The following is a 234,973-nucleotide window of genomic DNA, read 5'->3' as shown; positions in this document are numbered from 1 at the left end:
ACGTTTTATTTATTTATTTCAATTTTTTTTTTTGCTGCTAGGCAGATTTAAACCGCAAAACACATCAAAACTACAGCAAAAATGCGTCAAAAAGGGAGCAAAAACACACTACATGCTTTTCTGCAGCGTTTCCATTGAGTCTATAGAACCAAAAATGCAACTTATTGCATTCAAAAAAATTCCCTGATTCTTTCCAAAAAAACGCACCAGGTGAAAATGTGGAGATGTGAACGTGTCCCATAGGAAATCACGTTATATGGACTGTACTGCGTTTCTGCAAAATGCAAAATGCTGTGGAAAACAGGTTTTTGCCGGGTGCATTTGATGCATTTTGTTTTTTTCTTTCATTTTTTTTTTTTGTTGTTGCTAGGCAGATTTAAAATGCAAAAAATGTAAAAAATGTGGCAAAAAAAGCAGCAAAAATTTACTACTTGCTTTTCTGCAGCGTTTTCATTGAGTCTATAGAACCAAAAATGCTACTTTTTGCATTCAAAAAAGTCCCTGACCCTTTCCAAAAAACGCACCGGGTGAAAACGCGTAGATGTGAACCTGTCCCATAGGAAATCATGTTAAATGGACTGTACTGCATTTCTGCAAAATGCTGTGGAAAATGGCTTTTTGCTGTGTTTTTGATGTGTTTTTTTTTGTTTGTTTTTTTATTTCTTTTGTTGCTAGGCAGATTTAAAATTCAAAACACAACAAAAACACATCAAACATGCAGAAAAAAACACACTACATGCTTTTCTGCAGCATTTTCATTGAGTCTATAGAACCAAAAATGCTACTTTTTACGTTCAAAAAAGTCCCTGCCCCTTTCCAAAAAACGCACCGGGTGAAAACGCAGAGATGTGAACCTGTCCCATAGGAAATCATGTTAAATGGACTGTACTGTGTTTCTGCAAAACGCTACAGAAAATGCTTAGGTGTGAACTTAAGGTAAATCTGCAGGAACAAAAGTAAATGTTACTGCTCCAGGCAGACTTGTGGCCTTATCCAGGCTGTGGGTAATATGACTTTATGGGGTCTATCTTTGCCCTAAAGGTTTTAACCAAAAGTAAAGAAAACTGCACCATCGTCAAATCTATTTTTTCAGTAAATTTTTTTCACCGATGTCCGCGCATTATACACATGATGCCCCCCACCATACCCTGCACCTCAGGGTCTGTTTGCCAGGGTCTGGCTGGGGGTGTCATGCGTGTAATGCATTGTACATTGTGGATTAAAGCTTACTGAAAAAAGAAAAAAGGGATTTTTCATTGAAGTGGCTTCCTAACTGTTGGCAGGATACTTTACTTGTACCAACAACAATATACTGCAAGTATGTGAAGAAGGAGATCTTTGCGCTTAGCCCAATAATGTATATAATGAAAAAGTAAAAAAGTGAGCTGCCGCTACTACCTTCCTGAATACCAGAATAAATAATTTCAACACGTTAAAAAAGTGTGCTATTCACTTTAAATGTGATAAATAAATAAAGAAATAGTGTAAACTAACATTCATATATCCTCAAATGATAACTAATCCATATGAAATAGAAAACTGTGCAACTTTAAAATACATATAACACCAAATAATATTTCATATACAGTGCAATGCAGTGCAAAGTAAACGCATGTGACTGAGTTTAATTTGGTACGCAGCACTTTTTTCTCACATTTTTGGGCGCTCAGTTACATGCGTTTATTTTGCACTGTATTGCACTGTATATGAAATATTATTTGGTGTTATATGTATTTTAAAGTTGCACAGTTTTGTATTTCATATGGATTAGTTATCATTTGAGGATATATGAATTTTAGTTTGCATATATTTCTTTAATTACTTATCAAATGTAAAGTGAACAGCGCACTTTTTTAATGTGTTGGAATATACCGCAAGTGCCTGCCTCATTGGTTACAAATTTGATGGATAGTACAGGTCGGGCCCCATGTTACAAAATGTAAAGGATTAAAAAACTTAAAGGTCCCATTTACACTTGTGATTTAGGGGCGGTAAAACCCCACAGTTGAGCCATATTTTTTACAAAAAGTTAAAGATATTGGTGCTGGAGAGAAAGGAAAACTTTAAAGTCCCATTAATTGTGGGAGAGTACTCCGTATATACTCAGCACCATCATGAGGCAGCATCCTAAGAGTTAAGCTAGACTCTATTGTAGAGGATAAAAGAAGAGAGGGGCGCCAGACTAAGTGCAGTATTTAATAAATATTTAATAGCACAAAAAGATTGGTAACTCACTAGATACAAGTGGGTCAGAGGCATATATCTCAAGGGTGGACGTCGTCCTTGTGGAATCCCGGAGGCAGAAGGGGAGCATAGATGGATATCTGGGGGCCAAGGCTGTGGAGGAAGCCAGGTCTCCTGACTCACATCATGTCTTGATCAGCGTTCCACGGCTGGGTCTGTGTAGAAACCAGGCTGGAACGCAGATGGCTACCGGGCGGATGTGGTGTTCCTTTTGTGTACCTGGGAGGTCACAGCTTAGCCTTTATTTACATAACACCAAGATAAGTGTGTCACCTGAATGTCTGGAAAACAAATACCACTACTGACCCCAAGACAAAACAATTCCACAACACAACAGAATGCATAGGAGCGAGTAGAGCCTAGCCATCAAGGCCCAGTAGGCCACTGTACCTGAGGATCCTCCATGGTTTAGGAGGCACCTGGGAGCACAAGGCAGGTGCCACATGTCCCCTGGGTGGTTTCTGAGATCCAGATGGATATTACTAAAGTGCCATCATGTACAGATACTTCAACCTGTTTTGCTTCCCTACTGAATAATGAACAGTTCATGTGAAAGCTAAATTTTGCAGCAGTGCCCAGGTGTGAGCTGGAAGCTATTCCTGTCACCAAGAACATGTGCTATTAAGGGAGTCCAATGTGCCCTGATGAAAGGACCTAAGAGAGAAATATGACCCTGGGGCCAGGTGCAGGCAGATCCAGTATTACACATGAGCAAATGGAGCGAAAGTTCCTCCTGTCTGCAGCAGACTGAATACATTGGTGTTGATTTACTAAAGGCAAATAGTCTGTGCACTGTGTAGCGCTACCTTCTTGAGGACCGCTGAGTTTCTGGGTACCCCTTAAGCTCTGCAAAGCCAGGCAACATGTATTTTCTACAGTTGCATCCAAAGGCAGCAAACTGTTCATGGACTTGGGTTTTTGTGTTTTATTAGGGGTTAACAACTTGGATAGGGTAAAGGAGATATGCAATGCACAATTTGATTGAAGAAACAGAATGATGAGGACGTTTCCTGCTCAGGCACACTTAGTAAAGAATGACGGACAGTTGACTTTGTTCTAGCCAATACCGTTACAGTCCTTAGTAAAGTAATCCCCTTCTAGGAGCTTGAAGTCCCTTGAGCGGATTTCTAGCAATGTGACAATGTATAGGCGCTCTTGGTTCCCTTGATACACAGAATACCAGCTCACCTGGGTATCTGATCCCAGGTCAAGGGTTGGGTATGCTATGAACTGTCCCCTGAAGACTTGCCAAAACTTACATCTAGTAGACTTCTCCCTTCTAGGCTCTGGAGGTGTAAAGGTACTAACACTGTCCTTGTCCTGCAGCTGTGGATAGAACTTTTTTCAGGCCTTCTAGCTGGGTTGGTTCCTCCCCAAGCTTTGCAGGCTGTCCTTCCCTGGTGAATGGCAGGTCAGTGGAGTTCCCACCTTCAGCCTGGTAGAAGAACCCCCCTCCTCTGGGGCTCCCTCCCAGGCTACACAGCAACACCTCTCAGCAATCCATCTTCCACCCGACTCTCTTGCTAGCATGGCTCTCTCATACTTATGTGCTCTGGAATTGGTCAGGCTCTCATGAATATGCAAATCAAAGTCTCCACCCTTTCGCTAACTGGCTTCTGGACATTTCCATGGACCTCCAGAACCAGATGGAGGTGATAGCGTCCTAAGCTGCTGAGCCATCCAGCCTGACCTCACACCAAACCCACAGTAATTCAGGCTCACTCACTACCTTGAGCCAAAAATAAATTTACCTCACACTACCCCCAACTAGTGGACGCTACAACTGATGCTCTAGATCTGAGGGGAAGCTCTGAAATGAGGAGGAGCTCTGCTGATTTCTATCATCCAATCATGTGCAAGCAAAAATGCTGTTTTTTGTCTCCCTGCACGCGATTGGGTATTCTTTGCAAAGTTAAGCTGTACCTCATTTACTAAGCTCTGAAGGAACTTCAGTACACTTGCAGTGCACAATATATTTGCCTTTAGTAAATCACCCTTATTATCTCAGTCTTGGCAAATCCACTTGAATGGAGTCCAATGACTGCTTTTTAATGATATAATTATTTTCAAGCCTCTTTCCAAACATGATGCTATTTCTGTAGGTTCCATACATTGTAAAGAATTTATTCATGAAAAGTCACTGAGAGGTACATTTTAAGTGTTAATGTTAATAGATTAAAAGTTAGGTATTAGGCTCAGATTGTGTTATGTGTTAGTTTTCAGGGTTAGATTAAATTTGAACTCCAGGCAAATAGCTCAATACACAGTTGCAATAGATAAACGAGAGAAAAGATTTGTATTTTTGTCCAACCATGACTGAGATTTATGGCTCCTTTACGACTTCAACACACATTAAAGTGCTTATTGCTTCAACATGGTTTTTTTGCTGTGTTTTTGATGCTTGAATGATGCTTCGGTGATGCTTGGATGATGCTTTGGTGGTGCATGGATGATGCTTCGGTGATGCTTGGATGATGCTTTGGTGGTACATGGATGATGCTTCGGTGGTGCTTGGATGATGCTTAGGTGATGCTTGGATGATGCTTCGGTGGTGCTTGGATGATGCTTCGGTGGTGCTTGGACGATGCTTCGGTGATGCTTGGATGATGCTTTGGTGGTGTTTGGATGATGCTTCGGTGGTGCTTGGATGATGCTTCGGTGATGCTTGCATGATGCTTCGGTGATGTCTGGATGATGCTTCAGTGATGCTTGGATGATGCTTCGAAGGTGCTTGGATGATGCTTCAGTGGTGCTTGGATGATGCTTTGGCGATGCTTGGATGATGCTTTGGTGGTGCTTGGATGATGCTTCGATGGTGCTTGGATGATGCTTTGATGGTGCATGGATGATGCTTCGGTGGTGCTTAGATGATGCTTTGGTGGTGCTTGGATGATGCTTCGGTGGTGCTTGGATGATGCTTTGGTGGTGCTTGGATGATGCTTTGATGGTGCTTGGATGATGCTTCGATGGTGCTTGGATGATGCTTCGATGGTGCTTGGATGATGCTTTGGTGGTGCTTGGATGATGCTTTGGTGGTGCTTGGATGATGCTTCGGTGGTGCTTTTTTGAAGCTTTAATGAAGCTTGGCAGATGTCCTGTGTGTGTGTTGCTATCTTACAATACCTCCAAAACAAAGTGAAGCTAAAGATGAATAAAAGCCTCTCAAAAGCTGCAGGTGCTGTAAGTGAGCTTTGTCATAGACTTCTTTGAAGGATATGAAGATGCTTTGAAGCACCACTAAAGTGACATGGGGTATAATTTTTGAAGCCAAGCAAAGCAAATGCAATGTGTAAACAGGACTGTAAGCTAATCATTTTATTTAATGACAGGGGCTTTGATTGGCGTTCAGAGTGCTTTAAAAAAGCGTGTCCAATGTCACTGCAGCATACCTGATTGGCTGCTTGTGCTGCTTCACCCACTCCTTTTCTGAGCTCCGCTGTATTACCTGTAGATTAGATTGCAAAAGGCTGATAACATCTCAAATTCTGTTGGCTACACTGCTTGCAATTAAAAAGAAAAAAAATAATTTAATGGTGTATTAATGTTTACATTCATTTGTGCTTTTATATTGCCTGGAGTTAAGCTTTAAGGGTTAAGAAGGGGGTTATGTATTAAAAGCCAATATAGGAATTAGGTGAAGTTCAAGGGCTCGGTTTCAGGGAGATGTGTGATTGATTGCAACTGCTATGTTCTTTTTCAAATGCTGATTGATACATTGACATACCTCCTTAGACCCAGTCTCTCACCCAGGTTAGCACCATCCACAGGCAGTTTAAAGTAGTTGTAATGGCTGAAGGGTTTTTACCTTCATGCATTCTATGCATAAAGATAAAATACCTTTTGTGTACAACAGGTTCCCCAGCCCCCTCAATACTTACATGAGCCTCATCTCGATCTAGCGATGTGCATGACAGCTTTGGCTATCCCGGGTCTCTGCCTCCTCATTCGCTGAGATAGCAAGTGGGAGCCATTGGCTCCTGATGCTGTCAATCACAGCCAGTGAGCAAATGTGGGGGGCAAAACCACGGCTCTGTGTGTGAATGTGCGGCTTGCTATGGGGACACCCAACAGAAAGAAGGAGACAGGAGAGCCTGCGGGGCACCCAAGAAGAGATGGATCCGGGCTGCTCTGTGCAAAACCACTGCACACATCAGGTAAGTATAGACATGCTTGTTATTTTACAAAAAAAATGAACCTTTAGCATCGCTTTAACTCCTTAATAAAACACAAAAGTTAAATCCAACAAAATTTTACTTCAGCAAATTGCAGTACAGAAGATGTTTTTCCAGTCTCTTGAAGTGTAAGAAGACAGTGACTCTCCTAAGCCCTGTCTCTGGAAAGTACAAATACTGACTGAAGGATCTTGGAGGAAATGGGGATGCTCTAACTCGGACTGAACTAACTAGCAGTAAACAGGAGGGAAGGACTGAGGGATAAACCAAGTCACAATAATACCCTGATACATGTAAGTGGGATGAAATGTGCTGTTCTCTTGCAATGCTTATGATCCAGCCCCTCCATACAAAGCAGTAATAGTAGAGGTCATCTGGTACAGAAAAAGGGATTCTGTCATCCAAACTCTCAATGTTTGCAAAGATCTGGCTTGAGAGAACCAACACAATCCAGGTCAGTTCCTGCTTTGTGCAAAATGCTCTAAAAGGCAAACATAACTCCTCATAACACATGCCATTCGCAAACAAACCAGATATAATACCTACCTTCCAGGGGCGGACTGACAGCTCATGGGGCCCCCGGACAATAGGGGATCATGGGGCCCCTGTGTCCTTGCCCAAACTCAAAAAAGCCTATGAAAAAGGTACCAGGGGCATGTTATGGGGCTCTCTACTGACCCCGGGCCCTCGGGCAGTGCCTGAGTTTCCAAATGGTCAGTCCGCCCCTGCTACCTTCTCCACCTTCCCCCTTCTCACTATTATGTTACTTCTGTATAACTAATACACATTACATATCAATATGGTCTGCTTTCACTTAACATTTTAATATTTCTAATATTTTAGCATCCAAATGTGCATCCATTCTCATTCTGGCATTTGTGTACAACATATTTTTTGCAGGATGATGACAAGTTTTTAGCTGCCCCAGAAAATTTCTTCTGAAACATATCCATCGAGCATGTGGCGATATGACTTTTTAATTTCCTTTTTTTTAAAAATGGCTGCTGGCGCTCACCTCGGAATTATTTCACTTTCAATGGATTCTTCTTTCTGGCTAAATGTTCCAGATTTAAGTCATCACCCCAGAATGCTGGACAGAAAAGAAAGAATAATTCTACTATGTTATCATCTCTTCTCTATAAGAAACTAATATGATCATAGTCACAGGCCAAGGGGTGGAGATTGTCTTTCCATTCTCTGTGTTGCGCCAAATACTGTATATGTTTTAAGTAACAATGGAATTATCTAGTAGTAGTAGTTATTCACATTCAGGCCTATTCTGTAATATTGATGAAGTTTTGTAGTTTACCCAAACCACTTCTTTAGTTTTAATGAGTGTCAGGAAAATACCCAGTATTTATATCTGCACAGGTAGCACAGACACCATGGAATGTGTAGATGTTATTGTCCAAAAACAGGATGAGAGGTGTGAAAACTGTGGAGCCACTTGTTCTAGTTTATATAATCCCATCCTTGGTGTCAGGAAGACTTCATAGGTGTTAATTATTTGATTTACATGGATGAAGGTGTGAAATGTCAAAAGCTGCAAAACATAAGAGATGTTAAAATGGCATTACATGTGAAAACAGATGGCATCAAAGGCCTGTTCAGAGATGGTTGTTCCAGTTTGATGTAGATGGTCTCTTTGATGACTCTTGTGAACCAGCTTTCTTCTTTGTCCAAAATGTGCACCTCACTGTACTCAAAAAGGTCCCTTTTCCTAATGATGCAGATTGCCTCTCAAATTTTCAAACAACGCCTTGGTAGACTTGGACAATTGGAGATGGAATATTCCTCATTAAATGCTTATTTCAAGGGGACTTCATCTTCTGACCTACATGAAAAATTATCTATTGTACAAATCTGATTGCATTTGTTTCTGGCTTTTCAGATGGAAAAACAATTCTACTGGGCAAAAAATACATTATATATTGATGGCAACAAGCCCCACACACTCCTGGCAAACACACTGTGACAACCTGTCCCGTTGACAAAACTGCTGTGTTTGAAAATGTTAGAATCTAAATTCATGAGTGACCCCACCAAAATTCCACATTCTACTGGATTCAAAAAACTTTGATAGCAAGACCATGAGAACTTTTTTCTTCAACCTCTAAGAGGAATTTTCTCAAGTCCTGGAGAATCCTATTACAGATCCAACTAGCTATCATGTCTCTAAAAAACAACAAGAGACTGGATCCAGACAGCTTCCTGGCTATATTATAAAAAATACGAAGACTTTCTGGCACCATGATTACTAACACTCTTCAATGACCTTATAGTAAAGGGCTGTTTGTGTGCGGATATGCTTACTTCCATAACCAGTATACTGTCCAAGGAAAATACGAACACTACCTACTAGTCTTTTTAGCCTCCTGCTTAATCTAGATGACACTAAGATCTTGGCTACTTGCTTTGAAAATCTGGTATCAGTAGAGATCAGGTAATCTTTATCCCAAAAGGCAGGCATGAGACAATGTCTGACATATTTTATCTTATTCATCTCTCCAAAAAGTGAGACTGTCCTGCATGGCAACTAGCTTTAGATATTAAAAAGCCTTTGATTAAGTACTATGGCTCTGCCTTATATTTTTGTTGAAGTGCTGGGGGTTTGGCCTACATTTTAGAAAATGGATAGTGGCACTTTATGGTGAACGCAATGCTTATATATACCCTGTTTCCCCGAAAATAAGACCTACCCAGAAAATAAGACCTAGTACTATTTTTGGGAATTACTAAAGTATAAGACTTACCCCGAAAATAAGACCTAGTTGTGATCAGGGCTTTTTTTTTCCATTCCGCCACCTCCATCGCTGGCCCTGTGCACACCAATATCTACTGTCTCCTATAAACACAGAAGCATGGATTTTGTGTTTGCAAGTGACAGTCCCTCTCGTAAGTGACAGCACCATCCACTCCCACAGAACCTCCATACCTCTGTACCTCTGTACTCACTGTGGCTCAGGGAAGGAACAGATATCTGCAGGTGCCGTATGCAGTGTGTTTAGTGGCAGGACATCTCCTCCTGCAGCCTAATGCATGGAAGCCCATGCCCCAGGGGTGATGGCTGGCCAGTGGGGAAGAGGAAGAGCAGTGAGTGAGTGCGATTGGTGCACTGTGTGGGAAGATAGGGCCCAAAATGGGAGTTACTACAAAGAGGGGCCGGCTGCTGATAGTTGTGTTTTGCAAAGATAGCTAACTATATAAGGGCAGTGGAGGGGGAGGGGGATGTTCAGAGGTGAGCTGCAGTCAGGTGTTGCAGAGGTAAATTGACAGGTGATTTTCAGACATGGTGCATAGGTGAGCTGCAGCTGGGGGGGGCAGAGGTGAGCTGAGTTGCAACCCACCTTTGCACTCCCCAGGCACAGCTCATTTTTGCACCCCCTGGTCACAGCTTGCCTCTGTATCCCCTGGCCACAACTCACCTCTGCACCCCCTGTACACAACTCACCTCTGCATCCCCTTTACACAACTCACCTCTGCACCCCCTGTACACAACTCATCCCTGCACCCTGTACACAACTCATCCCTGCACCCTGTCTGTGGCTCATATCTGCACCCTGTCTGAAACTCACCTGTTAATTCACCTCTGCAACACCTGACTGCAGCTCACAACTGTCATCAGCCGGCCCTCTCTATAGTAACCCTCATCCACAATTGCCTGCAGCTCACCTCTGCACCCCCTGTCCACACCTGGACATTAAAAAATAAGACCTACCCTGAAAATAAGACCTAGTGTGTAGGACAGTGTCTTATTTTCGGGGGAAACACGGTAATACCTATTCCCCCTTCTTTTTGATTTAGCAATCGAGTAGTTGGCACAAGCAGTAAGACAGAACTTAATTAGTCCTAGCTTACTCCTATTACTCTGACTAATCTGGACATTTGTAAACTTACTTTATTAAGAATCCCACACATTTGCTTCTTTGAATTCAGTATTTACTATGCTCTATAAGTAAGCACTGCTGTATCACACATTTCACAGAGCCTGCTTTCTAAACTACAGAGGTACTGAGAAGAGTTTCAGGAGGTGGAGCCAGTACAGGAATTACAGCTTGCAGCTTGCTTTCTGCCATGAACAGAATCGCCTACCATACCTAGGGATCTCTTATATTTTACTGCTACACTCTGTATGTGGCAAATTATCCCACCCTAGTAAGACAAATAGGCTCAACTCATGGAATCATGGGAAAAAAATACCAAATTTCATGGCTAGGCAGAATAGTAGCAGCCAAAATTACCTTTCTACTAAAGTTGCTATATCAATTTCATTGACTCCCAATTAAAATTCTTTCCCACATCCTCCAGAGACAAATTCTGTCCTTATTTGGGGCAACTTTGCATGTAGCCCCAGCCTCAGAGATCTTTCAATACTTACAAATAAAAGCTTTGTCACAACGAGAATTAAGAGATTGTCCTCATTTCAAATGCTGACACAATTTGAACGTATATGCCTCAAAGACCCAACGGCTGGAAGGTCAGGCCCCCAACCTTCTATAGTACATGGAACACTGGCTAAAAGACTTTGGGGAAACTGTAGGTGAAGAGGACTGGGAATAGATCTGGTATACCACGACCCATTACCCAATAAGTGCCTCAGTTATAGAATATAATTTTAAGCTATCTGATATTTGGTCCCACAGTGATTGGCAACATTTACCTATTAAGCATCATGATTGTGCCAGACTCTGTGCTCTTTCACTTATGTGGAGCTTGTCCTCATATCAGGGGATTTGGAGCAGAGTATACCAGAGGTCCTAAGGAAGCCCTACTAAATTTGAAGCAAAGCACTGCACAAAAACCCAGTCAAGCTTTCCTATTTCCTTTTCGTGGTGTTTTTTTCCAAAACTTTAATCTTCTTCTGGGGAAGCCATTCCTTTGTTGATTTGGATGTATGCTTTGGGTCGTTGTCATGCTGAAAGATGAAGTTCCTCTTCATGTTCAGCTTTTTAGCAGAAGACTGAAGGTTTTGTGCCAATATTAACTGGTATTTGGAACTGTTCATAATTCCCACTACCTTGACTAAGGCCCCAGTTCTAGCTGAAGAAAAATAGCCCCAAAGCATAATGCTGCCACCACCATGCTTCACTGTGGGTATGGTGTTCTTTTGATGATGTGCAGTGTTGTTTTTGTGCCAAACATATCTTTTGGAATTATGGCCAAAAAGTTCAACCTTGGTTTCATCAGACCATAACACATTTTCCCATATGCTTTTGGGAAACTTCAGATGTGTGTTTGCAAAATTTAGCCGGGCTTGGATGTTTTTCTTCGTAAAAAAAGGTTTCCGTCTTGCAACTCTACCCCATAGCCCAGACATATGAAGAATACGGGAGATTGTTGTCACATGTACCACACAGCCAGTACTTGCCAGATATTCCTGCAGCTCCTTTAAATTGGCAGCCTCCCAGACAAGTTTTCTTCTCATCTTTCCACAAATTTTGGAGGGATGTCCAGTTCTTGGTAATGTCACTGCTGTGCCATATTTTCTCCACTTGATGATTACTGTCTTTACTGTGTTCCATGGTATATCTAATGCCTTGGAAATTCTTTTGTACCCTTCTCCTGACATACCTTTCAACAATGAGATCCCTCTGATGCTTTGGAAGCTCTCTGCAGAAAATGACTTTTGCTTTAGGATGTGACTAAGAAAATGTCAGGAAAGACCTACTAGAACAGCTGAACTTTATGTGGGGTTAATCAAAGGCCCTTTAAATGATGGCAGGTATGTACTGACTCCTATTTAACATGATTTTGAATGTGATTGCCTAATTCTGAACATATCTACATCACCAGTTATCAGAAGGTGTGCACACTTATGCAACCACATTATTTTAGTTTTTTATGTTTACTCCTCCCCCCCCCCCCCCCCCCCAAAAAAAAAAATTTTTTTCAGTTTGTTTTTTAATTGAGTTGTACAGTTTATAGGTCACATTAAATGTGGAAAAAGTTCTGAAATTATTTATCTTTGCCTCATTTTTTTTAATCACAGAAACTTGACATTTTAACAGGGGTGTGTAGACTTTTTAGGGGTTATTTACTAAAGTTGGTTCACTCAGAATCTCGTGCAGTTCTGCATAGAAACCAATCATCTTCCAGGTTTTATTGCTGAAGCTTAATTGAACAACCTGAGGTTAGAAGCTGATTGGCTATCATGTACAGGTGCACCAGATTCTGCGTGTACCAGCTTTAGTAAATCTCCCCCACAATGACAGTGAGCGGAAATTTCTCTTAAGCTGGCCATAGGCAGTTCGAATATCAGCCGGTTCAGCAGAGACCAAACGAGATTTGAAGCCATGCATGGGCAGGCTCATTGTACCCAAGTTAAATGATCAATCAACTTGGGTTCAACCAGCCTTTCGGATTTTACATGTGGTTATTGCTAGTGGCTATTATGTTCTCCTGGTGGAGATGGCTTCCCCCACAACCACCATTGGGAAAACATAATGGTTCTGCGGGGGGATTCCCCCATCAACACTGAGGCTAGGTTCACACTAATGCGGTTCGTATGTGATTTGCACAGAAACCACACAGCCTTCCTGTGCAAATCAAATACGATTTGCGTGTGGTGCGATCGGAGCCATACATTATGTATGGCTCAAATTGCACCGCACCCGCACCAAAAAAATGCAGGACCCTTTTTTTGGTCTGCACTAGAATTGGATCGCATGGGTATTCACACCTATGTGATCCGATTCTGCACATCGCACCTCGTTTTTCAGTGTGTTGTTAACTTAACATACACACCCACAGTTGTTCGCATGAACGGGGTGCGATTGTGATGCGGTGTGGAATTCGCACAGAAACCGCTGTGAATTCCTCACCGCATCAGTGTGAACCTGGGCTGACTGTGTTGATGGGGGAATCGAGTGATATTTATTCCTGCAGCCGGAGGTTGCAAGAAAGAAATTCGCTCCATCTATGGCCGGTTTTAGACAAGCATCCTCATTGGAAGATTTTCCATCTGCTTTCAGTCCTCATGAAGATGGTGATAGGACATAAAGAGAAGGGGAATCATCCCAGAATGTACGCAGATGGTTTGTAATCATTCCTTAATCTAAAAAAGGAAAAATAAAATATCTGTTTTAGATACACTTTAATGCTTATGTGCACCATAATATTTTCATGCGTCCAAGATTCTGTCTTCATTCCCTTTCAGACCTGTAGCTAGCATTGTACACATTTGTTATTGTTACCCCACATTGTCAGGAGGTAAGGTTATGCTCCTTTTCAGTCTGACCTGATAGAGGGGGGTCTTTCCTCTTCTCCTGTTCTGTCTGTTTATGAGAAATAAAGTGCAGCGAATCCTCTTTAATCACAGGATGTGCTCCTCGGCTTGTGCTTACTGTATATTGGATTATCTGTCTGGTGTGTGGATTGCCAGGGGCGACTTTGCTGCACCTTACATCATAAACTCTTTCACTTGTCAGCCAACCTTCTCCGAAGAAAAGAACATTATCTAATCCCATACATGGGCCCAGCCAGTCAGGTGCAGCAGGACAAATAACGATGGTATTCCACTTAGTGTCCATTATTTGTTGGAGAAATCAAGGAAGTATTTTATTTCAGTTAATGCTCAAATCTTCATTTCTTTTAGACAGTATTTTCCCCAGTATAGCATTCAAATAAAGAATTCCCCATTTCTATTTTTTTTATTATTTTTATTTTTTAATTTTATTTTATTTTTTATTTTTTAATTACTTTGCTCCATATGTTTACAACAGAGCTCCAAGAAAAGAAAGAATAAAAATGAGTCCATCTTTAAAATCATATAGCCATATTATATAATAACATTTTACTATATGATAAAATAATAATAAATGTTTTATATTCAATCTTCAGCCTCAGTCTAGAGATTTCTCCTGTAGTCATCACATATGGAAGAAAAATATATTTGAAATATATTTTAAAAATATTCTTCCCAAATATATTGCCATATATTTGAAATGCAACAATTTTGGCCATATTCAATATATTTCAAAATGTATTTCAATAAATATATATATATATATATATATATATATATATATACTGCATGTTGAAATTTGTTTTTATTACAAAATATATGAAAAATATTTTTTAAAATACATTTCAAATATACTGTATATCTTTAAAAATACAAATCTACATTTTTGGAATGCATTTACAAATATACGTAAAAATATACATTAAAATGTTAAAATTACATTTTTATATGTTAAAAAATATCTGAAGAATATATTTTAAAAAAAATGCATTCCAAAAATGTAGATTTGTATTTTTAAAGATATACAGTATATTTGAAATGTATTTTAAAAATATTTTTCATATATATATTTCATATAAATATTATGTATATATATATATTTATATGTATATATACATATATATATATATATACATACATATTTATGTATATATATATATATATATATATATATATGTATATTTATTGAAATATATTGAATATGGTTAAAATTGTAGCATTTCAAATATATGGCAATATATTTGGGAAGAATATTTTTAAAATATATTTCAAATATATTTTTCTTCCATGTGGGATCTGCCACCAAACATCCTCAGTCTGATAGCCAGCATCATTCAATTCACTTCCTCTGAGCCTAGGTCATTCTGAGCCCACCCCAGCTTGTGACAGGACAGTGAAAAGAGAAGCAGCACAGTGATGACATTCTCTCATCGTTATGCTTCCTTCTCTTATGAACATGCTTCTTCTCAGCACATGAACTGCTTGGTTTGTGCTTTCGCCTCTCACAATCCAGGTCTGCTATACAGGGACTGCAAACCTGATACCAGCAAACTGTTTATATTAAAATAATAATAATAATAATAATAAAAAAATAATTATATATATATATATATATATATATATATATATAAATTTGTGAATTAAATTATAAAATTAATGATTACATATTGTATTAAATTTAATATGTGCCTAGAATTCAGCTTTAAAGCAGAATTCTTCACCCAAAGTTTATTTTAGTTTTGATTAGCGAGGGAGGAAGGATGAATATGCTTTATTTGATGTTATCGTATCCAATGCATTTTGAGGTTTTATTATAAGTCTTTGATCAGAGGAGCACATCAAAATGCTGAAGTGTGTTGGCCATGATTACACCAATCATATAACGCATGTTAGCATAAGAACCATTTTCCACTCTTTCCCTGTATAAAGCTTTCTCACTTGCAATAGAGTATTCTCTTCTTGCTATACTATATATTGCATTCCACTATACATAAGGCCCCTTTGGGCTATCACACATCATATGAGAAGCCCATATCTTGCAATACACCATAGTGTCTTGTTTTTGCCTGGATTTTTTCTTTTGTCTCTGGTCTAGGGTTTAAATGTTGTCTGTGACCCTATTGAGGATATTTCTCGTCACTTCCTGTTCTGTCTAAAGCTTGTGCTCCTGTATGTCACAATTTCCCTTACTTCCCCTTCTGTCTGAGGCTCATCACCAGGAATTTCTGGGAAATCGCACAATAAAACCCAGACAGAGGTTTTAATCTTTTCTCACTCTATTGCAAAACATATTTTAATTTTTGCATGTGGCTCCTTGAAGGGTTACTAAACCCAGGACCCTGCATTCACTATATCTGGTCTCCCACAGTACACAGAACATGGAAATGGAATTATTTTAGTAAATATAAACTGCTAAATACCTTTTCTTATCAGCAGTTAGAGCAGTCTTGTGACTTCTATCAGTGTCCAGCAGAGCACTGGTTAAAGCTTGTAGGTGGAGTTGTCATTCTTAGCAAAATTGTGCTACTGTGTGTAACGGAACCGGACCCCGACTGCACTAGGGTATTTCTGTTAGACACCCGCTTCCCTGTCCAAACACAGATCCACGGACACCACCGCTGACCATACAAGCACCAGACTTGAAGGAAACCAGAAAATAGACTGCTTTATTTTAACACAGATACAGGATATATACACAGGGCGGGGCAATACATTTAGTAACAAGAGACACACACCAACAGACAGTCCCATCAGGAGGGCTGCTAGAAACACCCCCCACCAAGCCAATACACAAACACATACATCCCATAATAGTTTGCTCTCAAGCCAGACACACAATAGAACAATGGGACAACCATATGGCAATAAACAATGAACAGCCCCCACCTATACATGTCTACATAATAGCAGGACATTCCACCCTGCACCTCTAACAGGCACAGGGTGACTTACACATAAGAGGGATATGGGGAGCTGAGACAGGGGTCTCCCCACCTCTCTAAAGTGGGCTGTGCTCCATGGACCCCCCACCCAAAGTCACTCCCATCACACCGTGTCTTTGGTTTTTGAGGACCCCACCATAAATATAATAATGGTGAGTCGGTGATGACCATAGCATTGAATTCTAAGGCTCCCTAATTAGGGAGAGGTAATAATAACATTAAAAATAAGTAGATTTTAAATATTATCCTTAGGAGTTGTCATTCTCCCATGATTGTCCTATGAGGCTGCAGGACCCCTGACCCTCTGTCTGGACAGTGCTGATTGGCCCTGTGCAGATCACATGCACCCTTCCAAGAATAAGAAAAAACTCTCTAGTAGTACACACCAAACTGAGTATGTGCAGAGTCCTCGAGGCTCTCCTCTATCAGGGGATGAAATGGGCAACTTGGAACAAGGGGAGGATCAGAGAAGACAGGATCAAACATCCTTTTTACACAATGCAGTGGATTAAGCATGATTTACTGCATACACAGACTGATTTTACTGTTGTAGTTATAGTAACACTTTAAGCTAGGTTCATGCAAGCACATGCTCTGAAAAGTGATCTGTGGTGGATTACTTTTGAGTGTGCGGCTAAGCAGCCACTGTCAGGCGTTCAAGCTAGGTTCATGCAAGCACATGCTCTGAAAAGTGATCTGTGGTGGATTACTTTTGATTGTGCGGCTAAGCAGCCACTGTCAGGCGTTCTGGAGGTGAGTCATTTACATTGGGAATAATGGACGCTAACCATGAGCCATGTATTTGGCTTGGGACTGCAGCACAGCCCCATTGACATGGCCCAGTTTGACAAGTGATTAACACCCACATGCCACACATGTGTCCATGGAAAGCTGTGGCTTCTGTGCTAAAAGCTTGCTTCCAGTATACTGACTGAGCTATCATAGACAGCTTCCAAGCTCTAGTTATGGTCAGAAGATGGCGTGACCACAATGACAGCCAGTTAGTTCCCCCTGCTCCCGGACGGGAGAGAAAGAACCCCGGATTCTTGCAAGGCTGTGCTGCAGGGCTGTTTTAAGAGAAAAGCTCCGCCCACCACCTGGGAAAACAAAGGAAGCAGTAATGCTGTTGCTGTGCAGCCTGGGAAAAGACAGACGCTGTTGGAAGGAGCAAGGACTAGTGGGGATTATAGTGCCTAGAGAGACTGAGCCTGTGCTGCAAATTTGCTCTGGTACTACAGATCCCAGCATTACCAGAGCTTTTCAGAAAAGGAAGGACTGTTTCTGGGCTCGAGACAACCTTTGGGAGGACGTTGGAAAACACACACAGTGTAGCACACTGCTGATAAGATGATTCTGCCACAGTGTCATGGACAGGGGTGGACTGACAACTCATGGGGCCCCTGGGCAATAGGGGATCATGGGGCCCCTGTGTCCTTGCCCAAACTCAAAAAAGCCTATGAAAAAGGTACCAGGTGCATCTCATGGGGCCCCCTACTGACCCCGGGCCCTCGGGCAGTGTCCAAGTTTCCAAAAGGTCAGTCCGCCCCTGGTCAGGGACACTATTGCCAAAATGGCACTATTAGGCTTGGTGTTGTCATCTGATCATGGAAAGGATGTCACTGTAGCTGGAATCACTGACCTCTGTATGGAGAGCAGGAGGAGACAAGACTTCGATATCGTATGTACTCTCCAGCGCCTCAGGATATGCACAGCCAAAAGGGAAGCCAAGGGTACCAGGACAGTGACAACCAAAGGAAATGTTCCAGGGGTGCAGCCCTCCTCAGGCGGGGAAATCAGCCACTGGATAGAGAGAAAACAGGTGGCGCACACACCTAGTGCATTATCCAAGGTTTATTGTAGGAGTGAAAGAATAATAAAAACATACTCACAGACGAAGCATGTATCTAAAAAGCATAGAAAAATGACAATGGCCACAACGGCAGGCAAGGTGTTCTCACTGTCAGTGCGGTCAAATGGCTGACGTGTTTCGGGGACGAATCCTTATCCTCAGAGCTGATGACCAACCTCTGATGCTGATGTACGATGAATGGAAAATAAGAACCTTTTCTTTGTCCTGGAAGGGTGCATATGATCTGCACAGGGCCAATCAGCACTGTCCAGACAGAGGGTTAGGGGTTCTTGCTGTTGATGCCTTGCTGTTGATCCCACTCAGGCATCAACAGCAAGGCTCTTACTTTCCATTCATCATACATCAGCATCAGAGGCTGGTCATCAGCTCTGAGGAAAGGGATTCGTCCCCGAAACACGTCAGCCATTTGACCGCACTGACAGTGAGAACACCTTGCCTGCCATTGTGGCCATTGTCATTTTTCTATGCTTTTTAGATACATGCTTCGTCTGTGAGTATGTTTTTATTATTCTTTCACTCCTACAATAAACCTTGGATAATGCACTAGGCGTGCGCGCCACCTGGAGACAAGACTTCATCCTATGGGCTGGTGGTAGGTCGCCAGCCATACTGGGGGTGGTGGCTAAGCCCAGAGTTGAGCTTTAAATGAATATGTAAATACGTTTGCTATCCTTATTACCAGAAGCATTGTTTTAGTGTCAACATAACTAGGACAAATTGCAGAAAATGAACACTAAAATCTATGAGAAAAAAACCCTGTATCCCCCTGTATTTATACAATTAGATGGAGGGTTGTGGTCAGATTTCTGAGCTCTCTGCAGTAAACTGACTTTTTGAGTGGTGCATACTAATTTAGATGACTTACAGTTTACATTGGGACTGGAAACTTTTTCCAGATCTAATGAAAAAATACGAGATACAGAGTAGAGAGAGCACCTGATTTGTTCCACATTAGCACATCCTACTAACACTAAACAAATATAGAAATACATTCAATCAAAATAATTCTTATTTTGGGATCCTTTATTTGCATGGGAAAAGCTCTTTAGATTGACACAAAATCAAGGATATATAACTCCTGTCATGTCTTTTAGATCCACCCCCTGGTCCCATCAAGGCCATCACTATTTGATGTAAATGTTTTGAGATTTCCATGGATATAGGACCCTTAAATTAGAGATATGGGCAACACTTTTTTTCATTTTGGATAGAGCAAGGAAGGGTTGTAAGCCCTGTCAGATTTTTGTTCGCCATCTGTGTCTTATTGCAGATTTCTCTTCACTCCCTGTCCCATAGCCAAATGGGAAGTGAGATGAAATCCCTGCAAATTAAGGACATTCTGTGGGGACCACCAGGTCAACTAGTGTTCCCTTTGGAAGATTTTCAGAACTCAAAATGTGGGATTTTCTTTTATGTTCACTTTCAATGATAATGGTAAACAGGACAAATAGAGCGGGTGAATCTCCTTAATGGGACAGAGACAGCAATAAAAAAGACAAGCCGTATAATCCCTCTGCACTCTATTCAAAACTAAAAAAAAAAGAATTTTGCCTCTAGTTATACTTTAAACGTGTGTTAGGTGAGGATGGCCATCCTATGTCCTTCCCATATACACAAGCTAAGTATGCCATCCCATCCTCAGATATCTTCTGCTTTGTTCAGATAAAGACCCACCTGCATAGCACTGTTACTACAGCCACTTCCATAGCGCTCAATAGAATGCTTTCTTACAGTCCCAAACAAATTAAAAACTCTCTTTTTTTGAATATCCTTCTCATCTCCTGTTCCATAAGATCTTTTAATTCTCTTTTAACCACTTCAAGTCCGGACACTTTTACCCCCTTCCTGTCCAGGCCAATTTTCAGCTTTCAGCGCTATCACACTTTGAATGACAATTGCGCAGTCATGCAACACTGTACCCATATAAATTTTTTAGCATTTTTTGAGACAGATAAAGCTTTATTTTGGTGGTATTTATTCACCACTGGGATTTTAATTTTTGTTTTTGCTATATAAATGATAAATTCTAAAAAGAATTTTAAAAAAGTGTTTTTCTTATAAAATTTTGCAAATAAATAATATTTCATCACAAATCTGGGCCAAAATGTATTCAGTTATCTTTTTAGTAAAAAACAATAACCCAAATTAGTTTATAACCAAAAATTATAATTTTTTAAAAAAATGTTTACATTTTTATTTAAATTTTTTATATTATTATTTAGGTTTTTTTTTTTACATACTGTCACCCTAGCAGTACAGTTTCACCATGGTGACACTGTACTACTTGTGGGGGGTGATGAAGATTTGTTTGTTTTTTTTTACACTGCTTGCTTTTACACCCAGAAAGGCTGTAAAAGCAATCATTCTCCTTCTCTCTGGCTGCATTCTTGCAGCCATTGAGAAATGTGTGAGCTATGATTGGTCACAGCTTGTCACATGATACAAGGCTGTTGTGAATATGTGATCATTCACAGATTTCACACGTAGTAAGCAATGATGTCAGCAAGTGACATCTTGTTTACTACTTTGCATGTGATCACTGATTGGTGAATCAGTGATCACATGATCGGGACCTCGCACAGAGGTTCCGTACGACGATCGGTGTTCCACTGTGTCCTCCGGACACAGCGAGCACCGGATCGCGGTGCTGTGCGCTCCCAGGGAGCGCGCACAAGCAGGGAGCGGGGAGGCCGTTTATAAATGGCCACCCGCCCCTGCACTGCCACCGTTTGGCCGTTTATATACAACGGCCGGACAGTAGGTGGTTAATGAATATCTTCTGATACACGTCTGTATCTGTCTTCTTTTTATGTGACTGTTATAACTTATGGCGCTCCTCTATCACCATCTTTATTTGTTTCCCTCTTTTGTTCTTTTTTTCTGCTCCCATCAAAATCAGTATTCCTCTAATACAGGGATGGGTAACTGTGGCCCTCCAGCTGTTGTAGAACTACAAGTCCCATGAAGCATTGCAAAATTGACAGTTACAAGCATGACTCCCAAAGGCAGAGGCATCATGGAACTTTTAGTTTTGCAACAGCTGGAGAGCCACAGTTGCCCACCCCTGCTCTAATATATGCTTTATGTGCCTCCCAGACTGTAGCCACCGACACCTCCTAATTCTCATTGAGCTCAAAAAATTGCTAAATTTTCTGTTTCAACCTTTTTTCTAATTCAGGATCCTGTATAAGCATCTCATTTAGTCTCCACATAGTTATCCTATCCTTATCCCCTCCTACCCGTAGTCTCATTGTGACAGGAGCATGATCAGAAATAGATGTAACCTCTATGCCGGCACAAACCAGCGACTCCAATTGTCTATGTTCGATCATTATTTAATCTAGTCTTGAATATGATCCATGTACTGGAGAGAAGAAGGTGTAGTCTATATCTCTTGGGTGTTTAACTCTCCAAGTATCTGTCAATTCACATTGATATAGTAATCTCTTCAATAATTTCGATTTTCTTCCCCCCTCTCTCCTTGTACAGGATGACGCATCCATCTGGGGATCCATACACAGGTTTAAATCTCCAGCCACAACCAGACTACCCTTTTTAAATTCGGATAGTTTTCTTAACACTCCCTCCAAGAATGTTACTGGATTTTTATTCGGGCAATAGATACTAACTAGTGTATATTCAGATCCTTGTAATTTTCCTCTCAAAAATAAAAATTGGCCCTCTGGGTCCTCCATTGTCCCCTCCAGGATAAAGCTCACATTTTTGACAACCCATTCGCTACCCCATTAGCCCTTTTAACTGGAGAGTCTGCGTAGTACCACGTTATGTAGTGCTTCTAGTATAACTTCACATTTGTATCATGGGTTATATACAGGGGCGGACTGACAACTCATGGGGCCCCCGGGCAATAGGTGATCATGGGGCCCCTGTGTCCTTGCCCACACTCAAACCACACCACAAAAAGCCTAAGAAAGGTACCAGGGGCATCTCATGGGGCCCTCTTCTGACCCCGGGCCCTCGAGCAGTGCCCGAGTTTCCAAATGGTCAGTCCGCTCCTGGTTATATGTGTCTCTTGAAGAAATACTACATCTATGGAATCTTGGTGAATTTCCCTAAGTATCTTATGTCTTTTTGTAGGGGAGTTTAATCCTTTCACATTATAAGTCATAAACTTAATGACGTTCATTTTAACTATTATTTCCCTACCAGAGTTCCCATCACAAGAAAGCAGATATAGACAATTTAAGATATGGACTTTCTCCCTTCCACCCCTACAACAATTCCCCATTTTCTTCCCTCCTCCCCTCTGTTTACCCACCCACCCCCCTTACTTCCCCCCTTACTTCCCCCCTCCCTTCCCCCCTTTTCTCCCTCCCGGCCTACATATTGCCCTGGAATCTGTCATGGAAAATTCCCACTGCCAATTCCTAGTTTGGGTGAAACTCAAAACATGAACGCCGACCCCAATCCTTGACTCGTGTCATCACTCAGGTTGGAGTTGACAGCATGCTTGGCCTCCGGACCACCCATAAGATCCACGTTCTTACTACCCCTCCGTGGGGACCAAGAGACTGGGGACAAGGGAACCATGCTGCGGCTGGGGAGAGTCGGGGGGAAAGGAAAGAGAAAGAGACAAAAAAAAAATCTGTATAGTCCAAAGTTTTTTGAAGAAGCCAAATCACAGGCGACACATGTAGATATGGATTGACTACAGCAAGCAATTATAAGGTCTTTAATTTGTGGGATTCATGTGCTTGATGTGACTTGCACGTTTTAAATCCTTGATGTTTTTAAAGCGGAGCTCCACCCCACTCCGTTAAGGATTGGCACCTTTCATTGTCACTGCCAGATACGCGCTCCCATACTCACTGCGACTGCCTAGGTGATCGGAAGCAGAAGTTGTCCTCCCCCCTCCCTCCCCATAGTCTTCTGGAACATGTGACAGGTCCTAGAAGACTACAGGACCATTCACAAAGTGCAGCACTACTCGTGCATGCGCATTGAGCACCCGCCTGTGAAGCCGCAAGCTGTCACAGCCGAGTGCCCACACTGAAGATGCCGAGCCAGGGAAATTGACTGCTGGAGGGACACCGTGGGACCAAGGGACAGGTAAGTATCCAATTTTAAAAGTCAGCAGCTACAGTTTTTGTACCTGCTGACTTTTATTTTTTTCATTTTCAATTGAACTCCGATTTAATAGCATTTTGTAATAAGAGATCGTATGTTATCTTTGATATATGATTTTCTATTGGCACATTAAAAATCCCATTTTATTTGAGAAATGATTTGGAGATTACTATACTGATGTCATTTTCTTTTACTTTCACTTTTTAGTGGCAGTGAATCTCCCTAAATGGGGCACAGACTGAAATCAAAACCCAACAGGAGTTCTAATGTCTCTCCACTCTATCCAAACTAAAAAACTCAGGTCCAGGTGCCTGAATGGTGTCCCCAGTGAGCAAGACTGCTTCTTTAAACAGGGTGCAGTAGTGTACATATATTATTATTATTATTATACAGTATTTATAAAGCGCCAATAGTTCGCTCAGCGCTGTACATTACAAAGGGGGACAGAACATGTGACAGAACAATACCAATACAATGCAAAACATGAGGGAATGAGGGCCCTGCTCTTTCCATAGTTAGTCTGGCTGAAAAAAGACAAAAGTCCATCCAGTTCGACCATTAAAAAAAAAGTTAGAATCCTACACCCATAGTCAGGGGTGTCCCTAGGGTTGGTGTCACCCGGTGCGGTAACACTTGGTGACACCCCCTCCGACGATCCCTGCAGAATGGATCCCATCTGCGGATTGAGCATCATGGATCGGACGTGACAGGTCCCAGAAGACTACGTGGCCATTCACAAAGTGCAGCGCTTCTCATGCATGCGCAGTGGGCACCCAGCTGTGAAGCCGCAAGCTGTCACAGCCGGGTGCCCGCGCTAAAGATACCGGCGCCAGTGTCAGAAGGCGGCAGCTGGATCAAGGGACAAGTAAGTGGCTGTATTTTAAAAGTCAGCAGCTACAGTTTTTGTAGCTGCTGACTTTTTCTTTTCTTTTTTTCAGCTGGAACTCTGCTTTAACTACATTATAGTGTAAATATGTTTTTAATACATGCAGCTGATTCCCAGAGCACTATGGGTCAGCAAAACTGTGCACTTAATGAACCATATGATAAGGAATGAGTCACTGGGTAGAGTCATCCACTTGTGTATGTAAATTTCAGTTTTAGTTATTTTGGCCTGTAAATAACAGGCATTTTTTACAACAGACTGTAAAGAGGTGAAAGAAATATGTGAAAGGAGCCAAAAGCAACACTTGCTGACTAAAAAATATATAATAAAATATGATTTCATATTTACCAGTATAAAAAATAAGAAAAAAAGGAAAATGTATTTATTATAAAAAATAAAAACTATTATTTTTATAGAACCACTATACAGTACATTTCCTTTAATGAGAGATCCTTCCTTCTGCAAACATCCAAATACTTTGAGGCTAGTAAATGGCCCTTAGGATTTACACATTAGGTTATGCTGATTTAATGAGTGAATACTTTTCTCCTAGTGTTTAGATTTCCTCGAAAATGTAAAATCAACAGTTTTGTTGTCATGGAGAATCCTCTGCGTTATTCTGGACTTTGGAACAGCAAGCAGAGAATGTTTGGTCCTGGCTTGGTCTACAGAAGATCTGCTTGGCTTTCTTTGTATCACATAACATAAATAAGGACAAATGTTCATTTTAAACTGGACTCCGTTATCGTGAACATTTCACAAGTTGTGTAAAGTCAGCAAAATTCAAGAAGTAAGCCAAACCACAGACGTTTACGTCCTCATGCAAAAACTGAACATGGAGATTTGCCATCAGAGGAGCTGATGAACTCCAGGCAGCTTTTGTGATATCCACAGATTAATTGGATGTTGTTATAAAAGTAACATTATATACACAGATTTAAAGCCTAACTCCAGGCTTTCTGTTACTAAATAGTTTGTTTGGGCCAAGCTGGTGGACAATCTATTTCTTTTAGCAATAGATGCGCTTACTGTCAGCGCTGTATCATCTGTAACATCAGCAACACACAGAATACACCGCTGTGTTCCGGCAGTGCTACAGGGACTTCTTGTACTGTTCCCAAAACAAAAACAAAATGTTGTCAACAGGGGCGGACTGACAACTTATGGGGCCCCCGGGCAATAGGGGATCATGGGGTCCCTGTGTCCTTGCCCAAACTCAAAAAAGCCTATGAAAAAAGGTACCAGGGGCATTTTATGGGGCCCCCTACTGACCCCGGGCCCTCAAGCAGTGCCCGAGTTTCCAAATGGTCAGTCCTCCCCTGGTTGTCAATGAATACTTCTTCTGAATGGCTGAAGTGGAGATAGTGATATCATCTGTCAAATAACAAAAGAGAAAAATTTCCAGCTCTACTTGCCAACCAGCCTGCAAACAAACCAAAGAAACCTGTACCTGTACCTTTAAGGAGGGGTGGGCTCCCTCAGGTCCACCTGCCCTTGGTCTATCCATTAAATACATGTGCCTCTACTATGGGGGCTCTCAAAATTTGTAGAATTAGGAACTATAGAATATGGGGGTGCCATGACGAGGCTCTGTAGTTTACGCATGTATGTGCAAATGTGCGCTAACTAAACCCCTGTTTTTAATGCATACTGTTAGATTAATTCGGTTTGTTTGCAGGCTGGTTAGCAAGTTGAGCTGGGAATCTTTCTCTTTTGTTGTTTGACATGTGTCGCCCTTCCATGTGCTCCTTGCTGTGAAGGCCAGGTATAGACTGGGGCAACAGCCATTTCTTTTATTGTTGAATTTTTAGTGAGGGGGCGCAACTGGACACCCTAGCTGCCATTGTGCTACGTGCTGGGTGTCCAGTGCACTCCTGTACCTTTAAGGAGGGGTGGGCTCCCTCAGGTCCACCTGCCCTTGGTCTATCCATTAAATACATGTGCCTCTACTATGGGGGCTCTCAAAATTTGTAGAGTTAGGAACTACAGAATATCGGGGTGCCGTGACGAGGCTCTGTAGCTTTCTTTTACATTCACTTTCAATGATAATGGTAAACAGGACAAATAGAGAGGGTGGATCTCCTTAATGAGGGCACAGGCAGCAATAAAAATTGACAAGTGTTTTATCCATCTCTACTCTCTCCAAAACTAAAAAAAAAGGTTTGCCTTTAGTTATACTTTAAAGTGTTACTAAACCCACAACAGTAAAATCAGTCTGTATATGCAGTAAAGCATGCTTGTTATACTCATGGTGGAACCTAAAGGGTTAATCCTCTGCATTATGTAAAAATGCTGTTTGATCCTGACTGCTTTGATCCTCCCCTTCTTCCAGTGCCCCCCTCTTATCTCCTGATAAGACGTATCGTGTGGAGACACTCTGCACATGCTCAGTTTGGTGTCTTGCTAGAGAGATTTTTTTTTCTTAAGAAAGTGCATGTGATCAGCACAGGGCCAATCAGCACTGTCCAGACATAGGTCAGGGGTCCTGCATCCAGGGACGTGGATAAGGGGGTACCACCAGTCCTCCTGTAAGGGGCCCAGGCCAGCAGGGGGGCCCAGGCAGCTGGGTGAATTTGATGTGGTTAGGGAGGGTGATTGGCAGAGCAGGTGAGGCAATTACTGGAACCAATTCCTTGTATGGCCCTCTCCGCAGCAGCTGAAAGCCGACTTCTTCTCCTCTCCCTCCTGCTGGCTTTCAGCTGCTGCAGAGAGAACCAGACATCGGTTTCAGTAATTTCCCCCCCCCCCCCCCCGTTTCTCCCATCACCCTCACTGCAGTGTTCTCGGCTCCCCTCCTCTCCTTCCCATCGGCAGCTGCAATCACATATTAGGATCCTTCAGAATGGAGAGTGGGGGGAAGGTCTGGTAAATATGTCACATTTATCATCCCCATCCTTTCCAGAATTAACACAATGAGTGATCGGTACTAATCACTCACTGTGTTCATTCATAACTGAAGCATAGTAACCTGTATCTTTTTTTTCGGGGGGGGGGGGCTAGTCAGGTTGGCTGTATGGGGCCCTGTGGTTTCTATCAGCAGCCCTGCCTGCATCCTCCTAGAGCACAATGAGAACTCCTCCTACAAGCTTTAACCAGTGCTTGGCTGGACACTGATAGAAGTCACAAGGCTGCTCTGACGGCTGATGAGAAAAGGTATTTATCAGTTTATATTTACTAAGATAATTGCACTTCCATGTACTGTGGGAGACCAGATATAGTGAATGCAGGGTCCGGGGTTTAGTAATACTGTAAGTGTTGTAGTTGATAAAAAATGTGTCATTCTCTTTACCCAGACTGTGTAAAAACAAAAATTCAGCTACAAATGCAATACTTACCTCCTTTCTGGTGCTGTCTCCTGAAGTATCTTCAGCAACAAGATGTCCTCAGTCTCAGCATCATTCAGCATAGAAGAGTAAAGACATACGGGGATTGATTTACTAAAGAAACAGAGCATGTCCACCTTGAGGCCTCGTTCACACTAGTGCTCACAGTTTTGTTTGCATTCTCACGTGGAAAAGTGTGTTGTACATAGGACAACCCATTCACCTAAATGTGATGCCCTATATGCAAATGTCGCTCCAAAGAAGCTCAGGGACCACATTTGGGCCAGGAGTAATTTTACATGTGCATTTTGCACCGATTCTCACGCATATAATTGCATGACATTCGCAGCAAAGTCACTCCACATTTGGGGTGTCATGTAAGATGACGTGTGTTGCGCTCTTTGCTGTGATTTGGAGTTGCGGCAGAATCGCGGCCAGGGGCGGACTGACAACTCATGGAGCCCCCGGGCAATAAGGGATCATGGGGCCCCTGTGTCCTTGCCCAAACTCAAAAAAGCCTATGAAAAAGGTACCAGGGGCCCTCGGGCAGTGCCCGAGTTTCCAAATGGTCAGTCCACCCCTGATCGCGGCTATTCTGTCCATGATTACAGACCGTCCATATGTGAATGCGGCCTGAAGATGCGACCTTTCACTTAGCCTAGTGAGATGAGATGAAGCTGTGTTGACTTCAATTATCCAATCATGTGTGAGCACAAAACATGCTTTCTTTATTTTCCTTGTACATGAATGGAGCAGCATTTTGGAGGCACAGGCAGCAGGAGAGGTAAGTATCTACCTCTATGGCCATCCAGGTGGGAGGGTGAAACGCGTCAGGGAGGTGCGGCTTTGAGAGGAGACAAGCTGAAGCTGATCCTCCACACACTGGGATGCTCCCTATCTCTTTTGACAGTTCTATCAGGCCAGTCCCTATTGAATGCAGAGACCCTGTAGCACTGGAGTCACAGGGTTAATATATGTTGGCGCTCTTTGTTTTTCATGATCCACCTGCTTCTGTTTGCAATTTACTTTAAAGTGTAATGTTTGCATGTAATACTTTCAGTGGTGTATATAGGTTTTGTGCTGCCCTAGGCAACACAAAAATTGCCCCCCCCCCCCTCGGAGAGACCCTGACACCGAACAACAGCCCCCTCCCCCACGAAGAGAGCCTAACATTGACCAACAACACCCCAGCCCCCCACCCGAGAGAGCTTTCCACTACCCCCCCCCCCCTTCACCCTGGCGAGAGACAGCACACTCACCTCCACAGCTCTGGACATCCCCAGGAACAAGAGTCAGGCTCTGCATACACCATCAAGTAGCCCGCAGCCTCTCTCAGATCCCAGCAGGTCCCCATGCTGCGTGTGTCCCTTCTTCCATCCCTTCTTTTGGGGGTGGCACTGTCCCCCTGAACAATGCTACTGCCCCCCTGAAAAATGCCGCCCTAGGCAAATGCCTTGTTTGCCTTGTGGTAAATACGCCACTCAATACCTTCCCTTAGCTATGCTGTAAGCTTGCATGTGCAAAAAGGAAAACATCTAAAGAATATAAAAGACCTTTAGTGCAATGTGCAGAATGTAAATGTTGCATGTTCAGCATTGTGTAGCTGGCACCAGACCTATATGTTCTCCCCGTGTATATAATGATCACATTCATCTGTAATGCTCACTTGGTTTAACCTCCTTGGCGGTATTCCCGAGTGTAGCTCGGGGTAACATTTCAGTACCAAAAGCGGTAACCCCGAGCTACACTCGGGAATACCATGCGGCGCTGCTCCGGCATGTGTTCTTCACTTACCTTACCCTGCGCTCCCACGATGTGTCCCCTGCAGCGTCCCCGGCCATCTCCTCTGGCCGATGCCGGCATCCGGCTTCTGTGTCCTGTCCCTGTGACGTCGGGACGTACGGGCGCCGCCGCCACCGGCGGCGGGAAATTTAAAAATTTTAAAAAATGTCATTTTTTTTTTTTTTCATTTTACACAGTAAAACATTGCTGTTTCAACCTATTTCACATACATATTGTCCCTAGTGCTTTGTCCTGCGCCCTGCCTGCATTTTGTCTGTTCTTTCTGCCTGGAAACTGAGAAATGTCCATGGCGTCCAAAAAGTGTCCCTTTAGGTCAAAAGCGGTTTAGATAAGCTAGAGAACAGCGATAGTAAATCAGAACCACTTACAGAATTGAGTGATAATGATTCATGGGGGAAATTCGTCATCAGAAACTGAAAACGATTTTGCGACTGAGCTCAGCAATGTGCGAACTTGGCGCTCTATTTCACATTTCAGTGTTTTTGGTTTGATTATATTATTGAATTAAATTTTTTATTATTTTTATATTATTTTTATGATTATTTATTAAATTATAATTTATGATTTTGTGTTTCAAATTTTATCATACCCGGGATGTTTACTAGACTCTTGTTCGGACAGATTTCAGTGAGTTTTTCCTAAAAATTACAGCCTACAATAAAAAAAATACATATTTCCATGCAAAAAAATGGTACCGCTTTCAGCACCAAAAATCTGAAATAATCATACCGCCAGGGAGGTTAACTAAATGTTTTAGTGCGGAGTTTATCCTGCCAGCACTTTACGGTGCCGAGTTCTACTGTCATCATAGTGATTCCAATCTGTCCTCTGCTTGGATAAACTCCACTTACAAAGACAAAAGCATGCCCTTTATCACGTTCTATACGAAGAACTGTAATGGGCCATTATGGCTGAAACTCGTTAGCGGGACTGTTACATTGCTGTGTGTTTTTATGGGGCTGTGTATGTATTTATAATCAATTTGTCTAAAGTCTGGCACCGCGTGCAGAATTTTTCCCTGGACTGTTGAACCGTAATGCACACTCTAGAGGCAAAAAAATATATATATTAAAGTAGTATTAAATCCAAAATCAAGCATTTGTTATAGTGTGTCTTCTTAGATGTGATGGCTGCATTCATTTTCTTGGTTAGACTTTCTTTCTTTTATTTTCACCTGGTGACCCAGCCAGCAAGTCTGTTGTTTTTCCAAAGCCCAAGCTCTCCAGCAGAATTTATAAGCTTACGTGGATGAGGCAAACCGTTTCAACCATTTAACACTGCTATGTGAAAAGCAACCATCAGCGGATCGCTTTTCAGAGGGTGGTTGACAGGCAGCTAGAAGGCGATATGTCACTTCCTCTCTAACTGTTTTACCCTCAAAAGGCTGAACCACTGCGCTGCAATCATGTGCTTTGCATGTGGTTTCTGGGCAGTTGTGGTGCAGCCTCATTCACTTGAAAGGGTTTACCTTTTGCCATGGATGTGAGGAAAAGAATCATGATCATTAGTATAACCTCTTATGGAATATGCAGTTCAATTTTGGGCACCAATTCACAAAAAGAACATTGGGGAACTGGAGAAAGTACAGAGAAGGGCAACCAAACTGATACGAGGCATGGAGGAGCTCAGCTATGAGGAAAGATTAGAGGAACTGAATTTATTCTCTCTTGAGAAGAGGAGATTAAGGGGGGATATGATCAACATGTATAAATACATCAGTGGTTCATATAGTGAACTCAGCGTAGAATTATTCACCCTGAGGTCATCACAGAGGACAAGGGGGCACTCTTTACATCTGGAGGAAAAGAAATGTAATCTCCAAACACGGAAAGGTTTCTTCACAGTGAGAGCTGTGAAAATGTGGAATAGACTCCCTCAAGAGTTGGTTCTGGCCAGCTCAGTGGATTGCTTTAAAAAAGTCCTGGATTCTTTCCTAGATACACAGAATATAACTGGATACTAACATTTATAGGTAAAGTTGATCCAGGAATATACAATTGCCTCTCGGCGGATCACAAAGGAATTTTTTCCCCTGCAGGAGATAATTAGGTCATGCTTTGCTGGGTTTTTTTTGCCTTCCTCTGGATCAACTGTGGGAGTAGGATTATAACTTTTTTTTTTTTTTCAGCCAGACTAACTATGTAACTATGATCGCAATGTATGCAGCTCTGAACACCTGCATATCTGCGCCTACCTTTACCGCTCCCTGACCACTTGTGTGAACAAGCCAAAAGGATGAATTCTTCCCAATGACCGACCAACGTAAGGAACATTCTTCCCAGTTCCCACTGACCAGCACACTAATGTACTGTGAGCTGTAGAAATAGCAATTATTAGCAGGGGTTCCCTGAGACCAGAAAGTTATTTCAAGGGTTCCTCTGTGTTAAAACGTTTGAGAAAGGCTGATCTAAACAGTGTCTAGCTCTGCCCCACCTCACAACAGAGTCTCACTACTCTTTTGGCATTAGGGTCTCATTCCTGCTTGCTGTGGTTTGTTTCCTTTTTTATTTTGGATAGAGTAGGGAATATAAAGTGGAATTCCAGGAATTGACTTCTCTGCAAACTTACATTGGTCCAACATGGCTTGATGTAAATCCAGCCATAGACAGACCGAAATTCTGCCAGTTCAGCAGGAACCAGACGATTTTCAATCCATCTCTGGACAGAATGGTTGCACTGAAATCGATCTATCAATCAACTGCAGTACAACCAGCCTGTCAATTTTTTTTGCATGATCACTGCTGGCATTTGTAGCTGACAGCAGTAATCATTGTATTCTGACAGCGGGGAAACCTCCCGCTGTCAGAACACAATAGTGCAGCAGGAGGGATTCCCTCTTCAAAACTGACTGTGTTGATGGGGGAATCAAACAATTTTGTTTCCTTCAACCCATGGTTGAAGGAAAGAAAATTGGATAATCTATGGCCAGCCTGAGTATCCATATCTGATATTTGGAAAGCCGCTGGGGATCCAGCTACATACAGTGATGGATGTGATCTTCTGTTTGCTGCTCCAGTGGTTTTCCCTCTACACACTGAATACAGTAGGTCGTCACCCTACATTGCCACCATTCATAGAATTCCTTGTATTTTTTCAATAAATACAAGATGTTCTCTAATTGGACAAGGTGGAGAGGGGGGTGGATGAAGTTAAGATCTCCACCTCTTCCAATCAGAGAATACCTTATATTAACTGAAAAAAATGCTAATGTAAATGGTGTAGTGAACATGACTTCAGTGTTGCACCTAGATTTTGGCACATGCAGAGTTAGCACGCAAGGCTGGCACATTACCATGCAGAAAATTAAAATTTTTACAAATTTGTCACAGGAAATACTAAGTAAGCACGGATGTGGAAATTGGCGAATTTTTTTTGCATGTGCCAGTCTTTGCTAATACCTTCCACTTTCTACAATTGAATTGCTTCCTAATATGCAGCATTACAACTTTATTCAAAATCCAAAATGAAAAAAAGTTAGTTTTACCACATTTCAACCATTTTATAATGGTAGTAGAAGACTGTAAATATGCAATAAATCAAGTATGTAAAGTATCAGTATAGGACGCAGGAAATGATCACAGGCCATTCATCTTATTTTTGAGTGAATTTTTTATATTAAATGCAATGTAAAGCCAAGGGAATGTGGGCAGACAGGAATGTAGAAGATTTAGCTGTGACCTGAAATCCCCTTGTATTCGCTCTTTGTCTGCGGGATGATTGACGTCCCTTCCCACACCTAGACATACATCCGGACATACATAGACAGCATCACTACAAGGTACATGGCCTCTTAGGAAACCTCTGATAAATCCATTTAAACAAAGAATTCCTGTAAAGCGGCAGAACTGTACTCTGGGTATCAATCCAGCGGAAAACAATTCCGATCTGGAAGAGAAATTAATCAGCCTCCTTTTGCAGTCCCACATGCAAATCTCATTCCAGATGGCAGAAAATTTATAAAAAGCAGCTTAAAAATGTAATGTAAACAAAAAAAAAGTCATAAGAATTTCATTGCAGGTTGAAGGAAGCCATTACTGATTGAAATATTCCTCTTAGATATGTTTGCATGTGTAGCACCCTTCTAGATAGGGGCTAGCAGGGGCGGACTGACCATTTGGAAACTCGGGCACTGCCCGAGGGCCTGGGGTCCGTAGGGGGCCCCATGAGATGCCCCTGGTACCTTTTTCATAGGCTTTTTTGAGTTTGGGCAAGGACACAGGGGCCCCATGATCCCCTATTGCCTGGGGGCCCCATGAGTTGTCAGTCCGCCCCTGGGGGCTAGGTTGTGTAAATTAAGTTCTTGGCTGACTGAGGTTGACTGGGGTCAGAGTGGCTGCATATGATTGGTTGGGTCTATTTAGTGTTTCATTGGCTGCGGGGTTGACTGTTTCCCCATCTGGCTGGAAATGTTCTAGAGGATGGTGGGCTGGAGAAGTTAGATTGGCAACTGAATGTCTGTGTGACCCTAGCCAATCCCTGGGGAGAGTTGCCCAGATGGTGGCTGGGCATGTATATGGGTACTCTGAGACCTGAAACAGAGGTGTCTTGCCCCTGAGGAGATCACAGCCTGGGGGGCTGTTTGCCCCATGGGCAAACGTGCCATGTGCTTGTGGTTCCTCAAAGCCTCAGCTGGGCTGGCTGGGGGGCCTTATTTTTTGAGGGTTGCTGGAGCTGACTGAGGGGCTTTTCACCTAAGGGTCCAGTCTGATATCATTGGGAGAGAGTGTCTGGAGAGTGTTGGAGGGGGGCAGCTAGCTGTGTAGGGATGTTGGTGAGCGCAGATTGGTGTGGGAGATCCTAGAGCCTCTGTGCTCTTGCTGTCCCTCTGGTGCTATAGGGTCAGCTGTGTTCAAGGGGATGTTGTGTCTTGTGTCCTGAAGAACTCAGTATATTAAATTCCTAGTGAAAGGACTCTGCTCAGGAAGATTTACCGTATGTCCACAAGTTGCTGCTTATCTAATAGTTTTAAAGACAAAAGTTTAGTGTCCTCAAGTTACTGCTAAACTTTGCTGGAGTACCCCACAGTTTCCCTGCTGCTATCCCACTTCAGATTCTATGGTGAAGCTTCAGAGGGACATGCCCCTAGACTGTTCATTGAGCCATGGAAGTGGCTGTGGCTGTGGGGCGACTAGGGGAAAAGACTTACGTGACCTTTACACCCCGGTCACATCAAGCCTGACTTTGAAATCATGCAACTTACAGTGAAGTCACACGATTTCAAAGTCGGGTGAGATGCTGATTTCAGGTGCGATTTGCAAGACATTAGACACAGATGTCTATGCAAATCGCACCAAAAGTAGTGCATGTACTACTTTAGAAATCAGTATGGCTCCGACCAAGTCGGAACTGCACCGGTTTGACCGCTGTAATTGCAGACAACAGGGTGCAACTTAGCATACGATTTGCAAGTCGCATGGCATGTAAATTGCATTCCAAGTTGCACCCGATGTGACCGGGGTGTTAAGGCTGTATACACACGGGGCATTTTAATACTGCTGGTAACGTTAGCTGTGTAAAGTCACGTTAAAAACGTGAGTTTTTCAGGGTTTTCGCATTAGCATTTAGTGGCGTTTTGCCACACTTTTTCAATTTTTTTTTTCACGTTTGCGTTTTTTAGCAGTTTTTTTGACCCCTCAAAAATAGTTTTTGCTCAAAAAAAGTCCCAAAATGCCGGTTTGCCATGTTTTACCGTGGTTTACCATATTTTTCAGCATTATAGCGTTTTTACAGCTAAACCCACTAGTTCTGTTTTTTTTTTCCAACCAAAAAATGCCCCAGCCAAAAAACACTGATTACAGTCTATGTGTGCATGGACACATGGGATAACACGCTGGGGAGTTTACTGGCTGTAGAAAAAAAGTCAAAAGCCAAAAACAGCCGCTGTAAACACGTCCATTGTGCATGAGGACTTATACTGCAGGCTTCTATGGAGGTACCACTACACATTATTATTATTACATCGAGTTTATATAGTGCCAAAGGGTTTACTCAGCGCTGACACATGCCAGACACATGCCAGACAGTTTTCTCAGCGTTCATTTCATGCTGGGTTGTGCCAGAGCACTATATCACACCGTGTCCAGTGAGCTGTGTAGATCTGCTTGCTAGTGCACATACAAAACTTTTGTTTTCTATGTGCCCTGTTCACAAAATGCAGACATGATGCAGTTTTATGCAGCGCACCTCACCTCACCACACTGCACTGCAGTGCATAGGGTTGAACTAAATGTCATTTTGTGACACTTTAATGTTCAAAAGTTAAAAAAGAGAGAAAAAGTAGACAGTGTAACAATACATCACATCACCTCTACACGACATACACCAGCAGACATGTGTTTTAGCATGCAGACTGGTGTGACTGAGTCCTAAGTCAAGTACTGTATATAAATATGAAAATGTTATTACAATAATGTATTCCTCAGTTTATTCCTTTAAAGCAAAACTCCAGGCAAATTGTTTTATTCTCCCACGCAGTGCTGTGGAACCCACACTGCATGGATTACGTGCTTGTTTTGTCTAGGGGTGAACACAGAGCCTATACTCACCCGATCCTTCTATCCTCTGGAAAAGGGCATCCCCCTCAAGTCCAGAGGTAGACTGTTCCTGCCATGCTCACGTCCAGAGCCAGTCTATGGGTGTGATGATGTCAGGAACAATCTTCATCTTGCACTGGCAGGATCAACAGATTAGATGAGTATAACTTGGCTATCCAATCACCTTGAAAAAAATGAGGAGTTAACCCATGCAGTGAGGGCACAGTCCCGGAGTTATTCTTTGGGCACCTTTAAAGCCCATCTTTGGGTAAACATGAACTATTCTCCTACCCTTGTCCAACCCATTCCCTCATTTTAAAAAACCCTCTAACAGTGTTTTTAACTTTTCTGAGTTATCTATTAAATGACTCTCTACAACACCTCTTCCATGAATTCTGGTGACCAGTGTTGGAGTTCATCCCTCTTCATGACAGCCAGTCTGAGAGGACCTCACCACTGCACACCTGAAGGGAAGTGCCCTCATCACCTAGGCAGCTAAGTGGGCACTCGAAGACAGACCCTTCTCCTCTGCAGTAAAGAAGATAGAAGTCTCAGGACCTGATGCATCACATCTATGTATTCAGGTAAATATGAAGTCTTTTTTCTTAGATTTATTTTTCTTGTAGAGTCGGCCCCTTTAAGCCACCTGGCAGAGTGTTTCTCCTTACCCAATATGTTTGCTCCCTCTTTGCATGGGATTGACAGCGCAAGGCAAGAGGGGACCAGAAGAGAACTTTGATTGGCTCCCACCACAACCTAGGAGGAAACCTGCACCTAAGAATGTGGCACGAAGGTTCAGATTCTGGACAGGACCCACTCACTGAGCCTAGCGAGAGTTTGAAGAGCCTGGGAAGAGGCCTAAAAGGTTCTGGGGAGTGGAGTATCCAGGAGCCTGTGGACAGAGTTTTTGGCCAGAAGCCCACACAGGTGACAGAGAGAGCTGCACACAAGCTGTTGTGTGTTGTGTCTAGTCTGGGTGTTGCAAGAGCCCAGGGCATAGCATCCAACTGTCCCTGATTTCGAGGGACTGTCCCTGATTTGGAACAAAGTCCCTCTGTCCCACTTTCCTCCTCATTTGTCCCTCAATTTGGTCTGATCTATATAGTTATATATAAAATGTGCTATTTATCTTTCAAAAAGTGTTTGACAGTGCTAAACCTTTCATCCGATTTCTAAATTGTTGCATTTGTAAACTTCAAAAGCCAGTAATAGTAATAGTAGTGGTAACATAAAAGCACTTGTAGGTGTAACTCATCTTTTTTTGTCTAATTCTCCTTTAAGGGGGCATGGCAGGGGGTGTGTCCTATGCCCACATACCTTTGCTAATAGGTGTCCCTCCTTCTCACCTCAAAAACAGCTGCATTGTCAGTCCCGGGGCAGGGGAGTGTTAGATGGGCTAGCAGACTTATGCAGGCCATACATGTGTCAAATTCCAAAATACTTTTCTTTAGAAATTCAGAATTTTCATGCGTTTTGTAATCCCATGGTGCCACCATTGGGTTTTGAAATTCGACCTACCAAGCCTTCAATTTCACTTCATGTTGCTACTGAAAAGAAATTTTGTTACCAAAAATTTTCTTTTCTTTTCAGGTCACAGCTTGCGCTCATTTCTTTTTCATTTATATTTCCCGCACAATTCTCCCATCATTGATTCAAAATTTGTTCCTTTTTCAAAAAATTTCCAAAATGCCCGATCACTCAAATTCGATGGTCACACGAAAATCGGCCTTTTCTGTGACCCACTAATGGTGCGAAATTCACACAAACATTTTTAGAAAAGATTTTAGAAAGAAAATTTTTTTCTGAATTCGACCCGTGTATGGCCGGCTTTAGATACACTGACAAACTGAAGCCAAACTCCAGCTCATGCACTTAGACAAGCTGTTACAGCAACGTTTTTTTTTTTTCTTTTGGGATAAAGGTTTTACATGAATAAATAAAAGCTGGTTATTGTAAGCACCCCTGTCAGTAGTAAATGGTTTGTCTCAACTCTCCAAGTGCTACATTTGCAGGATCACCAGATGATAATAAAGGAAAAAACAGTTTAAAAAGAAAACAAATGCAGCCAATACATCTAAGAATTAGTATGCTGCAATATAATGAGTAATTTCTTTTGGGTTTAATACCACTTTACGTAAGCCATCCCACTATTCCAGTTTGTTCTATGTCTTTCTGGTCTAGGTATAAAATGGGTCATCATTGGGCAGGAGGACCCGAAAGGATTCTATGGCTCCTGGGTGGGCAAGCAAGTTTTCATTTTAAATATTAAAAAAAATTATAAACATAGAGATACTTTACTGCTAATGCACATGAATTGAAGCTGCAAATAATTCCTTACAAAGTGTCAACATATTCTTCGATGCATAATGGAAAACATAGAAATATGTGAATGTCCCTCTTTCCAAAGAAGTCCATGGTCTAGTGATTCTATTCACACACTAACATCTGTTTTACCCAGCAGGAACATTCAGTGTATGATGGGAAATCTATCATTTATTTTGCATATCCAGGTTATCATAGCAGTTTTATCTGTAATCAGCAGAGAACGGTAGCATGTTGGCCCAAACTTTTGAGCCAAACGGCCACCGACTGCCATCATGGTGGCCTCCTGAGAGTCTCTACACAGTTTTTTTCACTTTCTTCATGGTGAGACTGTTAAAGAACTGCACTGCAATTGATCAAGTAGTGCAAAAAATTCTGTTTGAATGTTACAGGGTTAATCTGTCAGAGTTTCTCAACCAGAGATCCATGGAACTCTAGGGTTCCTCCAGAAGTTGCTAGGGTTCCCTTGAGCAATGAGCAATTTCTGCCTCTCAGATAAGTTCCCACTGACACCATCAATCTTTTTCGCTATCTATAAGGAGGGAATTTCTTCCCAATGACCACAAGTGTAAGGCGCATTCTTCCCACTGACATCACGCTAATGTTTCACGAGTCGTAAACATAGTCATTCCCTGAGACCGGAAAGTTATTTTAAGGGTTCCTCTGTATTGAAAAGATTGAGAAAGGCTGATCTTTGTGCTATGAGTACAAAATATGGAATGAGCTGCCTTCGTTAAGGTAAGTGGAATGTTGAAGTGGAAACGCAGCCAAAACATCCCTGTTAGTTTTAATTAGAGAGGCAAAGATTTGAAAGGCGTCTAATCCAGTCTGTGACTTTGCTGGGAAATTCACTCTCACTTTATGTCCTGGTGACAGCTGTCAAATTTGGGATTTCCCTTCATACTGGGGACATTTCCTCTCTCGTTTTTAATTGCATCTCAGTGACAATAATTGAGACTCAAACAGTAAAAAAAACTGGCAATAGGGTTGATTTACTAAAGGCAAACAGATTGTGCCATTGGCAAAGTGCAGTTGTACTCCGCAAGTGTAGTCGCTCCAGAGCTTCGTAAATGAGGTAAAGCTTCACTTTGCAAAGATTACCCAATCACGTGCAAGGAAAATTAAAAAAAAACATAATTTTGGCTTACACATGATTGGATGATGGCAGTCAGCTGAGCTTTTGTTCATTTACTAAGCTCTGGAGCAACCGCACCTTGCAAAGTGCACATTCTATTTGCCTTTAGTAAATCTACCCCACTGTTTCCAATGTTTCCTTGTCAAAAATAGAAAAAACTTTGCCTGGAGTTCCCTTTTAACCTTCCACAAGACAACACACTGTAATCCTTGCTCTGAATCACAATATGGACTGGATCATTATCACGGTTATATTACATCTGGCTCCTGACTTGTGTTGCAATAAGCACAAGCATCCCAAGGAAAACATTTCATTAATTATGGATGTTTGTAATAAGATGAGAACAGACATAATTAATTTTGCTCTGTAAAGCTGTGCAGACATCAGCTCGGTGGTTATTAGCCAATGTTTTTTTCAGATAGTTTAGTGACAACAGCCACCCAACTGTTTTGCATGAAAAACAAATTCTTCAGGAATAAACAACTTTCTTCTTGTATAGGTCAGAATGCAGAAAAATCTCAGCAATTATTTATACAGATGGGATACACTGAGACTGCCATCAGATTATTTCATTTAGGCTTAGTACAGGTCAGGTGCACAAAGTTTAAATCACCCTCTCTCACCATGGGTGTCACTAGATCCCAGTACCTGGAGTATGAGCCCGGGGCCTGATCCTGGGGGTCCCATCTCTTGCCACACCCAGCCAGGTAGCAATCCCCCCAATAGTACCTTTTATCTCCCATATAATATGTTCAGGGCTTAAAATTTCAAGTCCTGAGCTACTAGCCAGGCCTTAGAGTTACTCACCACCAACAAACACACACAAACAGAGACACCTGTACACACACAGAGACATGTACAGTTGTGTTCAAAATAATAGCAGTGTGTTGAAAAAAGTGAATAAAGCTGAAAATCCTTCTAATAGCTTTTATTTCCATCCACACAAATGCATTGGGAACACTACACATTCTATTCCAAATCAAAACATGAAGAAAAATAGATCAAATTTGTGTTGTTCCTCTAAAAAAATTGAAGAAAAGTGAATATTAGACTGTTCAAAAAAATAGCAGTGTTTGTATTCTTCTTTACAACCTCAAACATTCACTATATAAACTGAAAAATGTTTGAAGATTTTGCTTTCCTTTGAATCACTCAATTAATAGTTGGTTGTATAAGCACTGTTTCTGAGAACTGCTGTACATCTGTGTTGCATGGAGTCAACCAACTTCTGGCACCTGTGAACAGGTATTCCAGCCCAGGATGATTGGACTACATTCCACAGTTCTTCTCTATTTCTTGGTTTTGCTTCAGAAACTGCATTTTTTATGTCACCCCACAAGTTTTGATTTGATTAAGATCCGGGGATTGGGCTGGCCACTCCATAACGTCAATCTTGTTGGTCTGGAACCAAGATGTTGCACGTTTACTGGTGTGTTTGGGGTCGTTGTCTTTTTGGAACACCCATTTCAAGGGCATTTCCTCTTCAGCATAAGGCAGCATGACCTCTTCAAGTATTCTGATGTATTCAAACTGATCCATGATCCCTGGTATGCGATAAATAGGCCCAACACCATAGTATGAGAAACATCCCCATATCATGATGCTTGCGCAACCATGCTTCACTGTCTTCACAGTGTACTATGGCTTGAATTCAGTGTTTGGGGGTCGTCTGACAAACTGTCTCCGGCCACTAGACCCAAAAAGAACAATCTTACTTCCATCAGTCCACAAAATGTTGCGCCATTTCTCTTTAGGTCAGTCAATGTGCTCTTTGTCAAATTGTAACCTCTTCAGCACATCTTTTTTTCAACAGTGGGACTTTGCGGGGGCTTCTTGCAGATAGCTTGGCTTCACATAGGCGTCTTCTAATTGTAACAGTACTCACAGGGAACTTTACACCTTCTTTGATCTTCCTGGAGCTGATTATTGGCTGAGTCCTTGCCATTTTGGCTATTCTTCTATCCATTCGAATGGTAGTTTTTCGCTTTCTTCCACGTCTTTCAGGTTTTGGTTGCCATTTTAAAGCATTTGCGACCATTTTAGCTGAGCAGGCTATCATTTTCTGCACTTCTTTATATGTTTTCCCCTCTCCAATCAACTTTTTAATCAAGGTACGCTGTTCTTCTGAACAATGTCTGGAACGACCCATTTTCCTCAGAATTTCACAGAGAAATGCACTGTAACCAGCATGTACAACATTTGCTGCCTTCCTTAAATAAGGACAATAATTGCCACCTGTTTTTCAAAGAATGAATGACCTCACTAATAGAACTCCACACTGCTATTATTTTGAACATGCCCCTTTCAATTAGTGATTCAATTACACAGAATCAGCAGCATACATGTCATGACTGTTGGGTCTGTTGGATTTCTATTACTCTACTACACCTGCTAGTAAATTATTTGCCATGTACAAATATTATTTCTACCAAAAACAGTGATTGATCAGGTTAGTGATGTCTGACTGCTATTATTTTGAACACCAAACCGATTTAAAGGTGAAGACAGTTCCGCAACTAACAATTTTAACATCCCAAAAGTGCAACGCAATAAATCCAACGCACCAACCACAGGACATGTGCAAGAATTCCCGCGTTGCACAATGGAGATGGCAAAAATAAAAATGAAACTAAAGCTGTAAAGAATGTATGGGAAGAAGAAACAAAAAATAACATACCATGAGGAAAACACCACATCATGTATAAATGTATGTATATTGGATCTATTACAAATAAGAAGATATACAAATGATAAAAATAGATATGTCTCAGATCAATAACAAAGTATCTGTCCTATCCTCACCATCCCAGATATTATAAAGACCAAAAAGGCTAATAAGGCGATGAAATGGGCAGAGACACAGAAAATAATCAAAAAAAGATCAGCACCAAAAAAAGCACGTAGTCAAATAAACGCATATATTCAAACAGCTGGCAAAACATAATCACATCAGAGAGGGAGGGGGGTGAGGCCATGGCCGGGCAAAAAAGTCACTCATAGAGTGAAATGCGTTTACCTGCCAGTCCCCCACTGTATTTCCACTTTCTGTATTGGTTTTATTTTGATTCAATAAAGTGGATTGTTTGGAGTGCAGCTGATCGGACATCTTTGTTCTCATTTATGCAGCATATGAGCTGGGCTAGCACCTACAGGAGGAGTAGTGCTTGGAGATTAGGAGTCTCTCTACCTTGAGCAGCGGTAAACATATATAACGATGGGTTACTGTTTTCCCCACTGATACCAATAATGGGGCACTATTCCTCCCAGGAATATTAATCAAGGGGCACTATTCCTCCTCCCTCTGACCACCAAGCCTGAGACATTGTTTTCTCCTACTGATACCAGGACATTTTCTACTCCCAACAGCCACAGTCTACAGTTTACACCACTGCATCTGACGCTTTGCATTGCACTTGGTGATGTAAGGCTTGGATGCAGCTGATCGGCCATGAAAACCATTCCATGAAGCTGTCTATGCACTGTTATTGTGCTAATCTGAAGGACACAAGAAGTTTGAAGGTATTTAGCTATTGGCTCTGTAGACAATTGGCAATTGACAATTGTGTGCACTTCAGCATGCATTGCTGTTGTTCCCAGTTGCTTCTACTTTGTTATAATACCACTAACAGTTGACTGTGGAATACTTAGTAACAAGGAAATTTCACAGATGGACTTATTGCACAGGTGACAACCTATCACGGTACCATGCTTGAATTCACTGAGCTCCTGAGAGCAACCCATTCTTTCACAAATGTTTGTAGAAGTAGTCTGCATGCCTAGGTGCTTGATTTTATACACCTGTGGCCATGGAGGTGATTGGAACACCTGAATCCAATGATTTGGAGGGCTAGCCCAATACTTTTGGCATTATAGTGTATATTAAAAGACTAATAGATATTGATAAATTAAGTAAAAAAAGGCATATACGAGGGGGGTTCAAATCAAGATGGCAGACAACAGTGTTAGTGTGTGCATGGAACAGCATGTGTAAACGAATCAAAGATGACAGTACGTCCATCAGCGATGATCCCATCCATGGTGGTTCCCAGCCCACAGCAGTCATTCCTGTGAACATTCAGCACAAGGAACGCCTAATCCTGTATAATCGATACATAACCTGTCGCGAACTTGTACAAGAGACAAATTTTTCTGTGGGAACAATGAACACAATGATGACAAAGTGAAGCTGTCCTAGGATGGTTCAGGCATACTGACAAATATTTCTATACCGAAGCTTTCCAGGCATTAGTTAAATGCTGGGATAAATGTATAAATGTAGCAGGAGAGTATGTTGAAAAATAAATGCAGTTTCCACTCCTTGAAATTTGTTTTTTTATTATATAAACTCAAACATCCCGGTTTGACGTGAACGCCCTTCGTATATTATGTGTTTGTGACTTTAACACAGTATAATATGTAGGCTTAACCCTAAACTGCCAAAAAGATTTGTTGATTACAGCAACCTTCTGAAAACTTAAATTTGATTGGTTTCTGTAGATTTCTGTAAATCATAATGATTTTTGCAATATAAGCTTTTCCATATTGGTTTTAACATGTAATAGAAATGCTTTTCTTAAAACACTGAAATCCTAACCTGTCACAGTTATCAAACTGACATTCTAAAGTTATTTATTGCATTTGTGTCAGTCACTTGTTAGTTTATAGCATTCCATGACCTAGCATGCAAGTGAAATCCCATTTCAGCTACAGGATCGTTGCTCATAAAATAAAAACATATGTTTTATTTTGACTGCATATCCACAGATGACTCCATGCTGAACATTTGATCTAGTGGTTTGATTTGAAAGTCAGAGCTAACTGAAGTCTTGTGTGAACTGACTTAGTGCAGGCTGGCTCTATGTCTGTCCAATGCCAAAAGTCTAGCGGGGCTTGCGGTTTCCATCCTAAGTATCCCCACTTCTTGCTGACAATGCACTTGAGGGATTGTTAAACTAAAAATTTGAAATGACTGGATTTTATTTCTCAACATCAGGTCTAAAAAAAGTTGAGTCTTTAGATTTCAATCTTACTACAGTGCATTACAGAGGCTGATGAGAGACTGCTTTTCTTTTGTGCACAAGAAGATACACTGTAATGTTAGGATTCCATGTGGTTCACAACTGGGTACATTCAGCTGAAAAACTTAGAAATAAAGGTAAGGAAATGTCCTTCCCAATATTCCAGGTTAGCTCTCCTACTGTAGCTGTCAAACATATCATTTAACTTTATGAGAAAAACTTAAATTGCTTGGTTCTTTTCCCTATGGATACAGGGCTGGGTGACATTGTTGCTTGATATAAAGGAAATTGCAATGTTTCTCAATCCCTTGGGTTTGCATTGGATACCCAGTCAGTGATGATTAACAATATTCCCTTTATTCATTTTGAGTTTTTTCATAGGCTAGTAGGTGACTAGACCCATTCACCACCAGGGGCGGACTGACAACTCATGGGGCCCCCGGGAAATAGGGGATCATGGGGCCCCTGTGTCCTCAACCACACCCAAAAAAGCCTATGAAAAAGCCAATGAAAGGTACCAGGGGCATCTCATGGGGCCCCCTACTGACCCCGGGCCCTCGGGCAGTGCCCGAGTGCTCAAATGGTCAGTTCGCCCCTGTTCACCAACCATAACAAATTATTCTTTTTAAAATGGAACTTTTCATTAATATCTAGCATAACTTGGAGTTATTGGACTCCAGCCCACTTCTACATGTAACCCTTTCAGCCCCCATATCTACAACACAATACTGCTACTACCTACCATACCTCAAATCCACCATTCCCTTATGTAACCTCTCCAATCACCATATCTGCTACATAATACCACTGCCAACTACCATACCTCAAATCCCCCATTCCCTTATGTAACCTCTCCAAACACCATATCTGCTACACAATACCATTACCACATACCATGCCTCGAATCAACCATTCCCTCTCATAACCTTTCCAACCGCCATATCTGCCAGACAATACCACCACCAACTACAATACCTCAAATCCACCATTCCCTTATGTAACCTCTCCAACCACCATATCTGCAACACAATACCATTACCACATACCATGCCTCAAATCAACCATTCCCTCACATAACCTTTCCAAATGTCATATCTGCCAGACAATACCACCACCAACTACTATACCTCAAATCAGTCAATGTCCCAACCTTCATCCTTCAATACACCATCCAACAGCTTCCCATGCTTGTTTCCATTGCCCCTATACCTCCAACCACCATAAGCCATCTTTACATAGAAACATAAAAGACTGGCAGCAACAAAAGACAAAGTAGATAATTAAGTCTACCCTTTTTCTAAAATTTGTTTTTTCCATGTTTGTCTCAGTATAAGACCTACATTATGTTCATCCCAAGCATGTTTAAATTCATATACTCTTGAATGACTCGCTGCCTCCACCAGATGTGGAAGCATTACTACTTTTTTGGTAAAATAATTATGTCTAAATTCACTCTTGAACTTTTCTTCTGCTAATTTGCGGTAATATTCCTGTGTTATTGTTCTTAGCTTCATACTGAAAGTATTGCCTCCTGAACCTTGCTCACACTATAAATGTTTCAATAATGCCCCCTGTTCCCTTCTTGCTGTAACACTGGACATCGGTACTGAGGACGCAGAACTCTATTTATCCATAAGATAGCAGTATTTACTACTTTGCCTCGCTATAGCTCTAATACAAGTGCCCAGAGCAATCTGGGAGATGTGGTCTCGAAGGAGGATCTTGCATATTTTAAAGTGGTTCATGCATTCTATGCATGAAAGTAAAAAACATTCTCTGTACAGCGTCACTCCCAGCCCTACTAATACTCACCTAAGCCCCTATCGATCCAGCGATGTGCACTGGAGTCTCACCTGGACTCCCTCTCCTCATTTGCTGAGACAGAATCTGGAGCCATTGGCTCCCACTGCTGTCAATCACAGCCAGTGAGCCAATGAGAAGAGAAAGCTGCTTGCTCTGGGGGCACTCAGCAGGAGGGAGGGGCCAGGAGCATTGGCAGGGGACCCAAGAAGAGGAGGATCAGCATGTTCTGTGCGAAAACATGGCACAGAGAGGGCAAGTATGACATGTTTGTTATTTTTAAAAAAGATAATAATATCACTTTAATATCAAGGAACTACCTAGTTTCTGCCATCAAGCAAACTAGCCTGTCATATGTCTTGTTAGCCATCCATCCATAGTCACTTGGGGCATAATCTGTCATTCAAAGAGTTATTGTTTTTTCTCTTGGTACTGCAGGACATGCTTCATCCAATCTTAAAGATACATGGGTTGATTGTATTGTATTTGTATTGCAATGTTCTCTTACGTGATAACCCTGAATCACCTGAGCTGCTGTATTGACTTTTTATTCTGGTCTGCCAATACAATCTGTTTGTCTTGTAATGGTCAGTGTGTGCCATTCTTGTGTGACTGCTGGGAGTTCCTGGCCAAGGTATTCTGGGGGTGTCAGCAAGAGTGAGGTTCCGCCTAGAGCCAGGGAAAGAGCAGAGGACCCAATGCTACCAGCAGCTCCTGCAGGGGTAGTGCTACATTTCTTTGAGGCTATACATATTAAGTTCCTGCAGTCTGTCCTGACACATTTTATCCATTTGTATATGGCACCATTTTTTATATTTTGATACCCTTCTCTAGACTTGGTCTAGCTTATCAAGTTCTTTTTGTAAACAAGGCCTCCAAAACCAGAGATATGATGACTAATCTATACAGTATACCCATCCATCAACCCACCACCCTCTTCTTTACCCACAAACAGGAAACATAATAATTGTACAACACCATCCTGCATATTTTTGAGGGACTTATTACAGCATTGTGTTTAAAGACTACATACTAGTATGAAGGTCAGCAGACTCTCCAGTAGTACCTGGAACCCCATTGACCCCTATTTCTTTACAACCTCTAGTAAGACTTATAGCAAAAGGTTGATGATAGTGAACAGCTATGGTGCAATAATATTTCTTGGTGCAGAATGATCTTTATATATTTATTTTCTGCCATCATGCATGCATGGACAAGTAATTGCAAATTTGGATCATTTCATTAAAACAGTCCTACCCCATCTATGGATTTTGGTGTTTCCATGAAACCACACCTGCCTTTCTCCTGGCTCTCTCCTAATCCCATTTTGGCTTCTGCTTTCAAATTATTCATTCACAGTGCCCAGAAGGGAAAATAAAACTTTCCGAAAAGTCAGGAACTGTAGTGACTTCTGACAATTTCAGATGTACAGTTTAGTATTCAGTCTGCCCAGTAAAAAAAATCTCTGGTACCAAAATCAGCTATGTTGTATACTATCAAAGAGTGATGATGTGTATCATCATAAGCTGTGACTGTTATATACAGTATCTGTGATTTAAACTTAATAGAAATGCAGTTAAAAGGATAATTGTATGATCATAGAAAATACAGTTGCGTTTTGACCACTTCTGCCTAAACTAAAACCCCTACCTCAGATGTCTACCACTGTAGCCCAGGGCAATCTTTAGTCACATTTACCGGGCTGTACCTGGGTAGTAGACCCCCAGTGACTCTTGTATTTGGAGGTGACCCTATAGGCATCAATAGGGTTTTCTACTAATGAAGAGTCAGGAAAAAATAGATTTTGTCCAGAGGCACAGAAGACTGTGGGAAACGTTCTTTTGGTTTGGGTAATTATAGGATCGGTAAGTGAACTTAATTTGCAGGGCAAAAGAATAACTGTACATTTCATTGAAGTACAGTAAACTTTTAAGGTGTCCATAAAAGGACAGATTTCTCCACGAGGAAGGTGAGCACAATAACGTTTAGCAAACCTTCTACCACAATGTGCAGTACCCAGCTTCTGCCTAAAGTAGAACTCCATTTAAAAATAAATGAATTCACTCAGTCCAAGTGTTTTCAGTTGCAGTTGCACAAAAAAAGAAGTTAAACCTACAGTTTATCCAGTTTAGTGCTTTTTAACTGTTGTTGAAGCAGCTTATCCCATGTCTGCTCTATTGACCATGATTCCCAACTACATCTATTGTATCTTCCTATCTTTGCAGGCACTACAATTATACACAACAAAAGACTACTTCCTTATAATAATTTACATCTTGAATATTGTATAAAGAAACAAAGTCTCTGCACCCTTCCCCATGTTATAATTATCATTTCATAAAACCAGATATTGTTCGTCCAGAATGGCAATGCACCTGGAGGAGAAATTCAGAAGAAACTGGGTTTCTCTCTGATTTCCTCAGTGCCCTGGGGCAGCATTCTGGTGACCCTGGTGACCATCTTGGATCAGGCAGAGCCTTTTTAAGTCTCTGCCCCCAGGTTTAGGCACATAGTTGCAAAGTGGCTAGTGTAGGGACAGCTCACCTGTCTGTCAGGGACAGCACTAGCAGCAGGCAGAGGTTCCAGTGGAGGAAAGAAAGCTTAGGGCTTTTGTCTGCAACTGAGAAAGCTCCCTTTTGCTTTGGACCGGCCAAGCCACACTCTGCTCTTCTTGACAGGCGCTGCCTCCAGTTCGGGCCTTGGGCTCTGACTGTTGTGAATTCCTTGGTCGAGTGTGCTTCCCGCTGGGTTGTTGTACTGTTTTGCAAGTTGTATAGTACATTGTTTGCTGCAATCCAGGACTATGTGTGTTCTTTGCCGCTGCACCATGCTGTACCCACCTCACAGGTTACAATACCACTTTATCTTTTTCCAGATGCTAAAGATCAAAGCAAATATATATTCAATATAAATTAAGGTAAGCTTTGTGGAAATTTAGACTAAACTCTGCCCTCAAGCCAGCTGTGGAAAGCAGAATGACTTACTACATGGTTCCCTATTGCCAGCCACATAGTCCTCAGCCTGCCATGAAGAGATGCTCCACTGTTCACTGCAGACTGCAGACAGGATGAATGTAAGGAAAACCATGGTTACACTGACCTGAGCCTCATATGGAAACTATCAAAGTACAGGGAAATCTAAGACTGCAGACTTACTATAAGCCAAACAAAGCTTCTTATCCATGAATGAATCTCTGTACATGAAGAATAAAGGAGTAGGTTTACTAAAACTGGAGCACTCAAAATCTGGTGCAACTGTGCATGGTAGCCAATTAACTTGTACCTTCCACTTGTTCAGTTAAGCTTTGGCAATAAAACCCGGAAGATGATTGGTTTCTATGCAGAGATACACTGGATTTTGCACTCACCAATTTTAGTAAATCAACTCCCAAAGTGTTTTAAAAATAGAGGTATTCTTCATGTTGACCATGGACACTACTGAGTGGCCAGACATTCTTATACAATTCAACCATTTTACAATGCTTTTAGGAACAACCTTATCCCTAAAATGAAAACCCTTGAGCATATGAGCATTTCAGTTTAGGGCAATGGAGGAGGAAGAAGGAAACCATATGGAGACAGCCCCAGTCCCAGTTTATCTTGGTCCTCCAAAAACTCTTTTCCCCATCAGCATCAGGTCAGCATCTCTTTCACTTGTATTAGTAGACTGTGATGGCAATGGGCACCATAACATTTGGCTGATCCGCTTGAAGTTCCCCTTTTAGATAACTGAGACAATGGAAGAAATTAAACCGTAACAAGCACTGTAATAACAGATTCTAATGTGACATTCCAAGAAAACTGCCCAGCAGTCTCATTTCATGGCTTCATATTGCATTTTTCCACTTCATCATTCCTGTGTTCTTTAAGAACGCTCTAAAATAAAATACAAATCACATGGTATAAAAAAAATAGCTGAATACAGTTCTAAAGCATGAAACCTAAAAACTGTTATTTCCAGCTGTTCCTTTCTGGGTATTTTGTACATCTTTTACTGAGTAGAGGTGCTTTAGTGATGATGGTATAGACTGCATAAAACTGGATTAACAATGAAGCTGTAGCTTATAGCAACCAAGAGCCAACTTCCATGGTTCAGTTATCGAAACCTGATTATTTCCCTTGCAGCTCTGGTTTTCAGACCAAAGCTGGGGCAAAAAGCTTGAAAACTGTTGCTGTCCCCATTGATAGATTAGATTTTAGCAAACATGAATCCAAAAGAATCAGAAGACATACTTATTTAGTAGGTGTAAGTAAAACGAATGCTCATATTTCCTTTTTTTATGAAAGTAGAATCATAGGAAAAATATAAAAATGACACATATGATGCAATCTGTTGCTGTCATTAATACGACAATTTTTGTTTGTCCACCTGTACCAATTTTATTAACTTTTGTTCTTGCTGGTAGATTCACAATTTTTGTACTTCCTTTATCAAGCAAAGCTGTCCAGCAAAGTTTTGGTTGCAGCAGTTGGGACAAACAATATCATACTGATAGGGTGCTTGGTAAAGGTGTCTCATGTAGCCACCTAAGGGTGAATGGAAGGAAACAGAAATTGATAAAGTGCAGAGGGTGACCTGTCATCCAGCACTCCCTAAAGCAGCCTTTATCAACCAGGGTCCATGGAACTCTGGGGTTCCTCCAGAGGTAGATAAAAATCTTTTAGCAATAAGCAACTTCTACCCCTCAGATAAGTAGCCACCAACACCAGTGATCTTTTTCATTATCAGTAAGGTGGGATTCTTTCTACTGACCACAAATGTGAGGAGCATTCTTCCCATGACCATCTCAGTAATGTAACAAGAGCTGTAGTTACAGTAAAGATTAGCAGTGATTCCCTAATACCAGAAAGTTATTTCAAAGGTTCCCCATTTAAAATTTGAGAAAAGCTGCCAGGTATCAGATGCAAAAGATTCCTCAAGCAACAGAAGCTCAGAATCATAGCCCCAGAGACATGGTTGTTAATGAAACAAGAAGATCTGTAGTAAGGACACAGGCAACCATAAAAAGGTGATCCTGGTGGTTACATTGCTGATATGTCCCACTTAGAGAGATTTCAGCCGACCTTCTGTCTTGATGACATCGTCAACGGAACTGAAAGTAAGGGAAATTCTCCCCAGTGAGGCATTATACAGCAAGGAAGGCTTCACATTGGTTGTATTACTTCTTCAGTGGCCTAACTATAGCCATAGCAGCCCATACATCTGCTATGGAGCCTGGGTTGGGAGAGGGGCCCTTTTAGGGAAGCTGTGAAAGCAAACTAAACTGGGAAGTCTGCAGTCTAGAAGAGATGAAGTGAGATGCATAGAAGGAGTCACCAAGATTATCTTTAGTCACAGATCCCCTCTATGGAGAAAGGAACATTTGTTTAGCAGTGTAGATTTACTGACCTCAGATTTTCTGCTGTAGCCCTCCTGAATGAGATTAACCCTGTGGGCCTCATGCTGTGAAAACCCCCAGAATGTCTCCTCAGCTAAAACTCGATAGGGTTTGTAGCTCTGCAAAAAAGAAAAAAGAAACTTTGCATTAGGCCCCATTCCCACCTGAGCATTTTGTACCTTGAAGCTTAAAGCTCCAAAACTCTCAGCAAACTAAATGCAATGTAATTAAATGGTGACCATTCGTTTAATAGTATGTGTAACTTCATGCCTGATGCTCCAAAAGCTACATGAGCTACTTTTGAGGCAGATTTGGGCACTCTTGGCACCAAAGACTTCAATAGAGACACCTGTAAATGCTCTAATCAAGAGTTTTTTTAGCACTTTTTGCAGCGTTTCAGACATTTTTTAGTCTGTAAGTACTGGTCTCCTTCCCCATAGTGCTTTCTATTGGCTGAACAAAAACACTTGAAACTTGAATAGACACGTAACATGCTTGAAATACACTTAGTTTTAGAGATAGAGTAGTTTTGTTCAGCAGTACTAACAATTATGTCACAATACAAAATAATGTTTTTTTGTACTTTGTTTTCATGTAAACTTTATTTACATTTTATAAGTACAGAAAAACAACAACATTCGGACATATGAGGGCCATTGTGTTGTTCAGGGAAGTGGTTGGAATGACATAAAAAAATCACATCGTCCAAAGTTTACAATGCACATCAAGACCCCTATCCGTTAGGTGCATATAACATTCAATGTTATGAAAACAAAAAAAAAAAAGGGGGGGGGTGATATAAATGTAGTATGTACAGTCATAAACATGTTGGCTTCAGTAGGTTCTCAAAGCATAAGTAAGCAGCCTGAAGGAGCTCCACATGATGAGCACCTATCCAAGCACAACCACTGCGTCTCAGCAAACGGCCCAAACATCAAATATTGTGGAACCTTCCCATGTCGGCAAGTCATCAACAAGTGCCAAGTAGGCTCCAGTGGAGAGACACCCAGCCAACTTATCAAGCCTAATATAAAAACTAAAATCAACAAAACAAAAAAAAGAGAAAAGGACGCAAATCCAACTAAAGGCCAGAAATTCACACACCACAACCAGTTCACAGGCTGAAAAGGTTAATAACAGAGACCTACGAAAAAAAGAAAAGGAGGGAGACGGAGCTTAAGATCGCTGATTCACTTCGACTAGTTGTTTAAACGAGTGGTCAGCTAGAGATAATAAAGCAATATCTAAACTAGTGGAGACCATGTTCAGCCCAGATGTATACAGCACAAAATATTGTGATTGGTATTACTATTGTTATGATTGTTGCTGTTATTATTAATATTGCTAATGCAACTCTTTTTTTTTATTTTTCATGGTTTTTTCTGATTTTTTGATTTTCTGACTGCTAGACCTCCTCCTTTAGCACATGCTTGCTGTGATGGTGGAAGGACTTAGAACTAATGAATCTGAGATGCTGAAAAAGACTGGTGAGCTACTCATCGCTTGATGGTCAGAAAAACTACAGGAGCTTCTCCTGATCATACATTTTTTTGGCCCCAATTGATTTCAATGGGAGTACCTAAAAAATATGCATATTGTGCAGTTTATGAGCGATTTTGCGCCTAACAGGCATCTCCTCCTTCTAGAATCTGGCTTTTCATTGCCTAAAACAAAGGTGCTCAAGACTGAAAATGCCTGGTGATACCTTTTAAATAAATCTCACAGTGCATTGGTATAGATCAGTAGTCTCCAAATTGCGACCCTTTGCTTGCCTTTATTTGGCCCTTGGGACGCTATCCCTCCAACCGACACCAACAATGGGGCCCTGTTGCTTACACTGATACCAATAATCGGGAACTAATCCTCCCACTGACATCAACAATAGGGCACTATTTCTCCCACTGACACCATTGATGGGGCACTATTCCTCCCACTGGCACCATCGAGGGAGCACTATTCCTCTTACTGACACCAACAATGGGACACTATTCTTCCCAATGATGGGGCAATTTTCCTTCCACTGATATGAATAATGGGGCACTATTCCTCCTACTAACAACATTGATGGGGCACTATTCCTCCCACTGACACTGATAGGACACTATACCTCTCACTGACACCAATGACGGGGCAATTTTCCTCCCGCTGGCACCAATAATGGGGCACTATTCCTCCCACTGACACCATCAATGGAACACTGTTCCTTCCACTTACACCAATGATGGGGCACTGTTCCTCCCACTGACACCAATGATGAAGCACTATTTCACCCATCGACGCCAACTATGGGGCACTGTTTATTCCCACTGACACCAGAGTTTTTTTCTTCTCCCACTGGTCACAATCCAGCCACCCTAAAGTTTGAAGAATAAGCTGGCCCTTTGTTTAAAAAGTTTAGAGACCTCTGGTATAGATGGTAGATATACAGTCTGGCCAAAAGTATTGGCACCCCTGCATTTCTGTCAGATAATGCACCACTTCACCCAGAAAATTGTTGCCATTACAAATGTTTAGGCATTCTCATGTTTATATTGTTTGTATTGGTATGATACAAAAAAGTGGAGAAACAAAAAGCCAAATCTGACACATTCCACGCAATACTCCAAAAATGAACTGGACAAAATTATTGGCATCTTCTCAAAATTGTAAAAAAATAATTGCATTCCAAGTTTGTAATGCTCCTGTAATTTGTAATTAAACTCACCTGTGTCAATTACCAGGTGCTGACAATATAGAAATCACACTGGCAACCAGTTAAAATGGTGAAAATATGACTCAACCTTTCTGTTGTGTTTCTCTGTGTGTCATATGGAGTATGGAGAAGAGAAAGAGCAGAAAAGAATTGTCTTAGGATTTGAGAACAAAAATTGTGGAAAAGCATGGACAATCTCAAGGTTAAAAATCCATCTCCAGAGATCTTAATGGTCCTGTGTCCACTGTGCGCAACATTGTCAAGAAGTTTACATCCCATGGCACTGTAGCTAATCTCCCTGGATGTGGACGAAAGAGAAATATTGATCAAAGATTGCAATGAAGGATTATTCAAATGGTGGCTAAAGAACCTCAATCAACTTCCAAAAAAGTTCAAGCTGGCCTTCAGGCACAGGGTACAACTGTGTCAGCTTGCACTATACATCACCATCTGAATGGAAAGGGAAGCTATAGTAGGAGACCCAGGAGAACCCCACTGCTGACACAGAAACATAAAAAAGCCAGATTGGAGTTTGCCAAAACTTACCTGAGGAATCTAAAATCCTTTTGGGAGAATGTGCTGTGGACAGACGAAACACAGTTATAGCTTATTGCTAAACCCTATCATTCTACTGTTTTCAGAAAAAGAAAAGAGGCCTTTAAAGAAAAGAATACAGTCGCTACAGTCAAACATGGTGGAGGTTCACTGATGTTTTGGGGTTACTTTGCTGCTTCACGCACTGGTTGTCTAGACTGTGTGCATGGCATTATGAAATCTGAAGACTACCAAAGAATTCTGGGATGCAATGTAGGGCCTGGTGTCAGAAATTTGGGTCTCCATCAGAGGTCATGGGTCTTACAACAGGACAATGACCCAAACCAAACATCAGAAAGCACCCAGATCTCAATCCCATAGAGCACCTGTGGAGAGATCTCAAAACAGCAGTTGGAAAAAGGAACCCTTCCAATCTGAAAGACCTGGAGCAGTTGGAGAAAGAAGAATGGTCCAACATTCCAGTAGAGAGGTGGAAGAAACTCATTGTTGGTTACAGGAAGCCATTGATTTCAGTTATTTTTTCCAAGGGGTGTACCTAATATTAAATCGAGGGTGCCAATAATTTTGTCCAGTCCATTTTTGGGGTTTTGCATGAAATGTGTCAAGTCTGGCTTTTGGTTTCTCCACTTTTTTGTGTCATATCAATACAAACAAAAGAAATAAATATTAGAATGCGTAAACATTTGTAATTGCAACAATTTTCTGGGCGAAGTGGTGCATTATCTGACAGAAATGCAGGGGTGCCAATATTTTTGGCCATGACTATAAATGTGTAGGGGTCTATTTTTTTTAAGGGAAAATTATTATTACTGACCCCTCTTCAGCCACTTATAAAGCTCTTTTGGGTCACTGTTTGCTCAGCCTGCAAACTTCTTAAACCTCTGCTTCTGCTTATATCTGATGAAATGCACTGATTTGCATTTGATGTTCTCATGCAGGCAAATCCTTTTCTTTCCTGTGTGACTTTGCCTAGGAGGATTAATGAGGTTCACACAGATGAGATAATCTTCCACACATTTACCTAAAAGTAAACCTGTTATCAAAGAAATATGGAGAGGCTGTCATTGCAGACGTCTTTCTGAAAATACTAGCTTCCAGGCTGCTTTGCTGACCTTTATCGTGGAAATAGGACCTGCAGCCAAAGAGTAAAAGAAACTTTCCCTTTAGCAAAAAAAAAAAAAAAAGAGTAAGAACCCGAAGATACTTGCTCTTACCTGTAGCAGCTTTCAGTACCCTCACTCTGCCCAATGCCTCATGACTTCTACGCATTCCTATTGGCCTTTCAGACAGCCGTTACAGTGATGAGCAATAGGCATAAATGGGGATGAGGGGTAGGGGGTGAGCAGCCAAACTTTAAAACTCTTGACGAAAGTGCTGTGGTTTTTCCCAATCAGAACAGCCTTGCATTAGAATAGGGCAGAGCAGGGTCTCAGGTACTTCTGGGTGCTTGCTCTACCTAACTGTCACCAGCTTGTTTTGTTCTTCCAAGGACCAAGGGACCTACATTTCACCTGGCTGCCTTCTACCTGGCTGCCCTTTTCAAGTGACCAAGGGACCTACATCTCACCTGGCTGCCCTCCACCTGGCTTCCCTCTTGAAGTGACCAAGGGACCTATATCTCACCTGCCTGCCCTCTTCACGTTGCCAAGGGACCTACATCTCACCTGGCTGCCCTCTTCAAGTGACCAAGGGACCTACATCTCACCTGCCTGCCCTCCACCCTGAGTAACCTTGTAGTCCTGGCTCACAGAGCAGCCAGGAGGCCCTCCCGGGACTGGGACAGAAGACATCACTTTTACATGAATCTAGAAGTGACCAAGTGTATTTAGGATCTGTTCACACCATACAGGTGCAACAGAACGCATGCATGTTTATGTCCGTTTTCCATAGGTACTGGTGCAAAAATGTGCGCTGATTCATGGGTGATCTTAAAGTGGTTCTAAAGCCTACATATTTTTCCTTAAGGCATTCCTTGCAATAAGTTGAAAAATGTTTAGCTATTGGCCCCTCACCCGCCTTATACTTACCTGAGCCCTCATTTGATCCAGCGCTGAGCAAGTCTTCAGCTCTTCTCTCCCCTCACGTCCGGGTCTCACTGGCTTTGCTGGAGCACCGGGAGCCAGGGCTTGGGAGCAAGCACGCAGGAGTGTCCCCATGGACAATCACTTTAAGAGTTAATGACACCGCTGACACCATGCTGCACTGGACAGAGAGAAGCCAGGAGTGCTTGCAGGGGACCTGAGAAGAGAAGGTCCAGGGCCACTCTGTGCAATCCCATTGCACAAGGAAGGTAATTATAGAGATGTTTGTTATTAAAAAATCCTTTACAATCACTTTCGGATTTAATGGCACTGCTGTGTGTCTGCTAAAGGGCAGCGTGTTTGTGCGCAGGGCGGGAAAGCGTACAATGTTGCGCAGAGATGGGAATGTATCTTCCCAACCTTCACAATGACTTCTACAGAACGCAGGAAGGTTGGAGTAGCAGCCGCTTGTTTCACCCCTGTGATTTCCATGACATTAGTACTATACTTCAGCAGTCAAAGGGTTAATACTGTCTGAGTCATGGAACAAGCAGGTTAGTGGAAGAAGTCGGAGAAAAGTCGGAAACCCTCATCTACACACCTGTTCTGGGTCTGTGATTCAAAGTAGCAAACAGGACAGCCAGGCAACAAGTATTTTCTGGAGATCTAGACAAAGGCAGCCAATGTCCCTCTCCTGTTATAATATGTCCCCATCATATGGAGGATGATGGCAGCAAATGTGCAGCGTATTGGATCGGACGGCATATCCTGCCACCATAGAGATCAGACTGACATGGCTGGGGGACTACAAGTGTCAGCAGGTACATGAACCATCCATGCATCTGAAAATCACATGACAAGAACATGGGACGATATATATATATATATATACAATGTATCGAATATTTATCATTTTATACAACTGAGCTGTATTCAGGAAAGAAGCTCGTCCTCCATCCACACCGAGGATCAGGAGATCTCCGCACACCGCCCGGCGGGGACACTACAGAATGAACAGGAGATCGGGCTGCAGAGCCGGGGATGTGGTCCCGGTGGTCGCTGAGTGGCCTGGCTGCGGAGGAGGGGCGGAGCTTGTCATCCACGGCTCTCCTGGGGGCGTTCCCTGTTCTGTGGCCGGACACCGGGCTCTCCGCTCTGCCTGCTCTCCGCTGTCTCCGTCCTGTCCTCAGGTGAGGGGTCTGTTTGTGTGTGCCGGGGGGGGGGGGGAGATCGATCACCGATCTACCGAGAAACCGGACTGCTGAGCACAGTGTGCACAGTCTACACAGACCGCTCTGCCGGAAAGTTTCATGAAGTATGATCGGTGCTCTGCAACAAGTGGAGGTGCAATGTTCTGCAGGGTGTAGATGATCAGTGTTCTGCAATGTATAGTCAACCAGTGCTCTGCAATGTATAGTCAACCAGTGCTCTGCAATGTATAGTCAATCAGTTCTCTGCAATGTATAGTCAACCAGTGCTCTGCAATGTATAGTCAATCAGTGCTCTGCAATGTATAGTCAATCAGTGCTCTGCAATGTGCAGGCAATCAGTGCTCTGCAATGTATAGTCAATCAGTGCTCTGCAATGTATAGTCAATCAGTGCTCTGCAATGTGCAGGCAATCAGTGCTCTGCAATGTATAGTCAATCAGTGCTCTGCAATGTGTAGTCAATCAGTGCTCTGCAATGTATAGTCAATCAGTGTTCTGCAATGTGTAGTCGATCGGTGCTCTTTAATGTATAGTCAATCAGTGCTCTGCAATGTATACTCAACCAGTGCAATGCAATATGTAGTCAATCAGTGTTCTGCAATGTGTAAATATATCAGTGTTCTGCAATGTATAGTCAATCAGTGTTGTGCAATGTGTAGTTGATCAGTGTTCTGCAATGTGTAGTCGATCAATGCTCTGCAATGTGTAGATGATCAGTGTTCTGCAATGTATAGTTAATCTGTGCTCTGCAATGTTTAGTTAACAGTGCTCTGCAATGTGTAGTCAATCAGTGCTCTGCAATGTGTAGATGATCAGTGCTCTGCAATGTGTAGATGATCAGTGCTCTGCAATGTGTAGATGATCAGTGCTCTGCAGTGTATTGTTAATCAGTGCTCTGCAATGTATAGTCAATCAGTGCTCTGCAATGTGTAGTCAATCAGTGCTCTGCAATGTGTAGTCAATCAGTGCTCTGCAATGTGTAGATCAGTGCTCTGCAATGTGTAGATGATCAGTGCTCTGCAATGTGTAGATGATCAGGGCTCTGCAATGTGTAGATGATCAGTGCTCTGCAATGTGTAGTTAATCAGTGCTCTGCAATGTGTAGATGACTGCACTTAATGAGGATTTCTGGTACTGCTGACATCCTGTACAATCTGTTGGTAGGTGTCCCTGACTGTGAAGGGTTTCTATCACTGGTTACATTAGTATCATTCATAGAGTGATTCCTGTGGATGCTGATCACCACTTATAACAATGGAGTTGATGAGAAATCTGTGTACATGTGAGGTGTGGGGCCGATGTAAAATGACCAATGTCTTGCTATGGGAGAATTCTGCCCAGGATTTCCACATTTCCACTTAGGGCTCATTCACACCCACCTGTGAGCTATGACGCTTACTCCCCTATGTGTGTTGTGAGGGGTGGGCATCACATTACACAGTTCACTTTTTTCTTTTTGTTTTAACTTTTCTGGAGCATCAAAAATGTACTTTTCATTGAACTCTACATATGGAAGTGCTACAGTGACTTTGTGGTGCGGTGAGCTGCTCTACATTTCCAGTCACCACCATCTATACTGCATGATCAGGGCGTATAATGTACAATTATTTCCTTTGTGCGGCGTGACGGGCAGCATGGCGTCTTTCACAGCAGGACCATGCCCTGGTTTGATGTTTCCTTCATCTACTGTATGGTTATCCTTCCATCCTATTGGCTATCAAATATCTTTTTTCTGCTGGATGTCACTTTATTGGCACATTTTGTCCACCACTTTAGAGTTGACACGCTAGTCTGATTTTGGGAATATTGGTGTTTTCTAGTCATTCTGTGGCCTTGGTTTACGTACAATCTACCTACCTGCACTACAATCCTTAAAGTGGAGCTCCACCCAAAAGGGTAAGTACTGCTTTAAAGACTAGTGCTAGTCCCCTGTTAAGGATTGGCACCTTTGGGGAGCAGGTACTCGATATTGACAGGTACCCGCTCCCACTTCTGCTGCGATCACCTAGGCGATCATAGTGGAAGTTGTCCTCCCCCTCCCTCTACGTAGTCTTCTGGGGCACATTACAAGTCCCAGAAGACTACGGGATCATTCACAAAGTGCAGCGCTACTCGTGCATGCGCAGTAGGCACCCGGCTGTGAAGCCACAAGTTGTCACACCCGGGTGCCCACACAGAAGATGCCGGCGCCAGGAACACAGGACAGCCAGTGAAACGGGCTCCAGGGAGGACACCGTGGAATCGAGGGACAGGTGAATGGCTGTTTTTTAAAAGTCAGTAGCTACAGTTTTTGTAGCTGCTGACTTTTATTTTTTTTATAGTTTCACTGGAACTCCGCTTTAATTTCTGTATTTCTATGCAGCCCATGGCATGTCTCGCTTGGTGGGGTCTTGGTCGTAGTGCCCCTGTGTTCACCCCCAGGTTTATTGCTGGACACCCCATGATCCACCACATTCACGGATACCCTCTCCTCATTTTGGGTTCTGAAGAAGCCATAGCTGGCGAAATGCGTTGACCTTTATTACTGTAACCAGTAAGGATATGAGATGTACTCTTATATCAGAAACTTTATTTACTGTGCTAAGTATAATAAACCCCGATTGCTATAAATCAGGGTGGATAAAAATCAATGATTTTTAAAAAAAAAATTAAAAAATCTGATTTTTTTAATTTAAATTGGATTTTTTTTTAATTTAAATCGGATTTTTTTTAAATAAAATGCTTTTTGAGAAAAATATATTACCATCCAAAGGTTATTCCTTCATGAAATAAAGATTATTTTTTTAATTATGTAGAATAAGGCTGTATATGTTTAATTTTTTTGCTAAATAAATTCCATGAATCCATTCACAATGTCATGCTCTTCCAGAGGTTTTTGTAAGATTATTGGGCAGTTTCTCTGCCTACAAGATACTATCACAGATGCTTGGTTTACTTTTGCAGTTCTCAAAACTGAATTTGACTCAGCGGAGATCACATGCCTCTTCTTCACAGCAAAAATGTTATAACATGAACAGAGTTAAGAAAAAGACCTTAATCCTAACTTCTACAAACCTATGAATACAGAATCAACCCCTTCAGTGCTAAGTTTCAAGAAGTTCAGTGAATAGAATAGAAACAATATTTTTCTGATTGGAGTGGAATAGATCTGCACAAGAAGAAAGTGAAACTAAGCGTGAGGAGGAAGGGGCTGACAGTCTAAGATTCTTAAAATATATATATTTTGTTTAGCCAAATTAGTTAACAAACATGGATGTTTGTTTAAGCAAATAATATATGCTGTAATGTTATTGTTTCAGTTGAATAAATCTATTTACATTGTTATTATTAAGGTAATGATTATTTTTCTCCTTCCTAAGTACAACAGAAAAGTTGTCCAAATATGAATGATTAACCTATTAAACTGGGGATAAAAAAACTAATATGAAAAGTTGTTATTCTAAAAATCTTCATCTACTTGCATATTAAACTTATACCAGCAAGAATTAGTCTTTATGTAGAAAACTAGGATTTAAATCAAGACTTACTGACTAGTGATTTAAATCAAATCCACCCTGCTATAAATAGATGGATAATAAATCATATCTACATTAATATTTTACAGCCTTGTCCTAAATATATCAAATGTAACAGACGGTCTTCCTCTGTGCATGTGCAAAGTGTGCTGTGCTTTGTGAATGGTTCCACAGTCTTCTGGGACCAGTGAAGTGTCCCAGAAGGCTGTGGGGCAAGAAGGAGGGGCAGAACGTCTGACTTGGATCACCGCAGCGCATCTGATCGGAAGTGGGAGCGGGTGCCTGTGAAAACCATGTACCCTACTCCCCCCCAAAAAAGTGGCAGATATGGCCGTGGGGGGGGGGGGGGGGAATAAGCGTAATTTTCCCTTTTGGGTGGCTCTCTCTCTTCAAAAGGTTGAGCACCCATGTAGGTGATCAGTGTTCTGCAAAGTGTAGATTAGGGGTGTCAAACTGGCGGCCCTCCAGCTGTTGTGAAACTACAAGTCCCATCATGCCTCTGCCTTTGGGAGTCATGCTTGTTTGAGATGATTGTAGCCGTATTAGTGCATTTGCAACAGAAACAATTGAGTACTGTCCGTGATCCTTTTTCATTTACACTAACATACAATTTTGAGGACAAGCTTTCGGGGACCTTGAAGAAGGGGACATACCCCGAAAGCTTGTCCTCAAAATTGTATGTTAGTGCAAATAAAAAAAAGTATCACGGACAGTACTCAATTGTTGGAGTCATGCTTGTAACTTTCAGCCTTGCAATGCCTCATGGGACTTGTAGTTTGGCAAAAGCTGGAGGGCCGCCAGTTTGACAACCATGATGTAGATGATCAGTGCTGTTCAACAAGTAGAGGTGTGTTCTTCAGGGTGTAGTTGATCAGTGTTCAGCTGTGTTTAGATAATCGGTGTTCTGCAATGTGTAGATCAGAGGTCTCCAAACTTTCCAGCGTTTTACTAACCTTTAGGCTTTAGGAGGGCCAGACTGTGGCCAGTGGAAGGAGAAATGCTCTGATACAGTGCCCCATCAATTTTTTTGCCCAGAGCAGCCTAGATCCTCCTCTTCCCCCGATAGCGCACCTGGCTCCTCCTTTCTGGAGAGTGCTACCATAGCCTGCTGATTCCTATGGGGGCACTCATGCAGGTGCAGTCCTGGGCATATTGATGGCATCCATAGAAACGGATAGTGTATCTTAGCCCTGTCCCTTGCTCCCCCATCACAGGATTTGATTGACAGCAGCAGGATCCAAAGGCTCCCACTGCTTCCTCTATGTTCTGTGGGGAGTAAGAGAGCGGAGAGAGCCACAGCTCTCAGGCATAGCGCTGGATCAAGATCAGGTAAGTATAAGGGGGGCGGGAACCTAATAACAAGGTTTTTTACCTTAATGCAGAGAATGCATTAAAGTAAAGAAAAAAACTTTTACCTTTAGAACCACTTTAAGGCCCGTAGTACACAAGCTCTTCCATTCCACTTCAGCAAAAGATCCATAGTCTGATCATCTCCTGAATTGGATTAGGACAGAAGCAGAAGTGACATATGTGACCTCTGTGTCCGCTCTGCTTTTTCTTTCACTCTGTGAATGAGGAAAAGCAGATGCATGTAATCCATATGGGCGACCACATGTAAATGGACTTGTGTCCATCGATGTCTGCCCACATTTGGTCATGTCCGTAAAAGCAAACCTAGGTGCAAAATGGTTGCATTCCATAGACCTGGATTTACATGGATACACATTTGCTTACATCCAGCCATCCATTGCAATACGTTGCCGTCCATTTTTTATCTGTCTAATCATTGGCCAAAAATGGACTGAAGTATTGCACGTGTGATAGGGTCCTAAGGAACATTGATCAATTTAGAAAGCAGGAAGGCTTGTGGCCATTTAAGATATAGTTGGTGCACAGTGGAGATCTTTTGTTTAAGCTGCACTCCAGGCAAAAATGTATTTCCCTGTGCAGTGGGGCTGTACCCGCACTGCATGGGTTAATTGCTTGTTTTACTCTAGGGGAGAGAACAGCAGATATATTTACCTGATCCTCTCCACACAAGACTGGTCTGGCATCTCTGTGCTCCAGCGGTCTTGAAAATGGACTGTTCCTGACGTCATCATGAACAGAGCATGCTCCATAGACAGGAACAGTCCACTGCTGCACCGTGGTGGAGCTTGGTTTTCCAGAGGATCAAAGGATCAGGTGAGTAATAATAATAAACTATATTTTATATAATGTCTAAACCTCAAAGAGCAAAGAAAATACAAGAAATACACAGTATAAAACAAAGGGTAAAAAAGGACAATTACTTGAAAGCTTGTCTGAAGAATATAGTTTTTAGATTTGATTTGAATGAATTTAGAGAAGATGATTCTCTGATGTTCCTTGGAAATTAATTCCAGAGTTTTGGAGCATAGCAGGTGAAGGCTGTGTCTCCCAACGAGTGTAGGTAAGTAGGGTGAACACACAGAAGACCAGAATTTGAGAAGCAGAGGTTACGAGGGGGGGGGGGGGTTGCGTAGATAAAGGTTCAGAGAAAAAACTTTGCGCTCACTCTTAGAAAAAATAAGCGGTTGACCCATGTAGCTCAAGCACAGCTCCACTGCTTGGGGAAACATTTTTTTTGCCCGGAGTTGGGCATTAAGGCAACCATTCTCAACCAATCTGGGTTTAGAGGACGTGGGTTGAATTATGCTGGCTACCAGACTGAGGACATCTACAGGGAGATTAAAAGTACTGCATGGAAGTCTCTGAATTGAAAGACTGAAGGAATGAATATTTTCTAAAAATCTAATCATTTAAAGGTCTATTCATTTTATCATTTTATTTTTGTTAGAGTTCTGCTTTAGGAAAGTGCTATAACTGTATCCTATTTCCATCTGCTGCTTTGGAATGTAACCTGCTCTTACTGAAAGCTTCCCAGACAACAGAATTATATGTTCTAAAGCAGCTGTGGACAACTTTCATGATATTGAGGCCTCACGTACGGGCCCTGACTCAACCAAAGGGTTGGTGGGTAAGGTGTAGATGGTCCTAGCAACTATTCATGGTGAAGCAAAGGGCAGAGTAATTCTGCCCTGGGGGAGGGTCACAGCTGGCTGGCCAGAAGTGGATGTGCTTGTCTCTGTATTATGATACATAGGCTGGTGCATCCACTGCCAGCCAGCTGAGGTTGCTGTGGGGCAGATGTTTGGAGACCCCTGATCTAGAGGAACAGGAGAAGACATGTGACCAGAATGATTCAGTAAGTTACATACTGTTGGTGGCCTTCTTACCTCTTCTCAAGTTGATGTTGGATCATATGCTAGAAATGTTTTTCCCAGTTGGGCAGTCATGCTGCGATCGTACATGTGTCTGATGTGTTACACATTATCTGTGGGTCAGTTGCTGTCAAGAGTTTGAGTTTTACTCCTGGATACGGCTGAGTGGATGGGGGAGTGTTGGAGGAGAACGGGAGAGGTTTTGGCTCTTGTCCACCTGCATCCGCCTACAGGATAAGAATCTTTCCATTACTCTCGGATACAGTGAGTGCTGCTTGGTTGAAAGGAACTGTACGAGCACAAAATTCCCAGTTATATGATGAATATAGTAACAGGCAATGTAATATTTCTGCAATTAACATTTCCTTATCCAGTGATATGTGAAGGTCTAACACTCACATTCAGAAAGACCCTTTAAAGCCCAGCTCTCTTCAATACCTTTTTGATGGGGGGAGAAGGGTTAGAATCTCTGACAAATATTTGTTGCTAATGGGTAGAAAGCCAGAACGACAATTTGTAGATCAAAGGGAAATTTTACTGAAGTCCTATATCAGGCAGCAAAATATGGGACTTCAGTAAATTTTTCCTTGGATCTACAAGTTGGGGTGCTGGCTTTCTTCTCGTTGCTGGACTTAAGCCTGGTTCAGGGGCGGACTGACAACTCATGGGGCCTCCGGGCAATAGGGGATCATGGGGCCCCTGTGTCCTTGCCCAAACTCAAAAAAGCCTATGAAAAAGGTACCAGGGGCATCTCATGGGGCCCCCTACTGACCCCAGGCCCTCGGGCAGTGCCTGAGTTTCCAAATGGTCAGTCCACCCCTGGCCTGGTTCACACTAATGTGGCACTGCAAGCCGCGTTTGTGGGGGCACAGCAGCATATTCATTTGAACGGGCTGCTGTGCCTACGTTTCATGCAGGAAAAAAGGTTTCTGCACTTTTTTTAAAATGCAGCGGCCGGGAAATTGCATGGTGCTTTTACACCATGAGATTTCCTTGCAGTTCCTTCACCTGTAGATGTGCGGGGGTGCCATTAAGAATGAATGGTAGCCCCGCGTGTTTTTAAAGAATGGTTTGGCTGCAGATGGTTATGGGTGCAGAAATAGGTGCAATTCCAGCACCTGCAACCACCCGCAATAATGTGAACCAGACCTTAGAGGGATTTCCTAATGCTGTATTGTTTCGTGGAGGGTTTGGTGAACATTACTGAAGCTCGGGTCCTGAATTCTAACTCCATTGAAGCCAATGGGAGCCAAATGTTAAAAACAGGCTGATATGCTAGAGATTGTCAAACAAACAGCATTAGGGACTGGGCCAGCAATGTCCTGGGGGAAATGTACCAAAGCAAAAAAAAACTATCTGGCTGAGAGTAGCAATTTTGACAAAACTTAAAGTGGTAGTAAACTCAATTTTTTTTTACTTTTACCTTCAGGTAAGTTTATAAAAAACTGTACCTGTTGGTAAAATGAATATCTCCTAAATGTGCACTGTTTAGGAGATATTCACTATTGTTGACAGCCGGCGCATGGAACAGCATACCCATGCCATTCCTTCAGAGCACTGTGCCACGGCCCGTGACTTCCACGCACATCATCGCAGCTCGGCTAGTCAGACGGCCGGAGCTCACAAACCCAGAAGGAAGATGGAAGCCTCTGTAGCGGTGACAGCGGGCCGCTGTAGGGCTTCCTTTAAGGTAAGTCCTTCATAATGTGCTAGCATGGGATGCATACTGGCACACTATGACATTACCTTGTAAGGGATTTTTTTTTTCTTTTAGCCACAGTTTGCTACCACTTTAAAAAGCAACATTGATTCCTTTAAAATCATGCTCTTAGGCTGCATTCACACTTGAGCGTTTTGTAGCTTGAAGCTCAAAGCTTGAAGCTCCAAAAAAGCTCAAACTTAAAAACTTGATTGTGTGAACAGACACCATAGAGAACAATTGATTTTTTTAAGTTTTAGCATTTTTGGAGCTTCAAGCTACAAAACTCTCAGGTGTGAATGCAGCCTAAACCTGCCTGTGAAATGATGCATCTGTAACAGGTGCGCTGTAACCTACTACAACAAAACTAACATTTGCAAAGAAAAAAAATGCTAAATGTAAATTGCTGACAAATGACAGCTTGAGCCACTTTTCTTCTGTTTATAAACAAACAGTTGGGGATTCCCTTCCCAACTTATGCCTATGTTGATGAAGTCAAGGGCCACTTGCTCACAACTCTGGCCTGGTGGTTTATTTATTATGTATTTATTTATTTCAGGTCCTTATACAGCGCCGGAATCTTGAATCCCCCAAATACCGCTCCCTTCCCATGTGAATGTAAAAATGTGAAGAGTAAAAAACACACCAAGACAAGTCTGATAAATAAATTCATATTATGGGGAATGAAATCCATTAACAATCAAACGCTTGATGCACTAAATGCATATGCAATACACAGCTTTAGGCGCATTTATTAAGCAACTTTTATCCTGGCCAGAGTAAAAGGTGTTCATGGGAGTAAATAAAACGCCCTGTGTGCATGAGGCCTGAAACATCCCAGAACATGCTACAGCAGCATCTCTGCAGCCAACTACAATTCACCAGAGGACGTAGACATTGAGATAGTAGATGTTACAAATATCTGATACAAAGTTGCAGAATGTGACATGGTCCTAAAGGTGTATTAGGATTAGGGCCGGTGCGAGTTGTAGCGGCAGTTCCTGCAGCAGCTCTGAGCGGGTAGATGCTACTGCTGGCTCCGTTCACTGTAATGACAGCAAGTGTACAATCCAAACGCAAACGTTCCTGTGTTAAAAATGCAATCTTTGCAAATGTCACTTTTTTTTTAGTAGGTTACATCGCACCTGTTACAGATGCATCATTTCACAGGCAGGTTTAGGGCTCATGTACACTGCACCCACGTTTAGGAGCTGTTCAGTGTTTTTTTCAGCAGCCCCTGAACTCTCCCTAATGTTCTCCTATGTGTCCATGTACACATCTTCATTTACAGTTGTTTACAGGCATTTGAGGTTACAGTCGTCTTTTTGAATGCAGAAAACTTGCATTCAGCAGTCGATTTTATCAGCGTTTCCAATGCAAAATGCTTGTAAATGCAGCAAAATGCGTTTATAAGCGTTTGCATCGGAAAATTTTTCTTAACTCTACCAGTTCCTGATGCTGTCCAGAGCCTTTTTTCAGCATGAAAAATGCATGCAAAGTGTTTTCAAGGTACTTGGATGGACAAAACACTGAAAACAGGATGTTCCTACCAAGCTTGTCACACATTGTAATGACCAATTCACACCTCAGACCTCTCCCACCTTTGGAAACAAAATATATGTTAATGACCATTCACACCTCAAATTCCTCACTAAGACCCCCTGCCAAGTGGCCTTAATGACTCACTCCACCAGATACCTTTCCCACCCTTGGAAATAGAAGAAATGTTAATGAGCAACTCACACCTAAGCTAATTTCAACACATACTGCTGTCTCTGCTTCTACTCTCTGTATTTCTCTGAAACAGTCTGAAATAGTTAATAGTTTACCACTTTTCAGTGCATTCTGGGCATTTGGGAGGTTCTCCTGTGCTTATCTTTAAAAACCGCTTCTAAACACAAATGCACATAAACGCACAAAAATGCGATATGCAAACGTGGCTAAACAGACGTTTTTGAACCTACGTTTTCCAGCAGTCAGTTTCCATCATTCAGAAGTGTCCCGTGTACATGGGGCCTTTGGCTGCATTCACACTTTAGCGTTTTGTAGCTTGAAGCTTGAAACTCCAAAAATGCTCAAACTTAAAAAAATAAATTGTTCTCTGTGGTGCCTGTTCACGCGATCAGGTGTGAACAGGCACCATAGAGAACAATCATAAACAATAATCAATCAAATAAATGCTGTTACATAAAAATTGTGCATAAATTAATTGAAATGATATAAGTCCATATTTATATGTTAAAGAATTAAAAGTCCCAAAATCCAATAACAAAGTGCTGTGTGCTAAAGAAATCCTCCAACGGAAAGTGCATAGGTGTCCACAAATGTGTGTATAAGTGGGTGCTGCAGTGACCGTTGGCTGGAACCAAACAGAATCAGCAAGAGAGAATGTCTCCAGCACACCGAGGATCACCAATATGGGTTAAAAAGTTTTACTGAATGATCACATAGTTACAGCAAGGCAACGCTTCGGAGTCTTGCAGGACCCCTTCATCAGGCATGTGACCTAGCTGCATTATACATAGCATGATTTTTAAGGAATACATAACTGCATTAAATTGTGTTTTATATCTGCCTGGAGGTCAGCTTAAAACAAAGGATCCCGTGTCCTTATAAGCTAAAATAGTCAGATTTACCATATATTGTCTTTACAGTTTATCTCCAGAGAGGACTTGGAAAAATGAAGTCCTTTCCTAGGTGGAAAAGTGGTAAAAGGCCCTTCCAGGCTGTAGAGCGTTAAATGTCTGTGTATTTATTAATGACCTCAGTGATGGAAATGGGTGTACCCCATGCAGATCGGCGGAGGAAAGTCTTAATATACATTTCCATTTGGTGAAAGTGATTATTCCCTTTGTGGGTTCCATATAACATCACATAATATGCGCACCATGGAGGCCAAGACTCATATCCACTCCCATCTAGAACGCTACTGATGTCATTTTCAGGGTAAAACAAGTAACATGAGCCTCCATAAACATGAGAGCTTCAAGAAAACTCATATGTACAGCAATAATTATATGAAAAATAAAAGATGCTTGTCTCCACTGGCCTTACATATTTAAATCCTAACTCCAGGTGTGATTTAACTTTAAATAGTTTGTTTGGACCCAGTTGGTCCAAATGAACTATTTCCATCACTAATACATGCGTTTTATAGGAGCGGTGTACAAACTGTATGTAGCCTCAACCACATACAGTATACAGCGCTGTGTTCTGGCAGCAGTACCAGGACTTTCTTTCCCCTTCCTGGAGCAAAATCAAATTGAGATGAGCTCTGCTCAGCCATTCACAGGGAGCTTTGTATTTTCTGAATGAATACAAGGCATCCACTGAAAAATACAAGGTTTCCTGTAAATGGCTGAGCAATGCTCAGGCCAACTCAATTTTGTACCAGGAACGGGACTATAAGTCCCCATCCAACTGCCAGAACACAATGCTGTATATGGTATGTAGCTGAGGCTACACGTGGTTTATGTAGGTCTCCCAGCAAGGGCATGTGTTAGTGAAGGAAATAACTAATTTCGACCATCTGGGTCCAAACTAACTATTTAAAGGCTTCAACACCTGCAAACTCTTTGAAAACTCTCCTGGAATTAAAGGCACAAATACTCATCTATGCTCCAATGGTCTGACAGCTGTGAGGTCCCTCACCAATGCCGGCATATTCTCCCAGGGTTCTTCCAGGTGCAGGCCTTTGGCTGTTTTGATTGGCCGGTGCGGGATGACGTCATTCCCACACGTGCAGTCATCCTGGCATGTGCAGTTCATTTCACAATCTGCAGGGGATTGTGAGCAGGCAGGTAGGTGCATTTTATTGCATCAGAGATCTTGCATGTTTCTTCTGCAATAAAGAGCCTCACGTTGCTGCTCTTAAATGTTGCACTTCATTTTTTTTTTTTGCTTCGTTGCCTGTCAATTGCATTGTTACGGTCGTATGAGGCTGTTCTTGAGCTTTTTTTTTACAAAAACAAAAAACACCCAAAAACTGCCCTGCTTGCTCCCAAACAAGCCCTAACTTATACCACAAATAAGCAAATCTAATTTCACCTTTTGCCAGTGGAAGATCAGTTATGGACATTACCTATTGCTGTCTGTTTTATTAAAGCGGTAGTAAACTGCAGCTTAAAAAATTAAGAATTTACCTTTAAACAAAGCCCTCCAGGGGTGCGCTGCAGAGGCTTCCATCTTCACCCGGTCTTCCTTCTGGGTTCGTGATTGGCCAAGCTGCTATGACGTTACTCCTGCATGTGTGCAGGAGTCCCGGGTCACGGCCCAGTTCTCTGAAGGAATAGCACAGGTATGCCTTCCCTTCAGAACCCATGCACTGGCTCTCAAAAAAGAGCGTATATCTCCTAAACCATGTACGTTTAGGAGATATTCATTTTACCTACAGGTAAGCTTTATTGTAATTTTATTATAAGCTTACTTGCAGGTAAAAGTATAAAAAAAGAGTTTACTACCACTTCAAAGCACACCTACAGGAAATCTGCAACCCTCTCCCTCCAACCCTCTCCCCCACTTATCTATAACTAACCAATAGTGAAAGAAAAGCCTATCCAAATGCCCATTTCACTTACATAAAGCCAGTCTCTTCTTCTGTTTACTTCTTGAAGTCCTTCTTTGGGTGACCACATCACTACCTGCATGATGTGGACATCCTATAGGTGGAGGCTCCAAAGGCAGAAGAACTTCCTGGAGTGGTGAGGGAACCATTGCTCAAGAAGATAACGAGCAGAGAAAAATGCCTGGTCTACAGGTCAGGAAATTAGCTTGATTCATAGAAGGAACTGTGATTTTGATCCATTATACTGCAGGATTACTAAAGCAAGCCATAGATTCCCTTATCAATGCAGTCAGTGATAGGGGAATACCTTCTGCAGCACTGTAACTGCAAGCAGTGATCATCGTGTTCTGCTGGGTGGGAAGGCTCCCTGCCAGCAGAACACAATAATCACTGCTTATGCATAAAAATATAAAACTAAGTGTTGTCTAGCCCCGAAGGACGTCTGTTTATGACGAAACGTGTTGGGTGGAGCCTCCCTTCTGACATCATCGCATTGTCTGCCTTCTTGGAACACCCATGTGTAATGATTGATGTCTGTAACTTCAGCACTGTTGTAAGTGCAATCTTGTTTGTTTCAATAAAGTAATTGAATTTACTGCACTATGAGAGGCACCTCTTTATTGTTTTTTAGGAGCCAACCCTGATCTTTAATTCTGGAATAGCTGATTATATCAGAGCAGAGGATTGGGTCCCATATAGTCCATCTGTCTGACAGAGTCACATTCACACTGAGCCCAACTCGACCTCCTATAATTAAGAGGTCTTAGAATTTGGTAAGCCTTTGACTTGCTAAAACATGGTGGTGGCCATTCACATTGGGGATTCTTGAATGGACAAAGAATTTTCACCAGTATTTGCACATTCAAGAAACCTTCTTTACTCACTAAGACTGTTATTTTTTATTTATGTGGATTTTGAGCACCATAGGGTCTTTTATAGACTGTTATCACTTGTGTATTTATTTATTGTTTTTGTTGTTCATGCTTAGCACAACACTTATATTTATATTTACTGATTGAGAGGGGGATATCCTTCTGGTGTGTTTGCTGCTTTGCTTGATTGTGGATGTGTGCCATTTACGTGGGTTTTTCACTTTAATTTAATAATAATCACTGCTTATGGCTATATCCACCGGCAGTGATTGCTTGCAGAAAACCCATCAAGCTGTTTGTACTGAAGTCAATTGATGGATCGACTTCAGTACAACCAACCTGCCCATGGATGGATCGAATCTTGTCCAGTCCCTGCTGAACTGGCTCGTCAGTCCATCTACAGGAAGAGATGTTTGGAATCAAGACAGGAGTAAGATGATTGATGTACAATTCACTATTTACATTTCATTTGTGCCTGGAGTTGGCTTTAAAAAAGCCGGTTTCTGTGCTGTGCAGGCAGGTAAGTTTATGCTTGGAACCCTTGTGAGAAATGTAGCAGTTATGTGTTAGGTCATCAGATATTCATTAGAATACCAATGTGACTGTAACAAGTGTGCCGAAAATGTTCTGCTTTCTTTTTGCATGATGACTTGAAAGACAACCATGATAAGCCATGTGTACTGATCAGACCAACACCAAACCTTCCTAGTACAGTGACTACATCCATCTGATCAGTTTTTTATCTGATGGCCTCAGATTCAGACTGGACTGTAAAGTGGACCTGAACTCAAATGCTGAAAATTTGTTATGTTAACACTTTGAAGCTTTAGTTGTAGCTAAGCAGTACCCTGAACATGTTACCTTTTGTCTTAAAGCGTTACTAAACAATAAGTCCCTGACCCTTTCCAAAAAACGCACTGGGTAAAAACGCAGAGATGTGAACGTGTCCCATAGGAAAGCATGTTAAATGGACTGTAGTGCGTTTCTGCAAAAAACGCTTAGGTGTGAACCCAGGGTTAGTAAATCTCCCCCTAAACATTATGTCTGTTCTCCAAAAACAATCCATAAATGTCCACTACTTAATGGTCCTCTAAAGTATTTTTCATGAAATTGTTTCGTATTGTGTTTTTCTGGCTCTTTGTAGTGTCCTCCGTGAACTCCCGAACCTCTGCTTTTTCCCATCACTTATGTGTGTTTGGAACGAGCAGTGGACATTAGTTGCGGTCATATGCACTGCTCTATGTACACTACAAATCCCATAGTCCATAGTACATCTCAGAAGTGGAGAATAGAGGGTGGCTCTGTTCCTACAGACAGTGAGATCACAGAAAATGAACGTAGCAGCAATAAAAAGGAGTTTGGAGAGTTGAAGGAGGCTGAGTGCAATAGAATGTACTTTTTTGAGTTAAGAATACATTGAATATAGTTTTGTTTCCAACCAGAATTTAGTGTCACTTTAAATTCCTCTTTATACATGCACACATGTAAGAATGCACAGGCCAGAGGATTAGTTAACAACCCGCAAACACTATGTATTATCTGAAAGCGAAGACCCTGGAAAATAAAATGGTAGTAGTTGCAATTTTTTTCTGCCACGTGATATTAGTGCACATAGTGTAAATGCAGATTTTCAGTAAAAAATACATTAAAGTTAATTTTAGGGCACACAGGGTACACATTCACAATCTGTTAATCAGTTTTTGGGTAAAATATAAAACAGGAAGTTCTGTCAAGTAAATAGTTACCAAGACTTTCACGCCTGTGAAATTGTGACAAACTTTGGTACGCAGAATTTCAAAACTGTCGTTGCTTTAAAAGACTTTATAGGTCATCAGTTCAGAGTTAATTGTGAATGAGGGCCTTAGAAATATTGCTTTTACTACACATTGTAATTCATTTCTTAAATGTGTGCACGTGGGAATTTTTTTTTTACTTTTTTATATGTATTTTTTTTACTTTTTCTTACAATTAACTTTAGTGCTATCACACAGGGGGCCAATAGTCCTCTTTATTATAGCATACTATAATGGTAGGCTTCCTTTAAACCCCTGATGTCTCTCTGCCTTCCACTAAAGCAAATGGAGTACAAATTGTGCTCCATTAACCTCTTCCCCAGCCACAGCAGTCGAAGGAAGTGTCTGCCAAGGCCTGGAAATGACATAATACCCTCCACTTGTTCATTAACTAGAGAGTAGACCAGCAAACAGATGTTCACTGGACTCCCTGCATCCCACCCACCAACACTTACCAGTCGGGGCAGTTCAGTAGGCTAGGTGGTACCTGTGGGCTTTATGTGATTTCATGATATGCATTTGTTTGATGACATATTTGGATGGAGTTGAAGTTTCTTTTTGGTTTGAGTATGTAGTTGATTGATCCTCCAAATTGCATCTCAAGGCATCAGTTGCAGTCTTGGCTGGAGTATACATTTATTAAACTCATATGGTTGTCTTTTCCATTATTCACCAGGAAACTCCCGTTTCACACACAGTAGCTCTGGTTATGTAGCTGAAAATAATTCAGGAAATAAAAGTGGCCAGCCTTCCAGGGAGAAGTACATCTTTATTACCCAACCACAAAGTATCAAATGAGATCCATCACCACTCCATCTAGCAGGAAACTGCATCTCACAGCAATGAGTAAGGACACACAGGCAGACATTATGCAGGCTGTATGGCAGGTCCCTCTGGCCCACAGGGTGCTAACTTGTCTGTCTGAGAATGGACATAAATGAGGATGCTGACATATTTAGAGATCATTTTACGTTTAGAGGAAAACATAAATTCTAGGTGCCAGAGTCTAATGTAGAAAGCAGGTGACAGATGGATTCCCATGCCAGTTTTACTATATAAACTTGGCTTTTATTTAATGATCTGAGAACTCTGTGCCAACAGCCAGAATAAAAAATTTCCTTTTCACGTCATGTAAAACCATTACTTGTATATAGTATGTCACATGTACAGTACAATTAAACATGAACATTTTCAGGATACACTGAATGCCTGCTGACGATTGTGGGCTTTTTTCTTGTGCTTTCTACCCCTGGCCATAATTGGAACAATTTTTTTTCCTGAAACGACAGGAGAATACAATTGCATGTAAAATCCCACAGGCTGGTTGTACTCAAGTTGATCGATCGATCAGCTTGGGTACATTCAGTCTGCCCATACATGGCTCGAATTCAAACTGCCTATGGCCGGCTTAAGTCCTTGTGGATGACCTGTTATTGGTTTTGGAGTTTTGAAGGCCTGAATCTAAGGCTCTGAAAATGCCGATCTCATGTCCTCAGATACAGAGCACTATCCTCTGTAGTTCTCAGAGAAGGAGAATGCATAGCATAGAGAAGCCTTTCTCAACCAGATTTCCTCTAGAGGTTGTTAGGGGTTCCTCAAGCAATGTGCAATGTCTGCCTCCTCGATAAAAAGTCACTGACGCCAATCTAAAAGGTGGACATTCTTATCACTAATACACCTCCAATATAAGGACTATTCTTCCCATTTATTGGCAGTGTAATGGGGTCATGCTTTTACTAACCACCAGTGTAAGGTGGCCTTTCTCTCTGTGACCATTAATGTTAGGAGCTTTTTCTTCCACTGATCACCAGTCCAAAGGGCTCCTTCTCCACCGACCACCATTGTTTGATAGCCGTTTTCTAACCACCTGTGTAAGGAGGCATTTTCCCACTGACCAGCCATGTAAGTTGGCACTTTTCCACTGATGACCAATGTGAAGGAACACTTCTCCACTGACCATGAATGTGAGAGAACACTAAATTTTTTTCAGGAATACATCAGTTATCGTGGCAGATATTATACCTATGGTATTGAATGGGGCTATGCTGTAATGATATTCAAGTCTTAAGCTAGCCAGGAGGCTGAACAAGAAAAATAACTTGACCCCCCCCCCCATCTATGATAAACAGTGTGGATGGACGAATCTGTGGTACCGGCTTTTCTATTCCTAAATACCCAACAGGGCCTGCATCAGACTGGATGCAGGTGCTGTTTGGCTGAGAATAATTCCCTCGGCTTTCTCTGGTCAGGTGGTGCTGACAGAATTTCAACCAATTTAGCTAAAATGGGCCAAAATTTCATGCATGTATGGTCCACAGAACCCTGGTTGAGAAAGTCTGAGCTAGAGACTCTAAAGGTTACAGTGGAACTGCAGCTGTAAGCAAAATAAATCCACCTACACACCACCCCTCAAAGCCTCCTATATATAACTTTTCTTGCAGTCTTCCAGAGTCAGCCCAGTGACAACATGGCAGCTTTCTCTTCTTCTGCAAATGGGGAAGGACATTTCTCTAGAGTGGTGCTCAGGTAATGATATGTGAGCTCCTCCCAATAATGGAGCATGAGACCAGCCTGTGCGATAACACCCCCTTCTTCCGCCATAGGTTGTGTCTACAACAGGCCACGCTTGCGGGAGATAGGGAGAATGAGATGTTTTGCCCAAAGAGGCAACACAGGACAGAGGAGGAAGCTGAGGACAGCGCTGGATCATGGAGAGGTCAACTTTAAATTGGGCACCTTTTTCTTCCTATACAGACAGAAGGAGGGGCAAAGAAAAAAAATTAAAACAGTGGAGTTACACTTTAAGGACTGCAACATTGAATGTCTATTCAGTGGTGTAAGCTACCACTCCTTGTGAATATGTTCTGCAGTTATGTTTTTGGAAAAAAGGATCTTGCCAAAGAATTCCTAAGGGTTTACTAGCCAAAGTTGACTCGAGTTAAAGTGTCCGACATGCAAGGAACTTCTGTTTTAATAGGACCATTAACGTAGACAAATGTTGATCTCTTTATTGCCCGTAATTTTAGATTACTTTTCCTTAAGCATTTTCCAAGACAAAACATACATTTAAGATTTCACATGTTCGGAAAGCATGGCTATAAGTAAGTGCAAGTATTAACGTGGCTAATGAAAGCTCGTAAACTGGAGGAAGATTGTCGGTGTTTGTGTATCACTTGGGGGCAAATAAGTCTGGCTGTCAGATTCCTAGAACGTCTGTGTGCAGAGGTGTCTGCTAAAGGTTTTTAGTCTGGATGGTTATTACAGCTGTGGATTTGGGAGATCTGTGCTGGTGCATTGTGTTCTTCTGATTCTACACTTCTTTCCACCCGGATCGAAAACTGTACTCTCATTGTCTTCATCTCCTTCAAGTAGAGCAAACTGCAGTAATAATGTGCAAAATAATTATTTACCATTGTCACTCATAATTTCAAAAAGACTGTACTGCTAAGTTTAGGCCTGTAAACATAGGTAAAGGTTTTCTCTGATTCTGGTCAACCAACTAGGCATAACAATGCAGAAAACCTTAAAGCTGAATTCCAGTTTTGGCAATTTTTATATAGTTACATTGGTCCAGCTTGGACCAGTCTAAGTATGTATGTGCCAAACCTGTGAGATCCTTGTTGAAGCTGGAAATCTTTGTAGTAAGCACCGTTTCTACAGTGATTGTATGGGTCTTGTGTTGAGCAGCGGCTTACTGTACACAAAAGGTCATCTGCGTGGCATGGATGCCATTCAGAGAACACTTTGCATTTCTCAATGAATGCAAGGTGTCCTCTAGACGAGGTAGAGATTGTGATGTCACTGCCCACCTCCAACCTTGTCCATTCCAGGGGCGGACTGACCATTTGGAAACTCGGGTCAGTAGGGGGCCCCATAAGATGCCCCTGGTACCTTTTTCATAGGCTTTTTTGAGTTTGGGCAAGGACACAGGGGCCCCATGATCCCCTATTGCCCGGGGGCCCCATGAGTTGTCAGTCCGCCCCTGGTCCATTCAGAGAAAGTTGTGCATTAATTGAGAATATGCAAAGTGTTTTCTCAGTGGTGCCCGTTCAGCCTCTTGGCACAGGGCCCGGAAGCTAGTGGAGATCACTATAGTAGAGGTGCTTACTACAGTGATTTCCCGCTTGTACAGGGATCAGCCAGGTATGGAACATGAAAACTTACAATGTATTTAATTTGTAATTAATGTAAACATTACCATATCTGGAATTCATCGTTAAAGATGAACTTCCCCCTCCCAATAGAAATGTCAGTCTTTTCCCCCTTAACTTTGATGTGTTTTGTATTCTGTAATAATATATTTATAAGTCCAGCAGATCCATCATTGTCCTCTTCATTTGCAACAGTCACATCCAACAGGTTCCATCTTGTGCCACCATCTTCCACCTTTTTTACATCTTGGAGAGACGCTGTCTGTTTCTGGTTCTTGTAGCTGGTGCCCCAATGGCATGGCACCAGATCTTCCACGTGCACAGAGATCTGGTGCCACATTAATTTCCATTGTTCTGTAATTGGTAGAAAGTAATGCCTTATAAGATATAATTTACTATGAAGCAGTACTTTCCACCATTCATAGAACAACATGTAAGTAGACATGGCGCTAGATCTCTGTCTATACATGTGTGCAAACTGGTGCCGCATCTGTACAAATGGTGGAAAGTACTGCAGCCTCCAGGGATATGTGATATCAGTATCCCAGTAGACTACAAGAGGAGACTGAAAATTGTTCTTGCCAAGGCAGAAGAAAATGTAGATAAAAAAATAACTCAAGAAAGATGTGCTTTTTTAAAAGTGAAAGGGGGATTAGAATGCTGCAAAGTATTACTTTTGAGTTAATGTCTACTTTAAAGAAGTAGCTGCTGACTTTTACAGGGATCCAGTGCTGTCCTCACCCTGACAGGTTTGTTGCTGGTCTTCGGGTCTCTAGTGCCACCATCTTAGACGTAGGAAGCTGGATGTGACTCCTTGTAACTTCACTGCCAGCTTCCCACTGAGCATGTGTGATCCGCGCTCCATCCTGTAAATGCAAGAATACAATCCAAGTACACATGTTCCTGCATTAAAATTGGCTGTGTGTATAAGTGGGTGCTGCAGCAACCGTCAGCTGGAACCAAACAGAATCAGCAAGGGAGAATGTCACCAGTACACCAAGGATCACCAATATGGGTCCAAAAGTTTTAATGAACGATCACATAGATACATTAAGGCAATGTTTCGGAGTCTCGCATGACCCCTTCATCATGCCTGATGAAGGGGTCCTCCGAGACTCTGAAATGTTGCCCTGCTGTAACTGTGATCGTTAATTAAAACTTTTGGACCCATATTGGTGATCCTCGGTGTGCTGGTGATATTCTCCCTTGCACATCCTGTAAATGGTCGTGCAGGACATGTGACATGTCCCAGGAGATTGTGGGTGGGGGGGAGAACTTAGGTAATAGTTATCTGCTCCCCCCCCAAAAAAAAGCCAGAAGAGGGGGAAAGAGGACAATAAAGTGAGTAAATGTAATAATAAAATAAATGTAAAGTGTTCCTTAAAAAACAATAAGGTGCCACAAAATAATTTTTAAGGAACACTTTATATTTATTTTATTATTACATTTACTCATTTTATTGTTTGCAACTAATTTATGTATCTCTGATTATTCATATATATTTACTTATTTATTGTACTTAGTATTTTAAGGGTTAGGAGTTCTGTCAGTTATTTACTGCTTTTCTTCTACTCCCTATTTACACTCATTTATTTATGTACTATTTTGTCTATTTTATTAATTATTTTATTTACATATGGCACTTAGCACTTTTGGGGTTTAGGAGGATTGTTGATTTGTAAGTTGATCTTATTTGAATGGGTTGTTATGGGAAGATGGTTCATTTAGTCTTTGTATGGTGTATGGCAGCGCAACACATCTTTTTTTAAATTAAATAGCAAGTGGGAACACTTTTTGGTGATTGCATTATATTTATTTATTCACCTTTATTGTGTGGGTGCCAGCGCATCAGAGTTTGCAGTTTTTAACATATTCACCTTTCCATTGCTCTTCTGACTCTCCGTTTAGCTACAGGGAAAGGAAGCCCTTTTAATCTCTGAGTTTCTACAGGTGGAGCTTCCGTGGGGCTGAGGATTTCTACTCTGCCCCCCATATGAAAGCATTGAGCCAATCACCAAGGTTGTCATATGAGAGAAAGGAGAGGGAGTCATATTTTCCCCTAAACGTAGAAGTACTTGATATTTCTTAACTTCCAACAGCTGAAAGTAGCAGCGGGGGAGCAAAGTAAATGTCAGAATATGCTGTTTGAGAAGAGCCGTTAAGCTGCCCATTGATGGTTCGAAATTGCTGGCCCTGGACGCAAATTGTCTAAATTTCAGGCTTGTAAGAAGCCCTATTCACATGTAACTGCTGGTATGAGCGGTTACATGGCAACAGCGGTGGCACATACTTAGATTTGCACAGGGTACAAATTTGGCTGTTTGCACAAAAACACGGGGCTAGTTTTTCCACTAGCAAGAAATTATGCTTCCCATCAGCAGCTACCTTTGTGAATGAGCCCTAAATAACACAGATCCCAATTGTTTGCTTTGAAATATAGAATGTAACCCTCTTTTTATCAGAATTCTAAAGTGTGTATATAGCCAAAACATTTTTTCCGTTTTTGATGGCGTATGGACGGGTTATACCCAACAGAAGACACAACAGGAAGTGAGGAAATCTCTGCATTGTGAGACAAATGCTACTTTTAGTTGGTTTCACTGGTGCGCCATTAGAAAATTTACCTTTTCAGTCTTTTTTCCTTTATATGATAAACATAAAAATCCCAGTGGTGATCAAATACCACCAAAAGAAAGCTCTGTTTATGTTAAAAAAAATAACATAAATTTCATTTGGGTACAGTGTTGCATGACCGAGCAATTTCCAGTTAAAGTAACACAGTGCTGAATAGCAAAAAATGCCCTGGTCAAGACAGTAAAACCTTCCTGAGGTCAAGTTACATAGTTAGTCTGGCTGAAAAAAGACAAAAATCCATCCAGTTCAACCATAGAAAAAAAAAAGTTATAATCCTATACCCACAGTTTTTTTTTTGTTTTTTTTTTAATTTAAATATTTATTAATTTTTCACATTATTACAAAAATTCCATTATAAGAGACACAATACATATAAATATCAATACATTTCTACTCTGTCCCTTCTATTTACCTCTTTTCTTTTAAAATCTATCAATTTTTTTAGCAAACCCTTCAGAAAGATCTCAGGTTTCTTGTTGGGGCAATATATATTGGCTAGTGTGCATTCAATTCCCTGTAGTTTACCTTTCAAAAACAGGAATCTCCCTTCCGGGTCAGTCCTTCTATCTTCCAACTCAAATCTCATATTTTTTGCCAATCCTATTGCCACCCCCTTTGCTCTTTTAATTGGAGAGTCAGCTTAATACCATGTAGGATAATATTTGGATTTTAGTTTCACATTTGATTCTATCTCAAAATGTGTCTCCTGCAAAAATACCACTGACATTGCCCTATGATGTAACTCTTTAAACAGCTTAAATCTTTTCCCAGGGCAATTCAACCCATTCACATTATATGTTATAAACTGTATTTCTTCCATCCTTCTTGATGTTGTTTATCTCTCTTCTAATTCGTATCCTCCTATTAGGCCCGAATGATTTGCAGAATATTAGCCCCTTTCCGTCCTTCTTAATTCTGTCTCTCTCTCTTCTATTTCGTCTCCACCTATTAAGCCCGGATATCTTGCAGAATATTAGCCCCTCCCCCCCCCCCTTCCCCCCACCTACCACCCCTCACACCCTCTCTTTTTTTTCCCCTACCCATTTTTAGGCGTATAAACTGCCTACAAATCATTTGTGGATCCATTTCCACCATTGAATAAAATTTAGGGCGTAAGCTCCACCTATGTACGGCTCACCTCTTCTCCGACCCCCCCCGATTCCCTCTCTATAGTCTAGACTCAGCGAGAGTCTTACTCTTTACCTCCCACCCTTAACCGTAACCTCCAAGCGGGTCTCAACCTCCGGAGGAGGAAGGCCAGTGGCGAGAGAGTGAAGTAAGAGAGAGAGAAAAAAAACAAAAAAAAACAAAACTCATTCTCTACTTAATTCTCCCTCTCTTCCCTCCCCAACCCCCAGGCCTCCCTCTCCCCTCCCCCCGACGTGCTGCCAGTCCTCTTTTCTTGCATTAGTTATATTTCCTTTGTCTTCTTTTTCTTCTTCCCACCCAGCTATCTCCATTCTAAGCAAATCCAGTCTATCACAAAAATCTCTTAAATCCTTCGGAAATCGCAAATACGCTGTGACCCCGTTTTTCCAGCCAATTAGAAATACTGAGGTACCCCATCTATACTGCACATTCTGTTTTCTCATTTGCTCCAACAGGGGTTTCAGGGATCTCCTTCTCCTTAGGGTCTCTACTGTTAAGTCCGCATAGATTTGGATAGTCAAGTCTCCAAACTTAATTAATGATCTTCCCTTGGTCTTCTTCCAAATGTCATCTTTGACCCCAAAGTTTTGGAACTGGACAATTATGTCCCTCGGTCTTTCCTTCTCAGTAGCCTGATTGAACTTTCCTATTCTAAACACTCCGTCTAACTTGATCCCGTCTATTTCAGGTCTATCTCTTATGGAGTTTAGGATTTTTTTAACTAGTTCATATAATGTTTCCCCTTTAGCAGTCTCTGGGATTCCTCGTATTCTAAGATTACACCTTCTTTCTTTATTTTCTTGAACTTCCATCCTATAGATCATTTTTTTCTGGTTATTTTCTAATTGGCTTATTTTTTTCCTTAGATTATCTATGTTCTGGGCCTGGGTTTTAACTTTCTCCTCCGTTTCTTCCATTCTTGATAGCAGATGTCCTAAATCGTTTCGAATAGTTGTCATTTCATGTTTTATCGTTTTTTCCAAATTTTGAAACATTTCAGTCATCTCTTTCTTATTTGGTACCTGTAGTTCACCTTCAGATCCTTTCCTTCCCAGGCCATCCACTATTTGTTGGCTACTGCTGCTATTCAAGCCCAATGATAATCTAGGACTACTTCCTGAACTAGTGTCCAATTTCCCCTTTGCACCTTGGGTCCTTTCTGGCGTAGTATTTCCATATGATGTATATTTCTTTATTGTTCCTGTTTGGGACCCTTTGGGCCCTGCTCCCTTGGGACCTTTATTCTTCATGTCCTCTAAATAACTTGGTAGACTTGCAGTTTTTCCTATATCCTTTACTCTCCTAGGACGCCTGGGCCTCCTCTCTTCTTATCTTCTAACCCCTGGGAATCCTCCCCCTCCTTCACCCCTTAGTAGCCTATATCACTCAGGGGTTCACCACACAATAAGCTCCCAGCATTTTTCACTCACCCTTCCCTTCTCAGGACGGTGACTCCATACTTGTGTGGGAGGTCTTCACTGCTGCTCAGTCCTGGGAGGGGATTCCTCAGGGTTTTCGATACTGTTTTTCTTTGTTTCCTCCTCCTTTCTCGGTCCTTAGAAGTCGACTCAGGGAAGGAGGGTGGTTCATCTGATATTTATGGGTCTCCCTGACCCAGGATCAAACAGCCGTCCAGGGGGTACAGGCAGCTATACGCCGGCAACACCCTGTCACATCAGGGCGCCAGCCAGCATCCACTTTCCCTCCAGGGGTCCTCCGTAGCTGGCCCCTTACTCCTGCAGCATCTCTCCTCCTCTAGCCGCGCGGGTTTTCATTCATGTGGTGCCAGGGGAGCCGACCTGTCACTACCTCTCTACGAGGGAACCGGCCGGCGTCTCTACTTCCCAGTCGTCCTTTGCGGCTCACGCCTCCCAGCTTCGTTTCCCCGGCAACCCGGCAGCTGCGCTGGGATCTCCCCAGCAAGTTCACCTCCCGGAGGTCCGTGCAAGCTCCGCTCTCCGCGTCTGCCTCTCTCTCCCCAGGGCCCTCCACAATCAGGTAGGGCTTCACTCCGTGAGGGTCTCGGGGTGGTCGGGTACGAGATTATCGGAGAGCACTCACATCGTGCTCTCCGACGCCGCCATGTTTAGGCTCCACCCCCCCATTCGGATTTAATGCCCTGCCTATACCCACAGTTGATAGAGAGGAAAACAAAAAAACCCCCAGCAAAGCATGATCTAATTTGCACCTGCTGGGAAAAAATTCCTTCCTGATCCCCCGAGAGGCAGTTGGATATTCCCTGGATCAACGTTACCTATAAATGTTAGTATCCAGTTATATTCTGTGTATCTAAGAAATAATCCAGGAATTTTTTTAAGCAATCAACTGAGCTGGCCAGAACCAACTCTTGAGGGAGTCTATTCCAGATTTTCACAGCTCTCACTGTGAAGAAACCTTTCTGTGTTTGGAGATTAAATTTCTTTTCCTCCAGACGTAAAGAGTGCCCCCTTGTCCTCTGTGATGACCTCAGGGTGAATAGCTCTACACCGAGTTCACTATATGAACCACTGATGTATTTATACATGTTGATCATATCCCCCCTTAATCTCCTCTTCTCAAGAGAGAATATATTCAGTTCCTCTAATCTTTCCTCATAGCTGAGCTCCTCCATGCCTCTTATCAGTTTGGTTGCCCTTCTCTGTACTTTCTCCAGTTCCCCAATGTTCTTTTTTGTGAATTGGTGCCCAAAACTGGACTGCATATTCCAGATGAGGTCTTACTAATGATTTGTACCGGGGTAATATGATATCTCTCTCTCTCTGGAGTCTATATCTCTTTTAATACAAGAGAGGATTTTGCTCGCTTTAGAAACTGCAGCTTGTCATTGCATGCCATTATTAAGCTTGTGATCTACCAGAACCCCCAGATCCTTCTCCACCATTGATTCCCCTAGTTTTACCCCCCCCCCCAGTATGTATGATGCATGTATATTCTTAGCCCCCAAGTGCATAACCTTACATTTATCAACATTAAACCTCATTTGCCACATAGTTGCCACATAGTTGCCCAATTAAACAGTGCATTGAGGTCGGCTTATAAATTGGAGACATCCTGTAAGGACGTTATTCCACTGCACAGCTTGGTGTCATCTGCAAAGACTGAAATGGGATTTTTAATCCTAGACCCTATATCTTTTATAAATATATTAAAAAGTAAGGGTCCCAACACTGAACCTTGGGGTACACCACTGACAACCCTAGACCATTTCTATCCATTTACCGTATTTTTCGCTCCATAAGACGCACTTTTTTCCCCCCAAAAAAGGGGGGAAAATGTCAGTGCGTCTTATGGAGCGAATATGGAGTGGCCGGTCCGGTATTTCCACCGCCGCCGTGTCAGAATACCGGGCCGGCCGCTCAGCTCTGCAGCGGGACCTTATGGAGATGACTGCTGACCTTTGGGGAGGTGGGGAGCGGGTACCTGAATTTGACAGGTACCCGCTCTTACTTCCACAGAGTTGTTCTTTGACCTTACCTGTTCCTCTATCAAGCGGCGCGCTGTCTTCCCGGCTTCTGTAGTGTGGGCGCTGGGCTTGACAGCCGGGTACCAAGTGAGCATGCGCAAGAAGCGGTGCTTTTTGTGAATGGTAAGGCGGTACCTGGGACACATGACAGATCCCAGAAGCTGCCGGACCAATCACAAAGCGCAGCGCTTCTCGCTCATGCGCACTGAGCACCCGGCTGTCATGCCGAGCGCCCACACTACAGAAGCCGTGAAGACAGCGTGCAGCTGGATAAAGGAACAGGTAAGATCAAAGAACAACTCCGCGGAAGTAAGAGCGGGTACCTGTCAAAGTCAGGTACACGCTCCCCCCCCTCCCCAAAGGTCAGCAGTCATCTCCTGTACTGTCCGCAGTCTCTGGTCATCCCTGTGCTGTCCGCAGTCTCTGGTCATCCCTGTGCTGTCCGCAGTCTCTGGTCATCCCTGTGCTGTCCGCAGTCTCTGGTCATCCCCTGTACTGTGTCTGCAGTCCATTAGTTCAGAATTTTTTTTTCCTGTTTTCTGCCTCTAAAACCTAGGTGCGTCTTATGGTCAGGTGCGTCTTATGGAGCGAAAAATACGGTACTTTTAAATTTTTCCAAGCCTATAGACTTTACTTTACACATTAGCCATGTGTGGGGAACTGTGTCAAACGTTTTTGCAAAATCCAAGTATACCACGTCCACCGCCACCCCTCTGTCCAAGGTTTTGCTCACCTCCTCATAAAAAGAAATCAGATTTGTTTGACAACTTCTGTATTTCATGAATCCTTGCTGTCTGTTGCTTAAAAAAATTTTTCCAGCAAGAACTCATTTATGTGGTCTTTTTTGTAAACTCTCCAGTATCTTCCCAACTATAGAAGTTAAACTAACAGGTCTATAATTACTTGGTAAAGATTTTGACCCCTATTTAAATATTGGCACCACATTGGCCTTACGTCAATCCAGTGGTACTATGCCAGTCATTATAGAGTCCCTGAAAATTAGAAATAATGGCTTTGAAATGACAGAGCTCAATTCCTTAAGGACCCATGGGTGTATGCCATCCAGTCCAGATGCTTTATTCACCTTTATTCTGTCTAAATATTTTTGGATCATATCAATTGTGAGCCAACGTGGATCATCTGGAGCTGTGTCAATACCATGTCCATTATGGACAAGAGCTCCCCCCATGCTCCTTTGTATACACAGAGCTAAAGAAGTTATTTAATTAATCTGATGCTTTCTCTTTGTCCCCAGTCACCCACTCTAGATTATTTTGTAAAGGGCCTACATGCTTGGACCGAACCTGTTTACTATTAATATATTTGAAGAATTTTTGGGGGTTGTTCCTATCTTTTGCAATCTGTTGTTCTTTTTAAATTTTTGCGGCCTTTATTTCCTTTTGCCATATTCTATATTCTTTCTACTGTTTAAACGATGATAGCTTTCCTTCATTTTTATATTAAATATAAGCTCTTTTCCTATTATCTATAGCTTTTTTACCTTTGGCCGTAAGCCACATTTTTAGCCTTTTAAACTTGTTGCTCATGAGAATATATTTTGCAGTTTGTTCAAATAGTCTTTTTGAAGAACTCCCATTTCTGTGTTGTGTTCATTGATGCCAATATTCCCTCCCAGTCTAAGTCTTTGAGAGCAGCTATCAGCCTTGGAAAATTAGCTCTCTTAAAATTGAGCGGTTTTATTTTTCCGGTGTGTGCTTGCTTTTTACAGCTAACAATAAATGAAATCATGTTATGGTCACTGCTACTCAGATGTTCTTTCATATAGACATTCTTAATAAGCTCTGCATGGTTTGAGATTGCCAGGTCCAGCAGAGCATCATTCCTAGTAGGGGCCTCTATGAACTGTACCATAAAATTGTCCTGTAGTAGGTTTAAACTTTTTGTCCTTTAACTGTTCCTGCAGTATCATTACTCCAGTCAATTTCCGGGTAGTTAAAATCACCCATTATCACTGTCGCAGCCCTTGCAGACCTTTCGATCTGTGCAAGGAGCTGAGTTTCCACCTCCTCATTAACACTGGGAGGCCTATAAAAAACTCCAGTGATTACCTTTGTAGTACTCACTCCCATGTGCAGTTCTACCCATAATACTTCAGCCTCATCACGCTCTCCATCAACTAGGTCCTCTTTCACACTCGCTCTGAGAACACTTCTCACATAGAGACAGACACCACCATCTTTCCTATTTAGCCTGTCTCTCCAAAAGTGGTTAAGTTGCTCTCATGTTATTTCCATTTTTAACGGCAGTCATTTGTTTTTTCACGTCTCTTTCAGGCATGGCTCTTGTGAATACATGCATCGTGCTTCCACTCTTGTTCCTGGCTACAGAGGCGGTGGAGAAGCGACAGTCAGGTGGAAAAACTGAGGCGGAAATTCACGCTGATTTATTAAGTAAGTAGACCATATAACTGAGAGATGTGCACACCTACTATATATCACACCGCCACACAGCCCAGCCAAGGAATAGATAGATTAGTCATGTTGACAAGCTTTCATTTGTAGACATGTGCTTGAAAAATTCAGACAGAATCTAGATGGACTTTTTGATAATCTTTATTTGTTAAGGTGGACAAAACAATAATGTACATGTGAGATGAGAATATTGTGTGATGATATGTAGACACAATATAGCTGTCAATATTACATTCGAACGTTTGATGACTGTTGTATACGTGTTAAACCTGGTCAACAGACCCTCAATCAACCGCAGCCCTACCTACAACCCGGGTCTTTGAGGAACTTGTACACATAGCATGAACAGGCCTGTAGACTTTGTACCCACAGCCCTACCTGAAACCTGCGTTTATACCGACTTGATTCACATGAGAGCTGATATACATACACAGATAACAGACAGCTGTCATTCACAAGCGCATGCGGCCCTTTGGTGTATGATGTGCAGACCTCGGCAGTCTGCAGTGGGCTCATTGATTAGGGTAATAGCACTGATCTATACTAGCCTTGTGTAATATGTTCCCAGTTTGGTATTGTCTTCTGTGATATCCCCAGCCAAAAAATGGAGCATGTCTACATTATCTGACCCTCATTTCCTCTATTAGGTCTGCATTTTCTAACTGTCCTCTCAAGCATTACATATATTGAACATTTTGTGCTGCCTTTTGGTGAAGTCAGGGGCTGCATTGAAGACCCCCTTTAGTTCATACGTTGACAACCACTGCTCCAGACTGTTGCATTACAGAAATTGACTTCCTGTTTGCTGGGAGATATTTTCCAAAGACTACTTTGTTACAGATATACAATGCCCAGTTACACAGATTGCTCAGGTACAGAAAGAGACTGCTCAGCGAGAGAGAGAGAGAGAGAGAGAGAGAAGGACTCCACCATTATAGATCTAGACTGCTCAGTTACTCAGAAAGACTACTCAAATGATAGAGAGACTGCCCATCATTTACCCAGTTACAGAGAGAGAGAGAGACTGCATAGTCACTGAGTGAGACTGACCAACAGCTGCCTAGATGCAAAGAGAGAGAGAGAGACTGCCTAGTTAGAGGAAGAGAGAGAGAGAGACTGCCTAGTTACAAAGTGACAGAGACTGTCTAGTCACTGATAGAAATTGTCCAGCAACTGCACAGGTACAGAGAGAGAGACTGACTAGTTACAGTGATCGACTTTCCAACTATTGCTCGGTTACAGAGAGATAGAAAACTCTCTATAGAGAGATTGTATAGTTGTAAAGAGACTGCCCAGCACCTAGCCAGTTATGGAGAGAGAGAGAGGCTGCCTAGTTGGAGTCAAAGAGACTGCTCAGTGACTGCCCAGTTACAAAAAGGCAATAATGTCTCATAACAGCTGGTGTTCTAGAGAGAGACTCCTCATCCATTGCTCAGTTAAAGAAAGAGACTGCAGAGTTGTAGAGAGACTGCCCAGAACCTGCCCAGTAATGGAGAGAGCATACCTAGTTACAGAAAGAGACCAACAACTGCCTAAATACAGAGAGAGAGAGAGAGAGAGAGAGAGCCTAGTTAGAGAGGGAGAGACTGATCAGTTACAAAAAGGCATTACATTACATTACATTACATTGAGTTTATATAGCGCCAAAGGGTTTGCTCAGCGCTGTACAATAGAGGGGGGGACAATACATGAAACATTACAGCAACTACAAACAGCACACGAGGGGTTATAGGGCCCTACTCTTTCGAGCTTACAATCTAGGAGGGAGGGGGTAGTGGTACAGGAGGAAGTGGCTGTGGGGGATGGAGTGGTAGGAGGAATGAAGGAGAGCAGCAGTTAGGTGAGGGTGGGGTAGGCTTCCCTGAAGAGGTGGGTTTTCAGGGAGCGCCTGAAGGTGAGGAGGGAAGGTGACAGTCTGATGGATTGGGGTAGTGAGTTCCAGAGGATGGGGGAGGACCTGGAGAAGTCTTGCAGACGTGCGTGTGAGGAGGAGACCAGGGAGCAAGATAGAAGGAGGTCCTGTGAAGAGCGAAGGGTACGGGTAGGGTGGTACTTGGGAATCAGGTTGGTGAGGTAGTTAGGGGCAGTGTTGTGAATGGCTTTGTAGGTCAGAGTGAGTAGTTTGAATTTGATGCGTTGGGCGATAGGGAGCCAGTGGAGGGAGAGGCAGAGGGGGGTGGCAGAGGTGGAGCGGGTGGTGAGGTGGATGAGTCTAGCCGCTGAGTTGAGGATGGTCTGAAGCGGGGAGAGCCTGCACTGGGGTAGGCCGGTGAGGTTTAGGCTGCTCAATTACAGAGAGAGAAACTTACATATGTTGAGAGCAAGAGATTGCCCAGTAACTGCCCTGGTACAGAGAAAGAGAGACTGACTAAATATGGAGAGGCTGCCCAAGTACAGAGAGAGAGAGACACTGACTAGTTAGAGAGGCTGCCCATATACACAGAGAGAGAGAAAGAGACTGACTAGTTATAGAGAGACTGCTCAGGTACAGAGAGAGACACTGACTAGTTAGAGAGGCTGCCCAGGTACAGAGAGAGAGACTGACTAGTTATAGAGAGGCTGTTCAGGTACAGATAGAGAGAGAGACTGACTAGCTATAGAGAGGCTGCCCAGGTACAGAGAGAGAGAGAGAGAGAGAGAGAGAGACTGACTAGTTATAGAGAGGCTGTTCAGGTACAGAGAGGGAGAGAGAGAGAGACTGACTAGTTATAGAGAGGCTGCTCAGGTACAGAGAGAGAGACTGATTAGTTATAGAGAGGCTGCACAGGTACAAAGAGAGAGACTGACTAGTTATAGAGAGGCTGCTCAGGTACAAAGAGAGAGAGAGATTGACTAGTTAAAAAGAGGTTATCCAGGTACAGAGGGAGAGAGACTGACTAGTTATACAGAGGCAGCCCAGGTACAGAGAGAAAGACTGATTAGTTATAGAGAGGCTGCTCAGGTACAGGGAGAGAGAGAGAAAGAGAGACTGACTAGTTAGAGAGGCTGCCCAGGTACAGAGGGAGAGAGAGAGAGAGAGACTGACTAGTTATAGAGAGGCTGCCCAGGTACAGAGAGAGAGACAGACTGACTAGTTATAGAGAGGATGCCCAGGTACAGAGAGAGAGATTGACTAGATATAGAGAGGCTGCAAAGGTATAGAGAGAGACTGACTAGTTATAGAGAGGCTGCCCAACAAATATAGAAGACTAAAATCATTTGCAACACATTCCAACAAAACAGTTGTAAAATTGAATAATTAGTATTAGAATATTATAAAACAGGAAATTATCATTAAAATATGAATTAAGTGAAAGTACAAAAAATTATAGCTCTAACACTGAATTATACCATATTAGATCAGGTACAAATAGAAAACAGCTATCATAAAATATTAGGCACACACGTAAAACATTTTATCAAACAGAAGGTACAGTATTTATTTTAAAAAAATCAGCAATTGGAAGGGGAACTGTTTAGAGTCAGAGTAAGCAGTTTTGACTTTTGTTTTACATAAAATTACAACCCTTTTTTAAAATGTATTTTAGTTATTAAAAAGGATAATGTGCCGCACAGAGTACTAGTAGCAAATAGAAACCCTTTTCAGGGTAAATTATATAAACACCGGAGGATATGTAAGAAATCTTTTACTGCTGCCATCGGGAAATGGAGAACAACATAAAAATCAATGCTTATTTTCCCACAGAGCCCGATCTGTAAAGAATAATAACTTCCCATAAATCCCTCTAACTCCCAATGATCTCTACATTATGAAGTTCTAAGATTTGCGTATTTCTGTTTAGATTTTTTCTATGTGTGATACAAGCCAAATCTTGGGATTTCAGATCTTTATCTGGACAAAAAATGTTCCAGAGATTATATGCAATGTAATTAGTTATAATGTGGCTCAGATGGTTTCCGTCTCAACTAGCGGGATAGAAAATACATTTAGATACATGAATTCACTACAGCTTTTCGGTAAGTTTCAACGGTGTGCTACGGGAGGTGATTGGGCTCTAGGGTTGGCTGCTTGAACTGGTTTGCTGAGCATGACTGTCTGTGAAACTATGTCCACCACGCTGCCATACCTGGGTGCAGAGATGGAGGCCTCCTGTGTAGAGCAAAGAAGCCCAAAGATCACAGGGAATATTATTATTATTAATAATAATAATAATAATAATAATAATAAGGATTTATATAAGGCCAAAAGTTTGCAAAACATTTTACAAAATAAAGGTAGAGAATAAAGTTACAGTACAGTTCGAGACAAGAGGGCCCTGCTCATGAGAGTACACAATCTAAAAGATGGGGATGCCATTTTTCATGCGGACTGTTTTTCTGAAGACTTCATATAGCATCCAATAATAGCAGTATGGTATGCGTCAGAAGATTCTCCATAGATTGGGGGGAACAAATGTGGTCTACTAACTAATAACTTAAAACAGTACTGAAGAAAAATATACAGATATTATACTAAAAAAAAAACTTACCAAAAAAGGAGAAAAAGTGGGCATGCTCCCAAAAACAGCTAATGAACATTTTATTAGACATTAGGGGCATGTAATGCTTAAAAATATACCTACAGTAAACCTTCTTTATAAACACGATAAATCAAACCTTTTTCAAATGAACTGAAAGTGTATATAATCTACAATCAAAGATAATGGATGAGTTAAATCAGTGGTCAGTGGAACTTTGGCCCAAGGGCTGGATATGGCTCTTTTCTTGCCTCTATATTGGGGCACTATTCCTCCCACTGACACCAATAATGGGACACTATTCTTCCAACTTACACCAATAGTGGGGCACTATTTGTCCCAATGATATCAATGATGGGGTACTATTCTGCCATCTGACAACAATGAGGGGACACTGTTCCTCCTAATGACACCAATGAGAGGGCACTGTTCCTTCCAAAGACACCAGTGAGGGGGCACTATTCCTCCCACTGACATCAAAGATGAGGCACTATTCCTCCCACTGACACCATAAATGGGGCAGCATTCCTCCCACTAGTGCCAATGAATCATTATTACTCCCAGTAATACCAATGATCGGGCACTGTTCCTCCTCCTGTTAAGGACAGGTGCTATGTGATTTTTTTTTTTACCTCCATCGACTACCAAGGCCGAGGCATTTTTTACTCCCACTAATTCTGGGGCATTTTCTACTCCCACCAGTCAGACTGGCCCCCCTAGGTCTGAAGGACAGTAAACCAAACCCTGGAACAAAAAACCAATGTATCGCAACTTACTATTTTTTAAATGTGGTGTAGGCATTTGTTTTCTTTTTTTCTGGCTAAGAACCGCTATACCAAGTAAAGACACCTATTGATTTTGCCAGAAATGCAGTGTCCTTGTCACTTCCCATGAACTTATCTGGTAGCAAAAAAATGTGAAAACTACTAATCCCATCACCTCCCCATGAAGACAAAGGCAGACGGGTTTTGGTTTGAAGTCCAGCCTAAGTGACAGCCATGGCTGCTCTGTAGATACAGTGGAGTGAGTGTAGCCACCCTAGGATGGGAAGTATGTTATTCAGAGGATCCCTAGGTGCTGGAAAAAAGCCAGAGAGATGGAAACTAATGCAGCCACCACATTTAAAGGCTGGTAAGTAGCAATATATTATTTTTTTTTGTCTTTAGGTTTAGATATGCTTCCAGCTGTCTATACACAGCTCGAATTTCAGCCAATTCCTACTGAACTAACCTGTCTCAACAAAGGTTGACAGAAAAGTCAAAGGAACTGGCTGGAAAACTGTAGGCCAAACTCTGACTACATCCTATCAAATGCAGTCACTGTTTGGATATTCAGACAGCCTCAGGAGCAGTGACTGTTAGAATACAGTAGCAAGCAGTGGAGATTCTTTCATTCATGCTGTTTAGAGTGATTTCTCTCATTCATGCCCTCACCTGCCCCCTCTTCCCCCCCCCCCCCGGGCCAGGAATGTCTGATGTACCTCCGCCCAAATGTAGTGTGGAGGTGTAAATTAGGGCAGAGTGTCCATACTCCCCTTCCCTCCTTCCTCAGGGCAGCTAAGCTTTCCACCCCTGCATCTGTCACACTGGCAGGGCAGCAGCCAAGGATCTTTAAAGCTGGGTAGATGGAGCCTTATGGGGCTTCAGAGACACTAGTTCTGCTCCCCTTGTGATTGATAGCAGACCATGGGTAAACCATATCCAACAGACAGGCTGCTGTTGCCTATAGAATCTGTCTGCTGTCAATCACAAGGGGAAAGTGAACTTGATGGGGAAAATAGTGTCTCAGTTCCCTCAAAAGGCTCCAACTACTGTCAGCGTAAATGGTCATAAGGAGCCTGTTGGCTGTGAAGCCCACAGCATCCTTCAGAACAAGTGACAGTTGAGGAGGTAGTGGCGGCAAACATGCTGCCTGCAACACAGCGTATAGACAGGCACTCTGCCTGTCTCTCTGCACCAACTTACAGTTGGTTTTAAATACCTCCAGTTTTTTTATCTACGAACTGGAAGTAACTACAGTTTTTTATTAATTTTCTTCCGCACGTGTCAGTAAAGCTACCAATAATGGAGGGAGGGATTTTTTTATCTGGTGCAGGGCATTTTATAGGGGACATAGCACTAGAAAAATGTTGATAGTACTTTATTGAATTCCCCCCATTGTGCGTTATACATGTGTTATCATTGAACCCTATGCAATGCACATTTTTCTGGAAAATCACATGAAAGATTCAGAAAGCAGGACTTTTTCCACTGCATCCCCAAACACACATATGTGAACAGAGACATATGCAAGCTTTTATGCCATCAGTTGCACTTTGCTAGCTGCCATATTGGGCAAAAGGGAGAAAACAATGTAGCAGTTAGAAGTTTTCTTCTTTTGGGATTCCTGAACAGTTGTTTTAAAAATATTACTGCCTTCATTTTAAAGCTGAGCTCCAGCCTTCCATTCAGTCTTCCCCAGTTGTACAAGCTCCTTTTTAGTACTGAAATTGCTTACTCTGATTTCATGGCATACTGTAAACCTCTCACAGCGTGCATTAGAAGCTGCAGTAAATCAGATAGAGCCTACCTCATTTCCTGCCTGGAGAACATCCAGCATCATTTAGCTTTTTCATTTACAGCCTCTGTCCTTTCTCTTGTCCCCCCTTTTCATTCATTTGATTTCAGTTCTTTCAGTCATAGAGGTTTAGCATCAAATGTGGGCAGTACCTAGGGCAATCTTCATGCAAATGCAGATGGACTGCCTAGGACTGCCCGCTACAGCTCCCTGCCAGCCCCGCCCAGCAGCCATGATCTGCCTGCACTGCATAGAGAAGCACAAACCCAGTGAACAGGAAAAAATCCATATAAATTCCTGTGTTCCCCAATAACATGGGGGGTAACCAGGGAAGGCAAAACATAAGCAGAAAAAAACTTCAGTTTTAAATATCTTTTGCTGTGATATTGTGACACAGTGGAGCTTGTTCATGTTTGTCCCTGAAAACAATTAAATCTTTAGGTTAAACCAGTTATCTGAGATGGGAAACTGAATTGAGTGTACAATTCTCACCGCAGGAGTGGGATTCCATGTGGACTAATCTCCGCAAATGTACAAAATCTATTACAATAAATGAAACAGTGGTAAAATTGTTTACCAGATGGTATTACCCTCCCTCTTTTTTTTAATAACAAATATTTCATACTCACCTGCTCTGTGCAGTGGTTTTGCACAGAGCAGCCTGGATCCTCCACTCTGGTCCCCTGCCGGCACTCCTGTCCCTCCCTTCTGCTGAGTGCCCCCAGAGCAAGCAGGTTGCTCTGGGGGCACCCAAGCAGGTGTGCGCCCAAGCTGCGGCTCTGCGTGTCCATTCACACACCGCCCCTTCCCTCTCCTAATTGGCTCACTGGCTGTGATTGACAGCGGCGGGATTCAGTGGCTCCCACTGCTGCCTCAGCCAATCAGAAGTTAGAGTCCCCAGAGAGCCGAGGCTCTCGTGGACGTCACTGGATCGAGAGGGGGCTCAGGTAAGTATTGGGGGGGGATGCTGCACACAGATATATCCTCCTCTTTACTCAATCTTATTAATATCATTCACATAGCAACACACTGGGCAATAGCCCTTCATTAGAAAAAAATATAGTCCCCTTTCCTCAAATTTTATCTAGAATAGGTGAAATTATGATGTTGAAAACAATTTTTCATACATTACATAATACAAAAAACTATTTAATCTCAAATGGGATCCTTGGGTCCTTTATAGATTTTCGAAGGATAATCCTACCATAATTTTGATGAAGAAACATTGCACTATATTTAGGCTATACAACATATGGTAAAATTGGATAATTACTTGTGAGCCACTGGGGGTTATTATCTGTATACAAACTATAATACCAATTGTATGCGTGCATAAAAAGAAAAAAATTATTTAATTTGTGTACTTAAAAAATGATTTGATTTTAGATCGCTAGGTACTTCATACACCCTCTCTAGGTGTGTAAGTGTAGCTGCACTAAAGTAAAAAACAACCCCAGAAATAGAACGCAATTTACTAACTCCATAAATGGTAAATTATTTAAGATAAAACAATTTATATCGTGTGACACCAAGGGGGTAATATATGCACTAAAATGCCCATGTAATAAAATCTATATAGGAAGAACTAAACGCATGCTAAAGGAGAGAATAAAGGAGCACATTCGTAATATTTTAAAAGGATATAAATATCATAATATATCATTACACTTTAAATTATATCATGAACAAAAAACAGAAGGCCTAGAATTTTGGGGAATAGAAAAGCGTAAAGCACACTGGAGAGGAGATAATCTCATTAGAGAAATAAGTAAGAAAGAATCCCAGTGGATTTATCAAATGAATTCATTGCATCCTTTGGGATTAAACAAGGAATTTGATCTGGCTTGTTTTTTGAGCGATTACTAACATTACCAGAAAGAATAAGGAGTAAATCAATACACTTCAAAGACTGAACACAACAATAGGAGGGAGATATAGATGGGTTAATGATAAAGATATCATTTATTGATTTGAGTGTAAACATAATTTTAAAAGTATAATCATTATTTATTTAAAAGCTCTTATAAAATTAAATTTAAATATTTCTTAACACTCTTATTTTTAATTTAGAGGTTTATTATTATTATTTTTTTTTTTTAATAATTATTTTTTTAAATAATTATTTTTATAATTATTTTTACTTCTATTTTTATTTTCATTTTTATTTAATTTAATTATTATTAATTTAATTTTACCATTTTTATACAGTCTGGCATTTTATCAAATTGCATTCAAGGTGTGATTACTGAAGAATATTTAATTATAATAATAGTATTAATTTTTAACATTTTATATTAATAAAGATGAATAATATATAGATATAGTATAAAAATTGGGATTAATATTGACACATTGTAAGATGATATTTTTATTTTTAATGTTAATTATAGAGCATAAGATTGTAAATCCAAATTGTAAAGGGTGTGGATGCAAACATTGAGTAAAAAGCCGGAGGATGCTGATGCACATCTTGAATCCACACAAAACAGTGGAGATTATGTATATTATTCACGAGATCGAGATATAGTTGAACTCCGAAGTAATGGAGGGATAATGGAGAGCAGTTACTAATCACAGCAAAAATGGCGCCGGCAGGATATAAATTGACTCTGTGCATGATGGCATGCAAAACTACATCCCCCAGAGGAAGCTACGAGTCCCTGTAGCGTAACGCGTAGGGGAGGGGCGGTGATGTCATCACGCATCCACAGAGGAACGGCGAGTATACACACTGAAGGCAGACACACCTATAAAGCTGACCAAAATACGATTTGGATACATTTTATGTAAAGCGCTACTTTATCTTTCACAATGTGAGTGAGAAATCAAAGCACATTAAACAGCTGAAATGCCGGATAAGACACTATGTTTCTTTTCCCTTCTTTTCATGTCTCATATATGGAGGATTAAATCAAGCAGCCAGCGGAGGAAGATTTACTGAGAAGGCTGAGCTGAGGAGAGAGAGGTTCACGCAGTGGACACAGATCCCTAATACAGCCCAGTCAGAATAATACCATCTCTATTCATTTAAAGGAGAACTATCATTCCCACTTTATTTTTTATTTTTTATTTATATTTTTTTGTTTCTGTTTTTTCACATTTATAGAAACTTAATTTTATATTTACATTAATTATGGATTTAAGTATTATTGATTGATGAAATTGTTTGGTAATTGGTGACAAACACAGGTATTCAATATATCACAAGAGGTAGAACATATTAGAGCGCGGTACAATATTGTATTATATACAACATATGATTGTACCTTTTGTTTTGTATATTTTATTTTGCATTTTCTTTTTATATTTTGAAATGTAACACAGATTACTATATTTTCATATACATATATAATCTAAAATATATCTATGTGATGTCAATACTGCAAAAATTACTGTATGTATATCTTTTGACATTTTTTTTGTAATGTAATGGTTGCTTCTCAGAATGTTATTGAAACTTTATTTTAATAAAAAAAAGTTTGTTATCAAAACCAGTTATATCAATTATATTATATCATAGTTAGTTTGGCTGAAAAAAGATGAAAGTACATCCAGTTCAACCATAGAAAAAAAAAGTTATAATTCTATACCCACAGTTGATCCAGAGGAAGGTAAAAAAAACCTAGCAAAGCATGATCCAATTTGCACCTGCTGGGAAAAAAGATTCCTTCCTGATCCCTAGTATCCAGTTATATTCTGTGTATCTAAGAAATAATCCAGGCCTTTTTTTGAAGCAATCCACTGAGCTGGCCAGAACCAACTCTTGAGGGAGTCTATTTCACATTTTCACAGCTCTCACTGTGAAGAAACCTTTCTGTGTTTGGAGATTTAATTTCCTTTCCTCCAGACGTAAAGAGTGCCCCCTGGTCCTCTGTGACCTCAAGGTGAATAACTCTACACCGAGTTCACAATATGAACCACTGATGTATTTATACATGTTGATCATATCACCCCTTAATCTCCTCTTCTCACCAGAGAATACATTCAGTTCCTCTAATCTTTCCTAATAGCTGAGCTCCTCCATGCCTCTTATCAGTTTAGTTACCCTTCTCTGTTCCCCAATGTTCTTTTTGTTAATTGGTGCCCAAAACTGAACTGCATATTCCAGATGAGGTATTACTAATGATTTGTACCGGGGTAATCTGATATCTCCCTCTCTGGAGTCTATACCTCTTTTAATACAAGAGAGGATTTTGCTCACTTTAGAAACCACAGCTTGGCATTGCATGCCATTATTAAGCTTGTGATCTACCAGAACTCCCAGATCCTTCTCCACCATTGATTCCCCCAGTTGTACCCCCCCCCCAGTATGTATGATGCATGCATATTCTTAGCCCCCAAGTGCATAACCTTACATTTATCAACATTAAACCTCATTTTCCACATAGTTGCCCAATTAAACAGTGAATTGAGGTCGGCTTGTAAGTTGAAGACATCCTGTAAGGACGTTATTCCACTGCACAGCTTGGTGTCATCTGCAAAGACTGAAATGGTATTTATAATCCCAGACCCTATATTGTTTATAAATATATTAAAAAGTAAGGGTCCCAACACTGAACCTTGGGGTACACCACTGACAACCCTAGACCATTCAGAGTATGAATCATTAACCACTACTCTCTGAATACGATCATTTAGCCAGTTTTCTGTCCATTTACATACAGAATTTTCCAAGCCTGTAGACTTTACCTTACACATTAGCCGTGTGTGGGGAACTGTGTCAAACGCTTTTGCAAAATCCAAGTATACCACATCCACCACCACCCCTCTGTCCAAGGTTTTGCTCACCTCTTCATAAAAAGAAATCAGATTTGTTTGACACCTTCTGTCTTTCATGAATCCATGCTGTCTGTTGCTTAAAATATTTTTTTCCAGCAAGAACTCATCTATGTGGTCTTTTATTAAACTCTCCAGTATCTTCCCAACTATAGAAGTTAAACTAACAGGTTTATAATTACTTGATAAAGATTTTGACCCCTTTTTAAATATTGGCACCACATTGGCCTTACGCCAATTCAGTGGTACTATGTCATTAACCATTTCAATACCGGGCAATTTTACACCTTCCTGCCCAGGCCAGTTTTCACGTTTCAGCGCTCTCACACTTTGAATGACAATTGCGCGGTCATACAACATTGTACCCAAACTACAATTTTATCATTTTCTTCCCACAACTAGAGCTTTCTTTTGGTGGTATTTAATCACCGCTGGGGTTTTTATTTTTTGCTAAATTAACAAAAAAAGACCAAAAATTTTGAAAAAAAAAACACGTTTTTCTTTGTTTCTGTTATAAAAGTTTACAAATAAATAATTGTTCTTCATAAATTTAGGCCGAGATGTATTCTGCTACATGTCTTTGGTGAAAATAACCCAAATTAGGATGTATTATTTAGTTTGTAGGAAAGTTATAGAGTTCACAAACTATGGTATAGATCTGAATATTGATCAATCCTGAAGTACTGACAGCCAATCTAATTTCTTGAGGTCCAAGAATGTCAGAATAGTACAGATATCCCCAAATGACCCCTTTTTGCAGAGTAGAGAGTCCGACGTACTTCATAAGAGGAATGGCGAGTTTTTTGAAGTTGTATTTTTTTGTCATAATTTTTCGGAAAATGAAAAAATTAAAAAAATTATTTTCACTATTTTTTTTTTTTACATACTGTCACCAGTGCAGTACAGCATCATCATATAACTGGAATAGTGGTGAAAAGGGACACTGACTGGTGACAGTATTAAAAAAAATATATATATATTTTTTTTATTTTTTTTTTATTACATTTTTTAAAAAAAATTTTAAGATTTTTTTTTAATATATTACTATGACCAAAGTAGTACAATGTTACCATAGTAACATTGTACTACTTTGGGGAAGTGATCAGTATTTTTTTTTTTTTTTTTACACAATTTGCTTATAGCAAAGAATTACTTTGCTATAAGCAAGCATTTACCTGAATGAAATCGATTCATTCAGCTTTTTTTTTTTTTTTTTTTTTGTGCTTAGCTGTGATTTGGTCACAGCTAATCACATGACATGTGCATGTGATTAGCTGTGACCATTCACAGCTAGGCACTAGTATACAATGGATGGCATCATGAATGAAGCCATCCATTGTATACAACTGTCATGTGACCTGCTGTGATTGGTCACAGCAGGTCACATGGTACCGGCAACGGGGGCCGGTACTCAGATCTGTCATCGGCCGTGTCCGAGGTACACGGCTGGTGACAGATCGCGCCACTGCGCGGCTCTGCAACCGCGCGAACTGCGCATGTGCGGGAGGACGCCAAATGGCGTATACCCCAGAAATCTACAGCATTTTTGCGGCCGCCAAACGGCTATAGGCCGGGCGGCTAATGGTTAAAGAGTCCCTAAAAATTAGAAACAAAGGCTTTGAAATGACAGAGCTCAATTCTTTAAGGACCCATGGGTGTATGCCATCCAGTCCAGGTGCTTTATTCACCTTTATTCTGTCTAAATATTTTTAGATCATATCAATTGTGAGCCAATGTGGATCATCTGGAGCTGTGTCAATACCATGCCCATTATGGACAAGAGCTCCCCCATGCTCCTTTGTATAAACAGGGCTGAAGAAGGTATTAAATAAAATTGCCTTCTCTTTGTCCCCAGTCACCCACTCTAGATTATTTTGTAAAGGGCCTACATGCTTGGACCGGACCTTTTTACTATTAATATATTTGAAGAATTTTTTGGGGTTGGTCCTGCTATCATTTGCAATCTGACATTCGTTTTCAATTTTTGCAGCCTTTATTTCCTTTTTGCATATTCTGTTATATTCTTTGTAATGTTTAAACGATGATAACGTTCCTTCATTTTTATATTGAATAAAAGCTCTTTTCTTATTATCTATAGCCTTTTTAACTTTGGCCGTAAGCCACATATGTTTGATTTTTAGCCTTTTAAATTTGTTGCCCATGGGAATATATTTTGCAGTGTGTTCACATACAGTCTTTTTGAAAAACTCCCATTTCTGTGTTGTGTTCATCAATGCCTATATTCTCTTACAGTCTAAGTCTTGGAGAGCAGCTCTCAGCCTTGGAAAATTACCTCTCTTGAAATTGAGCGTTTTTATTTTTCCTGTATGTGCTCGCTGTTTACAGCTAACAATAAATGAAATCATGTTATGGTCACTGCTACCCAGATGTTCTTTTATATGGACATTTGCCTCTATGAACTGTACCATAAAATTGTCCTGTAGTAGGTTTAAAAATTTTTGCCCTTTAACTGTTCCTGCAGTACCATTACTCCAGTCAATTTCCGGGAAGTTAAAATCCCCCATTAGTATCACTGTCCCAGCCCTTGCAGCCCTTTCGATCTGTGCAAGGAGCTGAGTCTCCACCTCCTCATTAGCACTGGGAGGCTTATAACAAACTCCAATGATTACCATTGTGGTAGTCACCCTCATGTGCAGTTCCACCCATAATACTTCAGCCTCATCACACTCTCCATCAACTAGGTCCTCTTTCACACTCACTCTGAGATCACTTCTCACATAGAGACTTACACCACCACCTTTCCTATTTAGCCTGTCTCTCTGAAAGAGAACACAGCCAGGAATATTAATGGCCCAGTCATGCGAAGAATGAAGCCAAGATTTAGCAATATCAATTAAATCATAGCTCTCTTCATGCAACAAAGCTTCCAACTCACCTATTTTGCTTGGCAGATTTCTGGCATTGGTGAACAAACACTTTAATTGATTGACACCTTGTTCTCACGTATTTTGCATATTTTTTATTTTCATACAAACGGTACCAATTCCACTGGTTGTTTGTAACATGGGAACCTTCTTATCATCTGCCATAGCCTTCCCCCATCTTTCCTCATCCCACCCACCAATAAGTACTGACCCCTGTCTGATCTGTCTGCCCCATTATAATCTAATTCTCCCTCCCCTATCGATCCTAGTTTAAATACTCCTCCAGCCTTCCCATAAACCTCTCTCCCAGCGCAGCAGACCCCCTTCCATTTAGGTGCAGACCATCCCTAGCAAATAGGTTGCACCCCAATGAAAAGTCAGCCCAGTGCTCTAGAAACCTCTTACACCAGGTCTTCAGCCATGCATTGAGTTCTCTAATCACCCTCTGTCTTTCTTGAGTTGCACATGGCACAGGTAATATTTCAGAGAATATAACCTTGGAAATCCTCCCCTTCAACTTGCAGCCTAGTTCTTTAAATTGATTCTTAAGGAGCCTCCACCTTCCATGTATTCTGTCATTGGTTCCAACATGAACCAAGACAGCTGGGTCATACCCAGCCCCTCCCTGTACTTTATCAACCCGGTCCACCAGATGCCGAACCCTGGCACCAGGGAGACAGCAAACCATTCGGTTGAGGCGATCCTGGTGACAAATTTTTCTATCAGTCCTTCTGATCATAGAATCCCCTACTACAACCAGCTGTCTAGGCCTTCCTGCACTACCCTCACCACCCCTCCCAGATGGTCTGCCCTCCCGGCTGTTAGGGATAAAAAAAAAATGCTATTTAAAAAGTGACAGAAAAAGGGATTTAAAAAAGTAAAAGCTTTTAGCAAGACCTAAAGAAGAAAATAAAACAACTACAAGCACCAGCAATCACCAGCAGTCAAAAGTAAAACGTTTTCAAATATCCCACTCTTTTTAGTGATCAGCCAGCATAAAATGCCATAATGATGCTATTATGTTTGCTTTGCATGTATTGTAAGAGTATTTCATTGCCTACTGTGTATTCTTTTTCAGAGGAAGCCTGTCATAACAAGCCATTGGATCTTGTCTTCATCATCGACAGTTCCCGAAGTGTACGCCCGTACGATTTTGAAAAGGTGAAAGAATTTCTAATCACTATGCTGACGTTCCTGGACATTGGCCCAGATGCTACCAGGGTGGGTCTGATACAATATGGCAGCACAGTAAAAAATGAGTTTTCCCTGAAGACTTACAAAAAGAAATCTGATATTGAACGAGCAGTGAAGAGGATGATGCACCTTGCCACTGGAACCATGACGGGACTGGCCATTCAGTATGCCATGAACATTGCCTTTTCTGAAACTGAGGGGGCCCGCCCATCATATAAATTTGTTCCAAGGATTATCATGATAGTAACTGATGGCAGACCACAGGACCCTGTAGCTGAAATTTCAGCAAAGGCAAGGAACTCTGGGATCTTAATATTTGCTGTTGGGGTGGGTCGGGTAGATATGGACACTTTGAAATCCATTGGAAGTGAGCCACACGAGGAACATGTCTTCTTAGTAGCCAATTTTAGTCAGATTGAAACGCTGACGTCTGTCTTCCAGAATAAGCTTTGTGGTAAGTGTGTGTATTCAGCCATTCTTTTTTTTATTTCAGATGTAAAACCCCTTTTTCCCTTAGCTATTCTTTCTTTTTCTATACGGTTTCCTTAATTGATGAATTAATTAAAAGCCTTTATTTCATTAGTAAATAACATTACCATGCTTTATACCAGAAATGAACAAATTCCAGATATAATTTTGATACGTTACTATAGAACTAACCATAGATCCCATATAGGAGAACACATTATGGGTACAATAATGTTAATGAAAACCTAATCCTCTTGCATTGTACTCAATATGACTAAGTCACGCTAGTTTAGCCATGTTGCAAACCCCTTTATACTGTTTGGCTTTCCATAGGCCTAAAGGTGGTAACCTTCGGACAAGTGAACAGCAGCCATCATTTCTGCACACTGAGCCAGGCCAACCATTGTACATTTTTACACACAAGCATGATCTGTGTGAGTTTGGGGGATGGGCAGGGGCACATAATGGCATCTTCACCTTGGGTGGTAGAGGATCTTTTCCAGGAATTGTATATGTTGGCTAGGAATAATGTGCCAGGATTGCTGCTATAGTGTTGGTATCCCAGTCTTTTCACAGGGAAATTGAAATTGAAACACCACACCCGAGCTAGGAGGTCCAGATACAACTTTATTCCATTAAAAGTAGGGCTACAATCGAAGAAGTAGCCAACATGTTTCAGGAGTTCAAGCACCCCTTTCATCTGGGCTTGACTGGCAACAATGTGAACAAACCAGAAGTGAAGTGGGCCTACAATTGTATTTTTTCTAGTGTAAATTACAAGCACAGGCCTTATCACCAGCTTGTCCGCCAGCTGCTGATTGTTGCCAGTCAAGCCCTGATGAAGGGGGCGCTTGGAACCCTGAAACGCATTGCCTACTTTTTGGATTGCATCCCTGACTTTTAATGGAATAAAGTTGTATCTGGACCTCTTCAATTTAAGTTCTTGTTATATTACACTGTAAGCCAAGGAGACTGTGGAGATCCTCTGGGGTGTACAAGCCGCCTGCCCTAGAAACCAGATCATTTACACCAACATCAATACCATATCACCGGGTCTAGCGCTATCTTTCTACATTCCCCAACTTTTGACGGAAAGGGAGCAAAAAAAGTAAAAAGGGAAATCACTCCAATGGGGTAGAGTGGAGTAGAATTATTATTATTATAATACAGGATTTATATAGCAGCAACAGTTTGCACAGCGCTTTACAACATGAAGACAGACAGTACAATTACAATACAATTCAATACTGAAGGAATCAGAGGGCCCTGCTCGTTAGAGCTTACAATCTAAAATGGAGGGTCAAGTGGTAAAAACATAATACTTGTGGGGGATAAGCTGATGGAGAAAATAAAAGTACAGTTGTTAGCTGGAGGAGGGGTAGGCTTCTCTGAAGATATGGGTTTTCAGGGATCATCCAAAAGTAGACAGAATAGGAGACAGTCGGACAGATTGTGGTAGGGAATTCCATAGGATGGCAGAGGCTTTGGAGATGTCCTTGAAGCGAGCATGGGAGAAGGTGACAAGAGAGCTAGAGAGCAGGATGTCTTGGAAGGAAGAAAGAGAACGATGTGTTTGGTATTTTGAGACTAAGTTAGTAATGTAGCTGGGGGGGAGTTTTGGATGACTTTGTTAGCATTTTTAATTTAATTTGTTGGGTGAGTGGCAGCCAATGGAGGGATTGGCAGAGAGGAGTGATGGATGCCGAATAGTTTAAAGTATAAATCCAGGAAATAAAATGTTTGGCCCAGGCAGTGGGGCTGTGTCGGCACTGCACGGGGCAAATGCTCATTTTGCTCTAGGGGAGAAGACACCAAACATCTACTGACCTGAACCACCGATCCTCTCCGCAGAAGACGGTTCTGCCACAAATGGCCCACCCCCCTGCGTGGTCCTGTGGTCTTGTAAATGGACTGTTCCTGGCGTCAGCATGCTCAATGCATGCACCACAGACAGAAACAGTCCACCGCTGGGGTGGGGGGAGAGCAAGGTTTTCCGGGTCAGGTGAGTATGAGTTTAGTCTTCACCCCTAGAAAAGACAAGCAGCCGATCCATGATCCATTGAGTTTTGCTTTAAGATGGATGGGTCTGACAACAGCATTCATGATGGACTGAAGTGGGGATAGCCTGTGTAAAGGTAAGCCAGTGAGGAGGGAGCTGCAGTAGTCGAGGCGAGGGATAACCGGGGAGTGAATTCCAAGCTTTGTGGTGTCGTGTTAGGAAGGAGCATATTTTAGAGATGTTACCAATGTTGAGTTGGCAAGCTTTGGACAGTGCTTGGATGTGGGGCTGAAAGAGTTAGGACCTCTTCCAGGTTTCTTCTGTTGTCCATGTCCCCATTGAGATGGTTTCTCACACTTCCTGCCCATGTGACGATCAAGATCACCAAAACAGGAAAAGAGAGAAAAGGTCACCAACAGGGACACAAACCACAACAAATCAAAAACTACAGAATTCTTTTGACTGTGTGCTTGTGTTTGGTCCAGTTTCTTCGTCAAAACATCTGCTAAACCAATTACAGGTTTAATGGTAGTTAATTGTTTATGGGGTAAAAAGTCTCTTGGCTCAGAAACAATGTAGTTGATGTTTGATGATATTAATTCTCCTCGTATGCTGTTTCTTAGCCATGTGATTGCTTTGGGTTCCTGACATAACCTAACCCTTTACTGAGTGTGTGAGGTCTATCAGAATCTTGCGGTTAAGCGTAGACCACAGGCCCAATAATAGAAAAATCCCAGCATTGGAAAGATATTCAGATCAGCAGCACCAAAACCACAAGAATCCCTTTTGTGTTGCTGCAAGGACTGCTGTAAAATAAGTAAATAGGAATTGGGCTCTAGGGACTTGTGGTGGAGTTACATATTGATTTACTGTTACTTCCCCCAGTGGCATTGCTCCAAGCACTGACAAGACGATATGTACTTCAGCTAGAATAAACATCTAAAGCAGTAAAGCAGCTACTGTAACATAAAATAATAAATAGGCTATAACTTATAAGACAGTACTTTGAGATTGTGCCAGCTGATTTGTGTGTACTCTAGACATGTAAATTTAATTACTATAATATTAGCTGTGGGACTCTTTGTTTATTGACATTTTCAGCGGCAGTTCATGTGCCGAGTCGTCTGTATTGAACAGATGGATAGATGATCTTATAGTGCTGAATCATAACTCCCTAAGGATCACTTAACGTAACATGCAAAGGACCTCTGAAAAATGTCTCAAGTGGAGTTGTCAGGGTTGCACAGTTGACATCAATGAGATTCAAGCTTTCAGAATCCAATTATCAGTGAGTATTTTAAGGCTTCTTGCCCACAGGCGACAAAATGCCTCATTTGTGGCCATTTAGCTAAACACAGGTGCTTTGTTGTCTATGGGAAAATGCACACAGCTGCCTAAATGGTTAGTTCACCTTTACCAAAAAATTGCCTATGCGGGTGAGGGGCGTCTATAGACAAAGACAAGCTGTGCTGCTTTGACTAAACTTTGACAATGCCTTAATTATTAGTGTAGGCCATTGATGTTCCTGCTAAATCCTGGCTGAAAAACTGCAGTACATAGTATCATCCCAGGCTGCCTTGTTGCTAAGATGTTGCTAAGACACTCCCAGCCGTTACTGCTCACCCTCATCATCACAGGGACGAGCTCTCAAATCCCCGCACGTGTGTGGTCCACGATCTCTGACACAGCAAACATGATGCGTTCTGAGCTGTAAAAAAAAAAAAAATAGAAATTTTATGTTTGAGTGTAGTAATTTACACAAGCCTGTATATGCAAGTATTTATGTATGAGCATATGCATAAATAAATGACAACACTGGCAGCTAGAAGAGGATGAAGAAGTAATCTCTGCATGTATACACAAACACATTTGTAGGCACCTGTGCATGTGTATACAGGGAGATCTTTATGCAACTTACTCCGGATCTTTCTGCCAGCCTTAGCCAGCATTATCCTGTGTATAAACATCACTGAATATTATATCCTGTGCAAGAAGCCTAATCAACTTTGTACTTGCACTAAAGTGATCAATGTAATGGTGAGCTTGTGCAGGTAGAACCAGAATGTGTCTACTTTTGCCAGCGGCCCGATCCACCACTCTGACCTGCACTGTGTGCCTGAGCAATGCCAGTTTCAGAGTTGCACACTAATGCTTAAAGGATAAGTTCACCTTTGGGAACATGTTACGTTTCACCTGTTTTTTGGGTGGAACATGTAACAAGTTCCCAGGGCTGCAGCCGCTGCTATCTCCGTGACAGAAATACAGGGAGAAGTTCCCCATAATAGTTGTCACTTTTTAAAAACAGTGGGGCCGTACTATTCATTCACAGTGTTCTGTGAATTAATGAACTACAAGTCCCAACAGCCTTAGTGGCTGTTGGCTTGTAGTACTCAAAGGACTACCACTGCGCTGTGGAGCACCGTGGTAGTTCAATAATTCATCCTGCCAGTATATCTGCTTGCCTGTACATTCCCTATTAGCAAGATATACTGACAGGTCTGCAGGAGACCTGCATGGCATCAGCGATCTGCTGATCGCTGGTGCAATGACTTACAGGCTCCTGAAACAAAAAATATTAAATGCAAATGTTGTTTACCTGCAAAAACAATGTGCGTTTATTAGTTTTGGGCAAAAGGTGAACGTATCCTTTAAAAGAACTGTAAAGGCTTTTTTTTCATTAAAATAAAAAATATGTTATACTTATCTGTTCTGTGCAATGGTATTGCACAGAGCAGTCCCTTACTTTCTCTTCTGGAGTCCCTTGCTCTCCCCTTCTTCAGATTGCCTCCTCTGAAGAAGCCATGTGCTGAGGGGGACCCATGTGGGCACACTCCTGAAATGGGGTCCTTGAAGAAGCCATGTGATGAGGGGGACCCATGTGGGCACACTCCTGAGATGGAGTCTCTGAAGAAGCCATGTGCTGAGGGGGACCCATGTGGGCACACTCCTGAAATGGGCCCCATAGATACACACAGAGAAGCTCTGCCACACCTCCCCACTCCCTCCTCAAGATTTGACTGACAGCAGCAGGAGCCTATGGCTTGTCAGACATTATTGGTTACAGCATACCTAAAAGCCAAAGTTTTTTGTTTTTGTCTTGTTTTTTTTTATTTTAGTTTTGGATACTGTGATACTTTTTTATAAAAGACTTTAAAGAGAAGTGGGGGTATAAAAAAAACAAACATTTATGCTCAACTTCTCCTTCAAGTTTTGCATTACGTTTAGTGCTTAAGATCATATGTATCACATATAATAAATAATGGTTTATTTACAAGATCAGTAGGAAAACATATGGACAGCTGCACGCAATAAACTGCTCATTTAATAGTGTGCAGGATTGATGCCAACATGTTTCATGGACAGTGCTCTCTTCATCAGGCCAAAGAAGTCAAATGTCTTCATAAAGTTACAATCAGTTGCCTTATAATAATCTATGTAGTCAATAAACAATTACACAGTGAGCATATGTAAAATATCAAAATGCAGATTTGTATACAGATAAGTAGCACATCTTATGTTGTATTGTTTTCTATTACTTACAAAATGTGCATTGAGATCAAAATTTCTCAGTCACCAAAAGAAATTAACCCCTCAGCCCACTTCAGATGGCACAGTGCTCAGATCAGTAGATTTGTAGATCAGGCTGCAAAGCAGAAAGGGGTCACTACAGATAAAATGCCTAAAAGGTGAACACCCATACCAAAACATGACCCCTCCACCCAAAATTGAAAAATTTAACATAAGGACAAACCCAACCAAGATCACCCTCTTATGCAAAGATGGCTTTATAGGTCATGATTAGGGAAGAGGAAGAGTCTGGACCATTACCCAGCTTTCCTGTGAAGTCCACCAGGGTGGAGGGATTATGTTTTGACCTGGGCTGTTACTTTTTGGGAGACTTACAGTACCTGTGCTGAACCCTCTGGCTGCCCTTTTTGTTTCATCTGCAGCTGAATCCATGACTCCTAGCACTGTGCTGTCTGGGGTGGGCTAAGAGATGGGTTTTTCAGGGGGACAGAGAAGATTTGATCTCATTGCAGTTTTGTTTTAATTAATAGAAGACATTACAACATTAAATTTGCTTCTCACCTGATATTGTACATATGCTTACTGGGTAATTGTTTATTGACTATACATATAATTATAAACCCAACAGACTGTAACAGTATAGAGAAACCTGACTACTTGGTTCTGAAGAAGTGGATGTTGTCCCCAAAACAGGTTGTCATTGATCCTGTGCACAATTTGTTTATTGCACTTTTAAGGGGAGTTAGCTATTATATTCAGATGATCTTGTGGAGTGTTGATGTGCATTGTATTTTAATATTCATACTGGAGGATAGAACATCTTTTTCTACTGATTTTATCAATATGCCATTATGTTTTAACGATAATCTGTGAATTATATTTTACTATTAGTGCATTGTAATAACAATACAAACAATAGTTATTTTTGATAAGCTTCCTTGAACAATCTTTCATGTTGTGAGTGTTGCCTGTCTGCTTGTAGGCAGGTGCAGGCTTTCCTCCAACCTGTAGGTGGCACTGTGCTTCTATCTCAGGTGACGAGGAGTTTGTTAAGAGACCTGTTCCCTGATGGACTCCATCAGTCTTCTCAGTGAAGATGGCTGTCTGATTGGATGCTGAAATCTCTGAAGATCTCATACAGCCATCTTGATGTGGGACCTTTTAAATAAGGTGACCTGTGTCATTTGGGTGTGGCAAGAGGCAGGTCATTGACAGGTACCCACTGGTTATGGAAAGGGAATAAAACAAGAAAAGGTTCCTGGCAAGTAGGGTCAGAACAGGGACATCTGCATGGTGGGTACCACCTGGTGACCGGAAAAGGAATGTGAGGTCCCATCAGTCAGCAATACAGCATTGCCTTGATACATTGCAAACCGCCACTCCTCTAGCGGAAGCCGCCATCCAGTAACACAGGCCTAATCCTGGTAACACTGGGAAAACACAATTCTTGCATTGCCTTATATCAGCGCCTTCCGGACTGTCAGTACTTATTACTATTAATCTGTATGGAAAAATGTGGTATAATTCAGGGTAACATCAGACTGTGTGTGATTTCCTCCCAGACTTTGAAACTTTGGTGGACACCCCACCTACATGCTGGCCATCTCTTTCCAGAACTTCCTGGTTTCCCTGCATGCTTTGCAGCGTCTCTGCCGTTTACTTTCAATTTTTAAGACTACATATCCCATGGTGCCTTGCTGCCTGGAAGCAGTGATTCCTGTACTGACTCCGCTTCCTGAAACTCCTCCTCTCAGCACCTCTGTAGTTCAGAAGGCAGGCTTTGTGAATTGTGTGGCACAGCAGTATCTACTACAGGGCATAGTGAATATTAAGTTTACCAACTTAGGTATAAGGGTTCATGTACACTGCAGCTGCTAAACTGACGTTCAGGAGCTGTTCAGCGTTTTTTTCAGCAGCCCCTGAACTCTCCCTAATGTTTTCTTATGAGTCCATGTGCACATCTTCACTTACAGTCGTTTACAGGCAGTCGAGTTTACAGTAATTTTTTTTTAACGCACCAAACTTGCGTTCAGGAGTAGATTTTACTGGTGTTTCAAACGTCAAACGCTGGTAAACACAGTTAACCGTGTTTATAAGCGTTTGCGGTTAGAAGCGTTTTTTAACTGTTCCATGTCCAGATGCTGTCCAGAGACTTTTTTCATCAGAAATGCATGCAAAGCATTTTCCATGTATTCAAAAGGAATCGGTACACCAGCGCAAACAGTTCCAGGTTTCACGTGAAGGAAAAAATAGGTAGAACGTGCTGCATTATGCTCATGATGGGATCCATAGTGAGTACAACCAGAAAAGACAGGTCATCTTACTGCTCTCTCTGCTTCTGCTCTCTCTATTTCTGTAAAAATGTCTGAAATAGTTAATTTTTTACTATTTTTCAGTGCATTCTGGGCATTTGGGAAGGTCTCCTGAGGTTATCTTTTAAAATCGCTGACAAACTCATGTAGACTTCACCTCCGCAACATCTCCAAAATACGTCCGTTCCTAACCCCCGAAACCACTAAGCAACTCATTCACTCCCTCATTATATCATGCCTTGACTACTGTAACTCCCTCCTCATCGGCTTACCCCACCGCAGGCTATCCCCGCTTCAGTCTATCCTGAATTCTGCGGCAAGACTCATCCACCTTACTCACCGCTCTGTATCCGCCACCCACCTCTGCCAATCCCTCCACTGGCTTCCGATTGCCCAACGGATAAAATTCAAAATGCTAACATTGACTTATAAAGTTGTTCATAATACTGCCCCAAACTACATCACTGATCTGGTATCCAAATACCACCCGAAACGTACTCTCCACTCCTCACAAGACCTCCTACTCTCTAGTTCCCTGGTCTCCTCCTCCCATTCCCGTCTCCAGGACTTCTCCAGGGCTTCCCCCATCCTCTGGAACTCCCAATCCATCAGACTATCACCTACTCTCCTCACCTTTAAGTGCACTCTGAAAACCTATCTCTTCAGGAAAGCCTACCCCGCCCTCAGCTAATTACTGAACTCCTCCACTCTTCCTACCACTCCATCCCCCACAGCTATTTCCTCCTGTACCATTATCCCCTCCCTCCTAGATTGTAAGCTCCAAGGAGCAGGGCTCTCGAACCCCTCGTGTATTGAATCGTATTGTTACTGTACTGTCTCGTGTACTGTCTCCCATTACAATGTACAGCGCTGAGCATATTGTTGGTGCTATATAAACACTGTATAATAATAAACGCAAACACACATAAACGCAGTATGCAAACGCGTCTAAACTGACATTTTTTAACCTACGTTTTCCAGTAGTCAGGCTCCATCGTTCAAAAGAGTTTTCCATATGCCCCGTGTACATGAGACCCAATTCAAATTAATAGGAATAGCCTAGAAATAACTGAGATACAATGTGGAAATTATTAGAATGTCTTTAGATTTTGACCATAGATATGATTTAACTGCTAAAATGTAAAGTTCCAGAAAAACCATTAGAACTCAAAGAATTTCTCTGAAGCCAGTATTTTGTTTGTAGCCTAAAACTGTAGTTACATACCCAAACCCACGGCTCCGCTCCAGACTTGCTCCTTTCATCCCACGCGGATACCTGGGTGCTGACTTTCACAGGCCATCTCTACTGAAAGGCAAAAGTATAAAAAATATAAGCCATACTCAAAACTTAGCTCTACTTTCTGTATTTAATTAACCAAAAATGACTTTTCCTATCCTTGCGTGAATGGTGAAACGTGTCAAGGACGGTGGTTACGGGAGGAGACATCAATGTTTGCCGTTTCTTATTTTTACCAATTTAAATAGAGAAAGAGGAGCTATGTTTTGGAGTTTTGCTTATATTTTTTATACTTTTGACTAAAACAGCAGATAACACGCAATAATAGGCTGCTTAGCAAGGTCAGAACGGGAAGGAAGAGTGATGGGGTGCTGACAGGAGGGATAGTGAGGAACCTGTAGGTCCTCAGTGATGCATTGCCAGAACCCAACATAATTTCCTTCACACTGACAAATTGATGCAACATTCTTTCATTGAGAATTTTTTTCCTTTACTATCATTGTGTCATGTGTAGATTTTCCAAAAGACTGGAACATTGCATTGTGAAATAACAAGCGTTTCCTACTTTTGTAAGTCCTCATTATTGTTGTGCTGATAGATCCTTATGGCTTAGTGATGCAGTTTTTGTGAATACTGGATCTTTTGTGACCTTGGTCTTCTCTCATTTCCTCATAGCCCCTCATTTGTGTTCCACGTCTGAACATGGCTGTGATCACTTTTGTATCAATACTCCATTCTCATACCTGTGTAGATGCAAGCAAGGGTACATCCTGAACCCTGACGAGAAGACCTGCAGAGGTAAGTTAGCTATGTCTCTATGTCTGCGTTGTGCAATGGTGAATCTACAATTCTGTAATAAAAATAATATAGGAGAAAATGGGGCTGTACTCTCTTGGGATGACCCCATAGGAGGAGGGTAATCAAGGGTTTCTGTTCACTCCTGAAAGCTAATCTTTTCTTTGCCCATGCAAAGTAACATGTCCGTCTTATTGGAGTGCAGTTTTACGTAAATTGTAATTTTTGATCTGACCTGTCTAGCACTTCTGGCCTAAATTAGCCCACCCTACCCTGTTTAGGATACAAATCTACCTTACTTTCACAGCTGGGGCAATGTTGATATACCATGTCCCACAGTCTATCTTAGTAGACATCTATGGGGCTGTCTCCTGAACCTCTGAGAGACATTGTGTAAAAGTGCACTTATCCTTTATTGCCCTCCTCCCCAGCAGAACACACTCAATTTTCCTTTGCTCCCCTGCCACTCTGTCAACCTGCTGAAAGCGAAGAAAAATCCAGGTATTTCTTGGCATGAAGAAGCATGTGACCACTCCATATGTAAGCACTAATACTTGGTAATTGGGCCAGTGCTGTCACAGGGGGGTGGGCAGAGTCCTCAGCTCTGCACAACCCCATTTGCAGAGATGGCCATAGTTGGAATGAATCTTGGCTGGTTCAGCAGGGACCAGCCAATAATCAAGCCATCTTTGGGCAGGCTGAATGTTCCCAAGTTGATCTATTAATCGACTTGGGTACAACCAGCATGTTGAATTTTTAGCATGCGATTAATGCCTGCCTGCTCTCCAACTGAAAAGACATTGAGCTTATACAGGGCTTTTTTTTCTCTCTTCTGGTGGCTGAATGGAGCAGCAGGGGAGCAAAAGAAAGGTGAGCATGTGCTGCTATCAGGAATGAGGAATTCAGATGAACCTGTTGCCTTGGATGGGCTGAGCTCAGGTTCATTTTAAAGCAAGCACAGCAATGTCATCTCAAAATATGTGCTCAATGAAAATGCTCTGTGCTTTACCTTTAACAATGATTGATCTCTGCAATGTGACTGGACAATGCAAGAAGGAAGAGATCAGTAGCAGCAACAGAATGGCTCTGACATCTAAATGCATTTATTAATTGTCTCTCTTGTATAGCTCAGGACCTGTGTGCTTCAGCGTCCCATGGCTGTCAGCAGATCTGTGTGAACACACCAGGGTCCTACATGTGCCAGTGCTATGAGGCCTATGAGCTTGGCAAAGATGGGAAGTCTTGTAAAGGTAAGTTGTAGACTAACTAATGTGTTCATTCACTTTAAAGGCCATCTCTGGTGCCCGGGGAACAGGAAGTGAGGGGAAATCGTTCACATAGAAGCAAAGATACAAGAGACCAAAGTCAAAACTTTTTCAAACAGATGCTCCATAGCAGTCAGGATTCCTAAACAACATCAAGGAGAAGAGGCACACGCATCAGAACTGCCTGACCACCTTGGGGTCAAAAACTGTTTTGTGGATCAACTTCCATGCATCAGCTCACAAGTCATCACCAATTTCAGCCAGATTCCTCTCACCCAGGGCCATCCAAGGGACCTTTCAGATTTATATTACAGGGAGGGTTTGTAGTGTATGGTGACCTTAATTTAGATATGGCTAGTAGATTAGTGGTATAAGGGTTAAATAAAACGGTATAGTAAAGTAGAATTCCAGCCCAAACCTAACTAGTCTTAAAAATGTCTCCTCCCCCCTCCTAAAAGCTATGCAAACTAACCTGTGTAAAAAAAAAAAGTATATACTTATTTATTTTCAGGCCATTGAGGTTTGCTCAGGTCACATGATCCAATGTCAGCCAGTGATGGCTGCAGGGGAGAGAGCACTCAAGATTAGCTGGGAAATCCAGGAGTGGTGACGTCACCCATAGGCTCTCGTGTCCCAGCCATTGTTGGCGCTCCCTACTCTCCCCTGCAGTCACCACTGGCTGACACATGGGGCCTGAATCATGTAACCAGACCAGAGTGGGCTGAAAATAGGTAAGAATACGCATCTTTTTTACACAGGTTAAGCAGCATACATGTTGGGGGGGTTAGGTTTATGCTGGAATTCTACCTTAAATGTGGTTTTAAAAGGGAGAGTCTGAAGCCAGCTGACACCATCTGATAAAGACTAATAAACAAAACTGGACAGGCATGGTCATCTTGGCATTTCTAGTGGGATTTTAAGGATTTATTTTTTTTAGATTGTTTTATATTTAATGCACTAGAAGTATTTTTCTCTATTTGGAGATGTGAGTTGCATCTTCCCCTTGCAATATAAAGTAAAGGATTCCCGGATGACCTGGGGTCAGAGCAATCTGGATGAATGACAGTGTGTAACTGATGATGACTTGTGAGTAGAGTCCCTTCCCAATGATGTTATGGAATCCTTGTTGCTAAGGCACAGCTATTTAAAAAGGTTTTTAGCTACTTCGAAGAACTTCACAGAAAGTGGGACAGCTGCAACTATTTTATGCTGTAAGAATATAGTAGGAACACAGAGTGAGCCAACACATGACTAAGCAAAGAGATCAAACTGTCAGATGCTACCACCCTCCCTATGGCCCCATGCACACTGGGTGTTTGCCCAGCTGTTCTAAACGCCTTGCTCCTGGCAGGAGAAAAGCAGCATCAAAAACCTAAAGCCACATTTTTGCGGACACGTTTAGACACGTCATTCATTTCACTGGCCTGAATATTAATTTATTCTTGCCATTGAAATGAGTGAATGTTGAAGTTCTTGACGTGCCAAGCGTTAACACTCGTTTAGGCACGTTTACACGCGTTTAGGTGCTTCAGACATTTTCAGATAGCAAAACACTCTTCTCCTGAACACGCTGGCTCTGATGTTTTTTATTTCTGCCTCTAAATGCCCTTTACTCTAAACACCTGTAAATGCCCATGTTTGCCTGGATACAGGCTAACATAGAGGGTGTTTTGAGGCAGAAAAATAGGCAAATGCCCTTTAAATTTGTCGTCTTGATGCCCAGTGTGCATGAGGCTTAAAGCTGGCTATATACTGATCGAAATTTGGCCGCTTCAGCAGGGACCAATCAGAGTGGTCCCTGCTCCATAGAAGTTGATTGTTTCATTGAATTCTTTCAAAGGTAGGGACATGCTTAAAAACCTTTGTTGATCAGAGGCTGTAGCCTGTGCTAATAGGAGCTTTTTTCTTTAAAAACGTTCAATGCATACTGCATATTATGTTGCGTCATGCATCTCAAAGCTGAACTCTGGGCACAAAAACTATCATTTTAATATGTTCCTCAATAGCCACAAAGGAAAAAATCACTTTGTGTGCCATAAATGCCTTTGGAAAGCCAGATATTAACTTGAAAAAGTAGCAGTGACATCATCACTGTGCTCCACACATAGAGCAGAGCTTTGGGAGGGATCAGATAGGTCCACCCACTACAAGCTACCTGCAGAAAATACAGGAGGGGGCGGAGACAAGACCAGCCACCCTTCACAATGAGAAAGCTGCAGTGAGTGGTCTTTAATACAGGAAGCTCCTGCACAGAGACAACATTTCACACTGGATTACTGCACAGATCTGGAAGAAATACACAAAGCACACCAAGACTCAAGTAAGAATACATATGGCTCTTGTATTTAGATAATAATTGCTTATCTCAGAGTTCAGCTTTCAACAAACTTCTCTCAGACTTTTCAGCAATTCAAATATTTGTTCTTAAGCTGAGGTTACCTTCAGAATGATTAGTAGATCTAGCGATACAAGCATCTGAAGTTATTTGCTCGTCCTGCTTTGCCCCATCTCCTTCAATGGAATTAGCAACATTCTGGAGCCATAGGGAGAATCAGGCCATGTCAAGTTCAACTTTCACAGGAAAGAGCTAAGATTTGGCAAAATAAAAGTTCACATTTGGGCATTTTAATTGCCTGTTTAGCTGCTGTAATGTACAGTTCTTTTACATGTATTTAATGTTTCTGAAAATGTGCTTTTATTTCTCTTTGTAGTTGTAAACTATTGTGCCTTGGGTACTCATGGTTGTCAACACGAGTGTGTGAACGCTGACGACTCGTACATCTGTCAGTGTCGTTCTGGATTTATGCTGAATCCAGATAAGAAAACTTGTCGCAGTAAGTATAATCTCGCCATCCCCTGTTTATACTGCAGTTTTTTTCAAACTCTGCCTGCTTCTTGTGATCTTCAGTATCAGTCTAAAATTTGTAACAGCGCTGACATTATATTGTTGTCGTTTATTCTGTCTTTTAATAAAAGTCACATAATCACACATCTTTCACCTAGTTGGAAACAAAGACTCTGAATGAAAGTCTATAGTTATGGTACTTCATGTTTTCAAAAAGTGGAAATAAAGTATCTAAATGGTATCTTAAGCCCCATACACATCGGCCGAATATCCAGTTCATTAGCAAGCGGCCAACATTTGGCCTGTGTGTACACCCACCTGTCCGACAGAAGCCGGCCAGCTTATGACAGAATGGGCATGCTGGAAAACCAGCATGCAATCAGCATCCGATCAATGCTGGCAGCCAATGGCTGGAACACAATAGCTCTGCAGGGAGATTGCTGTACAACTACCAGATTGTTAGTACAGGATCACCTCCTGAGCCCTTCAGTTTTTTTCGTTCAGCCTTCTGGCTTGAACAAAAAAATAACTTATAGTGTGTAAGCAGCTTTAGGGTTCACACTTTGTGCACATGCAAAATCACATTCTTTTCCAACACGCACAGAAACAAGCTGCACTTTGGCAGACACACAACTGTGCCATTACTTTTTAATGATACCCCCATGCATCTAAAGCCCATGTTTTTTTCGTGCAGCAAAATGCATTGTGCCGCAACACCATGCAGTTTGAAGTGTCGTGATTTAGCAAAAGGGTCAGGGACTTCTTTTGCATTGAAATAAATAGGCTGCCCTATAAGTAGCCTGCAGAAACTGGCAGAAATGTGTGTGCATTTTGCCATACCTGCATGGTGTGAACAGAGCTTTAACTGCAAGTTAGGGACACAAGCAAATTTATTCGGGTGAATCTACTAAATAGAGAGACAAGAATCCCTGCATGTTTGATCTTGAGGAAGGGGAGCACTTTTTCCTCAAAATTTGTTGAGTGACAACTGGGTAGCCCTATCCATGAAAAATCACTTGCACAGCTTCTCTCTGAGACACTGCTACCTCCAAGGCAAAGGGTGTATGTAGCCCCTGAACATGGATCCTCCAGTCCAGATCTCCGTTGCGTACATTACCAACTACATGACAAAGGCATTCTAAGGACTACCCAGCAGATCAGCATTTTCCAGGAGCATGGTGATATTCTTGGACAGGATAAGACATTGACTGACAAGCTGAAGTATCAGCAACTTCACAGTTACTTTTGTTGCAATTGTTTTGCTTGGGTCCCTAACTGTTAGAACCGGATTTAAAGATCAAGACTTTATTGGTACCAAATTCCACATATTATTACCATCATCATTTATTTATCTGTTATAATATGTTTTATTTGTGCACACATATATGTAAAATCCTTAAAAAATGGCAAGTTTATTCAGTGCCTTCTGCTTTATTGTCATATGCCAGTACCACATCACTTGTCCCACCCATCATCAACCCATAGATATATAATATTGAAAGCATGTAAAATCATACACAGTCATCAACGTTTTATATCATGCTCAACACTACTGACGTTATATGGATGGGAGGGTGTTACATTTTCTCTACAGGTTTCATAGACTTGCGTCTCAAGGAGATGCAGAGAGGTGTATGCTGCCCCCCTCCCCCCTTCAACCTTATAAAACAGTCTTGCTTTTTATAAGCATGATATAAGGCATTCATGACTATATGATTCTACATATTCTCGATATCATATATTTATGGGGTGATGGATGGGACTAGTGGGGTGGTACTGGGTTATAACCTTTAAGAGACTGGCATTGTATAAACTATTTTTTAGATTTTGCTGTAAAAATATAGGTGTACAAATAAATACTATATTTGACAGCTTAATGGAGCATGGTGGTAACTATATGTGGAGTTTGGTATCATTAATGTCCGGGTCTTTAAAATTGGTTTGACTGTGTCCCTAACTAGCACCTACTGAAGGATGCTATTTACAGTACATACTTTGTTCCTTTCCTTTTTGAAAACATCAAGTTCTTTATTTATGGTGAGCATAGCCGACGTTCTATAGTATCTTTAATTATTTATTTGATTGCAGCGGTTATCAAATTATTTTTTAATTAGTTTTAATTATCACTCTAAGCATCTTTGTAATTATTTATATTATGTATTATTCTAACCCATAGTTGGAAACAAAGTTGTAGACAGGAGACTGTCCCTGCAGTGTCACTCTATCAGTAGCTTGCACTGTAACTGTCGGATGGACTAACTTTCATAGAAGCCAACATGACATTACAAGACTTTTCTACAAGTGACAGGAATCTCTCCAAGCTGGATAGATAATAAATTATTCAAGAACCCCAGGCAGATGTAGAAACCTTTAGCTGTCTTCTCACTTCCATTTCCAGGACTAGTTCTTGATTTCATATATTTACTCCTGCAATTTCAAAAGTCACTGGTTTCAGGCAGTGAAGTGGGTTATGCACTTACTGTATGTATGTATTTTTTTTTCCAGCATTTTGTTACTTATATGCATTAAAGAGTATGTCAAGCCCTTTTACATCTTTGAATAGAGTGGGTTAGGTTTTTAACTTGCTATCCAGTGCTGCGTTGAAGAGATGTATCTAACTTCTTATCCTGCTGGCAACAGTTTCACAAGATTGTATTTAAGGGAAAATTTGCAACAGGGACACCAACAAAAATACAAATTTACCAGTTCACCCCATTACATTTATGGTCAGTGTGCAGCCCCCTTATACTGGGGGACACTGTGCGCCCATACACTGGTGGTTAGTGTCCCCCTTATACTGGTGGTCAGTGTCCCCCTTATACTGGTGGTTAGTTTGACCTCTTAAACTGGGAGACACTGTGCTCCCTTACACTGGTGGTTAATGAGCACTGATGGAGAGCTGGACACTGGTAATCAGTGTGCTCCTTTACATTAAGAGTCAGTGTACCCTCTTACACTGGTGGTCCGTGTGTCTCTTACATTAGTAGAGAGTGTGCCCCCCCCCCCTTACACAGATGGACATTGTGGCCACATACACTCGTGGTCAGTGTGCCCCCATATATTAGTGGAAAGTGCACCCACCGATACTGGTGATCAGTGTGCCCCCATATATTGGTGTACAGTGCGCCCCCTGATACTGGTGGTCAGTGTGCCCCCATATATTGGTGGACAGTGCGCCCCCTGATACTGGTAGTCAGTGTGCCCCCATATATTGTTGTACTGTGTGCCCCCTGATACTGGTAGTCAGTGTGCCTCCATTTATTGGTAGACAGTGCGCCCACTGATACTGGTAGTCAGTGTGCCCGCATATATTGGTGTACTGTGTGCCCCCTGATACTGGTATTCAGTGTGCCCCCATTTATTGGTGGACAGTGCGCCCCTTGATACTGGTAGTCAGTGTGCTCCCATTTATTGGTGGACAGTGCACCCCCTGATACTGGTAGTCAGTGTGCCCCCATTTATTGGTGGACAGTGCACCCCCTGATACTGGTAGTCAGTGAGCCTCCATATATTGGTGGACAGTGCGCCCCCTGATACTGGTAGTCAGTGAGCCCCCATATATTGGTGGACAGTGCGCCCCCTGATACTGGTAGTCAGTGAGCCCCCATATATTGGTGGACAGTGCGCCCCCTGATACTGGTAGTCAGTGTGCCCCCATATATTGGTGAACAGTGTACCCCCTGATACTGGTAGTCAGTGAGCCTCCTGATACTGGGAGTCAGTGCGCCCCTTGATACTGGTAGTCAGTGTGCCCCCATATATTGGTGAACAGTGTACCCCCTTGATACTGGTAGTCAGTGCGCCTCCTGATACTGGCAGTCAGTGCGCCCCCTGATACTGGTGGTCAGTGTTCCCCCATATATTGATGGACAGTGCACCTTCTTATACTGGTGGTCAGTGTGCCCTCAATTATTGGTGGACAGTGCGCCCCTTGATACTGGTAGTCAGTGTGCCCTTACACTGCAGCAGGTGAATGGTTTCCATATGTTTAGTTTTATCTAAGACTGCACTGTGAGGATGGAGAGCACGGCTCTCTTTGTACTTACAAAAGGAGGCATAGCACTTCATAGTGAGCTGGTTCTTGCCTGGAGAAAACACACAGATGTGGGATTGGGGGTGGGAGCAACACCTTCACCAAGGAGAGAGCTTTGGCCGGAGAATGTGAGGAGGGGAGGCTGCAATCAATAATCAAGGGGTGGCACTAAAGCCGCAAAGTATGGCTCAATTGCACATCAGATGCAGGACATGAAGGCGTAGTACACAGCAATCTATCCACATACAAACACCACAACTCCTGCCCAATGATTTCTGTAGGCCCTGTGTGCTGACATCTCCATTTCTCTTGCCAAGCCCCAGCTACCGCTGCCACAGTCTCTACAGTGTTGTACTCTTTGTTTACAAACTCTGTGCCTGCTTCGTAGGCAGTGCTTTCCTCACAGGCCCGCTCCAGCATAACAGCCTGAGAGATCGGCACCACTTACCAGATGGGCACAGATTTTGTACATAAGCAGCAGTGTAATGCAGAGACTGTGACAGAAGTCACAGGGATATTGTCAGTAGCGGGAAGACAGTAAGTGTCGGCACACATAGAAAGTCCCCCTGGCCCTAGAAATATACTGTGATTGCTGTCAAGTCTCAGTAGGAAGGCTTTGGCCTAGCTTTGGAGAAACACTGGTTTAAAGCACATGCCTTTTACTGACTGTTGAAGCCCTGGTTCACACCTGCGCATGTTTGCGACTCGTGTTTGAGCGGGCACAGCAGCCCATTCATTTGAATGGGATGCTGTGTCCGCGTTACCCACAGAAAAAAAGGTGCAAACGTGGCCGCAGGAATATCGCATGGTGCTTTTGCAGCATACAATTTCCCTGCGGTTCCCGTTCCCGCAAACCTGCTGCGGGTTGCAGGTGCCATGAAGAGTGAATTTTGCTCTACAGAGCAGCGTGATTTGTGTGTGGGTGGTTGCGGGTGTGGGAAGCAGAGAGCAGTGACTGTCAGCTCTCTGCTCTCTCCATCACTCACTGAAGCACCAAGCTGTGCAGGGGGCTGAGCCAGTTGTTGGTCAGGGCATCTAGGTGGATCCCAACATTAAAGTCGGAAACTCTTCACAGCCTGCAGCAGCTCAGTTACATAAGCCTACTTTTGGCAGAACGAAGTGCACTCCTGTGATCCATAGAAGTAGGGGCATGAGAGCTTTGGTCCTACTTTTCCTTTAATAGTGTCAGTTATCTACAATGCACATGGTAGCTGGAGGCTGTGTTGTCTTTGCCTAGGCTGGAGGTGCTCTGATGGATCTCAAATTAGCAATTTTATCAGAAAGCACGTGTGTACTTTCTTACTCAAAATTGTGATGTGATTTTGTAATGCTGACATATGCCCTATTGATTCTTGTACAGTATGATTAGTAACAATAGGCCTCTTTAATATCTACTTATGCTCTATGCCCAGAATATACCTGATATATATATATGTCCATTTTGCCCAGGACCGGATTACTGCGCCTTGGCTGATCACGGATGTCAACACGAGTGTGTTAATACAGACGATTCCTATTACTGCAGATGTCGGCAAGGGTTTACCCTCAATCCAGACAAAAAAAAGTGCACAAGTAAGTTCTATTCTTCATTAAATGGTTTAATTTTGAGTGTGAAACCCCCAAAAGATGAACATCTTATGTTCAAACTATGCTCTGTGCTTAAAGTGGTTCTAAAGCCTGGACATTTTTTACCTTATTGTATTCCCTGCATTAAAGTAAAAAAATGTCCCAGTGTCTACATTGCCCCCTTGTCAGGGCTCCCAGGTGTGACCAGAGGTGTGTGGCTGACGCAGGGAAACGCAGACCTCAGATATGTTATAAACAATATAATTTATTAACACTAACAATATAAACATAAACGCAGTGCAATACTAAACATAATACAGTGCAACCAAACCAAACCAACCACCCACAGATAACAGTACATACAAGCAAGCGTCGTCAGGCAGGCCGGGTCAATATCAATAGGGCAGGTAGGTACAGGGGGAGCAAGCGGAGATTGGTCGGGGTCACAGGCCAGGTTCAGCAGGTAGCAAGCAGCGTAGTACAGAGGGTCAGGCAGAGGGATGGTCAGGGTCACAAGCCAGGGATCAGAACAGGTAGCAAGCAGCGTGGTACAGAGGGTCAGGCAGAGGGATGGTCAGGAGCGAGCCGGGATCAGAGCAGGAGAAGTCAGCAGCGGTTCAGAAACAGGATGCAGGACAGAAACAGGATACAGGGCCCAGGACAAACACAACACCAAGGCAGAGTCTGTGGGTCTGGCCATCCCTTAAATACCCCAGCATAATCAGTTCCAGGTGTTAGCTGGCTGCAAAGTTGAGTCTCTGATTGCTGGGAGCATCCGCTGGCCAGCCCTGGTACTGCAGATCAAAAGGCAGGTGAGTCCCACCATTGCTGGCCAGTCCATTCCTGACAGTACCCCCCCCTCAAGGAGCGGCCTCAGGACGCTCCAAACAGTCCTAGCTGGGAAAAATGTTCCACCGCCCGGGTCTGGTAACTGGCGGGATATCAAAGACTGGCACACCGGGCAGGACTCCGGGCAGTGGTACACCGGGCAGAGGCACACCGGGCTGGACTCCGGGCAGAGGCACACCGGGCTGGACTCCGGGCAGAGGCACACCGGGCTGGACTCCGGGCAGAGGCACACCGGGCAGAGGCACATCGGCTGGACTCCGGGCAGAGGCACATCGGGCTGGACTCCGGGCAGAGGCACATCGGGCTGGACTCCGGGCAGAGGCACATCGGGCTGGACTCCTGGCAGAGGCACATCGGGCTGGACTCCGGGCAGAGGCACATCGGGCTGGACTCCGGGCAGAGGCACATCGGGCTGGACTCCGGGCAGAGGCACATCGGGCTGGACTCCGGGCAGAGGCACATCGGGCTGGACTCCGGGCAGAGGCACATCGGGCTGGACTCCGGGCAGAGGCACATCGGGCAGAGGCATATCGGGCTGGACTCCGGGCAGAGGCACATCGGGCTGGACTCCGGGCAGAGGCACATCGGGCTGGACTCCGGGCAGAGGCACATCGGGCTGGACTCCGGGCAGAGGCACATCGGGCAGGACTCCGGGCAGAGGCACATCGGGCAGGACTCCGGGCAGAGGCACATCGGGCTACCAGGCGAAGCAGCAGGCAGCGGGCCACCAGGCGGAGCGGCAGGCACCGGGCCCCCGGGCGGGGCGGCAGGCACCGGGCCCCCGGGCGGGGCGGCGGGCACCGGGCCCCCGGGCGGAGCGGCGGGCGCCGGGCCCCCAGGCGGAGCTACAGGTCTCGGGCCCTCAGGCGGAGCGGCGGGCGCCGGACCCCCAGATGGAGCGACAGGTCTCGGGCCCTCAGGCGGAGCGGCGGGCGCCGGACCCCCAGATGGAGCGACAGGTCTCGGGCCCTCAGGCGGAGCGGCGGGCGCCGGGCCCCCAGGCGGGGAGACAGGCATCGGGCCCCCAGGCGGGGCGACAGGCATCGGGCCCCCAGGCGGAGCGGCGGGTGCCGGACCCCCAGGCGGAGCTACAGGTCTCGGGCCCTCAGGCGGAGCGGCGGGCGCCGGACCCCCAGATGGAGCGACAGGTCTCGGGCCCTCAGGCGGAGCGGCGGGCGCCGGACCCCAGATGGAGCGACAGGTCTCGGGCCCTCAGGCGGAGCAACAGGTCTCAGGCCCCCAGACGAAGCGGCGGGCACCGAGTCACCAGGCACGACAGTGGGCACCGAGTCGTCTGGCAAGACTGCGGGCACCGAGTCAACTGGCGGAACAGCGGGCATCGAGTCAACTGGCGGAACTGCGGGCACCGAGTCGTCTGGCAAGACTGCGGGCACCGAGTCGTCTGGCAAGACTGCGGGCACCGAGTCGTCTGGCAAGACTGCGGGCACCGAGTCGTCTGGCAAGACTGCGGGCACCGAGTCGTCTGGCAAGACTGCGGGCACCGAGTCAACTGGCAAGACTGCGGGCACCGAGTCGTCTGGCAAGACTGCGGGCACCGAGTCGACTGGCGGAACAGCGGGCACCGAGCCGACTGGCAAGACTGCGGGCACCGAGCCAACTGGCGGAACAGCAGGCTTCGAGTCGTCTGGCAAGACTGCGGGCACCGAGTCGTCTGGCAAGACTGCGGGCACCGAGTCGTCTGGCAAGACTGCGGGCACCGAGTCGTCTGGCAAGACTGCGGGCACCGAGTCGTCTGGCGGAACAGCGGGCATCGAGTCAACTGGCAAGACTGCGGGCACCGAGTCGACTGGCGGAACAGCGGGCACCGAGTCGTCTGGCAAGACTGCGGGCACCGAGCCAACTGGCTGAACAGCAGGCTTCGAGTCGTCTGGCAAGACTGCGGGCACCGAGTCGTCTGGCAAGACTGCGGGCACCGAGTCGTCTGGCAAGACTGCGGGCACCGAGTCGTCTGGCAAGACTGCGGGCACCGAGTCGTCTGGCAAGACTGCGGGCACCGAGTCGTCTGGCGGAACAGCGGGCATCGAGTCAACTGGCAAGACTGCGGGCACCGAGTCGTCTGGCAAGACTGCGGGCACCGAGTCGTCTGGCAAGACTGCGGGCACCGAGCCAACTGGCGGAACAGCAGGCTTCGAGTCGTCTGGCAAGACTGCAGGCACCGAGTCGTCTGGCGGAACAGCGGGCACCGAGTCAACAGGCACGACAGTGGGCACCGGGTCATCAGGTATCGGATTGTCTGGCTCGACAGCGGGCATCGGGTCACCAGGTATGACAGCGGGCACTGGGTCACCAGGCATCAGGTCATTTGGCTTGCCAGCGGGCACCGCGTCATCTGGCAAGGCAGTGGGCACCGGGTCACCAGGTATGACAGCGGGCTCTAAGTCAATTGGCACGACAGCGGGCACTGGATCAGGTACCGGATCATCTGGATCAACAGCGGGCATCGAGTCAACTGGCCTAATAGGATCGTCGGGCTGGATCAGTTCATCATGCTGAGTAGCGGCATCAGGCTGAATGCAGGCATCAGGCTGAGTAGAGGCTTCAGGCTGAGTAGAGGCTTCAGGCTGAGTAGAGGCTTCAGGCTGAGTAGAGGCTTCAGGCTGAGTAACGGAAGCCAGTTTCACCGGTTTGGATACTGGCAGGATGATATTGGTTGGAAAGAATTTTCGCTTTTTTCTGGTTTTAACTACTGGAGCACTGCAAGTAAACGCAGGTCTGCAAACGAATGGAGCAGCTGGAGACAGAGAAAAACTGGAGGATGGAACAGGAGAGGGAGCAGTTGCTACAGAGGGCTTTTTTACAGGGTTAAAGGCAGGATAGGTGCAGCGAGTGGGAACAGGGGACTGACATGCGGTAGATAGCCAAGTATACTGGGCTGTAACTGGAGGAGCTGGTGGGAATACAGGAGTAGAGTTAGAAGCAGGACTGGGTTTTTGTAAGCTGACTGAGGCTGGGTGCAACAAATCTGTCCATGTCTGCAGTATGGGTTGAACAAAGCTGAGCTTACACAAAGCCTGTCTGGTCAATGACTGCACTGCGTTTATACAATCTCTTAGTGTCTGTGGTGAACATGTGGAATAACGCTCCAGAAAGTAACCCACATCATCCTCTAATAACCACACCAGGGACTCTACCTGGTCTGCACTAAATGGTGGCAAAAATTCATCCCTGCATTCGGGGGAACCAGATGAAACCAACTCTGCACAAACCTCAATCAAAGGCTGCACCTCAGAGAACTCTGTGCCCTGATCTACTAGAACATGAGCGAGCCGTATACATTCTAGCAGTTCATCCCGGGGATACTCCTTCAGAGTTTGATAAGCATACTCCCTGTCATCAAACACTAGCAGATATAAATACACAACCTCATCCAGATCCATCCTTCCCAGCAACAAGCCAAGATGGCTTCCCTGTGCAGCCACTTCTGGTCAGGATTGTGCCTTGGTGTAATGTCAGGGCTCCCAGGTGTGACCAGAGGTATGTGACTGACGCAGGGAAACGCAGACCTCAGATATGTTATAAACAATATAATTTATTAACACTAACAATATAAACATAAACGCAGTGCAATACTAAACATAATACAGTGCAACCAAACCAAACCAACCACCCACAGATAACAGTACATACAAGCAAGCGTCGTCAGGCAGGCCGGGTCAATATCAATAGGGCAGGTAGGTACAGGGGGAGCAAGCGGAGATTGGTCGGGGTCACAGGCCAGGTTCAGCAGGTAGCAAGCAGCGTAGTACAGAGGGTCAGGCAGAGGGATGGTCAGGGTCACAAGCCAGGGATCAGAACAGGTAGCAAGCAGCGTGGTACAGAGGGTCAGGCAGAGGGATGGTCAGGAGCGAGCCGGGATCAGAGCAGGAGAAGTCAGCAGCGGTTCAGAAACAGGATGCAGGACAGAAACAGGATACAGGGCCCAGGACAAACACAACAACAAGGCAGAGTCTGTGGGTCTGGCCATCCCTTAAATACCCCAGCATAATCAGTTCCAGGTGTTAGCTGGCTGCAAAGTTGAGTCTCTGATTGCTGGGAGCATCCGCTGGCCAGCCCTGGTACTGCAGATCAAAAGGCAGGTGAGTCCCACCATTGCTGGCCAGTCCATTCCTGACACCCCTCACCCTCCTGTATACTGATTTCTCAATCCAGCGCTGTGCCCTTTTGAAGCAGCACTGATCTCTGTTCTTCTCCTCACAGGACACAGAAGCAGCAGTGGGAGCCATTAGCTCCTGCTGCTGTCGTTCAAATCTTCAGCAGAGCCGCGCTATGTGTGTCAGTAGACACACACGGTTCAGCTCGGGATCGAACCACCAGATGTGCCACTATAGCACTTAGTATGATTGGTTCTCTGTTCTGCAACAACTCTGCAAACCATCCCCTCTGACACACCTGGATATATATAATTTGAAGACTGCACACACCTGTATGACTTAAATGTTAGTAGCCTTTCATTTTATAATAGTACACAGAAAATAGTCCACAAGCAACTTGATGGTAGTTAAAGTAAATGTATTATGGCAAAGCAAGATAAATACAATGCACAAATCAATATTCAGGTCAAAGAATACATTAGAATACGTTAGACTAAATAACATGAGCCTTACATACAGCAATTACCTTATATCACAATAAAGCTAAACCATATTAACTGCTATACACAGTGCTAAAAAACCAGCCTTACCACAAAGAAAAGTCCCAATGTAACTCTCGGCAAGTACCAATCCATTAAAAAGGTGTTCCAAAGTGCACTCTGAAATTGCACCCCTACGAGTGGGTGTACACACTTCTGAAAGGGGGTAACCTTTGGGATGGTGGTAAAGTACCTGGAGCCTTTTTAGCAAATTTAAGAGAAGGATGTCATACACTTCTTGTTCTAGGGAGGCAAAGCTCTGTCTTTGTCTTCCAATTGTGCTCCTGTGTTGTCACCTTGAAGACTACAAATGGCCGTTTTCAATGCACATCAGGCAGGCCTGGTCAACTGTTATCACCATTGGGAAACCCATCCAGAGACATGCCATTGCTGGAGTGCATGTTTGTAGGCAGGATGTGGCTTCATAATGGGTGCAGGAGATCAGAAACACTGAGATGCAACAAATGGTGGAAAAATAACCGAAAACCAGCGTAAAAAAACATTTATACAATGGCATTCAAGAATTGATTGTGATGCGCAGTTCTTTAGGAAACTAAATGCCATCCAGTTGGGCATTACATCTTTATGTGTTCTTATTCCAGAGATTGACTACTGTGCACGGGGCAACCACGGTTGTGAACACGAATGTGTGACTACAGACAGCTCCTTTATATGTAAATGTCGGAAAGGCTACGCTCTGAACCGCAATGGGAAAACATGCAAAAGTAAGTTACCAGAAGAAAGTCATATCACTTGACTGGTGAGGATCAGGGCCAAGAAAAGTGATTATTGCAGTTCTGCAAGGCAGGAGAACACAAGTGAAGTCACGACAGTTGAGCTCCAATGTATACAGTCTATAAACATTCAGATGCTGATATGTTGCAGCTGCCTTTCTGTAGTACATTAGATGATGGGTGAGGCGCATACAATGGAGTACTCTGAGCTGTCCATACTCCCAGATGTACAGCACTTTTTTCTCCAATGTTGGAAGATTTTAACCTTGTTCTTTATCCATGTCATTAGAATCCATTTATCATTGTGTATGGGAATAAGTATGACATGTTACAGCAAAAAAAAGAATCCCAAGCTGATGTTAGCAAAATAAAATAATTTGGCTGTGGTGTCCATGGTCACATGACCACTTACATCAGCAGCTTAGGCTTGATCTTTTCAGCCAATTTAAGTCTTTGTTGCCTAGTTGTAATGCTGTGGCAGCATATATGGAAAGCGTTTGCGGAACGCTCCACAAACGCCGGACCAATGCTTGCCAAATGCTATAGGGGTGTTTGGCAAGAGTTGGTAAAACAGTCAAGTGCGAACGAGCCCTAAAGGTGATGTCTTAGCAGACTGCTATATACACAGTTGAAATCAGGGGCAGACTGACCATTTGGAAACTCGGGCACTACCCGAGGGCCCGGGGTCAGTAAGGGGCCCCATGAGATGCCCCTGGTATCTTTTTCATAGGCTTTTGTGAGTTTGGCCAAGGACACAGGGGCCCCATGATCCCCTATTGCCCAGGGGCCCCATGAGTTGTCAGTCCGCCCCTGGTTGAAATACATATATAAGAATTATTTTACCTACCAAACGATTCTGCCAGACAGTACCTCCACTGCTGCAGCAGCACACCTAGGTCAAGGGTAAACCATCCAGCCTGCTGATAGCACAATGAAGGAGCAGCAGTGAAATGAGCAGTCACCCCTCTGCTTACTCTCCTCCTGTCAGCATGTTTCCTGTGAGCATCAAATGTGTATTGCAGCAGAGCCTCGTTGGCTTCTAGTGCTGGCCCTCTTTGCTCTGGAGGAGATTAAACGATACTGATATCAGATACTTAGGCTGGTCAAACACACATACATTTTTTTTGTGCAGGGCGGTTGCGGCAAGGCTCTCTCGAATGGGTCTCATTCAGTGGTGGTATCACCAGGCAAAAGCATGTGTGCAACCTTGAGCAACTGCATGTCCTTGTTTTGGGGGGGAAGAAGGAGGAGGTTGGGGGAGTTGGTAAAGATACAGTTAAACTGTCTTAGGTCTCATGTACACGGGGCGTTTGAAAAACACTTCTGAACGATGGAAACTGACTGCTGGAAAACATAGGTTAAAACACGTCAGTTTAGCCGTGTTTGCATATCGCTTTTATGCGTGTTTATGTGCTTTTATGTTTAGAAGTGTTTTTAAAAGATAACCTCAGGAGACCCTCCCAAATGCCCAGAATGCACTGAAAAATTGTACACAATTAACTATTTCAGACATTTTGGGAGAAATAGAGAGAGCAGAAGCAGAGAGAGCAGTATGTGTTAAGATGACCTGTCTTTTCTGGTTGTATTCACTATGGATCCCATCATGAGCATAATGCGGCACGTTCTACCATTTGTTCCTTCACGCAAAACCTGGAACTGACTGCACTGGTGTACCGGGTCCATTTGAATACATGGAAAACGTTTTGCATTTATTTCTGATGATGAAAAAAGGCTCTGGACAGCAACTGGACATGGAACAGTTAAAAAAAGCTTCTAAACGCAAACGCTTATAAACGCGGTTAACCACGTTTACATGCGTTTAGCATTTGAAACGCTGGTAAAATCTACTCCTGAACGCAAGTTTGGTGCTTTAAAAAAAAGGACTGTAAACTCAACTGCCTGTAAACGACTGTAAACAACTATGTGTACATGGACACATAGGAAAACATTAGGGAGAGTTCAGGGGCTGCTGAAAAAAATGCTGAACAGCTCCTGAACGTCAGTTTAGGAGCTGCAGTGTACATGAGCCCTTATATTACCACCCCCTGACTGCTCGTTTGAACAAGCCCTAAGGGCTCATGTACACTGCAGCTGATAAACTCATGTTCAGGAGCTGTTCAGCGGTTTTTTCAGCAGCCCCTGAACTCTCCCTAATGTTTTCCTATGTGTCCATGTACACATGATCGTTTACAGGCAGTTGAGTTTACAGTCGTTTTTTTGAACGCAGAAAACTTGAGTTCAGCAGTAGATTTTAACAGAGTTTCAAACGCAAAATTCTTCTAAACGAGGCTAACCGCGTTTATAGGCGTTTTCGTTTGAAACATTTTTTTAACTCTTCCATTTCCAGATGCTGTCCAGAGCCTTTTTTCATCATGAAAAATGCATGCAAAGTGTTTTCCTGGTACTCAAATGGACCTGGTACACCATACTTTGAGGTTTCGCATGAAAGAAAATATGTTAGACGCTGCTGCAATAATTTCTGCACAGAAATGAGATGGAACACAGCCAAACACCACAAAAAAGACAGCTAATCTCAACAAATACTGCTCTCTCTGCTTCTGCTCTCTCTATTTCTCTCAAAATGTTTGAAATAGTTAATTTTTTACTGTTTTTCAGTGCATTCTGGGCATTTTGAAAGGTGTCCTGAGGTGATCTTAAAAAAACGCTTCTAAAACGCAAACGCACATAAACGCGGTATGCAAACGTGGCTAAACTGACGTTTTTTCACCTACGTTTTCCAGCAGTCAGTTTCCATCGTTCAGAAGTGTCCCGTGGGGCCTAAGAGGGAAATTCCCTCACTTTAAGACATTTCTTCTAACTTCATATTACATCTCTGAGACAGGAAGTGAAAAGAAATGTCCCCAATGATACCCAGACAACAAAATATAACCTGGCAGGATCTTTAACTCTTCCCTACTTCATCCAAACCTAGATAAAAATGTTTTGGCTATACATGCACTTTAAAAATCCACTTGATTTTTTTTTAATGAACAGATAACATTGAAAGTGGACCTTCACCCATTACAACCTCTTTTTTTGCTTCTGATGCCTCCCACTTCCCTCCTCCACAATTGGATAAGCTTCCCACATTTTTAGGAAGGCTTCTGAACTTTTTTTTAGTGCTGTAGCCCGGCACTTCCTGCTTTCCAGCCTAGGGGAGAATGATGTAGGGCCCCCCCACTACCTCCTGGGATGTCCATGTTACACATCCAAATAGACAGTTTTACTGATGGATGCATGTGTGGCGTGGAATTCTGCACCTACGCAGATGAAGATCTTTGCAAACTGGCAGAGACCTGCAGCACATACAGTGGGGCAAAAAAGTATTTAGTCAGCCACCAATTGTGCAAGTTCTCCCACTTAAAAAGATGAGAGAGGCCTGTAATTGGCATCATAGATAGACCTCAACTATGAGAGACAAAATGAGAAAACAAATCCAGACAATCACATTGGCTGATCTGGAAAGAATTTATTTGCAAATTATGGTGGAAAATAAGTATTTGGTCACCTACAAACAAGCAAGATTTCTGGCTCTCACAGACCTGTACCTTTTTCTTTAAGAGGCTCCTCTGTCCTGCACTCATTACCTGTATCAGTGGCACCTGTTTGAACTTGTTATCAGTATAAAAGACACCTGTCCACAACCTCAAACAGTCACACTCCAAACTCCACTATGGTGAAGACAAAAGAGCTGTCGAAGGACACCAGAAACAAAATTGTAGACCTGCACCAGGCTGGGAAGACTGAATCTGCAATAGGCAAGCAGCTTGGTGTGAACAAATCAACTGTGGGAGCAATAATTAGAAAATGGAAGACATACAAGACCACTGATAATCTCCCTCGATCTGCGGTTCCACGGAAGATCTCACCCCGTGGGGTCAAAATGATCACAAGAACGGTGAGCAAAAATCCCAGGACCACACGGGGGGAAATGTGAATGACCTACAGAGAGCTGGGACCAACGTAACAAAGGCTACCATCAGTAACACACTACGCCGCCAGGGACTCAGATCCTGCAGTACCAGACGTGTCCCCCTGCTTAAGCCAGTACATGTCCGGGCCCGTCTGAAGTTTGCTAGAGAGCATTTGGATGATCCAGAAGAGGATTGGAAGAATGTCATATGGTCAGATGAAACCAAAATAGAACTGTTTGGTAGATACACAACTCATTGTGTTTGGAGGAGAGAGAATGCTGAGTTGCATCCAAAGAACACCATACCTACTGTGAAGCATGGGGGTGGCAACATCATGCTTTGGGGCTGTTTCTCCACAAAGGGACCAGGACGACTGATCCATGTAGAGCACAGAATGAATGGGGCCATGTATTGTGAGATTTTGAGTGCAAACCTCCTTCCATCAGCAAGGGCATTGAAGATGAAACGTGGCTGGGTCTTCCAACATGACAATGATCCCAAACATACCGCCTGGGCAACAAAGGAGTGGCTTCTTAAGAAGCATTTCAAGGTCCTGGAGTGGCCTAGCCAGTCTCCAGATCTCAACCCCATAGAAAACCTTTGGAGGGAGTTAAAAGTCTGTGTTGCACAGCGACAGCCCGAAAACATCACTGCTCTAGAGGAGATCTGCATGGAGGAATGGGCCAACATACCAGCAACAGTGTGTGCCAACCTTGTGAAGACTTACAGGAAACCTTTGACCTCTGTCATTGCCAACAAAGGATATATAACAAAGTATTGAGATGAACTTTTGATATTGACCAAATACTTATTTTCCACCATAAAATAAATTCTTTCCAAATCAGCCAATGTGATTGTCTGGATTTTTTTTCTCATTTTGTCTCTCATAGTTGAGGTCTATCTATGATGCCAATTACAGGCCTCTCTCATCTTTTTAAGTGGGAGAAATTGCACAATTGGTGGCTGACTAAATACTTTTTTGCCCCACTGTATACACACACACTGAGGGTTCCTAGGCAGATGCTGCAGGTATGAAGGTCCCAAATACCTGCAGTGTGGTCACATGAACAACAAATTCTCCACACATACGCAGATGTGTTGCGCGTCTTGATGTGCCTCCCAGACTTCAGTTTTCTCTGAACACAGCTAAACTGTCCGCACCTAAACATACAGTGTGAATTTTACTGGCTAAAATAAATCCATGTATTTACTATATGCTTTTAGAAATGTCTTGTTAGGGCCTCATTCATATGGAATGTTAGTATACACAAAATAGGTGCGGTTTCGCTTTTAATAGTGTCAGATATTCAAAATTCTGTATAAATCAACTAAAACACTCCTCAACTTAATTAAAGTATCAGTGCAACAATAAAAAGTGCATGTGTCTTTAAATATAGGTGAAAATTTGTCATAAGTGATCAATTGTTAGTATCTTAAATGTGATGTGCCACAAGTCCATTTCAAACCAGTGCCAACTGTAGTGTGCCAGACCACCAAGGTGCCAAAACTCCTTGCCGGATAGGAAGGATCTCTAAATTATAGGAGATCTTTAGTACATAAGAAGTAATGGATTCCGTAAGCCACAGGTAAAAATGATCATCAGCCATCAGGCAGGATAACCCACAGAGCTCATAACATTACGAGAAGAATGTAAGGACAAAAGCACATTGTGTGAGAAAATGTAAAACATCAGCAATTTATTACAACGTATACCGCTCACAAACATGTGAGAGAACAATCGTATAACACTGCTGAACAACAAGTGGTGGGTGTGATGACAGCACTTGCCAGGCTCCGTCCGACGCATTTCATCACAGGAAGGACATCTTCACGGGAAGGAAGCTTCTATTGACTATTTATGTATTTTAGAGTATTGCTTTTCTATATGGTTGAAAATACACCTAGCACAGGAATTACCCATATGGAAGAAAAATATATTTGAAATATATTTAAAAAATATTCTTCCCAAATATATTGACATATAGTTGAGATGCTACAATTTTGGCCATATTCAATATATTTCAAAATATATTTCAATACATATATATATACTGCATGTTGAAATGTGTTTTTATTACAAAATATATGGAAAATATTTTTAAACATACATTTTCAAATATACTGTATGTCTTTAAAAATACATTTAATCTACGTTTTTGGAATTCATTAACAAATATATGTAAAAATATATGTTAGAATGATTTTTTTATATGTTAAAAAAAATCTGAAGAATATATTTTAAAAAAATATATTTTTAAAAATATTTTTCATATATTTTGTAATTTATAAAAGACACATTTCAACATGCAGTGTATGTATATTTATACAATATATATATATATATATATATATATATATATATATTTTTTTTTTTTGTTTATTTATTTTTTTAAATATATTGAATATGGAATATTTCCATATATATATGGAATATATATATATTGAATATTGAAATTGTAGCATTTCAAATATATATCAATATATTTGGGAAGAATATTTTTTTTAAATATATTTCAAATATATTTTTCTTCCATGTGGGTAGTGCCAGCTGCAGAAGAGTCCGGTATATTACTGTGGTTGGATGTACAGAGGGAGGCAGATAGTTTTATGCAGGTGTTTGCATATAATTGCACATGGTGCGATTACCTGCGATTAGTGACAGATGATCATCTCCTGATACAAGCTGTTTGTGTTCAGGGGTGATCATTTATCCCTGATCACAGGTAATCGCTCCATGTGAATGATCTCCAAACACATGGGTAGAGCTGAGCCCACTGTCAGCCTGTCATTGTTATGTCCACATCCAGCTACATAAGTACACTGGATTCTTTCTGTAGCTGGCAATCCAATCCCGTGTGAATAAGGTCCTAATAAAGTGAAGTATTTGCACTGTGTGTATTTATACTGTGTGTTGTGTTTTGGGATTTGTACATCAGAAATGCTAATTTATTGGTCCTGGCTCACTTTAATATTGCGTCTCCAGTGAATTTACTGCGATCAATATGATGTCATAACACTGAGCGGTTCTTTAATCTGCAGTCAGTTTCATGAGCCCAGACGTAACTGTGAGCCAGAACTGAAAAGGGTGATTGTGGGATAAACAGATGCCGATGAGATTTCAGAAAGCAGTTGCTGAGCCCAGATTTTACTGGTAACAAATGTTTCCAAGGGAACCCAGTATGAAGCCGTACCTGCCGCCGCTTAATGTTTAACAATGCATGATTGGATGATTGTAAAGCTCATGCACAGCTCAGCCTGACACAGAACACAGATACACATGTGCTAAGGATGTTGTCAGGCAGCCAGTGCATATTTTGTACAAAACAAACTTTAACTGTTAGCAGCTGGCTGCGTTCACAAGTCTCATGACAGTCTGGTTAGGGGGTTTTATTATTTAAGGGAAATCTATTGAAGAATAGATTATTAGCCGTTGTTGACCGCCAGTGCTGAAAATGCTAGCTGCCTGGCTGGCATGGTGATCCAGGGGCTTTAGCACTCATTCAGGATAAGTATGTTGCTAAGGTGTTATCATGTCACTCAGGGATAGGAGTCTGCAAACGTTCAATACAAAGGGCCAGTTTACTGCCCTTTAGGCTTTGGGGGGACCAGATTGTAGCCAGTGGAGAGTAGAAAATTTCCTGGCATTGGTAGGAGTAAACCATGCCATAGGCTTGGTGATCAGTGGGAGGAATAGTGCCCCATCATTGGTGTCAATGGGAGGAATAGTGCCCCATTATTCGTGTCAGTGGGAGGAATAGTGCCCCATCATTGGTGTCAGTGGGAGGAATAGTGCCCCATCATTGGTGTCAGTGGGAGGAATAGTGTCCCATCATTGGTGTCAGTGGGAGGAATAGTGCCCCATTATTCGTGTCAGTGGGAGGAATAGTGCCCCATCATTGGTATCAGTGATAGGAATAGTGCCCCATCATTGGTGTCAGTGGGAGGAATAGTGCCCCATCATTGGTATCAGTGGGAGGAATAGTGCCCCATCATTGGTATCAGTGGGAGGAAAAGTGCCCCATCACTGGTGTCAGTGGGAGGAATAGTGCCCCATCATTGGTGTCAGTGGGAGGAATAGTGCCCCATCATTGTTGTCAGTGGGAGGAATAGTGCCCCATCATTGGTATCAGTGGGAGGAATAGTGCCCAATCATTGGTGTCAGTGGGAGGAATAGTGCCCCATCATTGGTGTCAGTGGGAGGAATAGTGCCCCATCATTGTTGTCAGTGGGAGGAATAGTGCCCCATCATTGGTATCAGTGGGAGGAATAGTGCCCCATCATTGGTATCAGTGGGAGGAATAGTGCCCCATCATTGTTGTCAGTGGGAGGAATAGTGCCCCATCATTGTTGTCAGTGGGAGGAATAGTGCCCCATCATTGGTATCAGTGGGAGGAATAGTGCCCCATCATTGGTATCAGTGGGAGGAATAGTGCCCCCTCTCTCCCACAGATCACAGTTTGGAGAACTCTGCTCTAAGGGGAAGTTTTATTAAAGCTGGATCACTCAGAATCTGGTGCAGCTGTGCATGGTGGCCAATCAGCTTCTAACTTCAGTTCGTTCAATTAATCTTTGACAATAAAACCTGGAAGCTGATTGGTTTCTATGCAGAGCTGCACCAGATTTTGCACTCTCCAGCTTTAGTATAAAAAACCCCATAGAGTCTTCTGAACTTCCACTCCATTACAGCTCTGTCTACAACTGGGGTCTTCCAGGCAGTCTCTATGGATATTTTGACTGCCAGTAACATATAAAAGATCAAAATTTGTGTATGTTTGGGAATATCAATAGGTTCATTCAGGAGCACAGTCTGTGCCTTTTTGGGGATATTAATCATCATTACTGAGTATATTAAGGTGTGCACCGTTGTCCGGAACCGCTGGACCTTAGGGCACCTTGTGTAATACATGAAACCTTCCTGGCCACAACCTCTAAAACCCCCAGAGGAGACTCCCGGATACGTTTTGAATAGTCTGGCTGGGGCCAAATACCAACAAGACATAACCTTGTAGTTAGCCTTAATCAATTGAACATTCAAAATTCCTTGTGAATTTTGCAGGTCCAGATATTCCGGTCCTCCTGAGCCATTTCCATTTCCAAGTCACTTTTCCAAGCCAGCATATATGGGAGTTGGATGGCTGAAATAACAAACATTATCTATAAAAGTCACCCCTCGAAGGCAACTATTATCAAAGGCTGTCCGTACTGTAATATCATCTGTCTACCTTTGCAGTTTTGATAGAAAGTGAGTGATTTGGCATAGGCAAAAAGACTCCTTTTATGGCATTTGCAACGTTTGGAGAAAGTATATTTACTTGTTTTTGCTTTTTTTTTTTTACTTTTTTTTAGTTTTTCTTGGTTTCTGGTCTAGGCCAAAATGATGACATACATTCCAGGGGTCGTCATGCATATTTTTTTTCTTTTGTCTGGAGGAGGGAAGGAGGGTCTTTCTCAGCTAAGCGCACCCTCCTGCCTGCATGCCTGAGCTAAGGGCAGATGGATCCCAGGAAGTAAATGCTACATAGATCATCTGCCCTTAATTAAGATGGCCATGGCCAGACATGCTAGCGGAGTATTTTTCAAAGTGATTTCTCAAAAAAATAAAGCATGGAGACATGGATGGATGGGCGAGTTTGCTGTGAATATTAAAAATGAAGTAGTGGTTTTGGTTTGTGGTGCTCAGATACAATTTAGTTCCACTTTAAGCAATAGATTGTATAATTGCAGCTCAATAAAAGTTGAGAAATATTGTCACGTTGGGTGTTTCATGTTCAGTTGTAGCCCTCAAGCACACAGGATGTTTTGATAACGTTGGTAACGATAGCTGTGTAAAGTCACGTTAAAAACGTGATTTTTTTCAGCTTTTTTTTAGCGTTTTTGCATTAGCGTTTAGCGGCACTTTTTTGTGTTTGCATTTTTTTAGTCCAAAAATGCTGGTTTGCGGCATTTTTACCAGGTTTTTTAACGTTAGAGCATTTTTCCAGCTAAAAAACTCCTCTAGAAACCCACTTATCCTGGGGTTTTTTTCCAGCCAAAAAACATCCCAGCCAAAAAACGTTGATTACAGCAGTGGCGTTTTGAGGCAAGTGCGGGGGGTGCGTACCGCACCGGGTGACACCTACAGCACGGGGTGACACCGGACCCGCTCCATGACAAGGTAGGTTGTAAAGCAAGCCGGCTATCCCCGCAGGATGGATCGGATCTGTGGATTGAACATAATGGATCAGAGTCCGATCCATTATGCTCCCCAATCTGCAGATCCGATCCATCCTGTGGGGATTGTTGGCTTGCTTTACAACTTACCTTTTTGTGGAGAGGGTCCAGTGTCACCCCGTATAGGTTGTATGCCGACAATCCCCGAAGGATGGATCGGATCTGCGGATTGGGGAGCACAATGGATCGGAGTCTGATCCATTATGCTCAATCCGCAGATCCGATCCATTCTGCGGGGATCGTCGGAGGGGGTGTCACCAAGTGTTATCGCACTGGGTGACACCAACCCTAGGGACGCCTCTGGATTACAGTCTAGGTGTGCATGGACACATAGGATAACATGCTGGGGGGGTTTACTAGCTGTAGAAAAAACGTCAAAAGCCAAGAACAGCCGCTGTAAAAACACCCAGTGTGCATGAGGACTAAAGGCTTGGAGATGCAGTGGAATCCGGGAATCATCCATCCCAGCTGTTAACAGACCTGTAGAGTCATTAAAAGTTGTAATCATTGGTGTGCTGCACTCCCCCCATAGAGAGCTGTCAGGCTGGGATCTATTGTAGTACAAGGCCCCTCTACTCCTCTGTAGGGTTGTATGAAGTGTAAAGCCCAGTGACAACCCTAATTCATAGCTTTCTTTACATGGATCCTTGTCCTACACATAACCTCTCATGTCTTTCTGAGAGTTCAGACCTGGTACTTAGTATGTGGAAATCATTCAAATAGTTCCGTTGGAATTCCATGAAAGGAAATCTGTTCGGAAAAAGATTCTAATGCCTTTTAAAGTGGTTTGATTAAAGGAGAAGAGGAAACCTGCAATGAGGAAGCATGGAGCCTGTCATCGCTACCCTCCCCTTCTGAAAAAAATGAGTTCCCTGGCTGTTGTTTCAGAGGTTTTAGTGCTTTCTGAGTCGCTGACCTTCTAATCTACCTGCTTGTTCTGGGTCAGTGTCTCAGGGAAGGAGTTAACGGATATGTAAACCCTGACAATCAGCTCATTTTCTCTCCTTTTGCTCTGTTATACCATTGGAAGAATTTTGTTACATTTTTTTGATTAGTGCAAAAATTACCTGTTTTTATCCTGCCAGCAATCCAGTGAGCTGACAACTAGGGATGAGCTCAGGTGTGTTCAGATCCTACAATACATAAAAAACAAAAGAGGGTGCAAACGCCGCCCTAGCGCATCATCCTTTACACTTTATTAAAACAAAGACATAAAATTTATACTCACAAAAGTAGTGAGCTGAAAGCATGTAAATGCATAAAGCACACTGATGAGTCTGCCCCCCACCTCTGCCTGGAGACAGGATGAAGGGTGGAACTTTGAGCTCCTGAACAGTAGACTGTTTTATTCTTGGCAAGAAAGAGGTAATCTACTTGAGAAAATAGTTGTGATTTGGTAATTTATTTATTTATTTATTTATCGAGTTTATATAGCGCCAAAGGGTTTGCTCAGCGCTGTACAATAGAGGGGGGGACAATACATGAAACAGAACAGTAACATCAAACAGTACACAAGGGGTAAGAGGGCCCTACTCTTTCGAGCTTACAATCTAGGAGGGAGGGGGTAGAGGCACAGGAGGAAACGGCTGTGGGGGATGGAGTGGTAGGAGGAGGGAAGGGCAGCGGCTGTTAGGTGAGGGTGGGGTAGGCTTCCCTGAAGAGGTGGGTTTTCAGGGAGCGCCTGAAGGTGAGGAGGGAAGGTGACAGTCTGATGGATTGGGGTAGAGAGTTCCAGAGGATGGGGGAGGACCTGGAGAAGTCTTGCAGTCGTGCGTGGGAGGAGGAGACCAGGGAGCAAGATAGAAGGAGGTCCTGTGAAGAGCGAAGGGTACGGGTAGGGTGGTACCTGGGAATCAGGTCGGTGAGGTAGTTAGGGGCAGTGTTGTGAATGGCCTTATAGGTCAGGGTGAGCAATTTGAATTTAATGCGTTGGGCAATGGGGAGCCAGTGGAGGGAGAGGCAGAGGGGGTGGCAGAGGTGGAGCGGCTGGTGAGGTGGATGAGTCTGGCCGCTGAGTTCAGGATGGTCTGAAGCGGGGAGAGCCTGCACTGGGGTAGGCCCGGTGAGGAGGGAGTTGCAGTAGTCAAGGCGTGAGATAATCAGGGAGTGTACGAGTAGTTTAGTGGTGTCTGGGGTAAGGAAGGAGCGTATCTTGGCGATGTTCCGGAGGTGGAGCCTGCATGTGTTTGTAAGTGATTTGATATGAGGTTGAAAGGTAAGTTTTGAGTCCAGAATGACGCCAAGGACCTTGGCTTTCTGGGCGGGATTGATGGTGGTGTTGTTGGTAGTGATGGAAAGGATGGGGTGGGGGCGCGGGCTGGGGGGAAGACGAGAAGCTCGGTTTTGGAGAGGTTGAGCTTGAGGAAATGGAGCGACATCCAGTCAGAGATGTCGTTTAGGAGGTGAGTGATGCGGGCGGAGAATGTGGGGGTGAGGTGAGCGGTGAATAGGTAGATTTGAGTATCATCAGCGTAGAGGTGGTAATTGAAGCCGTGGGAGTGTTGGTAATGCCAACATTTGCCCCAGTGGGTAGATTACAACAGGCTGGATTGATGTGAAATTTGTCTTTAAGATAGTCCTCTGTATGTATATGCATTGACCACCATGCTGTCTTCATGGCGACTTACTTACATTGTGTCTGGATGGTTCCCAATTGGGAAGTTGGTCCTCTATTTTAAGATTGTGTGTTCAAGCCCAGTGGCTGTTTACTGAATGTACCTGAATTTCCCACCTGAGAGGCAGGGGCTTCACCTTGGTTTACTTATTTGCACCTCTATGGGCAACATGTACATTCTATGAATCCCAACCAGTAGGGTAGACTGTGATTCAGAACATGCACATGCTATGAATCCCAGTCTACACTACTGGCTGATATTCCTCTATTAAAGATTAGGATTGGGTTTCAGTGTACTGATTCTGTCACGTTCTCCTGAAGAAGGATTCCTGAAATATGTCGAGTCCACATGTGAACTGTAATTGGAATCTTCGCATATTGTGGAGAGTCATTTTTAATGTTATGTAATAGATTTTAATGGTACATCATAAAGTGGTTTTTATGGTGCTCAGTTTCTCTTCTATATGTCCACACAAAGTCCATGACTACATATTCTGTTTATGGGTACATGGGTAGATTACAATAAGGGCAGAACGGACAGCTGGGATACTAAACAGAGGTTCTACATTTGAGAGTTTTGGGGTTTTTTCATAGATATTGTTTAAAGCACTCTTCTTACTAAAATAGTCTTATTAACTTTGCAAGTTTTTTTTGTGCTTTTGTTTATAAGATGACATTATAGTCTAATTTCATTAGCAATCTAATTTCAGTTCTTAGTAAATATTTTCTTTAAAGTGTCACTAAACCCACAAGAGTAAAATCAATCTGTATATGCAGTAAAGCGTGCTCACTGTGGAAGCTAAGGGGTTAATCTTCTACAATGTGTAAAAAGGCAGTTTGATCTTTTCTTCTCTGTTATTCCCTGACCTCTTATCTCCTGATAAGACAGACTGAACTGTAGGCATTTTGGTGTGATCAGCACAGGACCAATCAGCACTGTTCAGACAAAGGTCAGGGGTTCTGCATCCTCCTAGAGCAGAAAGAAAACTCCTCCTACAAGCTTAAGCTAGTGCTGGGCTGGACACTGATAGAAGTCACAAGACTGCTATATACTGCTGATGAGAAAAGGTATTAAGCAATTTATATTTACTAAAATAATTGCAGTTCTGTGTACTGTGAGAGACCAGACCAGATATAGTGAATGCAGAGTCCTGGGTTTAGTAACGCTTTAAAAGATAAATACATCTTGTGATAAAGGGCTCATTCACAAGGGTGGCCAGGGGACTAAAAGCAGGTGGTTGAGCCATGCTTTTACTGCCCCCTAATGGCCCATATAAAAAAAAGGACATGCAGCCACTCAGAGCTGTACACATGCTGCAGGCATGAAGCTTTGCTTTGCAGACACAGCAAAAATGAAATCCCCTGTTACATTTTCCGGGCAATACTGCTACCAAACAGGACCCATTCAAGTTAACAGGGTCGCAGCTGTCTGTGTCTCTGCGTGCAGATTTACCCCTCTATTTGCCCCATGACCATTGTCACAGGGAACAAAAGTAAGTGGAAGTTCTAAATTTTACAAATTCTTCCATTGTTCCGAAATGTTCTGGTGACAACTACTGTAAGTAGGGAGTTCCCCGCACTTTGGGAAGATTTCCTCTCACTTTATGTTCCATCTCCAAGACAGGAAGTGAAGGGAAATCTCTCCAACAGGAGGACACAGACAGCAAAAAATAACCCGGGGTTTTAGCCTTTCCCTACTCTATTCAAAAGTTTAAAAAAATGAAAAGTTTTGGCAATTGATAAACATTATTTGAAACTGCATAAAACTATTTGAAACCCAATAAAATGTATCTAACTGGGGTGCTGGATTTGACTCATCAGTGGTTCGTGATTGGGGAGATCAAACAAATTCATATGGAGCACAATGGCTTCGTTGAGGCTACTCTCAAACACAAAGCCGGGCGCCCCTTAAAACAGAGGCACCCAAAGTTTGGAAACCCAGTATACAAAGTCCAATACGGGTGCCAGACCAGCAAATTGGGAGTCCAAAACCTGCAAGTCAATCTAAAACTAGCCAAAACATTCTGGGGGTTCAAAAGTATCCCCCCTCCTTAGATTCATTGTTTCAGGGTTGAAAAAAAGAGAGAAAGTGGTCAGGAGCAAAATAGCAACATCTACAGGCAAACTTTTTTTTATGAAACTACCTTAACTAGCTTGTGCATCATTAATTTTTCTCTGCATTGGTACTGATGTATCCATTTGGAGCCTCATTATAGACACTTGGCACTAATAAGGTAGGAGCGGCAGTGTTATTCATCACCCAGTGTAGATGTTGATTGGTTGACTTTCTTTGAACATGCACATTTTTTATGTTCCATTAAAAAAGAAAAAAAAAAAAAAATATATATATATATATATATATATGTGTGTGCGTCTTTAGAAAATTTGTATAAAGTAAACATACTTATTAAATAGAGAAAGAAATGTATGTGTGTTTAAGCTAATTATTTTTAATGTTTTCCTAGTTTGTGCCTAAGGACAAAGATTAAGCAAAAGTGAATACCAGTTTTAACGAGGCAGAAATATTTGGAGAGCTGAAAAGCTCCTAGTTTTCTAGTTAATGATTGTGATGTTTTATTCTACAAAGGAATGTAAGTGACTTGGATTAAAGCTGAACTCCAGGCAGATACTGAAAACAAAACACCAACCAAATTCAGTATTGTATTTATTAACTCTTTATTGCTGAAGGTGAAAGAAAATTTAAAGTGGAACTAAACCCTCCTATCCATTTCAGCCAAGGAAGATTGTGAGCTCCCAGGAGCAGGGTCCTCTTAATCCTCTTGTATTGAACTGTATTGTTGCTGTTTTGTCTCCCGTTATATTGTAAAGCTCTGAGAAAACTGTTGGCGCTATATAAATCCTGTATAATAATAATGGAAGCTGCCATCTTAACTTCTGTTTGATCTGCAACTGCCATGGTGATCTACATGTGATCAGTTATGACACCAGCCATTTGGCCCCATTCACACCTGAGCGTTTTAGTGATTTACATATGATCAGTTATGACACCAGCTATTTGGCCCCATTCACACCTGAGCGTTTTGGTGATCTACATGTGATCAGTTATGACACCAGCCATTTGGCCCCATTGACACCTGAGCGTTTTGGTGATCTACATGTGACCAGTTATGACACCAGCCATTTGGCCCCATTCACACCTGAGCGTTTTGGTGATTTACATGTGATCAGCTATGACACCAGCCATTTGGCCCCATTCACACCTGAGTGTTTTGGTGATCTACATGTAATCAGTTATGACACCAGCCATTTGGCCCCATTGACACCTGAGCGTTTTGGTGATCTACATGTGATCAGTTATGACACCAGCCATTTGGCCCCATTCACACCTGAGCGTTTTAGTGATTTACATATGATCAGTTATGACACCAGCTATTTGGCCCCATTCACACCTGAGCGTTTTGGTGATCTACATGTGATCAGTTATGACACCAGCCATTTGGCCCCATTGACACCTGAGCGTTTTGGTGATCTACATGTGACCAGTTATGACACCAGCCATTTGGCCCCATTCACACCTGAGCGTTTTGGTGATTTACATGTGATCAGCTATGACACCAGCCATTTGGCCCCATTCACACCTGAGCGTTTTGGTGATCTACATGTAATCAGTTATGACACCAGCCATTTGGCCCCATTGACACCTGAGCGTTTTGGTGATCTACATGTGATCAGTTATGACACCAGCCATTTGGCCCCATTCACACCTGAGCGTTTTGGTGATCTACATGTGATCAGTTATGACACCAGCCATTTAGCCCCATTGACACCAGAGCGTTTTGGTGATCTACATGTGATCAGTTATGACACCAGCCCATTTGGCCCCATTCACACCTGAGCGTTTTGGTGATCTACATGTGATCAGTTATGACACCAGCCATTTAGCCCCATTGACACCAGAGCGTTTTGGTGATCTACATGTGATCAGTTATGACACCAGCCATTTGGCCCCATTCACACCTGAGCGTTTTGGTGATCTGCATGTGATCAGTTATGACACCAGCCATTTGGCCCCATTCACACCTGAGCGTTTTGGTGATCTACATGTGATCAGTTATGACACCAGCCATTTAGCCCCATTGACACCAGAGCGTTTTGGTGATCTACATGTGATCAGTTATGACACCAGCCCATTTGGCCCCATTCACACCTGAGCGTTTTGGTGATCTACATGTGATCAGTTATGACACCAGCCATTTAGCCCCATTGACACCAGAGCGTTTTGGTGATCTACATGTGATCAGTTATGACACCAGCCATTTGGCCCCATTCACACCTGAGCGTTTTGGTGATCTGCATGTGATCAGTTATGACACCAGCCATTTGGCCCCATTCACACCTGAGCGTTTTGGTGATCTACATGTGATCAATTATGACACCAGCCCATTTGGCCCCATTCACACCTGAGCGTTTTGTAGTGCAAAGCTCAAAGGTCCAAAACGCTCATGGAGAAAAAAAATCAATATTACTCTATGGAGATGGTTCACATCTCCACTCCAAGTCGCCTGAAGCTCAGAAAATTTTTGGAGCTACTTTTGTAGCTTCATTCAAGTAGATTGATGCATTTTTACGTGTTTTTAGTCCCATAGAAATATATTGAAATGCGCAATTCACACATTTTCATTCGCTTTTGTGCATTTTGTAACACGACCGAGAGCGCTTTTCTGGCATGTCAAAACATGACAACAACTGATGTCACAGATTAAATTTTTCTATATTGGCTAATATAAACACGCCAGAACTCAAAAAGCCTTAACAAATCACACGTCAGTGTTTGCAAACGCGCTTAAAAAAATGCACAAAAATGTACCACTCAGATGTGAATGGAGCCTTCGATGGTTTGACAGTTTGGTTGAGAACACAAGAAAATGTGACAGCATTTCTGGAATGCTTTTTTTTTTTTAAACTGTTAACTCAACGGATTTAGATCCACTTTAACACCTCTTTTAACAACAAAAACTTGACGTGTCATCGCAACTACTTGTGTATCCAGGTAAATTATACTTTGTTTTTTTATCAGGATACATTGAGCTGTCATTTGGTGGTAAACGTCAATGGATATCTTCTTTTGCTGTAAACGTTTTTGACATTACCACAAGGGCTTAGCCTCTTCTTTCTTTTTTTTATTTTTATTTATTTCAGGTACTTATATAGCGCCGTCAATTTTACGCAGTGCTTTACATATATATTGTACATTCACATCAGTCCCTAACCCTCAAGGGGCGTACAATCTAAGGTCCCTAACTCACATTCATACATACTAGGGCCAATTTGTACAGGAATCAATTCACCTACCAGCACATCTTTGAAGTGTGGGAGGAAACCCACGCAGGCACAGGGAGAACATGCAAACTCCAGGCAGGTGGTGCCATGGTTGGGGTTTGAACTAACAACCCTAGTACTGCCAGTCGGAAGTGCTAACCATTTAGCCACTGTGCTGCCACATTACTATTTGGATTTCTTCAGAGCCAACACACTGAGAATCTGTACCTCTCTTATATATGCTTTCTAAATGCTGTTTCTGAGACTGCATGTGGGCTGTCTCTGATTTGCCCTGGGGCAGAGACTGACATCACATGAACTGTTCTTACAGGACATCATAGATGTAAATGTAAACATAAACACGACTACCATTTGAGCAATACCAAAGTAGGATAAGTGATAAAATGACCACAAATTTAATAAAAGATATAAAAAAATATATAGAAAAATAATGAATATATATATATATATATATATATATATATATATATAGTAAAGTTTTTGGAATGTCCTATGTACATGGGACCTAATGGTGTATTTAACTGTTTGCCTGAAGTTCAGCTTTAAATGTTCCTGCAACGATATGTATTGTTAAAGTAGAATTATATGCAAAACTTTTTTTTTCTTTTTGGATAGAGAAATTGAGGTTTATAACCCGTCATATTGTTTTTCGCTATCTGTGTCCCATTGCGGAGATTTATCCTTCATTTCTTGTCCCATAGCCAAACAGGAAGTTAGACAAAATCTCTTCAAATTAAGCGAATTTCTTGGGAACCTCCAGGTCACCAAAACTAGTGTCCCTGTTGGAAGTTTTCCCCGCTGTTACTTTTCTGGGGACAACCCAAAATTTTGCATTTTCTTTTACTTTTTTTTTAATGACAGTGGTAAACAGGACAAATAGAAAGGGTGAATCTCCTTAACGGGGGCACAGACAGCAATAAAAACTGACATTCTAATCCCACTCCATTCAAAAATGTTAAAAAAAAGTTTTGCCTTTAGTTATACTTTAACCACTTCCAGTCCGGACATTTTTACCCCCTTCCTGTCCAGGCCAATTTTCAGCTTTCAGTGCTGTCACACTTTGAATGACAATTGCGCGGTCATGCAACACTGTACCCATATTATTTTTTTAGCATTTTTTTGAGACAGATAAAACTTTATTTTGGTGGTGTTATTCACCACTGGGATTGTGTTTCTTACAATTTGGCAAACAAATAATCTTTCTTCATAAAGCTTGGCCAACATGCATTCAGCTATCTTTTTAGTAAATACAAATAACCCAAATTAGTTTATAACCAAAAATTATAATTTTTCAAAAATTCTTTTTACATTTTTATTTTTTTTATATTATTATTTATGAGTTTTTTTTTTTCTAGCATACTGTCACCCTAACAGTACAGTGTCACCATAGTGACACTGTACTACTTGTGGGGGGGGGGGGGTGATGAAGATTTTTTTTTTGTTTGTTAATACTGATTGCTTTTATACCCTTAAAGATTGTAAAATCAATCATTTCTCATTCTCTGTGGCTGCATTCTTGCACCCATTGAGAAATACTGTGAGAGCTGTGATTGGTTACAGCTTGTCACATGGTACAAGGCTGTTGTGAATAGCCCTGTGCCATGTGACCTCTGTGATCATTCACAGATTTCACTAGTAGTAAGCAGTAGTAAGCAATGATGTCAGAAGTGACATCTTGCTTACTACTATTCATGTGATCACTGATTGGCCAATCAGTGATCACATGATCGGGACCTCACACAGAGGTCCCATACAGCGATCGGTGCGTACAGGCTGAAAATGCGAGCGCCGTTTATCAACGGCAACCCGCTCCTGCACTGCTCTCGTCTGGACGTTTATATACATGGGCCGGATGGGAAGTGGTTAAGGATAAACAGAACCATTACCACACTTTGGTTGCATTCTGCAGACCTTGGCTTGTGTAACTACAGAGTATTTATGAGGCTCCTACAAGCTAAATTGAACTTCAGTAGTATTTAAAATGTTAAAGGTCCGCCATTTTGCCTGGCTTCTGCTCACTTCAAACATGTTTTGGATCCCCGTACAAGTCTATTTCAATGCAGCTCCTGCTTAACACAAGTCAAGGTGGTCAACTGCAGGTAAAGTGCATCTGTCAATGAACTCTGAATGATCTCAGAAGCGTCTTGAATGGATGTCATTAATATAAGCCCCAATTATGAATAGTTCTTATTTTCATCTGCTGTAAGGCAAATTGAAAGCTTATCTAATTAATGGGTGAGCAGGAGCGGAAGCCTTGACAGATGGAACTGGGACCAAAGGGAGCTGCGGACAGTTTATGTAAGTGATAGCAAATTAATTTTATATTCATTTTAACAGAGCACTTAAGCTGCGGGACATTACTACATTAATCCCCAATGCCTTCAAATCTATCATACTGCAGAAGCTGCTGCAGTGCTGAAGAACAAGTAAAGAACACTTTGGTGCTTTATAATTAGCAAGATCTACCAAATATACGTTGGTTATCGTCTCAGACGTTATTGTAAAAATGCAAAGCAATAAAAGGAGCATAATTAAAGATGAGCTAACAGAAAAATGTGATTATTACAATAAATGTGCTCTTATACACTGTATGCCCACAGTCCCACAGCTCCTGAGGGTGTATAAGAGTGTTAAAGTGGACCTTCAAAGGTCTCCTCGCTTCTCCCCAAAGAACTGCAGACCTCAGAACAGATAATTGGTTTGTGGCAGTTGGCAGGCCTCCAGCATTTTGGTTTTACCTGTCTTCTTCCTAGCCTCATAGGCACATTACTAGTGTGCTAAATAGATGCATAGCCTATGAATGGTTACCAGTACATCAGTTCACAGTTGGGATAACACCTAGACCATGGATGTCAAACTAGCAGCCCTTCAGCTGTTGCCAAACTACAAATCCCATGAGGCACTGCAAAATTGACAGCTACAAGCATGACTCCCAAAGGCAAAGGCATGATGGGACTTGTAGTTTCGCAACAGCTGGAGGGCCGCCAGTTTGACACCCTTGACGTAGACCATTACCACTGACTTGTCTTTTGTCTAGTCAGCAGGCCGCAGTACTGCACAAATGCTAAAATGGAGAGCTGTGAGTCTACAGACTATTATTAGCAGGTAATCTCTCCTGTGTTTCTCTGACAATACAAGTACCTACATTTCTCTTTACAACACAGGGTTCTTTACTTGTGTCTGCAGCAAATTTAACTTGGTGTGTTAAGTTTGACAGATAGAACCGGCTGTCGGACTCACCCAGCGAAATCAATGTGACTGTGCTGCAACCACAAGCCAATGGCTTGAGCTCATCATTCTTTGGAGGCTGTAGCAGCTACCTTTCTTTTATTTGAGATGCCGTACCCTATTTCTACACGCTGAGCTCCACTATTCCCACATTACCAATATGTCCTATTGGCTACATTGATTCTACCAAATGAGAAAATAGGGAAGTGTTGGAAGGAGTTGAGAAAGGTGTTTAGGTGTCTAAGAAGGAAAATTAGCTCAGTAAAGCAATTTGTAAGTGGAACTTTAAGGTAATGCCTAAATAAGCCAGAAAATCCATTCATTGAAATGAGTATGGACATTGAAGGGATGCAATTGTCTGGAGCAGAAATGAAACTAACAAATCTTTCAATTTAGATTGGTTTACATGAAGAATCAAGAGAATGGAAGACTCAGCCAAGATGGTTAAGAGATTAGGAAGAGAGCTGTAATCTGCAAACAAGGGGATTGATTTACTAAAACTTGAGTGCAAATTCTGGTGCATCTGTGCATGATAGCCATTTAGCTTCTAACTTCAAATACCAATATAAAAAGTGAGCGCCTAGAGAGGGTAGCAGCTAGCACAAAATTGGTGACAAACTAAGTAATCTATATACAAAGTAAAATGTGTGCAGTGCTAAATAAAGTGCATTAGACATATAAATGTAATCCTAAAAAATTATATATATGGTATTATTAAATAAATTTCATGGATATATTAACCTAAAATTAAAAATTCCATAAACCAAATATGTGATAGGACCACCACTGTGTAAGTGAATTAAACAACAAACAAAAAGTGACAGTCCAAATGATGTCCAAATCCAAGAAATGATGTCTCCATTAACAATACTTCATCTGTGCAGACAACCCATCATGAAATCTCCTCTGTGTGAATCCACCACCACTGTGCACTCACCAGAAACAATAAATTATAGTGCCCAATGTATAATTGCAGCTTAAAGACCCTCTGCAGATTGCTTCTCAGCATAGGTGCCCCCACAGCCAGTCTACGATCCTGTTAAAAGTTGCTCACTTGCAGTTTTGTCGGAGAAGACAGAACTAGTCAGATTGGGTGGACATGCTTTAATAGACTGATGGTTTTAAAATCTCTTTCTTCCTTTTCTTCTTTACTTAGTTCTTCTAAAAGACACTGGTATTTCTCCTTATCTGTGACAGGATTTAGGTATGCAGGGCTATATCTGCTCCACCACACAGGGATCAGACTCTCGCAAGATCCTTAGAGACCTCTTCCTAATGGTCTCTGTCTTTGCCAGTGGAGGCCCCACCCACAGTCAGGGACCATCAGGATGAGGTCTCCCAGGATCTCGCGAGTCTAATCCCTGTGTGGTGGAGCAGATATAGCCCTGCATACCTATCACAAATTTGGTTTATGGAATTTTTTATTTTAGGTTATTTAATATATCCATTACATTTATTTAAGGATATCATATACAGATAGGTCCATATATATTTGGACACAGGCACAATTTTCATACTTTGGCTCTGTATGCCACCAAAATAAATGAAAATGCAACAATCCAAATTAATTTGAAGTGCAGACTTTCAGCTTTAATTCAAGGGGCTGAACATAAATATCAATACAAATTTTAGGAACTGCAACCATTTTTATACACTGTCCCTCCATGTTCAGGGCTCAAATGTAATTGGACAAATGAATGTAATCATAAATAAAATGTACATTTGTAATATTTTGTTGAGAATCCTTTACTGGCAATGACTGCCTGAAGTCTGGAACCCATGGACATTACCAAAGACTGGGTTTCCTCCCTTCTGATGATTTGCCAGGCTCTAATTGCAGCTGTCTTCAGTTATTCTTTATTTGTGGGTCTTTCTGTCTTTGCTTTTCCTTCAGCAAGTGAAATGCATACTCAATTGGGTTGAGATCAGGTGATTGACTAGGCCATTGCAGAATATTCCCCTTCTTTTCCTTCAAAAGCTTCTGGGTTGCTTTTGCATTGTGTTTTGGATTATTGTCCATCTGTACTGTGAAGCGCTGTCCAATCAACTTTGCTGCATTTGGCTGAATCTGGGCTGACAGTGAAGGGAAATGTGGTTTTCCTATATTCTATTTTGTCTAGATATTTAAATATATAGTTGTGTGTCAGTTATGTGCTATAAGGCCTGCACCCATGTATTCTTTTAAATCTAGTTCTGCTCAAGGCATGAAAACTAACCAATTATTTCTTTGTACTAACAGCACCTGTTTCTGCCATGATATAGTTAAAAGTCAATTACTTCTGTCCCATGGGAAAATAACTGTTGGTTACTTGTAACTGATTTCAAGGTCTGAGAAAATCTAGATTGCTCATGTTCACAGCCTTGACAAGTATCCAGCGAAATCCTATTGTATGATTTTCTTTGTAATTGTTACAATATAAGAAAAAGAGTCTATGAATAAAGTTTTAGATCACTATCTGCAAGGCTTGGTGTGTACGTGAAAAATCTTTCTCCTCACAGAGAGTGGTCTCTTGGATCCAACTGGAACCGAATCCTGCAAGTGTTTCTATGTTTCACAAATCCCTTTCAGATAGTATATCTCTAAACACTGCAGAATTCATCCGGCTGCTTCTGTCTTCTGTCACATCATCAATAAAAACCAATGACCCAGTGCCACTGGAAGCCAGGCATGCCCATGCCATCACACTGCCTCCACCATGGTTTAAAGATGACGTTGTGTGCTTTGGATCATGAGGTGTTCCATGCCTTCTCCACACTTTTTTCTTCCCATCATTCTGGTTCAGATAAGTCTTAGTTTCATCCATCCAAAGAATGCTTTTCCAGAACTGGTCTGGCTTTTTTAGATGTTTTTTTGCAAAGTCTAATCTGGCTTTTCCATTCTTCAGGCTTATGAATGGTTTGCACTTTGTGGTGAACCCTCTGTATTTTGCTCTTGTGAAGTCTTCTCTTGATTGTAGACTTTGACAATGATACGCCCACCTCCTGGAGAGTGTTCTTCACTTGTCCAGATGTTGTGAATAGGTTTTTCTTTACCATAGAGAGGATCCTGCGATCATCAACCACTGTTGTCTTCCCAGGACGTCCATGCCTTTTTATGTTGCTGAGCTCACCAGTGCGTTCTTCTTTCCTCAGAATGTACCAAACTGTTGATTTGGCCACTCCTAATGTTGCTGCTATCTCTCTGATAGATTTGTTTTATTTTTGAAGCCTTACAATGGCCTGTTTCACTTGCATGGACAGCTCCTTTGAACGCATTATGTAGGTTCACAGCAATAGATTCTCAATGCAAATACCACACTTAGAATCAACTCCAGACCTTTTACCTGCTTAATTGATGAAGAAATAACGAAGGCCCACACCTGGCCATGAAACAGCTTTTGATTCAATTGTCCAATTACATTTGGTCCCTTGAAAAAGGGGAGTGGCTACTCTTAAGAGCTGTAAATCCTAAACCCGTCCTCCAATTTGGATGTACATACCCTATAATTAAACCTGCGAATGTGCACTTTCAGCCCATATCCATTATATAACTATAGCTTGAATATGTTTTGGTAAATACGTGAAAAATCTAAAATTTTGCCTGTGTCCAAACATATATGGACCTAACTGTATATATTTTTTATGATTACATTTATATGTCTAGCGCACTTTATTTAGAGCTTCTAACTTCAGTTTGTTCAGTTAAGCTTTGATGATAAAACCTGAAAGTTGATTGGTTTCTATGCAGAGCTGCACCATATTTTGCATGCTCACGTTTTAGTAAATAACCCCCAGCGTGGTTAGTCTACAAACAGTGGTAGTTTACAGTCAACACCAGCCACTTCAACTCACTAAAGCCTTGCATACACAATGAGAATATCAGAGGAATGATCGTCTTTTTATTTTGCATTCTAGTTTCAAATCAAAAACGAATAGGTTATTAAAGATATGAAAATTAAGACAGAATGCAACTTCCCATGATGATGTAATGTATTGTATTGTAGTGTAATGTATTCCTTTGTTTCCGAGCATGTGCTATCTTGGTCACTCAATTTTTTTTACTGTACTAATTAAAGGAAAATCATCGTGTTATCTTACGAGAACATTTTTTCTTGTCCCTTCGGATAATTCCGCATGAATTGTTGTGATTGGCTCTCAAAATAGTGTGTGCACTAACGATCAGATTATCGGACGAGTGGTATTTTTTGTCTTATTTTCTCATCTTGTGCACTAGGCTATAGTGTTGACCTTCAGTCTTATACATTCTGCTAAAAGTTCTAGCTCTAAGAAGAACAAAATGGGTAAAAATGGGCAGCCTTGTCTAGTACTTCTCAGAATAGGGAACCTTCAATCCATAATACATGAGGTTAGCCCATGGGGAACTATAAAAAGCCCATATCCGGGACATTAAGTGTGAGCCAAAACCTAGATGTTGTAATACAGATGTTGGATAGGGCCAATATCGAAAACTTTGGTGAGTTAGTTATGTAAGAATAGCAGTAATAGTTCTTGCAAATGAGAACAGGCCAAGTGAAGGTAAAGTATTCTTCAAATGCCGTCTCCCGCTTGTCGCCTAGGAATGAGTCCAACGTGGTTCTTCTTGTTAAGGATAGAATGTAAGATTCTCATGAGCATGAACATTCAACAAAGATTTTGGTTGATAATTCAACCAATTGTGAGGGTCTTTGGTGTGGGGACCTTAATAAAATTTGTTGTAAGCGTGATGAATAAAAAGGATTCCCCTTATTTGATATAGCTAAAGAAATGATTTAAAGCGAAAAAAAATAAACATGCTATACTTATCTACTGTGTGCAGTGGTTTTGCACAGAGCAGCCTGGATCCTCATCTTCTCAGGTCACCCATAGGCTCTTCTTGCCCCTCCCTCCTGTCGGGTGCCCCCACACCAAACCGCTTGCTGTGGGGGCATCCGCTGCGCCATGCGTCCATTCACACACAGAGTCGTGGCTTGCCCACGCCCCCTCTCTCTCCTCATTGGCTGACTGGCTGTGATTGACAGCAGCAGGAGCCAATGGGCAGGCAGAGACCTGGGACAGCCAAGGCTGTCATGCACATCGCTAGATCGCAGTAGGGCTCAGGTAAGTATTGAGGGGGCTGGGGGACCTGTTGTACACAAAAGGTTTTTTACCTTCATGCAGCTGAGGCTGTTGTTCACATTGCTGGATCACGATGAGCTGCATGTAAGGATTGAGGGGGCTGGGGGCACTGCTGCACACTGGAGGTTCTATGCATGATGGTAAAAAGCTTTCAACATTTAGAACCACTTTAAGTATAGCACAAATATATCAGGCTTTTTCTTATAAAATCCACATGAAATCAGGCCAAACTTTCGTCTTAAGAGTCCATAATCCTTTATTGCTGATAACAACGAGACAAGAAAGATAACTGATAGCCAACATGTTTGAGTGGACAAAAAACCCCTTCATCAGGGCCTAGGCAAAGAGTTTTTTGGGGATTGCCTTGTAGGGCTTCTGAGGTTATTCTATTAAGTCGCTCTACTACTGTTTGTTTGATGGGGGAAAGATCTAAGTTCAGCATCACATATCTATCTTTTATTGGATTTTCTTATAAAAGAAGAATCCATCTGGTCCAGGACCTTTTCTGGCTTTGAGGCTTTTGATAGCAGATAACATTTCCGCTTCTGAAATGTCCGTATCCATTAATATCTCTGGGTGATGGTGAGGTTAAAAAGTGAAAGCCATTACAAGAAATCAGAGATGTCTGTATGAGGATGAGATGGGGAAGTGCTTAAATTCGTCTTATATCAGATGTAGCAGGGTCCCTTGAGGGTGTGCCAAAAGTGACCATACAAGTGACGTGTGGAAGCCTTGAAGAAGCACATATCTAACCTCTGGATCAGTTATTTGTTTTTTTATCCAAAAAGGGGGAGTTTTATGAAACGCTAAAAATTTCTGTTTTGTGTTAGCATTGGCTTTTAATATATGAGCATATTGGTCATCAAAGTATTTAGGACTGGAGGTTTTCAGAAGATGTTTAACTTGTAAGCTGGCTCTATTTTGTCTGAGTTTCTGCAAATACTGAAGGATTTTGACTCGTTATTGGGTAAAGTTTGGACCCAGGAACATTTAGAGAGAGCCAGTTAGAGCATGCAAAGAAATAAAAAAGAGGGCGCACTGGCCTTGTGCATTACCTTTAAACATACATTGTGCCCAACACTGATATCATCCAGATTGATTGGACCTTGCTGTATTTCACGTGATGTGCCTTTTGATATGTTATCCTTTGTGAGTATATCACTACCTTTTATACAATAAATTAATTTTTAAAGGTAATGCACAAGACCGGTGTGCCCTCTTTTTTGTTTCTTTGCATGCAGTTCATTTGGCTTCCCCTGGTCCGGTGAGGGCAGCAAGGTATGCATCCTCTAGGCATCGTATGTGTGCCTATAGTTGCTGTGGAGTCTATCATCCAGCACAGGAGTAGAATCTTAAGCTATTCTTTGCCATGTAGAGAGCAGTCTAGGGTAGGCCCACGGGACTCAGGAAAACCAAGAACAAAGGGTAGAGAAGGGGTCATTTGGAGGTGGAGTTTAGATTATATGGAGATGCCTACAATTCAGGAACTGAAGACACAAGTGTAGGGAGAAGGTCCCAGGGAGGAGTGGAGCGGTGTAGGCCAACTATGCCTCCAGGTCCTATGCATGGTGTGCTGTGGCTATAGTTATGCAGTTTCTTTTAAAGTCTGCCACGAAATTCATTTTGATAATCACCCTCTTAAGGCTTTGTATTCACAGGTATTAAAGCAGAACACTTCTCTAGTTCCTAAATTCAAGGCCTGAAAGGTTGTGTTGAGCAAAACAGTTTAAAGCTGAACTCTAGCCTTACCTTCAATCTTGCACAGGATCCTCTCCTGTACGGAAAGTTCAGATTTCATTGCACACTGTGAATCAATGTGACAATCTCCTGCGCTCCTACCTAAAAACTAATACCTACCAACAAAGGTAAAGCTGCTACATACAGTCATATACCCATAGACAAAAAAATATAAATGAAACACAAATGATGCAGCGCTACTACCATAAAAATTCTTCACACATAAATGAATAAGTGAAACAGTGCAAAATTAGTGACACAAATAACAAACACACAATATAACACACGTTGAAGTCACATGTTAAGCGTGATGATACGCGTTGGCCGTGACGCACTTCCGGTCGGATGCCTTTTTTATTTACATTGGACACCCATGCAAGTACATCTGATCAGAGGCTTGATTTACATGTGATGTACAAGATGATTTTAAATGTGAGCATATTCGATATATGATACTTTGTTTGGTGAATAAATAGTTTTACACTATGCAAGCATTCACTTATATTTTCTGAGGGATCAAGTGTCTGCAGCCACCTTATGTGCCTGAAGAGGAGATCTGCTGCCCTGTGAGCCTGTGCTGGAATCTGTACATAAGGGGAGGTCAGTGTGGAGAGCTGTGGAGGATTACCTACTATTAAGGGTCCATGTGTTAGTGATCCTGAAGGCCTTTTGACCCTGTGCGGGTCGCAAGAAGGGGGTGAGCGGGCAATTCAGCCATTTTTGGATATGTCTGCACATTTATCAGCACTTTTTTTTTTTTCTTCAAGAATTGCTGTGGACTTTATATATGTTTTTTTGTATATTGTCAGGTGTTTTACACCTCACGGGACTTTATATATTTATTCATGTTTATTTGCATGATCAGTTCTTAGTTTATGCGTTTATTGGGATGCACGTGTGTTTTGTGTTATATGGTGGGAACTGATTTTTTGTTCCGGTGGAAGGTTTTTGAGCACATTGAGTCCTGTTGTGACTTACTTGTTTGATTTGGAGCACTATTGGATCCCATTGGATTACTTGGGGCACCATTTATGTTATTTGGTCCTTTTAGGACCTCGTATTGACACTTGTCACATGTGATTATTTATGAGTTTTTTGGCACTATTTAATATTGTGTGTTTATGTTATTTGTGTCACTAATTTTGCACTGTTTCACTTATTCATTTATGTGTGAAGAATTTGTATGGTAGTAGTGCTGCATCATTTGTGTTTCACTGCACACTGTGAGCTATCTGAAGTCCTACCCCATTCACTGGCTGGAGAACTTCCAGTGTCATCCAGCCTTTCCTTTCCAGGAAAATTGCCCCTGGCCCGTCCTTATCATTCATTGGATTTCAGTTCTTTCAGTCATGGAGGCTTTGCATTATCCTAAGGAGATCTGCATGCAGTCTGTCTAAGGGCTCATGTACACTGCAGCTGATAAACTGACATTCAGGAGCTGTTCAGCATTTTTTTCAGCAGCCCCTGAACTCTCCCTAATGTGTTCCTATGTGTCCATGTACACATAGTCATTTACAGTTGTTTACAGAGAGTTTACAGTGGTTTTTTTGAACGCACCAAACTTCCGTTCAGGAGTAGATTTTACCGGGCGTTTCAAACGGCAAACCCTTGTAAACGTGGTTAACCGCGTTTATAAGCGTTTGCGTTTAGAAGCGTTTTTAACTGTTCCATGTCCAGATGCTGTACAGAGACTTTTTTCATCATCAGAAATGCATGCACAGATTTTTCCATGTATTCAAATGGACCCGGTACACCAGTGCAGCCAGTTCCAGGTTTTGCGTGAAGGAAATAATGGTGGAACGTGCTGCATTATGCTCATGGTGGGATCCATAGTAAATACAACCAGAAAAGACAGGTCATCTCAACACATACTGCTCTCTCTGCTTCTGCTCTCTCTATTTCTCTCAAAATGTCTGAAATAGTTAATCATTTACTATTTTTCAGTGCATTCTGAGCATTTGGGAAGGTCTCCTGAGGTTATCTTTTAAAATGCTTCTGAACGCAAATGCCTATAAACACAGCTAAAAGTGTATAAACACGGTATGCAAACGCGGCTAAACTGACGTTTTTTAACCTATGTTTTCCAGCAGTTTCCAGCAGTCAGAGGAATTTTGGAAATGCCCCGTGTACATGTTCCCTAAGAAACACACTCCTCCAGACTAACACTCATAAAGGCATTTTGATAATTGCCTAACTTCTCCCAAGAGCAAGCCCACTGTTTTCATCAGGGGTGAGGGCTCCTGAGAGAAGTACTGAGGTAGACTACTGTGAGGTTTGTACTATGTACAGTATCCTTCTGGCCCCTTTCACCAGCCATGATCTGCCTGCATTGAATAGAGAAGCACAGAGACCTAGTGATAACCTCACTGGGTCTAAAAAAAGGTATGTAATGAAAACTGAAATTAGCATGTTGATGAAGGGGGAAGGAACAAAGGAAGACAAAATATAAGCAGATAAAACCTCAGCTTGAATGAAAAAGCACCTTTTAGCTTTGCTTTGTTTTGCTCTATAACATAGAGCAGTGGTCTCCAAACTGTGGCCCGGGGGCCAGATGCAGCCCTTGCTTGCTTTTACCCGGCCCTTAGGGCAATATTTCATCCAATGATACCAACTATGGGGCATCATTACCCCCACTGACACTTTTTAGCTTTGCTTTGTTTTGCTCTATACCACAGTCTACAGAGCACTGCCTATGACACATGGACCATGCCTGACTGTTATCACCTTCAGTTACTTCTCCCTCTGGCATCTGAAAGGTGGGGATACGTATCTTGGACACCCCAGACACGCTCTCAGAATCCTTCTCATTCGGCTGGAGCGGTCTTGGGACCTAATCATTTAGAGGGCCCAGACATTTCCAGAATGAATGGCCTTACTTTATTCACCATTCGAAAATCACTATTCATTAATAGAATCAGGAGATTGTTGTAAGTTGTTATACGCAGGATGATCTCATGCATGAATTATTAAAGTATCATTTAGTCAGAATAAAGAGAAGCACTTTGTCTTCGACTCTCAGCAGCTATTTATTTCAAGAGTGTGACCCAGACAAATGCTGGAAAAGAACACTCTAGGCAAAAGTCACAATTAGCTCATAAATATGTAATGAGGCCAGGTATTTACCTGAGTCATTTACTGCTAATTACTTGGTTTGGAAGGAAGGTCATCTTCAAATATTTGGGCCTGTAATAGGAAATTAAACCTTTGCCAGAGGCAACTCTGACATACAGTACATGACAGCAGATCAGATCGATTTGTTATGACACCGATGTTCATGAATTTTTTTGTGTGTTATCAGTGTGTATACAGTGGTTGTAAACCTTTGAAATAGAAAATGAACAAAGCAGATCCTTATATAGTGTGTACATGCCTCAATCCAAAGCACTGAGTGTGATTGCTGTCTGCTGACTCCTTCCTCTGCTATCTGCACCAGTCACTTCTGACAGATTATGTAGACTCCAAAGAATGCAGGGGGAAGAAAGAGGGGTGCTCCAGCACACAGCCTGTGTTTGACAGTCTCAGCAGTGCATGTTTTTCTAAGAGACTGTGTAGAGGGGCATTTCTTCTACTCCATGTTCATGTCCATTTCTTCTACTCAGGTCTCAGATTACACTGAGTTCCTTGCTCTATGCTGTTCAGTGTGTGCCAGATCCTGTTCCTTGCTTTTTGGCAATCAGAAATGTTGTTTAAACTGTACACTTTGAAGGGCTGTGGATGAGAGAGGCCTGCATATAAACAGGTACAACGTATGTACAGTCATGGCTAAAAATATTGCCATCCCTGCATTTCTGTCAGATAATGCACCACTTCATCCAGAAAATTGCTGCAATTACAAATGTTTAGACGTTCTCATGTTTATTTCTTTTGTTTGTATTGGTATGACACAAAAAAAGTGGAGAAACAAAAAGCCAAATCTGACACATTCCATGCAAAACCCCAAAAATGGACTGGACAAAATTATTGGCACCCTCAATTTAATATTTGGTAGTATACCCCTTGGAAAAAATAACTGAAATCAATGGCTTCCTGTAACCATTAATGAGTTTCTTCCACCTCTACTGGAATTTTGGACCATTCTTCTTTCGCCAACTGCTCCGGTCTCTCAGATTGCGAGGGTTCCTTTTCCCAACTGCTGTTTTGAGATCTCTCCACAGGTGCTCTATGGGATTGAGATCTGGACTCATTGCTGGCCAGTTCAGTACTCTTCAGCACTTTGAAACCATTTCTGGGTGCTTTTTGACGTGTTCGTACACACTACGGTATATATTTCTGCTTTTTCTGCACGGTTTTCGAGCTGAAGGTCCAATGAAGATATAGCATGTGGAAGGAACACTACATGGATTAGAAATTTGAAGGCTACACAGTCCTTCTAAAAGCACATTTGGCCTATTATAATTCATATGTCAAATTTCAAGGTGAGCAGGGAGTGGGGCTACAATTAAAGCACGGCTTTGGAATTTGTTGAAGGATAGCACAACATATGTTGGATTGGACTGCTACAGCTTCACATTTTGCACTTTTGTGGACTGATACTGCATACTTTTAAAGCTTATGCTTTCACATTTTGAGGAGTTAGCGCATCACATTTTTGTTTAACTATTTCATTTGAGTGAGAGTACACTAGATCAGTTAGTGCAGCGATCTCCTCCTTCCTTTATTGCATTTGGGGTGTAGCAGCACACAAGCCTTTACCATTTGTATGTTTCTTTACTTCCTGTTTTGTCTTCCACTTAAAGCAGAACTCTGGGCAAAAACTTCTTTACATGTCCTTGTTGCTGATATCCTACCTTCCTTGAATATGTCATCCATCTTCTGGTTCACTCAGTAGTTGCTCTGAAATAGCCTTTTCAAATCAAATCGTTAATTCTCTTTCTGGTTTGTAAGACTATGCTACCTGTTTGGCTGCTATGCCTCATATTCCCCCAGTCACTGGTCCTGGCACATCCCTTCTGTAGTTCCTTCTTCAAGAAGCAGTGATGTAATTCAGCTCCACTTGCAGTGGTGGGCAGGCTGAGACTCTCAGACACATTCAACAAGTACAGACCTACAGTACCTGCCCACATTAGCTACTATTCTCTGTGGATGATGGGAACTGTAGTTTCCTTTTACTGCAGAGAGAGAGGAGAGGATATGATGTAATCCCTGCTGTTATACCTCCTCCTCCTCCTCCTCCAGATTCGGTTATCGTTTAAATTGCAGAGATGAGGTTATAAAAATTCAATTAGAATTTTCTCCTAAATTTTAAGGATTATGTTTAGTGTTTTGTGGAGGGGGTGTACTAATGGGTGATTTTTTTTTTTCCTATTCTGGAGTTCTTCTTTAATAGTTAGGAAATAAGGTGAAATATGGAGATCAATACAAAGTTGACCAAGGTTTTAAACCCTCCCCCACTCTTTAATAAAAGTGTCTTTGTGCCCAATGCAAAGTTTCTTCTCATTTCCTGATCTGGTGATACAACAGGAAGTGAAGGGAAATCTCCCCCATCGGGACACAGACAGCACTAAGAACAAAGATTTAACCCATTGTATGCTATGAAAACAAGAACATTTTGACTGCCATTCTACTGTAAAAATATATTTTTAGTGAGAAACAAATTGCTGTAATAAGCAATTACATCTAAGAATGGTTCTTATGTTGTGTTTTTTATGTTTTTTTTACAGAAGTGGACCACTGTGCTGAGAGCAGTCATGGATGTCAGCAAATCTGTACGAACACAGAAGAATCGTATGAGTGCCAGTGCTATGAAGGGTTTAAGCTAAACAAAGACAAGAAGACCTGCAGTTGTAAGTGCCTGATGTCATAATAATAGACAAATGAAAAATATGTCCTCCAAGAGCACTTGTCCCCTACATAGGCTGTTTGTGGCCATTTTGTTGGCTAGTATTCAATAATTTGTCTATCTTCATAATGAAATAAAAAATATTTGAGAATTTTATTATATTTCCTGTATTTAGCCAGATTTTGGTTCACACTTTTAATCTGGTTGCTGTGGACTAGACCTTTCAGCACATGGACCCAAACAAGTCCATTTACTAGAAAATAAAGACAGTAATAAAAGTGAGATAGTTGAGCTGATATTCTGGTACCTCAGAGATGTCCTGTGACACCCCAGTGATTGTGCTTTCAGAGGCCTTTATGTATGAAAGTACTGGAGTTGTAAGACTGTGCAGTCCTGTAAATGTTGCCTTGCCATTGATAAGAGGCTGGAAAAGTTAGGAATGCCCAGTCATACATGTATGCTACTATTTTATCATTTCAGAAAGATTTTCGAAATAGGTAATTTGAAAAAATGTACAATTAAAAAATGACCGATGATTAGCTATAGACAACTATAGACGGTGTGGTAATTAGATACCCTGCTGTGATCCACTGATCTGAATGGTTTATATTTAGAAATAAAAAAAATATTTTGCTAAGTTATCAGCAGAAGAGCAGCAGCCATTATCAGATGGAACCAGGGGAATCCTATATGAAACAGCAGTCTTTGTTATGGGGGCACTCATGCGTGCTCGCTGCCGAGCCCTGCTCTGTGTGTCCATAAGACACACAGAGTGGAGCTCAGGCTCGTCTCCACCTTGTCGCTGGCTCTGATTGACAGTAGTGGGAGCCAATGGCTCCCACTGCTGTATCTGAGCCAATGAGAAGTGAGGGAGCTGAGAGAGCCATGGCTCTTGTGCACATCACTGGGTTGAGCTCAGGCTCAGGTATGTATTTGGAGGGCTGCGGTGGGAGCTTCATGCAAAAGGTTTTTTTACTATAAGGCAGTAAGGTAAAAAAACATATGCCTTTACAACCACTCTAAGCCATGTCTCTGCACTTCCTGTTTGCCAGAATATTGTGCTCTATCCAGCCGCTGTCTTGCTGCTTGCATACCTGTAGCTAACGTTATCTTCACTATCATACATGACGACCTTTGCTTGTTCCTCAACTGCACTTTCACTTGATCCCAACATGCAACCACTTGTTACCGACGTTTGGATTGTTCCTTGACTGCGCTTTCACTTGATCCCAACCTGCAACCATTTGTTACCGACCTTTGAATTGTTCCTCGACTGCGCTTTCACTTGATCCCAACCTGCAACCACTTGTTACTGACCTTTGATTTGTTCCTCGGCTGCACTTTCGCTTGATCCCAACCTGCAACCACTTGTTACCAACCTTTGGTTTGTTCCTTGACTGCGCTTTCACTTGATCCCAACCTGCAACTACTTGTTACCGACCTTTGATTTGTTCCTTGGCTGCGCTTTCGCTTGATCCCAACCTGCAACCACTTGTTACCAACCTTTGGTTTGTTCCTTGACTGCGCTTTCGCTTGATCCCAACCTGCAATCACTTGTTACTGACCTTTGCATTGTTCCTTGATTCTCTTTCACTTGTTCCCAAACTGAACCACTTGTTACCAACCTTTGAATTGTTCCTCGATTGCGCTTTTGCTTGATCCCAACCTGCAACCACTTGTTACTGACCTTTGGCTTGTTTACTGACAACACTTCTGCTTGATCTCTACCTGCTATTTCTGCTACTGGACCTCGGCTTGCTCACTTCCTGGTGGGGCGATCCTGAGGACCGTGATCGGGTACTAACACACAGTAAAACCCATCTCCACCATCAGGAGCTCTAATGGTTAGTGGTTAGACCTCACACCTTGGGTAACCTGCATCATCCTCCAGAATGACCTGTTAGTGTACTTATCCTGTTGGCCGGTGGGAGCCTCTCTAGTGCTATGGCTACTGGTCTCCAAGCCTGACCCCTGACTGTGACACCCCTCTTCCTTGTCACGCACCTGCTATGTTTTCTCTCTCCCCTTTTCTTGTGCCCATGATTTGTTTTCTTTATTTCCCATGTTCCTGTACATTTTTTCGTTTCTTGCTCCCCTTTTCTGTGTTCCTGTTTTGTTTTCTCTTTCTTTCCTTTTCCTGAGCACCTAACCTGTTTTTTCTCTGTCCCTTCTTGTTGAGTACTTGCTGTGTTTTCTCTCTATCTCTTGTTCCTGTTCACCTCCTCCATGTTTTCTCTTCTCTCTTTCTGTACACCTGCTCTGGTTTTCATTTATTATCTTTCTATTTACATGCTGTTTTTTTTTCTCTCTCTCTTCTTCCTGTGTACCTTCTCTGTTTTCTCTCTTCCCCCTTATTGTGCATTGGCTTCATTTTTAAGCTGCCCCCCCCCCACCTTCATAGATTAAATACTCTTCTATGGGTGCAGGGGGAAGGTGTAATATCTTACTCCTGACTCTGGCTGACTCCCTCTATCCATGCAGCTGATCCAGCTCTGCCTCCTCTCTAATACAATTTGGTCCGAAGTCGCATGCCTGTCTCCTTCACATACAATGTAGAGTTAAAGTAGATGATAAAGACTGTAAATATATTTTAGCTGAAGTTCTGCTTTAAAGCTTGGTGGACAACTATGTGGATGTACGCTGTGTGTAGGGCAGCCTGTTTTTTTTCGATGGGCTGCCCTGCCTGCAGAAATGCGGGAAAATAAATTCCCAGAAATCCACACCAAATCGCATGGTGCTGCTGTTGGGCGCACACGAAAACGCGCTGCATTTGCTGATGCTTGAGGGTGCCATTAAGAACTAATCGCACCCCCACCCGTCTGCTAAAGAGCAGCGCATTTCTGATTTTGCGTGCATTCCCAACACGCAATAATGTGAACCCAGCCTAAACAAACTACTGTAGGAAATGGCAACACTGGATTTTTCAGGGATCTTAAAAGCAGACAGTCGACTAAACCACTTCAAAATACGTCAGTTTTGGGTGAAGATGCCATGAATTTTACATTTTCTCCACAGTAGTTTATTGGTTCACCATCACTCAATTTCCTTCCAAAAGTCATGGCCAGATTTCTCTGTGTTTTTTTTTTATGATTTGCCTTGTGTGAGTCCTGCAGCATTGTTGGCTGACCCAAGCCATCAGACCATCAGATCCAAGCTTCCTTTGGTGCCCATTGTAATAAAATGACTTTCTATTTTAGCAATTGATCACTGTGCCCTGAATGAACATGGCTGCGAGCACTTGTGTGTGAATGCTGATGGTTCCTTCAAGTGCCAGTGCTCCGAGGGATATTTTCTCCGTGATGATAAGAAAACATGTCAAAGTGAGTGACTTTCATGCTTTATATACATAGGGAGATCATTACAGACTGTGATAGGATGTGCGATGTCCACACAGATATGTCAGCAACTGTTCAGCATATGTTTTTCAAAGTGATGGGGGAACCTTTTTTTCTCATATATATGTAAACACAACTGTCAGAATCATCATTTCCAGCTTCAGGGCAGGGAGAATCTCAAATGAACGTCATTCCACGTTCCCCTTTAAATACATTTCATGTACAAATCCCATTTAATACTTGGTGTCTGTCTCACATCTATGCACTACAGTTTACTACATTTTTAAAAATCAACACATAGCATTTGTGTGCTTTTACATGTGTTAACCAGACGTATTGCAGAGACTGGTAAAACATGAAAAAACACTAATCTGTTGCTTCAGAGGGTCATGGAGAAGGCTCAAATAAATTTAAGGCCTCCTTGACACTGTTCCGGGATCTTGCAGTGCATTACCACACACACAAACTTATAGTATTTTGCAAGTTAATTTGTCTTGCTTTCAGTTTAAATTTTTAAAACTACAAAAAAAAACCTGACATTCAGCTTTTTTTTTTAAAAAAACACTGTATCACAATGTGTTGTTGTGCTCCAAATGTGTATTGGGTGTGTTTTCAAGGTACATTGGGGTGCATTTCAAAATATATGGCACCAAAACTCACCTGCATCTTTCAAAATGAATAATGCAGCATATCTGGGCTGTGCACTATGCAGATTTTTCAGTGTAATGCTCTCTTACATGGGTGGTCAGTAAGGTGCCCCTTCACATCAGTATACTGGTGCTCAGGGTAGCACCCCCTTTATATTGGTGATCAGTGTAGTACTTACTTTGGTAGTTAGTGAAGAGTTGCCCCTTCACATCAGTATACTGGTGCTCAGGGTAGCACCCCCTTTTATATTGGTGATCAGTGTAGTACTTACTTCGGTAGTTAGTGAAGAGTTGCCCCTTCACATCAGTGTAGCCAGGAAATTATCATTCTCATAAAATCCGTAAGGGCAACACATTTATTTCTCTCCTGACAAGTTCCTATTATCACAAATATGAAGTTGATTAAATATGACCTTCTTAGTAAAGTTATCTTTTACTCTGGATTATACAGTACATGCACTCTATCCCACAGGCAAAGATCCCTGTAAAACCTCTGAGCATGGCTGTGAACATCTTTGTGTCAATAATGAGAATTCCTATATGTGCAAATGCTTTGAAGGATACAGTTTAGCTGAAGATGGAAAAAGATGTATAAGTAAGTATGAGTAATGCAGAAATTCTGATTTTGATATGTGTGTTACTGATAAAAATGTTGACAACCAACTAGATAATGAGAAACGTATTTTGGAATAAAGAAAAATATAAGTGTGCATTTTCTTTTCAACTTTATTCTTCTTTTTCATTACTAAATAAAAACATCTATGTGCATACCTCCTCACAGTAAGGGCTGATTTACACCTATGTGTGTTGATATGGGAGTTTTCTTGCATAGACATTTTCTTTAAGGCATTACATTTAAATTAAATATAATTTGAATTACGCTTAAGGCAGTACACTGGACGTTAGCAGAGAAGTACCTTTACATTAGTAGTCAGTGGGGAAGTGCCCCTTCCATTGGTGGTTAGTAGAGGAGTGCTCTCTTACATTTGTTGTCAATGGAGAAATTCCCAGTTCCACTAGTGGTCAGTGAAGAAGTTCCCAATTACATTGATGGTCAGGAGGAATGTTCTTTATTACATTGGTGGCCAGTGGAGAAGTTCCCAATTACATTGAAGGTCAGTGGAGAAGTTCTTGATTACATTGGTGGATAGTAGGGAAATGCTCACTTACATTGATGGACAGTGGAGAAGTTCACAATTACATTAATGTTTAGAGGTGCCTTTTTACACTGGCTGCCAGTGGAGAAGTTCCCAATTACATTGGTGGTCAGTACAGAAGTTCCCAATCACATTGGTGGTCAGTGGAGAAGTTCTCAATTACATTAGTGATCTGTACAGAAGTTCCCAATTACATTGGTGGCCAGTGAAGAAGTCCCCAATTACATTGATGGTCAGTGGAGAAGTTCTTGAATACATTGGTGGATAGTAGAGAAGTGCTCCCTTATATTGGTGGACAGCGGAAAAGTTCCCAATTACATTAATGGACAGAGGTGACCTTTTACACTGGCTGTCAGTGGAGAAGTTCCCAATTACATTGGTGGACAGTAGAGGAGTACTCCCTTACATTGGTGATCAGTGGAGAAGTGCTAACTTACATTGGCCATCAGTGAAGAAGTGTCCCTTTACATTGGCAATCAGTGGAGAAGTTTCCAAGTGCATTGGTAGTCAGTGGAGGAGTACTCGCATACATTGGTGGTTAATAGAGAAGTGCCCCCTTACACTGATGGTCACTGGAGAAGTTCCTAGTTACATTGGTGGTCGGTGGAGAAGTTCTTGTTTACATTGGTGGTCAGTAGAGAAGTGCTCCCTTGCATTGATGGTCTAGTGGAGAAGTTCCCAATTACATTGGTGGTCAGTGCAGTTCCCAATTACATTAGTGCTCAGTGGAGAAGTTCCCATTTACTTTGGTGGCCAGTGAAGAAGTTCCACAATTCATTAGTGGTCAGTGGAGAAATTCCCAACTACATTGGTGGTCAGTGGAGACGTTCTTAATTACATTGGTGGTCAGTGGAGTTTTTTTTTATATTTTATTTAATGGTGAACAACATTAACAATGGAATGAAAAGAAAAGGTGACTTCACCAATCAGATAAGCCAAACAAGGTAACATTAGTACAATCAAAGCATAAATACATGCTGGTAAACATAAAAAACACCATGCTAGGTCGGGGCACCCATCAGCATGTGTGGACCTGGAGCCCAGTTACAACTTGATCAGTGTGTAAAAGTCAGGAGGAACCCACTGAATAAGGTAAGTAAGAACCCCCCACACCATGCCTTTGAGTTCCAAGAGAGGTTTTCAGCAAATTTTTTGTTTTATATAGTATTATAGAGAAGTAAAAAAAGAACAAAGAAAAGAAGGAAGAAGACAGAGAAAAAAAGAGGGGGGGGAGGGAGAGGGAAGAGGTCTTATGGGGTTGGGGGGCCTAACCACTGGGGACTAGGGTACAGTGTTACCTACCATCCCAGAAAAACCCAAGGTCATGAGTACAAAGCAAATGTTATATATATTGGAGGTATTCATCTGAGAAGCGGAAGAGGTCCCAGTAGAACCACCTGGTCTTATGTTCCTCTGATTTATGCTGGATAGCAGAAGTCAAATCTTCCATCTATTTAATGTCAGTCACCCTTGCGAGCCAGTGGGTTACAGTAGGGGCTGTCTGTTGTTTCCAGTGGCTAGGTATGCACACCTGTGCCGCATTTAAGAGATGCTTTATGATATCACTTCTTTAACATGGGGGAGAGCTTAAGTAGGACTGCAGCTGGGTCATTATGCAGGGATATGTCTGTAAATTTGTGGATGAGGCAAAGAACTGGTTGCCAGAAAGTCTGTAGTTTGGGGCACTCCCAGAATATATGAAGGATAGTGGCAGGGTGTTGTTCACATCGACAGTAATGGTCAGATTGATTGGGAAATAGTTTGGCCAAGATTTGCAATGTTCTGTACCAAAGTGTGTTAATATTATAAGAGGATTCCTGATATTTGCTGCAGATGGAGGATTTCTATGCAAAAAAAGAGGATGCGTTCCTTCTGAGGTTCAAAAATACTCGTTTTCAGGTCCCTTTCCCATTTTGCTAAGAAAGGTAGGTCAGTAGTGGCGTGGAGGTCTAACAGAGTGTTGTAGCAGGTTGAGAGAGATCCGCAGATCGGGCCCTCAATCAAGCAGAGCTCCTTAAAGGAGTGAAGCTGCCAGGTGGAGAGCTCAGGCTTGGGCATGGAACACAGGAGGTGCAAAAGTTGGAGGGCCCTCCAGTGGTCTAATGAATCCAGTCAGATGACCGGAGAAAATGGGAGGCATGGAAAAGCCCCTTTTGGGCCTGTATTATAAAACACGGGTCTGTCCGACCCAGAATAAATCTTGGGTGTCCAGTGATCGGCGTCATAGGAGAAGGGAAGCTAGGAAGAGAGATAGAAGAACCTGTTTATCTCCGCAAAGGTAGGACCAATCAATGGCTGGGTAGCCAAATTAGCAGTATGTGGCTTGCCCGTCCATGGTAATCCCACTAGTGGGGCTTGAGCCATCTCCCTTTCCAGCTCCACCCATAATCTCAGGTCACTGTGTCGACACCAATCCACTACCCATGTCATATGCACTGCCATATAGTACAGGGCAGGATCTGGAAAGCCAATGTCACCATTGAGTTTAGGTCGTAACAGCAGTGCTCTGCCGATACGTGGATATTGGTCTCGTCAACGCTGAACATACAGCATGGAAAAAGTTCTGGGCATTGCATTCATCTTAAATACATTACAGTGGTTGAACCAGGAGAGAGCGAAGGAATCCCATTTCTTAAGGTCGGCAGTTAGAATTGTCAGAAAGGTCCAGAAATTCAAAGGAAAGACATAATTTAAATTGGAGGGAATTTTCGTCCCCAGATATTGTATTGAACGAGCAGCCCATTTAAATGGAAAAAAGGAGCGTAGACTCATCAGTGCGGACTCAGGTAGTGGTGGAGTTCTTGATTACATTGGTGGTTAGTAGAGAAGTGCTCCCTTACATTGGTGGACAGAGTAGACGTGCCTCTTACACTGTTTGTTAGTGAAGAAGTGCCCTTAATATTGATGGTCAGTGTAGAAGTTCCCAATTATTTCAGTGGTCCATGGAGAAGTTCCCAATTACAGAAGAAGTGCCCTATTGATGGTAACTATGTTGGTGATCAGTAGAGAAGTTCTCTATTACATTGGTGGTCAGTGGAGTAGTGCCCCCTTATACTGACCATCAGTGAAGAAATGCCCCTTAACATTGGCGGTCAGTGGAGAATTTCCCATTTAATGGGGTGGACAGAGGAGCAGTGCTTCCTTAACCACTTCAAGTCGGGACACTTTTACCCCCTTCCTGTTCAGGCCAATTTTCAGCTTTCAGCGCTATCACACTTTGAATGACAATTGCGTGGTCATGCAAAACTGTACCAATATGAATTTTTTAGCATTTTTTTGAGACAGATAAAGCTTTGTTTTGGTGGTATTTATTCACCACTGGGATTTTTATTTTTTTTGCTGTATATATTAAAAAGTCCAAAAATTTTGAAAAAAAGTGTTTTTCTTATACAATTTTGCAAATAAATAATATTTCATCATAAATCTTGGCCAAAATGTATTCAGTTATTTTTTTTAGTAAGAAACAATAACCCAAATTAGTTTATAAAAAAAAATTATAATTTTTTAAAACTTTTTTTACATTTTTATTTTATTTTTTTATATTATTATTTATGTTTTTTTTACATACTGTCACCCTAGCAGTACAGTATCACCATGGTGACACTGTACTACTTGTGGGGGGTGATGAAGATTTTTTTTCTTATTACACTGTTTGCTTTTACACCCATAAAGGCTGTAAAAGCAATCATTTCTCCTTCTCTCTGGCTGCATTCTTGCAGCCATTGAGAAATACTGTGTGAGCTGTGATTGGTCACAGCTTGTCACATGGTACAAGGCTGTTGTGAATAGCCTTGTACCATGTGACCTCTGTGATCATTCACAGATTTCACACGTAGTAAGCAATGATGTCAGAAGTGACATCTTGCTTACTACTCTGCATGTGATCACTAAATATAAAATAAAATAAAGTGAGCGCTCATTAAATAAAAAGAAAATATCAATGAAAAGTAAGCAGCTAATGGCACAAGAGGGGATCACAACCTCCTCTGACTGTATAAATAGATGAATAAAGTGCAGCGCTAAAGCATATCAAAAAAGTTCGTTCTTAGAAGTTCGTTGTCAAAAGTTCATAAGATATCTCGATCAATACTATGGTGTACACAGCTAGAAGGATCCAGTAGAAATGACAGAAATGCGCACTCACCGACCGCGCATAGGAAATGCGCATTTGTGTGTTAAAAACACAAGTGTCGAACTCCCTCAGGACGAGGTATCATCAGGCGGTGATCTGCTAGGCTCACAGGACCTCCTTAAGATCAGGATTAAAGACGGCCAGGTGAGGGCTCCCTCCTCCAGATATAGCTGTGTCTGCCAGTCTGATAACCCCTCAATAAGGGGTAAAAAACGGGAGAATGCCCATAGTGTAGTATATCAAAAGTTTATTTAAATAACATATATAACAGGACAGGTCAGTATTCAAACTGGCAAACAGCCAGAAAGTGTATAGTAAAAATACTGGTACTGACCTAGAGCAAAATGGCCGCCAGACCTCCTCGTGGTCTGGGCGGCGATGAGGCGTCACAAGCTGTCAGTTCCTCCTGAGGCCTTTCGTGCTAGAGCACATCTTCAGAGGGGAGGCTGACCTCTGCCTCCCCTCTGAAGATGTGCTCTAGCACGAAAGGCCTCAGGAGGAACTGACAGCTTGTGACGCCTCATCGCCGCCCAGACCACGAGGAGGTCTGGCGGCCATTTTGCTCTAGGTCAGTACCAGTATTTTTACTATACACTTTCTGGCTGTTTGCCAGTTTGAATACTGACCTGTCCTGTTATATATGTTATTTAAATAAACTTTTGATATACTACACTATGGGCATTCTCCCGTTTTTTACCCCTTATTGAGGGGTTATCAGACTGGCAGACACAGCTATATCTGGAGGAGGGAGCCCTCACCTGGCCGTCTTTAATCCTGATCTTAAGGAGGTCCTGTGAGCCTAGCAGATCACCGCCTGATGATACCTCGTCCTGAGGGAGTTCGACACTTGTGTTTTTAACACACAAATGCGCATTTCCTATGCGCGGTCGGTGAGTGCGCATTTCTGTCATTTCTACTGGATCCTTCTAGCTGTGTACACCATAGTATTGATCGAGATATCTTATGAACTTTTGACAACGAACTTCTAAGAACGAACTTTTTTGATATGCTTTAGCGCTGCACTTTATTCATCTATTTATGCATGTGATCACTGATTGGCCAATCAGTAATCACATAAACGGGACCTTGCACAGAGGTCCCGTACAACGATCGGTGTTCCACTGTGTCCGGAGGACACAGCGGGTACTGGATCGCGGTGCTGTGCGCTCCCAGGGAGCGCGCACAAGCAGGGGGCAGGGAGGCCATTTATAAACGGCCACCCGACCCTGCACTGCCACCGTCCAGCCGTTTATATACAACGGCCGGACGAGAAGTGGTTAAATTGGTAGTTAGTAGAGAAGTGCCTCCAGTACATTGGCGGTGAGTGTAAAAGTGCTCCCTTGCTTTGGTAGCCATGGGAGAAGTGCTGCTTAATAGAGACATTGACTCTGCCTGTTTTTTTTTGTTTTTTTGGGGGGGGGTTATTTTGGTGTTTTCGTTTTTTATTTGTTTTTGTTAACATTTGTGTCTGAGTATAGATCTATGCTTGTCCCAAGCATGTTTGAAGCTGTTTACTGACTCGCTACCTCTGCTGGACATTTATTCCAAGCATCAACTACCCTTTCAGTAAAATAATACTCTCAGAGATTAGTTTTGAACTTTCCTCCAGCTAGTTTGAGGTCATGCCCCCGTGTTCTTGATTTTGGTTTCATGTTAAAAATACTGCCATCCTGAACCTTATTCACCCCCTTGATGTATTTAAAGGTTTCAATCATGTCTCCCCTTGCTTACATTGATGGTCAGCAGAGAAATTGCCCCTTACATTGGTTGTCAGTAATAAATTGCCCCTTACATTGGTTGTCAGTAATAAATTGCCCCTTACATTGGTTGTCAGTAATAAATTGCCCCTTACATTGGTTGTCAGTAATAAATTGCCCCTTACATTGGTTGTCAGTAATAAAGTGCCCCCTTACATTGGTGGTCATTGGGAGCTCAGCTAAATAGATCAGTGACTGTCCTTGGTTTGCCATTGCAGATATTTCCTTTATGACAGATATCATTGCATGAAAATATATTTTAGGTTGCTAAAATTGCCATTGCATGCCAGTAGAGATTTTTTTCTGCTTGTCCAGCCATTCCATGGTTTTGTCAGTGTGATACATCTACTTTACTCTGCAGGCTGAAACAACTTTTCCAGAATTTTAACTCTTGGCACATGTCCTGATCTCCTATGTGTGTGGACCTGTCCTCCTCCAGCATGATATCCTCACAAAAGATAGAAGAGGTTGCAAAAATTATGTTGTGCCAGTCACCCTTCTTTCCCAATTAAGCAGGCATTGCCGGGCTCTGCCTGTGTCAGTATAATCTGAAATTTCAGCTGGTGAGCAGAGGACAACTGGATTTAAATATAAAGGATTACAGACCATTGTGTAGTTCAGAGAGAAGAGAGATTATATACTAAATGGGCGGTTTACATTTCCATGTGGCTCTGTTGAAGTCCCTATGTAGCAGAAATGTGTAAATATATATCATTGTCTTATGGATCCCATTGGGCAAATGACAGCACACTTTCCATCATTACATGGCCTGGCTTTATAGATCAGTGTGCCCTGTACAGTCATGCATGGTCCTCTATACAGATCTAGTACCAGTTGAATGAGGTTTTGGTCGTTAGCCAATCCTGACTTATTCTGGACTGGGAAATAGCTTGGACACGTTGTTACCCTCTGCTGTGCTGTAAATAGTAGCTCTGGGCTGCACATTCCTCCTTGTTTATCTCATTTATTCTACATTAGAAATAAGCAGATCTAGACTATGTGGATGTAAAATTCTCACGACTACACAAGAAACTGCACAAAAATAGATAATTAGTTTGGTTTGGTTGGCGGATAATGTGGACTTGAAGCTGAAGTTTAATCTGCTTATATTTTGCCTTTTTTGGTTCATTGCCCCCCTCACATTCACAGGCTATTGATGTTTTTAAGTAGAACCTCATTACATACCTTACCTCTGTGTCATTGGTCTCCAAACTTTCCAAACAAAGGGCCAGTTTACTGTCCTTCAGACTTTCGGGGGGCCGGACTGCAGCCATTGGGAGTAAAAAAAGGCCTTGACGTTAGATTGGATTAAACCACTGACACCATCTTTGGTGTCATTGGGAGGAATTGTGCTTCATCGTTGGTATCAGTGAGAGGAATTGTGACCCATCTTTGTTGTCATTGGAAGGAATTGTGCCACATCATTGGTGACATTGGGATGAATTGTACCCCATCATTGGTGTGATAGGGCCACATTGTTGGTGTCATTGGGAGAAATTGTGTTGCATGCTTGGTATCATTTGGAGGAATTGTGCCCCATCATTGGTGTCAGTGGGGGTAATTATGCCCCATAGTTGGTATCATTGGATGAAATATTGCCCTAAGGGCCGAGTAAAAGCAAGCAAGGGCCACATCTGGTCCCCGGGCCACAGTTTGGAGACCACTGTTCTATGTTATAGAGCAAAACAAAGCAAAGCTAAAACATGCTTTTTTCATTCAAGCTGAGGTTTATTCTACTCATATTTTGCCTTCCTTTGTTCCTCCTTTCCCCATCAACATGTTAATTTATGTTTTCATTGCATAACCCAGTGAAGTCATCACTAATTCTCTGTACTTCGCAATGCAATGCAGGCAGATCATGGCTGGTGGAAGACGCTGTATAACGCTTCCTGAAAACAGCAGACCACCTAAAAGTGATACTAAAGTCTTTTTTTTAAATAACAGACATGTCATACTTACCTGCTCTGTGTAGTGGTTTTGTACAGAGCAGCCCTGATTCTCCTCTTCTTGGGTCCCTCACTGGCGCTCCCTGCCCCTCCCTCCTGTTGGGTGCCCCCACAGCAAGAAGCCTGCTATGAGGGCACCCGAAGGCGTGCTTCCAAACCGTGGCTCTGCATGTTCAATCATACACAGAGCTGTGGCTCGCCCCGCCAACCTCCCTCTCCTGATTGGCTCACTGACTGTGATTGATGCCTCAGCCAATCAGTTGTATAAGTCCCCAGAGAACCAAGGCTCTCGTGGACATCGTTGGTTCAGGCTCAGATAAGTGTTTGGGGGGGGGCGGGCTACTACACACAGAAGGTTTTTTACCTTTATGCATAGAATGCATGAAGGTAAAAAACTTGAGCCTTTACAACCACTTTAAGTAAAGCCCACATGTGATCCTGAGCCTTGAAGAATGAACAACTGGAATCCAATGAATGAAAGTGGAGAAGCAGGATTAGCAATGCTGGGGAGGAAAGGTCTAGATCAGTGGTCGGCAAGCCGCGGCTCGCAAGCCACATGCGGCTCTTTACACACTCTAATGCGGCTCTTCTGTGTGCCGGGCGCCCGCTTCCCTCCCTCCTCTCGGGCGGCCGCCCCAAAAGTCAGGACTTTTAATCCGGCCCGCGGAGCGTGGCAAACATTGGCTGTCAGGATGTAGGCGGGGCAGCGTGACGAACTCCTCTCCTCTCACAGTCCGCCCTGAAGACCGGAACGGCGCGGGAACACGGCGAGAGGAACGCGCGGAGCAAAGGTAAGTGAATTGACACAATATGGGGAATGAATTACTATAGGGGGGATGAATTACTATAGGGGGGATGAATTACTATAGGGGGATAAATTACTATAGGGGGATGAATTACTATATGGGGGATGAATTACTATAGGGGGGATGAATTACTATGGGGGATGAATTACTATATGGGGGATGAATTACTATAGGGGGGATGAATTACTATATGGGGGATGAATTACTATGGGGGGGATTAATTACTATGGGGGATGAATTACTATATGGGGGATGAATTACTATATGGGGGATTAATTACTATATGGGGGATGAATTACTATATGGGGGATGAATTACTATATGGGGGATGAATTACTATGGGGATGAATTACTATGGGGGATGAATTACTATGGGGGATGAATTACTATATGGGGGATGAATTACTATGGGGGATGAATTACTATATGGGGGATTAATTACTATGGGGGATGAATTACTATATGGGGGATGAATTACTATATGGGGGAATGAATTACTATATGGGGGATGAATTACTATATGGGGGATGAATTACTATGGGGGATGAATTACTATGGGGGATGAATTACTATATGGGGGATGTATTTTCAGTTTTAAAAATGTGGCTCTCAAAATAAATTTCAATCGTGGTTTTGGCGAGATTTGGCTCAGTTGAAAAAAAAAGGTTGCCCACCACTGGTCTAGATGATGCTGGACATGCCCCAACCAGGAAATGAGGTGGGCTCTATCTGACTTGCTGCAGCTTCTCATGCATACAGTGAGAAGTTCTGTGTTCAGTGAAATCAGTGTAAGCTATTTTTAGTTCAGAAGAGAAGCCTGTACAAGTGTGCAAGCCAGAAGATAAGGGTGGAGTCCAGGTTGTAAGTAGATCTAAGCCCAATGACTAAAATGTAACATGCTTTTAGTAGTAGTTTTCAGTCTTTTAAAATCTTCAGCTTTAAAATGATAATAAAAGCTATTTTGTTTTTAAAACAACAGACGTGTTACTGACATACTTACCTGCTCTGTGCAGTGGTTTTGCACAGAGCAGCCCCAATTCTCTTGGGTCCCCTGAATAGAATGCCGGAGGGTAAAAAAATGTTCTGCCTTTATAACCACTTTTATTAAAAGAATACCTGATGATCCTGCCATTAAGATCATTGAGTAAGGAACGTTCTGTTATGGGGTGACAGTTGTCTTCCAGTTATGCTTTTGCATCATTATTTTGTCACATGCACCCTTGGCTAAGACAGCTGTGCTGGCACACATTGCTGCTCCAGGATTGGCCATCAGAGCCCCCCTCCTCCATCTAGGAGTGCCCAGCAGAGTCCTCCCTTGCATCCAGGAGTGCCCAACAAAGAATCCCCCCCTTACATCTTGGAGTACCCAGCTGAGTCACTTTTATATCCAGGAGTTACCAGCAGAGTCTTTCTTTACATCTCAGAGTGCAGAGCAGAGTCCCCATTAGATCTAGGAATGCACAGCAGAGTCCACCCTTAAATCTAGGAGTGCCCATCATAGCCTCCCTTGCATCCAGGAGTTACCAGCAGAGTCTTTCTTTACATCTCAGAGTGCAGAGCAGAGTCCCCATTAGATCTAGGAATGCACAGCAGAGTCCACCCTTAAATCTAGGAGTGCCCATCATAGCCTCCCTCACATCCAGGAGTTACCAGCAGAGTCTTTCTTTACATCTCAGAGTGCAGAGCAGAGTCCCCATTAGATCTAGGAATGCACATCAGAGTCCACACTTAAATCTAGGAGTGGCCATCATAGCCTCCCTCACATCCATGAGTTACCAGCAGAGTCCTTCTTTACATCTCAGAGTGCAGAGCAGAGTCTCCCTTAGATCTAGGAATGCACAGCAGAGTCCACCCTTAAACCTAGGCGTGCCCATCATAGCATCCCTCACATCCAGGAGTTACCAGCAGAGTCCTTCTTTACATCTTAGAGTGCAGAGCAGAGTCCCCCTTAGATCTAGGAATGCACATCAGAATCCACACTTAAATCTAGGAGTGGCCATCATAGCCTCCCTCACATCCAGGCGTGCCCAGCACAGTCCCCCTTACACCTAGGAGTGGGGTGCCCAGCAGAGTCCCCCTTACATCTATGAGTGCCCAGCTGAGTCACTTTTACATCAAGTAGTGCCCATGTACTTGATGTAAAAGTGTAAGGAGTCCCTCTTTACATCTAGGTGTTCATAGCAGAGTCGCCTTTAAATCTAGGAGTGCCTATCATGGCTTCCTTTGCATCCAGTAGACTGCAGCAGGGGGCAAAGCAGGTCTGGATGCAGAGAGTCCGCTCTTCCTGTAAATGCAGGGGGCAGTGCAATAACGTCACTGGTTGCTAAGATGTGTATTATAATAGTTCCTCCAGGCCAGGAAAAGTCTTGTAGTGGGCCAGTTTTGGCCAGTGGGCCATAGATTGGAGATCCCTGACATGAGGATAAGATAAATTTCAAGTTGATTATCTTTTCTGGAGTTTTTATATATAACTTTAATGAAAGAAATTGTCTATTACCAGAGACCATCATATCATAAATTTAATAAAAAAATAAAGCTGGCAGGAAATAGGAAAGTATTACATACTGTGTGTATTTGTTGGTCATCTAATATTTTATTATGGATCATGCACTCTATCCCATAGGTAAAGACCCCTGCAAAACCTCTGAACATGGCTGCGAGCATCTCTGTGTCAATAATGAGAGTTCCTATGTCTGCAAATGCTTTGAAGGATACCATTTAGTGGAAGATGGAAAACGATGTAAAAGTGAGTACAGAAAATACTGGAGGTTTGGGTTTGATGTATGTGTTACTGATACAACTGTCTGTAGCCAGCTAGATATTGAGGAACATTGGGTTGTGGACTAAAGTAGAAGAAAAATTGTAATTTTCTCTCCATCTTTATTCCTCCCTTTTATGACAGCCTAAAAACTTCCATGTGCATGGTCCTTGAAAATAAAAGCTACAGTGCTATTCTACTTCATGCTGCTAACATCAGTTGGCAATGAGACAAATGAGAAAACAAACTATGAATTCTTATGCCAGTGACAAATTGGAAAACATAATAAAATATAATAACACACCTACAAACTAAGTACCTAGCCTGGCCTGTGTGGTCTTCCTTCAGATTTAGGGCTGTGCAAGTCCATAACTTGCAGAAAACCTTTCCTTTGTTCTATTAGAATGTGTCACCCCCTGTAGAACTATAGGCATTTCTCCAACAGCTGAAGAGATGAAGACCATTCCTATAGGGCAAGGTATTGAATTGAAAGGAAGTTCAATCAGTCAAATGTTCTTCCAGCAGAGGTCCACATCTCATGTTTGTGCTATCACACAGATAAGATACGGTATGTCATTGTATGTCTTCCAAAAAATAGACCCTCATCAGAGTGCCCCCTTACATCAGGTATCCCTATCAGAGTGCCATTTACATCAGGTGTCCCTATCAGAGTGCCCTTTTACATCAGGGGCCCCCTTACATCAGGTGTCCCTTTAAATGTGCTCCCTTACATAAGTTGTCCCTCATCAGAGTGCCCCCTTACATCAGGTGTCCCTATAAGAGTGCCCCTTTACATCAGGGGCCCCCCTTGCATCAGGTGTCCTTATCAGAGTGCCCCCTTACATCAGGTGTCCCTTTAAGTGTGCCCATTTACATAAGGTGTCCCTATAAGAGTGCCCTTTTACATCAGGGGCCCCCCTTGCATCAGGTTTCCCTATCAGAGTGCCCCCTTACATCAGATGTCCCTTTAAGTGTGCCCCCTTATATAAGTTGTCCCTCATCACAGTGCCCAGATTATTAACAGACAGGCAGAGGGAGTCGAGAAGCAAAGCAGGCTGCAGATCTGGACACAGTAAGTTCCACTTCCATCCTTCTGTGATGCTGGGGCGGGGCACGCACATGAAATCCCTAGTTGTTGGAGTGCCGACAATCATCACAACCAATGACTGAAGAGGAGTGGGGGGAAACCTGCACTGGGGACTGGCTGGCTGGTGGTCTGGATAGTACGGGCACTTGGTCCGGGTCTGGATGCAGTCTGCTATTCGTGGTGGCTGCTATAGGTTCAAGAAATGTCTCTTTTAGGAACTTGCAGCCAATATATCAAGGGGAATTGGGGTCTTGAAAGTTATTTGTACTTACATGGTCCTCTATTCCTCGAAGTCGGATGATCAGGAAGATGTAATCCCTGACCATCCAGCTTTGGAGAATAGGGGACTTCTCCACATGCTCCAATTCTTGGGGTTCCCAGATTCAGCGCTTCCACCCTATACATGAGTATGACCTTTACTTGAAGAACAGAAAGCGTTAAAGCCCAGGAAGTGATTAAGCACAAATTGTACAATAGGATTTGTCTGCGCTAGCAAATCAGCCGACACAAAGAATACAAATCAGGCCGGAACAGTTGGTGAGAAATTTTAGAGGCATAATCCGTTTCTGTGTCCAGCTTAATGCTCTGGCGAACCAAGGAATCTATATGATTGAATAAAGCTTGGCAAGCATTGGCGATGATTACATTGGGGCCGGGAGGGATCATTCATTATGAGTCTGGTCCGTAGAGGGGGATGAGCGGTGATGCTCTGCACAGTTGACTCTTCTGACTCTTTTCCTGGGTAAGAAGGCGGCTGCTGGATTTGTCACTCTCACAGCTGGAGACATAACTTGTAATGTTTTGGCAGAGAATGCAGTCTCATCCAGGGTGTTGATGTTAGGTGCAACATCTGCTACATTGCCAAGTGGCATGTCTATTTTTTAACAAATGTTTCACACATTATGAGAAAATAGATCTACATATACAAGCAGGTTGTTTTATTTTCTTTACCCTTTCATGACCAGAGATCATTGAAACCTAGGTGCCCAGATCAAACTTAGGAGCGTCATTAGTGTGCATCAGTTAACTTGCCAATAACTCAGTGACTTGTATTCCCACCTAAATTAATTTTAGATGGACCACTCGGGCTTTATCTGCTATTGATCTTCTGTGTTTATAAGTGTAATGAATGGGAAAACATAATTATGCAGAGAGAGGAGAAAAATGAGAGCTTTACTGTGCAGAGAAACTGATGAGTGGTTCTGTACAGAGAGAGAGAGCGCCTGGAGCAGCATTTTCTGGTGTATTTCACTCTTTATCCATCCCAGCAAGACTGTCAGGAAACCAGCTGAATATACAAATAAAAACACATGGGAGCTGTTTTACCTGCCAAAGGATTGTATTTCTGTCCACGGCTCATACACACCACTCAGCCTTGTCTGGCTGGGGAAGCATTGGACTTTCTGTGCTGCAGAGAACTAATATAGGTCTTGACCCTCCCCAGCCAGTGACTGGACATAAAGGGAAAGCAGCAGACTGATAAGCTCACTTCTCTGTCACTCTGCTCTCCCTTCCTATCAGCATGCTCTGGATTATAGTACATATAAGCACTGCAACACCATTGATTGGCTCCCTGTGCTGCTTTTCCCATTCCCTGTCTGAGTTCTGCTGTACAGAGACTGCAAGAGGCTGAATCCAGTTATCAGATGCTGCACTAAATGCATTTAAGAAAAATATATTTAAAGTGTTACTAAACCCAGGACCCTGCATTCCCTATATCTGGTACACAGAACATGGAAATGCAATTAGTTTATTATTATACAGGATTTATATAGCGCCAACAGTTTTCTCACCGCTTTACATTATAGTGGGAGACAATACAGCAACAATACAGTTCAGGGTTAGGAGGGCCCTTTTATAAATATAAACTGCGAAGTACCTTTTCTTATCAGCAGTTAGAGCAGTCTTGTGTCTTCTATCGGTGCCCAGCTCAGCACTGGTTAAAGCTTGTAGAAGGAGTTTTATTTCTGCTCTAGGAGGATGCAGAACCCCTGATCTCTGTCTGGACAGTGCTGATTGGCCCTGTGCTGATCATATGCACTCTCCCAAGAAAAAAAAACCCTCTCAAGCAATACACACCAAACTGAGCATGTGCAGAGTCTCCACACAATATGTCTTATCAGGAGATAAGACATAATAACACTGGAAGAAGGGGAGGATTAAAGAAGTCAGGATCAAACAGCATTTTTACACAATGCAGAGGATTAACCCCTTAGGTTCCACGGTGAGTATATCAAGCATGCTTTACTGCATATACAGACTGATTGTGGGTTTAGTAACACTTTAATGATGAATACAGAGCTTTACTAATGTGTGTATATCTGCCTGGAGTTCAGCTTTAACTTAGCTTTATGGTAATATTTGAGGATAGATCCAATTTAAAGTGGTATTAAACCCAAAAGCAAACATTTATTACATTGCAGCTTATCAATTCTTAGATGTGGTGGCTGCATTCATTTTTTTTTATGTTTTTTTTCCTTTATTTTCACCTCCAGTAAATCTGCTGTTTTTCAAAAGTAAGAACATGGTCAAGCCTCGTTTTTACCACCTTCCAACTGCCCCCGTTCCCAAGCGGTAAAGCAGCGGGACGGTTGGTGTACACATACAGAGTAAAGGATTGCAGCCATGTCAAAAACGATCCCCTGTGTCCTGTTCGGTGAGCAATACCACTGCTGAATGTGACCTATTGCCAGGGGCGGACTGAACATTTGGAAACTCGGGCACTGCCCGAGGGCCCAGGGTCAGTAGGGGGCCTCATGAGATGCCCCTGGTACCGTTTTCATAGACTTTTTTGAGTTTGGGCAAGGACACAGGGACCCCATGATCCCCTATTGCCCGGGGGCCCCATGAGTTGTCAGTCCGCCCCTGCCTATTGCTGTAACCGCCCTGCAGCCTTGTGCGATGCACATAGTGATGGTGCAATGAGAGAGCATTTTAATGGTCTCCTCAACGCCTATGAGAAATGATCACTTTTCAGAGGAGCCTCAAACTTCGGTGTAAACCCAGCCTTACCATGACAGCAGAAGGAATAAAACAAGAGCGCACTGACCTAGTGCATTATCCCAGATAACTGTTTATTAAAACATGGATAAAATATTATACTCACAAACAAGTGGTGACAGATCACATATAGATAGACAGTCACAAGATGTCAATGAAGTGCCATCTAGGGGCCAAATCCGTCTGACGCGTTTCGACGGTAACCCTCTTCCTCAGAGCCGCATGACAGCAGATGGGACAAAACTATAACGCTGCCAGGAGTGCATACAGTGATTTGTGAGAAATATAGAAAATCGCTATTTGATTAGACTTATCTGTGTAGCAACATGAAACCTCCTCAAAGTCCGCAAAAAAACGGAAGTCTCCTGTTATTGGTCAAACCAGAAACATGAAAATGGTTTCAGCAGGTAATGATGTTTTACAAGGTTGAGCTGCAATGCCAGATTTCATCAATCCTTTAAGGCGTAGTGAGAACACAGGTTCCCATTCGCAGTTGTAAAAGCGCATTCCCCCGTGATGTGCATAGGCCAGCACATTCACTTGAATAAGCTACTCTATGCGTGTTTGTCACGCCAAAGAAGCTCAGGGACCAAATTTTGGGCCTGAGCCAGGTGAGGTTTTACACTTGCATTCTTTTGAGCAACATTTGCAGCAAAATCACACCTCATATGGGGTGCAATTCAGGATGAATGCGGTTCAGCACCCAACCACAAACCCAAGATCAATACATGGAAATTGGAATTGCCGGCAGAATCGCACCAATTCTGCCCGCTAATCCTAATCGCCCAAATGTGAACAGGGTGTAACTGAACTCTGCAAACACTTACCTCTGCTCCAGCAATGGGAAGTGTGTAAGGTCTTTTCCTTCTTGAATGATGTAAGGCTTGCACATGTGCTTGGGAGTTCATTCATTCCTGTGCCAAGGTGTACTGAGAACGTACACTGAGCTGTCTATGTGCAGCTCAGTGTATTTATTATTTATTTATTTCAGGTACTTATATAGCGCCATCAGTTTTACACAGCGCTTTACATATATATTGTACATTCACATCAGTCCCTAACCCCCACGGGGCGTACAATCTAAGTGTACATTCTAAAGAAGATTCTGAACAGGCAGGTACATATTTTATTACAGAAACTACATAACACGCACATTTTTAATTTGTTAACTTTAGTTCCACCTTAACAGCCCAATATTTAATATATTTTTTAAACCCTTGCTAATCACCTCTAGCAGTGTGTTGGTTTGTCCCAATCCCTGTCATTGTCACCTTTGCTAGACAGTTCGGTCTGCATGTAAATGTGAAAAAAATATAAATATCGGTTTGTAAAAAAAAAGAATTCTATTACTGAATGCTATCATAATGTGTGTTAACCACTTACCTTTAAAAGGATACAATATTTACTTGGACTAAGTGAGCTTAGTTGCACAATAAAGGATCTCTGGCTTGATATGTGTCTCAGCAGCGCACTCTAGAGGGAGGTTATGATATTGCACTTACTAGTTAAACAATAGCCGCATAACATACATTATTAAAAAAAAGTAGAAGCAAATATAGTAAACAAGCATATAATTAGAGGGCTTCAGATGTACATTCCAAAAGTAGACCAATAATTTGTCTTCTGATTTTTCCAGGGTGTGGAGAAGGACCTGTGGACTTAGTATTTGTCATTGACGGATCAAAGAGCCTTGGCGAAGACAACTTTGAAATTGTAAAACAGTTTGTAAATGGGATACTAGACTCATTAGAGATCTCACAGAAAGCCGCCCGTGTGGGTCTGGTACAATATTCCACCCATGTCCGCACAGAGTTCACCATGGCTCAATACAGCTCAGCCAAAGAGATGAAGAAAGCCGTCACCCAGATGAAATACATGGGCAGAGGCTCCATGACGGGACTGGCCCTGAAACTCATGTATGAGAAGAGCTTCTCAGAGGTTCAGGGTGCCAGACGACGCTCCTTGGGTGTCCCTAGAGTGGCCATTGTGTTTACTGATGGACGCGCACAGGATGAAGTAGCCGACTGGGCAAGCAGAGCGAAACAGAGTGGTAAGATAGCTTTCCTTTTATCAATGACTGTGTTCTCTTTAGTATGATTTCATCTTTTCCACTTTTTGCTTATGTAGTTACAGACGTGGCTGTATGTATTGTCAAGCATGAATGGGTCACCACCAAGGACAGGAGGGTAGGAAGGGGGAGCAAGCACCATTCTACAATATTTATCATACTATGTTACATATAATATACACATACCTGTTACCAATGCATCCTTCAATTCCAACTATTTTTGCCTTTTGTTATTAGTGGAGTCAGAACTGACGGATGGATTGGTAACAGGGCCTGGTCTGTGGAGTCACATTTATCACTGTAACTCCAATACAATACTACCATCTCATCTTTCTCTGTCATGTGATGATAGTTGCTCATCTAATTGGTGGATTTCATCGTTCAGTGGTATCTTTGTCTAAAGAGAACACATGCTTCCTCATACAGCATATTGTGTTTTTTGTACTGGTGACAACATTAATGTAACATTGTTTTCATCAAAAGGTATTGCATTATATTTCTAGTGCTCCAAGGGCAACATGGTCTCTATATAAGTAGTAGTCAATTTCCTTGATATAGGAGGCCTCAGGGTCAGCCCCTGACATCACCAAAGGGCCGCACATAATATCCAGTGAATGTAATGCAGTAGTTGTCAATTTATGAGCTAAAGGGGGCCTCAAATGTGGCCCCTGACATCACCATGGGCTGTACATAATGTGCAATATATGAAATGCTTGAAAGGACTGTCAGAAACTGCAGACCTAATAGAGGAAATGATGGTCAGAGACTGTGGACATGCTACATTTTTGGCTGGGGATATGCTGCAGAAGGCAATAGGAACTGGAAACCTGTGACATGAGGTTAGTAAAGATCAGTGCTATTACCCTAATTAATGTTCCCTCTAAAAAAACTGCTGAGGTCTGAGGGCCGTATATCATAAATCAAGGTGCCCATCTTGTGGCCCTTTGGCCGTAGGATGGGCACCAGGGATGTAATGCTACAGAAAGCAGACTGTACTACAGGAGACAGTCAAGGCTATTGGAAAGCAGCAAGAGATGGTCAGAGACTACAGATGTGTTCTTCAAGTTTTTCATTACTGGGGAGTTACTTCAGGAGACACACTTATTTGTTTATTACAGGTATTTATATAGCGCTGACAATTTACACATAGTATACATTCGCATCAGTCCCGTCCTCAAGGAGTGTACAATCTATTGTTCCTAACTCACATTCAAACATACACATAGTAGGGCCAGTTTAGACAGGAGCCAATTCACCTACCAGCATGTCATTGAACACATTACATGAGACTGATAGAGATAACAGCCCTCTACAAATCAATGCTTCCACATGTGTGTTCCCTACAACTCCCATACAACATAGAAAAGTGATGACCGAAAAAAGACTAAGTGGTCAATCGAATCTGTTCTTTGTTGTTGTTTTTTTAATTTATACACGTTTCTGTATTTTTTTTTTTTTATATTTGTTAACTTTTTCTGTCTTTGAGTATAGATCTAGGTTCGTTAAAAGCATGTATGGATCCACTTACTGTTGACTGACCTCTGCTGGAAGTCTATTCCAAGTGCCACATTTAATATTTCTCTTAACAAGATCCATTAAAAAGAATTGGGGGAAAAAAGGGAAAAGCTAAAGACCACAGAAGAAAAGTGACATGGTGTAAAAGAAGTATATTAGGATGCTGTAAAATAATAGTTTACATTCACTGGCCTGAGTAAAAACCCAGGTACTGTAAAAAGATAAAGAAAGAGAAAACCTCACACTGATGACGTCACTCGGCTCAATAAAGTTTATGTGGCCATACCAACAAAGCAACTTGTCCCTGCCTGTAGACCGTCCCTCCGTGACCCTTTCACCTGTATGGGGTTAAACATCATCTCTATGAAACATGTCAGAGAAGAGCATTGCATTGTTGGTTTGGCTGAATATACCCCACTGAGATGAGTGACATCATTGATGTGCAGCCTCTTCTTTATTGGTACATTCACATAAAGTGTGGATGGGCTCCAAGACCGGCACCCAACACATTTGCACCAGTGAAGGCTTGGAGCAGTGGCTTTCTAAGGATTCACAAGGTAATAAGATCATATACACATATAGTTGTGTTCAAAATAATAGCAGTCAGACATCACTAACCTGATCAATCACTGTTTTTGGTAGAAATGATATTTCTACATGGCAAATAATTTACTAGCAGGTGTAGTAGAGTAATAGAAATCCAACAGACCCAACAGTCATGACATGCATGCTGCTGATTCTGTGTAATTGAATCACTAATTGAAAGGGGCATGTTCAAAATAATAGCAGTGTGGAGTTCTATTAGTGAGGTCATTCATTCTTTGAAAAACAGGTGCCAATTATTGCCCTTATTTAAGGAAGGAAGGCAGCAAATGTTGCACATACTGGCTGCTGAAATTCTGAGGAAAATGTGTCGTTCCAGACATTGTTCAGAAGAACAGCGTACCTTGATTAAAAAGTTGATTGGAGAGGGGAAAACATATAAAGAAGTGCAGAAAATGATAGGCTGCTCAGCTAAAATGATCACAAATGCTTTAAAATGGCAACCAAAACCTGAAAGACGTGGAAGAAAGCGAAAAACTACCATTCAAATGGATAGAAGAATAGCCAAAATGACAAGGACTCAGCCAACAATCAGCTGACAGTCTGCAGTTAAAGCACATCTTGTTCGTTTGATTTCAAATCCATTGTGGTGGTGTATAGAGCCAAAAATGTTAGAATTGTGTCGATGTCCCAATATTTATGGACCTCACTGTATCTGCAAGAAGCCCCCGCAAAGTCCCACTGTTGAAAAAAAGACATGTGCTGAAGAGGTTACAATTTGCCAAAGAGCACATTGACTGGCCTAAAGAGAAATGGCGCAACATTTTGTGGACTGATGAAAGTAAGATTGTTCTTTTTGGGTCTAGTGGCCGGAGACAGTTTGTCAGACGACCCCCAAACACTGAATTCAAGCCACAGTACACTGTGAAGACAGTGAAGCATGGTTGCGCAAGCATCACGATATGGGGATGTTTCTCATACTACGGTGTTGGGCCTATTTATCGCATACCAGGGATCATGGATCAGTTTGAATACATCAGAATACTTGAAGAGGTCATGCTGCCTTATGCTGAAGAGGAAATTCCCTTGAAATGGGTGTTCCAACAAGACAACGACCCCAAACACACCAGTAAACGTGCAACATCTTGGTTCCAGACCAACAAGATTGACGTTATGGAGTGGCCAGCCCAATCCCCGGATCTTAATCCAATAGAAAACTTGTGGGGTGACATCAAAAATGCAGTTTCTGAGGCAAAACCAAGAAATAGAGAAGAACTGTGGAATGTAGTCCAATCATCCTGGGCTGGAATACCTGTTCACAGGTGCCAGAAGTTGGTTGACTCCATGCAACACAGATGTACAGCAGTTCTCAGAAACAGTGCTTATACAACTAAATATTAATTAAGTGATTTAAAGGAAAGCAAAATCGTCAAACATTTTTCAGTTTATATAGTGAATGTTTGAGTTTGTAAAGAAGAATACAAACACTGCTATTTTTTTTGAACAGTCTAATATTCACTTTTCTTCAATTTTTTTTTAGAGGAACAACACAAATTTGATATATTTTTCTTCATGTTTTGATTTGGAATAGAATGTGTAGTGTTCCCAATGCATTTGTGTGTATGGAAATAAAAGCTATTAGAAGGATTTTGAGCTTTATTCACTTTTTTCAACACACTGCTATTATTTTGAACACAACTGTATATACAGGGGGGCCAAAGGACCACACAATAAGTGGCAAAAGGCCACATATGACTCCTGGGGCTCCACATAGTCCCTTCTACAGTATTCACAAAAATGCTGCAGATAGAACAGTGTTTCTCAACCTCTTTTCAGTCAAGGCACTCCTTAAAATGGTTCACAAACTTAAGGCACCCCATTCTAAATTGTAAAAAAAACTAAACTAATAGTTTTACACATTGCAGCAACATCCACACACCTAGGACACTCAATATTAAAGGTGATTGATTTTTTTCTAAGAAAATAAACCTTTGCACACTGGTACTGACTAGTATTCCAATGTTTCTCTTCTCCCCCAGTTGCTCTGCCTCACTCAGCTAATGTGACCCCAATGCTGATGGAGAGAGGCAGGTGAGGGGAAAACAAGGATGTTGTACAATGTGTGATGACCTCCTTATCAATGGATGTTAGGATGTCAATGGCTAGAGGTTTGTATGGTGCACAATGGTTTTGTGTAAGTAAAAGGCAGGCTCTATCCACCCACTGACTTGTATACAATTTTTAGCCCATTTTTAGGGATTTTGCCAAGCCACGTCTAAAGACACCTGAAGGCCAACCCCCCCCCCCCCCCAGGGTGCCTGGATGGAAAATAGACAAATGGGAGCCATCACTGCTGACTTATTTTTAAAAGGTCAGGCGCCCAGGCTGCCATGCTGATCCAAACTAACTAGTGAGTTACTGACCTAGAACATGGATGCAGCCTGTGAGCTCTATAAAGTTCTGACTTCCAAATCTACCCCAAGCCTACTCAAAGCACAAAACTCATGGGAATCCTGTAAAATGACAGCCAAGCTCTTAAAATAAGGATTTTTTTTCCCCACAAGGGCAATGGTAGATTAATGATGACATACAGTACGGTCTCGCCTCACTGCCTGCCACCTGGGATGGAAAATGATAGTGTACATCATCTCACTCGGCTGCTCCGGGAAAGTGAACTTGTAAAGCAAAAAACATTTTGTTATGGTTGGTAGAAAAATATGAAATGGAGGTCTATTTAAGGGAAACCATAGTGTTTTTCAAAGGCAACATTTATTAATGCAGTAATTATCTGAAAGTAATTTCACCTGTATGCTGTCCCAAATTCTAAGTGTTGTACTTGTGTACCTAGAGTCAGTGATCCATTTAGTGGTCATCTATATTTCAAGGAGGCTTCATAACTGTCATCCTTATCTTTGCTTTTCTACTTAGACTTGTTCCAGTGCAGTAACACTATCAGGCGTCACGACAGCTAATAGACACTTTTGATAGGTGCCAGTTGTCCATCGAGTAGTGAAGGAAGGATGACAGAAGGAGGGCATGCACCTCTAAAATCAGATCAGAAGAGGTTGTATTTAGGACTTTAAAGCAGAAGTAAACTGTATTTGAGCATCATAGACTGAAAATGTTATTTAATTCATTTTTAATATTCAGAGCAAACTCCCCCATCCACCCATGTCTCCATACTTTATTTTGTTGAGAAATTGATTTGAAACCACCCCTTCTAGCATTTATGGCTGCGGCCATCTTGAGAAAATATAATATACCTTCCTATCTGTTTACCAAGGCTAGCAGCATAAGGATTGAAAATAGTTAAAGGAGAAGTATTGGAATATTTTTTCTTTTTCAATTCATACTTACCTAGGTGGATGTAGCATCGATCTGGTGCTGCATCTGTCCGCCGCTGGCTCTAAGGATGAGAACTGAGTGATCAAACACAGCTGATCGCCCAGTTCTCCCTGCTGCCCTGAGCAGAGTGGTCTGTCAGTAACCGCTGTCTGCTCCGCCCCCCTACTGCTCACGGGACTGTGGAGGTGAAGGGAGCTGCTGGCTCAGGCTCTCGGCGGATCGGTGCTGGTCCAGGAGTCAGGTGCTGGTCCAGGCATCTGGGTGGATCCTAACTTTAAAGTATTACTAAACCCAGGACCCTGCATCCACTATATCTTGTCTCCCACAGTACACAGAACATGGAAGTGCAATTAGTTTAGTAAATATAAACTGCTAAATACCTTTTCTCATCAGCAGTTAGAGCACTCTTGTGTCTTCTATCAGTGCTTAGCAGAGCACTGGTTAAAGCTTGTAGGAGGAGTTTTCTTTCTGCTCTAGGGGGAATCAAAACCCCTGACCTCTGTCTGGACAGTGCTGATTGGCCCTGCACTGATCACATGCACTCTGCCAAAAAAAAAAGCCTCTTTAGCAATACACACTAAACTGCATTCGCAGAATGGCTACGGGTTCAGTCTGTCTTATCAGGAGATAAGACTTGGATATTTGAACAAGAGGAGGAGCAGAGAAGAAAGGATCAAGTGGCCTTTTTACTCAATACAGATAATTAATCCCTTAGGTTCCCCAGTGAGTATAACAAGCATGCTTTACTGCATATACAGACTGATTTTACTGTTGTGGGTTTCGTTACACTTTAAAGTCGGGATCTTTCCCCAGCCTGGACCAGCTGAGTGATGGGCTAAAGTCCGCTGTTGGTGGATGGGTCACAGGAGTGGAGAATGAACTGCACTCCTGTGATCCACAGGAGAAGTACAGCCAAATGAGCTTTGGCTGTACTCAGGGGCGGACTGACATTTGGAAACTTGGGCACTGCCCGAGGGCCCGGGGTCAGTAGGGGGTTCTATGAGATGCCCCTAGTACCTTTTTCATAGGCTTTTTTGAGCTTGGGCAGGGACACAGGAGCCCCATGATCCCTTATTGCCCGGGGGCCCCATGAGTTGTCAGTCCGCCCCTGGCTGTACTTCTCCTTTAATGCTGATTGAGAGAGTTTAGTTGAACGCTACTTACTGCTTACTTACTGCTCTACCCTTGCCATTAATCTCTATAGATGAACAGAGCTGTCATTCAGATATACTAGAATGTAAAACATTAACATCTACTGGGACATATTACTGGGAATTTTCTAGCCAGCTATAGCTGTGCCTGCACTAAACTCCAGTGTATCCAAAATGGGCTGTTTAAAAGAAAACCTATTCTGAGCAAAGTATGCATTCGGCCGCTGCGGATCCGCTTCTGAAAATGCTAGTGGCCTGGCTGTTTATTGCTCTGATACATTATAAGTCATATATCCAAAACATGTATTTAAAGTGGAACTAAACTCAAGTTTACAGATCATTGCTGGCAGGAAAGTTTTCACATGGAAAGGAGACTCTCGATATCTGCCTGCAAGCATTCACATCTTAGTGTGTAGGCCTGGCAATTGCTGGGTGCCAGGATGAAATACCACAGAAATTACATCATCCTGGGCCAGCCAATCAAGATGGCTGAAGATGCAGATCCCGGAAGAAGATCAGGCAAAGATGTCAGCATGTATAAAAGCCAACATATTTTGGGGGCTATGCGCCACCCTCTTTATCAGCAAGGGAGAATGTCACCAGCACACCAAGGATCACCAGTATGGGTCCAAACGTTTTAATGAACGATCACATAGTTACAGCAAGGCAACATTTCAGAGTCTCGCAGGACCCCTTCATCAGACATGTGACATTACATGCCTGATGAAGGGGTCCTGCGAGACTCCAAACGTTGCCTTGTTGTAACTATGTGATCGTTCATTAAAACTCAGTGTGCTGGTGACATTCTCCCTTGCTGATTCTGTTCGGTTCCAGCCGACGGTCGTTGCAGCACCCACTTATACACACAGCCAATTTTAACGCAGTTTGGATTGTACACTTACCCTCTTTATCAGGGCTTGGAAAAAAACAAAGAAAGAAAGAAAATGTTTGGACTCAAAACATGGTGAGGATTTTTTTTTACAGTGAGTGGATTGGCACAGCAACAGTCAGTAGCCTGCTCCTGCAGAGTATGGCCCCATAATGTGTTGCCTTTTGTATACAATTTGGAATAAACCTATCTTTTGGACTTGAATATTATGATGTTTCAATTCTAGATTTACCTAACCCATCCACAACCCAAGGTCATTGTGGAAATCTTTTAGTGTGCAGAAACTTGAAGCCAAAAATTCATATTGTCCTTAATTAAACCACCATAATATGGTTGGAAACATTCAAGCATACTTCAAGCTTTCAGCGTATTTTAGCCACTCCATGGAGTAATTATACCAATGGTTGTCAGCTTGCTAGGTAAAGGGGGTCTCCTCAGACTTGGCCTCTAATGTCTTCAAAGGGCTGCATAAAGTATTTATTACCTGTACAGAAAACTGTCACAGACTGGATGAAATGGTCAGCAATTGTTCTTCAGGCATGGTTGGAGACTGGTTGGAGACTGTAGGAGACAGTCAAGTTAGGGACACATTGCATGACATTATTATACTTTGCTAATACTATTAAGGGCCCCTTTACAAACCAATGCTCCTTCTACAGACTGTTGTGGCACAAGGGCTGTACTTCAAACATTAAAGAGCCACATGTGGCCCATGGCCCGAAAGTTGGGCATCAGAGAACTATACATTGCTGAAAGAAAAATTGGAAATTCTCTATTTGCATATTGATTCCTCTATTTTCTAGGTGAATCCTGGGGTGCTTGATAAGTGCGGATGTGTCTTTTAGAATTCTGCTGCCAGTCAAAAGACTCATTAGTAACTACACTTTTTCTTTAGGCACACGTGTAGAAATGATGTGTTAGTATAGTGCAGGGGTCTCCAAACTACGGCCCATGGGCCAGTTGTGGCCCTTTGTTTGCCTTTATCCAGCCCTTTGGGTACTAATCCTTCCACTGATATGAGACACTAGTCCTTCCACAGACACCAAAGATCGGGCACTATTCCTCCCACTGACACCAATGATGGGGCACTATGCCTCCCACTGACACCAATGATGGGGCACCATTCCTCCCATCGACACCAATGATGGGGCACTATTCCTCCCACTCACACCAACGATGGGGCACTATTCCTTTCACTGACACCAATGATGGGGCACTATTCCTCTCAATGACACCAATGATGGGGCACTATTCCTCCCACTGATACCAATGATGGGGTACTATTCCTCCCACTCACACCAATGATGGGGCACTATTCTTTCCACTGACACCAATGATGGGGCACTATTCCTCCCACTGCCACCAATGATGGGGCACTACTCCTCCCACTCACACCAATGATAAGGCACCATTCCTCCCACTGACACCAATGATGAGGCACCATTCCTCCCACTGACACCAATGATAGGGCACTATTCCTCCCACTCACACCAATGATGAGGCACCATTCCTCCTACTGACACCAATATTGTAATTTTTTTACTCCCACTGACCACCAAGCCTATGGCATTGTTTATTCCCACCAATGCCAGGGCATTTTCTACTCCCGCTGGCCACAGTCCAGCCCCCCTAAAATTGAATTGCAGTAAATTGGCCTTTCGTTTGAAGATTTCTGGTATAGTGCATTCTCCCCAGATTCAGAGACAGGATGTGCTGGAATGCCATATCTCAGCCAAAATTTAGACTAATATCAACTAGGTTCTTGAAACCAAAAATAGTATATACAGTTGTGTTCAAAATAATAGCAGTGTGTTGAAAAAAGTGAATAAAGCTGAAAATCCTTCTAATAGCTTTTATTTCCATACAAACAAATGCATTGGGAACACTACACATTCTATTCCAAATCAAAACATGAAGAAAAATATATCAAATTTGTGTTGTTGCCCTAAAAAAATTGAAGAAAAGTGAATATTAGACTGTTCAAAAAAATAGCAGTGTTTGTATTCTTCTTTACAAACTCAAACATTCACTATATAAACTGAAAAATGTTTGAAGATTTTGCTTTCCTTTGAATCACTTAATTAATATTTAGTTGTATAAGCACTGTTTCTGAGAACTGCTGTACATCTGTGTTGCATGGAGTCAACCAACTTCTGGCACCTGTGAACAGGTATTCCAGCCCAGGATGATTGGACTACATTCCACAGTTCTTCTCTATTTCTTGGTTTTGCCTCAGAAACTGCATTTTTGATGTCACCCCACAAGTTTTCTATTGGATTAAAATCCGGGGATTGGGCTGGCCACTCCATAACGTCAATCTTGTTGGTCTGGAACCAAGATGTTGCACGTTTACTGGTGTAAAAGGGAAATATGTATACGAGCGCACCTATTTGTAGCAGCTGTACATCAGGTAACCACACACCCTTAAAACAATAAAAATCAAAAATGCAGCGCTACAGAACCAAAGTATTTAAATGAAGGCAAATGAATGATTCAAATGAATGAATGAATGAACCAATAAATAACTGAATAAACGCAACAGTTCATGAAATAAGGTGACTTTTAGTGTTCTCCTCTATGTCCTGTCCTTCTGATGCTCAGGCGTTGTGCAAAATAGTGCTGAAAGAATGCACACTCACCAGAACGCACAGGAAAATGAGCGTTTTATCAATATATGTTCCCCTTAGAGTCATCAGCTGGTGAGGATAGGGTAGTATGCTGGCCTCCCTTCAGAGCTCCTGGATAATCCTGTGTGATCCCTTGGCAGGTAGCCTATGGACATGTGTTCCTTACCCAGCGGAGAGATGAATGACTGTAAATAAATACTCCCCAAGGGAGTCAAAACAAGGACGCCTCCATAGTGTAGTAGGTGATTAAAAGAGGGTTTATTAACAACTCAAGCATCCGAGATACACGGCAGTGTATATAAAACAACGGACTGACCGTCCACTAGTAAAGATGGCCGCTGAAGCATCGTGGATTTGGCAAATCCCCCCAGACGACGTGCGTGTGCATGAAACGCGTAGGAGGAGCCAGGAACGCCGTGACGTCGCGCCGCCGAAGCATCGTGGAGCTCCGGCGGCCATCTTTACTAGTGGACGGTCAGTCCGTTGTTTTATATACACTGCCGTGTATCTCGGATGCTTGAGTTGTTAATAAACCCTCTTTTAATCACCTACTACACTATGGAGGCGTCCTTGTTTTGACTCCCTTGGGGAGTATTTATTTACAGTCATTCATCTCTCCGCTGGGTAAGGAACGCATGTCCATAGGCTACCTGCCAAGGGATCACACAGGATTATCCAGGAGCTCTGAAGGGAGGCCAGCATACTACCCTATCCTCACCAGCTGATGACTCTAAGGGGAACATATATTGATAAAACGCTCATTTTCCTGTGCGTTCTGGTGAGTGTGCATTCTTTCAGCACTATTTTGCACAACGCCTGAGCATCATCAGGACAGGACATAGAGGAGAACACTAAAAGTCACCTTATTTCATGAACTGTTGCGTTTATTCAGTTATTTATTGGTTCATTCATTCATTCATTTGAATCATTCATTTGCCTTCATTTAAATATTTTGGTTCTGTAGCGCTGCATTTTTGATTTTTAACGTTTACTGGTGTGTTTGGGGTCGTTGTCTTGTTGGAACACCCATTTCAAGGGAATTTCCTCTTCAACATAAGGCAGCATGACCTCTTCAAGTATTCTGATGTATTCAAACTGATCCATGATCCCTGGTATGCGATAAATAGGCCCAACACCGTAGTATGAGAAACATCCCCATATCATGATGCTTGCGCAACCATGCTTCACTGTCTTCACAGTGTACTGTGGCTTGAATTCAGTGTTTGGTGGTCGTCTGACAAGCTTTCTCCGGACACTAGACCCAAAAAGAACAATCTTACTTTCATCAGTCCACAAAATGTTGCGCCATTTCTCTTTAGGCCAGCCAATGTGCTCTTTGGCAAATTGTAACCTCTTTAGCACACGTCTTTTTTTCAACAGTGGGACTTTGCGGGGGCTTCTTGCAGATAGCTTGGCTTCACATAGGCGTCTTCTAATTGTAACAGTACTCACAGGGAACTTTAGACCTTCTTTGATCTTCCTGGAGCTGATTGTTGGCTGAGTCCTTGCCATTTTGGCTATTCTTCTATCCATTCGAATGGTAGTTTTTCGCTTTCTTCCACGTCTTTCAGGTTTTGGTTGCCATTTTAAAGCATTTGCGATCATTTTAGCTGAGCAGCCTATCATTTTCTGCACTTCTTTATACGTTTTCCCCTCTCCAATCAACTTTTTAATCAAGGTACGCTGTTCTTCTGAACAATGTCTGGAACGACCCATTTTTCTCAGAATTTTAGAGAGAGATGCACTGTAACCAGCATGTACAACATTTGCTTCCTTCCTTCCTTAAATAAGGGCAATAATTGGCACCTGTTTTTCAAAGAATGAATGACCTCACTAATAGAACTCCACGCTGTTATTATTTTGAACATGCCCCTTTCAATTAGTGATTCAATTACACAGAATCAGCAGCATGCATGTCATGACTGGTGGGTCTGTTGGATTTCTATTACTCTACTACACCTGCTAGTAAATTATTTGCCATGTAGAAATATCATTTCTACCAAAAACAGTGATTGATCGGGTTAGTGATGTCTGACTGCTATTATTTTGAACACAACTGTACATGTATAAAAAAGTGGATATGGGCTTTATTTGTGTTTTTGTATGTTTTTTACTTGTTTTGTGCTTGTGCTCCTGGTACACTAATTAAAAGATAAGTTCACATTTACCGACTTGTGCCAAAAAAAAAAAAACCAAGCATTACAGTGTCTTCAGTAATTTACTATGCAGTTCTCTGTTTAAAAAAAAAAGCTTACTTTTTCAGCTGTTCATTTCATTGGCCTCCCTCTCTCTATGTGCAGATGGCAGCACGTAGCATTAGATGTAGGGCCCTGGAAACTCATGGATAAGCACGCTTCATTCTGTACCTACGCATGCGCAGTATGCACTCTCACAGCTCAGCAGGGCAGAGACTGATGTGAATGTACAGTATTTGGAGCACTGTGTAAATTGTTGTTATAATAGTATATGTAATACATTTTTGGACAGACTATAAGGGAGAAAAGTTGTCTGTGCATGACACATCTGAGAAACTAAAACCACATGGCGATCCATCAAGGGTCCTACCGTGTCTAATAATGTAGACGGCCTTCCCTCACCTGCACTGAGCTGTCCCAGCTCTGGTCCTCATAGGAGCAGTGAGTGAGGTGGAATCGTGCTGTTGTTGTACGATGGCTGTAGCCAGCTCAGGTCACTTGGAGGTTGTTGTGGATTTAATGTCCATGATGTCATTATGCAGTGTTCTTTTTTGTCTCCTTCTCAGGCATTACCATCTACGCTGTTGGTGTGGGCAAGGCTATTGATGAGGAATTACGGGAAATTGCTTCAGCTCCCCATGACAAACATGTGATTCATGCTGATGACTTCAGCTCCATGGGATATATCACTGAAAAATTGAAATCCAGCATCTGCGAAGGTACTGTCATCCATTATGGATGTTCCATATTGCTTTGTTGTTTACAACGCATCCATGTGAACCTGTCAAAGCAATGACATTGATAAGAGTTTGATGGATTCCAGCAGCTTCTCATTGTAGAGGTACTTGATGTTGTGTTGGACACTGCTGTGTTATATGACAGTAGGGAATGTGAGAGCGTCATCAGGAGTCTGGGCTGTTTAGGGTAGGCAGGACTTATAACAAGTCTTCAGATCATCAGATTTGTTCATGCCCATTCTTAAAATGGAATTCCAGGTACGGATATTTTTGTATAGTTATAATGGTCCAGCTTGGTTGTTTTAGCAAAGCAACTGAGATTATTGCACCATTATTCCAGGGTATTTAAATTGGACATTTAGGCATGACAATTTTGTATAGTTACATTGGCCCAGCTTGGACCAAAGTAAATATGTATATACCATACATTTGGGATCCCAGTGGAACATGGAAATCACTGTAGTAGGCACTATTACTACCGTGATCACTGCTAGCTTCCAGGTTGCTTGCTTCGCATGGGTGCCATTCAGAAAACACTTTGCATCTTCTCAATGATTGCAAACCGTTTTCTGATTGCATGCAGTAGAGAGCCAAACAGTGACATTATGATCTCCAGCTCATCAGAGCATGCTTTGCATTTATTGAAAAAAATGTGTTCTCTGAATGACACTTTGCTGAGCAAATGACCTTCTGTGTTCTATAAGCAGCAGGGCAGCGGGACCTGGAAGCTAGCAGCAATCATTGTAGTAGTGGTAGAACTAAAAGAAAGCAAAAAAGGGCGCACTGCCCTCGTGCATTACCGTGATAAAAAAGGATTTATTGAAAATGTCAAAAGTATATACTCACAAACCAAGGGTCATGTAAACAAACAAGGAACCAATGTGACCGACCCAGCAAATAGTGGTCTTGCGACAGGGTAAGCTAACGCGTTTCGGGAGATGAACTCCCTTCCTCAGAGTTCGTCTCCCGAAACACGTTAGCATACCCTGTCGCAAGACCACTATTTGCTGGGACTGTCACATTGGTTCCTTGTTTGTTTACATTGACCCTTGGTTTGTGAGTATATAATTGTGTCATTTTCAATAAATCCTTTATCACGGTAATGCACGAGGACAGTATGCTCTTTTTTGTTTTCTTCCAGTAGTATCAAGATTCCCCGATCTTTAGAGGGCCGCACTTCAGCGAGTGACTGTACCCGTGTTCTTGGGATGCTTAAAGACCTGAGCACTGGTTTTGCTTTTTTCTCTTGATGTATTGTAGTAGTGGTGCCTGCTACAGTGATTTCCAAGCGGTACAGCTTGTCAAACTCACCCATTAAGTTCAATAGGGCTGCACTACAACTGCATGCAATACACTGGATCAGGCAGTGTGGAGGTGATATAACACCTCTACATTGCCTGTGCTTAATACCCTCTGAAAAGGACTGGAAGAAGAGAGCCTGAAATCGTTACAGCGGGAATATCTGCAGATCCTAACCTGGAGTGAAGAACAGGTGCATGGCTCCTGGGGTTTGTAGGACAAACACAAGATGAACATGGCTGGGTAGAACTGAGCCTCCCCACAATACCCGCTCCTAAGCTTTCTCCTTCTAGTTCTTTCAGCTCTCCACATGGACTTCTGTCAGTGTGCCTCTGAGAGACATGCTAACAGTGGAGGCAATGAGGGCTGGATAGGGAAAGCCATAGGGCCAGATGTGGCCCTGGGGCTGCAATTTGCCCAAGTGTGTTTTAATACAAGAAATCAGGAAACAGGGTCCCAGGGACAGGAATGAACAGAAAACAATAAAAAAAATCTCTAACCCTTTCCTACTGCTAAAAAGATGCTTTGTTGACGTCTCCATCTTTATTTCGGCTACATGTACACATGAACTGCCTTAGACGTTTAGCTCTCCTGGCAGCAGAAAAACACAAAACACTTTACCATGTTTAACGCTTGGACGTTTATTCATTTGATTGGCCAGAGTATTTTCCATTGACATGAATAAATGCAGCTAGTGTTTAGGAGTATTTGCACACGTTTTTTGGCCAAAACGTTCCTGTCCTGAACAGGATTCTTCTGCATTCAGGAGAGGAACATGTAACTGCTCATAAAGTCTGCTTCTCCTAAACTCTGGTAAAAGCCTATATGTACGTGAACACACTGGGGTTTATTTACTAAAGCTGGAGAGTGAAAAATTCAGGCTCACTTTTGCATAGAAATCGATCAGATTCTAACCTCAGCTTGTTCAGTTAAACTTTGGCAATAAAACCTGGAAGCTGATTGGTTTCTATGCAGAAGTGAGCCTGATTTTGCATTCTCCAGCTTTGTTAAATTAACCCCATAGGCTTTTATTGAGTTGAGTTCAGGGGCTTTGGCAAAAAAACGCCAAAAGCTCCTAAACTCACTTTTAGGAGCAGTAGTGTACATGAGGCCTTAGAGATTACTCGTCACTTCTTGTTTTTCTGACTCGCTGTCACTGGGGACATGAAGTGGGGGAAATCTCCTTGACAGAACAGAGACAGCAATACAAATTTAAAAAAGGTTCTAACCTTTACCTGCTGTCACAAGAGGTGTACCTGAAGGTGAGCTTTAAAAACAATCCGGCAATGACAGCAATCATCTGCCTAACCTTACAGGTTCCCTTTAGGACTGTAAATGAGAACGTCATTCAGTGACTGACATTGACAGACAGAACTTACTTCCTTTCATGAAGCCATCCCATTCTAAATGTACAGATACCAGAAAATGAGAAAAAATGTCATGCTTGCAGATAATTAATGACTAACACTTATTTGTTCTTCAGGTTGGACCAACTGGAAGGTGAACACTGAAATATCTAATGAAGGTGAGTGCTGTGCTATGTGTATGTACTACTCCTCATGAAGCTGTTTTCTGGAGCAAAACATGTAGTTTCTTTTTTTCTTTGTGTCTTTGTTTGGGAGCACTTTTTGAATGCACATGGTATTCACTCCTCTCCCCCTTTTTTGGAGAGGTCTGTACTGTGTTTTACAGTGCATCATATGCATTCCTCAAGACAGTGAGGTATTTTTGTTTGGATATGGTGATGTATGGGGCTTATCCATGAGAGGCTGACATTTAAGCCGTGCATGAGTGTACCTGTATTACATATCTGTAGCAAGAGAGATTATACTATCTAATTAGTTTTGTCCATGGGGTAACTCCATTTTCTTAATAGAGATTATATATTCAAGCTGATAGGTTTATGATCAAACTACAGTGCCTCTTTTTATGCCGTCACTTCATCTAAAACGATATGGTATTTGATTTGGTCTGGTGTTATTAACCATTTGGATGTAAGGTAAATAATTGCAATGGTATGCAGTCATATTGTTGTGCGCAGTACATTCCACTCCAATAGGCATTAATTACAGCTGAGCATACTTTTTCTTTTTTTTTATGCATTTGAATAAAGGTTATATATCTTTGATTCATCATTTGGCCAGATGGTGCGTAGGGAAACACACCCTCGTCCAGTATAGATCTATGTGTATGTAAAGCCAAATCCTCCTAGGATAAGACAACACTGTGCTGTAATGGACTCAGACAGCAATAAAAACTTGACAGGAGTTCTAAGCCTTCCTTGTTTTTCCTCGAGATACACTTTAATTTTCCATAAACATAAATAGATATTTTTTGCAATTTTCAAAATCTGGTCAAAATCTGCTGTTTTTGGTATGATTGATCACCAATTGTTCTTCTATTGGTCTGTGTGTTATATTTTGAGAACAATAAAGTGCTGAAGAAAGAACTCTGTGGAGTCAAATTTCATCCAATTATTATGATTTTCAGTTTCAGATGTCAAACAATATTGGAATATTATGACTGTCAGATGTCAAATAATTATTATGATTTTCAGATGTCAAACAATTATTATGATTTTTTATGGTTGAACTGGATGGACTTTTGTCTTTTTTCAGCCAGATAACTATGTAACTATGATTGGCAGATATCATACAGTTATTATGGATGGCTTTTGTCATACGGTTTGTTGTGATTGTCAGATGTCATACAATTATTATGATTGGCAGATGTCGAACAAATTTTATGATTGGCAGATATAGTTATTATGGTTGGCTTTTGTCATACGGTTTGTTATGATTGTCAGATGTCATACAATTATTATGATTGGCAGATGTTGAACAAGTTTTATGATTGGCAGATGTCGAACGACTATTATGATTGGCAGATATCATACAATTATTAGAATTGGCTTATGTCATATGGTTTGTTATGATTATCAGGTGCCAAACAATTATTATGACTGGAAAATGTCATACAATTATTATGATTGTCAGATGTCAAACAATTGTTATGATTCTCAAATGTCAAACATTTATTATGATGTCAAACAATTATGATTAACAGAAGTCAAACAATTATGATTAGCATATACAATTAATATGACTAATAGATGTTGTACAATTCTTGCGATTGGCAGATGTCGTACAATAATTATGATTGTCAAATGTCATACAATTATAATTGGCAGATTGTTGGATGTCATACTATTGAAACATTTCTATCTTTCAGAATTAACTTCTGAGTTCAAAGAAAATAGTGAAATCACAGTCTCCTGCTCCATGTCTGCCATAAAATTCACTACACAAGCAGAAGGTGAGGTTCTATGTAATTGTTGATCTCCATATTTTGTCTATTATACACTATATCAGGGAATGCAGCTTAGTCAGGTCTCCCAGGTGCACCTGATATAAAAATCATATCTAAAGCCTCTACATTTTTCTTCTTATAAACTGGCATTTTTAATGTAAGTCGGTGTTTGAAATGTCTTTAAAAAATGTTATTTAACTCTTTTTTTTTTATAACAAATGCAGCTAGGAAGTTAGATTTTTCCTGCTCCCTAGACAGTGCTAGAGGGACTGAGCAATACTTTTTATCAATTCTCTAGGTCCCTGCAGACAATGTGCTGCCAGTGTAAAGGGGTGTGGGCAGAGCTAGGCATGACTATTCATTGATAGTTTTCAGCTCTGCCAACATCTAAGCAGCTACAGCAGCATCAAAGGTGACAACTTTGCAATTTTTCTGCTTGAGGAAGAGCGTAGTCACCTTCTAAAGTAAATGTTTATTCTGGCAGGGGGTATTTAGAAAAATAGAAAGCCTGGCCATACTGGTATAAACAACCTCTATCAATATGTCACTTTATAGTTTGATCTTAATTCTACTTTAATCAAATGGACTTGCTTTACCGGGATCTTTTAGGAAATATAACTGGCCAGTTGGGAAATACCTTTTACTGATATTGGCTGGGATTTCCAGGTGTATGGGAAACCTGTTGTCTGTTTGAGAGACCCTTCTACTGTATATGGAAAGGTAGAAGGGTCCTCTTCCCTTTGCAGATCCTTGGAGCAGATCTACAGTTTACCTCCAGCTCCATCTTCCAGTGAAATCTTGATTTGCAGTACAAAGTGCTAACATTTTAACATGCTTGTCAGATGCCCTCTGAAAAGTGATTCACCACAGATTTCTTTTTAGAGGGGTGGCGGCACATTTTAATGGGCCTGTAATATTTTTTCACACTGGACTAAACTCACCAAGTTTTACAGGGACCAATCCATAGCCCCCAATGCAGAGCCTATGTGTCCCGGAGGTGTGAAAATTTTAAAGAAAGGCATGTGAAAAAAATAAATCTATATACTTTATACTATCATTACAGGTATTAACCCCATACAGCCATTTACGGGTTGGTTTACTTGAAATGCAAGTCATGTGAATGCCATGTACCTCCGCCCCGTCACATAGATTTGGGTACTGTTGATGTGTATGGTGGGACAGAAGGGGAAGGTATTCTTCATAGTGGCCTATGTTTCTGACATATCCAAGAGATCGCCAGGAGCTTTTACCTTATGCCCTTAAAGCAGAACGTCACCCTAAAGGGGGAAGTTCCACTCTATGCCCTCTAACACATTTGGGAATTTTGAGGGGTGAGAGCAAATACCCACTTTTGTCAGGTACTCTGGTTGAATTCAGCGATTCCACTGGAAGTTTGGCCTCCTCCCTCCCTGCAACTTCTTGGGACACAGCCCAGGTCCCAAGAGGCTGTGGGACCATTCACACAGCGCAGCACTGCTCATGCCTGCACAAAGGAAAGTCAGCTGTGAAGCCACAATGCACCTAACCACCAGCAAAGAACTGGCCACGCTGGATCCTTGGACAGGTAAGTTTCCTTTTATTAAACGTCAGCAGCTACAGTATTTTTAGCTGCTGACTTTTAATTTTTTAAACGTGTGTCTCAACCAAATTGTATGTTATGGACTATGGTCCGGTTCACTCCATAGAAATGCAGTCCAGATGTGTTTCTGTATGCGTGTTTTTGATGCATTTTTTTTACATGTTCCAGTGCGTTTTTGATGCGTTCCGTTTTTTTCCCCTTTTTTCTGCAACTTAAAAAAACTTTTTTTCCGGTGCAGTTTTGATGCGTTTCTGGTGCATTTCCACTGCGTTTTACTGCATTCCAGTACAGTTTAGTGCAGAAAAATGCAGCATGTTCTGCTTTTTTTTCTGGAACTGGAATGCACTGAAACTGACCCCACTGGTGTGAACTATGACATTGGAAACCATGTAACCTACCATCAATGTGTTTTTGATTCAGAAAAAAACGCACTGGACTGCATGTGGTGTGAACTGGCCCTATGACAGTTATTGCAAAGGTTACTTTTCACCTAAATCTATCTATACACAGTAAAATGAGTGGTTGTACATGGGCATGTGATTGAATGGGGGCCCATCAACTGTTTGGGCACAAGCTCCTACTGTACATATTGCAGATTTTATGTTGATGAATTGAATTTTATATATGCTTTTTTTTTTATGTTTTATTGTCCTAGAAATATCTGAGGAGCAGTGCCAGTGTAAGAATATACTGGATTCTCAGAACAATGCAAATGAAGAACTCAAGCGGCTAAGTCATCAATATATCCTTTCACAAAGAGCAGGGGCCCATTGCACTTGTTCGCTTCTGTGCATTTGAATGTGCGCTGTGTCGTGTGTTAAAGTGATATTATAGACAATTATAGATATTATAGAGAAAAAACAGAACACAAAACACATGTATAAAATGCATGAAGGTAAAAAAACCTTGAGCCATTACAACCACTTTAATTTGTGTTGCCTTCATTCATTTTAAATAGGCTGCCAGTGCAGAGGAGCAGACCACAAACCGTACACATAGCCTTTTTTTCTGTTACACAGCACCACAAAGCACGGTACTGTATTACAATGCATTGTTACACCACACAATACATGGTTGCTTAAAGCTGGCCATAAACGTATTGATTTCCATTTGTGAATTTTCATTTTTAGAATATTCATTTGATTTTCTAATCATTTGTGGGGTCAAATTAATGTTCATTTTTGCCAGCAGCGACAGGAAAATTCAAAGGGGGGAGAAGGAAAACTTTCCTCGATCAAACCTAAACACTTTTTTGTATGCAATCAGACAGGCCCTTGCACTGCATAGTTGAAGGTAAATCTAAAGGAAATTGAATAAAACAATTGTACGAGTGGCGTTCAAGTCAAACCGAGACTTTTGAGTAAAAAGAAATAACACATTGGAAACGCTTGAACCGTCCTAGGACAGCCTGCTTCACTTCATCATCGTGTTCACAGTTCCCACAGAAAGATTTGTTTCTTGTACAACTTCCCAACAGATTTTGCGTGGATTATCCAGGATCAGGCATTCCATGCGCTGAATGTTCACAGGAATGACTGCTGTGGGCTGGGAACTGACAGACACACGGCCATCTTTGAAACATTTACAGCATGCAGATGTCTTACTGCAGCTGAGCGACTCATCACCGTACTGTACTGGAAGTCTTCTGGAGATATCTGTGGATTTTGCGCCTTTGTTCACAAGAAACTTCATCACCACACGCTGTTCCATGCACACACTAACACTGTTGTCTGCCATCGTGATTAACAGTCTGTAGACTGGCCCAGAACACGTGCACCGCCTATCAGTAATAGGACACATGCAGTAGTACCGCCATATGCTAGCATCCCTTTTTACGCCTGTAAAATTAAAAGTCCCGGTTGGTCTTGAATGTCCCTCGTATAATGTATGGCCAGCTTAAGACAAAGCTTACACTTTAGTCATACCTTGCTACCCCTCTGAAAAGCAATCTGTGCTGGTATCATCTCCTCACCACCCATTTTAACCTTGTAAAGCCTGTACCACCTCACTAATGTGTGCTGTCCCCCATTCACTTGAATGGGTCACCGAATGCAACAGGAGACATTTTTACCATGGCAGGTGTACAACCTCATCCAGCTGCTATGGAGTTTAAAGTGTTAAACTCACAACAGTAAAATCTGTCTGTATATGCAGTAAAGCATGCTTGTTATACTCACTGTGGAACCTAAGGGGTTAATCCTCTGCATTGTGTAAAACCGCTGATCCTGTCTTCTCTGATCCTCCCTTTCTACTGTCCCGAGTCCATCTGCTGATAGAACAGAGCCTTGGGGGGCACGCTGCTCATGCTCAGTATGGTGTGTATTGCTGTAGCTGGGTTTTTATTTTTCGTCTTGGGAGGGTGCATGTGATCGGCCCAGGGCCAATCACTCTGTCCAAAGGGTCAGGGGTTATGCAGCCTCATAGGACAGTCAGAAGAGAATGAAAACTCCTACAAGATTGACCAGTTCTCAGCTGGACACTGATAGAAGTCACACAACATATATATTGCTGATAAGAAAAAGGTATTTAGCAGTTTATATTAACTAAATTAATTGCATTTCCATGTTGTGTGTACTGTGGAAGACCAGACCTGATAATGAATGCAGGGTCATGGGTTTAGTAACACTTTGAGGGTGGTGAAAATGTGGTTTAACTACCTATTTTTACTGTCCCCGGACTGCAACTATAAAACAAGCCCTCAGTGTGTTGAGGGTACCATATGAATTCCCCATCGTGCTAAGACGACTCAGTGTGCTAAACTGGATGACACTGCAACACGTGTTAATATGCATTATAGTGATATGTATGTTAATGTGTATGTTAACACTGCACCACAGAGGAACAGTGTGTTTCACCCAGAAGTGATTTTGGTGTACAGTAAGGTTAAAATAAAATCCAATTTCACCTGGATAGACAAGTCATACTTTCCCAGCTGTACAGATGGACACTACTAAGAGCCCATTCACACTTATAGATTGCAGAGCACAAGTGTGTGTTGTGGTGCCATTCATTTTGAATGAACCAGTAGCACTGTATGTTATACACCCCCTTCACAATAAAACACGTTTTACAACACATTACCATGAAACCAACACCAAGTGCCATTCATTTATAAAATTTTGGGCTGGGAAAATTAGGGTACCAATTAGAATGACACCCCAGCACTCAGTACAGTAGTTGCCAATGGATCTGTACTGCAACACACCCACACAGTGTGTGTAAGGAAAAAAAAAGTGCAGGTCCACTTCCTATTCCATTGCCATGCATTGGCAGTCTATTCAAATTAAGGAATACACTTCCCTTTCTGAGCAGGTTAAACATTACCCTCAAATTTGTGAGTGTAACGTGTACATGCTCCAAACCTGCCTCCTAAATACTGTAGCTGCTGACTTAACAAATGGGTCCTCATCAGCCTAGGGATCCAGAACTGTCCTCACCCAGGCCAGTTCATCACTGCCATCTTGAGTAGGAATTCAGCTGTGACTTCCTACTGTACTTTCTGAATGGACTTACAGCTTCCTGGGACCTGTCATGGGAGGTTGCAGGCAGGGAGGGAGGGGGGCAAACTGTAAATGGAAGCCGGTACCTTTCCAAACTAGCTAACTGCTCCTTGAAAAGAAAAAATTTAAATTTCCATTAATGGCAGAGGGAAGGAGTAAAATGAGTGGAACTTCTGTTTTTATGAGAATGGGAACCCCTCATTGTATGGCTCATATCATACCCCACCTGCACGAAAAAGGTGCAGGCAAGTTGTTTTTTGCTGCACTGGAATCGGATCGCACCTGCAGTAGATCACATGAACAGTGAAATTTGGATGCAGTGCAGGAAGCGCACAGGATTTGCTGCGTTTCCCGCTCCGCATATGTGAACCTAGGCTTAGGTGGAAGGATCCTTTAACCCGAGAAAATGTAGATTCATTCCTGTTTTTATTTCCTTCCTTGACATAAACTCACTAGAGCAAATCACAAGGCGAATGGAGATGTTAGAGAACCGTGTCGGACAACGATAACAGACTTGAATTTCACTGAGCTCAGTGAAAACACAGCACAAGGAACCTTCATTGAGAAGAAATGCCATGCTCTGGACAATCAGAAATGTATTTTATTTATATTACTTTGAATTTCAGTCCAGAAAAAATATACAAAAGTATTTTGTGCCAATTCAGTAAATGAGAATTTTATATGTGAATTTCTAGGGGACACAAGAGGGAAAACACTAAACTTTTTTATGGACCAAGTCTAAATTTGGCATTTAAAATATTAAAGCTCACGTCACTTTGTTTTTTTAAAATATAAATATTAAAATTGTGTAATGTTTTGTCTTTATAAAATCATTTAATTTGCTTGTTGTAAGCTGATATATTAAAACCACAAATTTTTTTTGTTAGTGGCTAAGGGTTACAGTGATTGTTACTGCCTGTCTCCAGAGTGGGGAGATTTCCTTTTACATCTGGTCCTGGCGATACCCAGGGTATCAGTGTTACAGGGCATCATGGGAAGAGGAAGTAAGGGGACATCCCCATAGCAGAAGCACAGCATCAAAACCTGCCAGAGGTGATGACCCTTTTACAATTCTATGGAAGAAAAAAAAGCTTGGATTTTAATAACAAGCTCAGTAGTGTCATTGCCACTGTCTGAATTAAGAGCTGGCAGGGAAGATTCCTCTATCCATGCCAATTATGTATGACTACCATCAGCAAGTTGAAATGGTCTTGGCTTGACCACAAACAAAATCCTTCATCTAGTGAGTCGACTCGCTCATAGCTGGCTTCAGACCTATGAAAGGCTCTCCACAGCTAATTGCTGGAGCACAGTATGAATCTACATTGGCTTTTTGGCATTAGAAAAGCATTTATACCACCAAGAACATAACACCACTCAACACACCAACATTATACAATAGCTTACAGTAAAGCTGCAAATAACACGAGCACTGAATTGGATGCATCAAGGAGGCCTATAGCTATATTCTTTTAGCATTAAACCCTCATTTTTCATTTAACGCATTGATCACAATAAAATAAACATTCCCAATAAACTGTTCAGACTTGTACTCCAGCACTTGCAATTTACAACTTTCAGTGCTGCTGGCTCCTGTGGTCAGTGGTATGTCCATTGTTCACCGGAAAGCGATAACATTGCATTTTCAAGCCTGTTAGCTTGGAGAATAGAGTAGCAGGGAAGGGCCTTGCCTCCCTAGGCTGTGGGGATGGGTTTCTATTTATGCAGAGTACGGAGATCCAATTCTAGTGCTTACATTGCAAGGGTGGCCCCATAGGATGCTGCAAGAATAAGGAGCCACTCTGCAACAGGAAGCCATAGGCAGTGGTCATAGCATCAGTTTTAAACTGGAACATATGCAAGGATTAAAAGATGAAGAAGCTGCATGAAGTGATTAACCATCTGCTGACCGCTCACAGTAAATATGCTGCGAGCGAGCAGCAGGTACAGAGCTGTATTTTGGGCAGGTTTGGCAGCAGATTTCAGCCAATGACTGACTGAAATCAGGTGATGTTTATGCATAGGAACAGCAATCTAGCGGTTTCTTCACAGCCAGATAGTAAAGTAAAAGCAGCACATATTAGACATGGTTAGTGACACAAATGCAGTGATACTGTATACATGTGCCTAGCACATTCAGTCTGTTATTGACCCTCCCAGATAGTTTGTTAGCGCCAGATTGCACGGCACTCTATTACAGTCCCACTTTAAGTCGCTGATCACCGCCCATTACAGTATAGCATCTATAGCTGCATACACTCCAGTATATATACACCATAGTTTATAGACGCTATAACGTTCGCACAAACCAACTTGAATACACTTATTGGGAGTTTTTTTTCATTTTCACCAAAGACAGCAGAATACATTTTGGCCTACATTTATGAAAAAAACGTGATTTTTATTTTATTGGATGTTTTATAACAGAAAGTAGAAAATATTGTTTTCCAAATAGTTCAGTCTTTTTTCATTTATATAATAGAAAAACCAGTGGTGATCAAATATCACCAAAAGTAAGCTGTGTGAAAAGAATTAAAATTTCATTTGGGTAGTGTTGCATGACCATGCAATTGCCAGCGAAAGAAAAAAAAATGCCTCGTCATGGAAGGGGTAAAACCTTGTGGTTAAATTAGCTGCTGATGAGATTGTCATCTCACTTCCTATACTGGTGGCAGCTAAAAGCAAAAAAACTCTATTTTCCTGATTTTTAGGAAAATCCACTACAGCCCGGTCATTTAGTAGAAAATGGAAAGTTCATAAAAACATAAGAGCGGTCATTGCTGAAAATTTCAGTAGCCTGGTTGTCGCACAGATGAAATGGCTTAATGACTTTAGAAACAACGATTCTAAAGGTTGCAAAATTAGGAATCTGCCTTTTTCCTAATGCTTGCTCCAGGGTCAGTGACCAACAATGTACACAGTGTAAACAGCAGCATAGCCAGGCAACTAGCACTCTCTGAAGGAGGTTAGGGACAGCAACTCATTTTAGCACAATTTGTAAGTCCTTTACGTACTTCTTCCAGACCTGTGCGGTAATTCAGCATGAAACAAGAGCTTCCTGTAACAAACACCAGTCACTGCTGCTTTCTGTTGTGCAGGGTGACTTTTTATTGTTACAATGAAAGGCTAGTAAGTAAAAGACCAATCTCTTAGACTGGGTATACAGAGGAATGGGCAGCTTCCGAAACGATTTACCTCCCTGGCAGCTGTCTGTTCCTGGCTGTAGCAGGGGACAGTGTGGTGCGCGATTCAGTACATCACATGGCTACCTTTTTGTTTTGGACAAACGTTATTTAAAGTGTACACAACGTACACTTCATTCATGGCACTACACCGCAGCACAATGCACTGCTATGCCATGCGATTCGGTACAGCGAGCTGCAATAAAATTGCATTTTTGCACAGCCCCAGGCTGCATTGCAGTGTGAATGGGACAAAGAGGAAACTATTGTTTTGTATGTGTCCTTGTGGTGACAGACACTTTACATTGCAGTACAAAGTCTGTCACTGCACAATGTGTGAATTGGACCAAAAAGGTGCAGTTTGTTCTACACAGTAAGTGCTGTAAAACACATCCCTCATGCTCCACCATATGTAATTATATTTACATCACACTGTAACTTCATGAGGTAGAATTATCTAGGTATGACCTTTTAAAAAGGTTGGATCCAGCTCTCACAGAAAACTATAACCCTAGGTTCACATATGTGCGGGTGATGCCGATGTGGATCCGCACGAAAATCCGTTCAGCCGCACAGAGAAATGCGGACCCGCAGACGGGTACCATTAGTTCTAATGGCACGCTGCCCGCACTGGAAAACAATCGTACTGGGAACCAAAGTTCCTGTGCTGGCTGCGTTTTCCAAAGAAGTGCAGGGACTTCTTCCCTGCGTGTCCCGGGCACGGGAGTCCATTCAAATGAATGGGCTCTCGTGCCCGTGCAAAACACGGCCCGCACAGTCGCATATATGTAAACCAGGGGTTATAGAATCGACAGAATATTCCACCTCTAAACAGGAAAAATGTCACACTGCAAGTAGTACACCATCACAGATAAACCACAAAGACATATCTGGGAAACCAGTCATTTATTAACAGTTTGATGCAGAAATTTACTTCTCACTGGGCTGCTGTTCTGGCATGCTTCTAATGATATCGGAATCACCTGCAAGACAAAAAGATGTCCTAAGTACAGAATGCAGACTGACAATTAACGTATGAACATGTCACACCAACACAGTCATTGCTAACACTGCACAAGTGAAGCCTTAATATCAACTGCATGTCCAATGACAGTTCAGCTAAAAGAAATAGCAATTATCCAATTCTGGATAATAGTTGTGGTTCTCATTTTGTACACTTTTCATAAAATAAGTGGACAAACTAGAGTACCACCAAGGCTATGAAGCTCTAGGTTCCAACGGGTTCCCAGTGTGAATTCCAGCAAGGACACTGGAGTACCTGGAGGAAACTCACGCAAGCACCATGCCTCTAGTTGTCTCCCACACTCCAAAGACATGTTGGTAAATTAATTGGCTCGTCTAAATTGGTCTTATCGTTTGTGCCCATCCGGGCAAAATAGGGACCTTAGACTGCGAGCTCCTAGAGGTCAGGGAATTGAGGTGAATGTTCAATACATAAAACACATCCTTAATATACATCTATTCTTTACATATACAATATATAAATCCCTACTTAAATTGATGGTGCTATATAAATGCTAGTAAACAGAAAAGAAACTGAAGGTGTCAAAAAAACCCAACCCTATAAAATCGCTCTCCTGGTCTTTGTGCCACTTTACTGGAGAGAGAAATCACCAGCTGGAGGATCAGTGGGAAGAACCAGAGAGTACAATGAAGGGACACAGAGACACCCTGAAGTTTGTAAAGAAACTTAATCTGGCAACGGTGCAGTGAACGGTGATGCAGGTAGTAGGGGAGGTATATTCCTGGCAGGTGTGCTGACACAATTGTATCCCACACAACTTCATGGTGTAAATACACCAAGTGTAATGGGCAATTATTTTACACAGCAACATTGACTGCTGAGACCACATGTTCCGTAAACACAAATCCTCAAAAACTGAAAAGCATGCGTGTAAACACATCTATATATAAACTAATTTAAAAAGTGCAAAAAGCATGTACACAGGAAGGACCTGTTCGCATCTATACAATATAACATTCCAGGAAAGAGAAAAAAAATACACTGGAAGATATTTATAGAGCAAATAGGCAACATGTTAATGTCATTTTGTCTTTTGAAAAGCATAAGTTTGTGTATTTGAAAACCTGGGCAGCCAACTGAGACAGCTTTGCACATGTCTAAGTATTGAAGAGGAGACAAAATATCCCTCCAGGCACACAATTAGGAAAGTGTCAGGGGCAGGGTTTATTTTGTCACAGTGCTTCATAGGGGGTGGGGGTCATTATGAATGCAGTCACTCAGCTTCTTTTCTGGGCTGCCTTAAAGTGGTATTAACCCCCCAAAAGCAAACATATTGCAGCTTAGCAATTCTTAGATGTGATGGCAGCATTTGTTTTCTTTTTTTTAAGATTTATATTTTCACCTGATGAAATGTAGCTAATACAGGGTTTTACAAACCATTTACTACTGACAGGGTATGTAAAACCTGTATCCTAAAAGGAAACAAATGGGGCTGTAACTGCTTATAGTGTTAGGCGCACTAGCAGATTTATATGCACTAACAAATTGAAGCTGAACTCCATCTGACACTTCCCTCCCCCCAGACTGGCAATGCTGCTGTTCAAAGGTGCCCCTGTACTCCTTAATCCAGAGCGGGGGGTGCTCCAATATCGAATGTGCGTTACTGGTCAAGTCACCAGATGAAAGAAAGCCTAAAAAAGGGAACTAATGTATCCACTACATCTAATGATTGGTAAGCTACAATGTATATTTTGTGTTGGGTCTAATACCACTTTATAGCATGACAGAATTGATATAGGTCATCTTGCTTTCAATGGTGTCTAGACACCTGCAATGTGTTACATGTCACATTATAAAAAAAACTTTGATGAAAAGCAGTGAGATCAATGGCAGCTCTGCTGAGGACAACTAAAAATCCATGTGGGTCAGCAAATGAAGCACGTCAATGGCAGCATCCACTAGAGACAAGATAACGCACATGCATAGGTGCGAATGGGCACTTTTCTGACAAGTTTTTACAGCTTTCAGCTCATATGAAATGAGGTCTCACATGTAACTAGCTTTTAAGATCAGAACTGTAGGAAGGACCAGTGCTGAGGACACAAGACTAGTTTTATTCTAGCGAACGTCTAGCCTGAACTGATCACCGGCAGATCAATCCAGCGAGAATATATTCGCATATAGGAAGCTGCCTACATCCAGAGGCCATGGAGATAAGTGGTTGGTACATACCTGGATCAATAATAGCCAGTGTGCACACTCTGTAGTATTTACCGCAGGCTGTACCAAGTTCAATGTTGTTGCCGCTGTAGTGGTGGACTCCAGTCTTTGCCAACATTGCATAGTATTCAATCTCTGATTTCCTGTGGAGGAGGAACACAGTACATTAAAAACTTCCACATGAAAAAAAACGGTATTAAAACAAACAAAAAACACTCCAGGATAGAAACAGCTGTACACTTCCCCAGCTGAGCAGTGATCACAAAACACTGCCTTGGGAGTGCCAAAACCCCATGTGCCTGGAGTATGCATACCCAAACAATAAAGAAATCCCCATAACAACGCAGGACCCAGCAACCTACAGAGCCCACCCTGTACTATGGGAGCATGCCTCAATCAACATTTCTGAAAATAAGAAGCACTTACTACAGGCATTCTGCAGAAAACCTGGTTCTTCTATTCCAAGGTTAGGGTGCTGTGTTTTATGTAACTACTGTGCATTGACTGTGCACTGCGTTTGGGGAAAAAAGGGCTCATGTTTGTTTTTTGTTCGTTGTGGTGTGGCTATGGCAGCCCATTCATAATGAACAAGCCACCTTAACACTTGGCACAGCACAATTTACCATGTGTGCATTATCACAATGCAATTCTTTAGTGCAAATAGGCCCTTAAAACACACTCTTGTGTCAGATATAAGGTGATAGCTAGCATCTAAACTGTTCCCTTTCCTCAGTTGAGCTCTGATGAGGAAGGGACCCCCCCCTTCGAAACGCGTCAACATCACTCTGAGAACTTCCCCTTCAGATGGGATTCCCATGTGTCTCCTATTGTAGGATGAGATTTTTGATTTTATATGCCTGTTTTAGTACTACTTTTGTGAGTATCTCTCCTAAATCAATAAATCTACTGTTTACTGAGGTAATGCGCAAGGTTGGTGCGCTGTTTTTGTTCTCCGCTAGTTTGTATCAAGCTTCCTCAGCTATGTATTGGAGCTGCACAGCCTTTGATCGGTCTGGGACGAACTTTCATACACCCCTATACTATTGATCCATCAGCCCTCTACTGATCTGGGTCCCTAAGTGCAGGAGGTGTTGTATCTGTGTTCACTCAGTTGTTAGGGGCCAGACCTTTTCTGCCTTTATGGCTAAACCCTTCCAGCATCCACTGTCCAATGAGAACCACCACCAGGGATGCCCAAAGAAAAATCAGATCCCTTTATGGTCAAAGGTGGTCTTTTGGCCAATAAATGTAAAAACAGCAATGACAAACATGCCTACTCAAAAACAGAGGAGTAGTGTATGCATGTAAACCCTCTGAATTAACTTTATTCACTCCCATTTAGTATATAAATATTACTATTGAAGGCGTTTTCTCAGTTCAATAAGTGCAAAGACAACAACCTGTTTATCCTGCCAGAAATACTGAAAGCCAAAAACATCTTGTGCGCTCTGCCTGTGCTGCACAGTTCTCAGTTACAGGGGAAGGCATTTTGTAGTCCAATTCCAGGATGATAACACTGCTTTACTACAGATACAGTACAGTGAGTGTGGTCATACTAGGACAAAGTGTGTTACAGGCAGGATCGCCAGGTGAAAAAACACATTGTGGCCCCACACCAACCTGGGAATGTGAAAGGTTCTGCAAGACCAAACCTTTGGTTTGCTACAAGTAGTCTCCATTATTTTAGAGCAAAAGTCAAAACAAAAAGGTGGACAAATTTATGTTTTCATTCCAAGACAGGCTGACCAATCCATTGCAACAGAAGATCCAGTTAGGCACTTTTCAAGACCACTGGCTTCCTGGTTCCTAAAATGTCCTACTCTGAAATCCCATGAAATCATAAGGATTGCAGGCAGTCCGTTAGAGGTGCAGATGAAACAGTGCGAGTTCACATAACCATTAAGAAATGTATTTTAGATATTCTCCCCCCAACTTACATGACCGGTTTGTAGAGTCTTCCAGTTCTGTCCCACCTGTACATATTTTTTTCTGTTGTCTGTAGGGCCATTACACCTTATTTACTTGTGTGATTTGGTATCTCCCTCAGTTCCCCAACTGTTTAGTGCTAGTTAAGCCCTAGATAGATCCTCCTTGTTTTTTTTCCTTTGTTCCCTTAGTCAAATGTTATCTCTTCGCAGAGACAGGGCTTAGGAAAATTATCTTCTCACACTTAAGGCATTAATAAAGCCATCAAAAAAAAAAAAAAAAAAAAAAAAAAAAAAAACTACTGGCCCCCCTGCCCCCCCAGGTTTAAGTTATAATGTACTAGTATGCATCATATAGTAGCACATTATGACAGACGTACCTGCAAACAGAGCCCTCCACAGTGCAGCGCTGTCACGGCTCCCTTAGCATTTCCATCTTTGTGTTCCTTCTAAGTTCAGTACTGGCCAGCCTCCTGTGATGTCACTGCCGCGCATGAGTCACATTTTAGCAACACACAGCGGACCGCAAATGTGATCTGAGCTGCGCATGTGCGGCTCAGATCACATCACCCACTGACAGGTGGGGAGGTATTTATGATAGAAGAGACCACCAGGATCTCTTACGTTATAATATCTCTGCCTGTCATTGGATTTTAAACAAAGACTTTACTACCACTTTAAAGAGACTGGAAAAACATCTGTACTGCATTTGTGATCAGTAATATTGTGTTGGATTCAACTTCTGTCAACAGGCAGCATTACCCTGCCTGAGGTCAGTGGCCTGTCATCAGGTAACCATACTGTCCAGGCAGACTGGGTCTATGGAGGTGTGTCAACACAAAGCAGCATTTGGAAACACTTCCACATGGTAAAATAAGCTGTATTTGTTATTACATGGTACAACCCAATAACATGTTTATTGCTAGCCTTCCCATACTGGCATGACAGCTGAATATTTATACAGAATAAGAATCCACTCACCTCAGAGCAGGACAGTTGTTAGCGAGGATGACCAGTTTGGCCTTGCCCTCGCGGATTCTTTTCAAAGTCTGCTTGTAACCCAGGACATATTTGCCACTTTTCATTACAAGTTGAAGCCTTGAGTTAATAGACTCCAGGGACTTTTTCTATAATGTAGAACAAAATAACTAAAATTAGTTATAAAATGGATAAGAAACAGGATTCTTGCCATATTCACAGAGACCTGAGAAAGTACGCCTTCATGGAAAAAACAGACGTTTCCACCAACTTACATACACATATAAAACTGTACACATAGCCAAGTTCTTTTCACATAAATGAAGGGGATGAATAAGGTTCAGGAGGGCAGTATGTCCAATATTAAGACCAAGAACACAGGGACAAGACCTCAAAGTAGAAGGAGCAAAAGTTCATAACCAACCAGAGAAAGTATTATTTTACTGACACTTGGTATTTGACACTTGGAATAGATATCTAGCAGAGGTAACGAGTCAGTCAACATAATGTGGATTCAATTGTGGTTAGGACAAACAGATTTATAGTCAGACAAATAAAAAGAAAAAAAAAATATGGGGGGGAGGGGCAAACACATTGGAACACTTTTTTGCGGTCACATCCAATCAAGTGCAGGCACTCAAAAACATGAAAGGAACACTTTTTAATTAGAGTATACTGTAGCATCAAGTCAATGAACCTCCTGGGATAATGATCTGGTCAGTTAGCTAGCAGAGGGGGTTATTAATCAGTTTCAGCTGCCTTGGTGTTAATGAAATTAACAACAGGTGCACTAGATGGGCAACAATGAGAGGACCCCCAAAACAGGAATGGTTTGCATTGTGGGAGGAAACCGGAGTGCAGTTACTCTAAGGAGAGCTGGACAGGGCCATAGAAGGTCCTTAACCAATGAGAAGGACCGGTATCTGCTCCATTGTGCAAGCAGGAACAGGATGAGCTCTGCCTGGCGTCAGATGGACCGAAACATGATATTCCAGAGGTGTTCTAATAGCAATAGGTCAGGTGAGCGTGGGGGCCACATGAGGCCGGACATTGTCGTGCACCAGGAGGAACCCAGGACTCACTGTACCAGTGTAGGGTCTGACAATGGGTCCAAGGATTTCATCCTGATACCTAATGGCAATCAGGGTGCCATTTTTTTAGCCTGTGGAGTTCTGTGTGTCCCTCCATGGATATGCCTCCCCAGACCATCACTCACCCACCACTAAAACAGTCATGCTGAATGATGTTGCAGGCAGCATAATGTTCTCCAGACCCTTTCACGTTTGTCATATATGCTCAGGGTGAAAAGCATAGGGCGCCAGTGGCGGACCTGCCAATTCTGCTGTTCAATGGCAACTGCCAATCGAGCTCTGTGATGCCGGGCAGTGAGCATAAGGCCCACTAGAGCATGTTGGGCCCTATTGGCACCCTCTGTTTCTGATTGTTTGGTCATTATGTAGGGCTCTGGCAGTGCTCATCCTGTTCCTGCTTGCACAATGGAGCAGCTACTGGTCCTTCTGATGGGTTAAGGACCTTCTATGGCCCTGTCCAGCTCTCCTTAGAGTAACTGCATTCCTCCTGGAATCTCATCCATGCTCTTGAGACTCTACTGGGAGACACAGCAAACCTTCTGGCAATGGAACGTATTGATGTGCCATCCTGAAGGAGTTGGACTGCCTGTGCAACCTCTGTAGGGTCCAGGTATCACCTCATGCTGCCAGTAGTGACACTGACCCTAGCCAAATGCAAAACTAGTGAAAAACAGTCAGAAAAATACAATGCCATTAGCCTCTGTGGCTTGTGGTTCTGAATGGACTACAGGGATGCTGATGAGCCTTCTCAAAGTTCATTCACAAGCCCTGCAGCTTGTAAACAGTCAGCTAGTATGAAGGTAGGAGCTGAAAGCTGCAGAGCTTGTCTGCAGGAGTCTGCCATTACACCCCCCGATCACAAGGGCAGTGCTTCCCAGGCTCCTGGGGGGGGGAAATATACTGCATTTGTTTCTACAAAATTATGTGCATTTATTTTTTCCCAAAGGGCAAACTTCCCCTTTAAATCACAAAGCACCATGCAACTTAGGGCAGCACAGCAGCTAAGTAGTTAGCACCTGGCAGTACTAGGGTTGTTGGCTTGAATCCCAACCTCGGCACCACCTGCCTGGAGTTTGCATGTTCTCCCTGTGCCTGCATGGGTTTCCTCCGGGTACTCTGGTTTCCTCCTACACTGCAAAGACATGCTGGTAAGTTAATTGGTTCCTGTCTAAATTGTCCCTAGTATGTGTATGTATGAATGTAAGTTAGGGACCTTAGATTGTACACCCCTTGAGGGTTAGGGACTGATGTGAATGTACAATATATGTGAAGTGCTGCGTATATTTATTATTTATTCCAGGTACTTATATGGCACCGTCAATTTATGCAGCGCTTTTACATATATATTGTACATTCACATCAGTCCCTAACCCTCAAGGGGTGTACAATCTAAGGTCCCTAACTCACATTCATACATACATATTAGGGCCAATTTATACAGGAGCCAATTAACCTACCAGCATGTCTTTGGAGTGTGTGAGGAATCCCACGCAGGCACAGGGAGAACATGCAAACTCCAGGCAGGTGGTGCCGGGATTCAAACCAACAACCCTATTACTGCCAGGTGGACATGCTAACCATTTAGCCCCTGTGCTGCCCGCGCTGTACAAGTCCCTGTAACAAATAAAGATGGCAGGCATGAAGACAGAGCATTTGATAAAGCCTGGGGGTGCCATTAAAGGACTACAGGTTGGGAAAGTGTGATTTCACAAGCAGTCCTGACCCACACAAGCCTGAACCTAGCCTAAAGCAGGCAAAGGGGGCTGTACACATGCCGTGCAAAAACTACGCCCCCTGTCTTCTTAAGCTGGCAGGACGCCGAATGCAATGGATTCCAGCAAACAGCGCCAGGCTGCAATGTACTGGGATGGTGCAGACTTTTCAGGCAGACGGTGGGACAGGCTGTGAGATCAGCACTTCAACTGCCATCTGAAAAGCAATCCACCATGGTTCACCTTTCAGAGGGGGCCCACAAGTGTGAACGAGCTATAATAGGGGGATGGAGAGGAAGATGAGGCCCAAACGGGGGAGGGGAAGAAGTTCCATCCTGTCAGGGTGGGGAGGGAATATATATATATGACACTAGGCGATGGTGAGATATCATCTGATGAGCAATATGTACCGGGGGGCTCCTATGACAGGGGGGTGGGAAGTCTCCGGTGACAGGCCTCCCCGGTCCACTATGTACACAACCCCCAGCCTCTTCCTGTCCCCCGCTCCCGGACAGAGGACCATCCTGAGGGGAGCCAGCAGGACGAGCCCCATACAGGCCTCCACGTGAGAGCGCAGGCCTCACTCACCGTCTTCTTGGCGGCCACCATGTTTGCTGTGCGGGGATCCCAGACCTGAGGAGACACAACAACACACCGTTACACGGCGCCCAATCTGCCCTGCCCCCACGACATGACCGACACCCTCTCCGGGGCTCCCCGCCCGGACAAATCCCTCACCAGCCGGAGCCCCACTCACCAGAGGTGCAGCTCAAGATGGCCGGGGACCGAAAAAGGAAGGGGCTCCCACAATGCACCGCTCTTCAGCCACACGCCGCATGCTCTAGGGCGTAAGGGGCAGGACTACCTGGTACGCACGCTGGGATGAAACGCAGCGTTGCAGGGAGGGTTGAACGCATGTTGGGCTGAAACGCAGCGTTATTAGGCGGTTGAAACGCACGTTACGATGGAACGCAGCGTTACTGGGCGGAGCTCGGGACACGTGGCCAAGCTAGCTGCATAGTTAATTGGGAGGAGCGGCTGACTTGGTTGTCAGGGTGATGTAGCTGCTCTGGGATATTGTTGTATAGCGGTCCTCCACATAATAAATACGGAAATGTATTACTTGAAAATTGTGCTAAAACTACAATTCCCATCATGCCTTCAGTTGTCAGCATTATGCAATGCCTCATGGGATTTGTAGTTCTGGAGCAGCTGCAGTGCCGATGCTGCCTATATTTATATACAGTGATACCTCGGTTTAAGAATTTAATTAGTTCTGCAGGACTTTTCTTATAGCGAAAGATTCTTAAACCGAAACGCCGTTTCCCATAGGAATGCACTGAAAACCAATTAATCTGTTCCGGAGATCAGAAAAAAGTAAACACTAATAAATACTGCATGAGTTATTTTATTAAGTCATGCGGCATTTTAGTAGTGACAACCATGTGTTAATATTTTAATGTCAGCGGGGTTCCCCACTGACAGCTGAAAGTAAAAGAATTGCTGGCAATTAAAAAAATCATTTAAAAAACTGCATGGGGTCCCCCTTCCATCCATACCAAGCCCTTCGTGTCTGGTATGGATTTTGAGGGGAACTCCCACACCAAAATTTAAAACAAAATGGTGAGGGGGTTCCCCCCCCAAAATCCATACCAGACCCTTTTCAGAGCATGCAGCCTGGCAGGTCAGGAAAGGGGGGGGGGGGTAATTTCCATTAACTTTGGGGAAAGTGACAGCTAATTCTGTGAGCTATAGTGAAGAAATTGCATTTAAAAATCAGCACTAACATACACTTTGTATTGCGAAAAAAATTTATACAAAATTTATAAACCGAGGCATTATTTTCAGTGGATTTTCATTTGTAAACCGAAAATTACTTTAACCGAGGCTTTCTTAAACCGAGGTATTACTGTACTTTCCTGTCACAGCATTGTCTTTATATGGACAAGAATACATTATGGCCAACCATCAGTCCCACCCCGCAAGCCAGAGTACTGGGTGTCATTCTAGACTCCAAACTGTCCTTCCAGCCCCAGGTCCAATCGCTGACAAACTCATGCAGACTCCACCTCCATAACATCTCCAAAATACGTCCGTTCCTAACCCCGGAAACGACTAAGCAACTCATCCACTCCCTCATCATATCACGACTTGACTACTGTAACTCCCTCCTCGATGGCCTACCCCAACACAGGCTATCCCCGCTTCATTTTATCCTGAATTCTGCAGCCAGACTCATCCACCTTACTAACTGCTCCGTATCCGCCACCCCTCACTGCCAATTACTCAACTGGCTTCCAACTGCCCAACGCATAAAATTCAAATTACTAACATTGACGTACAAAGCTGTTCATAACACTGCCCCAAACAACCTCACCGACCTGATATCCATCTACCACCTAAAACGCACTCTCTGCTCCTCACAAGACCTCCTACTCTCCAGTTCCCTAGTCACCTCCTCCCATGCCCATCTCCAGGACTTCTCCAGGGCTTCCCCCATCCTCTGGAACTCACTACCCCAATCCAACAGACTGTCACCTTCCCTCCTCACCTTTAGGCGCACTCTGAAAATCCATCTCTTCAGGGAAGCCTACCCCACCCTCACCTAATTGCCGATCTCCTCCACACTTCCTACCACTCCATCCCCCACAGCTATTTCCTCCTGTATCACTCTCCCCTCCCTCCTAAATTGTAAGCTCCAAGGAGCAGGGCCCTCGAACCCCTCGTGTATTGTATTGTATTGTTACTGTACTGTCTCATGTACTGTCACCCATTATATTGTAAAACGCTGAGTAAACTGTTGGCGCTATATAAATACTTGTATAATAATAATTATGGTTTTTGATACATTTTTGAGATGTAGCTACTTACATATCTGTTTTAAAATAGAACCAAAAGCAACACATTTTTGTTTTCATTTTGGATAGAGTTAGGGCTAGATTACACTTACTGTTCTCTCCGAAGAGCGATCCACATTAAGATCACTCTTCAGGCAACATTAGACAGGCAGTGTGTAGGTGTTTTATCACTCAACTGTTTTACTGCCCCACAGCCACACATGTGAACAAAGCCTAATAGTTTCAATTTCCCATCCCTTCCTGTACAGAAGATACAGCCAGTATTAATATCTGCCCGAGGTTCAAACCCCTCACCACTCTGGACAAGGCACTTCCAGTGATAATATTGTGCAACTAAAGGTAAACGTTTTACAATTTTGGATGTAGTAAGGGAGGGTTATAACCCGGTCAGTTTTTTCCCATATTTGTCCCATTAGAGAGATTTCCTTTCACTTCCTGTCCCATACTCAAAACAGGAAGTGAGAGGATATCCTTCCAAAATGAGAGAATTCCTGGTTGTCACCAGGACTAGTGTCCCCTGTGGAAGATTTCCCCTCTATTCCAGTTCACCTGTCTGCTACACAGCAGCACCTCTCAACACCCCATCTTCCTCCCCACTCCCCTGCTGGCTAGGCTCTGTCATATTTATGGACTGGTCTGCCACACACCTGGCCTCCTGCCTGGGATTGGTCAGACTCCTATAAATATGCAGATCAGCTCTTCATCACCTCTGCCTACTGGCTTCTAGAAGCTTCTCCATGTTTCTAGAGCAGGGGGAGGCACCAGAAGACTAACCTGTGGAGCCCTCCAACCCTGACCTGAAGTAACCTTCTATCTAATCCCAGGTTTCTAGCAAGCATCTACTCTAAACACCTATGTGCACTAGAGGGCGCTACAACCACATACCACTCCCCTCCTCCTCCCTCCTCCAACTGAGTGACTGACAGCAGCTGCAGCCCACGCTGTCAGGTCACATTCCTGGACCGGAAGTTCGGGGAAGCAGCACCATGTAATCTAGAGTCAGTGGTGGTGTATAGTAAATGTTGTATCTATATACATCAAATTATATGCTTGGGAATGTTAATTTAGTAGTTTAGAATCCATTGTTTAAAAAAAAAAATAAAATGTGTGAGATTTTACTACATTATTATTGTATTTTAATACAGAACTCCAGCCATGTGGAGTAAAAGTGCAACTTGTCATCCCCCCCTCCCCCCACATGCCTTTTTTTTCAATTTTTAAAAATCTTCACACACGGTAATGCAGGCCATAGACGGGTCGAAAATCGGCCGATTTTTCGGCCGAAAATAAAATCGGCCGATTTTCGGATCGTTAGTGGGCGATTTGGTCGGCCGTTTTTCGGTATTTTGGCCGTTTTTGTTTTTCGGTAAAGTTGGAAAAAAATCGGCCGATTTTGCCGATCGGCCGATTTTCGCGGCAATTAGTGGGCAAATCGGCCGATTTTTTACCAATAAAAAATCTGCGCATGAGCAGTGACCTGCAAGAGGAAGACAAAAAGAAGAAAAAGAAGAAGAGGAAGAGAATGAAGAAGAGGATGAAGAGGAAGAAGAGGATGAAGAAGAGGATGAAGAAGAAGAAGAAGAGGATGAGGATGAAGAAGAGGATGAAGAAGATGAGGATGAAGAAGATGAGGATGAAGAAGAAGAGGAAGAAGAAGAGGATGAGGATGAGGATGAAGAAGAAGAGGATGAGGATGAGGAAGAAGAAGAGGATGAGGATGAAGAAGAGGAAGAAGAAGAAGAAGAGGATGAGGATGAAGAAGAAGAAGAAGAGGATGAGGATGAAGAAGAAGAAGAGGAGGAGGAGGAGGATGAAGAAGAAGAGGATGAGGATGATGAAGAAGAAGAAGAGGATGAGGATGAAGAAAAAGAAGAAGAAGAAGATGAGGATGAAGAAGAAGAGGATGAGGATGAAGAAGAAGAAGAAGAAGAGGATGAGGATGAAGAAGAAGAAGAAGAGGAGGATGAGGATGAAGAAGAAGAAGAAGAAGAAGAAGAAGAAGAAGTAGGATGGAAATAAGAAGAATTCCAGTCCAGCAAAAAGTGTCTCTGCAGAGAGCTCTGCTATTTCTGACAGTTCTCTGACAGTTCCTTGACATTTACAGCGGTTGAAACATTGTATCTATTTGTTTCCGAATAAAAACATCTGTATCCTAAATGGAAACAAATAGATACATTGTTGCAACTTCTATAAATGTCAAGGAACTGTCAGAGAACTGTCAAAGAAATAGCAGAGCTCTCTGCAGGGACACTTTTTGCCGGCTCTAGACGGGTAGAAAATCGGCCGATTTTTTTTTACCATTGATGGTAACGTCGGCCACTTGAACAACCGATTTTTCGTTTTTTAAAAGAAAAATCTGCAGTTTTTCTCCCCATCTATGGCCTGCATAAGGCCTTGTTCACACCTGTGCAGGTTGAGGTTGATGTGTTTTGCGTTTTTATCACACTCGTTTTTTATGCTTTTTGATTTTGCGTTTTTGGAAGGTGCCTGTTGGCTTGCTTAAGGAACCAGGAAAGAAAAACAGCAGAAACACATAAAAAACGCAAGCACTGCATTTGTGATGCATTTCTTCTGCTTTTCCATTAGTCTATGGAGCCAAAAACGTCATCTGCTGCAGGAAAAAAAAGTCCTTGACCCTTTCCAAAACAAACGCACCAGTGGAAACAGGGGTGGACTGACAACTCATGGGGCCCCTGGGCAATAGGGGATCATGGGGCCCCTGTGTCCTTGCCTAAACTCAAAAAAGCCTATGAAAAAGGTACCAGGGGCATCTCATGGGGCCCCCTACTGACCCCAGGCCCTCGGGCAGTGCCCGAGTTTCCAAATGGTAAGTCCGCCCCTGAGTGGAAAATGCCTAGATGTAAATGTGACCCATAGGAAACCATGTTAAATGGACTGTAGTGCTTTTCTGCAAAGCTGAAAACACACTGAAAAACACACAGGTGTGAACCAGGCCTAAAATATGTATTTTTTTTTTTTTTTGCTGGAAAATTACTTAGAACCCCCACACATATATTTTCTGAAAGCAGAAGCCATGGAGAACAAAAATATGTATTTTTTTTTTTTTTTGCTGGAAAATTACTTAGAACCCCCACACATATATTTTCTGAAAGCAGAAGCCATGGAGAACAAAAACGGTGGCTGTTGCAATTTTTTTAAGTCGCACAATATTTGCGCAGCTGTTTATCAGATGCAAATTTTCAGGTAAAGTACACCTAAAGTGATATTAAACCTAAAAGCAAAGATTTATTATATTGCAGAGTACCAACTCTTAGATGTGATGGCTGCGTTGGTTTTTCAGGCTTTCATTCCTTTATTTTCACCTGTGATCCAGCCAGTAAGTCTGTTGCTTTTCAATAGAACAAGTTGTTCTGTCGATGTAGTAGTTAGAGTGCTAAGACAAACCATTTACCACTGACAAAGGGTGCTTACATTGGCCAGCTTTTATTTTTTTTATGTAAAATCTTTATCCCAAAAAGGTAAAAACCAGTTGCTATAACTGCTTATAAAGTGTTAGCTGGAGTATGGCTTCAATATGTTAGTGTATCGAAATCTGTTAGTATGTCTAACACTTCCCTCCCCCCAGACTGACAATGCTGCTGTCCAAAGGTGCCCCCCTTGTGCTCCTGCATCCACCATGGAGGCGCTCTAATACAGGAGGTTTGTTACTGGCCAGATCACCAGGTGAAAACAGATGGGAAAACGCCTAAAAAAAGTAAACTAATGCAGCCACCACATCTAATGACTGGTAAGCTGCAATATATTACATTTTTGGTTTTACGTTTATTACAGCTTTCAATGAAATTTAGTGCACACATTCATAATATAATACCCAACTTTTGGTAAAATATAAAAGGTGATGTTGCGTTGAATAAACAGATACCAAACATGTCAAGATATAAAATTGCTGATGTCTGTGAAATGCCAACAAAGTACCTAAAATTGCCTATAGACATCGCTTTAAAAACTTCTACGAGTTACATGTGAGCTCTGGCGCTAGAATTATCACTCTCGCTCCGACATTCCTGGTCATATTAATATTATACAGGATTTATATAGCGCCAACAGTTTGCTCAGCGCTGTACATTATAATGGGAGACAATACACGAGACAGTACAGTAACAATACAATGCGATACACGAGGGGTTCGAGGGCCCTGCTCCTTGGAGCTTACAATCTAGGAGGGAGGGGATAGTGGTACAGGAGGAAAAGCTGTGGGGGATGGAGTGGTAGGAAGAATGGAGGAGATCGGCAATAAGCAGAGGGCGGGGTAGGCTTCCCTGAGGAGGTGGGTTTTCAGGGTGCGCCTAATGGAGAGGAGAGTATCTCCTCTCATATCTCATACCTCTCATATCTCACATGTATGGTGTGGCAGAAAGAAGTTAAACCCTGTCCATATCTTATTTTCTACAGTCCTTTAGAGCCAGTTCACACTATAGAAACACAGTCCAGATGCGTTCCGGATGCATTTCCGCATGTGCGTTTTTGACACATTCTGGTGCATTTTTGATGCTTTTTTGACACGTTCCAGTGCGTTTTTTATGCACTCCACTTAATTTTTTCTCCTCTCTCTTTCTTCAATTTAAATAGGGACATGTGTGTTCCAGTGTGTTTTTGGCGCATTTCGATGCGTTCCAGTGCATTTTTGATGCGTTTTACCGCGTTCCAGTGCAGTTCTGTGCAGAAAAACTGAAGCATGTTCTACTTTTTTTTCTGCAACCGGAATGCGCTGGAAGTGCAAGAACTGATGTGAACTATGACATTGACAACCATATAACCTACCTTCTGTGCATTTTGGAGGCAGAAAAAAAAGCAACTGAAACGCATGCAGTGTGAACTGGTCCTTGGTCTAGGTTCACACCTAAGCGTTTTCTGTTGCGTTTTGCAGAAACGCACAGCAGTCCATTTAACTTGATTTCCTATGGGACAGGTTCACATCTCTGCGTTTTCACCCGGTGCATTTTTTGGAAAGAGTCAGGGACTTTTTTAAATGCAAAATGTTGCATTTTTGGCTCAATAGACTTCAATGGGGATGCTGCCGAAAAGCATGTAGTGTGTTTTTTGATGCATTTTGCAGTTTAATCTGCCCAGCAACAAGTTGGAAAAAATGCTAAATGCAAAACACATCAAATTTGTATCAAAAACGCATGTGCAAAAACATAAAAAGCACTGCAGAAATGGATCAAAAGCAAAGTGCATAGGTGTGAACCAGGCCTTATACAAGTCCAGTGATATCACATTGGGGGGGGAGGGGGGAAAGTGGGGTGGGTGCACTTTCTGAACTGACGTCATATGAGTGCCGCTCATTCCTGGACTGAGGACGAAGCTGAGGACATCACTGCATCATAGAGAGGATATGTAAATCTTTGGGACATTTTTTTCTTTTTTTCTTAATCGGGGGGGGGGGGGGGTGCAAAAATTAAGAATACATTAAACTTGGAGTTCCACTTTAAAGCGGTAGTAAACCACGAAAAAAAAAATTCTATAAAAATCTCCCTGCAAGCGAAGAGCATAATATGCTAGTATCCATCGCATATTAGCACATTATGAAGGACTTACCTGAAAATGAAGCCCTCCGGGGGAGCGCTGTCACAGCTCCCCAAGGCTTCCATCTTCACCCAGTCTTCCTTCCGGGTTCGCGAGTTGTGGCCATCTGATTGGCCAGGTTGCAATATCGTCACTCCCGCACATGCACGAAATAAGTTTTGGCCGCGGCACGGCTTTCTCATTGGATGGCAAGCCGCCGATTGAGAGCGCAGTACGCAAGTGCCGGTGATATTACCGGTGCCTCTAGAGTAAATATCTCCTAAACCATGCATGTTTAGATGTTTACAGTACCTACAGGTAAGACTTATTGAAGATTTATCTGTAAAATATGAAGAGTTTTCTTACACTTTAAAGCATAACTAAAGGCAGATTTCTTTTTTGTGTTGGATAGAGTGGAGAGGGATTAGAATTTAACCACCAGATGGCTCTCTATGATTCCAGAAAACATTGGAGACAAAGAGAGCCTTTTCTTACTCAATTTCCTTTAGATTTACCTTCAACTATGTCAGGGATGGCGAACCTTTTAGAGACAGCGTGCCCAAGCTGCACCCCAAAACCCACTTATTTATCACAAAGTGCCAGCGCTGCTATTAAACCTGAATACTGAGGTTTAGCTTAGAAAAAACAACCCATACAATAACATCTTTTGCCTGAAAACAAAAACAAAGTTCAACTGACCACCGGCCCAGAGTGGCAATGTTCCACTGTCCACCAGCACATGGGGACAAAGTTCCACTGATCACCAGCACAAGGGGGCAAAGTTCCACGGACCACCAGTACAAGGGGGCAAAGTTCCATTGACCACCAGCACAAGGGGGCAAAGTTCCACTGACCACTGGCACAGATGGGCAATGTTCCACTGACTACCAGCACAAAGGGGCAAAGTTCCACTGGCCACCAGCACAAGGGGGCAAAGTTCCACGGACCACCAGTACAAGGGGGCAAAGTTCCACTGACCACCAGCACAAGGGAGTAAAGTTCCACTGACCACCGGCACAGAGGGGCAATGTTCCACTGACCACCAGCACAAAGGGGCAAAGTTCCACTGACCACCAGCACAGAGGGGCAATGTTCCACTGACCACCAGCACAAAGGGGCAAAGTTCCATGGACCACCAGCACAAGGGGGCAAAGTTCCACTGACCATCAGCACAGAGGAGCAATGTTCCACTGATCACCAGCACAAGGGGGCAAAGTTTCACTGACCACCAGCACAAGGGGGCAAAGATCCACTGACCACCAGCACAAGGGGGCAAAGTTCCACTGACCACCAGCACAAGCAAAATCTTGTGTTAATAAAAACTAATGTATTAAAACTCACAGCCAGTCCAATATATATATCCTTGGCAGCGCATGACCGGCCATGCAAAAGCTCAGACAAGTCACGGCTCATGACGTCAGCGCCTGGCACCGCTACTCCTTTCCGAGCATGCGCATTGGCCCCTATGTGTACTGTTATCTGATGGTCGGCTGCTGAGGCGACTTAGCTTGCATGCTGAAGAGAGAGCGCTCTGTGAGCCCGCTGTGGCACGCATGCCATAGGTTCACCACCACTGAACTATGTAGTGCAAGGGCCTTCCTGATTGCATACAAAGTGAAAGTTTTTAGGCTTTTGACCTCAAAGGTTTTGGTAAATATAAAGGAAGATTGTATAAGATAATTAGATACTGTGTGGCCTGCCTTTTGAACAATTATTGTTAGGGGAAAACAATTAAAAGAAAAGAAACAGAAAATTTAAAAAAAAAAAAAAAAAAAAAAAAAAACAGGCAAAGGAAAATTTTGCTCTAGGATGAATTTTCTATGGGCAAAAATAAAAGACCTGCATTTAATTTAATTATGTGTTTATTTAACCTTTTTCTGCTGTTGAAATGCAAGTATGATGGACGTTCAAGTCAGACCGGGACTTTTAATTTTACAGGTATAAAAGGGATGCTAGCGTGGCGGTACTAAGCGCAGTAGTATGTGGCAAGTGTGTCCTATTACTGATAGGTGCACATGTCACTGGTCAGTCCAGAGACCGTTAATCAAGATGGCAGACAACAGTGTTAGTGTGTACATGGAACAGCGTGTGGTGATGACGCTTCTTGTGAACGAAGGCATAAAATCCACACATACAGTTGCAAGAAAAAGTATGTGAACCCCTTGGGATTATGTGGAGTTTTGCATGAATTGGGCATAAAATGTGCTCTGAACGTCATCTAAGTCACAATAGAAGAACACAGTCTGCTGAACATAATACTACACAAACATTAGATGTTGCCATGGTTTAATTGCACATAACATGTAAACATTCACAGTGCAGGGAGGAAAAAGTATGTGAGGCCCTAGCTTAATGACTTCTCCCAGAGCTAGATGGAGCCAGGAGTGAGCCAACCTTGACTCCAATCAGTGTGATGATATTGGATGTGTTGCTGACAGCTGTCCTGCCCTTAAAAAACACACACCTGTTTTGGGTTTACTGGTTTCAAGAAGCACTGTCTGATGTGAACCATGCCTCACAGAAAAGAGCTCTCAGAAGACCTACGATCAAGAATTGTTGACTTGCATGAAGCTGGAAAGGGTTACAAAAGTATCTCCAAAAGCCTTGATGTTCATGTGTCCACGGTAAGACAGACTGTCTATAAATGGAGAAAGTTTAGCACTGTTGCTACTCTCCCTAGGCGTGGTTGCCCTGTAAAAATGACTGTAAGAGCACAGTGCAGAATGCTACATGAGGTAAAGAAGAATCCCAGAGTGTCAGCTAAAGACCTACAGAAATCTCTGGCACATGCTAACATTTTTGTTGACACATCTACAATAAGGAAAACATTAAACAAGAATGGAGAACATGGGAGGACACCACGGACGAAGCCATTGCTGTCCAAAAAGAATATTGCAGCACGTTTGAAGTTTGCAAAAGAGCACCTGGATGTTCCACAGCACTACTGGCAAAATATACTGTGGACAGATGAAACCAAGATTGAGTTGTTTGGGAAGAACACACAACACTATGTGTGGAGAAAAAAAGGCACAGCACACCAACATCAAAACCTCATATCCACTGTAAAATATGGTGGAGGGAGCATCATGGTTTGGGGCTGCTTTGCTGCCTCAGGGCCTGGACGGATTGTTGTCATTGATGGGAAAATTAATTCCAGAGTTTATCAAGACATTTTGCAGGAAAACGTACGACCATCTGTCCGCCAACTGAAGCTCCGCAGAGGATGGGTGATGCAACAGGACAATGACCCAAAGCATACAAGTAATTTAACAAAACAATGGCTGCAGCAGCACAGAATACGCCTTCTGGAGTAGCCCAGTCAGAGTCCTGACCTCAACCCGATTGAAATGCTGTGGCATGAACTTAAGAGAACGATTCACACCAGACATCCCAAGAATATTGCTACACTGAAACAGTTTTGTGAAGAGGAGTGGTCCAAAATTACTCTAGATCATTGTGCAGGTCTGATCTGCAACTACAGGAAACGTTTGGTTGAGGTTATTGCTGCCAAAGGAGGGTCAACCAGTTATTAAGTCCAAAGGTTCACATACTTTTTCCTGCCTGCACTGTGAATGTTTATATGTTATGTGCAATTAAACCATGGCAACATCTAATGTTTGTGTAGTATTATGTTCAGCAGACTGTGTTCTTCTATTGTTGTGACTCAGATGACGTTCAGAGCACATTTTATGCCCAATTCATGCAAAACTCCACGTAATCCCAAGGGGTTCACATACTTTTTCTTGCAACTGTATCTACAGAAGACTTCAAGCGCAGTACGGTGATGAGACGCTCAGCCGCAGTAAGACATTTGAATGGTGTAAACGTTTCAAAGATGGCAGTACGTCTGCCAGTGATGATCCCGGTCATGGTGGTTCCCAGCCCACAGCAGTCACTCCTGTGAACATTCAGCCCCTGGAATGCCTGATCCTGGATAAACGACACATAACCTGTCATGAAATTGAACAAGAGATGAATCTTTCTGTGGGAACGCTGAACGCACTGATGATGAAGTGAAGCAGGCTGTCCTTGGAAGGTTCAGGCGTACTGACAAATCTTTCTATACCAAAGCTTTCCAGGCATTAGTTACATGCTGGGGTAAGTGTATAAATGTAACAGGGGAGTATGTTGAAAATAAATGCAGTTTCCACTCCTTGAAATTTGTTCTTTTATTATATAAACTTAAAAGTCCTGGTTTGCCTTGAAAGCCCCTCATATATGTGATGGCAGGATAGATGGGCCTTAACATCGAGCCGCTGCGCATATGATCATTTAAGAACTGCAGTAAAATGCCTCTTAGCATTTTATTTATTTATTTCAGGTACTTATATAGCGCCGTCAATTTACGCAGCACTTTATATATATATATTGTACATTCACATCAGTCCCTAACCCTCAAGGGGTGTAAAGTATTTTGTAAACATTTTTTTTCAATTCACTAAAAAACACTACTAAAATACCTCATGAGCGATTGTATGAAGTGATGCGGTATTTTTGTAATGAAAGCTAGCGGTAAATATCATGGTTGTTAAGGAGCGGGCAGCCACCGCGTCCTTAGCAACCATGACTCATTTGCTGTCAGTGGGGTTTCACGCTGACAGCGGAATGAAAACAAAAGAATTGCCGGCATTTAAAAATTAAAATTGAATTAATGCATTATTTTTTTTAAAAATGGCGTAGAGACGCCCCAGAATCCATACCAGACCCTGAGGTTAAGATTAGGATTCACTTAAAGGGCTGTCGGGGGGAGGCAGGAAGGGCTTAAAAAGTCTAAAATCTTAACTGTAGGCTTTCTCTCTAGATTTGGAAGTACTGGAGAAGGTTTAGAACGTTTTCTTCAGGTTTTTATTGCTGTCTGAATTATTTTCGAGTGATTTCCTTTCAGCCTGGGTTCACATATATGCGGTGCAGTACATCGCATGTGATTCACACAGGAACTGCACTGCATTCCCGTGCAAATCACATGCGATTTGTGTGCGGTGCGATTGGAGCCATACATTACTGTATGTATGGCTCAAATCGCACCGCACCTGCACCAAATAGGTGCAGGACCTTTTTTTGGGTCCGCACTAGAATCGGATTGCATGGGTATTCACACCGCGTTTTGCGTACCGATTTCGGTGTGTTAACATACACACCCGCATCGGTTTGCATGAACGGGGTGCGATTATGATGCGGTGCAGAATTCACACGGAAAACGCTGCAAATTCCGTACTGCATCAGTGTGAATCCAGCCTCACTCCAGTTTGGTCACTGGGACAGCAAGTGAGCAAAATCTCTTCAAATGGAGAAACAAACACAGACAAAAGTAACATAAAAACTAGGAAGTGTTGAAACCCC

At 42.4% G+C, this 234,973-nt stretch overlaps 2 protein-coding genes and 1 non-coding gene across 3 annotated transcripts; 1 reads left to right on the top strand and 2 right to left on the bottom strand.

The window, feature by feature from the left end:
- The first annotated feature begins 58,125 nt into the window (after window positions 1–58,125).
- MATN2 (matrilin 2) lies at window positions 58,126–210,045 on the top strand. Its single transcript, XM_089666562.1, has 18 exons — window positions 58,126–58,214; window positions 87,610–87,726; window positions 103,500–104,069; window positions 113,835–113,957; window positions 115,082–115,204; window positions 117,931–118,053; window positions 123,547–123,669; window positions 129,766–129,888; window positions 163,656–163,778; window positions 166,972–167,094; window positions 168,229–168,351; window positions 180,178–180,300; window positions 186,036–186,449; window positions 199,299–199,451; window positions 202,252–202,293; window positions 204,000–204,083; window positions 206,312–206,398; window positions 209,610–210,045. The coding sequence occupies exons 2-18, from the start codon at window positions 87,612–87,614 to the stop codon at window positions 209,663–209,665; spliced, it is 2,628 nt and encodes an 875-aa protein (XP_089522688.1). The 5' UTR covers window positions 58,126–58,214; window positions 87,610–87,611; the 3' UTR covers window positions 209,666–210,045.
- A 3,182-nt stretch (window positions 210,046–213,227) lies between these two features.
- RPL30 (ribosomal protein L30) lies at window positions 213,228–222,113 on the bottom strand. Its single transcript, XM_089666575.1, has 5 exons — window positions 222,007–222,113; window positions 221,838–221,882; window positions 218,450–218,595; window positions 215,556–215,686; window positions 213,228–213,321 (listed from the first exon to the last, which is right to left on the bottom strand). The coding sequence occupies exons 2-5, from the start codon at window positions 221,856–221,858 to the stop codon at window positions 213,269–213,271; spliced, it is 351 nt and encodes a 116-aa protein (XP_089522701.1). The 5' UTR covers window positions 221,859–221,882; window positions 222,007–222,113; the 3' UTR covers window positions 213,228–213,268.
- LOC149470122 (small nucleolar RNA SNORA72) lies at window positions 215,372–215,503 on the bottom strand. Its single transcript, XR_016310676.1, has one exon. It is a non-coding gene; the product is annotated as a small nucleolar RNA SNORA72 (small nucleolar RNA).
- Window positions 222,114–234,973: the final 12,860 nt, after the last annotated feature.

Source organism: Staurois parvus, unplaced genomic scaffold, assembly GCF_062004578.1.
Source record: "Staurois parvus isolate SC_StPar_1 unplaced genomic scaffold, SC_StPar_1.0 ptg000052l, whole genome shotgun sequence".
Taxonomy (NCBI): Eukaryota; Metazoa; Chordata; class Amphibia; order Anura; family Ranidae; genus Staurois; species Staurois parvus.
This window is presented reverse-complemented; position numbering and strand designations above follow the sequence as displayed.

Bases quoted from the DNA above. Each gene is read 5' to 3' on its own strand.
- MATN2 (XM_089666562.1), top strand. From the start codon at position 87,612: ATGGCTCTTGTGAATACATGCATCGTGCTTCCACTCTTGTTCCTGGCT. The intron at 168,352-180,177 runs GTAAGTATGAGT...TCTATCCCATAG, and splicing joins AGATGGAAAAAGATGTATAA to GTAAAGACCCCTGCAAAACC. The intron at 202,294-203,999 runs GTGAGTGCTGTG...TCTATCTTTCAG, and splicing joins CACTGAAATATCTAATGAAG to AATTAACTTCTGAGTTCAAA.
- RPL30 (XM_089666575.1), bottom strand. From the start codon at position 221,858: ATGGTGGCCGCCAAGAAGACG. The intron at 218,596-221,837 runs GTGAGTGAGGCC...TCTACATTATAG, and splicing joins TGGTGGCCGCCAAGAAGACG to AAAAAGTCCCTGGAGTCTAT. The intron at 213,322-215,555 runs GTATGTACCAAC...TTTGTCTTGCAG, and splicing joins ACTGGCTATTATTGATCCAG to GTGATTCCGATATCATTAGA.